Source organism: Crinia signifera, chromosome 19, assembly GCF_055691185.1.
Source record: "Crinia signifera chromosome 19, ASM5569118v1, whole genome shotgun sequence".
In the NCBI taxonomy this organism is placed as follows: Eukaryota; Metazoa; Chordata; class Amphibia; order Anura; family Myobatrachidae; genus Crinia; species Crinia signifera.
Genome location: NC_139226.1, coordinates 105,207,586 through 105,442,272, shown reverse-complemented (window position 1 = coordinate 105,442,272; position 234,687 = coordinate 105,207,586). Strand labels below are relative to the sequence as shown.

The following is a 234,687-nucleotide window of genomic DNA, read 5'->3' as shown; positions in this document are numbered from 1 at the left end:
TCAGGGTCATTGGCGAAACGCAGAAACAATTGTTCATACACGCTATGCGATAAAAAGACTGAACATCCGATTATTGGCAAATTGGTCCAATAGGTATATACTGTACAGAATACTTAGCTGTCGGCAATTACAATAGAGCAATTTTCCTACCTGATCTGGCAACAGTACACACTGTTTGGTGTGAAATGGCCATTTGAAAATACCGGGTCCAGCAACCCAGCATTCCGGCCCAGGTAAAAGAAGGGTTCTGCCCGGGTCGCTGGGCAATGTGAACGAGTAACCCCTGTCGAGCATCCTGGGTCCCTTTCACTTCTATGGAGGAGGCAGCAACATCTCCTTAGTGCTCACTCCTCCCTCACCCCTGTCTGACGCGCCACCGCTACACCACCCCCCGGATGATGTCAGCGACCCGGCAATAAGCCGGGTCACTGAGAGCCCCAGTCAGCGCAAATGCCGGGTCACTCCCATGATGGACCCGAGACCAAATCACGAGTGCGACCCGGCTTTTGCGATGTGAAAGCAGCATAAGTTTCCTTTATGCCTACACAAGACAATGGGCCTCATTCGTGTTTGTACACCAATTTTCCAGGCCACACCAAAAAATGAAAAGAGTCACCCATCAGAGCATCACACAGTCATTCACAATTGCGTACACATTCGCAGCCTACAGTATATGCAAAAAAGACAAACATCCAGCTTAAGTCATGTTTTTGACCAGGTATTTTAAAACGTTTCTAAAAACGGGTCTGCCAGCTAAAACCCCTTTCACACCGCATGTCTTTAAATGGTATTTCAATGCAGTTTTTTTTCCTTCACAACACTGAACCCGTTTTAACCCATAGAAAAGAGTGGATGAAAAAAAATGGGTCTGAAACGGGTAGGATGCTGCTTTATTACCGTTTAGAAATACCAGTACAATAGAACAGGGAAATTCACTCTGCACCTTTCAGACTGCACAACTTACCGTTTTAAATCGGTAAAAAAAATGGCAAAATAACGGGTAAAAAGTGCGGTCTGAAAGGGTATCACTGATCACCTAATAATCGGTTGACCGTAGTCAGCTTAACACTGCAGGCTCCTTTCTTTTTAGACAAACATACATAAAATCAGTGTAAGTTTGACGAAATAGAGCAAATATATCTTTCATTTTGATAGCATCTACAGAAGAGTAGCGCAGCCAAGAAGTGTGAGTGCGTGCGTGATGCCTGATGTGTTCTGTGATGCAGAGCGATGTTTGGCCTTGTGCATTGTATAGAAGTAGCGCAGCTGTGAGACATGCTCCCAAGCACACAGGGGCTTAGCTGGAGATGTGCAATTTGCCTTCATTCTGAGAGAGATAGGAGACAGCAGAGCTGCAGAGAATGAGACTGAAATCCAGCGAGAGATCTGACAGCCTGTGTGAGCCAGAGCGAGTGTTCTGACTACCCAATGAGGATGGTGCACAGTAACGCTACTGATCTGTATGTATGACTGATGCCGAGACTGTGGGTGCTAGCTCATAGGTTCCCCCTTGTCGTTTAAAGGCTGTAAATATCTTTATCCTAATTGCATTTGACATAGAGTAAGAGACAGTCGTAATCGGAGGGTGAATGCCAGCGAGAAGGTTGTTGTGTGTCAGCAAGGGAAGAAATTCATCCAGCCTGGAATAACAGGGTCAAAGGGGTGTTACGCGCAGCATTACTCTAAGGCTGCTCTGTGGAATACAAAGCAGTGTGTGAGAGAGAGGGAGAGGAATGATCCCACGACTAACACCCTTGCGGCATGATTCAGACCTGCTCCCTAGGCTACGTATATTCGCAGGTAAATGCTGCCCTGCCGAAAGCAATCATTCGCTCACCATTGAATGATTTTTCCAGCCTTCGGTCACAAAAGTACATGTACATGTATACTTACTTTTTTAGATGTCCGCTTTCCGCTGAATTGGGAACCTTTAGGTATAATCTTAACCCTATTTGAATGCTAGTTCTTAGTAATGATCCTTGTGTCTATCCGCAAGCAGGTTTAAAATTGCTCGACTGTCTTAAGGCCCCTACATACGCAGAGATGTGTGCCAGAGATACATAACGGGAGATTCAGCACAAGAGATTTCACTCTTGTGACTCATTTCAGACAATGAGCCACATACAGAGAGATTTGTGTCAGAGATTCATAATGGGAGATTCAGCACGGGAGATTTCAAATCTGTCACAGAAAGTGAAGTAAAACACTGCACTTCATCACAAAAATGTTATTATTACTGAACACGTCTTCTTTAATAAGTATTCTTTCACTTCCCCTAATATGCTACCCCCCCCCAAAAAAAAAATTAAATCATGGTGGCTAGTGGTTCCCCCTGAACAGAATGCAAACCCATATGCAAACTATTAAACGTTGGTGGTACAGTGGGAGCTGACAAAAAAATACTTACCAAGTCCGGGGTCCAGCGTCTCATCCTCTGTCATACAGACAATAATTTTGTAAAAAAAAATGGCATGGGGTCCCCCCCCCCAGGCATGACCAGCCCCGGGCTTTTTGAGTGGTCCTGGTTCCCAAAATCCAGAGGACAAAGTGCGTGGGGTCCCCCGGATCTTGGGGACCAGCACCAGGCTCTTGAGCTGGCCCTGGTTTCCAAAATACGGGGGACAAAATGAATAGGGGTCCCCCATATTTTGGAGACCAGCACCAGGCTCAACTAGCAGGGGGTGTAATGCCATAGCCAGGGGACACGCTTGATGGTGTCCCGTGGCCAAAGCATTACCCACCCTAACTAGTCAGCCCAGGCCGGGAGTTTTTGGGGAGGTGGGGACCCCCCAAATAAGGGGGTCCCCCCTCTCCAGGGCACCCCAGGCCTGGGCTGCAGCCCGGGGCTATCCCCTGCACCCCTGGGCGGTGGGTGCAGGGTTGATAGCTTATTTAACAGTAATATTGTCTTTTACAGTAGGACTACAGGTCCCAGCAAGCCTGCCCCACATGCTGGCACTTGGGAGAACCACAGGTACCAGCATGTGGGGCATTAAAGGCCCGCCGGTACCTATAGCCCCCCTGTAAAGGAAATATTAAAATAAAACAACAAACACTGGTTTTAAATGTTTTATTTAATAAAAACACAAACACAGAGTTTTTAGTATTTTATTAAACTGCATCTGGTCTTCACCTGGGGGCAGCGGCCCCCTAAGCTCTTTTGCATGGCCGCCGCCTCCCAGGGCTTCTGCCTCTTCATCTGTGTTCTTCACCTGGGGGGCGGCGGCCTTTTAAGCTCTTTTGCATGGCCGCCGCCTCCCAGGGCTTCTGCCTCTTCATCTGTGTTCTTCACCTGGGGGGCGGCGGCCTTTTAAGCTCTTTTGCATTGGCCGCGCCTCCCAGGACTTCAGGAGCTCTTCACTCCTCCTCCGCCGTCGGACTGACTGCCCCGACCCTGTCTCGAGCTGGCTAATATAGCCAGCTCTAGGGGGCGGGGCAATGACGCGGCGAGCCGTGATTGGCTGGCCGCGGCCATTTTGAAATTTGAATTTTTTTTTTTTTTTTTTAACATCTCCGTGACCCGTCCCGATGCCGCCGCGCTGCCGCCGAGAGGAGAGGTGAGGTGGGGGTGGCGATGGGTGCTCCTGCTGGTGGGGGAGGGAGGTCAGGGGTGGCGGCGGTGCGGGGTGCGGCGGTTCTGCGGTGCGGGGTGCGGCGGTTCTGCGGCGTCCGCAGTCGCTCAGTCCTGCTCATCTGCCCGCAGCCACACATGCGGGAGATGAGCAGGAGCTTTCTGAGCGACTGCTCTGAATTGTACAGCCCGTCCGTTCTGAATCTTGGACAGATTCAGAACGGCGGGTGCGCGCATGTAAATCGCTGTGTGGGCTATATACACAGCGATTTACATGCATCTTCAGGCATTTTCTGAGCGATTAGTTAGAATCGCTCAGAAAATGCCTGAATATCGTGCTGTATGTGGGGGCCATTAAGGCCCCTACATACGCAGAGATGTGTGCCAGAGATACATAACGGGAGATTCAGCACAAGAGATTTCACTCTTGTGACTCATTTCAGACAATGAGCCACATACAGAGAGATTTGTGTCAGAGATTCATAATGGGAGATTCAGCACGGGAGATTTCAAATCTGTCACAGAAAGTGAAGTAAAACACTGCACTTCATCACAAAAATGTTATTATTACTGAACACGTCTTCTTTAATAAGTATTCTTTCACTTCCCCTAATATGCTACCCCCCCCCCAAAAAAAAAATTAAATCATGGTGGCTAGTGGTTCCCCCTGAACAGAATGCAAACCCATATGCAAACTATTAAACGTTGGTGGTACAGTGGGAGCTGACAAAAAAATACTTACCAAGTCCGGGGTCCAGCGTCTCATCCTCTGTCATACAGACAATAATTTTGTAAAAAAAAATGGCATGGGGTCCCCCCCCCCAGGCATGACCAGCCCCGGGCTTTTTGAGTGGTCCTGGTTCCCAAAATCCAGAGGACAAAGTGCGTGGGGTCCCCCGGATCTTGGGGACCAGCACCAGGCTCTTGAGCTGGCCCTGGTTTCCAAAATACGGGGGACAAAATGAATAGGGGTCCCCCATATTTTGGAGACCAGCACCAGGCTCAACTAGCAGGGGGTGTAATGCCATAGCCAGGGGACACGCTTGATGGTGTCCCGTGGCCAAAGCATTACCCACCCTAACTAGTCAGCCCAGGCCGGGAGTTTTTGGGGAGGTGGGGACCCCCCAAATAAGGGGGTCCCCCCTCTCCAGGGCACCCCAGGCCTGGGCTGCAGCCCGGGGCTATCCCCTGCACCCCTGGGCGGTGGGTGCAGGGTTGATAGCTTATTTAACAGTAATATTGTCTTTTACAGTAGGACTACAGGTCCCAGCAAGCCTGCCCCACATGCTGGCACTTGGGAGAACCACAGGTACCAGCATGTGGGGCATTAAAGGCCCGCCGGTACCTTTAGCCCCCCTGTAAAGGAAATATTAAAATAAAACAACAAACACTGGTTTTAAATGTTTTATTTAATAAAAACACAAACACAGAGTTTTTAGTATTTTATTAAACTGCATCTGGTCTTCACCTGGGGGCAGCGGCCCCCTAAGCTCTTTTGCATGGCCGCCGCCTCCCAGGGCTTCTGCCTCTTCATCTGTGTTCTTCACCTGGGGGGCGGCGGCCTTTTAAGCTCTTTTGCATGGCCGCCGCCTCCCAGGGCTTCTGCCTCTTCATCTGTGTTCTTCACCTGGGGGGCGGCGGCCTTTTAAGCTCTTTTGCATTGGCCGCGCCTCCCAGGACTTCAGGAGCTCTTCACTCCTCCTCCGCCGTCGGACTGACTGCCCCGACCCTGTCTCGAGCTGGCTAATATAGCCAGCTCTAGGGGGCGGGGCAATGACGCGGCGAGCCGTGATTGGCTGGCCGCGGCCATTTTGAAATTTGAATTTTTTTTTTTTTTTTTTAACATCTCCGTGACCCGTCCCGATGCCGCCGCGCTGCCGCCGAGAGGAGAGGTGAGGTGGGGGTGGCGATGGGTGCTCCTGCTGGTGGGGGAGGGAGGTCAGGGGTGGCGGCGGTGCGGGGTGCGGCGGTTCTGCGGTGCGGGGTGCGGCGGTTCTGCGGCGTCCGCAGTCGCTCAGTCCTGCTCATCTGCCCGCAGCCACACATGCGGGAGATGAGCAGGAGCTTTCTGAGCGACTGCTCTGAATTGTACAGCCCGTCCGTTCTGAATCTTGGACAGATTCAGAACGGCGGGTGCGCGCATGTAAATCGCTGTGTGGGCTATATACACAGCGATTTACATGCATCTTCAGGCATTTTCTGAGCGATTAGTTAGAATCGCTCAGAAAATGCCTGAATATCGTGCTGTATGTGGGGGCCATTACCCTCCACCACCTCTGCTGGAAGGCTGTTCCATTTATCTGCTACCCTTTCTGTGCCAGTCCTGGCTGATTAAAAAATCAGGGAATAAAACATGTAAGTATACTGGAACTTGTGTCATTAAAGGGCCCGCTGGGACTTGTAGTCCCACAACAGTACAAATAGTTAACTAAACACACATTGACACAATTAAAGTATTTATTTATTGACAGTTTCTTATATGGCGCACACATATTCCGCAGCGTTTTACAGAGTATATTTGAACATTCACATCAGTCCCTGCCCCAGTACGGTACACGTACACACAGGCATTCTAGGGTTAATTTTGTTGGGAGCCAATTAGCCTACAGTACCCGGAGTAAACCCACACAAGGACAGGGAGAATATACAAACTCCGCACAGTTAGAGCCATGGTTGGAATATAACCCATGACCTCAGTGCTGTGAGGCAGTAATGCTAACCATTACACCGTACTTTATTAGTTGCAAAGCCCATACATACATATACTTACCTACCTTGACACATATGTAGGTATCTGTTCATCCACTGGTCCAGTATTAATCCATATGGGTACCTGTGGAATGAAACCATACTCACCAGGGTCCTCCGCCAGTGTTCATCACGTTCTCTTCGTTCCATGTAGGCATCCCGGGTACTTGGCATAACAAAAAAAATGGCAGGATGAGAACCCTTTACGAACAGTGTAGAGCAGAAGAAAGCTTTGGTTACTTTCTGCGGCTTCACCCCAAATAGCGCTATTGGCCGCCTAGCAGCCAATCGGGAGTCGCTAGGCTGCCAATAGCGCTATTCAGGGGAGGAGCCACAGAAAGTAAACAAAGTTTTCTGCGGCTCTACTCAGTTTGTCAAGGGATCGTGACCCTTACCATTGTGCTGGTGTGTCACGCACTTTGTGTTTCCTTCAGCCGCGATCCATGGCGATATATTCCCTGTGTCCCTCTGGTCTCCGTTTGGCATCCCATACCAATTCCACACTGGCCCATCGCTGTATGGGTGCCGCCATGACACCTGCAGTCAGCTGACAGGCTGAACCAATTGCTCTGCTCGCTGACCTGAACTCTGACCTGCACACCTGATCTCTGGACCAAGGTGTACACAGGTAATTCCTGGTTCTGATTGCTGTTACTGCTTGCAGCCAATCACATCCAAGCAAGGGGAATATAAGCAAGGCTCCCAGCATTCCCAATTGCCTTGAACAACTGTTCTGTTCCCTGTGTGCTGGTCTCCAGTGTCAGAGTGCCTAGGCTCCAGGCTATCCTGTGCTCCAGCTTTATAATAACACCTGTGACCTGCTGCTGCTACAGTATTGCTGCTGGTTAACCCACCACCTATCAGTTTGCCTTCTGCTTATTTCATCCCAGCGGTCGAGTGCATCCAGCCATCACCAGCAGAGGTCACCACTGACTCCCAGGCCAGCTACCTCTTATTGGCTCCCAGGCCAGCCTTCCACCATTGGCTCCCAGGCCAACTAATTGCTATTGTGAGAAGTCAGTGACTAACACCATCTGTGTCCTGATAATCGAGAATCATCAAAGGTTCAAACTTCCTAAACTGTCGACATCCCTCTCCGGCTCCCAGGCCGTCAACATTCCTCTCTGGCCTCCAGGCTGTTGACATCCTTCTCCAGCTTCCAGGCTGTTGGCATTCCTATCCGGCCATCGACATCCCTCACTGGCTCGCAGGTCGTCAATAAGCATCTCTGGCTCCCAGGCTTTCAACAGGCATCTCCGGCTCTCAGGCCGTCTATACCTATCTCCGGCTCCCAGGCTGTCGACCATGGTCACCGGCTCCCAGGCCATCAACACTCACCTCCAGCTCCCAGGCCTCTGATACTTACCTCCAGCTCCCAGGCCATCAGCAACCACCCCAGGGTTCCAGGATGATGACTATTAACACTTTCAGTTTCCAGACTGACAATCATTGAACTAAGACTTTCTCAAGACTTCCTGTATACATTCCCCAGAGTCCTCTTTCACCAGTCAGCTTGTTCCAGGACATGGGGCTGTGACCTGCTTGTCGGGCACAGCCAGGGCTGGACTGGCCATCTGGCACTTCTGGCAAATGCCAGAAGGACCGATGGCCTTGTGGGCCGATTTTGTGCAGCCAGATGTGTGCCATTTAATTGTTTGGCTGTGGAGTGCAGAGTTCAGAATGCGCCAGTACATAGAGAGAGGTTGCCTAGGTACAATACCTACTGTACACCGTCCCTTGCTGAGCGATGAATGGTGGAGGCAGTCAGGTGATCGCATACCCGTAAGTGGGGGCTCCATTGTACAGCACCAGGAACTACAGTGGTCTGTGTTCTGGAGGGAGCTGTGCTGCGGTGCACACTTGCCGGTGGTTGGCGGCTACTGATCTGGACCAGCTGCTGGTGGGTACGGTGAGTGGGGGCGTGTTCCAACTGGGAGTGGGGTGTAGGTGGGCTCATTTAATGTGTATTTAAATGTTGATTTGTATGTGTACCTTGTCTGTCCTTGAAAACGGGGGTGCTTGGCCCCGAAACGCCGTAGGATTAAAGGCTTTTATTTTTCACTACTCATGGTTCAGTCTGTTTGAGTGCCGCCCTCTCCGCTCTATATTACTGACCGGGCTGGTCTTGGATGGCACCGCAGCATCATATGGCAGTACATTGAGTGCCGGTCCCTGCTACTTTTATATATATATATATATATATATATATATATATATATATATATGTTATATTTTTACATACTTACCTGTCCCCTGGTGGGTCCACGATGGTCCCTCGGTGTCCATCCAGCTTCATCTTTGGCATCTCCAGCGGTCCCAGGAGTGCATTGCGCGAGTTCCCAGGCGCGTCGGTGACGTCACCGACGCGCCTGGGAACACGTGCAATGCACTCCTGGGACCGCCCCCCCTTCCTCCCATGATCCGCACCCCCTCCCACAATTCGTGGACTCCCGCGACCCCCCCTTCCCGTGATTCACAGCACCCCTCCCACGATTCGCGAACTCCCATGACCCCCCCGCAATTCGCGGACCCCCACGACCCCCCCATCCATCGCAGACCCCCACGACCCCCCATCCATCAATTCGCGCCCCCCCCCCTTGATTCACGAACCCCCACAACCCCCCTCCCGCAATTCGCGGACCCCGCACCCCCCTTCCCGCGATTCATGCCCCTCCCGCGATTCACGGATCCCCGCGCCCCCCCCTTGATTCATGGACCCCCACAACCCCCCCTTCCGCAAATTTGCGGACCCCGCGACCCCCCCTTCCCATAACTCACGCCCCCCGCGCCCCCCTCACTTGATTCACAGCACCCCGTGCCCCCCCTTCCCGCGATTCACGGCACCCCCGCACCCCCTTCCGCGTTTCATGGATCCCCGCGACCCCCCCTCCCGCGATTTACGGACCCCCACAACCCCCCCTCCCGCAATTTGTGGACCCCCCTTCCCTCGATCCGCGCCCCCCTCCCGCGATTTGTGGACCTCCCCCCCCGCGATTCCCGGACCCCCGCTCTCCCTTTCCCGCAATTTGCGGACCCACCCGGCCCCTTTACCGCAATTTCCTATCCCCCAGCGGACCCCGCGACCCCGCTCTCGCATTTCACGGAACCCCGTGAGAATGGTGGATCCTGTCCCGCCACAAGAAGGTGCTGCCCCTAGATGGGAAATCCGGCCCTGGCTGCCGCGCTGCAGGTTCCCCCACTGGCAGAAGCCAGAAGTATCCCCACGGTCCTCTGCACCAGCGCCACAACTTTTATCAATGTCTTGCCCACATACCACTATTATACAGCCTCCTGCTGTCATGCACCCTCACTCCCACCCAGTGGGAGGAGACGCTCACCCACTGCCAGGAGCTGCATACTGTCCCCCACCCTCCTCCAGTTCTAGGGATGCCCATCGACCATCAATGATTTCAAATCATCTATGGTTTATGGCCGATGTTGAATACTTTTGCCATCGATGTGGGAGGACCAGATGGTTTCTGCTTCTGCTCTCCTCACAGATGGCTGGCAGAGCCTGCCCTGCCTCTCTCAGCCGTGGCAGCACGTGTGGGCGGCAGACCAGGCAGCGCTTGCTCCTGTGTCCCCGCCGCTCAGTATTAGCCCCCCTCTTGGCGGCAGCGTCCGCCAGATTAATCTCCTCCTGTCCGGCGGTGCGCTCTGTGAGCAGGTACCCACCCAGCTCGCCGCGGGACCTCAAAAGAGCTTCCGGCGCAGTTACGCCACTGCCGTGCGGGGCGCGGGGAGTGCACATGGTTGCACAAGCTCCGGTCCCCGCTCCCTCGCCCAGCTCCCCCGGACCCTCCTCTTTCAGCGCACAAGCGCCTGTCCCCCTCCCCAGTCCCCTAGCGGCGTGCATTACATGTTACCGCCCGGCGGCCGGGGGGGGACACATTACCCCTCTAATCCCGGTCCCAGGGTTCCCAGCAACATGGGTGCTGGGTCAGTACCCAGGGCCTCCACTCCTGGGGGGGACCCTTATGTCCCAGCTATACAGGGTGGATCCAGGTCGCCTAGACATAAGGGCGTCCTGGATCCGTTTCAGGGCATGTACCCTGCGGGTAGTGGAGCTCTGCCTCCCCCTGCTGGCACCTTTGCAGCAGTGCTCCCTCAGGGCCCAATCCGTTTACACTTTGGGGGTCTCCCTCCTAGTCAGGGCACCCCAGTTTCACATATGCCCCCAGCAGGGACCTCTCATTTACAGCGCCCACATCTGCCCCCTCCCAGGTTAGACGGGGCATGGTCACAGCCTCAGAGGGGCAAGCCTTACCAGGGATCCCCAGCAGGGTTATTACCATGGGTCATTTCCCCGTTTCCCACCATTCCCAGGGCAGCAGGTTTCCCAGCGGGGCCCATCCCGCACAGGCGTCCCAGGGCCCGCATACGCCATATGCGTCTCAGCAGTACTGGGGGTACCCCAACACTGCAGGCCAAGGGCACCCAGGTTTTCAGTCCAGGGGTACGGGCATGCAGTACCCCGGCCATTACGGGTCGGGCTGGTCATCCCCCCCCCCCCCAACATCTCCTTCTGCCACCATGGCAACCGGGAACATCCGGGGGGTTTTCACCAGCCCTTCCACACTACCTCCAGCTCCCAGTACCCACTGGCCCCGCCTACTAGCAGCGCTACTGTTTCTTCGGCCTCTGCTTCCCAGCCCCAAGGGGAGGCCAGGTTACCAGGGGTATCTGGTGCATCGCTAACCTTTGTTACTTCTCCCGAGGTCTCGACGATACAGCAGCAGGCAGCCACAGAGGCGAGCGTCCTCCCAGTGATAACAGCACCGAGGTCGCGGCAACGGTGGGACATCGGTGTCGAATAGGCCGCAGACATCACGGGGACTCGGGAGGCGGTTGACCCGTCCGATACTGGGCTTATCGGTTGCCAGGAGGGCAGCCGCGGAAGTGGATCATCATTCTGGAGAGAACATTACGGCAGGTGCCGCAGGCGCTGAAGTGTGGTCGACAGGCGAACAGGCAACAACGGCGATCGCTTCTCCAGGCAGCTGCAGCAGGGGCGTCGCATGAGGCCAGGTCTCGGGAGGCTGTCGACTTTCCGGGTGATGGTGAGCATGATGATTATGATACCTCTAAGTCTTTTCTGGGCCATTCCTATGCCGGCTGCGAGGAGTCAGGAACCATTAGACGCCCCCGCAGGTTTGCCAAGCTTAGCGCGCGCAGTTGCACAGCAAGCAGGGGAAGGGGTTAGCGGGCTAGCAAGACTAAATCCTTCGCTGAGTCCCAGCTTTCTTCTGACATGGTCCATCGCAGCGACACTGCAGGGTCCAGGGGCCTCATATGGGCACAAAGGGTAAAATAGCCAAGGGGGAGTTCGGGGATGTTTCAAGTTGCTAGCAACATGTAACTGATTTCGACAAGGCCAAGAAATCGGCCGGTGTCGGTGGAAACTCATATCGGAGTTTTCACCCTAGCTTAAGCAGTTCCTTATATTCCATCTGGCTATTTTAACCATAGACTCAAGGAGCGCAACAGCGTTAGGCGGTGCATTTTCCTTGGGCACAGGTTTTTCTCGCTTACAAGGGTGCGGCTCGGAGGGATTAGGACGAGAAATTTCGTCTGACCCACGCCGACACACGGGTTACGCCCGCGGGTCTTAAGCGCGTCAGGATATGATTGCGGGGCATGGGTTAAGGCCACGCTATTTCTGAGTACCATCCCGAGAAGCCATTTTTCCCCCGGCAAGTAGGGTACGAAGCCAGCCAGGGGCTACAGCGGGTAGGGGCTACATGGTTAGGCTGTCCCGGGAGATACGCTACGACCTGGTCGCCTGGTCTCCATTTCTGGTGGACTTTAATGGGGAGCTTCTTTGGACCGCAGAGCCTTCGCCTACGGCCAGGCTTCAGTTATTTACGCAGGCCCCGGGGTCCTCGGGTTTCGGGGCATTTTTTCAGGGCGAATGGCGCGCACCCCTATGGCCTCAATCATGGATTGGGAGGGGTTTCACGGCCAATTTGCTGCTATTAGAGTTCTTTCCCATCGTTGTAGCGGTGGGATGGTGGGCTCATATGTTGGCAAGCCAGACGGGAAGTTATGGTGATATAACCTAGGAGGGGTACACACCACTAACAACCAGGGCACCTTTTTCTCCCCTGACACTGCTCAGACATTTGGTATTACGCTGCTTGCAGGGCAACATACATTTCATGGCGCAGCACGTTACAGGGGTCGACCATGGCATCGCCGATGCCCTGTCGCGGTTCTACTTTGCGAAGTTTCGCGAGTTGGTGCCGATCGCTTGGGTTCACTTATCCATGTCCTGTAGGGCAGATCGTAGAGCAGACATGGGTGGATTACCTTGCCATCCCTGGCCCCCTCCACCAGTAGGGCATATGCAGCCACGCTGCAGGACGGGGCGGCCTTTTTAGGAGTCCCCGGGGAACAGCGGAAGTCGGTCAATGACTGTTGCTGTTTTCGGGCGTGGGCATTATGGCGCGGGCCTGTCCATCTGCCATGGCTGCGGCATTAGCCGAGATATATTCCGTGCTAAGTTACGCGGAGAACGGGACCCCACCAAAGCCTTTGCGCTAGCAAGGGCTTTGATTGGTGGGCGAGAGTGCAGACTATGACAGCGGATTACCGCAAGTCCATCGAGCTGTAGACGCGGTGGAAATTGTAGCCTGTGTTCAGAGTGTAGCGGAGAGCACAGAAGAGACGTCACTCTTTCGGGTGGCGTTCTCTTTTGCGTTCTTTAGGGACTTTAGGGTCAGCGAGCCAGCAAGAATGCCACTGATTTAGGTGCGGTTCGAAGACATGGTCTTCCAGGACGGGTCGTCCTTTGTGTGCTCCGCCGGTCTGAGACCGATCAGTTGGGCAGAGGTTGCTGGGTATCCCTTGTGTCCCAGCTGGAAAGGGGATCTGCACCGTGCGGCTGGCCACGGCATATCTGCCTTTGAGGCCTGCCGCTCCGGCCCAGTTCCTCGCACATGCTGATACATGGCCGGGACGCGCTTACTGTGCACTGCTGTGTTTAAGCGTTGTGTGGCTGCGTTGGGTTTGGAGGTCACCGATTGCGGGACGCATTGGTTCTGTATTGGTGCGGCCACCAACGCAGCAGCGAAGGGTCTTCCAGTGAATGCCATACAAGAACTCGGCCGCTGGAAGTCCTCCGCTTATAAATCTTATATTCGTTTAGATAAGGTTTAGCACGCGCCTTTGGTGCTGGATCCAAAAACGATGTTTACACTCGGTTCTGTAACGGCAGCGTTACGGAATCGAGGGTGTGAAGGGAATTTTTTACTTTTTCCTCCGATAGTGGGCTGATTACAATTGGCTTCCCCCCTCAAGTCCACCGGAGGTTTTTTAAGGTTTTCCCCTTCACTTGGATTCTAGTGTACTAATTTATGTTGTACATTATCTGTCTAACCCTAAGTTGTGCATTGTACAGTTTAAGTTGAATGCTAACCGGTTAGGGTTTTCTTTTTCAGCCCTTCCCCCCCCCTTCAACGACTCATGCCACTGTCTGGTTCGTCGGGCATTCATACATTTTCTGGGCATTCAATCATCAGTTAGCTGTCAGGGCCCGGGCAGAGCTAGGGGCGAAGGTAGTACATTGGTTCGGTGTCAGGGGTCTCCGGTGGAATGGTCTTTTACCATTGTTGTCAGATAAAGAGCGTCGCTGGGGTCGCCCGGATGTTTTGGTGGTACACCTAGGAGGTAACGACTTAGGCCGGGGAGCCAGCATAGGCCTTATTTTGAGGATCGAGGCTGATCTTAAGACTCTGGTAGGCCTTTGGCCTGGATTGCGGATAGTTTGGTCCGACATAGTGCCTCGTTTCAACTGGAGAGGCTGCTGGAACCCCAAGTCCTTAGAGAAGATCAGACGCAAGGTTAACTTTGCGGTCTCCAAAGCGGTCACGTCTATTGGAGGCACAGCTGTTAGACACCCCTTTTTAGCACTGGAGACCCCATCCTTCCACAGAAGCGATGGTGTCCATTTGTCAGAATCAGGCATGGCAGTTCTACTTCAGGACTTGTTCAGTTGTTGCAGATAGGGGATTAGGTTTGTGTTACTCTGGTTGACTTAGTTATTGATAGGTTTGGCGGGCTTGGGTTCTACAGTAATTGTCTTTAAGTGGCAATTTTTGAACCCAGCTGTGGCGGGAGGGCGCTCTCGATCAGCAGTCCAGTTTGAAGTACAGGTGGTCACTGTGAGGTATTGCCACCCTCTGCCAGGAAGGCTGGTGAGTTCTGCCCCCGAGGGGGGACGCAGGACACTTTTAGAACTGTCCTCATTATGCCCTAGGAGGGGCGGCAAGACAGTCACAGCGCAGGCTGGCTTTGAATTCAATGGGGGCGGTTCCTCGCCCTAGTTACAAGTTGGGGCGTTGTAGTCGCCGCCATTGCTAACGTTTATGACTGGCTGGTCTCCAAGCGCTCTCTAGGCCATCCCTTTCAATAGGGTCATACCACAATAAATACCCTTTACCTTTTAAACTTATGCAGTGGTTGTCCGTGTCGTTATTTCAGGTCACGTGTCCGTGTGAGTTATTTCAGGTCATGTGTCCGTGTGATTTACTGCTAGGGGTAATCAAGGTTTAAGTTGAAAGAAAAGGTTCATCTCAATAATGCATTAGACGCCTTAGAACAGGGCTGAAAGCGGGAGCGTGCACGCCGGGGCACACTCCCATCACTTGCAATAAGGTCGCTTGCGACCATATTTCCAGCGATTCCAGCCCCTATCGCCCCCGTGTGTACACAGCTTAAGGTCTAAATTCAAGTGAGCAAGGGGACCTAGTGACATGACAGGGGAGGAGAGGGGGCGGGGAGAAGAGAAGCAAGGTCAGAGCAAGGGACCCAAATATACCCTTGCAGACTCGCTTCACTCGCCACGCTTTGGGCACGTTACTAAAGGCAACCAGCGGTTGCATAGATACTGAAGGAGCAAGCAACCCGGCCTTGCAAGGGTCTTTAGCCCACTACAATTTAGCAACTACCATCAGGGAAGGCCAGATGGGGAGGGTTATTGTGTGGCGGGCAGCGGCTTCAGCACTACTGTCTGTCACTTCACAGGCTTGAGAAGTTCAGACAGCCGTGTGCTGTGCCTCTGGTCCCTGCGCACTCTGACTGCCCTATCCCTGTCAGGACAATCCTGGGATCCTGAGATTTACATTTTTCAATCCCAGGATTGAAGACATGGCCTGGGATTGGCCTCCCTATATGCAATGTTTGTGAATTCTCCATCATAATTCTTAGGCTGCATGGGAGCATCTTTAATTGTACCGGTATACTTCGCTATTATTAACCCTATAATGCTGTAAGGGATGCCACCAAGGTGGTATAGGTGGCACTGTTACACTTGCCCAGCAGTCCTTGAAGCCTCCTGCAGGCTAAGTGAACTATAGCAGCCACGTAAATTAGGTTCACCCCAACCCCGGTGCCGCCAGGACTTTTGAGGGGACAAGGCTGTTACAGGAGGCAAACACAGGACTGGAGTCAGACTGGGACACAAAAGGAAGTAAAAGACACAAGACAAATACAACTTTTAGCACACTGCCATGTGCGGCTAGCATGGGACCACTGCAGCAGATGGTATACACAAGCACCACAGCACTGGAGATGAATTACCAAGCACTGGGTACTGAACCACAATGGCGTTAGAGGCGCAGTCCCAGGCAGTGTCTAAATGCAATACAGGACAGGCAGACAAGTGACAGGACCGGATTGCGGAGCAGAGCCGGCACAGGTGGGTAGATACAGACAGTACATACAGCAGGACCAGATTGTGGGGCAGTTCTGGTTTACAGATAGACAAATGGGTGAAAACACATGTACATAAACAGAAGCTCTATTGGAGCAAGTATCAACTGGGACAAACAGGACCAAACACATGAAGGGTCAAATAAACTTTGGGAAACAGATCCAGGTAGGTAAAAACTCAGGGCTGGGTAGGATAGATTATACATACAAGGACTAAGTACAGGAGAGAAGCATAAGAGTTGGTCAGGGGAGCATGCATGTGCTCTGCTGCAATGGCTAGAAACAAACAGCATAACAAGCACAGAGCTTAGGGCAGGCTGGGTAATATAGGGAGCAATGTCCAATCAGAACAGCTAGAATGGACAAGCCCCTTAATGAGGAAAGTAACTGCAGGTGCGCAGCCTGACACAAGGCAGAGTGCTAATTGCCTAATTATATGACAGGTGAAACTGAACACTGAACAAATGCAAGAGACAAAGCAAATGGCAAGTTAATTTGACAAAATAGGTGTGAAATTTGCCAAGCAAATATTTTTATTCATTATAATGACCCGGAAAATTTACTTTAGACAGGAAATATAACCTTTTTTTTTTTTTTTACCCAACATTTTGTATTTGAATTCATATAACAAATGTGAGCGCCGCTGTAGTTTTAGCAGATATTTTGTACATCTCTCACAGAGATGCTGGCACTCAAAGGGTTAAGATACGATTTGCAGTTGAGAGAACATTGGTAGAGAACACTTGCTGTGGTGCAATTTTGAATGTGCAAATAATTGCTAACAACCTTCCTCATGTATAACCTAAGGCATAATATCTAAGCTGAATTATTGTGCGGCATGATTTAAAGCTTTAAATATGTTTTAAAAATGCAACCATGGTTTATTAATATATGATAATACCGGGATTTCAAATGAATGTATTATTTTGATGTCAATTCTGTATTATTACATTTTTAGCCTGCAGGAGTGTTTTTTATTTGTTGAATAAATATTGTGTTGCTATTTATTTGTCCAGTTACCAATAGAGCTGTTTCTTGGTGTGTGTGTGTGTGTGTGTGTGTATACCATACTTGCCTACCTGACCATCTCCATGAGGGAGAAAATGCTCTGTTCCTGGACTTCCCTGGTAATGTAGGATTGCCATCACCTGTGGGGAGCTGGGTAATTGATAAGAAAGGTGTTTCACCACAGGTGATGGTAATCTTACATTACCCGGGAATTCCAGGAACAGCATTTCCTCCCACATGGAGGGGTCAGGTAGGCAAGTATGGTGTATACTACAATTCCTCGGGATATGGAAAATAGGTTAACATGCATGAAGGTGGACATGACTGAAGGGCGACATGGGGTTAGGTCAACAGGCACATTTGGTTGACATGGGCAAAGTCGGCATTGAAAAGGTCAACATGGGGTTTTTCCATTTTTATTTTAGCCGACATGTGCCGACAGGCGGTATTTCATGCCCTACCATCCACTAGAGCCGTGATGGCTAACCTTGACACTCCAGCTGTTGTTGAACTATACATCCCAGCATGCTCTGCTTCAGTTTTGCTATTTGACCATGGTAAATGTGATGCAGAGCATGCTGGGATGTGTAGTTCAACAACAGCTGGAGTGTCAAGGTTAGCCATCACGGCACTAGAGCGTGGCAGGAGAATAAAATAGTGCTCAAAGCATGGTGAGCACTGCGCACTTTTTAGTGTCCATGTCGACATCCGGGATAAAAAAAGTGTGTTAACCTAATGACCCTGTCGACCGAGATGCATGTGGACCTTCAGTGGTCAATGCAGTTCATGCCGACCTTACTCTTGTCGACCCTATAACCCATACCCCATTTCTCCTGGTAGGGATGGTCACTATGGGCCTGATTCGGACCTGCTTGCTGGTAAACGCCGCACCACCATTCTGCTGAACGGGGTTGGGATCGTTTGGTCTACAGCATGTTGGTCGACAATCATTAGTTCGACACCACTAGGTCGACATGTGGAAAGGTCAACATGGTTCTAGGTCGACATGGGACAAGGTCGACAGTCAAAAGGTAGACACGGGGTTCTTCACAGTTTTTTTACCCGAATGTCAACACAGTCGACATGTACACAGTTTGAGGTGCACTGCATCGCCTCGCTTCGCTTGCAAGGCTTTGGGCACAGTGCCTCACTGCGCTCGGCATCTAGTGGACGGTAGGGCATGAAATACCGCCTGTCGGCACATGTCGGCTCAAAAAACATTGAAAAACCCCATGGCGACCTTTTGACTGGTGACCTAGACACTGTCGACCTAATGATCGTGTTGACCTAATGACCTGACGACCTTGACCCATGTTGACCTAGAACCATGTCGACCTATCCCCATATCAACCTAATGCTTGTCAACCAACATGTTGTAGACCAAATGACCGTATCTTGCTGAACGCCCCCCGCCCCTGTGCACGGCGGCTAATGCATACGCAGCCATGCACACAGGGGGGAAATCATACACCATTGAATTATTTCTTTCCCCCTGCTCACAATGCAGAGTAAAGGTGCATACCCACGGTACGATTTATGTTCCGTAAGATATCATAAACAATTCCCCAGAAAAGTCCTGGTGGTTAAAAAGCATAAGATTTGTGCTTAAAATAAGGTACGATGTGCATAAGATATAGCAAACGATCTGACGTCACAGCTATACTACACTATACTATCTTATGCTTTCTAGACAGAATTGGGTTGCATGTTCACCCAATCAGCTCCCTCCCATACGACCTGCGGGAGCGCGCATCGTACGTCGGATAGTGCATACCCACGGTAAGATATAGTGCACTATCTAGCATGCTATTCGAAACTGGCTAGATAGTGTGCTAGATTGTGCACTATATCTTACCGTGGGTACGCAGCTTAAGTCTAGATTCACTCGACGCCGCAAAGGCCGCAGGGAGGAGGCCGCTGATGATGTCAGCAGCCCTCCCTCCCATTGGCTTGGGAATGCCAGTGTTTTCTAGTGAACTATCATAAGCCCCCATATGCCCCCATACAACCCCATATGCTTGCAATCGAATTTTTAGTCTGGCAAGCGCATCTGAATCAGGCTCTATCTTTATGCAGCAGCGCAAATAGAATCCACAAATCCAGGTATATATCCAGGTACAATATAGAGGAACACAGATTGTGATGGGTGCCAATGTCCCTGTGTGTAAATGACAAGTATTGTGTACCACAATAGGGAAATTATATAATTCTGCCAGATCATTAAGGCTAATTATGCAATCTGCTAGTGCGGGTAAGTAGAAGAAGCTGAAGCAGGCTGCCATTAACCTCTGTGATGTCTGCTACACCCTGGGCCAGAGACGTCCATGAGTCATTGATTGGCTTCTGTACATTTGGGAACCAGAAGGTGATACGATTTTTAAGAACGCAATGGTCAAATGAATGTGGCTGCGATATCATTTGCAGAGATGGGGCTGTGTGAGATAAATGGCTCCAATACGTATCTGGTTCATGAAGATAAATGAAGGGAATAGCCTTGTGTGCTAAGGTTGGCAGCAGAGGAAAGCACATTTATTCCGTGCAGTGACAACTTAACAAAGGATTTGACCTGAAAAATCAAATGATAAAGTCTTAGCATTTCCTATGGGGATGCCATGTTATGGATGGACAATCAAACCATGGGATAAACTTGGAAAAGGAATGTAAGGGGCAGGGGACCCCGTCCTCTATGCTGGGCGCAGTAAGGTCTGAGTGGTCTAGTGATTCATCCTTTCTTCAATAGAGTGCCCACCTTAGTAAATTTAACCCTAAAGGGGGGGGGGGGGGGGTGTATTCAATCAGCCGCCTATTCAATGCCATCTTTCCCGACAGCATTGAAGAAGCAGATCGACAGAACGGGCCTGACTTTAAAAGCTGTCGCGCCCAATTTGTAAATAACGGCCGTGAATTGTCGCGATCACGGCCGTATCTCGACAATCCACAGCCGTTTACGCAGACACGCCCCCTTTTCCCCTGATCGCCAGATGGGACATTGAATCCCACCTGGCGATATGCAGTCGAGCAAAACTAAAACGGTCCAGGGTCACGGCTGTCGGGACGGACCGACAGTCGTGACCTGGGATTGAATACCCCCCGAAGTGTGCTATCTTTACGGGTATGGATCATAGGATCGAAGGTCAACATACATTAGTGTCAACACATGGATTAGGTCAACATGGCTAATGTCAACAGGGTTGAAGGGTCGAAACAAGCATTAGGTGGACAATGGGAAGTTCGACAGTCAAATGGTCGACATGAGTCTACATGTACACTGTATCAGTGTACAATGTCCCCTTTTGCCTGTCGACCTTCCCATTGTTGACCTCATGCTTGTGTCGACCTTCTGCCTCTGTCAAACTTAGCCATGTCAACATATTTAATGTGTCGACTTTTAAAGTGTCTACCTATTTCACATGTTGAACTAAACCATGTCGAACTTCATAGTGTTGACCTAGTGACCATATTCCATCTTTACAGAGGGCCACAAAGCCTTGCCGAGAAGCTCCGCCTACAGATGGTGCGCCTGTCAGCCAGCCTGCAGGATCGCCGGTTGTCCTGAGCTGGCGCAGGCTGGCGGACATGAGCTCCATCTGACGGAGATGCGCGAGCGTCTCACACAATCACGCGTCCCCGTCAGCACGGCAGTGGGGTGCGGCTTCCCTGCCTGTTTCCCCTTAAGGGAGAAGGGCAGGGCGAGTGGGGGCTGCGGGGGGAGATGGGGAGCAGCATGGAGGAGCCGGCGGCGGCGGGCTCCGACAGAATGGGGTGTGTCCATTGAGAGCTGCTCCATCTGTACATGCAGAGAGACAGGGATCTGCTGTGACCATAACTCGTGACACATATAGATCCCCCTGTCCAGCCCACCCTATATGTATTTTTCCCACCCCATTGCACAGATGTCTGTTGCCTGGCATCGCTGTGCTCTCTGCATTGCATGAAATATCAGCCACAGAACCTTCAGAGGTCACATCCAGTAGCAATGAAAATAAACAGCCTCCTGCTTTATGATATAACTACTGAAAAACACCGCAGAGATTATTAATGATAATGCAACGTAATTAATATAAATTCAGTGGGAGCATAAACAAGGCAAAACATTCTAAATAATAAAAAAAGTGAGTCCCAAATTACTATCATTATTTATCCATTCATTCTATCCATGATTCCATTTAAATTAATTATAGTCAATATAATACACTTAAAAGTGATCAATGTATTTAACGAAGCCTAGGTGCACGGAATAATTATAAAGTCATTAAACGTAACTAGTCTAGCAGTATTATCAATAACATCACAATGAATAGTACAACTCAGTGCATATGGTTTTCTTTAAAATACAGAAACGAGCAGTAATCGTTCTGTGTCCCGTAGAGCCGGAATGAGTAAGTTCTACTGGAGATTCACGAAAATATGTCCTGTTCTGCCTGAGTAGTTCTATTTGCGGGACCCTCTACTGGTACAGAACATTGTGACATTACTTAATTTGACATTTCATTCGCCTTGCTAATAAAATGAGTGAAATGTCAGGAAAAATTAGATCAACTTGTTAAATGATCTCACACACAGCACAAAAGACTTTGCGTTACCTATTTATAGTGTGGAGAGATTCTGACATGCTAATCATACAAAGTCATTAAAATTTAGATGAAGTGCCGAAGCAAAGAATTAATGCAGCGTTAAAGTTTTTAATTGCGAATCTCTTGACACCAGGCTTTATCTGACCATCAAATCCATTAACCGCATTGGAAATATTGTTTGTCTTATGCCAGGGAAGAAAAAAGGCCTTCACGAAGAGCACCATGGGCGTATTTCATAATTGTAATTGGATTTTGTCAACCAGCTATGGCTTGGCAGCTTGTATATTATTTTGATAAATCTCTCCCCATCTTCCAAAATATGAAGTAAATTGTTTAAAAAATTTTTGCGGCATAGTTATCTACAGCAGGGCCATTGAACTAGGACAGTGGTTCCCAACCCTGGTCCTTAAGTACCCCGAACAGTGCACGTTTTCCAAGTCACCCGGCAGGTGCACTCATTATTCAGACAAGTTTTAAAAGATCCACAGGTGGAGCTAATTATGTCACTTGTGATTCTGTGTGGAGACCTGGAAAACATGCACTGTGTGGGGTACTTGAGGACCAGGGTTGGGAACCACTGAACTAGGATATTGAGTGGGAAATTCTGACAAGTTCTGGAGATACGGAGGGCCAAAAATGTGAGATTTGATATAAAAACTAAAATGTATTTGTGAAAACTCTTGGATAGATGGTATGGATGTTCATGAACACTTGGACACAGAATAGAGGTGTGGAGACTTATCGGTGGCCTTCACCAGGTACCCTCACAATGGGATTTGGGCTTTGCTGCACAAAGGATGCAGGTCATGGCCCTCTGAATGGGTTCCAATGTACGGTATGGTGGGTATGACGGAACAGAGGGCAGGCAAAGAGAGTGGACATCGGGAACAGGTCAGAACCAGTCATGCAATGTGGTATCAGGGAACAGGCAAAATCAGGGTAAGGAAGAGACAAAATCTAATAAATAGAAGCAGTACTGGGGGGGGGGGGGGGGGGATTAAGAAAGGAGAATCGCCAGATGAGCCGAATCAGAGCACAGAATATATACTAGGAGTACACTGTAGAAAAGGTGGAGCCTAATAGTCTTGACAGGGCTCAGAAAGTTCCATTAAGGAAGGAGCTTGAAATGAGATATCGTGTTTGGCGTGTCTAGTCCTTTAAAACTGAGACAGCGGGACAGAACTATGGTATGGGAGCTGTAGCGAACTGCAGAAAAAGACCCCGAAAACAGAGCTGCAGCGACAGGGGGGAGATGCAAGTGGTCCCCACAACATTCTGTCATCCAGTTCAACATCACAGGTCCTGTCCACAGCATCTGTCCACATCAAAAACACTTCAACCCCAGGTGACCAGCAGTGCTGGACTCAATAAGTAAGGGCATGGGTTCCGTGGGGTTCAGAAGGGGATCTGAGAACTAATTGGTTAATGTGTAGTTGGACCGATGTAAAAGCTTATTTTCTTGAGATCTCTTCCTAAAGATGAAGATGCAGAGGGATATTAAATCATCCAAGGATGACAGCAGCTACCTAGGTGTTAATCTGACTGATTTTTTTGGATAAGTCCTGGCAAAATGGTGACAACAAGGCACCTCATTCTTCTAATGGAGCACATAAGCAAAAGCCTTTAGGTGAAATTTAATAGGGTGGGAGAATCAGAAAGTGAGAGATTTGGTAAGAAATCTCCAGTTTTTTTAGAGCGGCAATCATTTACACTGCAGAATCAAACTGGTTTTGCAGTGTAAATGATTGCCGCTTTAAAAAAAACCTGGAGATTTCTTACCAAATCTCTCACTTTCTGAATCTGATCCTATTAACCCTCTATACAGTATCTACTGCACATTTTCCCATGGATGGAGTCCCCTGTTTCAGCTGTAGGATGGCAGAGGCTACATATGTTTTTGAAGGTATCCAGAAAGCTTTTCCTATTGTACACCAGAATGAAAGGAACAGCCAAAGTCAGAATCGGAATCAGGAAATCACTGCTAGCAGCACCAGGGTAAGAAGAGATAATTAGACAAATTGGAATAGATAATCCACTGGGTCAGATGCTGGAACAAAGGTATGGAGCCTAATACTCTGGAACTGAAATGTGCTTATAGATTTCCGTTTATAGAGACAGAGTTGGAGTATGACATCAACTGTGACATCACTTTAGTGCATTGGACCATTTAAATCTGAAACAAGGCAGGGCTCCATATGAATCAGAGATGCAAGAGGAAGGAGATGCGGTTGTTCCTGCAGCCGGCTGGGGAGCGGGACCACCCGTCAGCTATTATTATTATTATTGTTATATTTTTATTAGACGCCACAAGAAGTTGGCAGCACCATACATATAGCACACATTACAGCAATACAGGGTACACACAACTAAACAACAGTAACTGAAGAACTAAAGCAGGGCACAGGTAACCATTAGCAGCACAATTCTTCTTAGTACACCAGTGTTTTTCAACCACTGTGCCGTGGTACACTAGTGTGCCTTGAGCTGTTCTCAAGTGTTCCCCCAGATCCAGAGCTGCCCAAACCAGTTTATAGCCACCACAAGTTCAGCTGTTACTTACTGGTCTCTTCTTTTCATGTATAAGGCCAATGTATTTTGTTTTTGTTACCTGTGGGGACCAGTGTAATTGTTTTTTTATATGGGGGGTCAATATGTTTTTTTTTTTTTTTTCCTGTGGGGGCCAATGTGTTTTGCCCTGTGGGGATCTCATGGTGTGCCTTGGCAATTTTAAAATCTTATTTAGTGTGCCGCAAGGTAAAAAGGTTGAAAATCACTGTAGTACACAATACAGCTGAGATGTAGGGAGCCAGGTTTGGCAGGCCAAGTAAGTAAGAGTCGGGCTCTGGTGTGCTGTGACAATATTACATGGTATCATCAAAGTGTCATGCTTGTTCATAAAACGCAAATCAAATACAACGCCTGATTCAGGGAATTCGCTGCCTAGCAAGCCTAAAAACGCAAGCCGCCGCCCGGCCAAATTCGAATTATAATAACAAGCAATCCTAAATCAGCCTCACAGTAGAGTTTCTTTGGCTGATTTTGTTAGTGCCATACATTCCTCCTCAGTGGTTGAAAGGGCTACAGTGAGTGTTTCCTACTTGACCAGTTTACTTCTGTGCCTGCCAGTAACTAACTAAATATCCTGTATATGAATAATGATCATCTTCATCTGTTCCCCAACCGGCGTTACAGAACCATTACAGTGTAGAATTTTAAGACTCAGCAAATTCCAACTTGAAGGGTGGGATGTACTATAGCAAAAATGCGGTAAAAACCTTGTTATCTGGGTTTTTACTGCTTCTTGGTATTAACTAAAACACAATCGCCAGGTTACCGTGACAGGGGGTATCACCAGCAAAAGTTGGCGATACCCCATAGAAGCTTATGAGCTCCTTATCACGACCCCCGCCACCCCACACCGACCCACCTGCTACCCTGCACCAACCCCAGCTGCCCCGTACCGATGTGCCCCTCACCTGTGTCCTGGCAGCCTCCTGCTCTGCTGTCCGGAACAGTGAACTCATCCTCCCTAGCCCCATACTTCCACTTCTTGGTTCAGGGAGGAGGAGCTGGTGGATGCCCTGGCCCTGCAGCAGCAACAGCCGGGCAAAGGAGGAGGGCAAGCCCAGGGGACCCGCTGCCACATTGCCGGCTGCATCACAAACGCAAGAGCTGTCCTTTGCAATAATAATCGCAATCGCATATATTTTATATCTATTCGGTAGCCGGCCATGTGCGACCAAAAAGGGCTGCGGATGTTAGTGCATCCCCCCACGTAGTATGATGAGTATTTTATGTATTTCAGGATTCTCTTAACTGCTTTCCAGTTGTATCTCCCTGCTCAGGATTAATATTATTATAATTAATATTATTAATTGGTTTCCTCTGCATGATTTCAGGGCGAGGTCCAACACTTGCATACCATAAATGTCCAATAGCATAAGCTTTAGCTTATTTCATGCCTTTGTCCATGGGATTAAAGTAAAATTAATTGAGCAGGTTAGAGTTTTACAATAGACGTTCTTCATGTTAACATGAACTGCCAGGTCTTTAAAACGGCAACTCTAAGTGCTAAATCCTGTTCTCATGCTGCCATGGTCAAGAACATGCTATGATCAAAGCTGACACCATTGCGGATGTCCCTAAAATCTCTAAATTAGCTGCATGACTGGCCATTTGCATCTGAATGGTTACCGGACTCCTTTCTATTGGACGGAATTCAGTTATAACCATTGTATCCTTATGCTGTAATGATTTCTTTTGTAGCCATCTAGATTTTCCAACATGCGGTTTGAAAACACATTGCAGAATGTATGGCGGTGGCACCTCGGTATGCATGGCATCATATGCAGGGGTGCAGAGGTGCAACTACCACTGGTACAGCAGGTGCTGTGCACCGGAACCTGAGTGGACTAAGGGGCCCACTGCTTCCCCTGTCACCCTCTTCCTGTCACCCACTGTTTTTCCCTGTCACTCTCCGCCTCCCCCTGTAACCCTCTGCCTCTCCTAATCACCCACTGCTGTGTTGCATGTTGTGAACTTGGCTTGGGGTGGATGGGGGCCCAAATGATATTTTTGCCCTTGGGATCACCACCCACAAGTTCCGCCACTGCTGGTGTGCCATAATCTTTGTAGTTGGGGGGCCAAGAAATAATTAATTTATAAAGTCACCCAACCAAGGACAACTGGCCTTACCGGCCATACTACCCACCTGATTTATTAAGGTTTAGACTTGATAAATAAAATAATTTTTTTTATTGCTGCTTTTTATGAAATAGGAAATTCATTTTTGACCAGGTGTATTAAATACCACATCTACGTACAGTCGCTCATAAGAAACTTATCCCAGCAATGAGTACACTAAAGTGATAGCATCAGGGATCACTTTATGCTGCAAATCTATTGTGCATGTGTGCTCATTAAGCAGCGCAAACACCATTGGCTGTTACAGAGGAGGGATCCAGGAAAATCCCTCTCCAAGTAAATTGTGTGATATGTAGCCCATAGCCTACAATGGCTAACATCAGCACTTTAGCAATGAGAAACCAGGAAACTACAGCAGATATTTTTGATCCCTGCTGCAGAACCTCTGTACTTTCAGGATATAATTATATCTTAAAGGAATCTGGATTCAGAAAACTTCCCATAAAATGAGTATGAGAAATTTGCCATAAAAACAGTAACATGTCAGTGACTTTATGCAGAAGATGAAATGACAGGATGAACTGATAGATCACACCCTGGCGGAGGCCGTGCATGGAAGGCAATGAGACTTTACAGACTACATTTTCAGCTGAACCCGATTGGAAATGGGGGAGGGTCATGATACTGTGGTGCCCTGCCAGCCCCTAAAAGACTTTGCCCATTAGAATGGAAGGCTGGGACATGCAGGGTTAATGGACTGCTGCCGCAGCAGCATTCCTGAGTGACAGGGGGAAGGGAAGATGCGGATTGGCTGGAAGGACAGGTAGTGAGTGGAGGAAGCGCGGGTCTTGTGAGGGGAGGAGAAACTCACGTGGAGTGTGAAGGAACGCGGAGAGGGTGAGCGTCTGCCGGCGACAGAGAAGTGAGCGCTGTGAGAGAGAAGGGAGAGACGGGAGCCAGAGTCCAGCAGCGATCCCCGAGGTGGCTGTACATACACACGGGCAGAGAGAAGAGTGCGCCGTGAAATAGCTTCCCCACCCCGCCAGCACGCAAGGGAGAAGTCTTGGTGCCGAGTGCCCGCCAGCCTGCTGTGTAGCTGAGGACCAGGAGAGTCACTGAGTGTGGCTGCAGCGCCCACACTAGTGTGCTCCCTGGCCAGAAGAGATAGACCTGCAGAGGTCCCAGCAACGCGGACGGAGCCCAGGAGCGGGAGCACGTGACGGGCAGGGAGGGGTGGGGGCGCCCCAGGCGAGTCGGGGTGGGGGCGCCCCGGTGCCGGGGGGGGGGGGTGGTACCTGTGTAAAAAACTTGCGTCCCCGGCGTCCCTGCTGAGTGCTGGTGCGTGCAGGGGTGTCCGTGCCGCCAGGGGAACCTGCGGCGCTGTTATGGTGTATAAGCTGGCCGCGGCCGGCGGGGTCCCTACAGTGAATAGAAAATAACTAGCACTTCCCACGCTGCCGCGCGCATAGCGCTAGTTATTTTCTATTCACTTTAGGGACCCCGCCGGCCGCGGCCAGCTTATACACAATAACAGCGCCGCAGGTTCCCCCGGCAGCACGGACACCCCTGCACACACCAGCACTGCAGGGACGCCGGGGACGCAAGTTTTTTACACAGGTACCACAGTTTGCTAACCCTCCATGCTGGGGGTGAGGGGCGAACTGCCGCCCTCCAGGTGCCGGCGCCCTAGGCAAATGCCTAGAGCTGCCTAGTGGTGGCGCCGGCCCTGCGGGCAGGAGCCCGCAGCAGAGAGCAGTCCCAGGTACTGATAGCCGGCCAGCCCCACAGGTGTCCCCCCCCTAGTCAGCCACTCCACTGCCCAACTGCTGTCCTCACAGCCAGCCACCTCAACTGGCTTCTGGTGCCCAGACTGACCCCTCGGGCAGCCATTCTAGCTACCCACCTGCACCCAGACTCTGGCCTTAAGGGACGGCCATTCTGTTTGTCCACATGCGCCGGCTGATAGCCATTTCAGGCGCCCACCTGTGTTACGCCAGGGCGTACCCCAAAGTTATGCAGCCTACCCGTGTACAGAGGAGGGAATTCCAAAAGCCGAGCTGCCGGACCTAGCCAGCTCCCATTTCCCTGCTAGCTACTATTCCCCCACCAGTGAGGAAGCGCCGCCACCTTGTGGCCGATCTGAAGTACTCCACCAACATAAATTGGTCACTGAATCTCCCGGTTAGTGGGCCAGTTGCCCCAAGTGCCACTTCCCAGCAGGAAGGTGCAGGCCTAACGCGGCCTATTGCTAATATTGGACGTCTCAACTGGACAGATATTTCCCAACCCTTGTGCACAGGTTGACCGGGACTGAGCCCCATGCAAGGTGACGTCACCTCAGTTATTAAGTTATACTGGTGCACCGGTCAGTTAAATCGTTACCTACTGTTATAATTGTTGTTGTGGTATACCATGCACGGTTTAATGTGTGAATATGTCAAAGGTAGCCTTCAGTGTTAATGGTGCCGTGTCGACTATTTGACCCAGTAGTAACCTCAAAGCGGGGGTGTTTGACCCCGAACCCCGTCACGGTACCTTGAACACGTGGAGTCTGTAGGCCCTAGTGGGCACCTGTGTAGTGTGATTAGGTTGTCACACCTTATTGTCCTATTCGGTAAATACTAATAGTGCCAGTTCATGTTCATAACTATTGTTACTTGTTAATGTGCCTTAAGTCCCAAGTGCTGCTGTGCTGTGAGGGTCAGTGGGCACAGGACGTCTTTATCTCATAATAAACCAGAGTTGTACCGCAGAACGTTGTCCCCCTTCCCTTGAAGTGTCCCTCTCCCGTCCACGGAAAATCTGAAGAACCTGAAGTGCCCTGAAGACGCAAGGTAAGGGGAGAATCCTCCCTTCGCACCCCGGTCACCACAATACGCCATGCAGGAAGTACAAAGAGGAGGGGAAGGTGGCGGGAACATATGAAGAGAGAGAAGGAAGGAGGGCTGGTCCCAGAGGAGGACCTTCTCACAGTTACCAGTCAAAGACTGGAGGAGCTGGAGCTGGGTGCAAGAGGGGAGTACAGGAGGCGGAGAAGAACTATGGGAAGGAGGAAGTGGAGGAGCCAGAAAAGGGATTATTTCCATTCTGACACTACCCGTGTTATCTGTAGATGACGGCTGTACGGCATCATGTGCATTATACTTCCCTACCCTCCCGGAATGGTTGAAAATTGTGTCCGCCCTCCTGCCCCCCCAGAAGGATGGGCAAGCCTCCCGCATTTAGTGGGGCCCCTGCACCCCCTCCCTCTAATGGTAAAATACTTGTATTTGCGGTTCTTTGGGGAGCGGCTAAAATGACGGAAATCGCATCATTTAGTACCACCCCCTCCCAGAAGACCCATAAATCATGGCATTTACCGGAATCGAGGCATGGCTTAATGGGGCAAGCCCGGCCCCCTGCAATAGCTCCTCCCAAAGAGTAGACCCTTAAGGTAGGCAAGTATGTCATGTAACCCAGTACTGACTGGTGCCTTTCAAATATTTTGGTTGGTGAAGGCGAACCCCTCACCCCCCTCCCACAACCCACCAAACCCTACCACCTTCAACACTTATAATAACACGCAATTTGTGGTGGTTTAGAAATAACAAACTGCACGGGGTCTCCAGCAAACCGCTGATTTCAATGGAAACTACAATACTATAGCGGTTTTATTGTATGGGTTTCAATTGGCATACTGTACAAACAATGCAAATCTGTGATGTCAGTACCATAAGGCCCTGTCTACATAACTTCATATTTCACCGCTACCACTGATAGGAGCCAGAAGACACCGGAGAAGGAGAGTGTAAGTTCAAATAGATATTAATAGCTAGAAATCGATTTCTGAGAGCAGTCTTTCACCTCCAATTCACCTCCAGTACAGAGAGATGTCACCTACAGTATATCCCATACCATGCGCTGCTGCTGCTCTTCATCCTCCTTCATGTTTTACACAACTGAGAATTTCTCCATTACCACTTTATTCACACTAATACTTTATATACTCTAGGCATTATACACTTTAGGCATTATATATGGTAGGCATTATATACTTTAGGCATTATATACTGTAGGCATTATGCCCAAACTACATGCAATTTCAGTAAACATGCCAACTAGAACCATGTCTAAAATATTTATTTATTTCATGCAGATTGTTGTTCAATGTTGCAAACCGCTACTTTCTTATGTTCCCCAGCAGGGGGCGACGAGAGAGAGAAGTAGCAGGTACTAACTTCCAGGCTGTGGCAGCATCCTCTCTAGATAGTTGCTAATTTCTAGTGGGATAAAGGACCTTTCACCCCCAGGTGGAGGAGCAAGGCCGGGGAGCTTGCTTCTTCACTATCCATGCCACCAGTGGTTGCCTTTAGTAACCAGGTGGCGAGCGAAGCGAGTCATGGTGCCTGAAATGTGGCGAGCGAAGCAAGCCCGCTAAGGTCCATTTGGGTCCATTGTTCCGTCCTGGCTCCTCCTCTCTCCGCCCCCTCTCCCCTGCCATATAACAAGGTCCCTTAGCTTACTTGAATTTAGACCTAACCCTCCTCTCTGCCCAGCTCATAACCCTGGGATGTTGCGGATCCAGCCTGGTCTCGGGAGGCTATTGCTGCTGATACTACAGGTTAAATTTAATAAAGCTTCTAAAAGTAAAAAGTGGGGATGTTGCCTATAGCATCCAATCAGATTCTGTCTATCATTTCTCTATTAGCATCCTAGAAAATTATAGACGGGGTTTGATTAATTGCTATGGACATGCCAACTTTTCACTTTTAGAAGCTTGAGTAGTTTCCACTACATGCACTATGGGCCTAATTCAGACCTGATTGCACGACTGCGAATTCACAAGCTGGGCAATTATCAATAGACTGCGCATGGGTACGGCACATAGTACGCATGCGCAAGCCTATCCTGAGATAAAATCCTGCTACTTTTTAATCGATGGCCATTCGCAAAGTGATTGACAGACGTGTTGGTGGGTGGTAACTTGCTGTTTCTGGGAGTGACAGGGAAAACGCAGGTGTGCCCAGGTGTTTGAGGGCAAGACATGTGATGTCAGCTCCGGCCCCCATCAGCCTGTTTCTATCGCAGATGCAGAGTAAGTCATGGGCTACTAGAAGCTAAGCAGTGTTGAGCCTGGCTAGTGTTTGGAAGGGGGAGGGGGACTAAGGGCTGGGCATGACTTTAGGTAGAAGGGATAGGTAGAAGGGATCCCCCATTTTTGTCATATTCGGGGGCAAGCCCAGTGCTCCCCTTTAGCAACTGGGCAGCCCCCGGCTCCCTTCATTCAGTCCCTCCCTCGACATCTCTTCAGCGATCACCGGCAGCTCTGAAGAGCAAAGCAGCAGTGATCCCCCCAACTGCCCCCTTGCCCGGGGAACATTGCCAGCAGGTGGGAGGGACAACTCCAAATGGCTGGACTGTCCTGCTGTAATTGGGACAGTTGGGAGTTATGATCAAACATTTAAATAAAATAATAAGTGGTCAGGAAAAGTTTAAACATAAATATACACACACATAATAGAACCAGTACTGCACTTTCTAAGCTCACATTCTGCCACCTCATGGTAAGGCTCCTGTCTCTTCTCCATGGCAGCTGCTCTCTGGTCCAATGCACTGATTGAGGACTCACACACATAGCAAACTTTGCAGCTCTAGTACTCATATTATATACCAATTCTATTGCTGTAATAATTTGAGCCACTTGCTAAAAGGAGGGGTGTTTCTGGGCAATGGGTGCTCCCCCCTCCCTCCCAAGTTTGCCTATGCCAGAGCTCACCTTACTGTATGTCCCTGTTTAAGAAATATGAAAGGTGCCAAGGCTTTTCTGGCCCAGGGCACCAAAATGTTTACTTATGTCGCTGCAGAGAGATCATGGTCACCAACAATTTAACACTTTTCCATTTAAGGTCCATACACACCAGGGGAGAGATGTATTGAATGAAAACTGTGGTTAAAAAAAAGAGCCAGATTTTACTGGCTATAGAAGCCTATGAGCTTCTTTTCCGCATCTCACCACATACCCCTGCCCCTGCAAACCTGCCCACACCGGCTCCCATCAGATTCTGTCTGGGCAGTCTCCTGGTGTGCTCCCGGACTTAGGGCCTTATTCTGCTTGGTGCGGTACTTTCCGAATTCTTTCGGATGGCGTTTTTTAGCCGTCTGCGCATGCGTGGGCAACGCTATGCGCATGTGCCACGCATGGTCTCCGTACTCGTTCTCACTAATACCGTATAGAAATGTCCACCGAATTGACTCAAGAAATATGGGCGTTTTTGGGCGTCATTTGGACTTACACAAAGGCGTGGTTTCAAAGTGGGAAAAACTGGGCGTAAATATGGGCGTACACGAGGGAGTGCACGAACTCTGGTAGGCGTGCATTCGGACAGCACACCGACTGCAAACTAACCAACACGCATGAAATATGCGGTCTTCATAAGCAAGTTTCACTTTGCGGAGACCACTTGTTCATGTGCTAGGCATTCGGTTCGCCCAATTAGTACGCCCGCACCTGAAGCACTGACACCTGAACACAATACAATACACTCCTCTACTCATTACTCATTAATTACACTCTTTTCATTGCTTCAATTGGAAGCATTGCTGCCTAAAGGGACCATTACTTAAAGACACAAAGATAAGTTAAAACACCACTGCATGTTTGCTCTTTTACCCACATTTACACTGCAAGCAATGGTCAGAAATTGGTACCATTAATATAATTGATTACAATTACAAACAATCCCTTTTTTATGAGGTTGCCTAATTGCATAAGTGTGTCATGTGACAGATTTATGAGTTCAGATAATAGTCGTGAGTTTTGCGGAAATACACCGCATCGGTGCGTACGGCCAGCTTCCCGTCCGTTCTGACGCTGTAAGACCGTGCAGAATCTTTGTGTGGCCACCGCACACGCACGGTTTGGATGTTGTCCGAAAACACACCCTCTTCTTAGAGAGCGAGTCAGTCCGAATGCGGAGGACCTGTGGGCGTTTGTTCTTACAATGTCCGCACAGCGTGGCGTGCGGTCCGCTCCGAAAGAATTCGGAAAGTTACGCAACAAACCAGAATAACCTCCTTAGTGATCTCCTGCTCCCTAGTAAGACTGACTTCACCTTCCAGGTGCAGAGAGGAAAAGGAGGAGCCCGGGAGTCACTGCAGCAATCTCAACATCGTTGAATGTACACACTCACTTGCCCTGCCATTGCTCCCTCCCTGCTGGCATCAGCAAGTGTGTATGCACTTGCCGATGCCAGCATCCTGCTGTCAATATCGGCATTGATGGGGATCGTGAAGTGTGTATGGGGCTTAATTTACTAAAATTGACAGTGTAGCTGACGTTTTAGTATATGTTGTCTTTGCGGCGTTCAGTCTTGTAACCATAATTATGTTTACAGCTCCATCTTGTGGTGGTTTTGAATATGTCGTATGTTGGATTTTTCTGCTTTATTTGAATACTAGAAATATCTTACTAAAATGATCAACCTGATTATGACTTTCAGTTTGTGAAGTGAATTGTATAAAGCAAACCCTTATTTTTTTTTTCTGAAAGTGCAAGTAGCTGTCATTTCTACCAGAACTGCCCACCATAAGCGCAGGTGAGATCTCATAGATGCATGCTGAGCTGGGAAGATGGTCTGCACCATATAAATAAATGATAATTATGGAGAAATTCCATTGATTATTGTATACTTGCCTGCTTTTGAAAACTAGGGGCGTGTCACACTTTGCCCAGAGCATGTGTAGCTCCACATATGGGTGTGTCCAGGGGCTATTTTAATAGAATAGGGGGCTCATGCGCATACTCATGGTGGGCCCCCACCTCTTTATGGAGCGGGTCTTCAAAAACAGGGTTCCTGCCATGTTCCAGAGACAAAATTTATACTGCGCGTGTGCGGTGGCCATTTTGCCGGCAATTTTTTGCTGCAATTGCAGCTCCAATGAGGGACTTCTCAAAGGTAAGTTACAAAACGTGTGTGTGTGTGTGTGTGTGTGTGTGTGTGTGTGTGGTGTGGTACCCCCTTGGCCCCAGGGGCCCATGTGCACAGCACACCTTGCACACTTTATAGAAACTTCTATGGGTATGTGAAAAACAAGAAAAAGGGTAACAGTGCTAACACCAGTAATTAAAATAATATAACATTTAATGATTTGTATAATGTATATAAAACATTGTAACATATGAAAAATAAAAAATTAAATGAGAACGAATCAGGGAAAATGACCACGTGACTTATATTGTATGTAATTATATTGTTATTCATCCATGGATTCCTCAATAAATGCTGGAAATAAATACATGCGAAGGAGTCCGTTCCTATAATGCCCTTATTAGATGTTGTAGAAGAAAGAAAAAGTACTCTTTTTTTTGGGGGCACTGCTTTGAAAATAAGTTTAAAACTTAACTTTTAATTTGATCAAAAATTCCAGAATAAAATTGACACACAATGACTCTAACAATACACAAAGAAACACACGTAAGGAGTAGATAACACTAAAGGAGTGCTCTACCCAGGGGTGACATTCTATGCTTTGCGCTAAAAGCGCATGTTTTAATCGTGCACTACATCGCCGCAAATCGCCTTTTTCAAAATCACACTTTTCAGCCAAAATTAGATTATTTAATGTGATGCGCATTGGAGGCTGAAAAGTGCGAAGAGGGGCGATTTGCAGCGAAGTGGTGCGCTGTATTTAGTCCTGAAAATGTGCGATTTTCATGTCTGAAAATCGCACATTTGCAGGACAGCGCAAAGTAAAAAAAAAAAAAACGAGCGCGGGGTCCCCCGCCCGAGTATAACCAGCCCCGGGCTCACTGAGCCGGTGCTGGTGACATAAAATCAGGGTCCCCGACAAATAGGGGTCCCCTTGATTTTATGAAACCAGCACCAGGCTCAAGGTCCGGCGCTGGTTCCCAAAATACGGGGGACAAAGTGACTAGGGGTCCCCCGTATTTTAAGAACCAGCACCGGACACAACCAGCCAGCAGGGTAATGCCACAGCCGGGGGAAACTTATTATATAAGCTCCCGCGGCCAAAGCATTAACCCCCTGGCTGGTCAGCATGGGCAGGGGTCCTGGGGAAGTGGGGACCCCCCCAATGAAGGGGTCCCCCCCCTCCAGGACTTACCAGCCCATGCTGATAGTCTGGGGCTGTCCCCGATGCCCCTGGCCGGTGGGCATCGGGCTGATGACTTGTGTAAAAAAAAGAATTAAAACTATTGTTTTATACTGGCGAACTATCAGTCCCAGCAAGCCTACCCCGCATGCTGGGACTTGGGGAACCACAAGTCCCAGCATGCGGGGCATTAAAGGGCCCGCTGGCACTTGTAGTTCTGCAGTGCAAAAAATAGTTAACAAAATCACACTGACACACTGTAAAATAAAACTTTAATACACACAAAACACACACACACTGATACTTACCTACCTTGAGCCCGTAGGTCGGTCCCTGGATCCTGGGTCCGTCCTCCGGGGCTCCAGGGCAGAAGAGTCCGGTTCCGGGGCCGTGGTCCTGGTTCCGGGGCTGGTCCTGGAGTTCCGGGGCTCCTGGGCTGCAGAATCCGGGGTCCGGGATCCGAGGTAGTCCCCAGGGGTACCTAAGGAAGCAAATCCAACTCACCTGGTCCCCGGCGGCGACCTCGGACTCCTCTCCGGTGACTGCGCTGCTCCCATCTGGTACCCGGCTTGCAGGACTTTGACCGGCGCTGAGATGTTTCCTCCTCGGCGTCTCTGCACAGAATGATTTCTTGGCCAATCAGGAGCCGAGAAAGTCGGCTCCTGATTGGCCAGAAATCATTCTGAATACAGACGCCGCGGAAGTAACATCTCAGCGCATCTAGAGCAGAGATGTTTCCTCCTCGGCGTCTCTAGTTAGAATGATTTCTGGCCAATCAGGAGCCGACTTTCTCGGCTCCTGATTGGCCAAGAAATCATTCTGTGCAGAGACGCCGAGGAGGAAACATCTCAGCGCCGGTCAAAGTCCTGCTAGCCGGGTACCAGATGGGAGCAGCGCAGTCACCGGAGAGGAGTCCGAGGTCGCCGCCGGGGACCAGGTGAGTTGGATTTGCTTCCTTAGGTACCCCTGGGGACTACCTCGGATCCCGGACCCCGGATTCTGCAGCCCAGGAGCCCCGGAACCCCAGGACCAGCCCCGGAACCAGGACCACGGCCCCGGAACCGGACTCTTCTGCCCTGGAGCCCCGGAGGACGGACCCAGGATCCAGGGACCGACCTACAGGCTCAAGGTAGGTAAGTATCAGTGTGTGTGTGTTTTGTGTGTATTAAAGTTTTATTTTACAGTGTGTCAGTGTGATTTTGTTAACTATTTTTTGCACTGCAGAACTACAAGTGCCAGCGGGCCCTTTAATGCCCCGCATGCTGGGACTTGTGGTTCCCCAAGTCCCAGCATGCGGGGTAGGCTTGCTGGGACTGATAGTTCGCCAGTATAAAACAATAGTTTTAATTCTTTTTGGTACTTGTGGAGTATCACGGCTCCCACGACCTGCATCGTATGCAGATCGTATGCTAAAAATCGCATCGCATCGCATCGCATGTGGCATACGATGGCATACGATGCGATGCGATGTTTTACCGATTTTTGACTATTTTAGCTCAAAAATCGTATGCCATCGCATAACATCGTATGCCATATGTAGTGGCATACGATGTCATACGATGCGATACGATGTTTTACCGATTTTTGAGCAAAAATGGTCAAAAATCGGTAAAACATCGGATAACATCGTATGCCATATGTAGTGGCATACGATGTCATACGATGCGATACGATGTTTTACCGATTTTTGAGCAAAAATGGTGAAAAATCGGTAAAACATCGGATAACATCGTATGCCATATGTAGTGGCATACGATGTCATATGATGCGATACGATGTTTTACCGATTTTTGAGCAAAAATGGTGAAAAATCGGTAAAACATCGCATGGCATCGTATGCCATCGATGCGATACGATGTTTTACCGATTTTTGAGCCATTTTAGCTCAAAAATCGTATGCGATCGCATCGGATGCCATACGATGGCATCCGATGCGATGGCACCCGATTTTGCACTGAAATGCATCAGAATGCATTGAAATGTGTATTAAAGTAGTGAAATGCCCCCAAATGCCATTTTTCATAGTGCACCACCCCCACTATCAACGTCAACCCGAAGCGTGGCGAGCGCAGCGGTACGCGTCCTACGACCTTTTCATACCCCCACTATCCACGTCGGCGTGGAGTTGAGAATAGAATAGTGTGGCGAGCGCAGCGAGCCACCGAGCCCGAAGCGTGGCGAGCGCAGCGAGCCCCGCGAGGGGAGGCGGATACCTTCACAGCTATACGCGTCTCCTCGCGGGCTTTACAGGTATCCGCGTCCCCTCGCGGGGCTCGCTGCGCTCGCCACGCTTCGGGCTCGGTGGCTCGCTGCGCTCGCCACACTATTCTATTCTCAACTCCACGCCGACGTGGATAGTGGGGGTATGAAAAGGTCGTAGGACGCGTACCGCCGCCCCTCGCGGGCTCGCTGCGCTCGCCACGCTTCGGGTTGACGTTGATAGTGGGGGTGGTGCACTATGAAAAATGGCATTTGGGGGCATTTCACTACTTTAATACACATTTCAATGCATTCTGATGAATTTCAGTGCAAAATCGGGTGCCATCGCATCGCATCGGATGCCATCGTATGGCATCTGATGCGATCGCATACGATTTTTGAGCTAAAATGGCTCAAAAATCGGTAAAACATCGTATCGCATCGATGGCATACAATGCCATGCGATGTTTTACCGATTTTTCACCATTTTTGCTCAAAAATCGGTAAAACATCGTATCGCATCGTATGACATCGTATGCCACTAAATATGGCATAAGATGTTATCCGATGTTTTACCGATTTTTGACCATTTTTGCTCAAAAATCGGTAAAACATCGTATCGCATCGTATGACATCGTATGCCACTACATATGGCATACGATGCCATGCGATGGCATACGATTTTTGAGCAAAAATGCTCAAAAATCGGTAAAACATCGCATCGCATCGTATGCCATCGTATGCCACTACATATGGCATACGATGCCATACGATGGGAGCCGTGATACTCCACAAGTACCTTCTTTTTTTTACACAAGCCATCAGCCCGATGCCCACCGGCCAGGGGCATCGGGGACAGCCACGAACTATCAGCATGGGCTGGTAAGTCCTGGAGGGGGGGGACCCCTTCATTGGGGGGGTCCCCACTTCCCCAGGACCCCTGCCCATGCTGACCAGCCAGGGGGTTAATGCTTTGGCCGCGGGAGCTTATATAATAAGTTTCCCCTGGCTGTGGCATTACCCTGCTGGCTGGTTGTGTCCGGTGCTGGTTCTTAAAATACGGGAGACCCCTAGTCACTTTGTCCCCCGTATTTTGGGAACCAGCGCCGGACCTTGAGCCTGGTGCTGGTTTCATAAAATCAAGGGGAACCCTATTTGTCGGGGACCCTGATTTTATGTCACCAGCACCGGCTCAGTGAGCCCGGGGCTGGTTATACTCGGGCGGGGGACCCCGCGCTCGTTTTTTTTTTTTTTTAACCCATTATTTAATTTTTTACAGCAGAACCCTGCACAGAACATTGCGATCTGTGCAGGGTTCTGGCTAATTCGCCAAACAGACCCTGGTCTGAAATAAGTGCGATAATTAGGCACCTAAAAAATGCGATGTGCAAATGCGCATTGCATTAAATAAGCGACTTGTATAGTTTTCTATACGAAAACATCTGGATGCGATAAAAATGCGAATTTATCTCACATTTTTATTCAGCATACCTTAACGCACATAATATGCGATTTCAGTCCCTTTGCGCATCCCATTAAATTAACGATTTAATGGGAAAATGCGATATCGCCATTTTGTGGTCTAATTACCGCAAAAAAAAACGATACTCGCAGAGCATAGAATGTCACCCCAGATGTCTGTTAGTTATTTATGTACTGTGCATAACCAGAGCCAGATTAAGGTCTAAATGGGCCTGGAGCTGAAAATTATCAAGGACCTATTATGCGCAATAATAGGGGTTGTGGCCAGCACCTAATAATGTGGGGGGCATGGCCAGCATTCTGTTTGGGTGGTCTGCTCATGGGTGTGTCTCTATTTGTGTAAATACTTTCAACTAATAATATATGCCTGGATGAGGTAGGGGACTGGCATAAGAAAAACGCAGGGAGATATATCGGCGGGTGCACTCCATAGGTGCACCCGCGGATGCCGATGTCCTAAGATACTTGCGGGGTGAGGCGGCATTCCTGTCATAAAAAAATTACTGAAAGCCGAAACTTGGTAGACAACATTTCAGCACCTTTTATGTGGTCACCTAAGTTTACCACACCATATACTCCTTATACAAATCATGCAACACAATAGTAACCCCCTTATACTGTACTTGCCTCTTACACATTATGCCACATGGAATTAACCAAAATTCACACCGATTGAGCCAAAATTCACACTATGGCACACCGATTAAGGCAACATTTACATTTTGCCACATGGATTGAGCCAAAATGCACACTATACCAGGCATGTCCAAACAGTGGCCCTCCAGCTGTAGTGAACCTACACGTCCCAGCATGCCTTGACATAGTTTTAGCTTTCCCTAATAGCATAATTATGGGACTTGTAGTTTAACAACAGCTGGAGGGCCATAGTTTGGACATGCCTGCACTATACCAAACAGATTGAGCAATAATGCACAATATGCTTCATAAATAGGGGCATTAAGTTGCGCATTAAGGCGCACATTAAGAATTGACACCATAATGCCCATTACATGTTAAGCCACACACCATAATCTCCATTACGTATTATGCCAAACACCATAATGCCTATTAAAAATGATGCTACATAAGTGTTGCTTACCTTCATTGCCAGGGGTTCCATGTTCATTGCCAGGTGTTCCATCCTCATTGCCAGGGGTTCCATGCTCATTGCCATGTGGGATTACATGATCATTGTCAAGGGGGAATACATGCTCACGGTAACTGGGGGACAGCCGCCGCTGGGCTGAAATGACAGCAATTGACAGCCGGGCATAGAGCAGGGTGCTGCCCAGCTGTATTCAGAGAACTGCATATCCCGGCTATTTGAAATAATAACCCTTTCATACCAGAAAATGCAGGGACTTACCCGGACTGGCCCCTTTTACACCAGCCTAGTCTCTGCATTTTCTGGTGTGAGTGGGAGAGAAAACCACCGCCGCCCCCCTTTAAACAACCAGCTATATCTTCGGACCAACTGAGCCATTTACATGTACTGTAGGCTTCGAATGATTTTGGAGCCGTGAAACAGGGCCGTTTGGGTCCATGAAATTATATTTCAGAAATGAAAAAAAAAATGGTTTACCCGCAATATCTCCAGAACCAATGAACCCATATGGACCAGGTATCAGATTGAAGGCCCAACGATTTGGGTTAGACTGAGATCAACCTCGAGCTTCTGTGATGCCGGAGGGGGAACTGGCAGCCGGGGGGAACCGGGTGGAGGTCGGAATTAGCGGGTTCCATGTTATCCTCTGGGGAAAACGTTCCAGGTTTGCCTAGCGGTATCTCCGGTTCCCGGGTGGCTAGCAATGCAAGACTGGACTTGTTGGAAAGCCCTGGCCCTCAGCTACAAAATGGGCCTATTTGGAGAGTGGGCCTGGAGCTGTAGCTCCATCAGGCCCATTGTTAATCCGGCCCTGTGCATAACGATTCGATATGCACACTTCATTTTCTGACAAGGTAAGGGGACACAAATTGATGGATATCCTAAGATATCTTTTGGCAACACATTGCGAAATTATTTTTCAAATGTGCATTAGCAGTCAAACTTGAAGGAAATCAAATATTACACAGTGGGCAAACAGTCAATAGACAGTGGTAAACTGACAGTTAATTGATAAAGTGTAAAATTGAGTCAATCCAATAGTATAGGATTCTTATTAAGTTTCAAAGATTTGATTGGTGATAAGTATGACACTGTTGCTTATTTGATGGAAACAATTGGTTAGTTAATAGAGAAGCAAACAGTGTTATTTCAAAAGAACAATGTATTCAAACAGTGAATACACATTCTAGTACCATTGGTATAACCTTAGTTGATTGATGTAGTATATAATAAGGTCATTTAAACAGTGTATTGATTTAGGTTATACCCCTTTTCCACTTGCAAAAATATCCCGGGTTTTTGCACATGAACGCGCATCAACCCGGGATTTAGTGCAGTGTGAAAGGGTCTTTGAGGGATATCCCGTGTTCAGCATTCCGGGATCTCTACCCAGGTCCTGACCTGGGTAGGACCCGGAATCGACACGGGATGCGGCCAGTGTGAATGGTCCCGTACCCGGGATCGGGTACACGGGACTTTAAAAAAGCTGCTGATTGGAGCTTTGTTTGGTCTCACAATGCTGATGTCATCTTTAATCGCACTGCAAAGCGGAAGAGAAGCCCTGGACGTGCGCAGATCGGAGCAGACAGGCATCATGGCGAACTGGACGGACCAGGAAGTGAGAGAGCTCCTGAGTATAAGGGGTGAGGAGGAGATAAAACGCCAAATTACTGGCACAGTAAAAGATGCCGTGGTGTATAAAAACATATCAAAGCTGCTTGAAGCCAGAGGCTTGATCCGGACACAACAGCAAGTTGTCAATAAACTGAAGACCCTGAGAAAGAAGTTCATGAAGGTGCATGACAACAACCGTAAAAAGAGTGGGGCTGGCCGCATCGAGTGGGAATATTATGACATCTGCGCAACAGTCTTCGGCCACACAGCTCTCTGCAATCCTGTGAGTCTGTCTTCAAGTTCAAAGTCCATTGCTGCAGAAACCAGCCAAGGCCCTGAAGATACACAGACAAGTGAAGTCTGTCACTCATCACCCCTGCTAATTGAGGACACACCTGATTGTAGTGAGCATGAAACATCCAGCCACCTGCCCAGCCCTGATGGCAGCATATCCGTCACCGGTGAAGAGGGCGTGGAAGCTGCGACCAGTGACAGTGGGTTTCCACAAAGTGCCGTCTCCCCAACTTTGCAGAGAAACAGTAAGTTTATTTTTTAAAGACACATAGCACACTATAGGGTTAGGTTGGGGGTGGGGTGGAGGTGGAGCATAGGGTTATGCACAGCATGACCAAATAGTGGTCCTCCAGCAGTTGTGGAACTACATATCCCAGTATGCCTTGGCACAGTTTAAGCATTGCCTAATAGCAAAACTGTGGCAAGGCATGATGGGACTTGTAGGCTGTGGGAAGGGGGTTTACAGGGTAAGGGGGGTGACATAATGTACAGTTATCAAAGTATAACCTGCAGTGATGTCGCAGTGTTAAGCAGTGTGTACAAGGGCGTAACTACCATGGGTGCAGGGGGTGCAGCTGCTATGGGGCCCAGAGCTGAGAGGGGCCCATTTTGCCTGTCAAATTATTATATGCTTTATGCATTTTTCAGCATTAGGTGAGAAATAGGGGCCCTTACAAACTTTTGCTATGGGGCCCACATGTTTCTAGTTACGCCACTGATTAAATAGTTTGCCAAAGCTTCTATTTTTATGTATGGTCATTTTGAATTTATATCTTATCTTTACAGTTTACAACGTTCCACCTAGAACGAAGAAAATGAACAAAGCGGCGCAAGCAGCTAGAGCCATGACAAGTGCCCTTGTTGAAGAACTCCGAGAAATGGACAATGCTATGTCCACACAGGAGAATGCAAGGATCAACACATTTTTAGAGGCCGAGCGTGAAATGCAGGACTCATTTCTTTCTAAAATCCTGTCAATGCAGGAACGCATGAATAGAGAGGCTCTTGAGCGTCATAGAGAATTGCAGCAAATGAACATGGCGTTCATGGAACGTTTGTTCAATAATCCAAAAGCTCCAAGCCAACACCACAGCTCACAATACCCTGAACCGGGTTATTCCACGTATAATCATGCACCATACTTTGGTTCAAGCAATGCTGCAAATGAGCAAACCTCAGAGTTTTCAGTTTTTCGCAATTTGTCTTAAAGCTATAGGCACATTTATTTAATTTTTTTTTGTTTGTTTTGCACTTAAAGTGCCTCGGCACTAGTTTACCTCAGTGTTTATGTACCTGTAGGTCATTGTTTTGCACTTAAAGTGCCTCGGCACTAGTTTACCTCGTTGTTTATGCACTACTAGTACATTTTGTGGTGCACTTAAAGTGCTTAGGCACCAGTTTACCTCAGTGTTTATGTACCTGTAGGTCATTGTTTTGCACTTAAAGTGCCTCGGCACTAGTTTACCTCGTGGTTTATGCACTACTAGTACATTTTGTGGTGCACTTAAAGTGCTTAGGCACCAGTTTACCTCAGTGTTTACATACCCTCCAACATGACCCACTCCATTAGGTACAAATGTTCTGCTCCTGGACTTCCCTGCCAGTGGCATTTACAGAGGTTGGACTCCAGCATAGTCCGCAATTCAAAGAGGGGGGTCACATCATGAGTCCAGGACAGTGATGTTTGGAGTGGCATTAGGTGTGGCTCCCCTTTTTGAACATTGGATTGTGCTGCAGCTCCAACTGTGCAACTGCCACTGGCAGGGAAGTCCAGAAACAGGGCATTTTGTACCTAATGGAATGGGCCATGTTGGAGGGCATGCGTTTATGTACCTGTAGTTCATTGTTTTGCACTTAAAGCAGGCATGTCCAACGTTGGCCCTCCAGACGCTCCGAAACCACACATCCCAGCATGCTCCGCTACAGTGTTGCTATTTGAGAATGCTAAAACTATAGCAAAGCATACTGGGATGTGCAGCCTCAAAACACCTGGAGGGCCAACGTCGGACATGCCTGACTAAAGTGTTAATGCACAACTGGTTGTGCATTCGGTTAGCTTGAAATGCTAAACTTCAAGCAATTCTTGTTTGGGATGGGGGGGTTGGGACGAGGGAGGTTGGGATGGGGGCGGTTTGGACGGATTGGGACGGGGGCGGTTGGGATGGGGGTGGTACGGGTGGAGGAGGGTTTCTTTATTGTTTTATTGTTGTGTCTATACAAAGGCAAAATGAAAGGCAAATAAAAATTGCACCTATAATCCAAAGGTGCTAAACCAAATAAAAAAAATATAATTTTAAACACCCTTGTCATCACTTTTTTTTTTTAAAATGACCATTTCATATGGTATTTGCAGGGATTTCCCGGGATCAGTATGAATGGGGCTGTCCCGGGTCGATCCCGGGTCTGAATGCAGTGTGAAAGGGTACATTCCCGGGTAGTGCCCCGGGAAGCATCCTGGGACACATTCCCGGGTCTGACCCGGGACTGCAAGTGGAAAAGGGGTATTAGTTACAAGAGAAATGGTTACTGTTATCAGGATAATTTACCAGGCATCATTACCATAGATTTGGAACAATTTTACTGTTCTGGTACCAACATACAATTTATACAATCTACATTAGATTTGCACTATATAGTCATTGCTGCCCTGTCTATCTGGGTTTCGATTTGTGCTGTCACGGTAACGTGCTTTGGGTAAGGTAAGGTAAAAAACCTGTGCGGTCTGCATGCGGCCTGCATGCAATTTTGACTATATAGTCAAAATCTAATGTCAAATCTCACCGTGTGTACACAGCATTATTTACTCAAAACAATGAAAGAAATTATACTATAACTTTCAAGATCTCATTCTTTTGAGAAAATCACAACAATATACTAATAATTATATAGGATCAGTGAGGATCACCCACTGCTGATGTGCTTTTTTCCATACCTATATAGCATTAGCCAAATCATTATGGGTAGGGATGAGCGGGTACTGATCTCTGAGATCTTAACCCCCTATGACAGTGGTTCCCAAACTGTGTGCCGTGGCTCCCTGGGGTGCCTTGGGACACTTCCAGGGGTAGCAAATAGAAATAGTACCCTGCACAGGACAAAGAGTTTGGTTAAAATGTAGTTATGGAACCAACTTGAATACTAATGAGTCTTAACAAATATAGACAGTATTTAGTGTTGGAGGTGCCCCCAGGAATCAAGTACTAGTAAACTTAAACACAAGGAAACAGTGGTCCACAAGTAGAGGGCCACTGTTCGCAGAAAGGATTCCTTTTTGGAGGCACACTTTTGAGTAAATGATGATGGTGTTAGATGAATGAAGTAAAACTTAACTTTTATTTCCAATTATTTTTTAAAATAATGCTAGCTCTATGATTACATATAATGCATGATTTGCCATAGAGAATTGAATGCTTGAAAATAATTTTTTACAATTTTTTAGTGAAAAAACAAAAACAGAAAAACAAAACAGAGGTAGGCCACTCAAAATTTATAATGTATTTTTGTCGACATAAAGGCAAATTGCCATGAATTATTATCAACTTCCAGGGGTGCCTTGGGTTGGTCATCTAGGACCAATTCAAATGATTCATGATCAATTATTTATGGACAAAACCAGTGCTGGTGGCTGCCAATCATAAAATATGTACAAACAGAAGCAAATCCTGCCCTTTACCAATAATGGAACCGAAGAATCACATACAAACACAATCTACTGTATTTTTGGGGGGCCTAGGGGTGCCCTGGAAAAATTCTGATACTCAAAGGGTGCCGCGATTCAAAAAAGATTGGGAACCCCTGCCCTATGAACTTCTTGATCTGAGCGGGATTCAAGTCCGTCTCGGGTTTTCCCGCCATTTTTGAGTGAGAGTGAGGCAAACCACTGTGACGGCCATGGTTGAACATGGATGTGACACTGGTTGCTGTCTAGTGTGAATGGGTAACCCGGGTCGAGCAACCCAGCTCCCATTCATACTATAGCGGAGGCAGTGCTTGAAGACATCATCAGCTCCCAGTGCTGCCTCCTCCCCCGACATCCAATGAAACACCACAGCTCTGCCCCACCCTTGTGGGATGCCAGCGACCCAGCACTAAGCCGTTTTGCTGCGGGAGCTTTCAGACCGCATATGGTGGGTTGCTCACGTGATGGACCTGTGTCCTGATCCTGGTGGAACTCAGCATTTTCTGTCTGAAAGGGGTATTTATCACTTATCAAACACTTCAGTTCTCACACTGAGCAACTGCTTTCACTTACCTAAAGCTCCACACACTTGGCAATATTGTGAAACAAAGGGCATCCTGTGCTTTGTTAATGATTCACTCTTTTGTCCTGCATGTTCAGGCTCCCTTCCTCGCCAGCATCGGCAACTGAGTATGCTCTTGCCAGGGCCGGCGCCACCACCAGGCAGCTTCAGGCATTTGCCACTGGAGGGCGGTATCGAGCTGCAGGAGAGAAGCAAGAAAACAGCTCGAGGAGCAGGAGGAACAGACCCGCCAGAGGAACAGGACGTAAGCTGCCGTCAATCATTCATCCCAGCCAGAAAGAGCAGGTGAGCCCGCACGCCCCCACCCCCCTCGAGCTAGTCAGTGTCATCGGCGGGTGGTAGCACCTGCACCCCCCCCCCCCCCCCAACCTGGAGCTGCTCAGTGTGATCAGCGGGAGGTAGCACCCGCGAAAACGCCCCCGCACCCCCTTGCGCTGGTCAGTGTTATCGGCGGGTTGCAGCGCCAGCATTAAAGACCCCCAGCCCGTGCATCTGGTATCTGGTCCCCCCCCCCCCACGGGGACCCTAGGTGTTGTAACAACCCCAGCCTCGCCTTCCCTCACCACAAACAACATGGGCGCTGTGGAGCCCCAGAACCCACAGGGAGAAGAGCCTTCCTGCCAGCCCCACACACCAACAGTAAGCTTCTCTATTTTGTGGAGGTAGGGCACTTGCAGTAGTGTCTGCCTGGGGGAGGCGGTTATATTGTATGTGTGTATGACAGAGCCTGTGTATGGCTGTGTATATGTATATACATCATTTGTAAAGTGCAACGGAAACCTCTTTCCTAAGGGTTAATGGAGGGGGGGGGGGGGGTTGGCAGAGGTTTTGCCTAGGGTGCCAGGAACCCTTGCACCGGCCCTGGCTCTTGCCGATTCTGGCACCACACCGGGTCTCCGCTGCAGCCAACATTGGTTTGCAATGGAAAAACCATGTGCTCTGCAGGTGGGGCAGATGTAACATGTGCAGAGAGAGATCTATTTGGGTGAGTTATTTTGCTTCTGTGCAGCCTAATATTGTCTGTGTTATTTTTACACTGCAATATCAGTTTGAAGTACACACACCACCCAAATCTAACTCTCTCTGCCCCAACTAGGGATGCCATCGGTGCAGTCGCCATCGATGGTTACCATCGAATGTGATTCTGCATCCAGACATCGATAGTTAAAAACTATGTGATGGGCAACCATCGATAGTTTTAGCTATCGATGGTTAGCCATTCTCTTTGACTGACAGGCCCAAAAGCCAATCAGAATGTGGGGGCGGGGCTTCTGGGTTGTTGGCGGGCAGAGCTATGCTCTGTTTCCCAGCACCTTGAAAAAAAAAAAAAAAAAGAAACAGGGGGTTATTTTAGTTCAATCTTTCTGACAAAACCCTTCTTAGATGGACAAAACCATGTGCACTGCAGGGGGGCAGATGTAACATGTGCAGAGAGAGTTAGATTTGGGTGAGTTATTTTGTTTCTGTGCAGGGTAAATACTGGCTGCTTTATTTTTACACTGCAGTATAGATCTCACTTTGAAGTAAAACCCCACCCAAATCTAATTATATCTGCACAAGTAACATCTGCCCCACCTGCAGTGCACATGGTTTTGTCCATCTAAGAAGGATTTTGTCAGAAAGAATGAACTAGAATAAGGCCCATAGTTTCTACTATGCCATCGATGTAGGGAAACCATCTGGTTCTCCCCATCGATGGCAAAAGTATTTGACTTCGGCCATAAACCATCAATGATTTGGAATCATCGATGGTCGATGGCCATCCCTAACCTGCAGTGCACATGGTTTTGTCCATTAGCCAACCAAATGTGCTTTGCGAGCCAACCTGAATCACCTCATTATTCAGTATTCTGCGCTAGCGCTGCTATATAAATAATTGGCCATTGGGCGGGTGTCCAAGGGGTTCTTGTAGGGTTACCACCACCTGCGGACAGCCTGGTAATTAAGAGCGGAGTGCAGAAACCCTTCCGGTATAGGCAGTATCTGCTTATTCATGGACGCCGGTCTTAATTACCGGACTGTCGAAGTAATCCTGTCCGAAGTAATACCGGACTGACCGCAGACAACTGAATATTTCCCTATGCCTATTAATCTGGTAATGTTTTGCACTGTATGCACTGTTTTCTTTGCTCTTTGATGTTCTTGTATTTGTATAATACCTACAGTTATTGCACTAAAAGGGTTAAGTCTTCAAAGTTGTACGCATGAAAAAAAGACGCTGCAATCCCTGGCAACCAATCAGATTCTGCCATTGTTGTTTAGAAAATGAAAGCAAGCTGGGTGGCGATTCTGTTTCACGGACCAGTTTGTGTTAACCCCTTCCAGCCCGTCCTTCATAAACATGCTTCAGATCACATGGAGAAGGGGATTTTGTTCCCCCTGCAGTGGCTCCCGGCCCAGGGACTGGACAGTGACTCCTCCCAGCCAGCGACGTCACAGTGTGTTCTTGCCATCTGTATAAACAGTGTGTTGCTTTTTCACAGAGCAGAGACTAAAAGGAGAATTCCAGCTTCTGTGCGGACTTACAATACAGAACAAGGTATACTATAATATGTGGCCACATGGCAACTATATAACTGCCTCCGATAACAAAACAACAATGATCTTTTAGTTTGGGATGTGTGAAGGACAGGAAGAAACTAAAGGCCTACATACGCTTGTCTGAGGGACAAGTCAGACCTGATTTAAGGGCCAGATATATTGAGCTTCAAAAAGTGATAAAGTGGAGAGTGATAAACAGCCAGCCAATCAGCTCATACCTGTAATTTTTCAAACCCAGCCTGTAGCATGGCAGGTAGGAGCTGATTGGCTGGCTGATTATCACTCTCCACTTTATCACTTTTTGAAGCTGGATACATCTGGCTCTTAAACTGAATAATCATGATAATTACAGGGTTTTCTATTGAATGCTATAATCCTATATAATAAAAGGGATAACCCTGCTCCTCATCTCTATGGGGGGAATTAGAGTGTTTTGTGCACTGGCAGCCATGGAGCATTTGTGACAGGCTGGTAACTAGTACAATAAAATAATAGGATTAAGAGATTTATTTATTTTCATCATTATTATTGGTGTAATGCAGAATGTGGCTGTTGGAAAAGTAAATATTTCATATTAAATAAATATGAATAATATTGGTTGGTTTTCATTTCTGAGGTTAATTTGTGTAATCATTATTTATTCGAATTGTGTATTAAATATAATTGATAGTTTGATATAATGTGTAGTAGTACATCTGTATAAGTGATAAAGGGATCTGTGTCCTGAGCCTGGGAGAGAGATAAAGTGGACAGAGATGATATATCAAATAACCAGCTCCTAACTGACATCCTTCAGTCACAGCATGTGCAATGGCAGTATAATGTATTGTACTATCTCTCTCTCTCTCTCTCTCTCAATGGGGGAGATTCTCTAAGAATCTCCGCCCCCTTCGCCGCCCATCGCATTTATAATTATCGCATATGTTGTAACGGTACTTATGTAGTATCTGGGCTGCCGATTTTGTGATTGTATGCCTTACCTTAAGGCATACAATCAGATGCGATGCGATTCGATGCGATTTTGCATAGGATTCAATGTTAAGAAGGTCCTGTTCATTTCCCCACTATCCAAGTGGGCATAGAGTTGATTTTATATAGTGTGGCGAGCGCAGCGAGCCACCGAGCCCGAAGCGTGGCGAGCGAAGCGAGCCCCGCGAGGGGACGCATATTTCTTAAAAAGTATTCTGTGTCCCCTCGCGGGGCTCGCTACGCTCGCCACAGGTTTATATCCAACTCCATGCCCACTTGGATAGTGGGGAAAGGAAAAGGACCCCTTTTTCCCATTGAATTCTATGTTAAAATGGACTCAGACCATTTTAACATTGAATCCTATGGAAAAATCTTGACCATTGCATCGCATACGATTTGGTCGCATGCGATGCGATGCGATGCGATCCGATCCGATTTCTAAATCGGACGCCCAGATACTACATAAGTACCGTTGTAACATATGCGATAATTATAGCAAAGGACAGCTCTTGCGTTAAGAGCTGTCCTTTGCGGTGAGAGTCGCCGGGTCCCAGCAGGTCCCGGCGGCTCCCCCCTCCCTCACAGGCTCACACACCCGGCGCTGTTGCTGCTGCGCCGGGCTCTCCTCCTCCCTGCACAGCACTGCGCTGTGCTGCCCGGACACAGGTGAGGGGGCTATGCGGGGCGGCGGAGGTCCGTGCGGGGCGGCGGAGGGTTGCGGTAGAAGCCCATTGGCTTCTATGGGGCATCGCCAGATTTTTCTGGCGATGCCCCCCGTCGCGGTAACCCGGTGAGGGATGCTTACAGCATCCCAAAATGCGGTAAAAACCCAGATAACGGGGTTTTTACCACATTTTTAGCTTAGAGAATCTCCCCCTCTCTCTCTCTCTCTCATGTTTAGTACGTAGACCTCGTAGTTGCCATATAACATGTTTTATTACTGGATAGACATACATACAGATGGAACCAGGCTCGTCGAGCCTGCTCCTGGAACGCCAGGCACCATCCCGCGCCGCAGTAATGCTTCGGATATGCTCGTGGGCCCCATTCCTGGCAATGGACGCGCTAGCGTGTGAGACACACGCATCCACAGGCGGCTGGTGTTTCGCCAGCAACAACTCGCCTGGCTCCATTTTGTATCTCCAGTCATCAAAGGCCCACATTCTGCATACTGTACCTCACAACTTTGGTGTATGTTAAGGAGGAACATCTGCGCACACCTGAAACTAGGGGGGCATGGACTCATGGGACCTTATTCTGGTCTGCTTGCGCATGTTCGCACAGGATCCAATGTTTTGTGAATACTCGGATCGCTGGGTGCATGCACCCGGGACAACCTGTGGGCATTCCCATGAGAATGCTGGGTATTCTCATGCTGATGAGGCCATGATGTGGCTGACAGGGGCATACAGCTGATCACCAGATGTCAGCTGCCCTCCCATTTCCGTCAGAACGTGCACGCATATGTAAGATTGCATCTGAGCATCTTTACATCTGCGTGTACGTTCCACATCATTCGATGGTCGCCGACCATCGAATAATGTGGGTTTTCCCCTGCACGCTGCAAATGGATGTTTATGTAAAACATCTATTCACAGCCAGTGCTGCTGGCCATGCCCACTGTCCCTCTGTCACTGCGTGACACTGCCGGCCACGGGTGGGACAGTCACAAAAATCGTAACTGTCCCGTGAAAATCAGGACACGCACACATATAACACCAGTCATGTAGCACTGTACATAGAATATTTATCCCTACCTGGTTGAAATAGAATATCTGTGAGACAGCGATGCCAGGCAAAGTGCTGCCCAATTCTCACTTCCATTAAGAAGGAACAAGACTCCACCTGGCTTACGTGCAGCCTCCAATCAGCAATCCTCTATTCGGTATGGGAGTTGTCATACAGTGCACCCCACAGTATTGCACTGAAATCAATAGGGATGTTTATCCAGAGTGATGCAGCATCCCATGGCAACCAATCAGGCGCTGTCATTTTACTCAATCAAATGTGTGGCTGATTGTTATGGGATGCAGTACTTTGCCTAGGATCAGGCTCATATTACTGTTTAATTGTGCTGTTCAGATGTATAAAAGGATGTGCTGCCTACATACATACAATAAACATGTCCATTTTCTGTTGGGAGCAGCAGGGTTTTCTCCTCTGTGTAATACTGGCTCTCTGCCCAAGGAAAGTGATGAAACAGCAGCTCCTCCCTGCCAGAGACCTCGCACCACGTTATTTCTGTCTTTGTAAACAGTTTGTTGCTTTCCATTGAGAGGAGACAGAAAGGGAGCACCAGCTATTCTGCAGACATTCACTACTTTCACTACAGAACAAGGTACGCTCTGAATGCAAGTTACTGGGCAATGGACTCCTATATAACTGTATGTAAGATGACTACAATGTTATACAGGTCGAGTATCCCGTATCCGAATATCCGTTATCCGAATTATTCCGAAATACGGACATTCCAGAAAGTGAAAATTTTTTTTTTTTTTGCTAAAAACTCACTGGGGACATATGTAACAGCATCACTGGGGACATGATATGTAACTGGCACTATATATGTGCAAGACAATGATTGCTTGGCATTCAAATTCAGTGCTGAGATAGTACACACATTTTGTTTCACGTTTTGAAACCTTGTTTTTTGAACAATTAAAATATGTTTGTGTGTATTTTATGTGGTAATAAAATATATTTGTGTGTATATTATGTGTTTATACAGCATAAATGCAAGATACTTCAAAATACATCATTGAAATATTAAAATATTCCGAAATACGGAATAATCCGTTATCCAAAATTCTCCTGGTCCCGAGCATTTTGGATACGGGATACTCAACCTGTATATCATTGGTTTGTGATGACTAAAGGACAGAACAGGAAGTAACTACAATAAGCATCTTAATAATTCCTACTGAATATTTATCTGATGGCTGCACCAAACGCCACCAGTGCTGCTTAGAGTTCAAAACCTGACCAGGGAACCAGCCTGGTGCTGGATTTATAAATTGCAGGGATCCCTCAACTATTTCGGACCCTGAATCTCTAAAACCAGGACTGGTTCTTTGAGCCCAGGGCTGGTTTTAGCTATTGGACCCCGGCAACCCGTCTGTGTGCAATGTGCTGTTACAAGGTCAGGCCTGGCTGTAGGAGCATAACACGGAAAATTCTCAGGAGTGCCACTGAAGGGGTTAATGTCCCCACAGTGGGGATGTTCCACATTTGGATGGGAAGGGATGTACTAACTCTCCGGCTGCAGCGCTGGTTTGTGGTCACTGCTGGTAAATAGTGATTTCTTGTTTCTGTAGATTGCACAATAGGTCCAATGTCTGCTCTCTCCGAGTGACAGAGACAGGGTGACATAACTCTCTACATGCTGCTCATTGATAGGGTCGAGTTGGTGGCTGCAGCCCATAGATTCAGTCATTGGAGTGAGGCTACTCATGGACCGGACAGTGAAGTGATAATAACGGTGTAACCATGGAAGAGTAATGTACATTTATTTGGTGTTGTTGGAAGAAAGTAATACCCCTTTCACACCGCAACTTAAACCCGGGTTATTGCCAGGCGCAGTGTGAAATCACCAAACTGAATAACCTGGGTCATCCAACCCGGCAATTCAACCCCTGTTATAAGAACGGTTATATCCCATGTATAATGTGCGACCTGGGTTTAATGTGCATGGGTCATCAAAATCCCGGATCAGACCTGACTTTGCGATCTGAAAGCGGTATTAAAGGTGCTCATGGTCGATGGGGGTTATTCAGACCTGATCAACGGGCATTATCTTGGAGTGACAGGGAAACCGCAGGTGTGCACAGGCATTTTAGAGAAGGTGTGTGATGTCAGCTCCGACCCTGATCAGCCTGTTTCTATCACAGCATGTGGTTGTAACGCCGCCTGTAGGGCTGAATGAATCCCCCCTTGCCATTCACAACCTTGGGTTAAATCATTTGATGGTTACCAAACACTGAATGATTTCTCCAGCACTTGCAGATTTTAGACACCTCTATGGTGTCTTATATTGCGAGTGCCTAGTGTGGGAAGCGGGCGGGCAGCTGACATCTGCTAACATCTGCCTGCCCCCCCCGCACCCGCAACCATAGGAATGCCCAGTGTTTCATGGGAAGTACCATGAAATGCGGGGCGTTCCCATGGGCGCGACCCTTTCGACGACACCTTCCACCCTTACTGCTAGGTGCGAATGGGATGGCAAACTAGCAAGTCACCGTGTCCGCTCGCACCCAGCCTCTACACATGTGCAGGAACGCGCCTGCGCAGGGAAGCTTGTAATCAGAATCCGCCCCATAGCAGGGCCGTCTTTTTGTATGGGCTTAATGGGCACTTGCCCAGGGGCCCCAGGTGTATAAGGGCCCCATACTTATAGCTGAGGATCCCCTTTTTACAGGGATACCAGAATTTTGAAAATCGGCCCTGGGGAAATGGAGATATCCAACTTCAAAGCAGCAGTCCACATCCGACCTGTTCATTGCAATTCCCAGTCAGTTTTCTCAGGTTCTGTCTGACTTAGAAACAGAATGTGTGTTCTTCCACCAGTGCGCTACGCAGCCTTACAAGTGATGTATAAAGGGTATTCCCTTTAACCCTTTACAAAACAATGGTGCACAACAAAAAAGTATACATAACTCAAGTTCAGGCGCCTGAACTTGAGTTATGTATACTTTTTTGTTGTGCACCATTGTTCTGTCTGACTAAAGCTGGGTACACATATGTACAATTTCATTTTTCTTGCGACCGTTCGATCGACCGAATACACGTTCGGCCGTCCAAAACATACGACCGTTCTGCGCGTACACATATGTACAATTTTACTTGCGACGTCCGATGTACTCCCGTCCAAACAATCGCAAGAAGAAGTATATGAGAGACCCTGTAACCCTTTGCCTGCTGTTTTAACTAATGTGTGTTTAATGCCTCACTGCCCAACACTTTAGAGGCATCACTTTAAGACATTAATCAATGTTGAAGTTTTAATAGTGTGTTATGGTGCCCTGCAAAGAGCTTCCAGCACACTCTTAAAATATATATATATATATATATATATATATATATATATATATAAATATAAAATAAATTATTAAAACTTCAACATTGATTAATGTCTTAAAGTGATGCCTCTAAAGTGTTGGGCAGTGAGGCATTAAACACACATTAGTTAAAACAGCAGGCAAAGGGTTACAGGGTCTCTCATAATGCAGCATACCACCGTGCTTTGTCAAACTGTCAAGCATATCGATCGAACATGCGTACACACTTCACTTTTGTTCCGATATGGAGCCGTCCTGTCGGATGAAATATTAAGCAGCAAAGAACCTTCGACCGACCGACCGTGGACAGCCAAGAGCGTTTTTGGCCGTTTATCGATCGCACAGCAGCAATTGGGACAGCGTACACACCTATACAATCGAACGGCCGTTTGCCCCCAGATTGGAAGAACGGCCCGACGATTGTATATATGTGTACCTAGCTTTAGAGTTTTTCTGAGAGTATATGCCAAAAGCTGGGACTCTTCCTTTTCTGAGAACACTAGCCGCTTGTCTCTATCTTGCCCAGAACCAGAGATATCAGCCTTCCAGCAGCCGGTCCCTGCTCCAGCTCCAAACGTCTGGTGTACAGTTTTATATTTTTGTCAATGGATTGCTCTGGCTCACTTCTGATCTCTGATCCCCAAGTTCCCAGCACCTTCTGAGAGGTGGGACTCTAGGTTTTTATACTATTGAAGGCTAAGAAATTTATTTCCAGATAATGGAGATATCTGCAGTCAAACAAGCTGCCCTTCCACCAGAAAATGCTGAATATTAAGCCCACTCCATTATCCAACCCTCCCCTGTGTGTAAAACACCCCCTACCTCCCTGGAAGTCATTTACAAGGGACCCTTCATTCAGCTCAGTGCCCCATTCCACACCTTACTGTTCTCTCTCCCACTACCTGTGCAGTAAAGGAGTAATTAGCAGAAGTTACTGCTCCAGGTCCTACATGTTGAGTGGAAGATAGAGCACCCCCTGCCACCCGTGGGACATCAAAGCTGCTGCTGATAGCACCCCCGACCCCTAGGAGGGGAGTATGGGTAAGGGCCCCAGTGCATTGCTTTGCCCAGGGGCCTACACTGCTGTTAAGATGGCCCTGCCCCATAGTGAGTACAGGTTGTACCCAATAAATCTAATGCTATAAGCACGAGCTTCCCTCTCCTACTGTGGCTGTTCTTGTCATCTTGGGGGAGTAGCCCGGAGACCATGGTAGGACCATTGATAATGTATTCATACAGTATCTAGACTCACTAATCAGTGAAAAGCAAAAACCTATATTTTGGTCATCTATTTCAGTTCTTCTTTCCAGGAGGGAAATCTGCATTAACACCAATATGACCAGGTCTTAACCTAGACTGTCCAAACATCTAATGGGATTGCCATGCTCTCAAATGCTGAGCCCAGTTTTTACTTCATAGAAAAAAGGATGGTCCTATAAAAATAGATGGGAATGCATACTCTAATGCATATAAGAAACCGTTCTTTTAAGGATTCTGATGCCTAACAATCACACCAAAAGCATTATTTGGACAGTGAAAATGTTACATTGTACTAATGTGTCTTAAGGGGTGAACGCACGGGCTGGAGGCTGGGAGATTTTGAGTAAGCGATTTTGCTTAGTCAAAATCGCCTAGTTGCTGCCGGAGATAAGCCGGCGGCCATCCCCAGCAGCAGCAGCAGCACACCGTGCATACAGCCGAATAGACACTGCAGCGTCTAGTCAAAATCTTCTTGCCTGTACTGTCTATTTGCCTGTACTGTCAATAGCGATGCTGTGTACACACGGGGCGATTAAGGCAAACCTTTTAAGCAATTTTGACGATGAAGTAACTCTATTTTTCTTAATGATTTTGTAAAATCGGTTCATAAAAAAAACTTGTTGTGTAAAGATAGTAAATGGAAATCTTGTTTCTGCAGAACGAGAGCCATGTCTGCAGCAGATAGCGGAAGCTTTGTGGTTATCTCTCAAGTGGGACAAAAACATCATCAGGCAAATGGAGCTGAGGAAGGACAGAGTTCTAATGCTGCAGTCCCCTTACCCAAGCCATTGGTCACATTTTACAAAGGAGAACCTGAAGCTCTTGGGGTAAGTCCATGTTGGCTAAAATAGAATGGCTTTTTACTAAAACTTAAGCAAATGGAATTTATCATTCAGCTGATGAATTTTATTCATCATAACGACCTGTAATTAGGGATGCCAATCCCGGGGCATTTTTTCAATCCCGGAAATCGGGATTGAAAAATGCCCAATCCCAGGATTGGCTTCCCTAATAAGAAAAACCCATGTGCAGTGAGGTGTGGTACGGCCGGGAGGGTGGGCGGTGAAGCTAGGAGCCGGTGGGCGGGCGAAGCCAGGATCCGGAGGGTGGGCGTGGTGTCGGGAAGCTGGAAGCACACTGTGCGGCTGTGTGGCCTGCGTAGCTTGACCTGTCAGCTTGTCACGCTGCACAGAGGCGCACTGCCGGGACGGGAGTAGCCGGGCAGCGTCTGAGCACTCGCTCAGACGCTGCCCGGCTTTAGACTGCGCATGCGCAGTCTAATACCGGGATTGGAAATTCCAATCCTGGGATTGAAATCCCCGCATTTTAGAGGCCAAATCCCGGGATCCCAGGATTTACCACCCTACCTGTAATGTTTACCTTATATAGTGAATATAGGGGGAAATGTAATAGAATGAGAGATTCAGAAAGTTAGAGATTTGGTAAGAAATCGCAAGTTTTTATTATTTTCAAGACAGATTAATCATTTAGTTGACAAAACTTATAGCATACACATATTTGAGTGCATATAAACGTGTCAACAATACAAATGTATGGGTAATAGCTATGACCTTTTTTGACAGTCACTGAGGAGAAATAAAAGTAAAATAATTGTATAACAAATGATAAAGATACACTGCTCCTATCGTCCTAATTTTCAAATTTTTCCTTTCCAAAAAAACGGAAGGCGGGAACTGTATTCACAGCCCGCGTCCAGATAATAAACTGATTTATCGAATTCAAGCTAAATATATAGCAAATGTCAGGGGCTTTGATACGAAATCCGGCGGGCGGAATCCCGGCTTTCAAAATCCCGACGCCGGAATCCCGACTGCCGAAATCCCGACAAGGGGGGATGTGGATCCCCCCCCCTTGGGGGCTCGCTGCGCTCGCCACGCGGCGGGCCTGGTGCCTCGCTACGCTCGGCACACTAATTTATTCTCCCTCTATGGGTGTCGTGGACACCCATAGAGGAAGAAAGTTTCTGGATTTCGGCGGTCGGGATTTTGAATGCTGGGATTCCGACCGCCGGGATTATAACTGCATCCTGTTTCAGGGATGGGTACGAATGTCTTATTAATGGATTGTAATGATTTAGTCATACAGTACACCCATTTTACCACTATATCCAGATATAAGCTTCACATACTGTAGTGACTTATAATTATCAAAGGATAAGGACCATTTTGTGAATATAGTCTAGCAGAAATAGAGACCTGGGATATAGCATAAAAAAAATAAAACAAGGGTATTAACTTCCCATATAGCAAATAATCTGTGTATCGTGTCCCGTGAAATCTTATAAATCTAGAAGAATGAGAGAGAGAGAGACACACACACACAAAAAGGGTAATATAAGTAATCCCATTCATGTAAGGGCCCCTACGAGGCATGGGAATAAATATGAAGCATACACAGTAGGGGCTGGAATTATTTGGCACAGGTGTGTTAACGGCATTCTATTGGTTGATGCAGTTGAATGATAGCCATGAGCCACAAAGCCAGGGCTACATATATTACGCAATGACTTCCAGGGTGACCCGAATGGGGTAATTACCAATTGTGCTTCCAAATCATCATTCTTAGTATGTTTCATGGGAGAACCTGAAATCCCAATGCCTGGAGTTATATAGGGAAAATTAGCATTGTGAAGATGAGTAGTGATAGGGATGTTCACATCTGAGATATATTTAGGCTCAGTGCCAAGTGAACCATCACTCTCAGGAGCATTCTGTGGCATAGTAAGGAAGTTGTCCACCAAGGGAGCCTGATCCCTGTCAAACATCAATGCCATCTGTTTAAACTTTCTCTCAAAATGTAAAGAATAACTACTGAGGGGTAACTTCAGGGTAATACTAGGGTCCATTCCCCATGGATATCGGTTTATAGGAACAGCACAGCAACTCATTCTCCCTTCAGAGGACAGCAGGACTGCTGATCAGGGCGCATCAGCAAATGTTGTTTCCTTGTAGGTTGCTTAGCTTTCATCCTTCTGTCCTGTTCTTCCCAAACTTGGTCTATGGGGATTACGTCTAAAGACTTTGCTGTTGCTCATATAACCTGTCCGGTTACTAACCTCCAATGACGACTTGTTGTCCGTCAAATTGCTATGAGGTTGTGATAATATATTTTTGCTACTTATGTCACTATTTGGCCTCGTACATGCGCTCTATGATCCATACACATGTGCAGCCATTCGATAATCGATAGGATCTCACCATATGCTAGTCCCTCTAAAGCCAACATTTCAGTACGGCTCAGCATTGTTATCTGAAGGCTGTGGGTGTTGGAAGCGCCAGTGTGTCTGAAACTATGTGGTTTCTAACCTTACATGCCTCTATAGGGGATGCAGTTTAAATCCCGGTGGTCGGGATCCCGGTGTTCGGAATCCCGACGCTGGAATCCCGACCGCTGAAATCCCGACACTTTCTCCCTCCGTGGGTGTCCACGACACCCCTGGAGGGAGAATAAATTAGCGTGCCGAGCGTAGCGAGGCACCGGGCCCGCTGCTTGGCGAGCGCAGCGTGCCCGCAAGGGCGACCCACGTCCCCCCCTTGTCGGGATTTCGGCGGTCGGGATTCCGGTGTCGGGATTTTTGAACGCCGGGATCCCGACCGCCGGGATTTAATACTGAATCCCTCTATAGAGGGCATCTGGTTGGGTAACTGCAGTATAGGGAAATACTACCGGACTCTAATATTAGTAACAGAAAAACATGACCATACTCAAACCAAAATAATCTTAAATTTCAAGAGTTTTAGGTCCTGTTAGCAAGGCAATATAATCACAAATGTGACACAATCTTTGCGTATACAGGTTAATAGATCATTTTTAAAAGACGCAGCTTTTGGCTCACCACATATGGCCCCCGTGCTGATGTAGTACACACTGATGGGAGCTCACAGGATGGGAGAGACTGAGCCCCATATTTAGTCATCTCTTTTGAATTTTGAGCTTTTAATAATTGTATTGTATATTATACATTATATTTTATATTCTGTGATTTGAATCAGTAAAAAGTAATAATTGTTGTAACGTCTCAAGTGTGTTTCTCAGCCAGCGCCGGTACAACAAAATCTTTTTTCATACTTCTATATTATTAGGGACTGACTATCCCTAGTACCGGCTGCTGCTAATTGCACATCACACACATCTCCTCTTTTCCTAATTATTTTTCTTTCCGGCTCCCAGGATTGAGAAAATACCCCGGGATCATAATGTTTTAAGGCTGCCTTGCATTTTAAATGATATTCAAGATATAACCATTCCAGCCCATGTCCTTTACGATTATAAAGAATAATGTTGTGATAAATGTAATTATTTGGTAATAAGAGAGGTCCGGATTGCATTTGTTTTGTAAGTAGGATCAATTATTTGCCCACTGGGGCAGTTGCTACATTTATGATCTGATTGCACAACCTGACTTTTCGATCTTTTACTTTGCAGGTAACTCAAATATTTGTTGGAATAATTATGATTACATTTGGTCTCGTTTTCACGACAAATAGACATGGCCCTTACTATTTCCTGGAGGTGGTGATCTTTAGTGGTGTTTTCTTTTGGTCTGGTATAATGGTAAGATCCTATACATTTAAACTCAGACAAGTTGCAAATCCTACCTGGGAGCCATATGCATGCACGGTCGATAATCGCATGGTCTGTGAATTCGCAGCCGTGTGATCTGGTCTGAATAACCTCCATCATTGGCCAAATGTAAAAGCCTGCGAGTTCAGCCACACGGCCGCTGAACTAGGAGGATAATACATCAGAGTTCTGCACATGCGCTGCCTACTAAAGAGGTGCTGGCCAGGAGAGAGGAGGGGGCCTGGACAGTGGAAGCTGCACAAGGGCCTCCTCCTCTCTATAAGCTCCTGTGGCCAGAGTAAGACCATGATCTGTGATACTGACCCAACTGAATTTTAGAGGATTTCAACAGACTATGGTAGGAAATACAGTTGAAAATGACTAGTTGTGCGTTAATTTTCTGACAAGGCCACGCAGTAAAATTCCATCAGTATCTGCACATGGATGCATGGCCAACTTAATTACTCCCCTCTTCTAGTCTGGAAGCTCTAATGCCAATGCTGTGTGGAGTCAGTAGCGGGGTGTGGGCTGCACCCGGGTGTGACCCTCAGAGGAGTGACACCAAAGTGCTGGCTCCTCTTCAATGACAGGAGCCCAGCACCGCACAATGTAACATTGCAACACTTGGTTCCTGTCATAGTGTAGGCCATGCCCCCGCCCCATGGGGCCATGCTCCCAATCCTGTGAGGCCACACCCCTTTATTGGCAAACATTATTGCGATATGTGTTGCCGCAGCATGTGTCCTTAGAGGTAGGGAAGCCTTTCAGTCAAGGTCTCTTAGGCTAAAAAGCTCACATTCTCTGGAAGGGGCATCTGTTACACCACTTTCTGTTTGAGGGCCTGATTCAGAGTCGTACACAGGCTTTTTCTAGGCTACGGAATTGGCAATGTTCGCATTAGTTCTAGTGAAGATGGGCAACCAATCAGATTCTATGTATCATCTTCTAGAACAGTGGTTCTCAACCTCAGTTCACATTTTCTAGGTCACCCGGCAGGTGCACAGGTGCACTCATTACTCACCAACACATTTAACCCCTTCCTGACAGAGCCAGTTTTTGCGTTCCTGACAGAGCCCTTTTTTTCAAATCTGACATGTCTCACTTAAGTGGGGATAACTTTTTTTTGCTTTTACTTATCCCAGTGATTTTGAGATTGTTTTTTCGTGACACATTGTACTTCAAATTAGTGGTAAATTTGGGTCGATACAGTCTGTGTTTTTTTGTGAAAAATACCAAAATGTCGTAAAAAAATGGAAAATTTAGCAATTTGCAAAATGTTAAATTTTCTGCTTGTGAGACAAATAATCATACCACTCAAAATAGTTAATAACTAACATAGACCATATGTCTGCTTTATGTTTCCATCATTATTTCAACTTCCTTTTAATTTTTTTGGACACTAGGAGGCTTACAATATGAATAGCAAATTCTCAAATTTTCAAGAAAATTTCAAACACTGATTTTTTTAGGGACCAGTTCAGTTCTGATGTGACTTTGAGGGACTTGTATGTGAGACACCCCCATAAATGATACCATTTCAAAAACTGCACCCCTCACAGTATTCAAAACAGCATTTTGGAAGTTTGTTAACCCTTTAGGTGTTTCACAGGAATTAAAACAAAGTGTAGGTGAAATTTCAAAATTTCATTTTTTTTGCAGATTTGCAATTTTAATACATTTTTCTAAGGAACACAGTACATTTTACTAGAGAAATGTGACTAAAAATTGATTCCCCCAATTATTTTGTTTTCATAAATATCCTATATGTGGCCCTAGTGTGCACGTTGACCAAACCACAGGCTTCATAATAGAAGGAGCACCTACTTGATTTTGGAGCCTCCTTTTTATGAGATTATTTTTTAGGCACCATGTAGGTTTCTAGGCACCATAAGATGCTAAAATTTAGGAACCCCCCCACAAGTGACCCCATTTTGCAAACTACACCCCTCAGGGAATTCATCTAGGGGTATAGTGTACATTTCAAACCCCCAGGGGTTTCACCAATTTTGATACAACTGGGCAGTGAAAATGAAAAATTACATTTTTTTACACAAAAATGCAGTTCTGGCTCAAAATTTTTCATTTTCAGAAGGTATGAAGGAGACAAAGCACCCCAAAATCTGTGCCCCAATTTCTCCCGAGTACGGCAATGCCTCACATGTGACCAAAAAATACCATTTGGGTGCATGGCAGGACTCAGAAGGGAAGGAGTGATTTTTGGATTTTGCAGCTCAGATTCTGGTGGAATTTTGGTGGGTGCTATGTCGCATTAGCAAGACCCCCCAAGCACCAATACAGTGGAACCCCCCCCACAAGTGACCCCATTTTGCAAACTACACCCCTCAGGGAATTGATCTAGGGGTATAGTGTACATTTCAAACCCCCAGGGGTTTCACCAATTTTGATACAACTGGGAAGTGAAAATGAAAAATTACATTTTTTTACAGAAAAATGCAGTTCTGGCTCAAAATTTTTCATTTTCAGAAGGTATGAAGGAGAAAAAGCACCCCAAAATCTGTGCCCCAATTTCTCCCGAGTACGGCAATGCCTCACATGTGACCAAAAAATACCAGTTGGGTGCATGGCAGGACTCAGAAGGGAAGGAGTGATTTTTGGATTTTGCAGCACAGATTTTGGTGGAATGAATGGTGGGTGCAATGTTGCACCAATACAGTGGAACCCCCCCACAAGTCACCCCATTTTGCAAAGTACACCCCTCAGGGAATTCATCTAGGGGTATAGTGTACATTTCAAACCCCCAGGGGTTTCACCAATTTTGATACAAGTGGGCAGTGAAAATGAAAAATTACATTTTTTTACACAAAAATGCAGTTCTGGCTCAAAATTTTTCATTTTCAGAAGGTATGAAGGAGAAAAAGCACCCCAAAATATGTGCCCCAATTTCTCCCGAGTACGGCAATGCCTCACATGTGACCAAAAAATACCAGTTGGGTGCATGGCAGGACTCAGAAGGGAAGGAGTGATTTTTGGATTTTGCAGCTCAGATTCTGGTGGAATTTTGGTGGGTGCTATGTCGCATTAGCAAGACCCCCCAAGCACCAATACAGTGGAACCCCCCCACAAGTGACCCCATTTTGCAAACTACACCCCTCAGGGAATTCATCTAGGGGTATAGTGTACATTTCAAACCCCCAGGGGTTTCACCAATTTTGATACAAGTGGGCAGTGAAAATGAAAAATTACATTTTTTTACACAAAAATGCAGTTCTGGCTCAAAATTTTTCATTTTCAGAAGGTATGAAGGAGAAAAAGCACCCCAAAATCTGTGCCCCAATTTCTCCCGAGTACGGCAATGCCTCACATGTGACCAAAAAATACCAGTTGGGTGCATGGCAGGACTCAGAAGGGAAGGAGTGATTTTTGGATTTTGCAGCTCAGATTCTGGTGGAATTTTGGTGGGTGCTATGTCGCATTAGCAAGACCCCCCAAGCACCAATACAGTGGAACCCCCCCACAAGTGACCCCATTTTGCAAACTACACCCCTCAGGGAATTCATCTAGGGGTATAGTGTACATTTCAAACCCCCAGGGGTTTCACCAATTTTGATACAAGTGGGCAGTGAAAATGAAAAATTACATTTTTTTACACAAAAATGCAGTTCTGGCTCAAAATTTTTCATTTTCAGAAGGTATGAAGGAGAAAAAGCACCCCAAAATCTGTGCCCCAATTTCTCCCGAGTACGGCAATGCCTCACATGTGACCAAAAAATACCAGTTGGGTGCATGGCAGGACTCAGAAGGGAAGGAGTGATTTTTGGATTTTGCAGCTCAGATTCTGGTGGAATTTTGGTGGGTGCTATGTCGCATTAGCAAGACCCCCCAAGCACCAATACAGTGGAACCCCCCACAAGTGACCCCATTTTGCAAACTACACCCCTCAGGGAATTCATCTAGGGGTATAGTGTACATTTCAAACCCCCAGGGGTTTCACCAATTTTGATACAAGTGGGCAGTGAAAATGAAAAATTACATTTTTTTACACAAAAATGCAGTTCTGGCTCAAAATTTTTCATTTTCAGAAGGTATGAAGGAGAAAAAGCACCCCAAAATCTGTGCCCCAATTTCTCCCGAGTACGGCAATGCCTCACATGTGACCAAAAATACCAGTTGGGTGCATGGCAGGACTCAGAAGGGAAGGAGTGATTTTTGGATTTTGCAGCACAGATTTTGGTGGAATGAATGGTGGGTGCTATGTTGCACCAATACAGTGGAACCCCCCCACAAGTCACCCCATTTTGCAAAGTACACCCCTCAGGGAATTCATCTAGGGGTATAGTGTACATTTCAAACCCCCAGGGGTTTCACCAATTTTGATACAAGTGGGCAGTGAAAATGAAAAATTACATTTTTTTACACAAAAATGCAGTTCTGGCTCAAAATTTTTCATTTTCAGAAGGTATGAAGGAGAAAAAGCACCCCAAAATCTGTGCCCCAATTTCTCCCGAGTACGGCAATGCCTCACATGTGACCAAAAAATACCAGTTGGGTGCATGGCAGGACTCAGAAGGGAAGGAGTGATTTTTGGATTTTGCAGCTCAGATTCTGGTGGAATTTTGGTGGGTGCTATGTCGCATTAGCAAGACCCCCCAAGCACCAATACAGTGGAACCCCCCCCACAAGTGACCCCATTTTGCAAACTACACCCCTCAGGGAATTGATCTAGGGGTATAGTGTACATTTCAAACCCCCAGGGGTTTCACCAATTTTGATACAAGTGGGCAGTAGGGTGGCCAATCCCGGGATCGGGATCGGCGGGATCCCGGGATTTGGCCCCCAAAACGCCGGGATTTCAATCCCGGGATTGGAATTTCCAATCCCGGGATTTCGGGATTAAACTGCGCATGCGCAGTTTAATGCCGGGCAGCGTCTGAGCACTCAGACGCTGCCCGGCTTCTCCCATACCCCGCAGTGCGCAGCGTGACGAGGTCACGCTGCGCAGGGCACAGCCGCACATCCACGGCTGCCCGCCCGCCCAGCGCTCCCGGCCATACGCCCGATCGCCCACCCACCCAGCGTTGACGCCCGCCCGCTCACCGGCACCCAGCGCTGACGCCCGCTCGCCCACCCACCGCTGACGCCCGCTCGCCCACCCAGCGCTGACGCCCGCTCGCCCGCTCACCGGCACCCAGCGCTGACGCCCGCCCGCTCACCGGCACCCAGCGCTGACGCCCGCCCGCTCACCGGCACCCAGCGCTCGCCCGCTCACCGGCACCCAGCGCTCCCTGACAACCGCCCACCCACCCAGCGCTCGGGCGCCCATGGTGTTTTTTTATTATTAGGGAAGCCAATCCCGGGATCCCGGGAATCCCGGGATTGAGCATTTTTCAATCCCGAATCCCGGGATTGAAAAAATGCCCCGGGATTGGCATCCCTAGTGGGCAGTGAAAATGAAAAATTACATTTTTTTACACAAAAATGCAGTTCTGGCTCAAAATTTTTCATTTTCAGAAGGTATGAAGGAGAAAAAGCACCCCAAAATCTGTGCCCCAATTTCTCCCGAGTACGGCAATGCCTCACATGTGACCAAAAATACCAGTTGGGTGCATGGCAGGACTCAGAAGGGAAGGAGTGATTTTTGGATTTTGCAGCACAGATTTTGGTGGAATGAATGGTGGGTGCTATGTTGCACCAATACAGTGGAACCCCCCCACAAGTCACCCCATTTTGCAAAGTACACCCCTCAGGGAATTCATCTAGGGGTATAGTGTACATTTCAAACCCCCAGGGGTTTCACCAATTTTGATACAAGTGGGCAGTGAAAATGAAAAATTACATTTTTTTACACAAAAATGCAGTTCTGGCTCAAAATTTTTCATTTTCAGAAGGTATGAAGGAGAAAAAGCACCCCAAAATCTGTGCCCCAATTTCTCCCGAGTACGGCAATGCCTCACATGTGACCAAAAAATACCAGTTGGGTGCATGGCAGGACTCAGAAGGGAAGGAGTGATTTTTGGATTTTGCAGCTCAGATTCTGGTGGAATTTTGGTGGGTGCTATGTCGCATTAGCAAGACCCCCCAAGCACCAATACAGTGGAACCCCCCCACAAGTGACCCCATTTTGCAAACTACACCCCTCAGGGAATTCATCTAGGGGTATAGTGTACATTTCAAACCCCCAGGGGTTTCACCAATTTTGATACAAGTGGGCAGTGAAAATGAAAAATTACATTTTTTTACACAAAAATGCAGTTCTGGCTCAAAATTTTTCATTTTCAGAAGGTATGAAGGAGAAAAAGCACCCCAAAATCTGTGCCCCAATTTCTCCCGAGTACGGCAATGCCTCACATGTGACCAAAAAATACCAGTTGGGTGCATGGCAGGACTCAGAAGGGAAGGAGTGATTTTTGGATTTTGCGGCTCAGATTCTGGTGGAATGAATGGTGGGTGCTATGTGGCATTAGCAAGACCCCCGAAGCACGGTGAAATTATGAACCTAATAATCCATAGATGTGTGGTATATTTTAAAACACTCCTTTATACATAGGCCGGGTTTGTCGGGGCAAGTGTCACACTGGAAAATAGTTTGCTTTCTTATTCCCTTTTTATAGCAAACTTTGCACCTTTTTTGTGTCCTGCCCTTTTTTCCAGTGGAGGGGATTTCATCAGGAAAATGCTGCCCTGGTACAATACAGGGGCCAGTACTAGAAGTACTGGGGCCCTCTGCCTGCTGGTTCCCAAATATTAGGCCCTTTATGACTTCCTCTTGAAAGTGCATAAATGTCCCCCTCTGGGCGGTAGAACGGAATAGCACGTAAGCGTTATACAGTGCCATCTGGATGATATACACGGCCAGCTTCTTGTACCAGATTTTTGTTTTCCGCAGGGCACTGTACGGCTTCAGTACCTGATCTGAAAGATCCACTCCGCCCATGTACCTATTGTAATCCAGGATACAATTAGGTTTTGAGGTGTGGGTACTGGTACCTCGTACAGGGACGGAGGTGGTACTGTCTCCGTGAATTGTTGTCAGTATAAGGACATCCCTCTTGTCCTTATATTTGACCAACAACATATTTTCGGTGCATATTCCCCTGCTTTCACCCCTTCTCATTACTTGGGCAATGTGCGTTTTTGGGAGGCCTCTTTGGTTCTTGCGCACAGTACCGCAAGCTGCTGTACCTCTTGAACCAAGGGCCTTAAACAGGGGGATGCTAGTGTAAAAGTTATCCACATAGAGGTGATAACCTTTATCCAGGAAGGGGTGCACTAAATCCCAGACAATTTTTCCACTAACACCTACGAGGGAGGGGGGGCATTCTGGCGGTTCAATTCTTGAATCCTTCCCTTCATATACCCTAAACCTGTGAGTGTACCCTGAGGTGCTTTCACACAGCTTATACATTTTTATGCCATACCTTGCCCTCTTACTGGGAAGGTACTGGCGGAATTTAACCCTTCCTTTAAAATGTATAAGGGACTCGTCTATGCAAATGAATTTATCTGGGATGTACATGTCTTCAAATTTGGCACTGAAATGATCAATGACCGGCCTGACTTTGAATAGCCGGTCAAAGGTGGGATCATCTCTGGGTGGGCACTGTGCATTATCGTTGTAATGCAAAAATTTAAGGATCGTCTCAAATCGAGCCCGGGGCATGGCCATACGGTAAAATGGGGTGCTGTACAGAACATCTGTACTCCAATATTGCCTAATTTCTGGCTTTTTTACTATGCCCATATGAAACACCAGACCCCAAAACGTCATCATCTCTACTGCATCTACAGGGGTCCACCTAGCAAAAGATGACGTGGGGTTTTGAGCAATAAACTGCTGGGCATATAAATTAGTTTGGTCCACCATTAAATTTATAAAATCATCAGAGAAAAATAATTTGAAAAAGTCAATTTCTCTGAGACCTGTGGAATCAAATTGGATTCCTGGCATGGCCAAAAACTCAGGAACCTGGGGCTCAAAATTGTCTGGTGGTGGGGTCCATACGAGATCAATTATTGGGGGGGGGGTCTCAGCTGCTCTACGGGGGCGTCTTTGAGGGGGTCCCTCATCACCAGAGGAGGAAGAGGAGCTTAAGGCGAATCCTTCAAATTCCCCGCTTGCATCACTGGCTGTGTCAGAGTCAGAAGCAAGCATGGCATATGCCTCCTCCGCTGAATACATTCTTCTGGATGACTGGGATGACATTTGGGATGCCATTTTTATTTTTGTGTTACTGGTAGTGAAATGTTTCAACACGTGTATAGTGTAGGGGGGGGTACAAACTTTATTTCAACCCGGGGGGTCTGTAGTGTGTAGTGTGTATGTAGTGCAGAAAAAAAAAAATACTTTATACCCAAAAAAAAAATTGAAGGGGTTAAAAAAAAAAAAAAATTGAAGGGGTTAAAAAAAAAAAATTGAAGGGGTTAAAAAAAAAAATTGAAGGGGTTAAAAAAAAAAATTGAAGGGGTTAAAAAATAAAATAAAAAAGGTCCTGCGCCAAAAATTGAGCACAGATGTTGGTCAGTAACGTCCGTCACTGAACAGCGCTCAAAGGCAACAGGAATTTGATCAAAAAAAAAAAAATAGATCAACCCTGTGCCGAAAAAGATGATCAGTGATGTACGTCACTGATCAGCGCACAGCGGCCACAGGACACCCACAAAATCACAGTGTGTGTAAAAAAAAAATTAAAAAAAGACCCCACAGCACACACAAAAAAAAAAAAGGTGATCAGTGATGCGACACTGATTACCAGTGAGGGGCAGCAGGTGCACAACCTTTGGTGCAACTGACAGTGCAACTGGCAGGTATATATATAAAAAAAAAAAAACCTCTGCACCCCCAAAAAGTTGCTGATCACCTCAGATATAGTGATCAGCACAAAAGGCGGGGGCAGCAGACACAAAATTTAGCACTCTCTATCACTCTCTGTCACTATCTCTCTCTATCTCTCACTATCTAACACTCTATGACACTGCAGCAGCAGCAGTGACAGGTATATATACAGATGGAGCTGGCCTTATTATTGCTGGCGGAGCGCCAGGACCGTGTCCCTGGCGATCCGCCAGCAATCTGGCGCTCTGGCTGAATGAGACGCTCGTGCGTCTCCCACGCACGAGCGTCTCAATAGCCGGGCGGCGAGGCGGCGCGGCGGGTGCAGTCCTGCCCGTCTCCAGCTTCAGGGAGACGGGCAGGGCTGCGGGGGGCTGCGGGGTGGCGGTGTGGACCGGCGGGGACCCGGGGAAGCCGGCGGGGACCCGGGGAAAGGCACCGTCGGAACGGGACGCGCGTGCACCTCGTGCACGCGCGTCCCCTTCCGACATACAGATGGCGAGGGGCGGGGGATGGCGGGTGGCGAGTCCTCCGCCATCCCCAGCAACGACAAGCCCGGCGCTATCTGTATATATATATATAAAAAAAACCTGCGCCCCCAAAAAGTTGCTGATCAGTTAATTTATACTGATCAGCACAAAAGGGGGGGCAGCAGTCAGTTATATAAAAAATATATAGCACAATCTGTCACTATCTCTATCTCTCTCTCTCTATCTCTCTCTATCTCTCTCTATCTCTCTATCTATAACTATCACACTGCAGCAGCACAAAATATAGCACTCTCTGTCACTAGGCCTCTCTATCTCTCTCTCTCTATCTCTCTCTATATCTCTCTATCTCTTTCTATCTCTCTCTATCTCTCTCTCTCTATGTCTCTATCTATAACTATATCACACTGCAGCAGCACAAAATATAGCACTCTCTGACACTATCTCTCTCTATCTCTCTCTATCTAACGCTATTACACTGCAGCAGCACAAGTTCACAACACAGGAAGTCACAAGTAACAGGATCCAGGAAGCATCCAGCACACTACAAGCAGTGATGAAGCAGTGATCAGGCAAGGTATTTGCAAGGACCAGGTAAGTATTTGGCAAGGTTCAGGTCAGTATACTGCGGCAGCTAGGCACGGTGACCGCACTGCACGCAATTCCAGACCGGAATGGCGTCTGCAGTGCAGTCACCGTTAGTTTAAATCCCCCTCCTTGGCTGTGATTGGTCCGTCGGTCCGACGAACCAATCACGGCCTTTGGGGGCGGGCGGGGTGAGGTGGGGTGACACCAGTGTCACCCTTACACCCCGCGGTGATTGGTGCTGTACTTTACAGCACCAATCACCTCCGATCGCGTGTCACCGGCGAACGTTATTCGCCGGTGACACAGAAAACGCTGTAATTGGCTGTTCACACTGAACAGCCAATCACAGCGATCGCTGATGGGGGGGCGGCATCGCAGCCCCCCCTGGGCATGCACGGACATGTCTGCTGTCAGGGACAGCAGACATGTTGAAACTGTCACCGCGTCTATAGACGCGGTGACAGTTACAAGCCATGACGTACATTTACGCCATGTGTCGGGAAGTACTTCCCAACCATGACGTAAATGTACGTCAATTGTCGGGAAGGGGTTAAAAAGATCCATAGGTGGAGCTGATTATTTCACTTGTGATTCTGTGCGGAGACCTGCAAAACGTGTACTGCGTGGGGGTCCTGAGGACCTAGGTTGAGAACCGCTGTTCTAGAAGGCTCTAAATAAATAAGTAAGTAGATTCTGATTGGTTGCCCATGGCAACATCCCATCTTCGATCGAACTCCATCTTAGTAAGTAAACCCCGCATTGTTTAGTATTTATAGTGTACACCTGCATTTTCTTTTTTTTTTCAGGGGAACTTGCATGAGCTATGACTGTTATCAATGGGAAATGAATGTCTGGTACTTGTTTCCTAGCACGGTCACAATCGCGGGCATCGGGTGTCATTTTTAGTGGTCTGCGACGCGACCGACGCGATGCCCCCGATTTTCCCATTGAAATGCATTGAAAAAAGTCAATATCGCGTCTGTCGCGTCGTATGCGGCTAAAAAAGGCTTAAATGGTCCAGACGCGATGCCCCCGATTTCCCCATAGGAATCAATGTTAAATGGCTCAATTTACCAAAATCATCATAGGGAACAATGGTAAATGGGCCAGAAAACCCCAAAAACACCCCTGAACAGTGAAATGTCCCCACAAAAGTAGTTGATGCCACCCCACGATCAACGCGAACCCGAAGTGTGGCGAGCGCAGTGAGCCCGCGAGGGGCGGCGGTACGCGTCCTCCGACCTTTTCATACCCCCACTATCCACGTCGGCGTGGAGTTGAGAATAGAATAGTGTGGCGAGCGCAGCGAGCCACCGAGCCCGAAGCGTGGCGAGCGCAGCGAGCCCCGTGAGGGGACGCGGATACCTTCACAGGTAAACGCGTCCCTTCGCGGGCTTCACAGGTATCCGCTGCGCTCGCCACGCTTCGGGTTCGCGTTGATCGTGGGGTGGCGTAAACTACTTTTGGGGGGACATTTCACTGTTCAGCAGTGTTTTTGGGGTTTTCTGACCCATTTACCATTGTTCCCTATGATGATTTTGGTAAATTGAGCCATTTAACATTGATTCCTATGGGAAATCGGAGGGCATCGCGGGTAAATTGAGGCATTTAACATTGTTCCCTATGGGGAAATCGCGGGCATCGCGTCGGTACCATCGCACCCGATTTTTTAGTGCATGCGATGGCCGCGATGCCCCCAATTTTTCCTCACGATGCCCACGATCATGATCGTTGTGGCCGTGCTAGGAAACAAGTACCGAATGTCTTCCTTTTACAGTGTACAGTATCTGTATCTGATGCAAAATAAAATCTAAGTGGATATTTTTTTCTTTTATCTCTTAGTATATTTGTTGTGGGTCCCTTTCAGTTGCTGCGTCCGCCAATCCCACGCTGGGGAAGGTAAGAACAAGAAAGAAATCTCCATACTCCATTTACTAAAGGGGAATACACACAGGCCCTCATTCTTATAGGTTCGCTACGTTTTGATGTAAAAGAACTGCGCATAAGCAAATATGCGCATGCGCAGGTCTTCACTGCGGGCTTAGTCTCGGCGGTTTTCACAGCATGCAAGCATTTCCTGGGCGTACCCCTGAGTGTCCCCATGCGAATGGGGGTGGCCACCTGCCTTACGTGGGTGGACGGCTGACCTCACCAGATGTCAGCTGCCCGCCCCGTTCTCGGAGCAGGGCGCCGCTAATCTAAATCCCCAGAGAGTAGTTTAGATTAGCAAGCGCTTAAGAAATCATTCGATGGTGGCCGACCATCGACGAATAGCAGGGGGCCGGTGTTCGGCCACCTGCTGGGCGGCGTTACAAGGCTCACAAAGCAGCGAACTAACCACTTAACCAATGAACGGAATCCTAGGGTGTACATGTGGTAGGGAACATAGCTTGTAACCTCCACTGGGGCAGGGACTGATGTGAACGGTCAATAATTATCTGTAAAGCGCTGCGGAATATGGGCCTGATTCTGGTTCACTTGCAAAAGCAAATTTTCTCTCTAATGGACAAAACCATGTGCACTGCAGGTGGGGCAGATGTAACATGTGCAGAGAGAGTTAGATTTGGGTGGGGTTTGTACTTCAAACTGATATCTATATTGCAGTGTAAACATAACACAGACAATATTTACTCAGAAACAAAACAACTCACCCAAATCTAACTCTCAGTGCACGTTACATCTGCCCCACCTGCAGGGCACATGGTTTTGTGCATTAGGGAGAGAATTTGCTTTTGCAAGTGAACCAGAATCAGGCCCTTTGTGTGTGCTTTATAAATAACTGTATTGGTAATAACCTGTAAGAAGCAGCCATACTGCACCAACTTACTCTCTGTTTATCTTCTCTCCTAGACCAGACATCTACACACAGCGCTGCCCTGACCGCAATTGATACATTTGGGGGGAAATTTACTAAGATGTGTATTCTACTTCACATGTGATGTTGCTATAGGCAGCCAATCAGAGTCTACTTCTTATTTAGCACCCTCTAGAAGATAGTAGACAGGATCTGATTGGTTGCGCAGAGCAACATCACATGTGAAGTAGAATACACATCGTAGTAAATTTCCCCCTTGAAGTGTTTATTGAGTTTGAACCTTAACAAACACTTTAAGCTATCTTATCTAAAGTAAATCACACTGATGCAAACAAGACTCGGGCACCAAAGCATTAGATTGAAAGGTCATAGATATTTTTTAATGCAAAATATGTTTATTGAATTTTGAAGGGGGGGGTACAATAAACGGGAATACAGAGTGCAGGGTAGTCTTAACAATAAACCAACAGTATATAAAATTGCATGGATGTATGAGCGTAGGAAAGCTTAAGAAGGTAGGGGGTGAGGGGGATTCAGGTCATAAAAAGGAGGGGCGAGGAGGGGAAGGGGATTGGGGGTGGCCGGGGTGGATCCGATATAAAGCATAAAAGTCTGTTAGGAGGTGATAAGCATATATTCCTCTAGAGTATTTAAGGGGTGTGGGTGGAGTGTATGTGAGGTATATGGGGTCTGGGACGTCGTCAGCGAGTTGGGGTATCACTAGGGCAGTTGTGGTGGGAGGGGGTGTAGTGCTGCTCTATATGAGGGAGATTCTTTAAAGTTTATCCATGCAGACCAAGTATCCCTAAAGGCGGCGGAGTCGTCTTCGGCCAAGCATACTATATCCTCCATATCCATATAAGAGTCTAACCGGCTAAACCAGTCTAAAGTTGTTGGGGGAAGTGGCGAGCGCCACCGGACTGGAATAACTGCCTTTGCCGCATTGTTTAGGCGGCAAAGGATAGATTTTTTATATCTTGAGATTGAGCCTGTTGAGTAGTGGAATAACCAGAACAAAGGGTCTGATAGGGCTGGTTCACCCAGTATTTTCTCAGAAATGGCAATAACATTACGCCAGTATGGTTTTATGGATGGGCAGCTCCACCAGATGTGTAGGAGGTCTCCTGGGCTTGCGGAACACCGCCAACATTTGTTGGGAAGACCGAGGCCAATTTTAGAAAGTGTGTCAGGGCATCTGTACCATTGTGACAACTACTTATATTGCGTCTCGACCACCAGTGTGCTAGGGGAACAATGATGTGCTAATTTGAAAATTTTTCCCCAATCATCGTCTTTGAGATCTACCTTCAGGTCTGTATTCCATCTCGTAGTGAAAGGAGGAGGGCTATGGTACCTGTCTTCCAATAGGAGATTGTAGATCTGGGATACTGGGCGTGATGGATGATCTTTCGCATCACATAGCTGTTCAAAGGGGGTAAGGGTGGAGGTAATTGGGGTCGAGGGTTCAGGGAGGTAAGGTAGTGGCGTGTTTGAAGGTATCTCCAAAGGTCATTTGCAGGTAAGTTCCATTTATTTTGTAGATCCGTAAAAGGGACTACCGATCCCTCGGACAATAGCTGGCCCACTCGGTATAGCCCCCGATCATACCATGGGCGGAAGGCAGTGGCCTCGTGTCCGGGGGGGAAGCGTTTGTCAAAAAGAAAGGACATGTAGGGGGAAGTGGGTGAGGAGATGGATGGTGATTTGCGAACAGTCTTCCAACAGACTAGGGTTGGGCTTATTGTAGGGTGGGTAGAGCTGGGTAGGTGTGAGAGCCAAGGTGTAATATTGATAGGGGAAGAGAGTGAGTGGTTCTCTATCTGGACCCATTGTTTGTTGGTGTTTGATCTGGACCACTCTATTATTCTGCTCAATAAACAGGCTTGGTAGCACCCTTGAATGTCCGGCAAACCAATACCCCCTGCATTTTTTTGTCTCTGAAGTAGAGTAAGGCCCACTCGTGGTCTTTTATTTCCCCAGACAAGGATTGGATCTCTTTAAACCATCGAGGCGGAATTTTAATAGGGAGGGTCTGTAGGAGGTATAATATTTTCAGAAGTGAGTTCATTTTATGAATCCCTACTCTGCCAAACCAGGAAAAGGGTCTAGATTTCCAGGATTGGTGGTCCGCGCGAAGTTTGTGCAGGAGAGGGGTGAAATTGAGTTCGAACAGTCTAGTGAAATCACTGGAGGTGTTTACTCCCAGGTATTTGAGGTGGGATGTATGCCATGTAAAGGGAAATGAGTTTTTGAGGTTTGTCACAGTAGTCGGAGAAGCGGAGACGTTCATAGCCGCCGACTTGGTAAAATTTATTTTAAAATTAGAGAGGGTGCTGAAACACTGAAACTCAGACATTAAGTTGGGAAGGGAGGTTGTGGGATTAGTAATTGTAGCAAGTAGATCGTCCGCAAAGAGCGCTAGCTTATATTCTTGTCCAGCTATTGTAATCCTGCTAATGTTTTGGTTTCCCCGATCGCTCTGGCCAGAGCTTCGATGCACAGAACGAAAATTAGGGGGGAGAGCGGGCACCCCTGTTGGGTCCCATTGCTGATAGCGAACGAGTTAGACAGTGTGCCGTTGACCCGTATTCTAGCGGAGGGGGAGGCTAAAATACGTTGTAGGCATATCGGTCCCAATCCCAGGTGGTCCAGCACCCCCCTCATGAAGCCCCAGTCAATTCTATCGAATGCCTTCTCGGCATCTGTTGATAGAAGGATTCCAGGGGTTTTGGTGGTTGTAAGGTAGTGTATAAGGGCGATTATTTTGGAGGTATTATCCTTGGCTTCACGGCCTGGCACGAAGCCTACCTGGTCGCTGTGAATAATGGCTGGCAGAAGATGTTTTAGTCTGTTCGCTAGTAATTTGGCATAGAGTTTCACATCGATATTAAGGAGTGAGATGGGACGGTAGCTGGGGCAAAGGGATGGATCTTTGCCCTCTTTAGGGATTACAGTAATGTGGGCTTCTAATGATTGGAGGGGGAAGGGATGAGTCGCATTTACTGTGTTGCAAGCCCGCAGTAATAAAGGGAGAAGTTTGTCCTTAAAGGCTTTGTAGTAAGAGATGGTAAACCCATCCGGGCCAGGACTTTTACCTGAGGGGGTTGTCTTGATCGCCTCGGTCAGCTCTAATTCTGTGAAAGGTCTCTCGAGATCGTTTTTAAGCTCATCGGTTAAGGTAGGGAAGCCAATTTTCATAAGGTAGGATCTAATATGTCGTTGTTGTTCTTCGAGTTGGTCGGGGGTCTTTGGAGGGTTTAAGTTGTATAGGGATGAGTAATATGAGCAGAAGGTAGCTGCAATGGAGTCTGTGTCATGTAGTGTTTGGGCTAGAGTGTTTTTAATAGAGGGAATGAAAGAGAGGGACCTTTGGGTGCGGAGTGCCTTAGCGAGCATTTTGCCCGGTTTATTCCCCCATCGGTAATATCGATTACGACATTTCCGAAATACCATATCAATAGTTTATTGAGAGCTGACCTAGCGGAGGTGAGTTCTACAAATGTGGTGGAGGAAAGGGATGTTTTATGGGTAGTTTCTAGTACTTGGATTTTCTGAAGGAGGTCATCGATTTTCTTCTGTTTCTGTTTTTTAATAAATGACCCCAACTGTATCCATTTTCCCCTCATAACACATTTGTGTGCCTCCCAGATCACCATATCAGAGACATCGGGGGTGACATTATGTTCCACATAGGTGTCCAGGGCTTCTTCTAATTGAGATTTGTAGTTCGGGTCTGAGAGTAGAGATTCATTAAAGCGACAGGAACGTTGTCTAGGGGCCATATCTAAGTAGATGTCTAAATAAACAGGGGCGTGGTTGGACCAGGTTATGGAGCCAATAGAAGAGTCTCGAACCAAGTGCAGGCAGTTATGATTCAGGAGGAAATAATCTAGTCTAGAGTAAGATTTGTGGGGGGGTGAGTAGTAGGTAAAGTCCCGTTCGGTAGGGTGGTGAATTCGCCAAACGTCTGATAGTTGGTGAGTGTAAAAAAGGCGCTTAACCTCCCTGGTTTGTGAACTCGGAGGGGAGTTAGGAGATGGCGTTACATCTTGGAGAGGGTCTAGAGCCCAGTTGAAATCGCCCCCTATCACCAGAATCCCTTGCTTAAGTGATTCTACCTTATCTAGAACCTTCCTAAGGAAGGTCAGTTGTCCCTGATTGGGCGCGTAAATGTTAACAATTGTGAGCTTTGTATTATATATGGTGCATGTAAGAAGCAGACAGCGACCCTCTTCTAGTATGTGTGTATGTATGTCAGAGATTGGTACATGTCGGGCAAATAGGATGGCGACCCCTTTAGATTTTGAATGCGGGTAATTGCAGTAGTGTGTGGTGGGGAAGTAGTGGTTACTTAGTCGAGGAGTTGGGTCATTCTGGGGAAAGTGTGTTTCCTGGACTAAGACGATATCTGCCCTTTCTTTATGAAAGAAATGGAGTGCCTGTGTCCTTTTTCTGGGATGTTTAAACCCCTAGCATTGATGGATATAATACGTAGGGATGAGGTCATTTGGTAGTTGTAAGATGAGAAGTCAATGGGTAAGAATTGGATCGGGTGGGAGGAGCGGGAAGGGAGAGTGGTGAGGTTGAACAGGAAGTTGGTGGTGAGGGAGGGAGAAGGGTCATAGTGATAGGACAAAAAACATACAATAAGATATACAATAGATTGTGTGGTGCGCTATCATACAGCAGCTGGCACAAGGGTTTGTCAGGCCCAAAGGTATATAAGGAATGAAAAAGAGTATGTGCCAGCGCTGGCTGTAATAATACAATGGTACACGGTTCTCAAGAAAAGTATAACAATTTATTAAGACATAAAAACAATAATAATAAAAATTTATATGCTAAAAAGGTGAATCAATTTGAAGCAATAGTCCAAGACAGTAGGTAATTTACCTCAGTATATTGTATAATAATGGTTATCTTGATAACTGAAGCTGCTTGGATAGGTATATAATGAAATTAGAGCTGTATATTACCATCCCATTTTTGTCTGGTCTTTGGTGGAAACCAGGATCTGTGACGAAATGTCCATAGAGAATGTCCTATAATTTCAAGGACTCAGGATATCCCAGTGTGGTGTCCTCTTGGGTAGTAGCTGGATGATTAGGAATAAAGCTGTATCCCATAAGATTTTTGAATCCAGGAGATTTTGAAGGGAACCAACTGTGGGAGAGCGGACTTGTCACTTGATATCGATGGATGGAGGATTTTACAGCAGCATGGATTGCTTTTGCTCAACGCGTTTCCCCGGATAACCCGGCTTCATCAGGAGCAGATATGAGTGTTTGTGAGCTCTCAGGCATGCTTTTTATACCTGAGAGTTAATTGCTTAGGTGATTCACCTGTCTGTTAATTGATAGCTAAAAACTATTTTAATAGGAGAACCGTGTATATAATAAAACCATATATATAAAATAAACTCTATAGGAGGCAATCGCTTACGACAAAAACACATTTTAGTAAACATATACAGAGATATACCAAGGATTAGATATAAACTTAAAGGGCATGACCCCGCTTGTATGGGTCACGTGACCCGGAAATGGTCTGTGATGATAACACAGGGCATTTTGGATGTCAATCACCTGTATATAGGTACATAAAAATTCATTGGGGTCCAGAACACAGCAAGCGCATCTGCAGCACTGCGCACGTCCCACCGCCAAGTGCCGATTGCCGGTAACGGCAGAATCGGCGGCGTACGTGTCACAGGCTGCAGGTACGCTTCTATCGCGTTGCTAGGTGACAGACGCGGCCACGTGATATCACGTGACTCGCGTCACATCCCAGCAACCGAGCGGGCGTCCTCCACGTCACTAAGACGCCAGGGAAAGACGTCAATACGTCTCTGTCACGTGACACGTGACAGACCCAGGCGAATCAGATAGCGCGGACGAGCGTCTGCCGCGCTGTCATGACAACATCCACAAGTGTTATCATATCAGCGCCCGATAGTCCAATCCCCATAAAGGAGATCAGTACAGTGTCTGGTTTGAGGATAGAATATTTCACATATAAAAACAGCATTCCGAATAATTAGTACATATAACTAGGAGATATATTTAGTTTATCGGAGAAAATTTATACAAGTTTTTGTATATGAAAACAGAGAATCATTTTGACATTATATCGAGAGAGAGCACAAATTTTGGTAGTAGAAAAAATAATAATAGATATAAATATATACTGTAACAACACTAGCAATAGTATTAACAACATATATGAAGACATGAAGAAATTTATACAACTGTATTAAGCTCGATGGTCTCATTTAATCCATCTGGATGCAAGGAGTTAAATTTTAGTGTCCAATAAATTTCCCTTTTACAGAGTAGATTATAACGATCTCCACCTCGTGGAGTACAGGCTATGTGTTCTAAAGCAGTTATGGATAGACATGTTGGATTGGAGTTATGCTTGATTCTATAGTGTCTCGATACACTATGTTTATCGAAACCTTTTAGTATATTTCGTCTATGTTCCATAAACCTTGTTCGCAGGCATCTCGTTGTTCTTCCAACATAAGGAAGGTTACACCCACATTTTAACAAATATATTATATATGTGGATTCACAGTTCATAAAAGATTTTGGTATGGGGGGTGGTAATTCTGATATTGTAAGGGGTAGTTGTTTAGTAACGTGTTTGCACATTGTACATTTAGATTTCCCACATTTAAAAAATCCTTTAGGTTTTTCTGGAAGCCATGATAGACGCTGATCGTCTGTGTTAGGTGTTTTATGTGATGTATCTTTTTTGAGGTGACTAGGTGCAAGAATAGTTTTCAAGGTCTTATTCTTTTTATATATAATTCTTGGTTTTTCCGGAATGATATTGGATAGAATTTTATCTTGATGAAGCACTCTATAGTTTCTTGTAACTATGTTTCTTATATCGTTGGAACAGTTATTATATTTGCTGATAAAAGCGAGATCCCTTCCATTTGACTCTAAATCATTCTTAGTCCTGTTTTTATTTTTATTTTTATTTTGGTTAGGATTCTCTCCCGTCAGCAAATCGTTTCTATTCATTTCGAGTGTTTCTTGTAATGCTTTTTTCAATATCTGATCAGGATACTCTCTTTCTAAAAAAGATTCGGACATTATGTTAGCCTGTATTAGAAATTGTTCGGTCTCAGTACAATTTCGCCTCAGGCGCATAAACTGGCCCTTCGGAATATTAGTTTTCCACGGCATATAATGTGCACTTTTAAAGTGCACATAAGAATTGGTGTTTACAGGTTTTACATAATTAGATGTTATAATTTTATTGTCTTTAATTTCGAGAGTCACGTCCAAGAAGTTAACAAAAGACTCATTAAAGGTGTGGGTAAATGTTAAATTATACTTATTTTGATTAAGTGACTGAACAAAATGGGTGGCTGAAGGTGAATCCCCATCCCAAATTATAAAGAGGTCGTCTATATAACGGCCATAGTAGACCAGGTTCTGCGTCCAGCCGCTCCCCCACACATGGGTCTCCTCCACCTCCCCCATGTATAGGTTTGCATAGCTGGGCGCGAACCTGGTCCCCATGGCCGTCCCCATCACCTGTAAGAAGAATTCCCCATGAAAAGTGAAATAATTGTGTGAAAGAATAAAAGAAATGCTGTCTAGAATGAAATCCCTATGTTCCGACTCCAGGTCCTCATACATCATAAGTCTTCTTTGTATCACCTCACAACCCAATTTGTGTGGGATGTGGGTGTATAATGCATTTACATCTAAAGTGAGAAATGCATTTCTCATTATATACCCACACCTTTAATGAGTCTTTTGTTAACTTCTTGGACGTGACTCTCGAAATTAAAGACAATAAAATTATAACATCTAATTATGTAAAACCTGTAAACACCAATTCTTATGTGCACTTTAAAAGTGCACATTATATGCCGTGGAAAACTAATATTCCGAAGGGCCAGTTTATGCGCCTGAGGCGAAATTGTACTGAGACCGAACAATTTCTAATACAGGCTAACATAATGTCCGAATCTTTTTTAGAAAGAGAGTATCCTGATCAGATATTGAAAAAAGCATTACAAGAAACACTCGAAATGAATAGAAACGATTTGCTGACGGGAGAGAATCCTAACCAAAATAAAAATAAAAATAAAAACAGGACTAAGAATGATTTAGAGTCAAATGGAAGGGATCTCGCTTTTATCAGCAAATATAATAACTGTTCCAACGATATAAGAAACATAGTTACAAGAAACTATAGAGTGCTTCATCAAGATAAAATTCTATCCAATATCATTCCGGAAAAACCAAGAATTATATATAAAAAGAATAAGACCTTGAAAACTATTCTTGCACCTAGTCACCTCAAAAAAGATACATCACATAAAACACCTAACACAGACGATCAGCGTCTATCATGGCTTCCAGAAAAACCTAAAGGATTTTTTAAATGTGGGAAATCTAAATGTACAATGTGCAAACACGTTACTAAACAACTACCCCTTACAATATCAGAATTACCACCCCCCATACCAAAATCTTTTATAAACTGTGAATCCACATATATAATATATTTGTTAAAATGTGGGTGTAACCTTCCTTATGTTGGAAGAACAACGAGATGCCTGCGAACAAGGTTTATGGAACATAGACGAAATATACTAAAAGGTTTCGATAAACATAGTGTATCGAGACACTATAGAATCAAGCATAACTCCAATCCAACATGTCTATCCATAACTGCTTTAGAACACATAGCCTGTACTCCACGAGGTGGAGATCGTTATAATCTACTCTGTAAAAGGGAAATTTATTGGACACTAAAATTTAACTCCTTGCATCCAGATGGATTAAATGAGACCATCGAGCTTAATACAGTTGTATAAATTTCTTCATGTCTTCATATATGTTGTTAATACTATTGCTAGTGTTGTTACAGTATATATTTATATCTATTATTATTTTTTCTACTACCAAAATTTGTGCTCTCTCTCGATATAATGTCAAAATGATTCTCTGTTTTCATATACAAAAACTTGTATAAATTTTCTCCGATAAACTAAATATATCTCCTAGTTATATGTACTAATTATTCGGAATGCTGTTTTTATATGTGAAATATTCTATCCTCAAACCAGACACTGTACTGATCTCCTTTATGGGGATTGGACTATCGGGCGCTGATATGATAACACTTGTGGATGTTGTCATGACAGCGCGGCAGACGCTCGTCCGCGCTATCTGATTCGCCTGGGTCTGTCACGTGTCACGTGACAGAGACGTATTGACGTCTTTCCCTGGCGTCTTAGTGACGTGGAGGACGCCCGCTCGGTTGCTGGGATGTGACGCGAGTCACGTGATATCACGTGGCCGCGTCTGTCACCTAGCAACGCGATAGAAGCGTACCTGCAGCCTGTGACACGTACGCCGCCGATTCTGCCGTTACCGGCAATCGGCACTTGGCGGTGGGACGTGCGCAGTGCTGCAGATGCGCTTGCTGTGTTCTGGACCCCAATGAATTTTTATGTACCTATATACAGGTGATTGACATCCAAAATGCCCTGTGTTATCATCACAGACCATTTCCGGGTCACGTGACCCATACAAGCGGGGTCATGCCCTTTAAGTTTATATCTAATCCTTGGTATATCTCTGTATATGTTTACTAAAATGTGTTTTTGTCGTAAGCGATTGCCTCCTATAGAGTTTATTTTATATATATGGTTTTATTATATACACGGTTCTCCTATTAAAATAGTTTTTAGCTATCAATTAACAGACAGGTGAATCACCTAAGCAATTAACTCTCAGGTATAAAAAGCATGCCTGAGAGCTCACAAACACTCATATCTGCTCCTGATGAAGCCGGGTTATCCGGGGAAACGCGTTGAGCAAAAGCAATCCATGCTGCTGTAAAATCCTCCATCCATCGATATCAAGTGACAAGTCCGCTCTCCCACAGTTGGTTCCCTTCAAAATCTCCTGGATTCAAAAATCTTATGGGATACAGCTTTATTCCTAATCATCCAGCTACTACCCAAGAGGACACCACACTGGGATATCCTGAGTCCTTGAAATTATAGGACATTCTCTATGGACATTTCGTCACAGATCCTGGTTTCCACCAAAGACCAGACAAAAATGGGATGGTAATATACAGCTCTAATTTCATTATATACCTATCCAAGCAGCTTCAGTTATCAAGATAACCATTATTATACAATATACTGAGGTAAATTACCTACTGTCTTGGACTATTGCTTCAAATTGATTCACCTTTTTAGCATATAAATTTTTATTATTATTGTTTTTATGTCTTAATAAATTGTTATACTTTTCTTGAGAACCGTGTACCATTGTATTATTACAGCCAGCGCTGGCACATACTCTTTTTCATTCCTTATATACAATAAGATATAAAACAATGCATAGTAAAATTGTGAACATCTGGTATGAGCATCAAAAACATAGCCGCATCCGGACAGTGAAGAGGCCATATTGGGGACCATGTCACGGAGGATTGTACGAATAGCGGTGAGGGGAACTAGGGGGCCGTGCCCCAACAATACTAACTGAAGTGTTCTAAAATACAAAAAGTAAAAGTGTAGATAAATACTTGGTTCTCTAAGTAACTAGCAGAAAACAAACCTAACATATAACCATAGGGTCTTGAGAAATACTAATCAAAAGACACTAAGAGGGTATTAAGTAGCGGTATAATAATTCTGAAGTGACGAAAGTGTATACGTAAACAGGATTAGGGTTCATTGTCTAATGTTACCACTCGTCGTCTCATCAGGTAGGATCTTGAGAGCGAGGGGCAGGAGGTCCTCTGGATCTCTTCGAGGTGTTGGCTTGTTGGAGTTGTGGGGAGAGGGGGCATTTGGTAAGTTGAAGACCTGCCAATCGGGTAGAGAGAGTACGTCTAGACCCAAGTTGGTGCAGAAGTTGTGAAGGTCGGCTGGGGAGCGTAGAGTGAATTGACGTCCAGCTGAAGATACCTGTAGGGAGAAGGGAAAGCCCCACTTGTACTTACAGTTCGACTTGCGGAGGGCATCTGTGAGTGGTTTTATCAGTCTTCTTTGCTGGAGTGTGCGCCATGAAAGATCTTGGAAGATCTGAACATGAGTCCCCTCGAATTCGATGGCCTCTAGGTCACGTACTTTTCGTAGCAATTCCTCTTTCTGGGAGTAATAGTGGAGGCGGCAAATTACGTCCCTAGGCTGCTCAGATGCTTGCCCTTTAGGTTTGAGGGCTCTATGGGCACGATCAAATTCAATGGAGATCTCGGGATCGAGACCTAGGATTTCGCCAAACATTTTGTTGAGGGCATCAATTATACCGGAAGGGGGCACAAACTCTGGGAGGCCCCTCACCCGCACATTATTTCTGCGGCCCCGGTTGTCCAGATCTTCCAGCTTCTCCTGTAGGATTCTCATGTCGGTTGCCTGTTGGGAGAGGGTCTCTTTAATAGAGGTTAGTTGGTCGGAGTCATTTTCACGTTCCTCCTCTAGAGCTTCAACTCTCATCCCCAGAAGGGTGATATCGGCCTGGACAGCCGTGATCTGGGTTTGGAATGAATCTTGAAGGCTTGTTTCAAGTGCCTGTAAGTCTTGCTTGGAGTGTTCGGACATGTGAGTGGACTTCTCCGATTTCACCCCGCAATTGTGCTATTTGAGATTGAAGATCCATCGTGTGTGGGGATGAGGGTACCTCGTGGGTATTGGTATCAGTGTCCTCAGGCGGAGGAGGAGAGGAGCGGTCTGTGGTTTGAGAGGCGGAGAGATAAGACCGAAGTGATGTTTGTGAAGTGGTATTCTTGGAGCTGGTGACTTTCTTCTTCGTGCTCCTCCTGGTTTTGCCCATTAGACGTCGGCGCAGTTTCCAGATTAGGTCATCTAATCAGTTTGAACCAAAGATCAGTCAGCAAGTGGGAGTCACATTCCCCTAAATCGTGGGCCTGGATTAGTATCCCATCTCTGGGGGAGGTGATTCACATGTTAATGTAGTCGTATGGAGTAGCGGGCAAGTGTCTTAGGGTGGAGGATTGTGGCATTTGTCCCGTTGTGACTCTCTGGATTTGTCAATTGGTTGCCTGGCACTGTATAGGAATTGTAACAGTGTAGTTATTTATTTAAGCCACCAGATGGAGCTTTAGGCTCATTTATCTCCAAGCTGAGCAGTATAGTGAGAATATTCCCACATCTGGGTGGAATAAGGCAGTAAGTCTGTAGCCCAGTAGTAAACAGTATTGAGCAAATAATGTAAGGTGCGAATAAGGGTGTACTGCTGGCCCTTGGTCTTTGACACAGAGCAACTGTTTGGCCGGAGGAGGGGGTCCGATCAGAGAGCTGACAAGCTCTAATAGATATTCACATAATATGGAATAGGTAGGGTCAATAGAGCTTCTGCACCTATAGGGAAGAGGGTGTTGTAGCAGGGCTAATGCTGCCCAAGTCCCCTAGGCAGAGGTCTTAAGCGTGTGCAGGTTTTGGAGTTAGTGCCCCAACCAAGATGGCCGCCGACTCCCCACTGAGGAATTTATGCCCGGTACAGGGTGGTGTGTGGGTTATATTCGTTCACCCCGGTCCTGGCACAATAAGGGTGCTCAGGGGGGGGCAGGAGGGGTGAGCGTCTGCCTCACCGGGTGCTTCTTAGGAGCCGCCGTCCTGTCACCCAGCTCCCGGGTCTTCCAAGATGGCTGCTACATGCGGGGATCAGTGTGGGAGAGAGGGATGTCCCCGCGCCTTCCTGAGCCTCTGAGCCGTAGCCACCAGGGGTGGACAGCCGCGGGTGAGGCGGGGGATGTCCGGGTAGTGCCTCCGGAGGTCCGGCGATATCGGGATGCCGCTCGAGGTCGCGTCAGGGAGTGTGGGGCTTAGCCGCCGGGTCACTCTGAAATTTAGGCCGCGGTGGGATGTAGAGAGAGGGCCGCAACCCGCAGGGAGGGATTTGTCCCCCCCCCCCCCCGGCTCCGCAGCTCGACTCACCAAGGGACGGGTGGATCAGCTCGGGTGGGGATCGTCAGTGGATCTCAGCAGGTGGGCTTGTGGGTAGATATTTTTTAATCTTTATGACCCCCCTTCGTAGAGGGCTGGCAATAAGGTGCCACGTGATGTCCAGCTCTAGTCACATCAAAATGGCGGTGACTTAAAGGCCCCAACTATTAAATGTGGTGACGACTGAGGCGCCCCATCTGACTACGGCACAACCTGACACTGGGAAGTCTCACCAGTGCCACCCCTTATCTGCCCGGTGTGGACAGTCCCATGAAGGAGTGCCCAAATTGTCCCCCAGCCAAGGCAGGACACACCCGCTGTCTTTCCAGGGGCAGTGCCTCCCAACGCCCACTTATGCCACGAGTGACCGCTGGACCTTGACCTCCAAATTTGTATGCCTGACAGGGAAGGGAGAGTGGGTGGGGCTGAAAACTTCTGCAAGAGGAAGTACTTCCTGAAAGGACCTGCCTATATAACCCTTTCCCAAATTCCCATAGGCTACCAACAAACTGCAACCAAACTTTACTCAACTAGCAGTCATTAACGCCTTCCTGCAAACACAAAAATGTAAGCCTCTTAACTACGCTGTGGCTTAGGCAGCCCTCGCATAATCTAATATTCTTTTTCATTCCAGGTAAGAACAAGTTTAGTTCTAAACATCATCAGTTCATTTATGGCTGGTGCTGCATCTATTGTGGTGGGAGTTCAATTTCCCACACTCACCATGCGATACTACTTCAGCTCATATATGCTCTGTGCCTATTATAGACCAAGCCAGGACTGTGTGGGGGAGTATGATTATAAGGTAAATTTCCATTCCAAACTTCGCCGCACATCGCTGCTTACCTCATTCATAATAATCACTTATGCACAAACAAACTGTGTACAATTATTATTGCAAAGGACAGCTCTTGAGACCCTCTGTGTATGCACAGAATAACAGTGCCAGCCGCGAAGCATTCTGGGAGGGATCTGTGATGGATTCCTCACACAGCGCCACAGAGAGAAGCCCATTGGCTCCTATAGGGTATCACCAGCCCATTGGCTCCTATAGGGTATCACCAGCATTTGCTGCCGATTCCCTATGCAGCGGTAGAGGGGCTTTAGGGCCTGTTTCAATAACGCCGGGAACCGATGTTTTGGCTCTGCACATGCGTATATGCTAATATACGCATGTGCAGGGCCGCCATGCGGACGCCATTCTGATTGCGGCAGGGGTGTTGGCGTGGCGGTGGGGGCCGGGCTTTAGAGGGCTCGCTAAGCAGTGAATCTTCACTGCTTAGCAAGCCTTACTGAATCAGGCCATTAGTGCATATGAAAATGCCATAAAAACCCAGAAAACAGTGTTTTTACTGCATTTTCACTTCAGTGCATCCCACCCATTGTCAGCAATAGTTACTACTAGTAGGTGCATTGTGATCCAAAATGCACCGCTCTACACCAGCTTAGAAAAGGTGCAATAATCAAAAAGCATCAAATAGTGCCGTAATCAATAGACTCTCAGCACAATTATCTAAGGATGCTCCGTCTCCAGCCCAAGCACTACCAGGGCAGCATACTGCAGAGGAAGGAAAGAGTATGTTGGCTATATTTATCCACATATAAACCCTACACTTGTTTCAGGAATATTTATTATTGAGCTCACTAAGGGCGGGATGTACTAAAGGGAAAATGCTGTAAACCGGGGGTTTTACCGCATTTTCCTATGTACCATTACCCATCCGCCCCGTCTCCGCCAGGCAGGGTATCGCCACCTCTGGGCTTCTATCGCTGCCCGCGCGACCCCCCCCTCCCGTCCTCCATCGATCTCCTTCTCCCCCAGCAGGTGTCACAGCTGGGAGGACATCCGGCTGCAGGGGGAGGAGGAGACGCCGGGGACACTGACAGCCGCCGGGATGTGACGGAGACCCCCGCACACCACATTACAGGTATCGCGGGGGTCTCCGTCACCGCACCCAGATGCTAGCCGCATATGTTAGTACATATGCGGTAGCATCGCGGCGGCTGGGCGGCGATGTATATTAATACATCCCGCCCTAAAACACAACCTTTTATATATACCGTGTTAATGAAAATGTGTGAATAGTCTGCAGACATCGCTCCTTTTGCTGTTCCAGCTTTTCATAACGGGAATCCTGGCAATCCTATTAATACTTCACATGCTGATGTTCATCATAAACATATCTACATCCGTGTTTGGGTGCAGAACTGTGTGCCGATCATCCTTCACTGAAATGGTAAGCTAATGGTTGTCCAAACATAAGCTGTATAAAACATTATTTATATGCATCAAGCAAGCACTTGATGGCTGGACTCCATGGAGCTCGCACACACACACACAGACACACACACAGAGTTGGACAGGTAACGATCTCATATGTTTTACTATAATTCAAATGGATTTTAACTCTAGAAGACTGTCGGTACTTGTGTATTATAGCGGCGCCCCCGATGTGCATCGCGCGATGTTTTCATCGCATGGCATGGCATGGGATGCGATGCAACGCGATTTTTGACCCCTATGCGATGAAAGATCGTATAAGCACCATAAAGGGTGCTTTTAAGCACCCTAATGGGTGCTTACAATGTTAAATGCACCCCCACGCCACCCCCCCACTATAAACGTGAACCCGAAGCGTGGCGAGCGCAGTGAGCCCGCGAGGGGTGGCAGTACGCATCCTCCGACCTTTTCATACCCCCACTATCCACGTCGGCGTGGAGTTGAGAATAGAAAGTGTGGCGAACGCAGCGAGCCACCGAGCCCGAAGCGTGGCGAGCGGACGTGGATACCTTCACAGGTATCGGAGTCCCCTTGCGGGCTTCACAGGTATCCGCTGCGCTCGCCGCGCTTCGGGCTCGGTGGCTTGTTGCGCTCGCCACACTTTCTATTCTCAACTCCACGCCGACGTGGATAGTGGGGGTATGAAAAGGTCGGAGGACGCGTACCGCCGCCCCTCGTGGACGCGCTGCGCTCGCCACGCTTCGGGTTCACGTTTATAGTGGGGGGGGGAGTGGTGTGGGGGTGCATTTAACATTGTAAGCACCCATTAGGGTGCTTAAAAGCACCCTTTATGGTGCTTATACGATCTTTCATCGCATAGGGGTCAAAAATCGCATTGCATCGCATCCCATGCCAAGCGATGAAAACATCGCGCGATGCACATCGGGGGCGCCGCTATAATACACAAGTACCGACAGTCTTCTAGAGTTAAAATCCATTTGAATTATAGTAAAACATATGAGATTGTTCCCTGTCCAACTCTGTGTGTGTGTCTGTGTGTGTGTGTACAATGTTTAATCGCATCGCATTGTATGGCATTGTATGCCATAAAATTGTACATACATACAATTATAAAATTGTATGACATTGTACAGTATCGCGCGATATCGCGTCGCATCGCATGCCTTATGGTATGCGATGGGCGCCGCCAAAATACACAAGTACCGACTGTCCTGATATATGCTTGGAGGTTTCCTGCCCTTTAAAGTATATAGGAGGTTAATCCAGATTTTGTTCAATTGGACCCTATTCCACATAACGATGTCCAATTTTTTCAACCACCAAATTATGTTAAGATAAATATTCAACTATACGACTTAAGCCTATTAGCAGGAGAATTCTCCTTTCATTGCTACCAACATTGGAGTTTCAATACACCAGAGTGTGATCTTTTGGCCCAGATAGGCATTATTACCTTGAAGATCATAAACCCCCGATGAAGTCTCTAACCCAGCCGAAACGCGTTGGGTACTGATCACAGCTTTGAAAATAAAATAAAAACTTTCTTCAAAACAAGCTACAAGTGTATATTTTTATATATATTTTATTCATTTGAATTGTTTTATGGACATACATGCTTAGGGCGCTGATGACACTATTGTAGGTGTGTAAAGGTGTTGTAAGTTTCAACTAGTAGGGAACTAAGGCCCTTATTCTGGTTCACTCGCAAAGGCAAATTCCTTCTCAAATGGACAAAACCATGTGAACTGCAGGTGGGGCAGATGAAACCTGTGCAGATAGAGTTAGATTTGGGTGTTATATTGTTTCTGTGCAGGGTAAATACTGGCTGCTTTATTTTTACACAGAAAAATAGATCTCAGTTCGAAGTAAAACCCCACCCAAATCTAATTCTCTCTGCACAAGTTACATCTGCCCCACCTGCAGTGCACATGGTTTTGTCCATTTGAGAAGGAATTTGCCTTTGTGAGTGAACCAGAATAAGGGTATAAGAGTCAACAGCGATTGTTAATCTTTTAATAGTGCAATTCTGGAGATTGTGTTATATAGATATTACACAGTAGGACAGGGCTGCATGTGACAAGGACATGTGATGTGAGGAAGGTAATGGGGGCAGCAGAAAGTCACAGACTGAGTTTTCTATAGTGAAAGGGGCAGGGTCTCCCAGCAGCATAGAGAATATCAGGTGTAGAATGATATGTGGCAGGGGCAGTGTTATGATGTGAGCAGGGGAGTGGAGCATTAGGTAGTGGAAGGACTGATGTTCCTCAGCAGTAAGTTCATACATTCATTTTTGATTAATCTGTCTTTTTAAGAACCTAGAAGAGGTGACTTTCTTTATTTTGAGTATTATTTTAATGACACAATTTTATAGCTAATTGTTTGTTTTACCTCATGTCTGAACAATACACCTGTGTTTTATTTCAGAATGTGGTCATTTATCAAACCACATCTTTAAATGTTCCAGACACAACGGCGGCTTTCACTGACGGGGACACAAAGATACAGGGATAAAGGACAGTCCGTGTCACTGTGGGACAAGCACAGCAGGAGGACTACTCTAATTGCATGGGAGACATCACTATTTTAATCATTTATATTTTAATGGATTCACATTTCTTTTGGAATTCAGTTATCTAGCCTTCAAGTCATCGCATCCAATAGCATGGACAGATACCCAATGGGCGGATCCAACTCCGGGCCTCGACATAAAAATTGGCTTATGACCATGGAAGGTTCATGATGATGATCCGTCACCCAAATGGCCTCATAGTCAGTGATAAAATACAAGATTTAAAATGTCTAAATTTTTTCGAAAATGAGGCAATTTTTCTATTTTCATGTATTTTAGAAAGACAATGGGGCTGATTGTGTAGGTGTCCTGCCCACATGGCTCTGGCCTCATTTCCACGGTACTAGCCACACCCACACAGCATTGGCCACAGCTCCTCCCCTTTTTCGAATAGGTACTTGACTGTTTTCAGGCCCAGGTTAATCTGACCCTGTACAAGAAATAATTTTTTAATTATGGGTCCTTGTGAAACATCTTTTTTATACAGTTTATTTTGTGTCACGTAGTTTAGTGAGACAATACGTTTCTGTAACATATATGTCAGCACTGACAAGGGATGCAGGCCATAGTGTAACTACAAAGAGGGTGCCGCACGCCGGCAAAAGTTTGTCACTCACCCTCACCTGCTCTTTGTAGGGGATTCTCCCCACCCTGCTCACCAGCCACCACCAAGGTTTGTTGCGACAACCTCTATTAACTGTGTCCCTGCCAAAATGGCGGCTGGCTGCTCTAACATTCATATTAACTGTCTTCTATGAGGCGGTGGTCATTTTGGAAGGGAAATTTTCATTGCTGGCAGACATGACTGGACCCCAGCGGCAGATGGAGGCGGGATGGAGGGGTGGGAATCCCCTGACAACAAGCAGGTACCTGGCAGCATAAGCAATATCCTCCGCAGACTCCCAGTGCCCACAATCCACCCATTGCCTTCAATCCCCCTTGGGGTCTGTGGGGCTATTGCCACGCTATTGGCTATAGGTACTATAAAATGCATGGAAAGGTCATGGCATGACCTTATCTTAGCGGGCATGGCTATATCCAAAGTGGGAGATGAGCCAGTGGATGCTTGACCATGTACCTGTCCTTGCTTTACAATGCCACGAATACCAGCACTGTAATGCAGGGGCGGGGCTACAACAACGTACTCAGTGCAAGATGCATCATGGGCCCCAGGATATCCCACGTTCACAGCAAGGGGTGCCAGTATTTGGGAGGGGGGGGGGGCTCATGCAGCCGGTAGAGATAGGATCTTGGAAATTTTTCTATTTCCTCTTCTACAACCCTCTCCATTCTACAGGGTAGGCGCATGTGATCCACAGTGGATATGTGAATAATCTGGACCCACAATGGGGATTATATTGGCCAGAAAAATTTATTAACAAACAGGTGCAAATGCAAAAAGGTGCAATAATGCAATGCAAATATACAATACAATTAAAAAGTGACAATGCAGTTTTCCCAAAGTGACAATGCAGTATTTTTCAAAGTGCATGTGCAAAGGGATATGACGGGGCAATCTGTCCTTTTATCTCACCATTCCAGGGTGGTGCGGTGGGCTTGGTGCTAAAGTTGGTAAGTCCCGGGTAGCAGGATGAATGCACCACCGCACAGGCTTCGAATGGGGATAAGGATGGTGTATGTCAGAGTCCTCCCGTCAGCGTCTTGGCATCCTCATAACATGTTTCGGAAACTGGTTCCTTCTTCAGATGTGGATCCACATGTGGATCCACATGTGTGGATCCACATGTTTCGGAAACTGGTTCCTTTTTCAGATGTGGATCCACAATACTGCATTGTCACTTTGGGAAAACTGCATTGTCACTTTTTAATTGTATTGTATATTTGCATTGCATTATTGCACCTTTTTGCATTTGCACCTGTTTGTTAATAAATTTTTCTGGTCAATATAATCCCCATTGTGGGTCCAGATTATTCACATATCCACTGTGGATCACATGCGCCTACCCTGTTGACCTACCTCCCCAAAAACCAGTATATCTAAGAGTGGGTGTTGTACTCTTTCTTTGGCAACAGAGGGCTGCAGGTTTTTCCACAGTCAAAATAGTGCACACGGATACCACCCAAATCCCCATTTTTTAACCCTCTCCATTCAGCACCACCCTGACTTATATATGGCATGCTACCACTCATCTGTCCTGCCCCCACTCACTGCATGGCTAACCCCTGTAATATGGAGATAAGAACAAGAAATCGCCACATATAGGATGGTGACTGGATATTTATGTAGCTGTAACAAACAGGTTACTGCTTTTAAAATCAGCTTGGTTCATTTAAATATGTTCAATTATTTCAATAACACATACATTCACATGACATTTTATTTGCGATTATATCATCAGCAATTCTGAATACAATCACCTGCATTAATGGGTGCCGGATGACGAACAGAATCTGTGGCGAGCGCAGCAGTACCAGCGGTCGGGATTCCGATGTCTGTATAATGACCGTCAGAATCCCGTCTGTCGGAGCTGCATACTACACCTGCATTAACTGTGGAACAAAATGGCTGAAATGACAAAAAATGTCAGAAATGGAGCATCGCAAATATAGGCAATGTCCTGTTTCCGGTAGGCCACGCCCCCAAATTTTTGAGCGCGGCTTCGTCCCTCATCAAAGTTGGGAGGTATGCTTTTATATTTTATATTTTGCTTACATTAAAAAATAAATATATATTTTTCCCATGACGGCAGTGTGTCAATGATACCATTCCGTTCTTATAATAAAACTTCCTGGACAGGATTTGTATAAAGGCAACATAGGCAGTAGCGCAGGCAGATAACATTGTAACAGTGGCAGACTGAACCTAGAGCCCCATTCTGAGCGATATCTTTTATTATCTCGCCTAGTGTGTACACTCAGCATGGTGCGCTCCCATCCATCATTAACGACCCCCTCTCTCGTCTAAGCAGTTCAGCAGAGGGAGATCCTCGTTCACCCCGTCGCTCCCATCCCCTCTGGCGCTACCCCGGGTCCCACTGCCACCAATATCATTGGGTACAAGCATCGGCTAGTGTGTACCTGGCTTTAATCATTGGTCATTGGTTGGACCCACGAACGGTCGACATGCATTAGGTCAACCACAGAAGCTCGCCATGGCTTAAGTCAACACCTCAAATAGGTCAACATGCTCGAGGTCAACACAAGCATTAGGTATACAGTGTCTAGGTCGACATTCAAAAGCTTGTCACTGTTTTTCACTTTTTAGTTGTCCCGAATGTTGACATGGACGTCATGGACACTGTACCGTTGCACTGCGTCCCCTAGCATGGCTCGCTGCGCTTGGCACACTATCCTATTCTCCTTCATACCCTAGTGGATGGTAGGACGTGAAATACTGCCTGTTGGAACATATCGGCAAAAAGTGGAAAACCTATGTCAACTTTTTGTTTGTCGAAATAGACACTGTCGACCTAACGATTGTGTCAACCTTCCAACCGTGTCGACATTAATCATGTCAACCTTTGTCAGGTGTCTAAGCCATGTCGACCTCCATTGGTCAATGCAATGAATGTTGACCTTTTGTGTGTCAACCCAAATGACCATACACCATTACATACACGTGCGATCCCCTGCTGACACAGCATTGCATCACTTGTGAAAACATCAGTATCTGAGTAACCCTCAAATCATACTTGCCTACTTTTGAAAACTAATTTCAGGGAGATTATAGTTGGTAGTAGAATTTTGCACAGTGCCCCATTGAGGGGGCGTGTCATGCTCCACCCAAAGGGTGGAGATATTGTGAAAAGAGATTGTGAACGTGGCACCTAGAAGCGTGGGTGTGTACTGCTACATCTGAGAGGAATCTAGTAAAATGACTTATATCCAAATGTAGATGAGCCCCAAAGCAGTTAGTAAGAGCTACTATACTTGGTAAAGTGCTGGGAAATGGTGCTGATGATTCAATGTAAATGTATCTGTCTATCATTCCTTTTTTTCACAAAAATGTAACAGTGTAATGTGGGCTAGGTGAAAGGAGGGATATTGCTAGACTAATGAGGGAGAGAGGGAGATTGCTGTTATTTCAGGGAGTCTCCTGCAGAATGCAGGAGGGAGGGTAACTATAATGTAACAGTGTAATGTGGGCTAGGTGACATGAGGGAGATTGCCAGACTAATGAGGGAGAGAGGGAGTTTGCTGTTATTTCAGGGAGTCTCCTGCAGAATGCAGGAGGGAGGTTAACTATAATGTAACAGTGTAATGTGGGCTCGGTGAAATGAGGGAGATTACTAGACTAATGAGGGAGATTGCTTCTATGTCAGGGAGTCTTCTGCAGAATGCAGGAGGGAAGGTAACTATAAAGTAACAGTGCAATGTGGGCTAAGTGAAATGAGGGAGATTGCTAGACTAATGAGGGAGAGAGGGAGTCTCTGGGAGTCTCCTGCAGAATGCAGGAGGGTAGGCAACTATGCCTCAAATGCAGCCTGTAACATGTAGGAAGCTGAGTGTATGCCCCCCAATGATTGTCCTGGTGAAATAATTAGGCCACCGGCTCCAAAAGGGGTTGTGATATCACCAAAAGGGGGAATGGCTTCACAGGGGGGATAATGCTATTGTGAGCCACATCTCCTACTGTCAATCACTATAGGACAGGTTTGCCGACTTTCACAGTCTCCTCTCCGGGAGAATAGTATAAGAAGAAGGGAACCACCAGTGTAACTATAGCTGCTGTATCGGGAGGGTGTAAGGCTCCCAAAAGTGCAAGAGTAAGATATATAGAAATATGATAAAGCGCTCGGGTAATAACTGAATTTATTACAATATTAAAAGAGATGAAATACAAATAATAAAGGTACATGTGAGTTATCCGGGCTGCCGATTTTGTCCTTAAGTTTGGTTAACTTAAGGACACCCGACCGACGCGATGCCCACGATTTAGCTCCAAATCGGGGGCATCGCGTCGGTCGTGGCCGTTATAAGGGGCCGCGACGCGATGCCCCCGATTTCCCATAGACAGTAATGTTAAAAGACATGATTTCGGGGGCATCGCGTCGGTCGTGGCCGTTATAAGGGGCCGCGACGCGATGCCCACGATTTCCCATAGACAGTAATGTTAAAAGACGCGATGGACCCGATTTCCCATAGACAGCAATGTTAAAATAAAATTACAAGGTGAAATTGGCCAATATGTTTTTAAAAAATATGTTTCATGGCCCCCCACCACCGTTAACGCCACCCCGCTATTGACGCCAACCCGAAGCGTGGCGAGCGCAGCGAGCCCACGAGGGGCGGCGGTACTTGTCCTCCGACCTTTTCATGCCCTACTATTCACTAGGGCGTGGAGTGAGAATAGAATAGTGTGGCGAGCGCAGCGAGCCACCGAGCCCGAAGCGTGGCGAGCGCAGCGAGCCCCGCGAGGGAACGCGGATACCTGTGAAGGTGTCCGCGTCCCCTCGCGGGGCTCGCTGCGCTCGCCACGCTTCGGGCTCGGTGGCTCGCTGCGCTCGCCACACTATTCTATTCTCACTCCACGCCCTAGTGGATAGTAGGGCATGAAAAGGTCGGAGGACAAGTACCGCTGCCCCTCGCGGGCTCGCTGCGCTCGCCACGCTTCGGGTTGGCGTCAATAGCGGGGTGGCGTTAACGGTGGTGGGGGGCCATGAAACATATTTTTTAAAAACATATTGGCCAATTTCACCTTGTAATTTTATTTTAACATTGCTGTCTATGGGAAATCGGGTCCATCGCGTCTTTTAACATTACTGTCTATGAGAAATCGTGTCGGAAATCGGGTCCATCGCGTCTTTTAACATTAATGTCTATGGGAAATCGTGGGCATCGCGTCGCGGCTCCTTATAACGGCCACGACCGACGCGATGCCCCCGATTTCGGGCGCGATGAAAATATCGGCAGCCCGGATAACTCACAAGTACCATAATAAACAATACATTACATATGAGAATTCTCAAAAATGAAAAAAATGAAAAAATGTTGATAAAAATGTATTTAAAAAAGGATAATTTCCAGCTAGCAATCAATGATTGGGCCAAAAATGGATAATTTTAGTCCAAATCAACACCAGGATGTATAGTTAACATGTATTATGAATGACCTTAATAGGAGTGGGTTTTCAGAGTCCCGGAGATTTCCCAGTGGTGGATTCCCGAATCTCTCACGATTGGTGAAATAATGAGGCAGTCCTTAAGGTACGGCTGGTACCAAATGTATTGGCTGCAGATTCCAGGGGATCCAAAGTGGCGGATACAGCAAAACTGGTCCTGATGAAGGCGTGTGATCACGCTGAAACGCGTTGAGCCATCACATCCTGCTCTAGCACTCTAATGGAGAGCCATCCATCTCACACCCAGCTCCATTTCAAATCCTTGGAATCTCAGAGGACACCATACCCGGACCAGTTTTGCTGTATCCACCTCTTTGGATCCCCTGGAATCTGCAGCCAATACATTTGGTACCAGCCGTACCTTAAGGACTGCCTCATTATTTCACCATTCGTGAGAGATTCAGGAATCCAACACTGGGAAATCTCCGGGACTCTGAAAACCCACTCCTATTAAGGTCATTCATAATACATGGTAACTATACATCCTGGTGTTGATTTGGACTCAAATTATCCATTTTTGGCCCCATCATTGATTGCTAGCTGGAAATTATCCTTTTTTTAAATACATTTTTATCATCATTTTTTCATTTTTTTTTTCATTTTTGAGAATTCTCATATGTAATGTATTGTTTATTATGTGTATTTCATCTCTTTTAATATTGTAATAAATTCAGTAAATACCCGAGCGCTGTATCATATTTCTATATATCTTCCTCTCCGGGAGAAGCCCGGACAGGAGACTGTCAGCATCACTTCTGGGGGCGGGGACTGATGGAGACATCATCAGTCCCTGAGATACAAATGCAACAAAAGTCCTGTTTTTTTCTCTGCACAAGAAAATTTGGAAGACTTTGGCTGCTGTACTCAACACGAGGAGGTTTCACCAAAACACTCCAAAGAAAGTTAATAGTGCATGCATAGAAAAGTGTTTTTCCAAGAGCGCCACCAGTAGTTGTCTTTCACCAATATTTAGATAACAAGTAAAGAACTTTCCTTGAATTCTATACTATGAATCCTCTCCAAGTATATGGCTTTAAATCTTCAAAAAAAGAGATAATAGTGCAACATTGTTATAGGCACCAAAATTTTATAATAGTTTTATTGGTCCACTCACATTTTCTATAATAAAATAGAGCATGTAAATCCACTCCAAAATGGATAACTGGAAAATTTCTTCTCTTAAATAGGATCCTCAAATGCAGGATACTAAAAGAATCTCAAAACAATCTTTTATTTGTTTTTAATTTGTTTTTATTTGCATACAGTATTGCACTATGTTCATTTGTTTTGAGATTCTTTTAGTATCCTGCATTTGAGGATCCTATTTAAGAGTAGAAATTTTCCAGTTATCCATTTTGGAGTGGATTTACATGCTCTATTTTATTATAGAAAATGTGAGTGGACCAATAAAACTATTATAAATTTTTGGTGCCTATAACAATGTTGCACTATTATCTCTTTTTTTTAAGTTATTTCAGATTTAAAGCCATATACTTGGAGAGGATTCATAGTATAGAATTCAAGGAAAGTTCTTTACTTGTTATCTAAATATTGGTGAAAGACAACTACTGGTGGCGCTCTTGGAAAAACACTTTTCTATGCATGCATCATCAGTCCCTGCCCCCAGTAATGCAAATACCGCAATATGCGGGTCTCCGACGAGGGGCGGGGCTAAATATGACTGATTAGCATATTTAGCCCCGCCCCCTTCCACCGAAAAGCCGTGAATCGCGGCAATTTAAAGCTTCTACAACCAGGGACGTTAGGGGCTGAAGGGGGACCGCCGGAATCCGGGAGGGTGGCCCACCTTTCCGGGGGGCCGGGAGGGGGACCCGATTTTTGGAATCCTCCCGGCCATTCCGGGAGGGTTGGCAACCCTTTTATAGGGGGTATGACCAGCACTCTGAGAGCCTCATATACATGCACCAAAGGTGTTTGCATGGAAATAGGGGTAGTGTCCTACAATCGCCCCACTCCCCCATTTCACCCTCTGTTTCAGTGAATAGACGCTGTAGAGTAGCAGGGGAGACTCTTAACAAACCCCCCCCCCCCCCCACTGTGGATACTGCCAGCCCCTGGGTGGGACGCGGGACAGTCCCCCAAAAAAGGGACTGTCTTGTGAAAAACTGGATAGTTGGGAGGTATGACTCTGCAAATACATCCTCTCTGTAACTACTGTGGCAATACCATCGCGGTCACATGCGCAGTGCGCCTCAGTTGTATCAATAGAATAATCATGTTTGCATTCAGTTCTGAATGAGGCCACAAATCAGGGGTCCACACATACCTCCTTACAGATAGATTACACTGCATTTCCCATGGGATAGATTCGAACAATGTGGTTAGTGCTGGCTGCAGGCCCAGAGAAATCCATGAAAACGGGACTGGACTCCTCCCTGTACAAAGCGTCATGACATTCTTCTATCTCTGTAAACAACCACACATATTCAGGGAACGTCCTGACAGGGGATGTGACAGTATAATCGTCTCTGTAACACTCAGAGGGAACCACACACCCAGGTACCATCTGTATATTGCAATACGGTAAGATATCATATAGGGAGACAGATAATGTAGCAGCTGCGATGCGAAAGTAACTTACAGGGAAACTCAGCATCTGAACTTGTGCATCTCAGTCCGGTGCTATGCTCTGTTTGAGGGGGGGGGGGGGTTAATAAGATGGGAATTCTATTTCACATAGGATGTTGCTATGTGCGCTCGATGTGTTTTGTACTTGATCGCATCTCATCTAGTTCAAATCGCAGGAAATACGCTAAGACAGCGTGTGATTTCACTACAGGCAATGCGATCAGTACAATAAGTGCTGCATGCACATAGTTTTTTGACTTGCAATATGCGATGCCTGGGATCGCAAAACTCATCCGACCATCGCACCGTGTTTGGGCACCTTAAGTAAATTTCCTCCAGATGGTTTGATTCAGTGATGTACAGAGAAAAAATTGCAGCTGGCAGTTTGTATGCAACAGCTGTACCAATATATCCTGATGTCACAGCCACAGATTATGTACAATCAGGCAGCCCTATGAGTAGCTCTATGACTGCACAGGATGCTGTCACTGCAACTACTCTGTTACTTCCCCATAATCAGTCGCAGACTTAATGACATTGTGAATTAACCTATTACTCAGTGTTGCCGACTTTTAGATTCTCCTCTCCGGGAGAAGCCCGGAGAGGAGACTTTCAGCAGCAGTTCTGGGGGCGGGGCTTAAGCGTGGTGTCATGAAGCCCCGCCCCCAGGAGGCAAAATAGCCAAATTCACAGAGCTCTGTGGAGGGGGCGGGGCTAAAATGACGCAATTGTGCAATTTTAGCTCCGCCCCCTCCTCTTAGAACCGCGGATTGCGGCATTTAAATGCCGATGTCGGGGGAAGACAGGCGCAGGTCGACATGGACACTGGACACTGGACTGGACATGGACCCCTCGCTTGGCTCGCTGCACTTGCCATGCTTCGAAGTTGGTGCCTCACTGCGCTCGGCACACTATTTTATTCTCCCTCCATGCCCTAGTGGATGGTAGGGCATGAAATACTGCCTGTCGGCACATGTCGGCTGAAAATTTAGTAAAAAATTACATGTCGACCTTTTTTGACCATGTCGACCTATTGCCTGTCAACCTTTAAACCCTGTGGACCTTTTGACTGTTGACCCATCTGTAGTAATAATATGGGCATGAGTCATGGCCGGCCTTTTCGTAACCTGAAGAGAATCCTTACTAAACTTTATTTTTTGACCCCATTCTGACAGCCAAGATAAGATAAACAGCATGCGGTATATGGGCACCATGCCTATTTTGAGGTGCGGATTTCAAAACTAAATCACCCGGTTTGCATTCTTTTTAAAAAAAACGTAGGATGGTGATTTCATCAATATATATTTTTTTTAATAACATTTTTTTGTTTCCAAATCAACCTACAAAATGACCCATTCTTGTTATATGTCTGTTTCTTATCACTCATAGCTAGAAGAACCATGTCTGCACCTCAATCGGAACGTGGAGGCTTTGTCACTATAGCTCAAGGTGGCCCACAAAATAATGAACCTCTGGAGATACAAAAAAAGAATGTTCAGAACACAACACCTAAACCACTGATTAAATTTTTCCAAGGCGAACCTGAACCTCTTGGGGTGAGTACATTTACTATTGTTTGAAAAACAGACAGGAGTAGACACAGATCTACAGTATCACAGAGACAATGGTCTGGCTCATGCAGGCAGCGATTCTGGGCCTTGTATGCTTATTTTTTAAAAACTACTAAGAGTTGTATATTCTCCAAATGCACCTTAATGGTGGACTCTTTTTGACCAGTTTCACCTTGTTATATGTTAATCTAACTTGGTGAATTTGACTTGTTCATTCTCATCAACTTTACTCGGTATGTGCATAGAAGTAGCACTCTAAAGTGGGGCCCATAGCATAATATGGGGGTGTAATTAAGCTGGCCCCTCATCTTCTCGTACCGCCCACTCAGGTTTTCTTGGCATGCACATAATGTGAAGTGAATCCCTTGGGAAATTGAACCTAATATCCCAAGCCTGACCGTACAGGCCCCATCTACGGTCAGGTCATAACAGTGGTGAGCAATAGCAACCACAGACCCTGTGGTAACTTGGAGGTGCTGGGTGGGCACCAAGGGTTTGCAGCAGCTATTGTCTGGACACAACCTCAGCCAGGTGCTCCTCCTGCTGCCATTATAAATGTTGATCACAAAATGGCCACCTACGTACAGAAGACAGTTATTGGGGATGCTAGAGGAGGTTGTGGGTATATTTAATGAAGCTTCTAAAACAGACAGTGATGATGTTTCCCATAGCAACCAATCAGACTGTCTCTTATTTTCTAGAATGCAATATAGAAATGATAGACACAATCTTATTGGTTGCTATAGTCAACGCCACCAGTTGTTTTAGAAGTTTCCAGAACCTTATTTGTTATCTAATTGGAGAGATGACTAGATCTTGTTTCCTTTTTTTTAGGTGACCCAGATAGTTGTAGGAATAACTCACATTGTACTAGGCATTGTTCTGACTTTAATATGCCACGAGAGACAGTGTTCTTTCTTCAGTATATTGATTTATAGTGGTGCGCCTTATTGGACTGGCACGATGGTAAGAAAATTTATTTTTTTGCATTTCATGCTACATGTATACCTGGTAAAGAGCCATGGAAATGTATTAATTAATGGTCGAATGAGATTTAAAATATATAAACTGGTGTCGATCAATGTTGCATTTCAGGGGCTGAACCATACATTTGGTTAAAGGTTATTTTTTATTTGAATTTTTAAATATTTTAAAAATTCAATAAATGTGTGTTTTGGCCCTGGAAGTATAACTTTAATTTTGGTCAATTTCCATCCATTTGATCGGTCAGGATGTATCAAAATCGACCTTTAGCAAATTCCCCCCTAAGAACCAGATGGGAGTTCTATTTCACATGGGATGTTGCTTTGGGCAACCAATCAGATGCTTTCTCTTATCTTCTAAAAGGTGCCAAATAAATAATAAGCAGATCCTGACTAGTTGCCTATAGCAACATCCCATCTTAGTAAATTTTGTGCCATTTAATTGTACAAATCATGGGTGACATTTAATGGGATGCGAGTTTGTGTTTTTGCAATTTTTATTAAAGAAACGTCCAAATTTGCACATTTTTCTGAAATCACCAACTTAATGGGATGCATTAAGGAGGGGGGTGTTGGACCAGGGCCCCCATTGGGCCCCTCCAGCAAGCCCGGGCCCGGGTAATTAGTACCCGGGAACTGCTCTATAACATTATACATGGCAAAGTAAGAGCTGGCACTGCACTCACAGCTCTTATTATGGGCTGCCTATCACCTCCTGGAACCCCAGAGTGATGAAACAGGGGTCAGGCCACACCTCCTCCATACCCCTGCTCCATGAAGCCATGCCCCCCTTTTGCACCATGCATCTACGACGCATGAGTGTCATTAGGGTAAGTGACGCCTCTGGATGTTTCTATAGAACCAGTGCTGATTTTATTGCAAAAAGATGATAATTGTAGATATTGCTCTATTAAGTAACAAATATTTCAAGAGCAAAATAAATAATCCATGTTATCAAAAAAAAAAAAAAGTAACAAATATTAAGATAAGCTTTTTTCATTTTAGTGCGTTATTTCGGGATCTCTCTCAGTTGCTGCTTCTTACAAACCAATGGTGGGAAAGGTGAGAACGTGTACTTATTATATTTAAATGATAAGATATATAGGGCCAGATGTATCAACCTTCAAAAAGTGATAAAGTGGAGAGTGATTAACAACCAGCCAATCAGCTCCTACCTGAAATGTTTGACAGATAGGAGCTGATTGGCTGGTTTTTAATCACTCTCAACTGTATCACTTTTTGAAGCTTGATACATCTGGCCCATAGCGGCAAAGGTATCACACGGTGAGGAGCCCTATTGTTGTGATAAAACCTCTTTACAACATCAAGGTTTGTTATATGTGAAAGGGGTCAAAGCATACAACAATGTTTTTATGGTGAGGAATTGAGGAAGAGTACACAAATATTCTCCTTATCCTCTTGTACTTAAAAACATTAGCATCCTTTATTTCTAATATGTTATCATCAACATTTTAACTAGTACTGCTCATTCCCACATTTGCAGAGGGTGTAGAAATAGTGGAAGGAGGCTTTTTATATATAAGTACAAAGTGCAGTATAAGCAATGTCAGACTCACACATAGCTTACATGGACATCCTTACATTCTCCGCAGGGACTTGTGAATACACAGTTTGTTCTTTAGTCTTAGTGTTCTTTTATTTAGCGCTATTGATTTGTCAGTTTTTAATGTGATACCTCTTTTTTAACATTGTGAAAGATTTGTATTTTAGGTGCCCTTTACTAAACTTTCTGGACCAATTTTAGTATATATTTTAATACTATCATGACTGGTAGCAGCCTAAGCTCTAGTACTTGGTTGCTGCTCCTACTCTTCTTTTTACAGGTTGCGATACATATCAAATGACAGCACATAATATTATTGCAATGCAATTGCAACTACTGAGCATTATTATTGCTTGGTACTAAAAATAATTTCCCCTCAAATTATTAGTATTTTATATTTATTAACTTCACACTGTGATTCACAATTATATTATTAATTCAGTGGCAAAGTCTGGCCCTGAAGACACAATTTTACAATAAAGACAAACTTCACACTGCGACTCTCAAAGTGCTTAGATGTTAATGGCACAGATGGGCCCTGAACACACACAACTTTTGAGAGCAGCAGTGTGTACTGTGTAACTGTGTACAAATAAAGGGATAAATGCTGCACATTAATTAGGAGCTCTGGCCTGCAATGTAGGTGCTAGACAGTGTAAAAAAAAACACTAGTGTGCACAAAGGGTTAATTCTGCTCCTATATTAGGAGTTCTGGGCTGCATTGTGGGCAGTTACATGATCAGTCCTACCCATGGTTGCCTACCTGACCCTCTCCATCAGGGAGAAAATGCTCTGTTCCTGGACTTCCCTGGTAATGTATGATTGCCATCACCTTTGGTGAAACACCTTTCTTATCAATTACCTGGCTCCCCACAGGTGATGGCAATCATACATTACCAGGAAAGTCCAGGAACAGAGCATTTTCTCCCTGAAGGAGAGGGTCAGGTAGGCAAGCATGGGTATGACTGAGCATGTAACTGCCCGCAATGCAGCCCAGAACTCCTAACATAGGATCAGAATTAACCCTGTGTGCACAGAGGAACAGAGCATTTTCTCCCTGAAGGAGAGGGTCAGGTAGGCAACCATGGTCATACCTCCCAACATGAAGTTGAACCCTTTGCAGGAGGGACACTACTCTGCTCCTGGACTTAATTTATGATTGCCGTCACCAGGGCATAAAGTGGTCATGCAGAGGTGGTGGAACTCATTTGTCTATGCCAACTAATTACACCCCCTTTCCACCCCCCATTAGGCAGAGACAGGGCCAGTGGTAGGGTTTTTGGCATCCCCCTACAAACTAGAATGCTTTTCTGTGAGAATAACTGTGCAGGGCCAATGTGGAGGTTAAAATGTTCCACCTCACCATTCGAGGTGGTGGAACTCAGTTCCACCCCGTCCCCCCTCAATTTAATCCCTGGCCGTCACCTGTGTGAACTGTTAAACTAATAAGAAAGGTGTTAAAACACAGGTGCTAGCAATCATAATTTAAGAGGGAAGTCCAGGAACAGAGCATTCTGTCCCTCCTGAAGAGGGTCACATTGGGAGGTATGGCTTAGCACCAGTGTGACTGTGCACCAACAATGAGTAAATGTCAAATGATTGCTAAATGAATTATTGTGGGCCATGGATGAGAGATATAGGGCTACATGGGGGGAAGACGCCGGGGGATTATTATTTTAGGATATACAAATAGGGTAATCTCTAACCGACCATGTGGTAGAACACTAGCACCAGATCTTTGAAAGGAATCATGGATTACACAGGTTCTGTGGCTGATTACAACCATGGAAAGTGCAGGATTGATCTGTGTGACTCATTACTTGTGTCCATATATTGAGGTGATCTTTAATGTTATAAACGCTTGTCCATCCTGGCTACAGGTTGGTTCCCATTCCTCTTATTTTATAGTTGTTTACATAAAACATTACAAAAGAAATGCAATGGTCTTAAAAATATATATTTTATCATATTAAATAATCTTTTTATGTTTCTTTTATGTTCCAGGTGAACGCCAGCTTGGTTCTAAACATAATCAGCTCAATAACAGCAGCTATAGCCGTGATAATATATTGTCTATTTTTCCCACACATAACACAATCATATTATTACCACACATTTAACACTGTGTACTGTGCATATCACTGGTCAAGCCAAGCCTGTGATGGGGAGTTCCAGACTCTGGTAATTTCTATATGCTTCATGTTGGTAGAAAGTATAACTTGTCACATCTTTGTATTTTTTTTGCTATGTCATATATTTCAGGTAACCGGAGGATTTTTTTTTTAGATGTTTTTGTAAACTGGAGTAAGGAGGACAAACAACATAATCTTCACCGAAACTCATCCCTATGTTCAGGGACAGACTGAGCCACGGAACCGGACCTGGCATTTGTGCACGAGCGCAACGTGACGTTGTGTACGTGCACATGCCGGGGTGCGTGCGCTGCTGATCCCAGCTTGCACATGTGAAGGGAATAGCTGAACGTGATGCCCCCTCTCTTCTGGACACGATCAGTGCACAGAGAGAGCCGCAGAACCAGCCGCGAGTCCAGCGGCTCTCTCTGTGCACCCATCAGGAGGTGGTACTACCTCCCTGGATTAATAAATCGGCCCACCTGGCCATCGGCCCCTCTGGCATTTGCTAGAAGTGCCAGATGGCCAGTCCAGCCCTGCCTAATGTTAAGTAGTTTCAATTCAATATAGCATACCTCCCAACTTTAGGGTTGGTCTGATACTTCCCCCCTAAAAAGGGGGTGCCTACAGGAAAAGCGGGCATGTCCTCAGATCTAGGGGGAGTGTATTAGCGACATGGCCCTCCATTTTTGTCATTTTGGCTTGCAGCCCCCAGCTCCCCTCCCTGCACGGGTAGATACTGTGAAAATGATGTCTTGGCTACCAATGACATAATCCACACATGGGCCCTTATTCTGATTGACGCGGACTTTACCGCATACTTTCGGATCGCGTCTTTTCGGCGTCTGCGCATGCGTGGAGAACGCAACGCGCATGTGCCACGCCTTGACTCCGTACCAGTTCGGCCAAATCCCGTACAAAACTGTTCCCCGCAATCAGTCGGGAAATATGGGCGTATTATGGGCGTCATGCGGAATGTCACATGGGCGTAGTTTCAAAGTGGGCAAAACGGGGCGGAAACATGGGCGGACACGGGGGAGTACACTTATGTTGGGGGGCGTACATTCGGATAGCACTCCGAATGCACGCGATCAAAAAGGGCAGAAATGTGCGGTGTCCACAAGTGTACTATTGCTTTGCGGACACCACTCGTTCATGCGGTAGGCGAACGTACCGCCTAATGACTACAAGCATTAACACCTGAACCCAATAGAATCGACTCCTTTACGCATTACTCACTAATAGGACGCTTGTCAGTGCTTTAATTGAAACCATTGCACTTCAATTGCTGTAAGGGTTAATGTGTGCAATGCATGTGTTAGGCATGCTTGTAAGGATATATTGGAATCTAATTGATTCCAATTCCAAATAAGCAGTTTTTTATGAGGATAGGTAATTGAATAAGTGGGTCATGTGATGTATTGCAGAAGATACTTAATAGTGGGTTGTTTGGCGTAAATACTCCGCTTACGGGCGGTAGCACCGCTTGGCTCCCGTTCGGATGCGGTATTTCCGAGCAAACTCTGTAATACTCTGTAATACCGTGCAGAATCGGAGTGTTTCTCCCGCACACGCATGGTTTGTATGTCGTCCGTAAACACGCCCTGTTCTTAAAGAGTCAGTCCGTCCGAATGCGGAGGACACGTGGGCGTTTCTACGGACGATGGCCGCATGCGGCAAAACACCGTGGCGTGCGGACCGCTCCGTAAGAATGCGGGAATATCCGCACCGATCAGAATAAGGGCCCTTGACTGGCCCACCTGCAAATCTTGGCTTGGAGTCCTTTTTGCTTCAAGCACTGCCTCCAGCCAGTAGCATCCATCTGTTCCACGCGAATTAAGGAAAGAGGACTCATTACCATCCGCTTATAGTAAGCTCCAAGATGTCTTTAGTAAGCATGCCGCCAACACCTCAATTGGACAGCCATTGCCCAATTGACCTCATTCCGGGTAAAACTCCGTACTTACCCAAGCAATGTCGGAGCTGGGGCCGGGTTCTTCTGCAATGTTACATCATTTGTGGGGAGTATATGAAATATATTTTAGAAAACTATAATAGATTATTTAGAATAATAGCAATCAGTTCAGAATCAGATAGATTCTGTATTATATCCCAAAATTTTGTCAAAGGCACCCAAGTTCCAAACTCATTGAGGCATCGAGTTTCTAGTCAATAAAATTGTAGCCTCTCAGATAAGATCTGGACACTTAAGGCATATAGATGTATCAGGCCGAAAAATCTGGTGAAATCAGCCCAGATCGCAAGTGTCTGACTTCCAATCTGATCCGATGTGCGGAGATTTGGAGGTCAGGCATGCAGCATGTAAGATGAGTTGGATTTGGACCCATCGGCAGCACATTGCAGATGCTTTTTAGCACCCGTGATGTAACCAGTCCGATTACAACATTGAGGACACAAGACCTCCCTCCTGCCAAGGCTTTAGTACATGAGCATCACACATTTGTCCTGCTTTCCACCAAACCCTATTAGCATCACTGGGACAGTGGCCACCATATGATAAGCAATAAGCACTTGGACCACCGCCTCTCTTATAGCGCCTCTGGATTAATGATAATACAACTGAAACTGGTATATACTGTATTTTGCTGGTCTATATTATACAGGGGAACATTAGTTAATGTTGGGGTACACTATATTTATATAATAATATAATAATCTGTTTTTCATTTCTTTCTGTTGTAGCCTCTGCTCGTAGGCATCGTATCGATTCTATTCATTCTTACTATACTGGAGTTCTGCATCGCCTTGTCTACATCGATTTTTGGGTGCAAAACTGTATGCAGGACATCCTACAATGAAGTGGTAAGGGTTACTCAGCGTTTTATACAGTAGCTAATGGTTCAGCACTCCACCCAATTAGTTATAGGAGTTACTATTAGGGTAGCTATCAGGTCAGGTAGGCACCAGCATTACGTATAAAATGTGGGCAGATGAGAGCCTAGCCGGGTCCAGGTACTTTTCAGGGGGGCGTGGATTAATTGTGGGAGGCGTGGCCATCTATCCATAGAATAAAATAACATTTTTTAATGGATATTAGATAAATACCCCATTCACCCTGGCTAGCCGGGTCGCACCCGAGATTTTGGACCCGGCTTGCGAACCAGCTTGCCAGCGCTTTCACATTTCACCTGACCCGGCATAAAGCCAGGTGGGTGACATCATCGGGAGGCGGGGCCGAGGCGGCGCTGGGAGATGACAGCATTGAATAGACGGCAGCCCCTATTCCCCCTGTCGGAAATAGCCACCGACTTTGAATACCGCCCTTAATGTCTAAAGTTCATTTCTGGATACATGTACTGTATGTAAAGTCTTAGGAATGTTTGTTATTACAATTTGCGTCCAGGGTAAATAACAATGTAGACAAGGGGTGTTCTGGGTTGCTTATTATTGTGCCCAGAATTGAAAGGTTCCCACCATGTCTTATCTCTGTCCCACTCATCCTTCCTCCTGCCTTTCTGTTTCTCTTTTTGCCCCCCCACCTACACTACCAGTCGCTCAACTCTTTCCCCCACTTCACAACCCCCCCCCCCCCCCCACATCTCTCATCTCTGTCCAGCTTTTCACTCCCCCCACCTCCATCAACCCTTACACTACCACCGGTTTTCATATCCACACCCCTCACTTCACCCATATTCCTGTCTTTATTCTCCACCCATCCTCACATCACCCATCTTCCTTTTTTCCCATCTCTGTCCCTCTCACCCCACCCGCTGCGTTTTGGGGCGGGGGGTGATGCCCGGCATCATTTCCCGGGGCTGGGGGGTGGCGGGGGGTATAGGAGGTGACACTCACCTCGCTGGTGCCACTCACCACTGCACAGGTCAGGACCCGTGCAGCGGTTCCTTCTTCTGCGACTGGCGGGGAGATCCGTCCCTAGTCCCTGCTGCAGCCGCTGACTGTGTAGCGCTGCTGCCACAGAGGCACTGTTCCCCACTGACGCCAATGGTGAGGGGCAGGCGGCATCTTCTGGGACCAGTGTCTCACCACCAGCGCTAGGCAGCCATCGCCAGCAGCAGGGACCAGGGACAGTTTTTAGAATGCTGCTGCTCTTTTAATTGTTGGGCTGAAGAGGCGCCCTCCAGTGGCCGGCTCCCTAGGCAGCTGCCTAAAGCTGCCTAGTGGTAGCGCCGGCCCTGAGGGGGCTTCTTATGTATCTTAGATAAATGGGGCCCCTAGTATGAAATATTTACTCAATATGGGATGATATGCAGCAACATTCCTTATGCATGATGTAGTTTGTCCAATTCAATTGGGCCAGCTTAATTAGCCTTGGGAGGCACCAAACAGCTCATGTCAGCTCAGTAGGATGTTTGTAGATGCTTTCTCCTTGCAGCATATAGATAGAGGATTGCCCATGCCTAACATTTCACCTTTTTGTTTATTCCAGTCTGTTGTTGTGTATCACACATCATCTACAAATGCTCCCAGCCAATCCGCTGTCCCTACAACTGCATGTATTTCTGATGGAGAGTTTAGGTCACAGTGATGGATAATTAGGAAAAAGGGAAGGGGAAAGAGACTTGCATAGGATGAAAATTATATTTTACATATGTTGAACCAACATGTAATTATATTCAGACTTCAGTGTTACAGTATAATTGTTGCTGCTCCCTAGAGTTATGAATAGTCACTGTACCAAAGAAAAAAGATACCGTAACTCTTTTTGTGGGGCACTGCTTTTGTTCTAATTAGTTAGTTTAAAATGTATTTTTATTGGTATGCATTAAAATGCAGCTTCGCACCAACTTATATTATTCCACTGAGTTGATGCGCTGCATTTGAATGCATACCAATAAAAATACATTTTAAACGAACTAATTTAAACAAAAGCAGTGCCCCAACAAAAAGAGTTATCCTTTTTCTTTTTTTTGGTACAGTCACAGTGATGGATCCCAGTGTTATCTATGTTCCAGCATTCTGAGAATAAATACACAGCACTGTGCACATGATACACATTACGGCACTGTCTCATGCTCTGATAGTTATGAATTGTATGCCATGGGTCTTCAACCTGTGGCCCTCCAGATGTTGTGAAACTACATGTTCCAACATGCATTGCCCCATTTTTTCCTATGAGAGCATGCCAAAACTGTCAGGGCATGCTGGGACATGTAGTTCTACAACATCTGGAGGGCCACAGGTTGAAGACATGTGGTATATACGGTCTGTGTGCCCCCTGGTGGCCAGTAAGCCTATATTCATGGACTGTACCATTGCATACATTTGGGCTACAGATGCAATATAATAAAATAAGTTTACCTTGAAGAGCTGCCTATTTCCGGACATTGTATAGTTCGGGAACACCACCCCTCCAGACCTTCTTTTTTATCGGACTGTCTGGAGTAATCCTGGTAGGTGGTAACCCTAGGCTAAATAGGTGTGTTGTATGGTAACGGAATGTTGGACAACAGGCTACTGTAACTGTTCCGTCGTTGCGTCAATAGTGTGGGGGCAAAGTTACTGACTATTCTGAGATGTGTGTACATAACACCCTGCACTCGTGTACATCCATACCCCCCCCCCCAATACACTTACCTAACCAAAAAGACATTTGATCAAAAATTGAATTTTTTGCAGTGGGCAATGTCCAGGCATTAGTTCTACAGTGTCTGGGTAGACAATTAAATGGCCAACAATGATTGGTGGACAGTCAATAGGTCAACATGGTCATAAGGTCGAGTCAAAAGGTCAACATGGTCAAAAAGGTTTAGTCAAAAGGTCGAAATAGTGAAATGCTTGACAGTCAAAAGGTATACATGGTCAAAAGGTCAATATGGAAAAGGTTGACATGAGTTTTTCATGATTTTTTGTAAAAAAAACTACTTGTTCATACTTTGCCATCTATGTGGGCACAGAGTTAGATGATAGTGTGCCGAAGTATGTCGAGCACAGCTGCCATGTGAGGGGGTGCTGCACACATATACAGTGTCCATGGCAACCTATGTCAATATAGGCAACAAAAAAACATGAAAAACTACTGTCAACCTTTGTCGACCTTTCGACCCTGTCAACCTTTCGAATCTGTCAAACATTAGTTGTCGACCTTTTGATTGTAGACCTAGACACTGTAGATCTAAAAGGCCATAATCCCTGAGGTCACAGGGGGATGGGAACTGCACTGCTTAGCATACATGAGACTGTGGGGGCTATTGTAGTTTCTTCGGTCTCCCATGCGTTCGCACGGGGGGCCTGATGTTTTACATTTGCGCATGCACAGACGCATTTCTGCGCATGTGCAAATGCAGGGTGCACAACCCACTCGCACCTAATAGTGCGGGCGGGAATGTGGGAGGCGGGAGGGGGCACCGCCCATGGGAACGCTCAGTGTTTCATGGGCTGCTGGAGGGAGGGTTAGGGGTGGGGTTAGCTGACTTATCTTAATGTGTTGGTATTATGGCAATCAGGGTGCCACTGATGTTTTTTTGACTGCTCAGAGGACATCCCCAAACTACAGTATGGCTATAAGGATGGCCACCGGCCAACATGTACTGGGATGATGGTATGAGAGACGCTGTATTCACACTTCCTAGCTGCCTAAATGGCTTTTTTAGGGGTATGTGCAGGACCCTTATTGGAGAAGTTAACAGGTAAATCTGCGACCACGTTCTCTTAGTTCTTAGAGATTGTTATAGCTTATATAGCATATACTGGGAGTCTACTGTGCAACCCATTGCTCTTCTATTGGAATCCACTAAATCCTAATACACTGTTAAGTCCATTTTTACTCTTTACATTTTTTACGTAATAAACATACATAAAGTATAAAATCTTTCCATGGATTGTTATCAAATGTAGAGCCCAACAATCATATACACCCAAATATATTCACACATACCCTATATATTTACACAGATACCCTATATAAAGAATCATTGATAAATGTTTAAAAGGGCAGATGTATCAAACTTTCTAAAGAAGAGGACAGCTGGAGCCGTTGCCGATGGCAACAAATGACCTCCTAGCTATCCTTAATCTAGTACATTACATAAAATAATAGCTATAAGCTTATTTGTTGCTATGGGCAACATCTTGATCCTCTAGAATATCTGATACATGTAACCCCCACGGTCATGTGTGGTTTGGCAGGGACACCGCATACATGTACATGCTGTATAAATAATTAATGTAAATCCAAATGATATATTATGTTTTGATTTTTCTATTAAAAGTAATAAAGATAAATGTAATCCACGTAAAATATGTTGTATGTCATTTTTGGGAGCGTGGGGTGCTATAACTGCAACCATTTGAATAGTAAGAAGATCTGCAATAATATCATATACTAGAGATGAGCGCGTTCGGATTCAGGGAATCCGGAGACCCCCGAACACCCCCCATCCGAACCTGTTCAAAAGCCTGTTTGGGTATTCCCGCCCAGCCTCAGAGCGCGCCTTTCTGGAGCTCGCAAGATCCTGCTGTCGGAGCTCGCAAGATCCGGACACTATCACTATATAAGGACGGCCGGGCGGGCACCATGTTTACTCCAGTCTATGTGATTGAACAGTGTGCATGTCTGCCTGTTTTCTCTGGCGCCCGCTCGCATGTTCACTTTCCCGCCCCACCGCAACCTTGCCTGGTGTAGTAACTGGTGTAGTAACTACTACACTGCTGATAGTTACAACCTGCGTGGCGTAGTAGTTTCAATAATCCGTTTCAATTTTTCTTTGTCTCTGCTGCTGTGTGACTGTAAGCTGGGACAGGGTACTACACCACACAAGTCTCACCTCACCCGTGTGCATGCCGATGCTGCAAAATAAATAATCAGTGCTGCAAAAAATCATCTAATTTTTTCAGACAATAAGGGTTACTGACTTAAATTCCTGAATCCTTAATAATAATCCTTTTCAATTTTATTTTTCTGTGTCTGCTGCTGTGTGACTGTAAGCTGGTACAGGCCAGTGTACTACAAGTCTCACTTCACCTGTGTGCATGCCGGTGCTGCAAAATAAATAACCGGTGCTGCAAAATAGTAAAAAAAAATTACAATAAGGGTTACTGACTTAATAATAATCCTTTTCAATTTGTCTGTGTCTGCTGCTGTGTGACTGTAAGCTGGGACAAAGTACTACACTACACAAGTCTCACCTCACCTGTGTGCACGCCGGTGCTGCAAAATAAATAATCGGTGCTGCAAAAAATAATCAATCTAATTTTTTTGGACAATAAGGGTTACTGACTTAAATTCCTGAATCCTTAATAATAATCCTTTTCAATTTTTCTCTGTGGTGCTGTGTGACTGTTAGCTGGGACAGGGTACTACACAAGTCTCACCTCACCTGTGTGCACGCCGGTGCTGCAAAATAATCAATCTAATTTTTTTGGACAATAAGGGTTACGGACTTAAATTCCTGCATCCTTAATAATAATCCTTTACAATGTTTCTGTGTCTGCTGCTGTGTGACTGTACTCCAGAAACATAATGGAGAACCAAAATATGGAGGCTCCAATAGTACAAGAACCACTTCCTCCAAGTGCTGAAGCTGGTGCCACTAGTCAAGACATAGAACATGAAATGCCATCAACGTCGTCTGCCAATGCCGATGCCTAAAGTTGAGTACGTTTAAGAATTTTTTTTTATTAAATCCTTGGAGGAGAAACGTATGCTTGATATGCCATTCATCACACTGAGTGTCAAGGAATGGCTAAGGCCCTGGCCTATGTTCTTGACTAGTGGTCCAGCTTCACACGACGATCACAGCCCTCCTCCTCATCCTCCTCTCCCCCCCCATGAAATGTAAAGAGAGTTAAGCTGTCAGCAAAAAGACAGCAAACAACTCAGCCTTCTAAAGACACGGTATCACAAATCCCCAAGGAGAGTGCAAGGATTGGTGGTTGCGATGCCTGACCTTCCCATCACTGTACGGGAAGAGGTGGCTCCTTCCACAATTTGCAGCACGCCCTCTGCATATGCTGGAAGGATTACCCACAGTCCAGTTCCTGATTTAGAAGTTGTCAAGTTAAAGCTCAGAACACCTCAGATCCCGGAAGTTTGAGTGGGTTCAGATTCTTTGGAAACCAAACCGCTACTCTAATTAGTCATGGTCGTTTTTAAGCTTATTTTCAGGAAGTGTCACTTCCTCTTTACTACTGAGCCCAACAACATTTACAAAGCATTGCACAATACAATATATCTAATCATCCTTGGAAAACAGCTGCATAGTCTGCAAACGTCCTGTTCTGTAATAACATTATGGGACCTATTTAGGAAAGCAGCATATGTTGCTCATTAATTAGTGCTAGTTATAATCTGATACCAGCAGAGGAGCAGCGGCAGATGGTGGCACAATGGTTAGTATTGCGGTCTCACCAGGACCGGCGGCACCACTAGGCAGCTTTAGGCATTTGCCTAGGGTGCTGGCCACTGGAGGGCGGTAGTGAGCAACAGAAGCAGCAGCAACAGAGCTCCCGCCGGCGCCTGAGGAGAGCAAGAAGGAGAGCAAGAAGAAAGAAGAAAGCAGCTGGAACTGGAGCAGGTGAGTGATCCCCCTGGAGCCTGGCCAGAGCTGCGGCTGTTATTGCCGCATCTGTAACCGGCAACATCCCCCCTGCGGCATCTCTTTAAAAATCGCCCCCCACCCCAAGTGAAGTGGCAGCCGTATCTGTAACCACCCCCCAGTGGATCACTCTTCCCCCCCCCCCCCCCCCCCGGGAATTGACCTCCCTGGAGCCCGGCTGGAGCTGCGGCTCTCGCCGCATCTGTAACCAGTTGCAGCATCTCCGGCAACATCCCCCCCCCCCCCCCCCCCGGAGCGAAGTGACGGCTGCGGTGGAGAGGGTGAGCACTGGCGGGCCCCCCATCTAGGGAGCTCCGGTGCCTCGCACCGGCCCTGGGTCTCACAGCAATGATGCTATGGACCAGGAGCCTATCTGTTTTGGGTTTGCATGTTCTCATTGCATAATTGTGGGATTTCTCTGGCTCCACTGAGATAGAGACTAATGTGAATGAGTGACTAATATTTGCAAAACTATTTTCTATATGGCATTTGTAACAGGTTCGCCATACAGATAGGACACAGCAGGCAGTTTTCAGTATTTGTGGATGTGTTTAATCTCATACAAGCCACAAATCCACTTTACACCAAATAAAGCTTCATACAATTAAAGCAGTCTATTTTTTCATGCAGCGCTCCATGCACATGGTGGCTCAGTGCTTCCGGGCACAGGCAGTGCAAGTCCCTGGCGCTACAATACTTAGGCCTACTAACTGGCTCCTACTAGGCATCAGCGCAACTAGCAGCAAACAGAACAAGGCTTAAATCCTTTCTATTGCAATCAGCCCTCTTTCCACCTGGGGCTCTGAAAACCTGGAACAGAGCTGTGTGTTTGGGAGACCATCTGTCTGTCCCCCAAACACACTTGAGAGACCCATTCTTGGCTTTGCAGTGGACCATGTTCTCTTACCTGGCTGCAAAGTACTCTCTCTGAGGCTGGACGGCTTGTGACCAGAGAATCACTTAACCGGTATATTACTGATTTTTTTTTTGCCTTTTAAAATGGTTAGAGCTGCAGTGTGAAAGCGCCAGTCTGCAATTACCAGTTACAAATAACAGGTATTTGCAAACGGGTAAAAAGCAGAGTCCTACACGATTCAGAGCCGTTTTTTTATGCAGTGTGAATGGCTATGAACCGGTATATAGGACTCAGGCAGTAGCTATGAGAGCGCAGTGCGTATGTAATGAGACGCTCATTACATATGTGGATATGCAATGAGCGCAGTGCATATGTAATGAGCCGATCATTACATATGCACATATGTAATGAGTGACTCATTCATATGCACTGCGCTCATTACATATGCGCATATGTTATGTGCGGCTCATTACATATGCACTACGCTGTCTTATAGCTAATGTCTGTCCTGCTTTCACACTGCAAACCTGCTTGAGACCCGGTATTTATGTGCAGTGTGAAATGGGTCTAAAACGATAATGTACCGTTTTAAATACCGTTTCAAAATACCGGATCTGAAATGATTAGGCAATGTGAAAGCAGCATCATATAGTGTGGACAGTGCTGACTGCAGGAAAATGGGACTCCTCCCTGTACACAGCGTCATACCATTCTCTGCAAATCTCTATAAACAGCCACCAACAGCGAACAGCCTGACAGAGGATGTGACAGTATAATCGGCTCTGTTACACTCAGAGGGAACCACAAACCCAGGTAACATCTGTATATTGCAATACGGTAAGATATTATGTTGGGAGACAGATACCATAGCTGCCAGAATCCTATATAATATAAGGCTAAGGGGGAAATTTACTAAGATGTGTATTCTACTTCACATGTGATGTTGCTATGGGCAACCAATCAGAATCTACTTCTTATTTATTTAGCACCCTCTAGAAGATATTAGACAGGATCTGATTGGTTGCCCATAGCAACATCACATGTGAAGAAGAATACACATCTTGGTAAATTTTACCCAATAGCTGCTCCTCACCTCTTTGGGGGGGGGGGGGGGGGGATTAAAGCTTTGTGCACGCCATGGGGCCAATGGAGTAATTCAAGAGTTGCTCTGCTCAGGCATGCACAGGATGTGAGCGGTACTCATGCGCAGTAGTTCGATAATCAGATGATTTTTGAATTCTCGAATTAGCAATCAGGTATGAATCAGCCCCAGGGGGGGAGAAAGTGAAGGAATTAGTAGATACAATGCCAATGTGCTTTTTGTCTCGAAAGTCAATAATGAGAAATAGGGACAATTACACAGTCAGACCTGACAAAAGGACGACATAAACTTATGGTCGACTTAGACATGGTTGACTTGGATAAGGTCGACATGAGTTTTTCATGTCTTTTTTTTCCAAAGGTGGTTTTTCACACTTTACTATCCAAGTGGGCATAGAGTGAGTATATAATAGTGTGCCCGAAGTATGGCGAACGGACATGGTACATTACGATGGTGTCCATGTCGACATATGTGTCCAGACAGAAACAACCATGAAAGACTCATGTAGATCTTATTTTTGTCGACCATAAGCTTGCATTGACCTTTTTTCAATGTCAACCCAGTGGCGTAACAATAGAGGGTGCAGGGGATGCAATTGCCCTGCACCCTTTTAATGTTTAAATAATACTGCGGGCAGTGGTAGGCTGACAGCGCAGCTGTCCCGTGTCCCAGGGACAGCGCAGCACTGTAGCGGTAGTCCAGACTCCTGGGGCTCAACGTCACTCTCCAGCCCCAGCGCGACAACATACAAAAGCACCTTTGCAGTTTCCGGCGCTGCGGTGAGGACTTGGGAGACCCAGCTTCCGGCTCATGACGCGGAGGCGCGGCGCAGTGGAGTCTGAGATCAGTGGTGTGCTGTGGAGCCCTGACGGTGCAGAGACCTGTCAGGGTGAAGCCTCGGTGTAGAGGACACACACCGCCAGAGGTAGCGTCATCTGTCCTGGCGGTGCATACACAGCGGTTCCTTTACTGGGTATGGGGGGGGGGGGGGGCACTGCGGCACTTAGGCCCCTCTAAGTGTTGGGGGTAAAGTAGCAGTTATAGTACCATCTATAGAAGGGGGGGGGGGTTGCCTGTTCTGCTCTCTCTGCTCTGCCCTCTCCCCCTCTTTCTTCCCTGCTCTCAGCCCAAACTCTCAGACCTGTCTCTCTGCCCCTAGTCTTAGTCCATTCCTTAGTCTCTTTATCTCTCGACACCCTCTCTCACTCTTTCTTCTGGCGCAAACACCCCCCCCCATGGGCATTGTAGTGATAATGGGGGGGCCCGTCCAAGATTTTGCTATGGGGCCCACGTCATTGTAGTTACGCCTCTGTGTCAACCATTTCAAGGTGTCGACCTAGTCACTGTCGACCATTAGTGGTTACTAGTGACTGTCGACTTAGGCTTTGCCTACCATTTATACCATAACCTGTTAAATGGTGCTCTGCCAATCAGCTCCTACCTGATAGGTGTTTGAACAATGACAGTAGCCTATTGGTTGGAGTAACCTTCAACATGTGTAATGAGTGATAACTAGAATATCACTCCTTGTTAAATCTGACCCTAAATGTACAGTGATTTATCTTCCAGCATCAGTACAAGGGAATGCCAGTTACACATGTCACATATATGTCGACATGGGGAATATCGACAGTCGACATGGAGTTTATAACTTTTTTTTCGAGCCGACATGTGCCGACAGACGGTATTTCATGCCCTGCCATCTACTAAGGCATGGTGGTAGAATAAAATGGTGTGCCGAGTGTAGCAAAGCACCATGCCCCAGGGGCAGATTAAGGTCTGTTGGGGCCCTGGACAACAAAATTGTGGGGGCCCCCCACAGACAGCGTATGAGAAGTCAGCGGCGGGGTCTATGAAGCAGATGGGAACTAGCAGTGGTATTGGCTACTAGTTCCAATCCGCCACAGGGATCCTGCCGCTGACTTCCCATCCGCGGCAGGGACCCCGGCGTTGACTGCCCAGCCCGCCGCTGGGACACTTTGCCGACTTGCCAGTCGAGATCATGGAGGTATGAGGCATAACATTTTTCTATGCCCCTTTTTAAGAATTTGTTTTCCATAGATGTTATTAAATAGTATATACTATTATACTATAATAACCTGCATGTTTTATCTTTTCGGTACTTATATGTTAGTTGGGCACCCACTATAGTTAGTACGCCCATACCCCCACTATCCATGTCGGGGGAAAACTAAGCAAATAGCTTAGTGGGCGCCCAACTAACATATAAGTACCATCTTTTCCTTACGATACCAAAAGTATATTTAACCCTTTGATTGCCAAGGGAATTTGTCAAGCTAAGGGTAAAAAAATATCCAAGCAAGCGTTTTTATTAAACCCTTTGAGTGGCACCATTGCTGTGAGAGAGCCTCAACAAAAAAAAAAAAAATCCGTCAAAAATACCAGGGCCGCTCACACCGTTTTTTTCATGTGACTCGGCTGTATTTGTGATTATTTATAGTAAAAGAACAGTCGCTGCGAGGGCCGCTGGCATTTTTAGCAGATATTTTGAGTATCTCTCGCAGCGGGATGCAGCGGGATGCAGTGGGATGCAGTGGGATTCTGAACGCCGGGATCCCGACCGCCGGGATTCAGTACTAAGGCCCTTATTCTGATCGGTGCGGATATATCCGTGTGCGTTCGGCCCGCCGATGTTTTGTGTCTGCGCATGTGCAGAGGCGTCTCTGCGCATGTGCGAGCGGGGCGTACGGCCAAATCCCGCATGAAATGTGAACACTCCGAACAGGGGGTGGAGAGGGGCGTGAAGGGCTATTTGGGCTCATTACCATATGCATACGCCCCGCGTTTCATTGGAGTTCCCATGAAAACGCTGGGCGTACGTATGGTAATGCGGCCGTGACGCACGTGTAGGGGGCGGACATATGACATCGCCGGATGTCAGATGCCCGCCCAGATCCCTGCTTTTGCACGGAAAAATGTCCGTGTGGTCTGAGGTTGCGGGTGCTGGTGGAGCACACGGTCCTGCATTCGATGGTCTGCGACCATCGAATGATGGGGGAGGTTCCCTTAGATGGAGGAGGCGTATTCCGTGAAAAATACACGTGCGGTCCGTTCGGACAGCTTCTTACCGCATACGGACGGAGTTGGCGATCCGTATGGAAGGCGGGGTTTCGCACGCACGGTCCTGGCCGCATAATCGGCTCCGGCCGCACCGATCAGAATAAGGGCCTGAATCCCTCGCAGCAACGATGGCACTCAAAGGGTTAAATAGCAATAGCTCAAAATTAGCTGTGTTATCAGGAAATAGATATTTCGTAAGCCAGATAAGCTTGTTCCTGGCAGAGATCTCTATGAGGCGCACTGGATATTTTTCCCAGCAACAATATTGGAAAACATATTTTGGAATTGCAGGAGAGCAGGTCACCGCTGTGCACTGTGGGACACTGGATGAGGACATTGGCATTTATAGTAAACTAGCAGAAGTACCGGCGTTGCCCAAGTTTAAATATTCAAGTTATTGGGTTATCACTGAGTTGGATGTAACGGTCAACATTTTAAACGTAATTGGCAGCTCTTTCAACACCCCTAAGAGGTGGCTGTTTTTTAGGGTGACACCATTAGCCCTAATCCCTGACTTAGCTTTCTGTTCAGTTTTATAATAAATTTTACATTGCGAGGTGGATTTAGGGGGTATTCAATCTGTGCTGATATTTCCCGACAGGGGAAATATCGTCACTCGCCTATTCAATGCTGCCGTAATGACAGCATTGGAGGGTGTCAGATCAGACTTTTTAAAAGTCGGGTCTGTTTTGTCGGAAATGGCCGCAGATTCTCTAATTCACGGGAATTTTCTGACAATCTACGGCTGTTTACACTGATCCACGGACTTTCCGACACTTGACAGCCGGAACATTGAATTCCGGCTGTGGAGTTACTGTCGGAAGTAGCAAAAACGGCCCGGGATTGCGACTGTTTGGACGTTCTAGATTGAATACCCCCCTTATGCTGGCCATACATCAGACCAACTTTCCTAAAACCATCCAACTATTTGGTTGGTTGGACTGAAAATCTGGTATTGTATGGGGGCAAATGGCAATAAGCAATTTGCTCACAAACTCAGGAGAATGGACAAAAACATTCAGTGAAATTGTTTAAATCAAATAGGTCCAACTACAGTACATTGTCTGTGAGAGTTGTTGTCTATTTTCAGATTTTGGAAATAACATTTGCTCTCATCCAGTACCAGGTTTTTATTCCATCCATCCAACTAGTTGGATGGTCGGAGAAAAGTTGGTCTAATGTGCGGCCAGCATTAGTGTTTTTCTTCTGTTATCAATGTGGCTTTTCCAAGGTATACAACTAGGCCAATTTACCAATGCTTCTAAAATGAAATAGGTGATGTTGCCCACAGCAACCAATCAGATTCTCTCTATCATTTTGTTGGATGCGATAGACAGGTTGCATTTTTAGAAGCATTGGTAAATTTACCACAACATGTTTTGTCTTCCTACCTCTGGTTCTGTCAGTTTTATTAGCTCATTAATATATTTGTCCCTTATAACAGCTCTGTCCAATTTTCATTCAAAACCATTCTGTGGAAGGCCCAGAACAGGCACCATATTTGAAAGTTCTGCATAGACCAATGGGAGGTCTGCCCACAATTCCAATTTGCTAGTATGTCTCCTGGGATACAATGTTACCACTCAGTGAAGTTTCCTTCCAAATCCATTCAGTGGAAGGCCCTGAATAGGCTCCCCGGCTCAAAGTTCTGCCCATACTACACCAACGGGAGGTCCAACCAGGACTCTAATGTAGGGTACACACCAGGACGACCCGCTCACGATGCACATCGTGAGCGGGTCGTCAGTGTCTCGTCCGACCCGCTCACGGTGACGCGGGGGGGCACGACCCGCTCACGATATGCACCGTGAGCGGGTCCGATCTGATGGCGACCCGCACCCGGCTGTATGGTCGTCATTGAGATCCTACCTGCAGCAGGTAGGATCTCAATAACGACCGACCCGCGGGACCGCGCATCGGATCGGTATCGGTCCACACCAGGTCAGAAAAGGGCCCAATCAGCACACAATCTACATCCAATTGATCGGAATTGGATCTAGATTGTGGGGATCGGGCCCTAGTCGTCCTGGTGTGTACCCAGCATAAATCTGGGCAGGAGCCAATGGAATACTTTGCAGGAGTGACCAAATGACTAACTGGATAAGCAAATGTCAGAAGACAATCTCTAACACAAAAGTAGGGTGGCGCCAATCTCTCCTGTTGGAGAATAACCATGAAAAAGTCAAAATTCAAAGTCCAAATGTTTTATTGTGGAGCTTGTTCAGATGTACTTCAAGCAATTAGATGACAACACAGTGGCGTAAGTTTGTCCCAGTTGCCCAGAGGCAAGATTAATATTTGTGCCCCCCCCTCAGACACACACACATACACACACAGCACTTTATATAAATATATGTATTTGTGTATGTGTGTGTGTATGCGCGCAGCAGCAGCTCTTATCTCTGCAGAGTAGGGGCACTGCCACGATGCGGGCCCCCCTCCACCTCTGCCATGATCAGGATCCCCTCCAGCATAGGCGTGCGCAGCACATTTTATTAGGGGGTGCACCACCTATTGTGCCCTGTCTAACAACACCCATTGGGTGCGTCTAACACCACCAACTAGGCGTGTCTATCATCATCTATTGGCACTCACTACAATATAAGAGTCCCTCAGCCACAACATAATCTCCTGTTTATTTCAGTCGGTTTTTAATCTCCTTATTACTCTCTGTAACAGTTCATGCAAATAAGGTCCAAAACATACAGTATATGGATGACGCAGGTATGTAGTGATATGACAATGGTCTAGTACAATTAACAATTCAAAACACACATAATTGATTGATGGGCACTTCTTTTAATAGAATACAGTTCTAAAAAGCAAAAGTATTTGGTAAAAGGTATTGCTGGTTGCTAGTGGCATGGAGGTGTTTATAAGGGTGGGCACAGCATTAGGGGGGTGCCTGTGCACCCCTAACACTCTATGTGCGCACGCCTATGCCCTCCAGCTGCTGCCGCATATCCTAGGTCCCGGCCCCCGGTCCTGGTCCTCGTCACCTGTGCAGTAGCTTCTTCGGTACTGCGCATGGGCTGACCCCAGCCTCTATGGGCTGCTTTTGCACCACCCCCCGGAGGCATATGCAGGGTCCCGGGTCCGGTGCATGCGCAGTATCATCCTCGTACTGTGCATGCGCGGAACCTGGTTTTTATGGGCTGCCGATCAACAGCCCATGTAGAGGCATCCTGGAGGGAGGGAACACCTCCCAATGGGACTGCCTTGGGTGTCTGGCAGGTCGGTCTTCCAATAGGAAGTCACTGCCAGTCACAGCAAGGCTGGAGCCGTCTCAGTACTAGAAACCACAGATCTAAAAATCGCACATTTTCGATACTAAAAATCACACTTTTTCCTTTCTAAAAATTGCAGTAATTCGCATGCAAATTCCGACTTTGTCTAAAAAAAATTTAACTTAAAATGTGCTATTTATAGACATGCGATTTAGTGCTTTAGACATGCGATTTAGTGCAATTTTAAAACATGTCAAAAAACCTATTACATTTTGCCCCATGTGTTCTTTCTTATGGAACTGAACACAAACACAATGCTAATTTATAAATTATACTTTATTTTTCTAACCACCATTATATCATTTTATTGATAGGGCACCACAAATTGCTATCTATTGCGGTGTGCAATTGCATATATATGCTAATATGGGCAGAAGCTACCCTGAGCATAGGAATGCCCACTGCTTTGCAACAGCGTATAATTACTGAAACATCGGTGCCATCATCAGAAATCAGTGAGAGCTCTCCAGTAGCAAGTAAAATTGCAGCTGGTAATTTCTGCATGCCCAGAAAACACTGTCTGACTGGCTATGACACGCCTGCGTTTGTCGACCAATCACAGATGCTATTCTATTGTCACTCACATTGCATCTGATTCCTCGGTGCAACTGCAATGATCTTACCACAAGTGCGCACTGTGCAGTAAGAAAACATCAACCAATGTGCAGACAATATCTCCTGAATGAACCTCAAAATCTGTGATATTTTATTTTTCCAAACCAACTAACGAAATTGGCACAAACCTGTCCTTCCATTCTTGTTAATTGTCATTTTCTTATCCCTTATAGCTAGAAGAACCATGTCCTCATATCGATCAGAACATGGAGGCTTTGTCACTATAGCTCAAGGTGGCCCACAAAATACTAAACCTCCGGAGATACAAATAAATAATGTTCCAAACACAATACCTAAACCACTGATTAAATTTTTTAAAGGAGAACCTGAACCTCTTGGGGTGAGTACATTGACTGCTTATAAATGAATTTACATAATGCAGAGAACTGGAGGAAGAAGAAAAAAATACACTATGTGGTTTACCAGAGACTGACCCCCCCCCCCTACTGACTTGCAGCATGTACACCTTGTTGTTGAAGACCTGGTATTGGTGTTCCTAGACCCCTCTTCAAGAGGGGTACTGTTACGATCCACCTCCAGTGGGTCGTTGTAACTATGCAGTCACTATGGTCTGTGTGGGTTTTGTATTTGTTCACTGGATCAGTGCTCCAGATTTTGCTGATCCAACTTGCCTGGTGTTCATGCATACCCTGTTCTTTGTGTGTGGCTGCAGGCTAGGCTCCTTCTGTTTGTTTTGGGTTCCTGCTCCAGAGTGTTCCTAGTCCCAACACCTTGTATCCAGTGTCCACAGTGTCTGTGACTCATGTTCCTGGTCCCTGATTGCTTCAGTCCTCAGTACCTGCTTTGTCCAGCCTGCAGTATCCTTTCCAGAGCCTGCTGTCAGTCGTCATTTCAGATAAGTCAGGGGTTACCTGCATCCTTATCTTTGCTTTATATATTGTTACAATCTCTGCATTGTTGCAGTTACCTGCACAGGAGGGTCAGGCCTTGCCTGCCCAGGGGGTTCCCCTCTCCTAGTGCAGGTATACAGGATTATTATGATTCTCTTTCCATCTGTGCATTGTTGCACCCATTGTGTACTTTAGGGACATTCACCTAGTTACCATCTGTGCATTGTTGCACCTGTGGGTTCATACCCTCACGTTCTGGGAGGCTGAGTGTATACGTCATCTCACCCATTCTTGCAGTGTATTCGATTTCCTGCGGGCCTCCTTGACCTAATTCGACCTCACAACGTGGTGAAGTCTTAGCTTGCAGGAGGCCAGCTGGACCATTGATCCACTGCAATCAAGTCACCACACTCAGTCCTGCCTAACAGTGGTGGCTCCAGAGGAGGGGCTGCAGCATGGTTCCAAATTCATGTAGGGGTACCACACACAAAGCCACAACACCCATTCCTAACTGACCATTTGGTGTGACTTCCCTATTTGAATTTTGAACTGTGCTGCATCCCCACCTCTGGAGCCACCACTGGCCACTCCAGAGTTTCAGGATGAATACCAGACACAGAGGATTTCCTGAGAGACATTATGGGGCCCATTTATTATATCTCAGGCTTAGACCCGCTATCTGTGGCCATAGAAAATTAATTTCCACTGAGATGTATTAAAATGATCACATCCAATGACAGCAACATGTAAAGTGACCGACATCATATGCACAAGTGTGACCAAAGTCTTCCATAGAATAATGCCATCTGGAGATGGCATTACTGATAAGGGGCCAAATGTAATAGGGTGTGAGAATCAGAAAGTTAGAGATTTTGGGAGACATTGGGTGACATTCTATGGGATGAGATTTTTTTCGCACTTTCAAAATCGCCCATTATCGCACTTTTTTAATATCACATTTTTGCCGCGAATTCACATATTTAATGAGGTGCGAATTCTGGAATGAAAAGTGCGATTTAGTGAGATAATGTGCGAATTTTAGGCATGAAAATGTGCGAATTTTAGGCATGAAAATGTGCGATTTTGAGGAAATGAGTGATTTTGTGTTCATAAAAAAAAAAAAATTGGTGTGGGGTCCCCCCTCCTGAGCATAACCAGTCCCGGGCTCATTAAGCCGGTCCTGGTTCCAAAAATACGGGGGACAAAAAATCTGGGGGTCCCCTGTATTTTGAAACCAGCACCGGGCTCCAACAGCCCTCGGTGTCATGCCACAGCCGGGGGACACTTTTTATATAAGGTCCCCCGGCCGAAACATGAGCACCGTGACTGGTCAGCCTTGGACGGGGTACCTGGAGGAGTGGGGACCCCCCCATAAAGGGTCCCCCCCCCCAGGCTTCACCCGTCCAGGACTGAAGCCCGGGGCTGTCACCGGCGTCCGTGGCCAGTGGACGCCGGCCTGATAGGGTTAAATCTTCCATACATAACATTGCTTGATACAGGAGAACTACAAGTGCCAGCAGACCTCCCCCACATGCTGGGACTTGGAGAACCACAAGTCCCAGCATGCGGGGCATTAATGGGCCCGCTATGGGGGCATGACCCAGAGGCTCTGTGAGCCTCTAGCCATGCCTCCAGCCCCCTTAGCAGCTGACAGGGGGGACTACCAACAGCCCCCCCACACCGCGGGACACTGCCGCCCGCGGGTGGGACAGCGGGACAGGCCCTGACAATCGGGACTGTCCCGCTAAAATCTGGACTGTTGGGAGGTATGCAGTCAGAGAGAATGCAGTGTGGTTCCTTCCAGCTGCAGCATCCACAGTATACTATACCGGTGTACTGGTCAGTGTGGAAGATATAAGGGGAGAGGGGAACTGTCATATTGTGTGTGGGTTCGGGTCCCTTGAAAACCCAAGGTATCTGCGAGGGCACAGTGTTTGCACTAAGCCTACACTTTATTTCTCAGGCAGTCACCTGGAAAATTCCCCTTACACCCAGCACGATTACATGGCAAATATATAAAACATCAGGGCAGTGCAATGTTCGGATGCCCCAGACAGGAGGGCAGAGTGTATCCATCGCTACAATAGGGAGGGTCTCTCCGTGAGCTTGCTGTATGTATTACAAGTTGTGTTATGTGAACAGTGGGCATTATTGTTTGCAATAAATATATACTGTGGGCTTTACTGTCTGGTATAATATAAAAGGGGCAGTGCGCTTTGGCATAATATTAATTGTGGGTGGGGATACATACTGTACGTATGGCCAGTGGTCCGGATGCCGGCAGTCAGAATACTGACTGGCTTCCCATAGGAGGGAATCCCTACAGGGTTTAGGTAAATATACGTACCTTGCATCTTCCCATTACCCCCCACCCTCTAGTCTAACCCTAAAGGCCCCCATACACTTTTGTGACTTTAATGAGGGGATAAATTGCATTCCATCCCAGCAAGTTCGGCCAGAGGCTGTCCGATCGGACAGATCCTACATGCAGCACTTGCGATCTAGGGGCTCCGATTCAATGCGCATGGGACCACGCATTGGTGTGTTTCAAGGAGCTATGGGGGGGGGGGGGGGCAGTTGTATCAGTGTACCCCAAGATTTCTGTTGCCACCCTGGATGTAATAGCCTCTGAGTTCCGGGTTTGTGCGGGATGCCGGTTGAACTTTTTTTATTAAAGAGGCAATCACTCACAAGGCATGGTTTCGCATGTAAATGATTTTATAACAAGGTTTGAGTTGGGCCGGCATCCCCCACAGGCGCGGAACTCAGAGGCTGTTACATCTGGACTGTAATCTTAAATGTTCATCTACATTAATTGGAGAGATGATTGTATCGTGTTTCCTTATTTTATAGGTGACCCAGATAGTGATTGGAATAACGCAAATTCTAATTGGCATTGTTCTGACTACCAAATGCCACATGACATGGTGCCCTTTTCTTTTATCTCTTATCATTTCTTTTGGTTCGCCTTTTTGGTCTGGCATAATGGTAAGAAAATGTCTCTTTCTTTTATACATGTATATTTTAGTGCATTGTACATGTACATATAGCTATGGTGTATGTACATATATAGTTTAGTGCATTGTACATATACATATAGCTATGGTGTATGTACATGTATAGTTTAGTGCATTGTACATATACATATAGCTATGGTGTATGTACATATATAGTTTAGTGCATTGTACATATACATATAGCTATGGTGTATGTACATATATAGTTTAGTGCATTGTACATATACATATAGCTATGGTGTATGTACATGTATAGTTTAGTGCATTGTACATATACATATAGCTATGGTGTATGTACATATATAGTTTAGTGCATTGTACATATACATATAGCTATGGTGTATGTACATGTATAGTTTAGTGCATTGTACATATACATATAGCTATGGTGTATGTACATATATAGTTTAGTGCATTGTACATATACATATAGCTATGGTGTATGTACATGTATAGTTTAGTGCATTGTACATATACATATAGCTATGGTGTATGTACATGTATAGTTTAGTGCATTGTACATGTACATATAGCTATGGTGCTTGTACATATATAGTTTAGTGTATTGTACATGTACATTATAGCTATGGTGCATGTACATGTATAGTTTAGTGCATTGTACATATACATTATAGCTATGGTGTATGTACATATATAGTTTAGTGCATTGTACATGTACATATAGCTATGGTGTATGTACATATATAGTTTAGTGCATTGTACATGTACATTATAGCTATGGTGTTTGTACACGTATATTTTAGTGCATTGTACATGTACATATAGCTATGGTGTATGTACATATATAGTTTAGTGCATTGTACATGTACATTATAGCTATGGTGCATGTACATATATAGTTTAGTGCATTGTACATGTACATATAGCTATGGTGCATGTACATGTATAGTTTAGTGCATTGTTCATATACATATAGCTATGGTGTATGTACATATATAGTTTAGTGCATTGTACATATACATATAGCTATGGTGTATGTACATGTATAGTTTAGTGCATTGTACATATACATATAGCTATGGTGTATGTACATATATAGTTTAGTGCATTGTACATATACATATAGCTATGGTGTATGTACATGTATAGTTTAGTGCATTGTACATATACATATAGCTATGGTGTATGTACATATATAGTTTAGTGCATTGTACATATACATATAGCTATGGTGTATGTACATGTATAGTTTAGTGCATTGTACATATACATATAGCTATGGTGTATGTACATGTATAGTTTAGTGCATTGTACATGTACATATAGCTATGGTGCTTGTACATATATAGTTTAGTGTATTGTACATGTACATTATAGCTATGGTGCATGTACATGTATAGTTTAGTGCATTGTACATATACATTATAGCTATGGTGTATGTACATATATAGTTTAGTGCATTGTACATGTACATATAGCTATGGTGTATGTACATATATAGTTTAGTGCATTGTACATGTACATATAGCTATGGTGTATGTACATATATAGTTTAGTGCATTGTGCATGTACATTATAGCTATGGTTCATGTACATGTATAGTTTAGTGCATTGTACATGTACATATAGCTATGGTGTTTGTACATATATAGTTTAGTGCATTGTACATGTACATTATAGCTATGGTTCATGTACATGTATAGTTTAGTGCATTGTGCATGTACATTATAGCTATGGTGTTTATGTACATATATAGTTTAGTGCATTGTACATGTACATATAGCTATGGTGTTTGTACATATATAGTTTAGTGCATTGTACATGTACATTATAGCTATGGTTCATGTACATATATAGTTTAGTGTATTGTACATGTACATTATAGCTATGGTTCATGTACATGTATAGTTTAGTGCATTGTACATGTACATTATAGCTATGGTGTTTATGTACTTATATAGTTTAGTGCATTGTACATGTACATATAGCTATGGTGTTTATGTACTTATATAGTTTAGTGCATTGTACATGTACATATAGCTATGGTGTTTATGTACTTATATAGTTTAGTGCATTGTACATATACATATAGCTATGGTGCATGTACATATATAGTTTAGTGCATTGTACATGTACATATAGCTATGGTGTTTGTACATATATAGTTTAGTGCATTGTACATATACATATAGCTATGGTGTATGTACATGTATATTTTAGTGCATTGTACATGTACATATAGCTATGGTGTTTGTACATATATAGTTTAGTGCATTGTACATGTACATTATAGCTATGGTGTTTGTACATATATAGTTTAGTGCATTGTACATGTACATTATAGCTATGGTGTTTGTACATATATAGTTTAGTGCATTGTACATGTACATTATAGCTATGGTGTTTGTACATATATAGTTTAGTGCATTGTACATGTACATATAGCTATGGTGTATGTACATATATAGTTTAGTGCATTGTGCATGTACATTATAGCTATGGTGCATGTACATGTATATTTTAGTGCATTGTACATGTACATTATAGCTATGGTTCATGTACATGTATAGTTTAGTGCATTGTACATGTACATATAGCTATGGTGTTTGTACATATATAGTTTAGTGCATTGTACATGTACATTATAGCTATGGTTCATGTACATGTATAGTTTAGTGCATTGTGCATGTACATTATAGCTATGGTGTTTATGTACATATATAGTTTAGTGCATTGTACATGTACATATAGCTATGGTGTTTGTACATATATAGTTTAGTGCATTGTACATGTACATTATAGCTATGGTTCATGTACATATATAGTTTAGTGCATTGTACATGTACATTATAGCTATGGTTCATGTACATGAATAGTTTAGTGCATTGTACATGTACATTATAGCTATGGTGTTTATGTACTTATATAGTTTAGTGCATTGTACATGTACATATAGCTATGGTGTTTATGTACTTATATAGTTTAGTGCATTGTACATATACATATAGCTATGGTGCATGTACATATATAGTTTAGTGCATTGTACATGTACATATAGCTATGGTGTTTGTACATATATAGTTTAGTGCATTGTACATATACATATAGCTATGGTGTATGTACATGTATATTTTAGTGCATTGTACATGTACATATAGCTATGGTGTTTGTACATATATAGTTTAGTGCATTGTACATGTACATATAGCTATGGTGTTTGTACATATATAGTTTAGTGCATTGTACATGTACATATAGCTATGGTGTTTATGTACTTATATAGTTTAGTGCATTGTACATGTACATATAGCTATGGTGCATGTACATATATAGTTTAGTGCATTGTACATGTACATATAGCTATGGTGTTTGTACATATATAGTTTAGTGCATTGTACATATACATATAGCTATGGTGTATGTACATGTATATTTTAGTGCATTGTACATGTACATATAGCTATGGTGTTTGTACATATATAGTTTAGTGCATTGTACATGTACATATAGCTATGGTGTTTGTACATATATAGTTTAGTGCATTGTACATGTACATATAGCTATGGTTTTTGTACACATATAGTTTAGTGCATTGTACATGTACATATAGCTATGGTGCATGTACATGTATAGTTTAGTGCATTGTACATGTACATATAGCTATGGTGTTTGTACATATATAGTTTAGTGCATTGTACATATACATATAGCTATGGTGCATGTACATGTATATTTTAGTGCATTGTACATGTACATATAGCTATGGTGTTTGTACATATATAGTTTAGTGCATTGTACATGTACATATAGCTATGGTGTTTGTACATATATAGTTTAGTGCATTGTACATGTACATATAGCTATGGTGTTTGTACATATATAGTTTAGTGCATTGTACATGTACATATAGCTATGGTGTTTGTACATATATAGTTTAGTGCATTGTACATATACATATAGCTATGGTGTATGTACATGTATAGTTTAGTGCATTGTACATATACATATAGCTATGGTGTATGTACATATATAGTTTAGTGCATTGTACATGTACATATAGCTATGGTGTTTGTACATATATAGTTTAGTGCATTGTACATGTACATTATAGCTATGGTGCATGTACATGTATATTTTAGTGCATTGTACATGTACATATAGCTATGGTGTTTGTACATATATAGTTTAGTGCATTGTACATGTACATATAGCTATGGTGTTTGTACATATATAGTTTAGTGCATTGTACATGTACATATAGCTATGGTGTTTGTACATATATAGTTTAGTGCATTGTACATGTACATTATAGCTATGGTGCATGTACATGTATAGGGGAGTTAAATGCTCATTGCCCAGGGGGAGTTAATACTCATTGCCCAGGGGGAGTTAATGCTCATTGCCCAGGGGGAGGTAAATGCTCATTGCCCAGGAGGAGGTAAATGCTCATTGCCCAATGGGAGGTAAATGCTCATTGCCCAGGGGGAGTTAAATGCTTATTGCCCAGGGGGAGGTAAATGCTTAATGCCCATGGGGAGTTAAATGTTTTTATTGTGGGGAGGAGCAGTGCCATGGAGGCGCTCTGACAGTATTAGAGACCAAAGTGCGTATACTGTACTTCATGTCATTGCTGGCCAGCAGCTACAGTGTCCCAGTGAGCACCCTATAGGAGCTCTACCTGTGTAGTAGGAGGCAGCATATGCCGTACTAATCTTTGTGTGCATCCCAAATAAGAATAACAAAGACTAACATATTCTGTTAATTTATAATATTTCCATTGTATTCCACTGCATGTTTAAAAAACAGGACTGTGCAGCTAATAAATTATCTTTTTTTGGGTCCGGTATGATATGCCGGCGGTCAAAATAACGACGCCGGCTGATAGTAAGCAGCTGATAGTATTAAGACAGTACAGTGAGATGTGGCACATACTGCATATATTTATATGTGCAAATAAAACAAAGACAATATAGGTATATCTGAGCCACTAATTTAATGTGAATACCCATAAGGATTGGGTCTATATGCAAGGACACTATTTAACCAATTACGGTATATGACTATACATAATTTTGTCAATTAACCCCATATACCTAAAAATTAGAAATATCTAAATATTGCGTATATATATATATATATATATATATATATATATATATATATATATATATAATAGTCGGTTATTACATTTTGAATATACCGATTATAGGCACATTCAGCAAATCATTAAATAGCCCTCATACTGCACTCGCCCAGTTTGAGATTTGATACATGTACTGTACCTACTGTACATACGCCACTGTCAATACAGGAGTAAAACTCACAGAAACATTACCATTTGAATCCAGAGGACTGGACACAAGTAGATAAATTTTTTGCCACAAATTAGTTAAACTCTTAGAATAGAAAGATACATTTGTCTCTATTACACTGTTACCAACTTATCATTGAAACCCACACAAAGGCACTTATTCAGATCTGATTGCAGTACAAATTGTTTGGAAAATGGGCAAAACCATGTGCACTGCAGGTGAGGCAGATGTAACATGTGCAAAGAAAAGTTAAATTTGGGTGGGGTGTGTTGAAACTCAAATCTAAATTGCAGTGTAAAAATAATGTAGCCAGTATTTATCCTGCACAGAAACAAAATAACTCACACAAATCTAACTCTCTCTATACATGTTACATCTGCCCCACCTGCAGTGCACATGGTTTGCCTATTTTCCAAACAAATTTGTACTGCGATCACATCTGAATAAAGGCAAATGACCATTTACTATTACAGCACTTCACACATAATCTAAAATCTATAAAAAAATACCATCAGAAAGGACACTTGTAAATGTGACAAAGGAGCAGGGCTGGATTAAGCCTTTCGTGGGGACCGGGTCATTTTGGACAGGGGGCCCCCTCCCATTTGTCATTACTGGCTGCAAACTGCACAGGAGAATATTACACATAAACTTGGTTAATGGGTAACTGCAGTGGTGGGATTAATATAAACATAAATTTATATATATATAAAATTCCACATAAAAAGCCTGTGTTTGTCCCTATGTAGCTTACTCTGTAGGAGCTCTGAAAGGCTCAGCGCTGCCTCTAATTAAAAACCCTCCCATGACAAGGCCACTACTGCTGTCCTCCATGGGCCTGAGAAGCATATGATGAGCTCCACCAAGCAGAAATCAGCACAAGCCTCTCAGCCTCTTGTGCAAAGTCTCATGAGACTTAGTCAACTCCCAGTAATGCACAGTGTCAGTAATGTCAGTATGCCTTGGCTCCGCATGCTCAGCACCATTAATCATTGTCACATTGGCAAATAGGTGAAGCTGCAGCACTACCCCACTTCCATGCACAAAACCTTCAGCTTAAAAAAAATTATATATATTTTTAAAATACATGCCAACCAGAGGGGGGCCCTAGATAGAGGGGGGCGGGGGGGGGGGGGGGGCTGTGTTCCCCCTTTAATCCAGCCCTGCATAAGAGTGTCTAAATTAATATGAATACCACATAATAAGACACATACAAGCGACCAGCAGAGACCGATATTTTAATTAAATCTTTATTTTTCACACTAATTTTCTTTCTTATTCACATGTTTCTTTATACTATATTTTAACATACTTCGCTCTGTTTCAATGTAGGATTCCCCATCACATAAACATGACGTATTAAGTCATACCCTGGTAAAGACATGATTGAGAACAGATTGGAGGGTTATACCTATATTTTTACAAATATTGACCAATAAAGAATATCAAAACTTTTTAACCCATAAACCTACAGGGAGGAAGGAGTGCATCTTTATAAATTGGTTTTCTTTTATTTCCTTTTTTTTTTACTTACTACTTTAAACCTGTCAATGGCACTCATCATAGGCTGTGTGATAATATAATCACACAGAACCTTTCACTATATCCTCCCATATAATTACAACACAAATACAATTTCCTGGTGCGGGAAGATTCACTTGTTCTATGATCCTCCTAGACATAGATTGTGTCTTCTTGGGTCCATGTATGCACCCATGGGTCTTGGCAAAACAAAAAAACTAAAATCCAACACCAGGCGAACTGAGGAGTAGCCGCAGGATGTCTGTGTTTACATCCTGCGACTCGTCCTCCAGAATACGGCTTTTGCCCAATTTAGCGGCACCTATAGGACAATCAGAAGTCGCTAGGCCTTTAGGCGGCCAATAGCAGTATTCAGGGGAGGAGCCGCAGGATGTAAACAAACTGCGGCTTCTCCCCAGTTCATCCCAGTTTTCTTTTTTTGTTTTGCCAAGACCGTGGATGCCTATATGGACCCAAGAGGATGCGATCAGTGCCTAGGAGGATGTAAGTATGGTTTCCCTCCACAGGTACCCACAGTGGATTAATACTGGAAAAGGGGACTGATCTACTATCAAGATAGGTAAGTATCTGTATGAAAGGGCTCTGAGTGTAATAAAGTTTTATTTTTCTGTTGTGTTTGTGTATTTATTTAACTATTGGTTCTGCTGTGGAACTAAGAGTCCTAGCAAGCCCATTAATGAGCTGCATGCTGGGACTTGTGGTTCTTCAAGTCCCAGTATGTGGACCAGGCTTGCTGGGACTCATAGTTCCACAGCAGAACCCAATAGTTTATTTCTTTTTTTACACAATCATCAGCCTGGTACCAACAGCCCAGGGGTACTGGGGACAGCCCCAGGCTTCAGCCTGGGCAGGTAAATTCTGGAGGGGGGGGACCCCTTTATTGGGGGGTCCCCACTTCCCCAGGACCCCTGCCCAGGCTGACCGGTCAGGGGGTAATGCTTTGGCCGCTGGCTGGTTGGGCCTGGTGATGGTTTTTACCCACACTGTCTTTCTCTTTTAATAATTTATTTTGTCATTTTTTTTTTACTCTGCAGCCTGCACGGATCTGACTAATCCATGCAGGCTAAAGCCAAATACACCTGGAAAATGAAGTGTATTTTCCGAGCGTATTTTACCAGCAATTAGCAGCCATATCCCGCTAATTGCCAGTAATTACATTATATATATATATATATTTTACATATGGCCGCTTAGTAAATTAGGAATCACCATTTTTGGACACGAGTACGCCGGTTTTATATGAATTTTGTTAGTAAATTCCCCTATTGTGAAGTGTGAGGTATTCAGGATAGACTGGAAATGAGTGCAAATTAATGTTATTGAGGTAAATAATAGCGTAGGAGCAAAAAAAAAAAAAAATTCTTTGATATTAGCAATTTTTCTGTTTTTTTTTTTTTTTTAAATACAGATCCAAAATACAAAACACAACGAAACACGATACGCTGAAGGGTGGTGTTTCAGAACAATTACAGATCCAAAACACTGCTGGAGATAACGATCCAAAACACATTTCACTAAACACTAAAGTGGCCGGTGCACATTCCTAGTTTCTATAGACCCAGTGCTGATTTTATAGTTATAAAATAAACAGAATAAAAATTGTAGCCATTGCTCTATGAAGTAACAAGATTTCATGTTTTTTTTTTTTTTTAGTACGTTATTTCGGGATCTCTCTCAGTTGCTGCTACTTACAAACCAACTGTAGGAAAGGTGAGCAAGTTGAATTGTTATGCATATTATTATTAAGATATATATATATATGGTGGGATGCTCTGAAGCAAAAATGCTGTAAAATCCCTGTTATATGGGTATATACCACATTTTTTTATGCACTAAAGTTGCATGCCGGGTTACCCCCCGCTAGGGGTATCACCCATAGAAGCATATTGGCATCTCTTTATGAACCCTGCCACCTCGCATCAACCCCCATCACCCAGCATCGCCCCCCCCCCCCCCACTCACCTAATGTTTGCGCAGTGACCTCCTCCTCCCTAGCATCTTCCAGGTGCAGGGAGGAGGAGGCGGAGTCCGTCAGTCCCTGCAGCCATCTGAGCAGCAGGCTGCCAGGCACACGAGTAGCGGGAGAGCAGCGAGGACCCGCTCACCCCTCGCTGGCTGCTTCACAAAGGGCAGCTCTCATCGCAAGAGCTGCACTTTGCGATACTTACAGCATGTTAGATCATATGCGATTAGTATTTATGCGGTAGCTGGCGGAGGGAGGCGGTAAGGGGTGGTAGCATCCTGTCCATATAGAGATAGAGATATCAAGGTAATAAGGCTCATTATTACATTAAGGTTTGTTATAGTAGAAGGGGTTAAAACAGTCGACAATTACTTTTGGACATTTATAGTTTTTGATACAAAAAGCTTATTATACAAGAACTATATGGTGGGTTTGGATATGTTCTGTATTTATTTTATATTATGTCATTTAAATTTATGGGTAGACTACGTCTAATCACTAATGTGTACTTAGATGGGTAACACCCCTAATTATACATATGAAGGGTACACACCAGAACAATCATGTGTGTAGACGATCATACAATGGTCGCAAGATCTGATCACGATCTGCACCCAGTTGAAGGGATCGTTTTCAAATCCTGACTGCAGCAGGTAGGATCTGCAAAAGGACCAAACGACCAGCGGGGACGTGCATCGGATCGGATCTAAAACATGCCAAAACATGCCCAATTTACATACAATCGGTCGAGATTGTATCAAAATTGGGGAAATTGAGACCAAATCGTTCTGGTGTGTACCCAGCATAACTTTGGCCTCACAAATGGAGAAGATCCCTTCACAAATGCTGTCAGGATTTGGTTAAAATTAATCCCACACCCAAGAGGTGGCTTTTTGGCCTTATGTCCAGGCATCACACTGAGTTTCTTTTAACCCTTTGAGTGCCAACATCTCTGTAAGAGATGTTCAAAGTATCCACTAAAAATGGCAGACAGTCCGGAGCAGTGGCGGATTTTACCTATAGGCTGCAGGGCTGCAGCCTCCCAGGTAAAATCCGCCACGGTAGTGAAGCCAGATGCAGTCTGTGAGACTGCACTGGCTTCACTGGGACTGGCAGTGACTTCCTATTGGAAGTCCGACCTGCCAGTCACCAAGGCAGTCCCATTGGAAGGTGTTCCCTCCCTCTGGGACGCCTTGCTGTGGGCTGCGTGCAAATTCGCCAATTGCTCATGCGCTGTACCTATATCGGTACGGCGCACCTGCTGATCCCAGTGCCTGTCATTTGTATTGTGCAGGCCCCAAGACCATGATTCCTTCTATGAACTGTTGCTGAAGCAGGCCATAGAAGCTGGCCGCATGCGCAGTACAGAGGTTTATACTGCGCATGTGTCAGTCCCGGCACCTGTCATCAGAGCACAGGTGTCAGGAACCCTGCAGGGACTGGATGCGGTGGCGACAGGGGGGGAAGTGCCTGCATCGTGGTACCCCGGCATCCCCCCTCCCCAGAAAAGGTACAGGCTGCCACTGGTCCGGAGCAATCCCAGACAGGTGGTAACCCTAATTATACTGCTCTGATAACCAGTTGGTTTAAGCCCAGTGAATGCTATAGTGATCTGATTGGTTGCGATTGGTCATGTTTTTAAATTAGGCTTTCCATACTTTCCCTTTAAACAGGGCCATTGATTAATACAGCTCCGTACACATGGAACAATTTGGTCGCTGTGCGATTTTGACTTAATAGCATTCAGCGACCAAATTGCTGAGTGTCCTGTTTTCAGTGATAGCCGCTGATGAATTTGAGACACGCTGCCGGAGGAAGCCACTGCAGGGCTGGTCACTTGAGCGCGCTCCGGTGCTTACGAAGGTGAGCTAGAACTTCTTGAACATGCTGCTGATGTGCATGAAGGTTCCCTGAAAAAATTAAGATGTCGTCCAGGTAGACAATTACAAATTTGTTCAACAAATCTTGGAAGATATGATTCATGTATCTCTGGAAAACTGCCGGGGCGTTGCTCAAGCCGAACGGCATCACTAAGTACTCAAAGTGTCCATCTCGCGTGTTAAAGGCCGTCTTCCACTCATCTCCTGACCTAATTCAGATCAAATTATATGCCCTGCGGAGATCCAGTTTCGTGAAAAAACGTGCCCCTTTGATTTTGTCAAAGAGTTCAGAGATAAGAGGAAGGGGAAAACGATCCTTTACAGTGATGGCATTGAGACCCCTATAATCAATACAAGGCCTGAGGCCCCCGTCTTTCTTTTTGACAAAAAACGGACCCGCTCCCGCTGGTGACTTGGATTCCCTGATAAAACCTCGCTCCAAATTATCCTTGATATAATCTGAAACTGCCTGAGACTCCGCCATGGACAACGGGAACACTCGGCCACGAGCAGGACATTTCCCAGGAACTAAATCGATGGCACAGTCCCAAATCCTATGGGCTGGCAGCTTCTCTGCTTCTTTCTTGCTGAAAACGTCCGCAAAGGCTTGATAAGAGATTGGAAGCTTGGCCCCGGACCCCAGCTTGGAGGAAGATACAGTACAGGAATGTTGTTTGATCTGTTCAAGGCATCGCCCCTGACACTCTTGCCCCCATGCCAATACTTGAGGACGCTTCCAGTCCAGCACAGGTGAATGTAACTGTAGCGATGGCAATCCCAAAATGACGGGATTTTCTGCTGAAGGAAGCACGAAGAAGGAGATGGACTCCTGATGAAGAATCCCCACTTTCATCTGTACTACTGAAGTATTGGAACGAATGCTTGAAAGGGGCAACCTATTGCCATCTACCCCTATAATGTGTAGGGGGTTCGTCAGTCCGTGACAAGGAACTCCCAAGCGTTTAGCTGTTTCTGCGGTGATAAAATTACCATCCTCGCCGGAGTCTAGGAAGGCTTTGAGGATCAAGGAGGAGTTCCCATAAATTAGGGTTACATCGATAGTGAATCCTATTGCGGACACTCGAGAAGAGGTATATGATAGTGTGCCTAACCTGACCCCCTTACAATCAGTTAGGCCTTGTCATTTCCCGGACGCTTGGGACAAGCAGAGAGAAGATGACCTGACTCCCCGCAATACAGACACAACCGATTTATAATCTTCGCTCTCTTTCTGCGAAAGGAAGGCGAGCTTTCCCAATCTGCATGGGTTCCTCCAATTGCTGACTTGCCACGGAAGCCGATGCCGAAGGTGGGCTAGTTGCTGGAGGAATAAATCGGGGTGCCAACTTGAAACTGTACTTCCGGGATTGTTCCCTCTCCTTATCCCTCTCTTGGTAACGGAGGTCCACCCGTGTACATAAGGAAATGAGGTCGTCCAAAGAAGTCGACGGCTCCCGACCTGCCAATTCATCTTTAATTTTCTCAGATAGCCCCTGTGTGAACGTGGCCATCAGAGCCTCCTCGTTCCACCCTAATTCGGATGCGAGGGTCCTGAACTGAACCGTGTATTGTCCCACAGTCTGGGTTCCTTGTCTTAGCCGGAGAATGGCTGAAGCGGCGGATGTCACCCTACCCGGTTCATCAAAAACCTTACGGAATTCGGTGATGAATTCAGTGATGCTATTAATCACCACGTGATCCTTCTCCCAGAGTGGAGAGGCCCAAGACAGAGCTTGACCCGTGAGTAGGGAAATCATGTAGGCTACCTTTGCCCTATCTGACGGGAAGGATGCTGCCTGTATTTCAAATTGGATGAGGCACTGATTTAGGAATCCCCGACATTCCTTTGGGTTCCCATCGAATTTAGCGGGGTTCGGAATGCGAAGAGGAGCAGCACTTGCTGCGACCACCGGAGGAAGTGGTGCCGGAGGCGGTGGAGCCGGGGGGGCTTCTATAGGTTGCATCAAGGTTTGCAGGCATTGCATGATCTGAGCCTGATCTTGTTCCTGCTTGTTCACCCTGGTTAGCAAATGCTCCAGAAGTTCCTTGGGAGACGGACCGGCCGCTGGATCCATATTTACGGGCCAGAGTATTCTGTCACAAATATACTTGGACTACCTGCCTATCAGCTCGGGAATTGGCTAGACCTAACGCAGAGGTGCGGAGTCTAACCGTGCCGAGGGTTTTCTGCCAGTGACCCCTCCAATTGGGATTTGGGCTTCTGCGGCACTCGACACGTCGGTCGCGGTCCTCTGGTTAGGTTTCCCTTTATGAGCTGGAGACCGGGAGTAGGAAATATGGAGAGGCGGTCGTCTAGCCGGGTCGGTATCAATGCGGTCAGTTAGGTACCCAGGGGAGAGGCAAAGAAGGTCCAAATCAAGCCGGGTCATACACGGGAGACACAGTTGCGGTACACTGGGATGAGACGGAGGGATGGTCGGGAGCAAGCTGAGGTCATACACGGAGGGGTCAAATGGAGTACCAGGGGTCAAGCGGGAGAGTCGTCAGGAACTAGCCGGGTCAAAACAATAGCAAGGGTGATAAGGTACAAGGTACAAGAACGCTGGAGTAGGTGTGAGCCTATACTCTGGCAGGGATTGCCTGCCAGAGACTTCCTTTATACTGTGAGCTGACTACGTCAGCTTCCTGCCTGTCTCTTTAAATCCTAGAGCGTGCGGTGAGCGCGCGCCCGTGTACCCGGAAGCCGGACACACGCTGCCGGAGCTCCGACAGAGGGAGACGCCGCCAGCCTGCTATCTTGCCGGCTACCGCCCGCATCAGACCGGCATCGCCTGGTCTGCTGAGCCTGCTGCCCGAGCTGCCGCCTGACATGCCCAGCCTGCCGCCCGCCATGCCCAGCCTGCCGCCTGCAGTAGTCACGTCCCCGGACCCGGTAAGAGACTCCCGCGGTCCGGGAGACTGTGACACCTGGATTCTGAGTCATGGGGAGAGCAAAATAAGTGTCAATGGATCTCCGGGAAAAGGTAATTGAACTGTATAAAAAGATATCCAAGCAATTGAGGACGCCAATCAGCAGTGTTCAAACTCTAATTAAGAAGTGCAAAATGAGGGATCCTGTGGAAACCAAATTACGGTTAGGTAGACCAACAAAATTTTCAGCCACAACTGCCATGAAAATTGTTGGGGATGCAAAGAAAAATCCACAAATCACTTCAGCTGACATACAGCACTCTCTGTTTCAAGATGCACAATAAGGAGGCATTTGAAGAAAAATGGGCTGCATGGTCGAGTCCCCAGAAGAAAGCCATTACTACGCAAAAGCCACAAAGCATCCCGCTTACAATACTCCATACAGCACAGAAACAAGCCGCAAAACTTCTGGAACAAAGTCATTTGGAGTGATGAGACCAAAATTGAACTTTTTGGCCACAACCACCATAAACGTTACATTTGGAGAGGAGTGAACAAGGCCTATGATGAAAGGTATACCATTCCTACTGTGAAACATGGAGGTGGATGGCTGATGTTTTGGGGATATGTGAGCTACAAAGGAAACTTTGCACTCATCAGCCCAGAAGCTGCACATGGGACATACTTGGACGTTCCAACATGACAATGATCTACACATGGAGCGCCTCTCATTTTTGCTGGCGCTGCGCCAACGCCAGAATCTGGCCGAGAGGCGCCACATCTGACTGAGACGTGCGTCTCAGTTTCTCGTCGGTGGGGGGACGGGAACCCTGTCTGTCTCCACTTCAGGGAGGGGGGTGCGGCGAGGCGGCGGGGACCCGGGGTGACCGTCAGCGAGGAGTCGGGGGCCCGGGAGGAGCCCCGTTGTAAGGTGATGCGCGCGCATCCCTTTATGGCAGCTGGCGGGGGATGGCAGATGACGAATCTTCCGCCATCCCCTGCAAGAGCGAGACCCGCTCCATCTGTAAAACATAAGGCCAAGTCGACCTGTCATTGACTACAGCAGAATAAAGTGAATTTTCTGGAGTGGCGATCTCAGTCTCCTGACCTCAATATCATTGAGCTACTCTGGGGAGATCTCAAACGTGCAGTTCATTCATATCCTCTGACAAGTAAACTTATGAGCACAACTGTATTTCCAACGTTGCCTACTTTTGAAAAGCAGTTTAAGGGAGATTTAAAAGTGGAGGGGGCGTGTCATATTGCACCCAAAGGGCGTGTCTACTGACACCTATGGGCGTGTCTATTTCCACCTTCACTGTACCCTGTTCCCCTCTGATTGTACCCTGTGCCCCCTGATTTTTTTTACCCTAGGTAATAGGGTAAATTATTTTTCTCCCCCTGCCCTCTTCCCAACTATTCATAAAAAGTATTCCGTCTCACCCCTCCATGCTGCTGCAGCTTCATAAAAATTGATCCTCTCCCCCTGCCACATTATTGTTCATCTACCGACTCCCCACTACTTTCCCCCAAAAATTATGAAGTAGTGGGGAGAGAAAAATTTTAAAAAAGCAGGCAGGGGGAGAGGTCTTATGAAGCTGTGCTGCTGCAGGAGCGTGGAGCGAAAGTCTCACCTACCGCTCATGCTCCCCGTGGCGGGTCTTTTTCTGACTTACACTGAGTTACTTCTTTATCCATGCAAGCCATCACCTCCTCTCTCTCCCGCTTCACTGCTCCCGTGGCTGCTTCCGCTCTCCATGCTGCCGCGCTGCAACAACGCTACCCAGAGAGCCCCGAGGTGACCAGCATTTAATAGGACAGCGCGTTTACCGAGCCTTCACCCAGCACTTCATAATTGGCACATGCGCAGCCACCAGAGCTGGATTAAGCCTTCAGGGGGCCCAGGGCACTTTAGAAAGTAGGGCCCCCTCCTACTTGTCATTACTGCATGGGAGAATATTGCACTGTCAAAACACAGAGTAAAAGCAGTATAAACCTGGTTAATGGTCAACTGCAGGGGGGGGGGATGGATTAATTTATATATATAATATAAAAATACAGCATGAAAAATCTGTGTTTGTCCCTCTGTATCTTACTCTGTAGGAGCTCTGACTAGCTCAGCATTGTCTCTGGTTAAAAACCCTCCCATGACAGGGCCGCTGCTGCTGTTACCCTTCATGGGCCTGAGAAGCATATGATGAGCTCCACCAAGCAGAGCTTAGCAGAAGCCTCTCAGCCTCTGACCTCTTGTTCAAAGTCTTATGGGACTTAGTCAACTCCCAGTAATGCATTGCACACTCCCATGTACAAAACCATGAGCTAAAGAAAAAATAATAATAATTTAGTTAAAAAAAAATACATGCCAACCACAGGGGCCCCTAGATAGAGGGGTGTTGGGGGTACTGACCCCCTGTGCCCCCATTATAATCCGGCCCTGGCAGTCACAGGTTTCTCAGCGTAAGCTTAAAATTTCGGTGAGACCGGGAGTTAGAGTCAATACTCAGGGTAGGCAACCCTACATATTTCACAGTGCTTTATATTTTGGTAGTATAGTGGTTCACATAAAATATTACTGAGCAAAAAAAACTTGCAATGACCTTTTAAAAAGGTTTTATCGTATTAAATCATCTCTTTCCTTTATGTTCCAGGTGAAATCCAGCTTGGCTCTAAACATAATCAGCTCCATAGCAGCATTTATAGTGATGATAAAATATTGTTTATTTTTACTTGACTCAACATGGCTATATTATTACCACCACTTTAGCACTGTGTACTGTGCATATTACCAGCCAAGCCAAGCCTGTGATGGGGAGTTCCAGCCTCTGGTAATTTCTATATGCTTCATGTTGGTAGAAAGTATAACTTTAGACAAATTTTTGTATGGTTGTGGTATAGCGGGTCAACAGGGTTTAGACCGACCATGGTATGGTTGATCCCCCTTAGTTGAACCGGTTTAGTAGACGCGTTAAGATAGTCAGTGTCCGCTGGAACAGCAGTAACGCTAATTAGACACCTGCGGCTGACCTTCGGGCCCATGGTCGAAGGACACATGGCTGTGTACTGTGCATATTACTGGCCAAGCCAAGCCTGTGATGGGGAGTTCCAGACTCTGGTAATTTGATTTCTATATGCTTCCTGTTGGTAGACTGTATAACTTTAGATAACTCTTAGTTGCCGACTTTTTTGCTGCCCTCTCCCCGGGAGAGGGCAGCCAGCTCAGTGAAGCAGGGGGCGGGGCCATTGCCGGGAGGGGAAGAGGTCGGTACAGGGGTGGAGCCACAGACGGGCTGCACTATTGGGGGGCGTGTCTAGCACAATCGCTGCATTTTAGCCCACCCCCCCCACCCCCCTTCCCCACAGTGCAATGCCTTTCCGGGGGGGCCAGGAGGGAGATTTGATTTCCGGGACCCTCCCGCCATACCGGGAGATGACTTTGGACAATTTTTTGAGTCAAGATGTTACAACATAAACCCCACTGAAAATCATTCCGGCAACTATTGTCAAAATGAGCAACTGTCAAATAGCAGTATATGATTTTGTTGTTCTTCTTGCCAGTGAGGATACAAGTGGCAGGGTGGCTTCTGGGTACTTATAAACCCGGACCCAATTATCCTGTTTGTCACTAATCTCTTATATAATCTCTTATATAATAGCCCAGAACTGTCAATCTGTGAGCCTGTGTATAACGCTATGCAGAGTCACTCTATGACTCGGCCCAGGAACAGTCACAGAGTGACAGATCTGGCCAGTGCACTCACTTCCCCCAGGACCAGTGGACCAAAATGAAGACAGAAGGAATTGGGAGCACAGGGGGTTAGTTACCTCAGCCCATTCCCTGTAAGGCTTCTAAGTGTTTTACCAACCCAGCAGTGCAGCCAGAGGTCTGAAAAGGGGGCTGTACAGTGTACAGCCAGTGCCAGCTCAGCAAACAGCATGAGCAGGGTAGGAGACCTCCAGCACCAGCCTGAGCCACCTTAAATGGTGAGTGTCACTCATGGCAGAGGTGGTATGTGTGTGTGTGTGTGTGTGTGTGTGTGTGTGTATAACTGCTAAATATTTTTGACTGTATGAATGTTCATGTGTATGTTTAGATGTGTGAAAGTATGTGTGCATGTGTGTGTGAAAGATATTGTGCATGTCTATAGGTGTGAGATTTTAACCCACCTCTCCTGCAGCCTAACCCTAACCTCCCCTCCAGCAGCCTTACCCTAATCTCCCCTCCAGCAGCCTTACCCTAACCTGCACTCCAGCAGCCTAACCCTAACCTACACTCCAGCAGCCTAACCCTAAGCTGCACTCCAGCAGCTTAACCCTAACCTGCACTCCAGCAGCCTAACCCTAACCTGAACTCCAGCAGCCTAACCCTAACCTGCACTCCAGCAGCCTAACCCTAACCTCCCCTCCCACAGCCTGACCCTAACCTCCCCTAATGCAGCCTGACCCTAACCTCCCCTAACCCTAACCTGCCCTCCAGCAGCCTAACCCTAATCTGCACGCCAGCAAGCCAACCTTATCCTGCACTCCGGCAGCCTAACCCTAACCTTCCCTCCAGCAGCCTAACACTAACCTGCACTCCAGCAAGCCAACCATATCCTGCACTCCGGCAGCCTAACCCTAACTTGCACTCCAGAAGCCTAACCCTAACCTGCACTCCAGCAGCCTAACCCTAACCTGCCCTCCAGCAGCCTAACCCTAACCTTCCCTCCAGCAGCCTAACACTAACCTGCACTCCAGCAAGCCAACCATATCCTGCACTCCGGCAGCCTAACCCTAACTTGCACTCCAGAAGCCTAACCCTAACCTGCACTCCAGCAGCCTAACCCTAACCTGCCCTCCAGCAGCCTAACCCTAATCTGCACGCCAGCAAGCCAACCTTATCCTGCACTCCGGCAGCCTAACCCTAACCTTCCCTCCAGCAGCCTAACACTAACCTGCACTCCAGCAAGCCAACCATATCCTGCACTCCGGCAGCCTAACCCTAACTTGCACTCCAGAAGCCTAACCCTAACCTCCCCTCCCACAGCCTGACCCTAACCTCCCCTAATGCAGCCTGACCCTAACCTCCCCTAACCCTAACCTGCCCTCCAGCAGCCTAACCCTAATCTGCACGCCAGCAAGCCAACCTTATCCTGCACTCCGGCAGCCTAACCCTAACCTTCCCTCCAGCAGCCTAACACTAACCTGCACTCCAGCAAGCCAACCATATCCTGCACTCCGGCAGCCTAACCCTAACTTGCACTCCAGAAGCCTAACCCTAACCTGCACTCCAGCAGCCTAACCCTAACCTGCCCTCCAGCAGCCTAACCCTAACCTTAACTCCAGCAGCCTAACACTAACCTGCACTCCAGCAAGCCAACCATATCCTGCACTCCGGCAGCCTAACCCTAACTTGCACTCCAGAAGCCTAACCCTAACCTGCACTCCAGCAGCCTAACCCTAACCTGCCCTCCAGCAGCCTAACCCTAATCTGCACGCCAGCAAGCCAACCTTATCCTGCACTCCGGCAGCCTAACCCTAACCTTCCCTCCAGCAGCCTAACACTAACCTGCACTCCAGCAAGCCAACCATATCCTGCACTCCGGCAGCCTAACCCTAACTTGCACTCCAGAAGCCTAACCCTAACCTGCACTCCAGCAGCCTAACCCTAACCTGCCCTCCAGCAGCCTAACCCTAACCTGCACTCCAGCAAGCCAACCTAATCCTGCACTCCGGCAGCCTAACCCTAACCTGCACTCCAGCAGCCTAACCCTAACCTGCACTCCAGCAGCCTAACCCTAACCTCCCCTCCCACAGCCTAACCCTAACCCCCTCTCACGCAGCCTATTAAAAGTAAGTTGTATTAAAAAACAAAACAACTACAAAAAAAACATTAAGACACCCCTTTCGCATGACCAATCCCCTTTTATGTGGTCACGCCCCGTTTCAGGAGCGAGGGCACCTACCCTCTAGCCCCACTGACTACAAATAATCTACCCTCCTATCCCACTGACTATAAATCATTTACCCTCCTTCCCCACATCATCTACCCTCCTGCCCCACTGAATGCACATCATCTACCCTCCTGCCCCACTGACTGCACATCATCTACCCTCCTGCCCCACTGACTGCACATCATCTACCCTCCTGCCCCACTGACTGCACATCATCTAACCTCCTGCCCCACTGACTACAAATCATCTACCCTGCCCCTCCCGCACCCGCACTACTTTAAATATATATTTATATATTTAAATACATATTTATAAAACCCATTATATATTGTGTCTTCCCAATTTATTGTTAACCACTAAGTATTTCCTTATACTGTATACATTGTAGAAGATGTAATGATAGTACACCATACACTGGTATATATTTCAGCTGTTCTATATGATTCATGGCAGCATTAGTAAATGTTGTGGTGCATTATATTTATATAATTGCCATCTCTCTGTTTTTTTATTTCTTTCTGCTGTAGCCTCTGCTTCTAGGCATCATATCGATTCTATTCCTTCTTACTGTACTGGAGTTCTGCATCGCATTGTCTACATCAATTTTTGGATGCAAAACCATGTGCAGGACGTCTTACGATGCAGTGGTAAGGGTTACTAGGTGTCATACTTGCTTTCCATCATTGTCTCCTCTCTGGGAGAAGCCTGGAGAGGAGACTCTATACAGCTTATCCGGGGGTGGGTCTTGTCGTCATTAAGCCCCGCTCCACTCCGGTAAATGCCGCGATTCGCGGCTCTTTGGGGAGGGAGTGGTACTAATTTATGGAATTTGCTTCATTTGAGCCCCGCTTCCTCCCCATAAGAGCCGCGAATGCCGTTATTTGACCTGCAGAGGGAGGGGGTGTGGGGGCTAATGTGGGGGTCATGCTAAATGCAGGATGCTTGCCCACCCTTCATTGGGGGGGGGGGGGGGGGGCGTGGGAAGGGGACATGATTTTCAGGACCCTTCCGGCCATTCTGAGAGGGTTTGTACTGTAAGTAAGCTAGGTGTAGGTGTTCTATACAGTATCTAATGACCCAGCACTCCACCCAATAAGTGATAGGTGCAGGGCCGGCGCTACCGCTCAGCAGAGGATGCAAAGTAGGTAGGTGCAGGGCAGGAGAGGCACTGTCCCTGCTCTGCATCCTCTGCTGTCTGTCTCTGTGGCTGCTGCTGCTGCGCCTGTCATACTTGATGACAGGAAGCAGTGCCGAGGCACAGATCTCCCTCCAGGCTCCTACCTAAACATCAGATCAGGCCAGGTCAGCACGCAGCAGTAGTACGTGCGAAAAGGGGCAGAGCTACACGGCCGGATGGGGCGGGCTACACGGAACAGAAGGGGAGGAGCTATGAGGGAGCAAGACTGAAGTCACAGGAGAGGATGAGCAGCTGCCAGGCGAGTAAAGTGTGAGTGTAGTACTACTAATGTCGGCAACTGGTGTGGACACGTGTATAGGCAGCACAGCACTACTAATGTCGGCAACTATTGTGGGCACGTGTATAGGCAGCGATACTACTGTCGGCAACTGGTGTGAGCATGTGTATAAGCAGTGCTACTACTGTCGGCAACTGGTGTGGGCATGTGTATAGGCAGTGCTGCTACTGTTGTCAACTGGTGTGGGCATGTGTATAGGCAGTGCTGCTACTGTTGTCAACTGGTGTGGGCATATTTGTATAGGCAGTGCTACTAATGTCAGCAACTAGTGTTGGCACTTGTATACTACTGTCGGCAACTGGTGTGGGCACGTGTATAGGCAGCGCTACTGCTGTTGGCAACTGGTGTGGGCATATTTGAATAGGCAGTGCTACTAATGTCAGCAACTGGTGTTGGCTTCTGGTTACGCAGCACTACTAATGTCGGCAACTGGTGTGGGCATATTTGAATAAGCAGTGCTACTAATGTCGGCAACTGGTGTTGGCATATAATTACGCAGCACTACTAATGTCGGCAACTGGTGTGAGCATGTGTATAGGCGGTGCTACTGCTGTCGGCAACTGGTGTGGGCACGTGTATAGGCAACGCTACTAATGTCGGCAACTGGTGTGGGCATATTTGTATAGGCAGTGCTACTAATGTTGGAAACTGGTGTTTGCATATGGTTACACAGCACTACTAGTGTCGGCAACTGGTGTGGGCACATGTATAGGCAGTGCTACTGCTGTTGGCAACTGGTGTGGGCACGTGTATAGGCAGCGCTACTGCTGTCGGCAACTGGTGTGGTCATATGGTTACACAGTGCTAATAATGTCGGCAACTGGTGTGAGCACTATGTATAAGCAGAGCAGCTACTTTTGGCAACTGGTGTGGGCATTATGAATAAGCAGCCCTTCAAATATGGGCATATGCAGGAGTTCTCGGGGCATTATGTGTAGCATAATGTGTGTCAATGTCATATGGGCATTATGGTGCATGGCATATTTTGTAAGGGGAATTAGGGTGTGTGGCATAATGTGTAAAGGGCATTATGGTGTGCTGCATATTATGTAAGGGGCATCATGATGTGTGGCATAATGTATAATTTGCATTACTGTGTGTGGTATAATGTGTAATGGGCATTGAGGTGTGAAGCATAATTTGTTATGGGGATTACGGTGTAATTGGTACTTTTATGGTACCAAGCCCCTTCCTCATGAAGCCACACTCCCTCTTTTTTAACTCATGGCACCAAAATTGTGGTACTATGTGGTGTAATTTGGAGTGAGAGTACTATTGTGTGCCCATTCCACTTCCGTGCGAGATCACACGTTTTTCTTTCGGTGTGTGCTGTCCCTTTGTAAAGCTTTGTAAAGCTTGGGAAGGCGCAAATTTATAGTTTGCAGGAGGGCACCGAACCGCCTAGCACCGGCCCTGGATAGGTGTTGTCAGGTGGTTCTGGTTGCTAGGTCACCTGTGTCTCGGTCTACAGTCAGTAGGTTAACCAACACGTTGACATGGTCAAAATGTCAACATTGATGAACAGATCAACACAAGAAACACGTCGGCATGGCAATGAAAAGGTCAACATGAATTTTTCATGATTTTTTTTAATCCTGACAACTTCATTCTTTAAGATCCATAATTTGGAACAGTAAATTATGCTGAGTGAAGCGAGCCATAGCGAGGGCACACGTTAAACTTATTGGGGGCCATGTTGACATAGACACCAAAAAAAGGTGGAAAAACTCATGTCGACTGTTCCCCATCGAACATTTACTTATTATTATTATTATTATTATTATTATTATTTATTAACATTTATTTATACAGCACAAACATATTCCACAGCGCTTTACAGAGAATATTTGAACATTCACATCAGACCCTAATTGAATCTGTCTCTATAGATCATGTTATTCATTCTAACAGCAAACATCTTTATTACCATATAATGATACAGTAAGTACATAGAGGGTTAATGCCTAACATTTCACCTTTGTATTTATTCCAGGCAGCTGTTGTTTATCACATGACGTCTACAAATGCTCCCAGCCAATCCGCTGTCCCCACAACTGATGGAGAGTTTTGGTCACAGTGATGGATCACAGTGTTATTTATGTTCCGGCATTCTGAGAATACACAGTGGCGGATTCAGGGGGGGGCACCCGGGCACGTGCCCCCCCTGTCATTTTATTTTGTAGCTGAGAACCAGGGCTTTCCGATGAGCCCAGCCCCGTGTCTCTAGCCTCCCGGAAACCAGAGATATCTCCTGGCAAAGCTGTAACGTTTTTTTCCCCATAGGATAATATGGGACCCGTCAATTCTGACCACCACCTGGTTCTGACGGCTGCCAGTTCCCCCCCCCCCCCTGGCATCACAGAAGCTTGTGGTTAATCTTATTCAATTCCAAATCGCTGGGCCTTCAATATGATACCAGGCTGGTCCATATCGGTTAATCGGTTCCAGAGATATTGCATGTAAACCAATTTTATTATTTTTGAAATGTAATTTCATGGCTGTTCATCTTCTTTGAGGGCAAATTACTCTGGAACCAAACATTCCAGTTTCACTGGACCAAAATCATTCAAAGCCCACTCAAAAGTTCTTCAATATGATACTTGATTCATGTAAATGGGTCAGTTGGTTCCGAAGATAAATCCGGTTAAATTAGATAACTGATGGGGGGAGGGGTGGATTTCTCTCCCTCTCACACCAGAAAATGCAGGGACTAGGCTGGTGTAAAAGGGGCCAGAGGCTGTCAGTGGCTATCACTTCTGCCTGCCGGCGGCTGTCCCCCATTTTCCACGAGCATGTAATCCCACATGGCAACGAGCATAGAACCTCTGGCAATGAGCATGGAACCCTTGGCAATGAGCATGTAGATAAGCAGCACTTATGTAGCATAATATTTAATAGGCATTATGGTGTTTGGCATAATACATAATGGACATAATTGCGTGTAAAATAACGTGTAATGGACATTATGGTGTAAATGTTTAATGGGCGCCTTTGGTGGACAATATCCCTGTTTAAGAAGCGTATTGTGAATTTCGCTTAATCTGTGTGGCATTATGTGAATTTTGTCTCAATCCGTGTGGCATTATGTGAATTTTGGCTCAATCCGTGTGGCATTATGTGAATTTTGGGTACTTGTTTCCTAGCACGGCCACAATCGCGGGCATCGCGGGTCATTTTTAATGATCTGCAATGCGACCGACGCGATGCCCGCGATTTCCCATTGAAATGCACTGAAAAAGTCAAAATCGCGTCGGTCGCATCGCATGCGGCCAAAAAAAGCATGCGATGGTCCCGACGCGATGCCCGCGATTTCCCATAGGAAACAATGTAAAATGCCTCAATTTACCCAAATCAACATAGGGAACAATGTTAAATGGGCCAGAGACCCCCAAACCCCCCCCCTGAACAGTGAAATGGCCCCCCCAAAAATAGTTAATGCCACCCCACGATCAACGTGAACCCGAAGCGTGGCGAGCGCAGCAAGCCCGCGAGGGGCGGCGGTACGCGTCCTCTGACCTTTTCATACCCCCACTATCCACGTCGGCGTGGAGTTGAGAATAGATAGTGTGGCGAGTGCAGCGAGCCACCGAGCCCGAAGCGTGGCGAGCGGGCGCGGATACCTGTGAAGCCCGCAAAGGGACGCGTTCACCTGTGAAGGTATCCGCGTCCGCTCGCCACGCTTCGGGCTCAGTGGCTCGCTGTGCTCGCCACACTATCTATTCTCAACTATCTCAACGACGTGGATAGTGGGGGTATGAAAAGGTCGGAGGACGCGTACCGCCGCCCCTCGCGGGCTTACTGCGTTCGCCACGCTTCGGGTTCACGTTGATCATGGGGTGGCGTTAACTATTTTTGGGGGGCCATTTCACTGTTCAGGGTTTTTTTTGGGGGTCTCTGGCCCATTTAACATTGTTCCCTATGTTGATTTGGGTAAATTGAGGCATTTTACATTGTTCCCTATGGGAAATCGCGGCCATCGCGTCGGTCGCATTGCATGCGATTTTTTAGCCCGCATGCGATGCGACCGATGCGATTTTTTTACCTGCGATGCCCGAGATCCTAATCGTTGTGGCCGTGCTAGGAAACAAGTACCGAATTTTGTCTCAATCCGTGTGGCATTATGTGAATTTTGGGTACTTATTTCCTAAGACGGCGCCCGTCTCATTGATTGTATGCCTTAAGTTTAAGGTACCATAATAAGGGGCCGCTATGCGACCGACGCGATCAACGCGATTTTCCCATAGAGAATAATGTTAAATTATTTTTTAAGTCAAAATTGGGTTGATCGCGCGATTTTACATAGGTGACAATGTGAAATGGGCCAATAGGGCCCATTTCACATTGAATATGGGTCAAAAGTATGTTTAATGCCCCCACATTGTTAACGCCACCCCGCTATTGACGCCAACCCGAAGCGTGGTGACCGCAGCAAGCCCGCGAGGGGCGGCGGTACGTGTCCTCCGACCTTATCATACCCCCACTATCCATGTCAGCGTGGAGTTGACTTTATAAAGTGTGGCAAACGTAGCGAGCCCGAAGCCTGGCGAGGGGACGCTGATACCTGTAAAACCCGCGAGGGAACGCGGATACCTGTGAAGGTATCCGTGTCCCCTCGCGGGGCTTGCTGCGCTCACCATGCTTCGGGTTTAGTGGCTCGCTGCGCTAGCCACACTATATAAAATCAACTCCACACCGACGTGGATAGTGGGGGTACGAAAAGGTTGGAGGACGCATACCGCCGCCCATCGCGGGCTTGCTGCGCTCGCCACGCTTCAGGTTGGTGTCAATAGTGGGGTGGCATTAACATTGGGGGGGCATTTAAAACATGAGGGGGGTTTTGTACAAAATTGGGGGGTTTTGGGGCTTGTTACATTGAAGTCAATGTAAAATTGGGTCTCATGGACCATTTTAAATTGATTCCAATGTAAAAATCGGGTTGATCGCGTCGATCGCATCGCATGCGATTTGGTTGGCCATGCGATGCGATCGACGCGATTTTTCCGACCCGATCAATACAATCAAAATCGGAGGCGCCGTGCTAGGAAATAAGTACCAAATTTTGACACAATCCATGTGGCATTATGTGAATTTTGGCTCAATCCATTTGGCATTATGTGAATTTTGGCTCAATCTGTGTGTTATTATGTAAATTTTGGCTCAATCCGTGTGGTACACTCAAGGACATGCCCCCCTGTTGAGTGGCCACACCCCCTTTCCCGGAGCACACCTAACTACATCCTCCACTGTTGTCACCATGGTGGGCCTGCATACTTTAAATGCCAGGACCTATTTTTAATCCCATTCCCACCCTCTCTCTGCCGCTCTCTTAGCATGTACACTGGCACCACTAACACCGCCCCTCCCCCACCTAAACCCTCTTTTATCATGGTGCCCCCCCTGTCATTTTATCCTGGATCCGCCCCTGAGAATACATACACAGTATTGTGCACGTTACATATGTTCTGGTCATCTAACTTTAAAGGTGCCCATAGACGTTACATTTATTGTATACAATATCGCATCTCATCGCATATCGGTTTTGCAATGAGATGAGATCTAGTACAAGAAGTATGTGCAGCACTTACTTTTTGTACTAGATCTCATCTCATCGCCAAACCGAGATGCAATATTGTATACAATATTGTATACAATAATTGTAATGTTTATGGGCACCGTTAGTTATGAAATCTCTTGTATTGTATATATACAGTCTATGTGCCCCCTGGTGGCCAGTAAGCCCCTATTCCTGGATCAGACTATTGCATACATTTGGGCTACAGTTGCAATAAGATAAAATAAGTTTACCTTGAAAAGTTTTGATTTTTACAGGAGCCCATAGACCAATATGTGCCCAACATGAGTTTTTTATGATTATTTTGTAAAAAAAAAAAACTCTATATGGGCATAGAGTCAGATTATAATAGTGCATGCCATGTGAGTGGACACTGTACACTAATACGGTATCCATGCCAACCTTTGTCGACATAGACAACCAAAAAACACATGAAAAACTCCTGTGGAACTTTTGACCCTGATGACCATTAGTTGTTGACATTTGATTGTAGACCTAGACACTATAGATCTAAAAGACCATAATCCTTAAGGGCACAGGGGAATGGGAACTGCACTGCTTAGCATATATGGCACTGTGGCCCTATAGGGGGGAAAGCCCACAAATGAATTGCCCTGGGCCCCATACAAACATTAATCTGTCTTTGATTGGGAGGTGTGTGCCAGGGGTACTGCATTAGGTCTACGTACTGGGTGCCAGATGATGGCCTGACAGTCGGGATTCCAATGGTTAGGGGCTATTCTCCTTCATGGGGTTTCTCAACCCCTATAGAGGGAGAATAAAACGTGTGTCAAGCGAAGCGAGCAACCAAGCCCACATGGGGCCTCATTGCACTCATAGTACAGGCGGTGGGGATTCCAATATTGGTATAATGACCGACGGAATCCTGACAGTTGGCAAAGCATACCACACCCCTATATGCTGTAATTTTTACATTAAAATAAGGGTTTAAAAAAATTCACCTTATCTTGGAGCTGCACACAAAAAGCTGCATTAAAGCCAATGCCCTATCATATCAGATTTTGAACTGAATAGCAAAATGTTGCAGTCCTTAGGGGGTACTTGTGTATTATCTGGGGGCCCGATTTTTTCATTGCAAGCCACTACTTAAGGCATGCGATGCAATGCAACGCGATGCAATGCAATGCAATGCAATGTGATTTTTCATTGTAAAGACCCGATTTTTAATTGTATAGTCAGCCATGTGTGATTTCATACCCCCACTATCCAACTACGGTACTTGTGTATTATCACGGCGACCCCCATTATATTAAGTCGCACGATTTTTTATTGCAACGCATCGCATGCCATCGCATGCCATACACTCGATGCACTGCGATGCGATGTAAGCCCCCTATACGATGTTAAATTGTATAAGAACCCTAATGGTTGCTTACAATGTTAAATGCACCCCCACGCCACCCCCCAGTATGAACGTCAACCCGAAGTGTGGCGAGCGCAGCGAGCCCGCGAGGGGCGGCGGTATGCATCCTCCGACCTTTTCATACCCCCACTATCCATGTCGGCGTGGAGTGGATTCTATATAGTGCGGCGAGAGCAGCGAGCCACCGAGCCCGAAGCGTGGCGAGCGCAGCGCGCCCCGCAAGGGGACGCGTATACCTGTGAAGTCATTCGCGTCCCCTCGCGGGGTTCACTTCGCTCGCCACGCTTCGGGCTCGCTGCGCTCGCCACACTATATAAAATCAACTCCACGCCGACGTGGATAGTGGGGGTATGAAAAGGTCGGAGGACGCGTACCGCCGCCCTTCGCGGGCTCGCTGCACTCGCCACGCTTCGGGTTCATGTTCATAGTGGGGGTGCATTTAACATTGTAAGCACCCATTAGGGTGCTTATACAATTTATAATTGCATTGTATGCCATATACAATTTTAACATTGTATGACATTGGGGAACATCGCGGGACATCGCATTGCATACCATCGCATGCCTTATGGTCTGCGATGTGATGGGCGCCATGATAATACACAAGTACCCCAACTATGCATGGAGTTGATCTTATATAGTGTGGCGAGTGCAGCGAGCCACCGAGCCCGAAGCGTGGCGAGCGGCAGCGGATTACTTTACATGTATTCTGCGTCCCCTCGCGGGGCTCGCTGCACTCGCCACGCTTCGGGCTCGGTGGCTCTCTGCGCTCGCCACACTATATAAAAACAACTCCATGCGTAGTTGGATAGTGGGGGTATGAAATCACCCATGGGTGACTATACAATTAAAAATCTGGTCTTTACAATGAAAAATCACATTGCATTGTATTGCATCGCATTGCATGCCTTAAGTAGTGCGATGCGATGCAATGCGATGCAATACAATGAAAAAAATCGGGCGCCCAGATATTACACAAGTACCCATTAGGGTTAGGCACTAGGGGTGAGTTAGGGTTAGGCACTAGGGGTGAGTTAGGGTTAGGCACTAGGAGTGTTAGTGTTAGACACTAGGGGGGAAATTTACTAAAGGAAATTTGTAAAAAATAGGTGTATTTGTATCCAGAAATACACTTATTTTTTACATTTACTATCCCGAAAATACGGCAATTCAATAGCACATCAATACGAATACGAATTGCCGTATTTTCGGGATAGTAAATGTAAAAAATAAGTGTATTTCTGGATACAAATACACCTATTTTTTTTTACAAATGTCCGTTAGTAAATTTCCCCCTAGAGGTGAGTTAGGGTTAGGCACTAGGCGTGGTTCAGGCACTAGGGATGGGTTAGGGTTAGGCACTAAGGATGGGTTAGGGTAATGCACTAGTGGTGTTAGGGATAGGCACCAGGGGTGAGTTAGGGTTAGGCACTAGGGGTGAGTTAGGGTTAGGCACTAGGGGTGAGTTAGGGTTAGGCACCAGGGGTGAGTTAGGGTTAGGCACCAGGGGTGAGTTAGGGCTAGGCACCAGGGGTGAGTTAGGGCTAGGCACTAGGGGTGAGTTGGGCTAGGCACTAGGGGTGAGTTAGGGTTAGGCACTAGGGGTGAGTTAGCCACTAGGGTGTTAGGGTTAGGCACTAGGGGTGAGTTAGGCACAAGGGATGTTAGGGTTAGGCACCAGGGTGAGTTAGGAACTAGGGGTGAGTAAGGCACTAGGAGTTGGTTAGGGTTAGGTTCTAGGGGTGGTTAGGGTTAGCCACTAGGGGTGATTAGGGTTAGGCACTAGGGGTGAGTTAGGCATTAGGGGTGGGTCAGACACTAGGGGTGAGTTAGGGTTCGGCACTAGGGATGGGTTAGGGATAGGCACTAGGGGTGAGTTGGGCACTAGGGTTGGGTTAGGATTAGGCACTAGGGGTGAGTAAGGGGTCGGCACTAGGGGTGAGTTAGGGGTCAGCACTAGGGGTGAGCTAGGGGTCAGCACTAGGGGTGAGTTAGGCACTAGGGGTTAGAATTAGGCTGCCGGAGAGGGGTTCGGGTCAGGCTGCTAGAGGGAGGGTTAGGGGTGGGGTTATCTGACCTAACTAAATGTGTTGGTATTATGACAATCAGGATGGTTTTTTGACTGCTCGGAGGACATCCCCAAAATACAGTATGGCTAAGAGATGCTGTATTCACACTCTTCGAAGCTGCCTAAATGACTATAGGGGTATGTGCAGGACCCTTTGGAGTAGTTATCAAAAAGTAAAGGTTCTTGACCATGTTCTCAGTGATTGTTTAACTTTTGTATTAATTAGTTTTAAGATAGCATATACTGGGAGCCTACTGTGTAACCCATTGGTCTTCTTGGAGTCCACACTTTGTCTTTTTACATAATAAACGTACATAAAAATATAAAATCTTTCCATGGATTGTTGTCAAACGTAGACCCCAACATTCATATAGACCCCAATATATTCACCCATACCCTATATATTTACACATATACCCTATACTATTAAGAATCATTGATACAGTATGTGTTTAAAAGGGCAGATGTATCAAACCTTCTAAAGAAGAGGACAGCTAGAGCCGTTGCCGATGGCAACAAATTACCTCCTAGCTAAGAACATTTACCATCCTGATATCTCCATCACTGTTGACAACTCGACAATCTACCCTACCCCACAAGCTCGTTGCTTAGGGGTCACCCTCGACTCTGACCTGTTCTTTGTTCCCTACATTCAATCTGTCTCCAAATCATGTTACATGCATCTAAAAAACATATCCAAAATACGACCGTATCTCACACAAGACACTACTAAATCTCTTATCCATGCACTCATTATATCCCGAATTGATTATTGCAATAGTCTCCTAACTGGTCTTCCCAAGAACAGACTCTCACCACTACAATCCATTTTAAATGCTGCTGCTAGGCTGATCTTCCTTGCAAGACGCTCATCGTCTGCTGATCCGCTCTGCCAGTCCCTCCATTGGTTACCTGTATCTTACCGTATTCAATATAAAACACTTCTACTAGCTATTAACCATACTGCACCAGCATATATCTCTCTACTTATCATAAAATATCTCCCGTCTCGACCACTCCGCTCTGCACAAGATGTGCGTCTCTCTTCTGAACGGATCACTAGCTCCCATTCACTATTACAGGACTTTCATCAGGCTGCTCCCATCCTATGGAATGCCCTTCCATGCACAATAAGACTCTCCGCTAGCCTCCAAACTTTCAAGCGTTCCCTGAAAACTCACCTCTTCAGGCAAGCCTATCATATTTAAGTTCTACACGCATAACCCTCTGAGGCACTTATGTATTGTATAGCTTCCCTTCTGGACTTGTAACTTGGTGGGACTGCTATGCTATTACTGATGCCTGTCCTTGTGTTTCCCTCCTATATCCCTATAGATTGTAAGCTTGCAGCAGGGCCCTCTAACCCCCAAGTCTGTTACCCAGTTTGTTTTATCACTGTCTACTATTGTAAAGTGCAACGGAATCTGCTGCGCTATATAAGAAACTGCAAATAAATAAATAAAATAGCTATCCTTAATCTAGTACACTATATAAAATAATAGCTACCAGCTGATTTGTTATTGTTGCTATGGGCAACATCTTGATCCTCTTTGGAATATCTGACATGTAACCCCACGGTCATGTGTGGTTTCACAGCATTCGTGTATATGCTGTATAAATAATTCATGTAAATGTAAATAATTAATGTAAATCCAAATTATATATTATGTTTTGATTTTTCTATCAAAAGTAATAAAGATACATGTAGTCCAAGTAAATATGTTGTATGTCATTTTTGAGAGAGTGGGGTGCTATAACTACCATATGAATAGTAAGAAGATCTACAATAAAATCATATATCAGGCTTTGGCCATTCCCTACCATTAAAAATGATAATTTAATAAACCAGTGAATAGGAAAATAATAATACTGTATGCGTTACCATTTAAACCATGCAATCCGTTACCCCTAGCAATGGCTGGTTGCCACTGTGATTTCAGCAATGGTTAGTTCTGTGTGTATGAGCTCTTTCATTCACAGACAATGGATACTGGTTGTAAATCACATTAGCATATGAACAAACACTGCTGACTCCAGGTACAGATTTCCTTACAAGATTAACCAGTTCTCTGCAGTACAAGAAATAAGGAACAGCAATTACCGTCAAGGGGAGCAGATACCACGGCCGGATACTAATCCCAGGATCCTGGGTATGTGTTCTGGATAGATCACATATGGCCCTTGGATCCCGCGCTTGGGCCTTTTAAAGCAAAGGGGAGTGAGGTCAGGTTGAATGATCATTGGGTACAAGAAAGGGGCCTGGGCAGCTCTTCATTGGCTCTCAGCTTCACGGGGACGTCTTCCTGTAAATGGGAATCTCGTCAGACCATGCTGGATTCTTTTTCTTTGTTCTTGGAGTGAGGTGAAACAGGGAACTGGTATGAGCTGGAATTATAGCCATTGTTTCTCAAGTACACAGATTCATCATACAACACAATCTAGGTATCAGTAAGGTCATATATAGTGATTGTTTCACTATACTGATATTTGCGACTGTTGACGGCAACTGAAACAAGTTAAATCAAAACAACATTTGGGGAATATTCAGGGAGTTTCACGCAAACAGGAAGAGACAAAAGGGAACATATCTTTAAGAATTTAACCATTAATGTTTCACGTCCGTCCCTGGTACTTACGTTTACGCTAATAAGATGCAAGTGGCGCCATGGAATTGCGCAGTGGGTGGTCGTAATACTTTAATGGCGTAGAGCTGCAATTTCGACTTCAACAGTCCACCTTTTGACAGTAAAATAAAACTGTCACATTTCACAATATCTGGAGACACATACAAATAATTCATAACTCTAATATATTGAGTTACATAATTAAACATAAAAGAGGAATAAACGATTGTGTGCTATGTCCAATCCGCGATTATGGATAAATGGGGAACACATTTACCTAACAATTTATTTGGGGTGACAAGGGGAATAATGTACAAAGTTTGGGACCAAAATAAAAACAGGAGTGTTTACATTTATTTACATTTTCCAGATAGGGTGTATCTAAGGAGAAAGAAAGACACTATTAAGATAAAAATGAAAAGAAATAGAAAAAAAAATTTAAAGGGAGGAGATATATAATAATGAGAGTAAGAAAACAAATCTGACATGCATTTCTAAGTATGGTATCCCCTATTGAATAATGGTCTCTATTGTAACCTGAGTCTTCTGTGTGACCACTTGTCCTTTTACTCATTATTTCAATGTGTTTCTTTCTATCCCGGGTTACCCACCACATACATTTAAATAACACGCCGAATAGTATGATGACACCACTGATACAGAGCAACAGTTTCTCTATGTTGTCTATGATCTCCTGGGACCATTCTTAAACCAATGCTTTGGGCTCCACCTGGAGGTCCCTTTTCTAGTCTGTTCATAACCTCCTGTGCAGAACCAATTATTTTATAGGCTTGCAGCTCTTTTCCGGTGTATCGGAATGTGTCATCATATCTCTCCATTATGTTATCCATTAAGTCTGTCAATACTTGTTAGTATTGAAGTTAATTATTCTCCTGGCAGTATGGGTGATATCTAATGTGAGGGGAATTCATGGACTAGATCTGAGGTCATAGAAGGTCTCATGGACTAGATCTGAGAGCAGAGGTTTCTTTGTAATACTCAGATCTCTTCTATGCAATTTTATGAAGTGTGTATGAGTATAAGGAGAAGTTATACATTTGTGGATCTTTACCATTAAGTCATGTGTAAGGCTCATCTCTCCACCTAAATAACACCATCCGATATGATCGATAAAGCACATTTAGATGCTCGCCTGTTACAAATAAAATAAACATCATCTGGAAGGAAGTGAGGTACAGAGAATTTCATAATCTTGTTATACAATATCCATATGAACATTCCCATCCCTCCTTCCCAACCTGACTAGTACATGTGTCTGGCAGCAGAACTTTGCCACAGTATTGCGTAGGTACTCTATCAGCCATAACCTTCTTTTGTTTTACAGTAAAGATAACTTTATACTGCCTTTCACTTGTGCGGGTTTTTAACAATATTTTCTTGATCTATTGGCTTTCCATCTGGATTCTGCGAGTAGGTCATCGCCTGATTATACCATGTCGCTTCCCATATCCCTTGTACCTTTGAACTAATGAAGTTCCCACATATAAAGGACTTGTCTACCTGATATGGTTGTAATCTAAGTGCTGAAGATCTAGTGCATACGTAATTCTTATGCAAGGGTCTTCCTTTGCTTAGATTATGTATCTCAGCCAAAGTTAGAGGGTACAGGATTAGACCCATACTACTTCGTCTCTGTGGTACCTGCAAACGTAACCATCATTCTGTCTGATCCAAAACTATTCCTACAAGCGAGTGGTACCCGCCCAAAGGAAGTTGCCTACATCAGCTATGTCATGTTGACATTTGTGGATACAAATTTCCTCCATATCAGGGTTAACCCTCCTGCAAACACAATATTCATCAGACGACAACCCATCACATTACCTTCACACTACATGTTCTTCAGACTCCTTACCAACTCAGGACTACTTAGAGATCCTAACATGGCTTGATTATGATCTGCCAACCTACTGTCAGAACTCCGCCTTTCCTTATCCACCCTTTGGCAGCGACGCAACACCTTGGGGAAAAAGGAGATGGGAAAAACAAGAACGACGTAAGGTTTTCATCTTCTGCCTGTTGCTTCTTTCTTCGTCCTGCCAGGGGATAATCAGGGTAGTCTTTCTTTTGTCTTTTCCTTCATTAGATATCTCGGTTTTAGTCATCTCCCAATCTTCCCGGAACAAGAGCTTCTAGCGATAATTCTTTCTCATCGCTTCTAGCATCAACCACTTCCAGGACATTGACATTTTTACAACGGGACAGATGGGTCCAAGTTTCCTTCTCTGCAACCTTTACTGCTGTGGTGCTGAACAATAGTACTTGGTTTGGTCCTTCTTACCGATCTATCAAACAACTTGGGCATAACAAATTTCAGAGCATAACAAAAGTCCCCTGGCTCAAGACAATGTTAGTCCTTTACAGGCAATTCAGATGTCAACACTGTCAACTTCCTCTGCTGCATTCTCAATTGTTGATTCCTTTTTATAAAATATTGAACAGTAACTTTATTTTTATAATTTCGCCATCATAATGTGGATGTCTTCTGAGAAATATTTCGAAGGGAGGGGGGGAAGACAAGTTAAGTGGAGTTCTGAGAGTGGTTCTGATACTATACAGCCCTATAGGCAATGCCTCAGGCCATAGCAGACCCTTGTTTCAGCCATAACTTTGCTCAATTTGTTCTTGATAGTAACTTCCATTCTCTCTGCCTTTGCGCTTCCCTGTGATCCGTAAGGAGCATGGAGTTTACTATCAATCCCTAGGAGTTTACACATGACTTGGAAGACTTCTTATATACAGCTGTACTTCTGGGATACCATATCTATAAACAAATACATCAACACATACCAGTAATATTAAGAAAATAATTCTAAACATTTCTAGTGGAAGTCAATTTGTATTACCTGCAGAGGATCCTGCTGGAGGAGGGATGTGGAGATGGCTCTGTGGGAACAGCCTTTCCAGTGTCTTTCCTCAGACAAGCAAGACATGACATTGCCGTCTTACCTGCCTGTGAAGTGAACTCTGGGGCACACCAGTAAGTTTTGACAAGTTTACACATACCTTCCCTGCCAAGGTGAGTCAGGACATAGGCTGTCTCTGCCATGACAGAGTGGCATGCTCTGGGAGTCACTGGTTTTCCTTGTCCATCTTTCCATTCCTGTCCACATCCCTTCGGCTTCCAGACTGCTTTCTCCTGCAGGGGACACTGCACTTCTATGTGAACACACATACATTTACAGGGGAACAAAAAACATTATTCGCAAAGCGCGTGGCTCACCCATCTGCCTCGCCAACACGGCTATTACCAAGTCACACTGAATCCTTACTAAAGGTGTGGGCTTTACACTTGATAACAGCCACTCTGTCCGGCAGCTGTGCGGCTGTCAGCAGTCGTTGAACATACGACGCTTGCGCCACTGCCAGCTACTGTCACAAAATCTCTGAGGCGCCATAGGGCCCCAAATCTTTTGCATTACCCCAACAAATGTACTTAGAGTCCGTATAAGTATTGCCTGCTTTTCCCTCAGCCAGCTCACACACCTTGGTCAGTGCCACTAATCAGGCTACTGTTGCTGAGTGAGATGGTCCAAGGGGTACAGTCTCTACTATACCTTCTCCATCTATCACGGTATGGCCATTGCACAATTTTCCTTTATCGGTGTCTCTGTGGCAGCTGCCTTCAGTGAAAAGATAGAAGAAGAAAAAATTAATTACCTCTTCCAATGGGTTCTGATTCAAACATGTCATGCAATCATGTTCGTCTAGGATCTCACTAATTTCCACCATTCCAGAAACCTCAGCATCAACTCCCACCCTTTGTGCCTTGGAGGGCACATCTGGTAAGAGTGTTGCTGGGTTTACAATATTACACATTTTACTGGTAATATTTCAAAAATTCTTCAATTCAAGTTCTCATTTAGGCCCTTATTCTGATCGGTGCGGCCGGAGCCGATTATGCGGCCAGGACCGTGCGTGCAAAACCCCGCCTTCCATACGGATCGCCAACTCCGTCCGTATGCGGTAAGAAGCTGTCCGAACGGACCGCACGTGTATTTTTCACGGAATACGCCTCCTCCATCTAAGGGAACCTCCCCCATCATTCGATGGTCGCAGACCATCGAATGCAGGACCGTGTGCTCCACCAGCACCCGGAACCTCAGACCACACGGACATTTTTCCGTGCAAAAGCAGGGATCTGGGCGGGCAGCTGACATCCGGCGATGTCATATGTCCGCCCCCTACACGTGCGTCACGGCCGCATTACCATACGTACGCCCAGCGTTTTCATGGGAACTCCCATGAAACGCGGGGCGTATGCATATGGTAATGAGCCCAAATAGCCCTTCACGCCCCTCTCCACCCCCTGTTCGGAGTGTTCACATATCATGCGGGATTTGGCCGTACGCCCCGCTCGCACATGCGCAGAGACGCCTCTGCACATGCGCAGACACAAAACATCGGCGGGCCGAACGCACGCGGATATATCCGCACCGATCAGAATAAGGGCCTTAGTGAACTTGGCTGATGAGACTTTGTCCTGTTTGGGCAGAATTTTAGAAGTGTCCAGACTGCATGAGGAGCATAAATAGTTTAAAACACACCCCAACACCACATCCTCAGACTTTTTTACAAGTAGTGCTATGGCAACTACACTGTGTAGACAAGTAGGAAGTGCTCGAGCAACTGGGTTTAATTGTTCACTGCAGTATGAAAATTGGCTGACTGGCATCACCAGGTTACTAAGTCACTACTCTGGTCGCACCCCCAACAAGTTATTTGCAGTGCAAATCACATGGTCCCGGTGGTCAGGCATACCCACCGGGACCATGTGGAATTCTAGTCAGACTGGCTACCAATTTCTTAAAAACAAATACAACACCAGGTTCTTTTCAGTATGAGGAACCTGCCTTGGCTTGTCTTCCTGCACTGACAATGCCGAACCAGAGACACATTGGAATCCTTCTTGGTAATATCACCACCTGTCTAATGAGACATGGGTTGGTTGCTAGGTCTGCGACCGTTTTGTGGTTGTTTGGTGTAAGACCATCCTTCTATCTTACAATCCCTTCGGTAATGTCCTTGCTGTCCGCATTTAAAGCATACTGAGGTCGTCTTATTTTGTTGTTCAGTATGCCGGGGTCTAGTTGATCCGCTACTGGGGCAGATGTATCATAGCAGCGCTTATCGCGCCGCTATGATACTTCCTGCTTCGCCTCAATAGCGAGGCAAAGCAGGAAGGGACATCGACAAGATGTATTAACATCTTGTCTGCCGAAGCGGGGGAGCGTTATCTCCCCCCTTCGTCGATGTCCCTTTCTGGAGATAGCGCATCAGTTAATACTGATGCGCTATCTCCTGTCCCCCGGCCGGCCGCACTGGGCATGCGCGGGATCTCGCTGTTCACGCGAGATCCCCAGCGCAGCCCACAGCTGACAGCAGGGACAGCGCTGTCCCTGCTGTTTAGATAGGGCTTCGCCAGCCTGATGCTGGTGAAGCCAAAGCAGGCTTCGTGCGGAACGGTCAGCGATGCTGACCGTTCATACATTCGGCCTGCTATCATTTTGATAGCAGCGCCGATATGGACAGGGGAGCATAGCGCCCCTGTCCAATACCGCACGCTAGCTCCATCATACATGGGGGAGAAGCGGTATCAGTGCACATAACGTGCGCTGATACCCTTCTCCCCCATAACGACAGATCATACATCTGCCCCACTATGAGCACAGATGGCAAGGGCTATTAATTTATCGGTCTGTTTATCTTTACGACTTTGTATTATTCTGTCATGGTCAACGGCAGAGTCTCTAAGGGCATCTACTGTCATGTACCTCCAGTTTGGGAAAGAGGACTGCACTTTAGTCCTAAGTGGCTCCTTTAATTCTGTTATAACCACAGAAACAACCATTTCTCTGTTGGGTTCACTAGTCTTAATGTCAAGGATGCCTGTAAATCTCGAAATGTCTGTCAATGCCCTGTCGAAATATTCATCAGGAAATTCAGTGCTCTTTTGCCGAATGCTAAAGATTTTGTTGTACTCAGTAGTACAAGGGAAATACTTGCTCAATTGAAGATTAATTAAGCATATTTTTTTCTGATTGTCATCATCATTTAAAATCCTGTCTTCCCCCACCTGGCAATCTTCTACAAATCTCTGTGTATCAATGTATGAGGGAAGACAGGCTCTTAATATGATACTCCAATCCTTATTTGTAAGTCTATGTGAATTTCCAAAATTTCCGATGAACTCTTGACAGGCCATTAAGTTTTGTCGTGGGTCAGGGAACTCTTGGATTACAGATATTAAGTCTGTCCTTGTCAGGGGGCAATGCATACTCACCTGCCTTACTGGGATCACCCTATCCATGTCTGGCTTTCCATAAGGGGAATGAAGGGTGGAGCGTGGACATGAACCAGTGATTTCTCGATCGTCTAAAATGGTTGTCTCTGTGGTGTCTGGTGTGTCATACTTACTTGCCCCTCCTTGTAAGTTACTGGCGTCAGCTGTCTCCTCTAACTGGGAGTTCTCATGTTTCCTTCTTAACGGGCTTGCCTCCGGCCCATTTTTGTTGGGCAGGAGGCGACTGACGTCAGCAATACCCCATCCTTAGATTCATGGTCTGTAAAAGAAGTTATTAATGGGAACAAATTTGCATAGTTGTCAATTATTGCATTTGGTGGTGGTTCCCTTTGGACGGTAATTGCTCCTTCTGTAACATAAAGTGGGGGAGGTGCAGTTGCATTTATGATGTTAGCGGTACTTGCATTTCTTAAGTACTTTACGATTCTTTGAGTCTGTCCTTCCGCCAGCCACAAGGTGAAACAGTTATGGTGTTTCAATCTTTTCTTAGTTGATGAAATTTTACAAATCTGATTTCTTACTGCATCTAGAATTTCAGGATTAAAACTACCAATACCAGGGAATTTCACCTCACATTCCTTGGTCAGCTCGACCCATTCATTCATGTATGCCACAGCATATGTGCCATACTTCTGTTTCATAATGTATCCAGGGGATTCGGATTCTCTTGGCATGACACTCTCGCCCAACTTTTCCCTATTGTTAACAGCCTCCCTCCTCTGAGAACTTTTGTTCCCCATTTTGCTGTCACTTTTTCCTGGATACCTTATGTTCTATCGCCGGTACCTCTGTTCAAAAGAAAGCTGCTTCTCCTGTCAAGCGACCATTGGGTTTCTGAGTTCCCCCACAAAACTATTACCACTTGCAGTGGGCAATTTGCTATCCGCACTCTATGAGGGACCCACCAGAGCACCCCAGCTTAGTTAATGCCTGCTTCGGCGAAACTTTAACTAACTAATAGCTGAGGTGTTAGTGAATACGCAACAGTAATACGGTGAGTTACACAAATCAGTACTGATTCTATAACCCCCGGTGACCTTCTGTTTAAACAGAACCGACAAATTAGCAGTTTTAGTTTAAATCGTCACCAACTCCCCAGATCTGGACTTTCATAACCGATGCCACTCAGTCCGGCGAATCTTCGGTTATCTTCAGTCAATGCTACTAAGTCCGGCGTATCTTTGACTGGCACTCACTCTTTGCACTCTCTCAAACTCTGTGCCTACAATTATACCTTGCAATTCAGGTTTAAAATACTAACAATGCTTGAATTGTTGTAAAATAATAAACTAGTATATATGTTGGACAAAAGAGTGGTAGTATGGCTGGTTCGCTTTAACAATATATTCGCCACAGGGAATGGATCGCTTATGCGTTCACGCTGAGGTCTCAGGCCCTGACGCACGTGCTGAGACAGAAGGAAGTGCGTCCGTAACGCACACAGACGCAAATGCGACTGAGACGAGCGCGACGATGCAGACGCCAGTGCGCCCGAGACGGGCGTTTGCATGACGTACGCGTGCACGCACACGTGGTGACAAATATTTACTCAATGCCTATGTGTAATGGCGTCTAGCACGTGTTCTGCCTGGTCACTCTCACACTGTATACTCGGTCAAAATAACCTTGCTAGTATACTGTTTTAGCTTGACTTTACCAGACCACGTGCTTTTGTCAGGAACGCAATTTGCGTCTGAGACGATTCTGCGCTCTGTGTTCTTTGGCCCAATGCCACGTGGCAAGAGCCTCAGAACACAGCCTATAATGCTATAACAATACAACCATACTTTATACCTTCATATGCTACCGTATGCTTTAACAATGCTTTGTACAATATTGATCCAATTTGTTTTAACCAACTATCTGTTTAACACGGCTCTGTTAACTGGGCTTCACAATCTCAATCTATACAATTCAAGCATTAAGCAATAGAAAATAAACTCCTTACTTCTTTGTGGCAAGCGGAAGTCCAGCACCTTAACTACACTCTATACACAACTATTTGCAATACCGGAAAGAATCATACAAGAACATTTTCTACAGTATAACCAATAACCAATCCACTGTCCGTGGGTTTCATTCCAGCATCTTTTAAATCAGAGGCACAGCACAGATGAGTCTTTATTAACACTACGGGCTACCTCACGCATTAAAAAGTCCGCCCATTGATAATAAGGACGCAATCTGTATCGCTGTGCTGATTTTAAAGAATGAAGAATTCACGTTGGGCGCCAATTATTAAAAATGATAATTTAATAAACCAGTGGATAGGAAAATAATAATACTGTATGTGTTACCATTTAAACCATGCAATCCGTTATCCCTAGCAACGGCTGGTTGCCACTGTGATTTCAGCAATGGTTAGTTCAGTGTGTATGAGCTCTTTCATTCACAGACAATGGATACTGGTTGTAAACCACATTAGCATATGAACAAACACTGCTGACTCCAGGTACAGATTTCCTTACAAGATTAACCAGTTCTCTGCAGTACAAGAAATAAGCTTGTATACTGTGGGATCACTGCAGCCGCACAGCTAAGTAAACCGTGCTATGCAGAAGATTATGCGATTGAGACTCTCTTTGAGAGTTTGTGCAACGAATATCACTTTATCACCTTAAGTAAACGATCAGCTCACCAATTCCATCTATTGTATCACACACTGATTACGCTTAGTAGTAGTAGTAGTACGTTTATTTATAAGGCGCCGCGAAGTGTCTGCAGCGCCGTACATAGCAAACAAATTACAAGGTAACGTACAGGGTGTGTTGAAAAATACAGTATAAATAGGGGTATAGCTGGTAGAACTAAAATCAGCATCAGTTCAGAAGTAGGTGTCAAAATTGTCGAGGAGACTGAAGATGAAGTAGAGGAAGGGAAGAACAGGGCAGGAGCACAGGTGAGGTAAAGAGGTAGGGTGAGTACGTGAGGAAGGAGGACCCTACTCATAAGAGTTAACATACTAAAAATAGGTGGGTGGACGAACGAAAAACAATAGGATAAGTAGGAACGGAGGGGAACGGAGGCAGGATAGGAGGATCAAAAGAGGTTAGGAGGAGGGATAGGCTGCTTACAGCTGTTAATGCATCCAAAATGCTAGTGTTGATTATAATGAAATAATACTCGCAGACATTTGGTCAAATGAAGATCACGGATCTGACCCCGTGTATTATATTATTGATGTCCATAGTGAATGCAAAGGGGGGTGCAGAGTAACACACAATACAGATATATATATATATATATATATATAAACTACAGAATAGCACAGTACAGCTTATACATGAAACAGAAACATTACTACAATAGATATAACTGCAACTACCGCTAACACACACAAGGACTGGCACAGATAAGGAACAGCAATTACCGTCAAGGGGAGCAGATACCACGACTGGATACTAATCCCAGGATCCTGGGTATGTGTTCTGGATAGATCACATATGGCCCTTGAATCCCACGCTTGGGCCTTTTAAAGCAAAGGGGAGTGAGGTTAGGTTGAATGATCATTGGGTACAAGAGAGGGGCCTGGGCAGCTGTTCATTGGCTCTCAGCTTCACGGGGACGTCTTCCTGTAAATGGGAATCTCGTCAGACCATGCTGGATTCTTTGTCTTTGTTCTTGGAGTGAGGAGGAACAGGGAACTGGTATGAGCTGGAATTATAGCCATTGTTTCTCAAGTACACTGATTCATCCATACAACACAATCTAGGTATTAGTAAGGTCATATATAGTGATCGTTTCACTATACTGACATTTGCAACTGTTGACGGCAACTGAAACAATATCAATACGCAATCAAAATATGGTGGGTTAGCGCTATACTGAGGGTTTCAAATTAATTATGGATAGATCTCACATAAGCTGATCTCCTGGTTCAAAAGTTCACAATCCCAGTTTTTCTTCCTTCCAGATGTTTCCCGCAGACATGTAAACATAAAAATGGAAAGTGCATATAGTGAAGTATGTCCAGATGATTGGGATCAGCAGGGATGGGATACTCTAAAGTTCTTTCTTATGACCCGTGTGAGGATATTTTCTTTATAGGATCACCACGTGTGTTGATTTCGAATAGTGCTTACAATAAAGCTTACATTAAGGAGTTATAACCCCCACATATAAAGGTTTCTTTACACTTGTAAAAAACTGTCAGAAAGTCGACTGTTGTAGGTAAATGATGCTCACTTGTATGCTTACATGTATAGATGTAGATCCACTCACAACACGGTTTCTTTTATAAAGAACTGCTTCTCGATAATATTGAATTAAAATCCAAAAAGTCGATCCACTCCCCGGTGGGAACAACATCCTGTATTACCTGCATGCACTCTACTTCTCAGCCGGACAGGGGGGAACATTAATTCTATGTTACTAATACCTGGAGGGACATTTTTAGAAGGTACACGAACGGACATAGTTCCTATAGCATGCCCATATTAGGACTTCCGGTCCCAAATGTTTTTTCCATAAAAATCATGTTTTACAGCATCGTTTTTATACAAATATAATTGTGAAGTATTTATATGCATTGTATTTTGTATCATGTTATGTATAAGATGATTTTGTGTCATATTATCGATAATTAGAGATAATTGAGGATACGCCCACAGGATATGCCCCTTTGATGAGTGGGTATTTAAACCCCAGCGTGACTAGGAGTGACACCACCTTGATAAAGGCCTTGTGAAGGTCGAAACGCATTGGTGCGGTGTCCGTTTTGTTTTATCCATCCATTGGAGGTACTGGCAGCCTTAAACAACCCTCCTGAGATAAACTTCCCGGGTATTCCATCTTATCCTCGGTTGGTGTTGTTTGGTACATCTGGCACCGGTTATCCCATGGTGTGTGTTTTTTCTTATTAAATGTAAATAAATATACTTTTTGGATTTTAACTCAATATTATCGAGAAGCAGTTCTTTATAAAAGAAACCGTGATGCGAGTGGATCTACATCTATACATGTAAGCATACAAGTGAGCATCATTTACCTACAACAGTCGACTTTCTGACAGTTTTTTACAAGTGTAAAGAAACCTTTATATGTGGGGGTTGTAACTCCTTAATGTAAGCTTTATTGTAAGCACTATTCGAAATCAACACACGTGCTGATCCTATAAAGAAAATATCCTCACACGGGTCATAAGAAAGAACTTTAGAGTATCCCATCCCTGCTGATCCCAATCATCTGGACATACTTCACTATGCACTTTCCATTTTTATGTTCACATGTCTGCGGGAAACATCTGGAAGGAAGAAAAACTGGGATTGTGAACTTTTGAACCAGGAGATCAGCTTATGTGAGATCTATCCATAATTAATATGAAACCCTCAGTATAGCGCTAACCCACCATATTTTGATTGTGTATTGATATTGTATTGACAGGGCGATAACCCCTGTAGGTGGGTAGGCTGCTATTCTATTTGCGCAATAGAAAACATTTCTTCATTATTATGCAACTGAAACAAGTTAAATCAAAACCACATTTGGGGATTATTCAGGGAGTTTCACGCAAACAGGAAGAGACAAAAGGGAACATATCTTTAACCCCTTCCCGACAATTGACGTACATTTACGTCATGGTCGGGAAGTACTTCCCGACACATGGCATAAATGTACGTCATGCCTTCTAACTGTCACTGCGTCTATAGACGCAGTGACAGTTAGGTGATGTCTGCTGTCCCTGACAGCAGACATCCCCCCTCGCCGCCCAGGGGGGGCAGGGGTGCCCCCCCCGGTCGGCGATCGCTGTGATTGGCTGTTCAAATCTGAACAGCCATTCACAGCGTTTCCTGTGTTACCGGCGGCTAAGCCGCTCGGTAACACAGGGATCGGTGGTGATCGGTGCTGTCAAGTACAGCACCGATCACCACCAATGTGCAGCCCCCACCTCCCACCCGCCGGGCACTCACCGCAGCAGCAGCAGCAGCTTCCCCGGCTCCCCCGGCAGCAGACAGCGCAGCAGCGCTGCCCTCCTCCCTCCTCCCCCCTCCCCCCCGCAGCAGCAGCAGCATCAAGCTGCCCAGTAAAAATAAATATATGTAGTGAATAAATATATATATATATATATATATATATACACACATATATATATATATATATATGTGTGTGTGTGTGTGTGTATATATATGTGTATATATATATATATACACACATGTATATATATATATATATATATATATATATATGTGTGTGTGTGTGTGTATATATATATATATATATATATATATATGTGTGTGTGTATATATATATATATATATATATATATATATATACATACATACACACACACACACATATATATATATATATATATATATATATATATATATATATATATATATATATATATATAGAAAGATATTCCCGACATATGACGTATATATACGTCATGGTCGGGAGGTACTTCCCGACCGAAGACGTATATATACGTCATGGTTTTAAAATGTCACCGCGTCTATAGACGCGGTGACAGTTTGGATATGTCTGCTGTCCCTGACAGCAGACATCCCCCCTCGCGGCGATCGCTGCGATTGGCTGTTCAAATGTGAACAGCCAATTGCAGCGTTTTCTGTGTTACCGGCGGCTAAGCCGCTCGGTAACACAGTGATCGGTGGTGATCGGTGCTGTTAAGTACAGCACCGATCGCCAGCCCCCCCATCCCACCCGGCAGCCCCCCCTCCCTCCCACCCTCCCGGCTGCCGCAGCGCCAGCACCCCTCCCAACCCCCCACCAGCCGCAGCGCCAGCCCCCCTCCAAAAGCTGGTGACCAAAATGGGGTCACATGTGGGGGGGTTCCACTGTATTGGTGCTTCGGGGGTCTTGCTAATGCGACATAGCACCCACCTTTCATTCCACCTCCAAAAATCACTCCTTCCCTTCTGAGTCCTGCCATGCACCCAAATGGTATTTTTGGGTCACATATGAGGCATTGCCGTACTCGGGAGAAATTGGGGCACAGATTTTGGGGTGCTTTGTCTCCTTCATTCCTTGCGAAAATGAAAAATTTTAAGCTAGAACTGCATTTTTGTGTAAAAAATTACATTTTTTTACACAAAAATGCAGATCTGGCTCAAAATTTTTCATTTTCACAAGGAATGATGGAGACAAAGCACCCCAAAATCTGTGCCCCAATTTCTCCCGAGTACGGCAATGCCTCACATGTGACCAAAAAATACCATTTGGGTGCATGGCAGGACTCAGAAGGGAAGGAGTGATTTTTGGATTTTGCAGCACAGATTCTGGTTTAATGACCCCTGAAGCACCTATACAGTGGAACCCCCCCACAAGGGACCCCATTTTGCAAACTACACCCCTCAGGGAATTCATCTAGGGGTATAGCGTACATTTAAAACCCCCAGGGGTTTCACCAATTGTGGTACAACTGGGCTGTGAAAATGAAAAATTACATTTTTTTACACAAAAATGCAGTTCTGGCTCAAAATTTTTCATTTTCACAAGGAATGAAGGAGACAAAGCACCCCAAAATCTGTGCCCCAATTTCTCCCGAGTACGGCAATGCCTCACATGTGACCAAAAAATACCATTTGGGTGCATGGCAGGACTCAGCAGGGAAGGAGCGATATTTGGATTTTGCAGCACAGATTCTGGTGGAATGCATGGTGGGTGCTATGTCGCATTAGCAAGACCCCCGAAGCACCAATACAGTGGAACCCCCCCACAAGTAACCCCATTTTGCAAACTACACCCCTCAGGGAATTTATCTAGGGGTATAGTGTACATTTCAAACCCCCAGGGGTTTCACCAATTTTGATACAACTGGGCTGTGCAAATGAAAAATTACATTTTTTACACAAAAATGCAGATCTGGCTCAAAATTTTTCATTTTCACAAGGAATGAAGGAGACAAAGCACCCCAAAATCTGTGCCCCAATTTCTCCCGAGTACGGCAATGCCTCACATGTGACCAAAAAATACCATTTGGGTGCATGGCAGGACTCAGAAGGGAAGGAGTGATTTTTGGATTTTGCAGCACAGATTCTGGTTCAATGACCCCTGAAGCACCTATACAGTGGAACCCCCCCACAAGTGACCCCATTTTGCAAACTACACCCTTCAGGGAATTCATCAGGGGGTATAGTGTACATTTCAAACCCCCAGGGGTTTAACCAATTTTGATACAACTGAGCTGTGAAAATGAAAAATTAAATTTTTTCATTTTCACAGCCCAGTTGTATCAAAATTGGTGAAACCCCTGGGGGTTTGAAATGTACACTATACCCCTAGATGAATTCCCTGAGGGGTGTAGTTTGCAAAATGGGGTGACTTGTGGGGGAGGTTCCTAACTTTTAGCATCTTATGGTGCCTAGAAACCTACATGGTGCCTAAAAAAATAATCTCATAAAAAGGAGGCTCCAAAATCAAGTAGGTGCTCCTTCTATTATGAAGCCTGTGGTTTGGTCAACGTGCACACTAGGGCCACATATAGGATATTTATGAAAACAAAAGAATTGGGGGAATCAATTTTTAGTCACATTTCTCTAGTAAAATGTACTGTGTTCGTTAGAAAAATGTATTAAAATTGAAACTGCAAAAAAAAAGAAATTTTGAAATTTCACCTACACTTTGTTTTAATTCCTGTGAAACACATAAAGGGTTAACAAACTTCCAAAATGCTGTTTTGAATACTGTGAGGGGTGCAGTTTTTGAAATGGCATCATTTATGGGGGTGTCTCACATACAAGTCCCTCAAAGTCACATCAGAACTGAACTGGTCCCTAAAAAAATCAGTGTTTGAAATTTTCTTGAAAATTTGAGAATTTGCTATTCATATTTGAAGCCTCCTAGTGTCCAAAAAAATGAAAAGGAGGTTGAAATAATGATGGCAACATAAAGTAGACATATGGTCTTTGTTAGTTATTAACTATTTTGAGTGGTATGTTTATTTGTCTCTCAAGCAGAAAATGTGACATTTTGCAAATTGCAAAATTTTCCATTTTTTCACGACATTTTGGTATTTTTCACAAAAAAACACAGACTGTATCGACCCAAATTTACCACTAACTTGAAGTACAATGTGTCACGAGAAAACAATCTCAAAATCACTGGGATAAGTAAAAGCAAAAAAAAGTTATCCCCACTTAAGTGAAACATGTCAGATTTGAAAAAAATGGCTCTGTCAGGAACGCAAAAACTGGCTCTGTCAGGAAGGGGTTAAGAATTTAACCATTAATGTTTTACGTCCGGCCCTGGTAGTTACGTTTACTCTAATCAGACGCAAGTTGCGCCATGGAATTGCTCAGTGGGCGGTCATAATACTTTAATGGCGTAGAGCTGCAATTTCGACTTCCACACTACAGACTGTTGCTTCACAAATTACACAAATCCTGTGAGATCCAACATTGGGATTTCACGTCACCCACCCATACGGAGCAGACGGCTTTTGAGCAGCTCAAATGGTAAAAGTGAGCTGTTTTTGGCGCAATATCACCTAGTGTGTATGGGCCTTTACATTCCTGTACCAATGTCCAGATTTTGTGACCTTTTCTGATCTGATCTAACTCATAATCAATGATGCTACATTCAATGTAAGTTGTTCATCTGCACCACACTTGTAACCTCAAGTTAATCATCATTATGGCCCTTATTCTGATCGGTGCGGCCAGAGCCGGTTATGCGGCCAGGACCGTGCGTGCGAAACCCCGCCTTCCATACGGATCGCCAACTCCGTCCGTATGAGGTAAGAAGCTGTCCGAACGGACCGCACGTGTATTTTACACGGAATACGCCTCCTCCATCTCACGGAACCTCCCCCATCATTCGATGGTCGCAGACCATCGAATGCAGGACCGAGTGCTCCACCAGCACCCGCAACCTCAGACCACACGGACATTTCTCCGTGCAAAAGCAGGGATCTGGGCGGGCAGCTGACATCCGGCGATGTCATATGTCCGCCCCCTACACGTGCGTCACGACTGCATTACCATACGTACGCCCAGCGTTTTCATGGGAACTCCCATGAAACGCGGGGCGTATGCATATGGTAATGAGCCCAAATAGCCCTTCACGCCCCTCTCCACCCCCTATTCGGAGTGTTCACATATCATGCGGGATTTGGCCGTACGCCCCGCTCACACATGCGCAGAGACGCCTCTGCACATGCGCAGACACAAAACATCGGCGGCCCGAACGCACGCGGATATTTCCGCACCGATCAGAATAAGGGCCTATCTTATTTGGGCGTAACTCTGGGAGGCAATGGAGTCATCTGCCACCGGGCTCCTGCTCTCAATGGGGCACATCTCCTGCCCTGTGAGTGAATTAGTTAACTGAAACCTGTCAATTTTGCTTCTGTGGCTGAATCCACCTCCTAACATGATTTTTGCAAGTGTCTTACTGGAGACGGATATCTTACTGATGGAGCTATTTGGAGGGCACCAATATTTAGACAAACTTATGCCACTGTTTGGGATTCAAAATTGTCTAACCGACAATCTGAACTTTCAAAGTTCGTTAAAAGTAAAGGTACATTAAAATGTTGGGAGGAATGCTGCTATGTAGTGAAGGCGAGTTATAATGGTTCAGTATGGCTTCTTCACTTTTTCCAGGTCATGCCATTTGTCCAGTAGTATCATACAACGTATCACAGTGTTTGAAGTCTATTTAGAAACCAGTCAATATATTTTCCTTAGAAGTGACCCCATCTTCTAAGGTAGTAGTTTTTAACCCTTTCAGTGGTATGCCGCAGCGGGCGGTCCCGGAAAATTTCCAGGCATACCACTAATATAGAATAGGTGTGCACCAGTGGTGTCCAGGTGTGCACCACTGGCGCAGCACCTCTGGAGCACACACACCCTCCCCCAGATCCCCCGAGTCCCCCCGTCACCTTTGCTTCGGCGATCGTGCGCCGGAGCTCCCCTGCCCGGCCAGCCAGCCCGTCACTCATTGTACAGTGACGTCGGCTGCTGGCAAGGGTATGGTCGGCGCGGCTTGGGGGGACTCGGGAGCGTTCAGGCACCCGAGTCCTCCCGAGCCGCGAACATCCCCCAGCCTGCCGCCGACGTCACTGCTGAATGTGACAGGCGGCTTAGGCAGGGGTGAGAGGGGCAGCAAGGAAGCTCCGGCGTTAGTACGCCGGAGCTTCCTTGCTGCCGCTCTCACCCCTGCCTAAGCCGGAGGCGAGGGGGGTGGGGCTTCCAGCTTATTGTGGTGGGTTTTGCTGGGGCAGGACAAACCTGCCCTGGTAGGTTTGTCCTGCCCTAGCAAAACCCACCACTCAAGGGGTTAAAGAGAGTCAGATAACTAGATTCTGTTAGTCGGAACGGATGGTGGCACAATGGTTAGTATTGCTGTATTACAACACTATAGCTACGGACCCTATCTGTGTTCTCTTTGCGTTATCCTGGGTTTCCTCTGGCTCCATGACTAATAATTGTAAGACAGTTTGCTATATTTATTGATTATTATTTATTAACAGTTTCTTATATAGCGCACACATATTCCGTAGCGCTTTACAGAGAATATTTGAACATTCACATCAGTCCCTGCCCCAGTGGAGCTTACAATCTATATTCCCTACCACATGTACACGCACACACAGACATTCTAGGGTTAATTTTGTTGGGAGCCAATTAGCCTACCAATATATTTTTGAATTGTGGGAGGAAACTCATGCAAGTACGGGGAGAATATACAAACTCTGCAAAGTTAGAGTTATATTGAATTATATAGTTTATTTACATGGGATAGCTTCTAACAGTGTGATCAGTGCTGACTGCAGGAACATGGGACTCCTCCCTGTACACAGCGTCATGCCATTCTCTGGAAATCTCTATAAACAGCCACAAACACTCAGAGAACAGCCTGAAAGAGGATGTGACAGTATAATCTGCTGTGTAACACTCAGAGGGAACCCACATCTGTATATTGCAATACGGTAAGATATAATGTAGGGAGACAGATACTATAGGTGCCAGAATCCTATATAATATAAGCATAATCGAATCTAGGGGGTGGTCCGGGGGTGCACTGGACCACCCATTAGCCCATTTTGTAGCTGAAGGATGGGGCTTTTCAACGAGCCCAGCCCCGTGTCTCTAGCCCCCTGTGAACCAGAGATACTGCCAGGCAAAGCTAGAAAGTTTTCCCTATAAGATAAAATGGGACCCGCTAATTCCGACCCCCACCCAGTTCAACGGCTGCCAGTTCCCCCTTCAGCATCACTGAAGCTCGATCTCAGTCAAACCCAAATCTGGGCCTTTAATCTGATACCAGGCTGGATCCATATGGCTTAATTGGTTCCAAGGATATTGAGGTTAAACCTTTTTTTTTTTTCATTTCTTAAATGTAATTTCATGACTGTTTATGTGCTTTGAGGGCAGATTTCTCTGGAACCAAACAGCCCAGTTTCACGGGACCAAAGTAATTCGAAGCCAACTCAAAAGTTCTTTAATATGATACTGGCCTCATGTAAATGGGTCAGTTGGTTCCAAAGATATAGCTGGTTGGTTAAAGGGGGGTAGGGAGAGGGGAGTGGTTGTCTCTCCCCCTCACACCAGAAAATGCAGGTTGGTGTATAAGGGGTCAGCCTGGGAATGTCCCTGCATGATCCTGGGACCATATTCCCAGGTAAATCGCTGCATTTTCTGTTGTGAAAGTAGTATTATTTCAAACAGCCATGACCTGCAGTGCTCTGAATACAGCCGGGCAGCCCACTGCTCTCTGCCCAGCTGTCAATGACTGTCACCCCTGCAGCTTCCGCTCCAATTCTTCTCCCCGCTTTCACCTCAGCCCGCCCCCCCTTTAATCATGTGGTGCCGGCGCCCGGCGTGCTCCCCCGACGTCACACAAAACAACAGCACGCACAATATTTCAAATGTCCACTCGGCTAGAGGGGACACCAGGAGGGGAGTGGGAGCGTGCTCTGCGCTGCGCTCTGCTCCTCTCCCCATAGAAGCAGCTGCACCGCTCTCCATCTCTCCCCGCAGCAGCAGCGAAGGCTCATATAAAAATTTACAGTAAGTGGCACATTTGGGGGCATTGCTTAAGGGATGCTACAAGTGGCGGTATGTGGGGGCATTACGCATAATGTGTGGCTTAATGTGTAAGGGACATTATGTGTGCAGCATCATGTGTAATGGTTACTATGGTGTGCGGCATCATGTGTAATGGGTACCATGGTGTGCGGCATCATGTGTAATGGGTACTATGGTGCCATCAAGCAAGAACCCCCTAGCAATGAGCACGTAGGAAAGCAGCACTTATGTGGCAAATATGTAATGGGCATTATCGTTTGTTATATAGTATATAATGGGCATCATGATGTGTGGCACAATGTGTAATGGGCATTATGGTGTGTGGCCTTATGTGTAATTGGCATTACAGCGTGTGGCTTTATGTGTAATGGGTATTACGGAGTTTGCTAAAATGTGTAATGGGCATTACTGTGTATGGTCTAAAGTGTAATACCACACCACTTTTTGTGATGTCACGCCTCCTTCCCATGAGGCCACGCCCCCTTTTTGCCACACGGCTACGACACGCAAAGGTCCCCCTGCTATTATGTCTAGATCTGGGACCACCCATTACCATAATTCTAAATTTGCCTATGAATATAAGGCTAATACTGCTCCTCACCTCTATGGGGGGATTCATTTAAGTGTTGCTCATGCCAGGGGCCAATATATGGCACCCAACAGATTAATTCAAGTGTTGCTCTGCTCAGGCATTCACTGACATTACTGATATGTTCAGGGCTGTAACTACGAATGGGCCAGTGGTGCACCGAACAGAGCGCAAAGGTTCCATGGGTGCACTGTTGCCTGCCTCACTGCCCGTGCTTCTGGCTTGCAAGGTGCATGGAACGGCACTCTGCAAGCCAGTAGCGTGGCAGTAGCACCCCCCCCCCCCATATCCACCCACAGCTCCAGAGACCACTGTGGTATTCGTGTGCCAGCACTCCTCGCACGTGACATATTCTGTCGCTATTCACCCACACACATGTGCAATGCTAGCGGTACCCATGTGCAGTAGTTCGATAATCGGTCAGTTTTTGAATCCTCAAATAACGGAAGTTGAAGAAATTAGTAAAAATAATAGGAATTTTTTATTGTGCTGAAAGTCAATACTGAAAAATAGGGACAATTACACAGTCAGACCTTTCCAGGGATAATACTGTACAGTAAAATCAAGCTCAGTCCCTGGAGATTAGGGACAGTGAGAACTGTGGAAATAGAATTGACATCAACCTCTGATAATGAAAATGCTTAATGATTAGGTAGATAGGTTTAACAAGGAGTGATACTGTATTCTTTAGTCACTCATTACGAATGTTAAAAGATGCTCCAACCAATCAGCTCCTACCTGACACGTGTTTGAACAATGACAGGAGCTGATTGGTTGGAGCACGCCTTAACATTTGTAATGATGCTGGAAAAGAAATCACTGTATATTACGGGGCAGATTTATCAAGGAGTGATATTCTAGTTATCACTCGTTACTTATCACTCCTTGATCTGCCCCTTAATGTACAGTGATCTCTCTCCCAGCATCAGTGCAAAGGAATACCAGTTACATATATCAGACTTGTGTGTTGATGAAAACAAGTTATTATCTTAAATGAAAGAATACATCACGTACAGACAGGAGTGAGCAATTGTATAGTTGTAAGCAATGTTCATGAGAATGCAGTACAACAATGCACTAGGATGAGGAACAACGGTCTTCTATGCACCTTTTTACGAATAGGTTTTGAATAGATGCTATTAAATACAAAATTAAGGTACTTTTGTAGTTTCATGACGGCACGCTACGTTGTCAGTGTAGTCCAAAGGCAGCCTAGCGTAGTTAGCATAGTGTCCCAGCGGCAGCCCTTCGTAGTAAGCGTAGTGTCCCCGTCAGGCAGCGTAGTCACCATACTGTCTCCATGAGCTGCAGCTCTGTCCCCGGCTTCCCTTGCATGCCTAGTGAGCACCTCTCACACAGCACCGGTAACTGCCAGATCCCCCGCGCTGGTAAGGGATTCGGTCACACGTGCGTCTCATGCACAAAGGGGGGGAGCGGTGCGCAAGTGCATCTCATGCACAATAAAGGTCGCATTTGCCAATGCTCCATGTTACATACTGGCAAATGCCTCAATTTCAAACACCCACTATCCACGCCAGCCCGAAGTGTGGCCCCGCAAGGGGAAATGGTCCATGTCTTGGTCCTGACCTGTTCATACCCCCACTTTACACGTCAGCGTGGAGTTGATTTTATAGTGTGGCGAGCGCAGGGAGTCACAGAACCCGAAGTGTGGCGAGCCCAACGAGCCCCATGAGGGGATGCGTCAAACGACTTGAGGCGTGGTGAGCGCAGTGAGCCCCTCCAGGGGACGTGGAATACACGTCAAGTAATCCACGTCCCCTCACGGGGCTAGCTGTGCTCGCTACGGGCTAATTTTACGCATCCCCTCGCCGTGCTTCGGGCTCGGTGGCTTGCTGCGCTCGGCACTCTTTATAATATCAACTCCACACCGACGTGGATAGTGGGGGTATGAACAGGTCATGAGGACGAGTACCGCGTCCCCTCTCAGGGCTTGCTGCGCTCGCCAAGCTCCGGGCTGACATGGATAGTGGGGGTTTTTATCAGGGGTTGTTATGGGGAACTGCACTAATTATTGGGGATAGATATCACAATAATTAGATAGAATAGGGGATATAACTGATTTTTAATTTGAAGGAATATTCCTTGTATTGTACATCACACAACACCTCTAACCCAATGGTCCTTGGCTATGAAAGTGATGTTCAGTGGTGCACCCCCGAGTAGGGCCACGTAGTCTTTAGCAACAAAAAAAAAAAGAAACTCGGGTGGGGTGCACTCTAGATCCCCTAACTGAAGTCATTCTGTTAGATTAAATGTATAATTTTTATATTTTTTCTCTGCTGTGCACTTATTTTTTTATATTTTATTTTTTTAGTATTTTATGTGTTTTAAGAAGAATTTTTTATATAAAATTGTTACTATATAGTGATTTTTTCACACTACTATTGCTGTGTAAAAAGATCATCAATTCCCAGCGACAGTTTATAAATTATTTAATTTCAGATGCCGGTATTATAATTAATGTACATCCACCTTTCACAGCAAAATGAAGAAATCAATGGCAACAATTGAAAAATTGCAAAAATTTAAAATGACCATCATATCACCCTATCCACAATGCACCATAGGTTTTATGGGTGTTTCACTCAATTGAGTGATGGTAAGGCTCTAATCATGGGTCAATGGTTATTTAGCATACAGATTGGGCTGCAACATCCCATTCTCTGATTAAGCAAATGGTATTCCTGTGAAGTATGAGTGACCATTTATTTTCTTATTGCAAAAGTGTGTTTTTTTCTGCTTAAATTGAGACATTCGTGGCAATGTTAGTTCCCTTTGTACCAGTAGTAACAATGTATCCTCACAGATCAATTTATATATCAGATCTCACTGTCTCAATATCCACTAGGGGTTAACACTCCACTGCTACCAGATCTTACTCATTAATTCAGCACACGCACCTCTTTCCAAACCAGCGTATATCCTCTGGATTCATTCTCACTCCAGAGTTATATTATGTGCACACAGGTGAATTGCTGGGTGTCTTTCCAGCATGCGACGCATTGGTTAGTACGCCTGCATACACACCACACAATTTGCTGGAGCCAAGCTGCACTCAAACCAAATCAATAGATGTATAGCCCCAACCTGCATGCAGAGTCTGAATGGGATAGTGAATGAACACTTTTTTTATATAAATGCACACCACTATGTAGCCGTATTTGACAATGGTACAGGGTGACGCTCAATCAATCCCCCATATACGGAGGGCAACCACAAATAAAAGCAATGATAGGAAGACTATACAAAAACGGACCACCTCCCTACTAGATGACAGCGAGACCCTAAATGAAGTCTGACCGCCTGCATCATCGGGGGGTCCGGTTACCAGATCTGGACGCCGAATGCGAAGTCTCCTTGTTGCCGCAGCAGCAATCTTCAGCGGGACGGAGATCAAACAGCTGGTCACGTAATCGCTTACGTGATCGGAGAAGCTTGTGACGTGCGTTTCGCCTGGGCTTGTTCACACAGCAGTGGATAGTGTGGGTGTTTCAGGAACACATTAACACCTGTCATGTCAGGCAGGTTAAAAATGGTCAATGGTTCCCACACAATGTAAAAAGCGCTGACACAACGCTGACTGACTACGCTAACTGCGTAACGATGACTGACTACGCTAAATGTGTGTGCTCCGGTTAGGCACAAAAGACAGAAGCTGACTACTCTGGCTATGGGAATACAACACTGATATTGACAGGTATGCTGACTACGCTTGCTGCGATGCTGACAGGGACACTACGCTGACTACGTAACTGCCGCCGTGAAACTACACAAGTACCAAAATTAACATTACCCTTTGAGTGCCAACGTTGCTGTGAGAGATGTGCAAAATATCCGCTTAAAATGCCAATTCACAACGACTGTTAGTTTTTTTTGGGAGGGGCAGAATATTTAACTAAACTTCAATTAATACCCCTTTTACACCAAAAAATTTCGGCTACGATCCGGCATTTGGAAAACAGATCCAAGCCAGGTCGGACCCGGTATTTTCACAGTTTACACTGCGGTGCCTACCCGCAGTGTAGACGGAGGCGGCACTTGGAGATGACATCATCTCCAAGCGCTGGGACTGCGATCACCCCCCGCTGGGACCGCCACTCGCCGCACTGCCGGCAGACCAGCACCAAGGTAAGCTGCTGGGCTGCCCCCAGCCCCCGTGCATCCCTCCAGCCCGTGTCCGTGAGGTGAATGGATGCAGCACACAGGCATCCATTCACCTCCTCCCTGACTCCGCTGCTGTCTTCAGAGTACAGCAGACAGCAGCGGAGGCTGTGTGTGCCCCAAAGTCAAACCTGTGGACGCTGCGGTCCAGAGGTTGGACTTCCCCCATTGTTGTAATTGGGAGCCTGGTCGGATGACCCGGTGTACCCGTTTACACTGCCCTCTACCCAGATCCTAGCCATGTTCAACCCAGGTCAGGACCTGGGTAGAAGACCCATTTACACTGCCGCTGACCTGGGTCTGACCCGCCACTGACCCGGGTTTTTAGGCGGTGTAAAAGGGGTATAATTGACTTCAGATTATTTGCCGGCAATAACTAAAGTGATATAACTCGACTACGGCGCTGGCATTTATAGCTGATATTTTGCACATCTCTCACATCAACATTGGCACTTAATGTGTTAATCTGCTTTTTATACAAGTTCTATCTGTTGCTTATGATACGAAAAGTATATTTAATTTGCCATAGCTCAAAATTAGCTGTGTTATCAGGAAATAGATATTTCGTAAGCCACATAAGCTTGTTCCTGGCAGAGATCTCTATGAGGCGCACTGGAGAATTTTCCCAGCAACAATATTGGAAAACATATTTCGGAATTCTAGGAGAGCAGGTCACCGCTGTGCACTGTGGGACACTGGATGAGGACACTATTGGCATTTATAGTGAAGTAGCAGAAGTACTCGGCGTTGCCCAGGTTTAAATATTCAAATTATTGGGTTATCACTGAGTTGGATGTAGCGGTGAACATTTTAAAAATAATTAGTAGCTCTTCCAGCACTCCTAAGAAGTGGCTTTTTTTTCCGGGTATCGCCATTAGCCAAAATCCCTGAAAACAGGTGATGTTGCCCATAACAACCAATCTGATTATTTCTATCATTATCTAGGATGCCATAGATAAATGACATACAGAAACGGTTGCTAGGAGCCAGTGGAATACCTTGCATTGGTTTCATCCCTTTTGGGGGGGTTGTAGTTATCCGCACAGACCAACAATAATATTTTAGATTCAGTTGTTTCCAGACTTGCTAAGTGTTCTAAACTCCTATAGTTTCTGGAGGTGCTCCCTGGGAATATTATAATACGTATTGAAGAAAAAAAGAGAAAAAGATTCCCAATTCGAGGCACTCATTCAACTGATGTCAAGTATATTGATTCCCATTGAGAGTGTCCACCGACAAGTTTAGTGTTAAAATATACCTTTTATTTATATTGATTAAAAATAGCTGCAAGCCAGCGAAATATAGACAAACATATATAAGTGCAAATTAGTGGAAATTAAAGTGATTAAAACGTTGCACTGTGTTGTTATTGTGTTTTGTTCTGCCTATCTTGGTATGCCTTATAAAGGTTTTATGGTATTGTGGTTATAGAGGAAGTTACTGTATGATTGCAACAAAGTTGCTAAATGTTTAGTATCAGACCATTGCATCACATAATAACCACAGTATTTTAGCTGTATGCAGTGATCTCTCTTGTCCACTGTCTATGTAATCTTGAGTATAAATCGCTGCAGACCCTCCAAACTATTATGTTGGTAGGTAGCTCTATTATGCTAGATTGTACTGAAATTTGCAGCGCTATACTTATTGATGTATATTCTCAGCAATAAGGATGATTGAATAATAGGTATAATACCACTTAGCTGAGTGAGTGTATTAATTGTAAGTGTGTATTATAAGGGGAATTTTCAGTGATAGCTACAGCGTAGTCAAATATATTGTCCCCTTATTTTTATTTATTTGCAAAAAAGCGCACCACACTAGACTCCTGTAAGGCAGGCTAATGTTCACCTAGGTGCCTCTATTGGCACATGTTACCATTGCTTGCAAATATTAGAAGATGGACTGTGAAACCTTTTATTTTGTATACACACTGTGCAATTTGATATTGCTTGCTGTAACCTAAGAGTCAGTAGTGATTAGGGAGGCCAATCCCGGGATCGGCGGGATCCCGGGATTTTGGCCTAAAAACGGCGGGATTTTAATCCCGGGATCGAGCCTTTCAATCCCGGGATTGCGGAATTAGTACCCGCTTGTAATATACAGGCAGGCATACCGGCAGCGGCTGTTCGCAAGTGTGCTGTAGCGGCATGGCGGCGGTCGGGCTGCGCAGCGTGACCCTTGACATAACGTCACGCTGCACAACCCGGCCGCCGCCATGGTGCTACAGCACAGCACACTTGATTACCTGTTCACGGCGTGTGTTGCTCCCAGTCACCCACTCTCCCTCCTCCGTTTCATGCGCTTAGCCGCCCGCCTGCTGAGCAGCTCCGAGCCACCCTCCCGATGTTCTCTCCCGCTCGCCCGCCCGCTGTGATGCTCCAAGCCGCCCGCCCGCCAACTGTGATGCTCCAAGGCCACCGACTGCTGGAGATGATGGTCCTGCTACTGCCTGTCAACCCCGTGTAAGTGACAGTGCAGTGCAGGGCAGGGGGGGTTACAGAGAAATGGTGGGGATGATCTGAAGTGCGGCCCGGGCAGTTTGGTTTTTTTTTTTTTTTTTTTTTTTCAGGGAGGCGAATCCCGGGATTGAGCATTTTTCAATCCCCAATCCCGGGATTGAAAAAATGCCCCGGGATTGGCATCCCTAGTAGTGATACCGGCGATCCGGACAGTAAAAGGGGGGGAGTTGGTATAATACCACGTGACTCAATATGTGCACCAGTTATGCCTGTGTGTTCATAACTGAAATTGCACTATAATGGCTGCATCATGTATCAAAGGTTTTTGTCCTTTCAATTATTGCGTGTTTTAGCAAGACCACAGCGCATTGAGCTCCTGCACACAGGTGGATATTCACCTTCGTGCCTCTAAGGACACTTATAGACAATAATTGTAGTAAATGGAAGGTGAAATCTTGGTAAAACCTATGATGCTGGTGTTAGATACACACTGTGCGATTTAATGTTGTTTATTGAAGCCGTGGAGCCAGTCTTGTATATTGCTAGCATCAAACGGCGAAATTGATACACACTAATTGTATTAATACCAGTGTGAGTTGTTGGTGCTCTTATATCTTGGCACAAATATATCTGTAATGTCTCAATTAAATCAAGCAACAGTTTATTCATTATTGGAGTTCATATACGTGTGTGCGCTATTTAGCGCAAATTGCCGTTTGGTTGATGCTGCAGATCTACATATATATCTCATAGCCCCATACACATATTTTGTACTGTGATAATCTGTATATGTGCTATTACTGGCTCCCAAAGGTTTTACCCTATGTACACACCATACAATTAATTGATTACACGTGCAGTGGGAGAGATTTCAGTATAAACTTATTCTGTCACTTAATGTTCATTTAGCGACTTAGGTTACCACGGCAGGAAGACACAACATAATGTACATATACTTGGGATAATCCCATTATAACACAGTGCAATAGAAAGAATTGTTTAAAATGAAAGAAAGAAAGAAAGAGAGCAGCATCACTCCTTGAATCGTGGAGTGAGCTGCCTGCCTAATGCGCATTTCGCGTCAGCTTTTTCAAAAAGCTGACGCAAAATGCGCATTAGGCAGGCAGCTCACTCCACTCAGCTAAGTGGTATTATACCTATTATTCAATCATCCTTATTGCTGAGAATATACATCAATAAGTATAGCGCTGTAAATTACAGTACAATCTAGCATAATAGAGCTACCCACCAACACATTAGTTTGGAGGGTCTGCAGCGATTTATACTCAAGATTACACAGACAGTGGACAAGAGAGGTCACTACATACAGCTAAAATACTGTGGTTATTATGTGACGCAATGGTCTGATACTAAACATTTAGCAACTTTGTTGCAATCATACAGTAACTTCCTCTATAACCACAATACCATAAAACCTTTATAAGGTAGACCAAGATAGGCAGAACACAATAACAACACAGTGCAACGTTTTAATCACTTTAATTTCCACTAATTTGCACTTATATATGTTTGTCTATATTTCGCTGGCTTGCAGCTATTTTTAATCAATATAAATAAAAGGTATATTTTAACACTAAACTTGTCGGTGGACACTCTCAATGGGAATCAATATACTTGACATCAGTTGAATGAGTGCCTCGAATTGGGAATCTTTTTCTCTCTTTTTCTTCAATACATTGGTTTCATCCCATCAGACACAATGAATAACTGGATAAACAAACCGGACAAATAATTATATATATATATATATATATATATATATATATATATATATATATATATATATATATATATATATATAACACAGGAGGAAATCCAGGCACTCTCGAACAGAACACAACAACTCCGGTGCCTTTCTGTCCCCACGGCAGGGGAAAGATATAACCAGGATAGGTAGACGGCACTCTGGAGGTTTTGAATAGAAACTGCGCGGCGGCAGATCAAACAATCAAAGAGACAAAAGTCAATCTGTGTGTCAACGTTTCGGGAATGAAACCCTTTATCAAGACGTAACAAGTAAAAGGATACATACTCACATTTATAGGGAAGTGTGGGGGCAGGAGCACCTCGTGCAGCCATCACCTGCACGACACCCGGCGAGTAGTGGATGACGTCATCCCAACCCCGCAGTCGGGGAATCGGGGTCACCGGGGGGCGTGGTTGTGGAAGTCAAGGCTGGTGTCCATGGAAACCAAGGACGCTGTGTACGGTGTCTCCGTCAAAGCAGAGAACACCGTCGCGTGTAGTGAGGAGGGAAGGAACGGAACGAGCCGGGGGACCGCTGGGGTGCTCACAGATGACAGCTGCAGTAGGAGCTGTGGGGACAGCAGAATAAACAGCATGAGTAAATACGTTAGCACAGTGTGACAGCGGCATGGACTGAAACTGCATGGCAACAGTAACATACAATATACAGCGCGTGCGGGTGACAAAATCAATAAGTAAGCACAGTGTACAAGCGGCATGGACTGAAACAGCATGGCAATGTTAACATACAAAGTACAGCGCGTGCGGGTGACAAGCGGTGTGAGGCAAAGGGAGCGGGTGTCTATCACGGAGTGTGTGTATGTGAAAAATATAAACGTGCGGCATGCTCAAAAACCACAAAACAAAGGTGTTCAAAACTATGTGCTCATGAAGTGTGTAAGAAGGGAGGACACTGACCACGGTGCTGAAGGATCAGCAACACGCTGCAGCCGACCTCCACCCTGCGTGTGCTGGAGTGTGAGCAAGATGAGGTAGTGGGAGAAGCGCAACCACACAGACAGACTGTGTGATAGGGCTAAGAAACGGACCACAGTGCGGTCACTGGTGTGGACGTGATGATGAGTGTGGGCAGGGGTGGTGGAGTACCCAACACCTAGTGAGAAAAGCCTCAGAGTGCACCCGAAAGCTGGGAAAAATAAAAATAAATATAAACAATATGATGCAAACAATGTACTGTGAAGCGCTGGGGCAATATCAATGGAATGTGGGGAATGAGCCCACGCAATAAGTGGGACAACAGTCTTAGCAGGGAAAAAAGTCCATCTGGGGCTGGGGCCAAGAACTATGTAAGCAGTCCAGGTTTACAGAAAGCAGGACAGGGGAAGAATTTCGTTGAGTCCACAGGGTTGTACAGTGTTCAGTCTGTGAATCCATTTAGCTTCACATCTTAGGAGGGCTCTGCCCCTGTCACCACCACGGATGTTCTCAGGGATGTGGTCGATCATCTTGTATTTCAGGCTGGGAAGGCTGTGTTGGAAGGTTCGCCAATGTCTGGCCACCGGTTGGTCAGAGCCCTTAGGTCCGAGAGCGGCTCTAATGCTGGATTTGTGGAGGGCCATCCTCTCTTTAAATTGTCTAATGGTTTTACCCACATACATGGAGCCACAGGGGCATTTGATGTAATACACCACGTAGCGGCTTGAGCAGGTTAAAGGGTGTTTGATGGGAATCTTCTTCCCCGTGTGGGGGTGGAAGAAGTGGTCCCCAATCTCCAGACCACCGCAGGTCACACACTTAAGGCAGCGGAAATTGCCATCTTTCCTTTTGAGAAAGGTCGGCTGGCAATCTACTTTCAGTTTAGAAATGTCGTTATGCACAACCAGGTCTTTTATGTTCCTGCTGCGCTTGTAGGCAGGCATGAGTGTGCTATTTTTCAAGGCCGGTGCCTCAGGGTTACAAGCGATGAGGGGCCAGATTCTTCTGGCTGCCTTAACCAGTTCGGTGCTGGATGTCGAAAAGCATTGTGTCCACACGATGCGATTATCAAGTGTGGGGGTGGTCTTGGGAATGAGCAGCGAGTCTCTGTTCATCTTTAGGACTTTGTCCATGGTGCGTCTAAGTAGCTTGATAGGATATCCTCTGGCCGCATACTTCATGGCCATATCTCTAATCTCTGTAGCTGCGTCGCTGGTTTTGGAACAGATATATATGCTGCAACGAATAGGCACTCTGGACACTTTCAACATTAGTCAAATAGAAAATAAGACACAGCTTACACTAGCTGCAGTTGTCAACGTTTCGGGTTACTACCCTTTATCAAGACATAAAAGAAATACAGAGTGGTACTTATGCTGCTTTCAGACCGCATAACTGGCTTTGACCCTGTATTTGGAAACGTTTCCAAAAACGGGTCTGCCAGATAAAACCCCTTTCACACCGCAGCACTTAAACGGTATATTACCGTTTAAGTGCCGATTTTTTGACACTGGCAGACCCGTTTTTGGAAACTTTCCAAATACAGGGTCAAAGCCAGTGCAGCCTTCAGCCCTCCCCTCCGTGCAGCTCCCCCCCCCCCTCGCGTGTCGACCGAGAGCATGTCGACGCCCCCCCGCGCATGTCGACGCCCCCGCGCGTGTCGACGCCCCCCCACCCCACCCCGCGTGTCGGCGCCCCCCCCCCCCCCCCCCCGTGTCGACTTACCCCGTGCCGGTACCTCCGTTGTGGACTGCAGCTCAGTATGCTCGGAAAGCACTTATGAAAAAAGTGTCTTCCAGAAAATGGCTGCCCCATAGGAAACCCTGTTTAAAAAAACTGTCTTCCGTATGGGGGGCAGCCATTTTCTGAAAGACACTTTTTTCATAAGTGCTTTCCGAGCATACTGAGCTGCAGTGCCGGGAACCACAACGGAGATACCGGCACGGGGTAAGTCGACACGGGGGGGGGGCGCCGACACGCGCGGGGGGGAGTCGACACGCGGGGGGGCCGTCGACACGCGCGGGGGGGCGTCGACACGCGCGCGGGGGGTGTCGACACGCGCGGGGGGGGCTCCAGTGCTGTGAATACTTAATGAGCGCTCATTAAGTATTCACTGTGCTGAATTTAGGACCCAGCTCATTGGCTGGGTCCTAAATACCGTTTCTGAGCCGATTTTTGCGCTAAAATACCGGTTCAGAAACGGGTAGGACCCTGCATTTTAACCGGTTAGAAAAAACGGCATTTTCTAACCGGTTAAGTGGGACTGGACCTTTCAGACCGCACACATTACCGTTTTAAAACGGTAAAAAAACGGCAATTTACCGTTTTAAAAGTGCGGTCTGAAAGGGGCATTACATATATAGCCTGTGGCTGTGACAAAAACCTGTGCTGTACAATTAACTCTAACACGCTGCAGCAGGGAGCCGGGTGACGTCATAGATGCGACTGGGCGTCGACGGGTCCGGACTCCCCCTTGTGGGCGTGTCAGAGGGTGTGAGTTACCATCACCTAGGTGATACAAAAATAACAAATACATTTAAAATTTTCAGACAGTAGCAGGATAACAGTATCATGTGTATAACAATGCTCTAATGACTCACTTTAAACGGACTCATCAATGATTATACTTATGTAGCTAGAACATATTATGAAGACAAAGTAAGTGGTCCGTGGTATAGAGATAAACTATAAATTAAATAGAGACACTAACGGAGGGAAAAGCAGTATGACACAAACTGACTGGGAGCAATTACAATGTTGCTCAGGCTGAGGTGAATGATGGGCTTAATTGGAATCGGAACAAACCAGTGCAATGACCTTTAAGCAAATGGGCTGCACAGCTGTAGTCAATAATCACCTTATTACAAACGGAAAACATGAATCAAATGTTGAAGCTAGGATGAGGCAGATTCACAGAAAGCAGGTGTATGAAAAATATTCATTTAAACCAAGTGGTTTTACTGTTTGTAGCCTATACTGTATATCCATTTTGCTTCTAGTTGTAATAATAGACGGCCTCTGTCGCCTCCTCTACTATTAGGTGGAATGCAGTCTATAATTTTGTATCTGAGTGTGGGCAGAGAATGTTTAAATTCTTTAAAATGTCTGGTCACCGGTTGGTCAGACCCTTTGCCATCCAGGGCTGCACGGATACTTGATCTGTGCATGGCTATTCGCTCTTTGAATTGCCTAATCGTCTTTCCTATATATAGGAGACCACACGGACACTTTATATAGTAGACGACGAAACGGCTGCTACATGTTAAAGGATGTTTGATCGAAATTCTTTTACCAGATCTTGGATGGAAAAAGTGGTCACCAACCTCAAGGTTGGAGCAAGTAATACAGCCTAGGCATTTAAAGTTGCCATTTTTGCGGCTAAGGAAATAGACATTGGCAGTTGGTTTTAACAGGCTAATATCATTGTGTACTACTTTATCTTTGATATTCTTGCCTCTCCTGTAAGAAGGCAAGATCTTAGTATTTTTTTAAGGCTGGTAAATTCCTATCGGTGGAAACAATTGGCCAGATTTGTTTCGCTGTTTGCATCAGCGCTTCACTCTGTGTGGTGTACCGCTGGGTCCACAAAATCCTACTGTCACTATTAGTGTTGGTAGTGGAGTTCAGGGTCGTTGTCCTGTCTAACTTGAGTACTTTTAATTTAGTATTCCTCAAGAGTTTGTATGGATAACCTCTGACTAGGAAGTCTTTGGTCATTCTGTCTATTTCAATTTCAGCATCAGCAGTATTACTGCAAATCCTGCATGCTCTCAGAAATTGGGAATAGGGGAGACCCCATTTGAGGGAAGGTGGATGATGACTAGAACCATGCAGAATTGTGTTTCTGTCTGTGGGTTTTTTGTGTAAAGTGGTGATTATTTCACGGGCTTCGTTTATTGTTATTTTAACATCTAAGAAGTTGAGTGTCTCAAAGCTACAAGAGTAGGTGAATTTAATGGATTGGTCCTGCGTGTTGATCAATTTCATGGTGTCATGGAAGCTGCTCTCATCTCCTGACCACAGTATGAAAATATCATCAATAAATCTCAGATATAGCTTGATGGATCTGGCAACAGAGGGATTGGCAAAAAATAAATCTCTTTCTATATCATACATGAATATATTTGCTAGGCTCGGGGCGACACAAGAACCCATTGCCACCCCAGAGCACTGCAAATAATATTCACCGTCAAACATAAAGTAATTCCTTGACAAGGCCAAGTCAAGCAATTGTAGAAAAAAGGAAACATCAGGGCCACCAAAACACTCACTGGAAACAACTGCCCTCCTTACTGATTGTAATCCCCTATCATGGGGGATACTGGTATAGAGGGAAACAACGTCAACAGTACATAGTAAATATTTTTGATCAAGGGGTGACAACTTAATTAACTCTTTAAGAAATATATATATATATATATATATATATATATATACACACAATCCAAACCCTTGGATCGCACTTAATTAAAAAAAATATATATTTTACTGAGCACAATATAAGTCAGCCTTATCCACAAACTCCCCTGTTGGAAAATGAAGAAACACAAGGTTTATATAGACAATTTGTGGAGTGGCGCCCTAGATACAAAATGTCTACTGATACACCTCTACTGGTGTCACAAATATTGTATAACACAAAAGTCTGTATCAATAGTTTTTGTTCTTTATTATAGTCTTTTCGGTACTTGTGTATTTTAGCGGCGCCCCCAATGTTGGTCGCGCGATGTTTGAATCGAATTGCATCGCATGCCATGTACCAGATGGCATGCGATGCGATGCGACGCAATTTTGGCCCCCTATACGATTAAAAATTGTATAAGCACCCTAAAGGGTGCTTTTAAGCACCCAAATGGGTGCTTACGATGTTAAATGCAGCCCCACGCCAACCCCCCACTATAAACTTAAACCCGAAGCGTGGCGAGCCCGCGAGGGGCGGCGGTACGCGTCCTACGACCTTTTCATACCCCCACTATCCACGTCAGCGTGGAGTTGAGAATAGAAAGTGTGGCGAGCGCAGCGAGCCACCGAGCCCGAAGCGTGGCGAGCGGACGCGGATACCTTCACAGGTATCCGCGTCTCCTCGAGGGCTTCACAGGTATCCGCGTCCCCACGCGGGGCTCGCTGCGCTCACCACGCTTCGGGCTCGGTGGCTCGCTGCGCTCGCCACACTTTCTATTCTCGACTCCACGCCGACGTGGATAGTGGGGGTATGAAAAGGTCGTAGGACGAGTACCGCCGCCCCTCGCGGGCTCGCTGTGCTCGCCACGCTTCGGGTTCACGTTTATAGTGGGGGGGTGACGTGGGGGTGCATTTAACATCCATTAGGGTGCTTATACAATGTTTAATCGCATCGCATCGCATTGTATGGCATTGTATGCCATATACAATGTCATACAATTTTAAAATTGTATGACATTGTACAACATCGCGCGATATCGCTTCGCATACCATCGCATGCCTTTTGGTATGCGATTCGATGGGCGCCGCTAAAATACACAAGTACCGTCTTTTCCAATAAAAGTGTTAATTGAAGAGGTTTGTTGTACATTTATAATAAAATGAGCTACATCATCTGCTGCGTTTCGTCCCCTAGGGGGCTTATTCAGGGGTTTAGCTACAAAGCGTACAAGAAGCCTGATTAAAATTGCCTATATAACTGTTGCATAGAGAGAGAGAGAGAGAGAGAGAGAGAGAGAGAGAGAGAGAGAGAGAGAGAGAGAGAGAGAGAGTGATTGAGATTGCAGGGGCTCTGCAATCACTAAATTAACTGACAATAATAAACAGTGGATATTTAGTTCACGTATTGATCAATGCATTTAAGCAGGGCCGGTGCTAGGGGGTTCGGCGCCCTCCTGCAAACTATAAATTTGCGCCCACCCAAGCTTTACAAAGGGAGAGCGCACACCAAAAGAAAAATGTGTGATCTCTCAAGGAAGGGGAATGGCCACACAATAGTACTCCCACTCCAAATTACACCACATAGTAGCACAATATTATTCACCTTACACAGCTGTAACTAGCCATTTTGGTGCCATGAGTTCAAAAAACAGAGAGAGTTTGCGCCGTAGGAGCGCGCAAAAATGTAGGAGCGTAGCTTTATGGGGAATGGGCATAGTCACATAAAAGTACCAATTACACTGTAATCCCCATAACACATTATGTTTCACACCTCAATGCCCATTACACATTATACCACACACAGTAAGGCACATTATAAATAAAGTAATGCCCATTACACATTATACATTATGTCACACATCATGATGCCCCTTACACAATATGCAGCACACCATAATGCCCATTACACATTATGCCACACACCGTAATTCTCCTTACAAAATATGCCAAGCACCATAATGCCTATATGATATTGACACACATTATGCTACACATAATGCTCCGAATACTCCTGGATATAACCACATTTGAAGGGCTGCTTACTCAGAACGCCCACACCAGTTGCCAAAAGTAGTTGCTCTGCTTATAAGTAGTGCTCACACCAGTTGCCAACATTAATAGCACTGTGTAACCATATGCCTACACCAGTTGCCGACATTAGTAGCACTGTAAGTAAGTAGAATTTATATAGCGCACTTTCTCCAACAGGACTCAAGGCGCTACTGTGTAAACATATGCTCTGCTTAAACGTAGTGCTCACACCAGTTGCCGACATTAGTAGCACTGTGTAACCATATACCCACACCAGTTGCCAACAGCAGTAGCACTGCCTATACACGTGCCCACACCAGTTGCCGACATCACTAGCTCTGTCTACACACATGCTCACACCAGTTGCCGACATTAGTAGCGCTGACTATACACGTGCCCACACCAGTTGCTGACATTAGTAGCGCTAACTATACACGTGCCCACACCAGTTGCCGACATTAGTAGCGCTGACTTTACACGTGCCCACAGCAGTTGCCGACATTAGTAGCGCTAACTATACACGTGCCCACAGCAGTTGCCGACATTAGTAGCGCTGACTATACACGTGCCCACACCAGTTGCCGACTTTAATAGCGCTGACTATACATGTGCCCACAGCAGTTGCCGACATTAGTAGCGCTAACTATACAAATGCCCACAGCAGTTGCCGACATTAGTAGCACTGACTACACACGTGCCCACACCAGTTGCCGTCATTAATAGCGCTGACTATACATGTGCCCACACCAGTTGCTGACATTAGTAGCGCTGTCTACACACATGCTCACACCAGTTGCCGACATTAGTAGCACTACCTATATATACACATCCCCACATCAGTTGCCGACATTAGTAATGCTGCCTACACACATGCTCACACCAGTTGCTGACATTGGTAATGCTGCCTGCCTATACACGTGCCCACACCATTTGACAACATTATTACACTCACACTTTATTCTGCTGTCCTGGCAGCTCAGCCTCTCCTGTGTCTCTCTTCAGTCCTGCTCCATCATAGCCCCGCCCCCTCCGTACGTGTAGCCCCGCCCCCTCCGTACGTGTAGCCCCGCCCCTTTTAGTACGTACTGGAACTGCTGCCCTGATGTTTATGAGCCAGCCTGGAGGGAACTCTGTGCCTCCGGCGCTGCTGCGTGCCCTGCAGTGTGACAGACGCAGCAGCAGCCGGCAGCCTCAGAGACAGCAGGGGATGCAGAGCAGAGACAGTGGCGCCTCTCCTGCCCAGCGCCTACCTGCTTTGCATCCTCTGCTGAGCGGGCAGCGCCGGCCCTGCATTTAAGCCTGCAGCCCCCTCCCCGGGACCCCACTTTTCTGCAGGTCCTAACACTATAGCTCAAAAATATTACCATAAACATACCTATCACATTATGTTTGATTCCAGGCATGCTCACTGCAGGCTATGCTTTTAATATATAGTAGTTGCTGCAAAAGTTCTCAAAAAGTTCTGTTTCGAAGTGTAGTGGTGATAGGTGGTCAGACTCCTGCACCTTCAGTGTTGTAGAATTTGTGCAAAAAGTGGAAGAATATACTTCTTAAAGTACAAATATACGGTATGTGCGTACCAGACTTAGGTGTGAAATTCAGCGTGTAAAAATTACACTATATGCTGAATTTCTTACCTGTCTGGTACGCATATATATTTGTACGTTAGAAAGTATGTTCTTGAAATGCACTGAGATCACTTTTTCTGACCGGTTGCTCCAATAATTGGCCTCACAGGCACCTGGATTTGCAGGTAAATGTGATCTGGAACAACAAACGGGAGCGCTCCATAGTGCATATATCAAATGTAAAAAGTTTTTATTCTTTTTAAAAATCCACTTGAGGAAATGGTAATGTATAACGTACCAGAGTGAGCGGTTAACACAACCGCAGTAATAACAGCATGTATATCAAAAGTCTGCACACGGCAGCTTGTTAAAGCCGTTACACTCACATCCACAAACCGATGCTAGGCCACACCACTACACGTTTCTTCAAAGGGCTGGCCTAGCGTCGGTCAGTATCCTCTATGTAGCCCGGCTGAGCCTCTACATCAGACGCAGCTGACATTTTAACTCTGACATTGCTGATCTCTGGGCAGCAGCACGGGACACATATCAATAATAAACAGGCTATTTTCCATATGAATAAATTAAGTAAAATGACCTAGCAATAATAGTGGCAACAATATACGGTAACCTAATTTATATATCATATAATAGATATGTTACTTATACTAGAGAATAAAAAGAGTTTTATAAATAGGATCAGTATTATTACAATAGTACTGGAATGATTGACCCAGAAATGGAGTAATTTCAACCCCCTCATTCAATCCTCCTGGTAACAAGGTGTTCACAGTTATAATCCAGAAGGATGTTCGTTTGGACAAAAGGTTATTTCTGTTACCTTTTCTTATATCTAATGTGACATGTTCAAGGCCATAGAATGTCATGCCTTTCGGGTCACTTTTTTGGCAAGTTTTAATTTATATAATGTTCTAAAATTCTTATTTTCAGGCACCTTTTGGTTTTCCTTATATACTGTATATATAGGATTTACAGCACTTAAGGCCCCCATACACTAGCCGATTTTGGTCCGATTTCAGCCAGATCAGTCGGATCTGGCCGCAATCGGACCAAAATCGGCTAGTTTTGATGTCCCCTCAGATCCGATGCGCGGTCCCGTGCGCATCGGATCTGCGTCGGGTGGTCGGACCTGCTGCACGTCCGACCACCCGACTTGGGACCTAGTGGGGCGGCGCGGCGGTAGAGGGAGCAGGGGGGGCTGGGGACGCTGCGGGGGACACAGGCGGCATAGAGCCGGCGGGAGCTGTCAGTACGGAAGGAAAAAAAAAAAAGCCCATACAATGAATGGGCAGCCTGTGATTGGCTGAGCGCTCTCTCAGCCAGTCAGCAATTGGCTGAGAGAGCGCTCAGCAGCCAATCACAGGCTGCCCATTCATTGTATGGGCTTTTTTTTCCCTTCGGTACAGACAGCTCCCGGCTCCCCCTGCCCGGCTCAGCTGTAAGTAATTGCCGCAGCTGTGTCCCCCGCAGCGTCCATCCCCCCAGCCGCCTCAATGTCCCCCTGCCCCCTGCTCCCTTCACATTGCAGCTCCCCTGGAGTTGCAAATGATACATCGCATGCGATGTATCATTTGCAAAACTTGGCACATCAAGTGCCAAATCGTGTGTCCCCCTCCCGGGGAGCTGCAGGGGGGAATCAGGTCCGACTTGTCCTTAGGACAAGTCGGACTAATGTATGGGGGCCTTAAGATTTATTAAGTGTCTGTTTTTTATCACTGGCCAATCAGCTCCTCCCTGTCATTTTTCAAACCAAGCCTGTAACTTCACAGATAGGAGCTGATTGGCCGGTGATAAAAAAACAGACACTTTATCACTTCACCGAGCTTAATAAATCTGCCCCTCTCACTTTATAACGTACACAACATAGGTTGTATTACAGTTATTAAACCCTTTTACAGATGTAGCGCAGCTCATCCAGCGTCAGGGCACGCCAGACCACCCGCACTGGCGAGCGGCGCTAAATCTGACTTGAACATGCATGCTTTCACACATGCGCGCGCGGCCCAGTTTCCTGTTGGTGGGGGGGATGGGAACCCTGCCCATCTCCACTTCAGGGAGACGGGCAGGGTTAGGGGGGAGTGGGGAGGTGGGGGAATCTGGCAGGGACCCTGGGGGAGTCCCATTGTAAGGGGACGCACGTGTGTGCACACGTCCCCTTCCGGCGGCTGGCGGGGGCTGGCGCGTGGTGAATCCAGGGGGTGTGTGGGCATGAGGAGTAGTAAAGGTTTTTGGCTGTTGCTGAGTAGGGATAGGCATTGGTGCAGGCGCCATCGATGGTTGGCATTGATGTAGTAACATATTACTTGGATAACCATCGATTGTTGTAGCTATGGATGGTCATCCATTATATCTGACTGAATAGGCCGTGGGTCAATCAGAACTTAGTGGTGGGACTTCCGGGTGTGGGGGGCGGAGCTATGCTCCGTGTCCCAGCACCTTAAATTTTTTTTAAATTTGATCGGTTCTCCTTTGCCATCGATGTAGGTAAACCATCTGGTCCTTCCACATCGATGGCAAAAGTATTCAACATCGGCCATAAACCATTGATTATTTGAAATCGATGGTTGATGGGCATCCCTAGAACTGGAGGAGGGTGGGGGACAGTATGCAGCTCCCGGCAGTGGGTGAGCGTCTCCTCCCACTGGGTGGGAGTGAGCGTGCATGAAGCAGGAGGCTGTATAATAGTGGTATGTGGGCAAGACATTGATAAAAGTTGTGGCGCTGGTGCAGAGGACAGTGGGGACACTTCTGGCAATGGGGGAACCTGCAGCGTGGCAGCCAGGGCCGGATTTCCCACATAGGGACAGCACCTGCTTGTGGTGGTACAGGATCCCCCATTGTCACGGGGGTATGTGAAATGCGAAAGCGGGGTCGCGGGGGTAAAAATGGCCGGAAGGGGGTCAGGGGGGTCTGCAAATTGCGGTAGGGGGGGGGGTGTGTGTGGGGATCCGCGATTAGCGGGAGGGGGCGAGGGTCCGCAAATCGTGGGAGGGGGCGCGGGGGGGCTTGAATCGCGGAAAGGGGGGTCCACAAAGGAGCTACTGAAAGGGCGAGGCATCAATTGCTGCATAAACTTTTTTTTTAACACAATGCCTCCCAGCAGTGCCAGATAAACATAGCTCTGCTGCTATCCGCCGAATTGGGGGCAAGCGCTTACATCATGTGACGTCAGCCGCTCACCCCGAGCAGGCATCACCACACCTGAGTTCTCAGGGGATTGATCAGTGTTTTGGCATACGGTCAATAGGTCGACAAGCATTAGGTAGGTCGATACCACTAACCACTAGGTTGACATGCATTAAGGTCGACATGACTGAAGGTAGGCATGAAGGAAGGTCTTCATGGGTTAGGTTGACAGGTCATTAAGTCAACACATGCATTAGGTCTACATGGGGAAGGTCAACAGTCAAAAGGTCAACACTTTTTTTTGAGCCGACATGTGCTGTCAGGCAGTATTTCATGCCATACCATCCACTAGGGCACGGAGGGAGAATGAAATAGTGTGCCAAGCGTAGCGAGGCACCGCGCCCTCGCATGGCGAAAGTAGCGACCATGCGAGGAAACGTGGTTCTACGTTTCAGTGTCCATGTCGACTGTGCCGAAATTCGGGACAAAAAAAGTGAAAAACCCCACATTTTGACTGTCAACTTTCCCCATGTTGACATAATGCTTGTGTCAACCGAATGACCTGTCGACCTAACTCATGTCGACCTTCCTGCATGTCGACCTTCAGTCAAGTCGACCTTAATGCATGTCGACCTAGTGGTGTCACCCTAATGCTTGTTGACCTAGTTGCTGTCTGTCCAATGATACATACCCAGTGTTTTTATGGAGCACTGGGCATTCCTTTTCAGCTGACCCCTGCCCGACCCCAGCCCTACCTTTCCGGAATGAACGGCCTGGCGGGTTTGAGACTAGCCCAAGCTATTTGCACATGCACATATTCTAGCATGCGCATGTACAAACCCCAGACATCGGGGACGGATCAGCCCCTATGTGTAAATAGCTGCAATGCAACTGACCTGAATGAGCCGCTATATCTACAGTATATGATATTTTATATTTCCCAAACCGACTAACAACATTGCCACAAAATCTGTCCTTCCATTCTTGTTTATTGTCTGTTTCTGATCACTCATAGCTAGAAGAACCATGTCCGCACCTCGATCGGAACGTGGAGGCTTTGTCACTATAGCTCAAGGTGGCCCACAAAATAATGAACCTCTGGAGATACAAAAAAATATTGATCCAACCACAATACCCAAACCACTAATTAAATTTTTCAAAGGAGAACCTGAACCTCTTGGGGTGAGTACATTGACTGCTTACAAATTAGTTTACAATGATGCAGAAAACTGAGGGAAGAAGAAATAGTAGAATGTAAGGCAGGGCATAAAGTGGTCATGCAGAGGTGGGTGAACTCATTTTTCGATGCCACCTAATTACACCCCCTCCCCTCCCCCCAGGGCCGTTGGCATCCCCCTGCAAACTACAATTCTTTTCTGTGAGAATTACTGTGCAGGGCCAATGTGGAGGTTAAAATGTTCCACCTCACCATTAGAGGTGGTGGAACTCAGTTCCACCCTGTTCCACCTCACTTTAACCCATGATGTAAGGTTTACCAGAGTTTGCCCCGCCTCCCAGTGGTGGCTCCAGAGGCGGGGGCAGCAGTCCAGTTCAGAATTCACATCGGAGAGCCACACGAACTGCCATTGCCAACTGGCTCATTGGCAGTTGGTGTTTCTCCTTTATATGAATTTTGAACTGTGCTGCGTCCCCACCTCTGGAGCCGCCATTGGCCACTCCGGAGTTCCTGGATAAATATCAGACACAGAGGATTTCTTAAGAGACATTATAGGGAATTCTATAATGCGATTTCTTGCAATGGCCATTTGTCGCCACTTCATTCCCCAAGTAGGTCTTAATGACCCATAGTTTTGTCTTTCGAGAACCCAGCAAAGAAACAGATGCAACATCATGATGGCATTCATGACCATTGTTCAATATTAAATCAGTAGCTGCATAATTAGTAACTGCACCGCCAGCTCTAGTACTAAATAGCTTTCAGCTACAAGGCATTAGAACAATGGTTCGCAACCTGGGTCCTCAAGGACCCCCAACAGTGCGCATTTTCCAGGACTCCACACAGAATCACAAGGAGACATAATAAGCTCCACCTGTGGATCTTTTAAAATGTGTCAGTGAATAATGAGTGCACCTGTGCATCTGCCGGGAGACCCGGAAAATGTGCACTGTTGGGAGTCCTTGAGGACCCAGGTTGAGAACCACTGCATTAGAAGAACAATGGGCCTGATTCATGTTTGTAAAAGCAAGTAACTTTGGGCCCATTTCAGACCTGCTTGCTAGGCAGCGTATATTGCAGGTAAACGCCGCCCCACCGAACCCACGCCCACCCCGCCAGATGGATATCGTCGGTGCGATACGAGTTGATGTGTACGCTTACACATTCGCTCACATGCAACTGCACAGAGGAAAAATGATTTGATAGTTACTCACCATCGAATGATTTCTCATCTGTTTGCAGAAAAAAGGAGGCCTAGACTTTGAGGCTTGTAGTCCGAGGGGCCTGCCCGGCGTTTCTCTGTCAATCGGGCAGCGACACCCCCCCCCCCGGCAAATGAAAAATTAGCAGAAGGCCCTCTCTGCCGGGGTTTGCACATGCGTATTATGGTTGCATGCGCATACCCCCACCATCAAGGGAGGGGGACGAATTCAGACCTGTACGAACGGGTCTGATTGGCCCCCTTGTGTCTGGAAGAACCCACGTTGCTATGCATGGGGAGTAAATACATTTATATTGTTTCTGTGCAGGGTAAATACTTGCTGCTTTTGCATGTAGTCCATAAATGTTACACCGCTTTATTTTTATGGCTTTTTTATTTTTGCTTTTCTGACAAACATGCACCAGGCCCAATGTCCGTTAGGTGTCTCCTGGATGTATTGGTTTATTACATGTAGAGCTGGATGTAATAGCCTCTGAGTTCCGGGTCCATGCGGGATGCCGGCTGAGCTCTGACTTTTTTTTAAAAGGGGCAATCACTCACAAGGCATGGTTTCGCATGTAAATGGTTGCCCCTTTATAAAAAGGTTTGAGTTGGGCCGGCATCCCCCACGAGCATGGATCTCAGAGGCTATTACATCTGGACTGTAATCTAAATGTTGATCCAATTGGAGAGATGATTATATTGTGTTTCCTTATTTTATAGGTGACCCAGATAGTGATTGGAATAACGCAAATTGTACTTGGCATTGTTCTGACATACGTATGCCACACAACATGGTGTACTTCTTTTTTCAGTTATCTGAATTTTAGTGCTGCACCTTTTTGGTCTGGCATAATGGTAAGAAAATGTCTCTTTCTTTTATACATATATAGTTTAGTGCATTGTACACGTACATTATAGTTGTGGTGTATGTACATGCCCAACGTACAGATGATATTGCTGCTTCTTATAAAAGCAACACAAACCCAATTACAGATTCATAGAAAAACAAAGATCTGGTAGCAGATACTGTATTTCAGTTCATGTCTATTTGGAAATTAAGTATGTGCCAGAGAAAGCATTAATACTAGCAGGCCTTCAGTAGCGGTGGATGCAAACTAGAAATTTGCGCCCTCCCATACTTTACAAAAAAGCAGCGTGTGACTAAGACGGAAGCTGAGAATAAAAGGTGTATAATGCCCATAGTAGTAGGGCCTCTTAAACACATAATGTGCCCAGTAGCAACAGAGCTGTAACTAGAAATGTTTTTACCCTGAGCCAGTTCCTCCACCCCTCCCCAGCACACAAATATGCCATTATTCCGCTACACCCAAGCACATAAATACGCCATTCCTCTGCCCCACCCCAGTGCACAGATACGCCATTCCTCTGCCCAACCACAGCGCTCAAAATATGCCATTCCTCTGCCCCGCCCCAGCGCTCATTAATATGCCATTCCACTGCCCCACCCCAGCACACATTAATAAGCTATGCCTCTGTCCTATCCCAATGCACATTAATACGCTGTTCCTCTGCCCCAACCCGGCACACATTTATACGCCATTCCTCCGCCCCACCTATGAGCACATTATTACGTCAGCCCCACCCCAGCACATATAAATATGCCATTCCGCTGTTCCAGCGCACATGAATACGCCATTCCTCCGCCCCACCTCAGAGTTAATTAATATGCCATTCCGCTGCCCCACCCCATCCCACATTGATACGCCATTCCTCCACCCAAGCACACAATATAATAATTAATTCCTTCCCCCTCCACACATTACTGCCTCCAAACCCTTTAACCTTGAGCAGCCTTTACAAGAAACTCCTCTGTGTGGCTGGCAGTGCAGCAGGCTGCCCATCTTCATCTCCTGAGTCCTGGGCATCTTGGGCTCCTCCAGTGCACAGTCATATGTGCAACAGTGTGTCACTGGGTTCCTGTTTCTATCAGGACAGGAAGCAAAGTACACAGACTGCAAAGAGCAGAGCTCTAGTGCCCCCACTGATCGGAGGTGAGGGGGCGGTGCGGTTATCTGTGTGCAGCGCGGAGGCGCGGCATGGAGGGCAGTAGCAGCCAACAGCATCACACAGCGGAGTATGCAGAGCAGTGACAGTGCCTCTTTTGGTAAGCGCTTCCCTGATTTGTATCCTCTGCTGAGCGGGTTGCGCCGGCCCTGGGTGGATGGATCATACCCCATGCACAGGTACGAGGAGAAGGAGCCCTGAGTTACTGACAGCTCTGCCCAGCCCTGGAAGTGGGAGGAGCATGGCCAATGAGGGGAGGTGTGACCAGAGTCCCTCCTAGTAATATGTAACAAATGACAAATGCAAATTGGTCCCACTTGTTTTAAAATCATATTACAGTTTGGACGGTGGAGTCAACAGTGGGAGGAAATTCTTCCCTGCTACAGCACTGAACAGTAACAACGTTTCACTATGCAACTTTAGGACACTCTTTATTGTGCAATTACATACTGTATACGCTGTTGTTCAAAAGTTTGGGGCCACACAGACAATTTTGTGTTTTACATGACAATTTGCTTTAATTTATCAAATGAGTTGCAAAATGAATAGAGCATGCAGTCAGTGGCAGATTATACACGGGGCGACAGGGGCGGTCACCCTGGGGCCCCCACACCGGTCCCTTCTCCCCTGGTACCTGGCCAGTGAGGGGATCCGGGAAGCGGGGTACATGCAGGGCTGGGGAGGCAGTGGGTTCCCTGTGGTGGATGGGAAGTCAGCGGCATGGTCCCTGCGGCAGATGGGAACTAGTAGCACTGCTATTTCCCATTCGCCGCAGGGACCCCGCCTTGTGGTGTGTGAAGAAAACTTTGGCTGTAGGCTGCCATGCTGGCGCTGTAGCACAATGTACAGTACATAAAGTAATGGTTCCACCAGTAAGTTACATTGGCACAGCCATTTGGCAGTCACCTAAAGAATGATACCCCCCACTGTACATCGGTACGGGTTATAGATAACAAGCATGGAATAAATTAGGCCATCATTTTATAATAATAATAATAATAATAATAATAATAATAATGATATTTATATAGCGCTTTTCTCCCAATAAGACTCAAAGTGCTTTTATCCCTCGATTGTCACCTGCAAGGTTCCCCACCCCCAGGGCATGCTGGGATGCATTGTTCCCCCCACAGGGAATGCTGGGATTCAGGGTTTAGGGGAAGGGCACAGAAAACTTGCATCTTAAGGCCCCCCATACACTATCCAATTTTGGGACGATTTCATCCGATTTCGGCACTTTGTGCCGATAATCGGGTGAAATCGGCCCAAAATCACAGGTGTGTGATTTCTGATCCGATGCGCGGTCCCGATTTATCACATGTCAAATTTGGCTCATCAAGTGCCAAATTGTGTGTGAGCCTCCCGGGGAGCTCCCGGGGAGCTCCCGGGCGGCTCACAGGAGAATTGGGTCCGACTTGTCTTAAGGACAAGTCGGCCTAATGTATGGGGGCCTTAAGGGTTGCTGGTCTTCCAACATCAAATCAAGTGATGCAATGGCCACTAGCCATTGTGTCAAGTCCAAGGTAGAAGGCACTGCAGAAGTCTAATCGAGATGATACAATTGTATGTATTTTTGTAGGGGAAAAGGGGAAGTGGTAGGTGGATCAGTGCACAGGTAACAGTAGTAGATGGACACGGTACAAAACAGTGTAATTCAGATAATCCACAATTCAAGTATAATCAAGAGGTCTGTGAAGCAGATTCTCACAAAATGAGTAGCGTGGAGGTGCACCCTAGAGAGTAAATATATGCAAACAAGGAAGAGAAAAGACTCTCTCTTTTTTGGGGCACTCTTAAATAGTGATTACAAAGCTGTAATCAATTACTTTGATAAGAATATGTTATGAAAAATAGTATATGATGTAAAACAACACAAACTAGCTAATGGTATGGATTCTTACGCCACCTTACAGAGAAAATTCTAATGGGGGAACAGTGTCAATTGTATTGGGTAGGTATAGATACTAGTGACACGTAGGAGAGTGGGGTGGATGAATCCCTCCCAGAATATGGTAAACTTAAAAATTAACTTTTAATAGGTTTTATATAAAAATGTATACTAGACAGAAAACGTGACTATTACGTTGACACACAAACATAAAACATGTATATATTAACACCAATATATCAATGCCCATCGGGCATTGGTTCTCCTTGTTCAGTAACACACCACACTATAGGTAGACGAGAGCTAGGTAGACAAATGGAGTTCAAAAACTCTCTCTATGTATGTCGACTCCAGAGTCTGCTATCCTTGGTATTGTGCTTCGGTCTGTCCTGAGTATCTAGGTCAACACATTGTATCCAAAGGACCAGAGTCCTGTTGCCAAATGTAACTACCTGTGGGTGTTGCTAATATCTATTCTGAGCTAAAGGAGGTGTAGGCTCAAAGATGCCTTACTCAAAATTTATGCCAAAAAAGTGAAATAAATGAGAAGAATATATATTTCACATGAATATTTTTTCACGATATGAAATACCAATTATGTCAGAAAAGTGAAATAAATAAGAAAAATGTATATACTTTACATGAATACTATCATGATACAAAATATCGGATAATCATCACACTTGTAAGGGTGTATATGTCGCAACCACTCACATTCAGTGTGATTCAGAGCCACCAACTATGCTTCAGGCATTTTTGTCTGTACTGTACACCAAAATGCAAAATTTTTTTTTAAAACATAGGTTGCTCATGTGATTCCAGCTAGCAGTTACAGTATGGTAATGCTGCGTACCCTTCCAGATATTAATGTATAATAGGTGTCAGTAATTAGGCCTCTTGTGGATAGACAGCAAAATGCGTAATTTTTGTGTACTCCCGGGAGTACACAAAAATTACGCATTTTGCTGTCTATCCACAAGAGGCCTAATTACTGACACCTATTATACATTAATATCTGGAAGGGTACGCAGCATTACCATACTGTAACTGCTAGCTGGAATCACATGAGCAACCTATGTTTTAAAAAAAATTTTTGCATTTTGGTGTACAGTACAGACAAAAATGCCTGAAGCATAGTTGGTGGCTCTGAATCACACTGAATGTGAGTGGTTGCGACATATACACCCTTACAAGTGTGATGATTATCCGATATTTTGTATCATGATAGTATTCATGTAAAGTATATACATTTTTCTTATTTATTTCACTTTTCTGACATAATTGGTATTTCATATCGTGAAAAAATATTCATGTGAAATATATATTCTTCTCATTTATTTCACTTTTTTGGCATAAATTTTGAGTAAGGCATCTTTGAGCCTACACCTCCTTTAGCTCAGAATAGATATTAGCAACACCCACAGGTAGTTACATTTGGCAACAGGACTCTGGTCCTTTGGATACAATGTGTTGACTTAGATACTTAGGACAGACCGAAGCACAATACCAAGGATAGCAGATTCTGGAGTCTACATACATAGAGAGAGTTTTTGAACTCCATTTGTCTACCTAGCTCTCTTCTACCTATAGTGTGGTGTGTTACTGAACAAGGAGAACCAATGCCCGATGGGCATTGATATATTGGTGTTAATATATACATGTTTTATGTTTGTGTGTCAACGTAATAGTCACGTTTTCTGTCTAGTATAAATTTTAATATAAAACCTATTAAAAGTTAATTTTTAAGTTTACCATATTCTGGGAGGGATTCATCCATCCCACTCTCCTACGTGTCACTAGTATCTATACCTACCCAATACAATTGACACTGTTCCCCCATTAGAATTTTCTCTGTAAGGTGGCGTAAGAATCCATACCATTAGCTAGTTTGTGTTGTTTTACATCATATACTATTTTTCATAACATATTCTTATCAAAGTAATTGATCACAATTGTATGTATGCCTGAAGGCTGATCTTCAGTGGGAATTAAGTGCTTGATTCTGGTTATGTTATACAGGTGAGAGAATGAGGCATTCAATTGTGGCTGATCAGAGCCGGCCCTAGGTATGGACAAACTAGGAAAATGCCTAGGGTATTTTGAATGCAATGAGGCATGCAGATCATACAACTAAGCCAGCAGTAGTCAGCCAGTGTGATTAAGGAGCAATACAGTGTGGTGCAGTGTGAGTAAAGAGCAATACATTGTGGTGTAATGTGAATAAGGAGCAATGGGTCAGGGGCAGAAATAACACCAGTAATAGGGGGCTCCAGCCCAAGGCCCTTATTCTGGTTGGTGCGGATATTCCCGCATTCTTACGGAGCGGTCCGCACGCCACGGTGTTTTGCCGCATGCGGCCATCGTCCGTAGAAACGCCCACGGGTCCTCCGCATTCGGACGGACTCACTCTTTAAGAACAGGGCGTGTTTACGGACGACATACAAACCATGCGTGTGCGGGAGAAACACTCCGATTCTGCACGGTATTACAGAGTATTACAGAGTATGCTCGGAAATACCGCATCCGAACGGGAGCCAAGCGGTGCTACCGCCCGTAAGCGGAGTATTTACGCCAAACAACCCACTATGAAGTATCTTCTGCAATACATCACATGACCCACTTATTATACATGTCTAATACACATGTGTATTGATAGTATTAATATTCAGTCATGTCCATTGTTAGCAGTTTTTAAGTGTGGGACAAGTACAGCATATGTGGGGGATTACTAAGGTTTCCTTGAAGCAGCAATGGTTTCAATTAAAGCACTGACAAGCGGCCTATTAGTGAGTAATGAGTAAAGGAGTAGATTCTATTGGGTTCAGGTGTTAATGGTTGTAGTCATTAGGCGTACGTTCGCCTACCGCATGAACGAGTGGTGTCCGCAAAGCAATAGTACACTTGTGGACACCGCACATTTCTGCCCTTTTTGATCGCGTGCATTCGGAGTGGTTTCCGAATGTACGCCCCCCAACATAAGTGTACTCCCCCGTGTCCGCCCATGTTTCCGCCCCGTTTTGCCCACTTTGAAACTACGCCCATGTGTCATTCCGCATGACGCCCATAATACGCCCCTATTTCCCGACTGATAGCGGTGAACAGTTTTGGACGGGATTTGCCCGAACTGGTACCGAGTCAAGGCGTGGCACATGCGCGTAGCGTTCTCCACGCATGCGCAGACGCCGTAAAGACGCGATCCGTAAGTACGCGGTAAAGTCCGCGTCAATCAGAATAAGGGCCCAAATCTTGCCTAGTGCATCAAATTATCTAGGGCCGGCTCGGTAGCTGATATATGATGTTTAAGTGTTACCATACAGAACAATGGCAAGATTCTGCACATGATCAGTGTACTGTAATTCTGAACCCCCAACTGTAATTGAGGATGTTTCTATAGAACCAGTTCTGATTTTATAGTTATAAAAAACAATAAGAATTGTAGCCATTGCTCTATGAAGTAACAAATATTAAGATTTCATGTCTATTTTTTCTAGTACATTATTTCGGGATCTCTCTCAGTTGCTGCTACTTACAAACCAACTGTAGGAAAGGTAAGCAAGTTAAATTTTTATGCATGAATATGTATTTATATTTTAATTATTATATATATATATATATATATATATATATATATATATATATATATACAGTATATAGGGGGTGGAGATATTAAACTAAGAGGAACCCTATAGTGGTCATAAGGCTCATCATTACATTTAAGGTTTGCGATATGTAGAAGGGGTTCAATTAGCCAACAATTTCTTTGGCCATTTATATTGTGTGTATTTGCAGCCTGTTATACAAGAACTATAAGGTGGGTTTGGAAATGTATTCATTTTATGTTATGGTTAAAATTAATCCCACACCCAAGAGGTAGATTTTTTGGGGCCTAATGCCCAGGCATCACATTGATTTTATTTTAATCAAGGGTAAGAACTACTACCACTGGTGGAAAACTTACAGCACTAGTACTTGGTTGCTGTCCCTGCTCTTCCATTGACTGATTATGATCCATAGCAACTCACAGCGCTTATATTAACGCAGTGGATGACATGGACCCTACTGAGCATTATTGTAACTTTTTGCCAGGTGGTGTAAATGCCACCACCTGGCAAAACAACAAATAAATAACTTCACCTTCCTGAACACAAAAATTGACAGACTCATGGTGCTTATATTTACTAACACAGCATCATGGCACTTAGGGGGTGATTCAGGACCACTCGCTAATCGGCGGACAGTCACTGCTCAGTGAGCGGCTTAACGCTGCCGCCTGGCCAAACGCCCATCCCCCGCCGCCGAATCTCCTAGGTAACGTACTAGGAGATGTACGCAGACACATCCCCTCGCATGCGGCCAAAGGGGACAGAAATCATTTGATGGTTGCGACCGTCAAATGATTTCTCTCCCCTTCGGAAATGAAAGTCAGTCTACACTGACTTTTATTTCTGTGAGTGTCTGCCGAAGAGGGGGAGGTGCTGACATCATGTGTTCCCAGGGGAACACCCAGCGTTTTTATGGGGACACCCATAAAACACTGGATATTCCCCTGCTCATTGCCAAGGGGGAGTTAAAAATTTTCAGAGTGGTGACAGCTTAGCAGAGAGTGGTGGTCAACCTGGCTGTATCAGATCAGGTCCATGGCTATTATAAATCTCGCACCATCTCGCAAGACAATCCAAGCTTGCAGTCCAGCAGCCAATCAGGAGCCACCACTGTCTATTGGCTTGTGAGCCAACGCGAGATTTGAAATAGCTGTGGACTTGCTCTGAATATAGCCAGGCTAACCACCACTCTCTGCTCGTCTGTCCCCAACTCCAGACTGATTTCTGGACATTGCATAATCCAGGAATGCCACCCCTACGGACGCCGGTCTTAATTACCAAACTGTCCTGAGTAATCCCGGACGGGTGGTAACTGGTTGGTTTAAACCCAGTGAATGCTAAAGCGATCTGATTGGTTACGAGTTTGTCATGTTTTTAAATTAAAAAGAAAAAGGTTGGTTGGCGCTAACCCGATTGGGGGAGTGATAACTTACAAGCTGCAGATCCTCAAAGAGGGGGGGCTGCCCTCTAATAGATAATATGAACAAATGGTTTTTATGAGGTCTTGCGCTCAGTAGGTTTAAATGTAACAATATGCAAATGAAGCTGGACGTGATTGCAGGTGAATACAAGCACACTTTTATTGCTGCAGTGGGGAACAGAGTAAATCATGTGTCTTTAAACGCATGTAATAGACAATGTCCAGTGTATGCAGATCAATAAGCAAGTGCTGTGGTGCACAAAATAATGAGCCTGTGGCTCAAGTCTCTGGTGGGTGGGTAGCGGGATGAAAGCACAAGTGGTGGAGAAAGGCAGTCTGGAATGGGGGGGGGAGGGAAAGTCTGAGTGGCACAGGACTGGTGGTGCGGGGGGCTGGCGTCCCGTCCCGACCGCAGTACACCTCTGACCTGTGTTTGCCGGACTGTGTCCTCCTCTGGTCCCACGTCGCGATCACCTTTCGATGCGCACCTCAGTCGTGCAGCCCGCCGGGCTCCACAGATTGTGTCTGGGGTGAGACTTCCGGGTACCGTTATCGCGAGATCCCGGCACCGGTGCCTCAGTCCCTTCACGCTCCGTGCGCTCTACTCCCAGCCGGGAGGAGACTTGGACTAGGTAGGATGTGGTGTCTCTCCAAAGACACCACATCCTACCTAGTCCAAGTCTCCTCCCGGCTGGGAGTAGAGCGCACGGAGCGTGAAGGGACTGAGGCACCGGTGCCGGGATCTCGCGATAACGGTACCCGGAAGTCTCACCCCAGACACAATCTGTGGAGCCCGGCGGGCTGCACGACTGAGGTGCGCATCGAAAGGTGATCGCGACGTGGGACCAGAGGAGGACACAGTCCGGCAAACACAGGTCAGAGGTGTACTGCGGTCGGGACGGGACGCCAGCCCCCCGCACCACCAGTCCTGTGCCACTCAGACTTTCCCTCCCCCCCCCATTCCAGACTGCCTTTCTCCACCACTTGTGCTTTCATCCCGCTACCCACCCACCAGAGACTTGAGCCACAGGCTCATTATTTTGTGCACCACAGCACTTGCTTATTGATCTGCATACACTGGACATTGTCTATTACATGCGTTTAAAGACACATGATTTACTCTGTTCCCCACTGCAGCAATAAAAGTGTGCTTGTATTCACCTGCAATCACGTCCAGCTTCATTTGCATATTGTTACATTTAAACCTACTGAGCGCAAGACCTCATAAAAACCATTTGTTTATGTTTTTAAATTAGGCTTACCCTTTAAACAGGAACATTAATGAATAACCCAGGTTCTGTGGCTGATTAGAAAATGCAGGCTTGAAATCAGCCAATCTGAGTGATTCATTAGTCTCTCGGTTTAAAGGGATAGTATGGTAAGCCCTATCTTTAATGCTATAAACACTTGCCAAGTGTTCGTATTTTATTTTGATTCACAAAAAAACATTACTGAGCAAAAAAGTTGCATTGGCCTTTAAAAATTTCTTATCGTATTAAATAATATATTTATGTTTCCTTTATGTTCCAGGTGAAACCCAGCTTGGTTCTAAACATAATCACCTCGATATTAGCAGCTATAGCCGTGATAATATATTGTATATTTTTACCAAAATCATCATGGCTGTATTATTACCACCACTTTAACACTGGGTACTGTGCATATTATGGGAGAAGCCAAGTCTGTGATGGGGAGTTCCACCCTCTGGTAATTTCTATATGCTTCATGTTGGTAGAAAGTATAACTTTAGACAAATTTTTGTATGGTTGTGGTATAGCGGGTCAACAGGGTTTAGACCAACCATGGTATGGTTGATCCCCCTTAGTTGAACCGGTTTAGTAGATGCGTTAAGATAGTCAGTGTCCGCTGGAACAGCAGTAACGCTAAATAGACACCTGCGGCTGACCTTCGGGCCCACGGTCGAAGGACACATGGTTGACGGGACTTTCTCAGAATTTTTTGGTGCTGAATGTCACAGGGGTCTCCAGGAACACTGTATATGTGCACAGTCTCTGCTCGCAAGCTTTACGCATGGTGCTTTACTATGCTCGCCACACTATTTTGTTCTAACGCTATGTCCACTTGGATAGTAGAGTGACCAAGCTGACCTGCGCCAAAAAATCTTGAAAAGTCCCATCGACCATGATCCTGACGATCAGCTGCCAGTGTATAACTAGCGTTAATGGTGCTATAGCTTACGCCAGGGGTTCCCAAACTTTTTTGAATCACAGCACCCTAGAGCAGGCATGTCCAACGTTGGCCCTCCAGATGTTGTGAAACTACACATTCCAGCATGCTTTGCCACAGTTTTGCTATTAGAGAATGCTAAAACTATTGCAAAGCATGCTGGAATGTGTAGTTTCAAAACATCTGGATGGCCAACGTTGGACATGACTGCCCTAGAGCATCAAAATGTTTTCAAGGCGCCCCTAGGTCAAATGTTTCTTATTGAGAAATTCAGGAAAAAATATAAAAGTAAGTGCATTGTGTTTATATGTCACAGTTATGTGGTGAAGGACAGGATTTGCTTCTGTTTGTCCACATATATTATTATTGGCAGCCACTAGCACTGTTTTTGCCTGTTACATTGCACATAACTAATATGATTTGATCCTGGTCCACCAACCCAAGGCACCCCTGCAAATGCCCTAGGCAGCCCAGGGTGCCTAGGCACACAGTTGGGGAACCACTGGCTTACGCTGACTATCTTTACGCCTCTAACTAAGTATTTCCTTATACTGTATACATTACAAGAACATTCCCATGCAAGCAGGGCCCTCTTACCTCTATGTCGGTTTGTTTCAAAGCAGTTTGTTTTATCACTGTTCCAATTGTAAAGCGCAATGGAATATGCTGCGCTATATAAGAAACTGTATATAAATAAATAATGATATTGCACCATACACTAGTATATATTTTGCTGTTCTATCTTAGGCACGGCAGCATTAGTTAATGTTGTGGTGCATTATATTTATATAATTGCCATCTTTCTGTTTTTTATTTCTTTCTGCTGTAGCCTCTGCTCCTAGGCATCGTATCGATTATATTCCTTCTGACTGTACTGGAGTTCTGCATCGCATTGTCTACATCAATTTTTGGATGCAAAACCATATGCAGGACGTCTTACAATGAAGTGGTAAGGGTTACTAGGTGTCATACTTATCTATCTTCATTGTCTCGGAGAGGAGACCCTCTACAGCTTGTTCATGGGTTGTGCTTGTCATCACTAAGCCCCGCCCCATTCCTCTAAGTGCCATGATTCGCGGCTATTCGGGGAGGGGGTGGTACTAAATGATGCGTTTTTCATCATTTGCACACTGGCCCCCTCCACAAAGAGCCTCGAATGCTGGTATTTGAGCAGCAGAGGGAGGAGGTGCGGGGGCCCCGCTAAATACGGAAGGCTTGCAGTATCTAATGATCCAGCACTCCACCCAATTAGTGATAGGTGTTACTATTTGGGAAGCTGTCAGGTCGTTCTGGTTATTAGGTTAACTGTGTCTAGGTCTCCAGTCAATAGGTCGACATGGTCAAAATGTCAACAGTGACGAAAAAGTCGACACAAGCAACATGTCAGTATGGCAATAGATGACACATGAAAAGGTCGACATGAGTTTTTCATGATTTTTTTTCATCCTGATGACTTGTTCATTATTTACGATCCACGCAGACTAAGATTTGGAACAGTACCGTGTGCTGAGCAAAGGGAGCCGAGCAAGGGTACACGTTAAACTAATTAGTGATCATGTTGACATAGACACCCCAAAAAAGTTAACAACTCATGTCGGTCCTTTCCCTGTCGAACATTTAAATGTTGACCTATAGCTTATGTCAACCTATAGCTCGTGTCTGCCTTTTGTCTTTATCGACCTAGTTCTCGTCAACCTTTTCCCTGTCACCCAATAGTGGTCGATCTAATGAGTGTCGACATTCATACACTGTCGACCTAATATTCCATACCCACAGCGATCAGGTCTGAATACGCCCAATGTTCATGGAGGTGTGAGCAGAAATCACCTACCGGAATGGGAAACTCAGGGCTAATTGAATCTGTCTCTGTAGATCAGGCATGTCCAACGTTGGCCCCCCAGATGTTTTGAAACTACACATCCCAGCATGCTTTGCCACAGTTTTGCTATTAGAGAATGCTAAAACTATTGCAAAGCATGCTGGGATGTGTAGTTTCACAACATCTGGAGGGCCATCGTTGGACATGCCTGCTGTAGATGATGTTATTCATTCTAACAGCAACAATCTCTATTATCACATAATGAAACAGTACTGTAAGTACATAGAGGGTTAATGCCTAACATTTCACCTTTGTGTTTATTTCAGGCTGTTGTGGTTTATCACACGTCGTCTACAGATGCTCCCAGACAATCCGCTGTCCCCACATCTGCATGTATATCTGATGGAAAGTTTAGGTCACAGTGATGGATCACATTGTTATCTATGTTCCAGCATTCTGAGAATAAATACACAGTATTGTGCACGTTACACATGTTCTGATCATCTAACTCTGGGGTAGATGTATGAAACAGTGATAAGGGAGGAGAAGTGATAAAGTGCCTGGTACTTTATCACTGGCCAATCAGCTCCTGATTGTTCCTTTTTAAACCCAGATGGTAACTTAAGGGCTATTTCACACGCTCCGGCTCCTGCCGGGCGGCAAATCCCGTACGGCAGGAAGCCGTGCCACACACAGTAGTTTATCTTGGAGGGGATGGCCACAGCCCGGCAGCCGTCCCTTCCAGTGGCGGAATCCGGCTGCAGCCGTGCGTGGCCGTCCCGTGTGAATGGACACAGTAATGTCCATTCACAACTAATGTGTGCGGCACGGGTCCCCGGCCGTGCAGGATTTCGCCGTCCGGCAGGAGCCGGAGTGTGTGAAACCGGCCTCACAGTCAGGAGCTGATTGGTCGATGATAAAGTAGGAAAAAAAACATTTTGTATCCCAATTGCACACTGAGTGAAAAATAACTACATAATAATCAGATAATAACGAGATCTTGGTTGCATATATCTGCAGATATAGGGCTAAGCCCCCAGGCCGTACGTACCAGGCACTTTATCACTTCTCCCTTATCACTGCTTCATGCATCTACAGTACCTGTCTGATAGTCGATATTGACCTGTCATTACATGTAAATATCGATCCCTTGCTATACTGGCCTGTCTGCTCCTGCAGTTTATCAGTGTATCAAATACAGATGTGCACTGTTCTCATTTCTGTCAATAAAAAATTACTCAATTTAAAAAAAATATATATATATATATTGATTGGGTAAATATCGATCCCATACTATACTGGCCTGTCTGCTCCTGCAGTTTATCAGTGTATCAAATATATTGATTGGGTAAATATCAATCCCTTACTATACTGGCCTGTCTGCTCCTGCAGTTTATCAGTGTTCAAATATATTGATTGGGTAAATATCGATCCCTTGCTTTACTGGCCTGTCTGCTCCTGCAGTTTATCAGTGTATCAAATACAGTATATTGATTGGGTAATCCAAGACAGTGCTAATATTATTTATAGATTTCAGTGCTCTTGTATAAGTTTAAACTAATTTTTTATTCAAGTGCTGGCAATCTGCTATTTGAATGTTTGTTTATATTGGAGTTGTATTGCCTGCCTTGTAATTGGGGAGGGGGGGATTGCTCAGGCTTTGATTAGTGGTATTGACTTCACATGGACAGGATCCATCATTTATAAGGGAGCCTCACTAGGCTGTTGGGTTATATTAGAAGGGTTTATTTGAAAGGGTTCTATAATGAAACCACAAATTCAGAACTTAAACAGGATGAAAACAGATGAAACCATCACCAAGACATCTTCAAGCCTAAGAAAGTTTTAAATACCTTTTGCGTTAACCTCTAAAATTGAACGTATGTACCTAACCTGCATTCCTATATACTCACACTGTCACTATGCTGCCTGTTTGTACAGTATGTGATACAGCAATTTTAATAACATAATCTGCTTCTATATTGCAATACCTGTGTTTGAAAATTTAGACATTGCGACCTTGCTAATTGGAGCCATATTAGGCTGGTGTCTGCTTCGCCAAATACAGGGTAACTCCACAACTGAAAACATTTACTTCACTGCAAGCCATAGCATTGTATGTAATCTATGGTCAGCTGTGCTAGTCAGAGTGCACTCACATATATGTAGGGTTTATAAATGACTATCTGAGCAACACCAGTAAGCTGGTATTAACTATTGCAGGTCTAATATAACTCTCTATTCCTATATAACTCTGTTCAAATACACCATGTACTACTAATTATTGCTCTCCATGGTTTTCTCTCAAAATCAGTTCTCCCTCTCCCCCTCCCTGAAGCTCAGCCCTCTATACAAATTTCTGCCCCAATTATCCATGACCCTCTTATTAACATCCATGAGATATTTACATATCTACATTAACAATAACATCCACAGACTGTCGCCATAAACAACTTTCACAAACCACCTGCAGCTACACCTATCTCTCTCTACTGCTTCTATTAGCTGGTGACATTTCACTTAATCCAGGCCCCAGCTGCTTGCCCCACTCGCAGGCACCTAACTCTCAGGAACATAGTAATCCAGCTAACCTCATAAACATCAAATGCCTCCCTTCACCCCCCAAATCACTAAAATGTGCGTTATGGAATGCACGCTCTGTTGGCAACAAATAAACATCCATCAACGACCTCTTCATTTCAAACAACTTCAACCTGCTGGCTATAACAAAAACATGGCTCTCACAATCAGACACAGCCTCCTCTGCAGCCCTGTCACACGGTGCTCTCCACTTCACACACACACCCAGGCCTGGTGACAGCAGAGGAGGTGGGGTTGTAATATTACTATCCCAATCCTTCACATACAGTTATACCACAGGTTCCATCACTCACATTCACATCATTTGAAGTACATTCCATCAGAACTTACACTCCTTTCTTGCTGCGTGTTGCAGCTATCTATCGCCCACCTGGGCAGCCAACACGATTTCTGGAAGATTTTTCTGCCTGGCTCCCTCACTTCCTTTCCGCTGACATCTCAACCATCATCATGGGTGACTTCAACATTGCCATTGATAGCCCAAAATCTGCAGCTCATGCATCCAAACTACTCTCTCTAACCTCCTCTCTCGGCCTCTCCTAATGGACTGACTACTCTACTCATCGGGAGGGCCACTGCCTTGATCTGGTATTCACTAAGCTGTGCTCAGTGTCGGAATTCACCAATTCTCCTTTCCCTCTCTCAGATCACAACCTTATCTCCTACATGCTGTCCTCTAGTACTTCAAACTCAAAAACACAGAAATCATTTAATCCACCTCAAGCCCGCAGAAATATTAATGATATTAATTTTCAAGTACTTTCCTCCTCACTGCAACAGCAGCTTGCTCCTATTTCTGCATTCACTACTCCTGAGATGGCAGTATCACACCTAAACCTAACCCTCAAAACAGCCCTGGATGAAGTGGCTCCAGTTACCCACCACACTCCACATAGGCCTAGACGCCAACTGTGGCATTCTAAACTAACGAGACACCTACAAAATATCTAACGCAAAGCTAAGTGTAAATGGCGTAAATCTCAGTCCAATGGATTTCTTTACATATAAGACTATCTACCAGTCCTATAGTTATGCCCTGGAAACTGCCAAACAAACATATTTCCAAACTCTCATTTCTGCTCTAACCCAAAACGTCTTTTTAATACACTTAAATCCCTTCTCAACCCTCCCTCACCTAAGCCACCAACCACTATCCATGCACAAGATCTTGCTTCCTACTTCAGGGATAAGATTGACAAGATCAGAGATGAATTGGTATGCTCCGACTCAGTTGGTGATATGCTCAATTCCATACCTGAGCCCTCTGAAGCATTTGCTTCATGTGATCCCAAAAATGAAGATGAAGTATCTGCACTTTTCTCTTCCTCCCACTCTACTACCTCTCCTCTCAACCCTATACCCTCGCAAATAAGTAAATCTGTCTCCTGTGCTCATCCCAATCTTAACTAAAATCTGTAACCTCTCTTTCTCTACTGGTGTCTTTCCTTCATTGTTCAAACACGCAGTTATTACTCAGATTGTGAAAAAAAAACAGAATTCTGATCCAAGCTCTCTCTCAAACTACCGTCCCATTTCTCAACTGCCACGCACCTCCAAACTACTTGGACTTGCCTACACTCGCCTCACACACTTTCTCTATTACGCACAACTTAATGGACCCGCATCAGTCAGGCTTTCGTTCCCAACACTCCACAGAGACAGCACTGACTAAAGTTGTGAGTGATCTGGTCACTGCTAAGTCTAAAGGCCACTATTCACTACTAATTCTTCTAGATCTCTCTGCTGCTTTTGACACTGTTGACCACACACTTCTCATACAAACACTACAATCCATAGGTATTAAAGACACAGCCCTCTCTTGGTTCTCATCCTAGCTATCTAACTGCTCCTTCAGTGTTCGTTTCTCCGATTCTACCTCCTCTTTGCTACCTCTTTCAGTTGGAATACCTCAGGGTTCAGTTTTAGGTCCTTTGCTTTTCTCAATCTATATCTCATCTCTTGGCAAACTAATCAGCTCCTTTGGATTTCAGTATCATCTGTATACAGATGATATTCAGCTCTATCTATCCTCCCCAGACCTGCCCCCATCTTTATTGAGACATGTTTCTGAATGCCTTTCTGCTGTTTCATCCTGGATCTCATCTCGCCACCTCAAACTTAATCTCTCAAAAACAGAATTAATTATATTTCCGCCAATAAATAGTAGTTCCCAACCTGATATCTCTATTGCTGTTGAGAAGATGAAAAACACTCTTACCTCTCAAGCTCACTGCCTAGATGTTATCCTTGACTCAGAACTTTCGTTTGTATCCCACATTTAATCTGTCTCAATCATGCCACATACACCTAAATAATATATTTAAAATTCGCCCTTACCTTACACAAGACACTGCAAAAACTGTAATCCATGCTCTCATTATCTCACGCATTGATTATTGCAATAAGGTAAAAAAAAAAAAAAAAAATGGCGCTCTGCCCTGTTTGCCCCAAAATTACTTATATCAATCTGCTTGGTAGTCAGATTTTGGTTTTATACCAAGATACACACAGAGGGAAAGGGGTTATAAGACACTTTGTCTAGAGTTTATCCCCCATGTGCACAGGGTTCAGGCAGCGTGAAAAGGAATAGCCAATTCCTAGTGTGAGAACAAGAGAAAAAAAGGGGGTACACGCGCTAGAAACAATGTATATAGAATAAGATAGAAAATTTATTATATGTATATATTGCACTGGCCAGTGGCAATCAATTTTTTAAAATAACATATGGATATGATAAAAAATAATAATGATAAATACAAAACACCTCAAAGGCTGCAACAGTTAAAAAAAAGTGTGTGTAGCCAGTCATTTCATTAGTATACGTCCTCCATAGGGCAATTATATCCGGACAAACTTATTTTGATTACTCCAGAGCAGTTCTTATTAACTGATGTCTGGCCAGACAAAAATAAGAAAAATAAAAAATAAAAAAATGCAAACAAAAAAAGAGCAAAAAGATAAAAATAGTTAATTATAACGTTATAGCCTGTGGGTCCCAGGCTGCTGCTGTCCTACTGCTATATTTGAGGCTCGATCGATTTTAAAAGTAAACCAGTACTTGCTTTTTGGATAATTGACAGGCAGGTCAGGGATCCAGTTCTGGAGCTCCAGAAAGTGTAGAGGGGGTATTTAAAAGCTGTATGACGCGTTTCTCCGCCTCCTGTGTAGGTGTCAGCGGCTTCATCAGATATTCAGATGATGTGTATAAGCTGGTTTAAACCATTGGTTACCTGTATTCTACCGTATTCAATACAAAAATATTTTACTTACACACAAAGCCATAAACCAAACTACACCAACATACATATCTTCTCTTATCTCAAAATATCTTCCAACTCAACCTCTACGCTCCTCCCAAGATCTGCGTCTCTCATCCACACTCATTACTCGCTCCCATTCCCGACTGCAGGACTTTCTTTGGGCTGCACCTACTCTGTGGAATGCTCTCCCAAGCACAATAAGACTCTACCCCAGTCTCCAAACCTATAAACGTTCCCTGAAAACTCATCTCTTCAGGCAAGCTTATCAAATTCCAGAACCAGTCATAGAACCTTGCATTCTGGTGGAATCGATGCAATAAAGAATACAGTATCTACCCTTATGTATCAATGCCTATTTCCCTATAGATTGTAAGCTTGCGAGCAGGGCCCTCCTACATTTTGACTGTCTGTAAATACCCTGTTTTGTTGTATCACTGTCTCCTTTGTAAAGCGCTGCGGAATATGCTGCGCTATGTAAGAAACTGTAAATAAATAAATGAATTCTCTTGTATATACAGTCTGTGTGCCCCCTGGTGGCCACTAAGCTTCTATTCCTGGACTGGATCATTGCATACATTTGGGCAACAGATACTATAAAGGTGGCCATACACTACTACGATGTTTCACAGCAAAATTGGTTATCCGTTCCCCCTTGAGCCGCCCGGGAATGCGATACATCACATGCGGTCCTTTCACGTGGGATGTATCGCATGCAACCCTGTTCCCTGTTACCAGGAGGGGGTCCGAATTTGAAGTCAAATGGGCAGCAGGTCCAACCTCTGACTCGGATGGGATGTCATTCACATGTGATTTGGGCCATTTTCACCCAATGTCTCGGCCCGATCCATCAGAATCGGGTGAAATCGGGCCAAAATCGCATAGTGTATGGGGCCTTATGAGAAAATGAGTTTACAATGATTTATTTATTTTTTCTTACAACAGTCCATAGGTTTACATGCACGTATCTATAAAATCATCCCAGAAACATTCCCTGCATACGTATCACAATGCGCATTCTCCATAGTTGAACATGTTCTTATGCGAGTACCATTCATGGTTCCAAGTAATACGCATCTCCATATACCTTCGTGGCTGCATGGGTGTAACTGTGTGGCACAGGCACACACACACACACACACACACACACAAACACAGACATGCACACACACATACAAAGTAATGTGTGGAGCGCTAACAACAGCAGATGGTAGGAGGATTGTCAGTCATCTAAAGAATATAAACAAATTGGAAAATACCAGCGCTCGCTGCAAAACTATTATTCAAGATGGTTTCTTTTTTTAAACAGTTTATTATTTATCACACATACTATTAAAATGGATATCCAATATCCTCACATATAACAATATACATTAAAATTGGTAGTGGCCACTAATGCTTGCATAAGTGATTACCGTAGGTCTAAAGGCTCTCTCCAAGAGTGGAAAATAAGCAGCCGATTTATTACCATTTCCTGATGACAGTCCACAGCGGATCTGGTAATAAAACGGCTGATTATATTCCACTCTTGGATGAGACCTTCTTTTTTTTTTAATAAAAGACGAAGATAAACATAACAATATTATTTGTACTGTTTGGTGCACTCTTTTCAATGGCATGTTTATCGTGATAAGCACTATTTTTCTGTAACCGCTAGATACGCACAATGATGAATTTAATCTTTGTACTGCCCATGATACACGCTGTACAATCTCTATCAGTGGCGTGTGGTGAAGTGAGGCAGGTGAGGCACAGCCTTTCCTGTCATACTAGGGTAGATGCCGGCATTTTGAATTTATAAAGTATGTCAAAAATACAAAGAACATATTAAAATATTCTTATTTTTATTATTCTAATCATTTTTATAGTCCAAAACTATGGAGTGAAAAGTCTATGGCAGGTACTTGCCAGGGACTCTTTCCCTCACCGCACGTCCCTGATTATCTATCTATCTATCTATCTATATATATATATATAGTTCTGTGTGTAGACCGCACTCACACTGAATTTAACACAACACGGGGTGCCAGACAAATTATAGTCCAGGGGGTTTCCACATCTGTTCAGGATTGTGGAATGTCGAGCACTCGCCTCATAAAGAATCCAAAGCAATATGTGTAAAAATCCAAAGAAATGGTAATTTATTCTTTTCCAATCAGTCAAGTAGATTTTAATGACATGCAGATAGGTAATGCCCCGACGTTTCGGTCCTATGTGGACCTTTTTCAAGGAGCTTTCTCAGCAAAAGTTCATCGCAATCAGCGTTGTTGGGAAGGAAAAACCCAATGGTGCCTGGAGCAGCTGCTCCATACATACTCCATACTCCATACATACTCAATCAGTTCAGGTTCGTTGAGGGGGGCCATTATGAGACATTGGCACATACTGAGGACTGATCCTGTCATTGGCACGCATTGCCAATCTGCTCCAATGTTTTGCTACAAGAGAAGTTCAAATATCCAGCAAAAGGTGGTCACCACAGATGTGGGGCTGAAACCAGTGGTATAGAGCACTTGGCTGAATACTGGCACAGGAGCAAATAAATGTACAGGATGTGTCAATTGTAAATTCATACTCAGTGGCAGTAGCTGGCAGCATCCCTTAACAGGCCAAAGGTACCATTTGAAGCACAGGATGGATTGCACTACCAAATACACTGTGTACATCATACAGTGCCCATGTCAAAAAATGTATGTGGGGAAAACTATCAGGATGCTGAAGGAATGCATTAATATGCATATTTCATCGATCAATAAAGCCCTGATTAAAATGGATGGCAGTACACCGCCTGTTGCAAGACACTTTGCCCAGATGGGGCACTGTATAAAGGACTTTCGTTTTTTTGCCATTTGATTACATTCTCCCATTGAGACGTGGTGGGGACAGGCATGCTCTACTATTACAAAGAGAAAGTTATTGGACCTATACGTTACAGTCTATGGCACCATTAGGATTGAATGAGGAGCTCAATCTAGCTATATTTTTATAGTTTGGACCCAACTGTCGTTTATGGCCCACCTATGACCTTGTATATAGTTGTTGTGATGACTTGTATTTCAGTTGCTTTATTCTTTCTTTATTTTCTGGTATGTCTTTTTTTTTTTTTTTTTTCAAAATAGTTTTATTAAATCAGTACAAATGTAAACAGTTGATACCTTACATGAGGTCTCGACAGGTAATGACACAGTCAAACAGGCAATGTTAGGTACAAGTAAGTCAAAGTAACACAAACAAATAAAGTACTGATGTATTTACTAAGTTAAAGAGTAAGGGATCTATACAGACATAGAGGGAAAAAAAAGAGAAAAACACAGAAAACACATAAGACAGACACACAGGAAGACAGGCAGGGGGGGGGGGGGACCAGGGCAATATGTCATATCGTATCTTAATTAATGGATAATATCTGAGCAAGATCTACTTGGAATGAGATTCCTAGTGGAAGATTTTTTCTCTCTCTATAAGTGCACCACTTAAGCCATTTAACATGTATAGAGTTGGCAGATGGAGAATATTTGCAATCAATTGTTTCAAATAGATAGTGCTTATGTATTTTGCCTAAGATAAGATGTATATCGGGAGTCTCCGGGGATTTCCAGTATTGGCCAATCGCTGCTTTAGTGGCTATTAAAATCTGACCTATCAAATAGCTGTCGTGTTCTGTGATGGAAGGAGAGAAATGGAACAAGGCCAGTACAGGATCCATGGGCAAATGGGTACCTAGAATTTCTTTGAGAAGGGCAAACACCTCCTCCCATAGTGGCTGTAATCTTGGACATTCCCAGAAGATATGCAGGAGAGATCCAACGTATCCACACCCCCTCCAGCAAAGGTTGGAGACTGACGGACAGATTGTATGTAGCCGACGGGGGGTGAGATAGGCTCTGTGGTACAGCTTAAAAAACATTTCCGAATGGCTAAAACACTTAGAAATCTTAAAGCAGGAGAGGGTGATGCAATCCCAGTCCTCCCTGGTGAGAGATCTACCCAAATCTGTCTCCCATCTGGCCTGTGCTGTTAATTTATCCGGCTGTAGTCTATTAACCAGTTCAGTGTACCATCTCGAGATACCCCCTTTATTGTTCTGTGAAGTCAAAACCACAGCCAATCTTTTAGGAAAGGAAAGTGACACTACCGATTTACCTACACATGAGGTCAACCAGTGCCTAAGCTGCAGGTACTTATAAAAATCATGTCTTGGAATGTTAAATTTCTCTGAAATTTCTGTAAAGGACATGAGATTCCCAGCCGGACAGATGTCCCTGAGTGTGAATATACCGTTTGTTGCCCAGTTATCTAGTTTCAGGTTTGGAATGAGAGCTGCTATCGTTAGGACATTCAGGTCCGGACTGGGCAGGGAAGCCCCGGAATCTCCGGCCAATAAGTCATGCCAGAGCTTCAGGGTATCCCTGATTGCTACACCCGGTCCCACCCACGAGGGAATCTTCCTCCTAGGTAACCAAAATAGCTCTGACAGGCGAACATTAGGCAGGAAGGACTGTTCTATAGTCACCCAGGGCTTCACCCGTCCAGCCGCAAACCAGTCCCTTGCTTGATTCAACAGGCAGGCTGAGAAATACCCCCACAGGTCCGGGTAGGCCACTCCACCCAGTCGTTTGGAAAGAATAAGTACCCGCTTAGCTATGCGAGGCCTAGATCCTTTCCAAATGTACTTTGCAAATATTTTATTAAATTCTGAAAAAAACGACTTAGGGGGGATTCTAGGTATAGCCCTAAACAAATATAATATCTTCGGGAGCAGCACCATCTTTGCTGCAGCGATACGGCCCAGCCATGAAATTTCATGGAGACCCCACTCCCCTATCAGTTTTTCCATTGCTCCCAACAGAGGCTTGTAGTTGCACTTAAAGATATCGGGGGTTCTAGCGATATGAATACCTAAATATTTAATTGAGGACAATTGCCAAGCATAACGGTATTGATCTTTCAGCCGCCTTACTAGCTCTGGAGGGATGTTAATGGGGAGAGCTTCCATCTTGGTGGTGTTTAATTTGTAATAAGATACCTTGGAATACGAAGTCAGAACTTTATGAAGTTCACGTAGGGAGGCCTCTGGATTAAATAAACACAACAGAACATCATCCGCGAATAAACTAATTTTATGGTTCATCCCTCCCAGTTTAGGGCCCTCTATGTGGGCGGAGCTTCTGATTTTCTCTGCTAAAGGCTCCATTGCTAAGGCGAATATGAGTGGAGAGAGGGGACAACCCTGTCTGGTGCCATTTGTTATGTTAAATGGGTTGGATAAACAGCCATTATTGAACACCCTCGCAGATGGAAAAGAGTAAAGTGCAAAAATGGAGTCCATAATTCTACCGGAGAACCCAAATTTGAGCAATACAGAATTAAGGTAGCCCCAGTGCAGTCTGTCGAACGCTTTTTCAGCATCCAGGGACAGAATTAACAGGGGGGACTTATCAAATTCGCAGCTCTCTACTATATTAAATACTCTCCGAGTATTGTCCGGGGCCTGCCTGCCCGGTACAAAGCCAACCTGATCAGCTGCTATAAGTGAAGGTAAAAGGGGGCCTAATCTATTAGCTATGAGCTTGGCGTATAATTTGAGGTCGGTGTTCAATAAGGCTATTGGTCTAAAATTTTGAACTGTTGTAGAGGGCTTGCCTGGTTTGGGGATAGTGACAATCCGAGCCTCTAACATCTCTTTAGGAAAGTTTCCTGTCTCGGAGGCCTTATTAAATACGTTAAGGAGAATGGGCGCTATAATAGATTTAAAATGTTTATAAAAATTTGAGGGGTACCCGTCCGGGCCCGGAGCCTTATCTATAGGCAGAGAGTCAATGGCTACCTCTACCTCTGCTAAATTCCACGGGGAGCATAAAGCATCAACTACTGTATACCAGGCTCCAAGCTCGGAAGGGAGACATCTGCCAAAAAGTTTTCAATCTCAGATACCGTGGGCTGGGGGGTCTCATCGTCGAGCTTCAGGTTATAGAGCCCAGAGTAATACTCAGCAAAGGTATTGGCTATTTCAAATGGGTCAGATATTTTTAACCCCGCCGCGTTGTAAACCGCATGGATTCTCGCTTTGGCTTGACGGCCCCTAAGTTTTCTAGCCAAGAGGCGTCCTGCTTTGTTTCCCAACACATAAAATCTCTGATTTAATTTAAAAAGATTCTTAGAGACTGTTCTAAGAGCTAAAGCATTCAGTTTTTCTCTGGCACTAAGGAGGGAATTGAGGGTCTGCTTATTACCCGGATTGGATTTATGCTCCGTCTCTAACTTTATCACGTCTGACTCGCACTGCTTAGCTTCTGCCATTTGTGCTCTCTTGATTCTAGAAGCAGCTTGGATGGCTGAGCCTCTGATTACTGCTTTTAATGTGCACCAATGGTTAAAGATACTAGTATCCCTTGGTTCATTGGTGGCCAGAAAGTTCAGCAAAGAGGTCTTGATAGCCTCACAGGCTCCTGGATTTGACAAGGTGTGGGCACCCAGCCTCCAAGAGCCCGGGGGTACTCTGCGGGAGTTCGCCTCATATTTAACCAGTAGGGGGAGTGATCGGACCACGTCATTGGCAAGATATGGGCCTTACTAATAGAATGTAAAGTCCATTTGTCAGTTAGGACTAAATCTATCCTAGAGTATGTGCGATGGGGGTTAGAGTAAAAGGTATAGTCTCGTACTGATGGGTTTTTGGCTCTCCAAGCGTCAAACAGACCGTATTCACCTAATAGATTACGAAACCCTAATGGTTGGGAGGGAGGGGGTGAGGTCTGGGGGCGACCACTAATAGGTTTAGATTTATCCATTGTAGCATCCAGCACCATATTAAAGTCACCCAATATGATGACCGCTCCTCTAGAGTGTTTCTTAACTAGGGCACACAATTTCCTGCAGAATTTAAGTTGTCCTGTGTTAGGGGCATAGCATCAGACCAACGTTACTTCGGAATCTTCTATCTTGCCAATCAACACTAGGTATCTGCCTTCCGGATCTGCAACCTGGGATTCAACATTGAAGGTGATTTTGGAGGATATCAATATAGCCACCCCCGCTTTTTTAAGAGGTCCATTCGCCATATAGCACTGGGGGAACCTATTATCAAAGAATTTGGGCAGAGCCGCTTTAGTATAGTGCGTCTCCTGTAAAGCTACAATATCGGCTTTCATTTTAAAGAAGGAAGTTAAGGCTAACCTCCGTTTCTGGGGGGAGTTCAGCTTCTTAGCATTTAGGGAGACAAGATTTACCATGGGGCAGTCTGGAAGGCGGTTAGAGACCCAGCGTGTACAGATTGACCTGGAGAGGGGAGGGGGGAGAGACAGGAGGGAAGACACCAAACACAAGGGTAGGGGACACAAAGACACACAAAAACGGCTCTAAGCAGAGTCGAAGTGAGGCGCCGAAAGTAAGGCGCCACACCAGGCATTCTAAAGGGGGGTAGTGGCAGCCTACCCCACAGTGTCAATATAACAACGTAACAAAGGGCATATATTACTATCGGTAACAACATAACGAAAAGAGACAATCAAGAGAATTATTCAGGCAAGCATAAAATGGCCTAACTGTCACAGTTAAGGGGTTCAATAAAGGCACTGCAGACATTATAACACTTATCGAAAGCTGTACTTAAAAAGTTCTACAGAAGTGTCACATATTGTCTGTGCTAGGGAAGATCCCCCAATCCAAACCCAAGCTGGTTCCATAGTTCAGAGCTGTGAACTGTCACCCTTCCCCATTGGAAAAACCAACCAAGGCAGGCAAAAAGAGGTGAGTAAAGGGCAACATAGTGAACGCCTAAACATCATGTTAGAACTTGGATAGTAGGCCAGATCCGCTAAAGGAAAGCTGGTAATACGTAAAGCGCAACAAACTATAAAGCGCAATAAACTATAAACTCCTCACTTCTCCACCACCGACCAGTCCTGCTGAAGACGGTGTTCAGGAGAGGAGGAAGACGAAGGCTCCAGCAGTTTCCACTTCTGAAGTAGACTCATCCCTTCTTCAACCTCAGATATAGCAATAGTGGAGCCGTCTCTTGAGATGAGCAGCTTTGTGGGGAATCCCCATCTGTACAAAATATTAGCTTTACGGAGCACGCTGGTTATTGGGTGAAAAGACCGTCTCTTATTCAACGTGTCTCTAGATAGGTCCCCAAAGAGTTGTAAGGATCCCAGGGTTTCTGCAGTGTCTGAAGAAGGTCTAGCTGCTTTTAACAAGGCTTCTTTAATATGGAAGAAGTGTACTCGCATCAAGATGTCTCTAGGGGCACCCTCAGGAGCACTTCTGGGTTTGGGTATCCTATGGATCCGGTCAAGAAGGAGGTCAGAGCTAGCCGCCGAAGGAAGGAGTTTCCTGAAAATGTCCATGGTGAAGTCATGAAGGCTGCTGTTGGACACGTTCTCAGGGACCCCTCTTAGCTTCAAGTTGTTCCTGCGGGACCTGTCCTCCAGGTCGCTGATTTTATCGCGAAGGGCCGCTACTTCGTCCTCCAGGGCCGCATGAGCATCTATAAGCGTGTTGTGAGAACCAACTACTTCCCCCATTTTGGTCTCTAGGTTGTTTGTGCGGTCGCCCAGATCATCGATTGATCTTTGGCATGCTTGGAATGAAGTACGGAATTCCGTCGTCATGTCTTCCTTAAACTGGTAGAGTAGCTGCTTTAGGGTACCAACGGTCAGGGCAGCCGTGTCTTCAATTCCCGGAGTTGTCAGGGGGTCTGCATGGGAGGGGCGGGAGGATTCACCGGTGCTCAGAGACTGAGGGCTGGGTGTAGACACTTCGGTGGGTGAGGGCCTCTGGCCCCCCATTCGATGCGGTGAAGGTTTAAAAAAAGGCACCTGAGAGACCGCCTTTGACACTTTACTCCTCTTTGACGGCATAGCTGGATACCAGTGGGGCTCAGAGATACTACGTATTGAACAGCCCAGGGGGGCTCGCTGCAAAAGTAGAGGATGGAGCTTTAATATCCAAGTAAGTCCTTTGATGAGGGCGAGTATATGTCTGAGGATCTCGCCTTATTTAAGTGGACACTGTGGGGAGGGGCAGATTAGGGGACTAGCATGGTGGGACTTTCCCCAAAGCCATGTTCACAAATTTTTGGTGCCTGCAGCAGGAGAACGGGCAGGGGCCTGGGGTGTACGCAGGCTGATTGTAGTCAGGCCGGGTAACAGCAATGCAGGGCAAACACTGGGCTCAGAGAGGGTAAAGGTGGACACTTCTCCCAGAGCACCCACGTGTATATATAAGGAGCTGATGCCCCAACCAATATGGCCGCCGCACTTAGTTCCTTATTATTTATATCTTCTTTTTAGGGGCCAGTACACCAGATATAGGGCCTTATATGGGGCCAGGTGTGGGACAGGGGGGGAGCGACCACCCCGCTGATATTGCAGGGGAGCACCCGGAGTAGCGGCAGAGCTCAGCTCCGTCGCCTCCGGAATCCAATATGGCCGCCGCCGGAGGTGTAGGAGGCTCAGGCAGCTCCTACCTTAATCCCCGTGCAGGCGCAGGCTTCAGTGGGGGTTCGGCGATATCGGGGGGCTCTCCGGAGGGTCCCAGTGATCGCGGCGCCGCCGCAGACACCGCTCAGCCGCGGGTTTCTGCGCAGGGACTCGGCGACGGGCTGGGCGCTTATTTTCTGGTATGTCGTGTATTATTGTTTGTAATAATGTGTGTCATGTTAGCCGTGACAAGGTGATATAAGTAATGCCATTGATCCAACCATAGGAGTATATTAGTGGCGTTAGCTACTACTCCTTATTGGTAAAATATGAATGATGTACGATCTTTGTGGCTTTTACAAATTGCGCTGCTTGTTTGTACAATACAAGCCGCGCTGTCATGGCAACGCATGACGCACTTCCGGCACCGGGGATCCTCTCTGTAGTCCCTGAGCGCGCGGCAGCTGAATATTGGTTCCGCTTGTGAAGGCAACTTCCGGGACGCCAGTAACAGGCTGCTGTGTGAAGCGGGATGGCTGGGGGAGGACCCCGGTGTCAGCACTGATTAATGATGTTATTCAGGTGAGATTGCATTACTTATAGGTTACCTAGATTCAATATCAGGTTGATGCCCTTTGAGAAAGGTTGATAATACCGAAACGGCCCGTCAGGGCAATGCTGTGGAATTGAAGTGTTTGCTGTCTTCAGCTACTGCCACTACGATGAGTATTTGAATCTTATCATATGTCTCATTAAAAGGAATTGTTTGTTGCTTACTATTTGCAAGGATGTGCTAGCCCAGTCTGTCTATGGAATGGTGATCTGCCTATCCTGTGATTGATACAAGCTATTGGATTCATGCCTTGCACCCCGGCTATTACATTACTATGAGAGTGCGTCTCCCCTCTACATATATATATGAAAAGAAAAAAGTAGGTTTCAGAGGGCGCTATATAATGATATATTTATTTTGACAATACTCAATGTCAAATTTAGAAAACATAAAAATACTTTAAAACATGACATAAAAGACACATATATGTGTATTACAAGAGTAAACAGTTTTGGTTATACGAAGGCACTTACATTTTTTCACATGAACACTCCTTTGACAGATTGTTAGTCGCTGTTAGTACTATTCTTTGACTGTTTGTTAGTATGAGTTTAGTCGGTTAGGATGTAGAGCCCAACGCGTTTTGTCAGCACGACTTCCTCAGGGGTGAAAGCAAACCGATACTCGAATATTGAATAGGATGTATACCAAACCAGTATTCCAGAATCTCACAAATCGGGAGTAAACAGCCGTGAAATAGAGTACTTCTATGAAGATAGTTAGCTCTGAATGAGCTCAAAATATATGGCCTTTAGTCCAGCCAACAACCATATATAAATAATGTGTCTCAGTTGGATCCCAAAGCTGAACACTGACTTTGTGTGTGGATTGCAAACGCCTTTGAATCACCCCGACTGTGCAGACATCTGGCAGTGTGAGTAATGCATCTGCAGCACAAGCATACCTGCCAAGAAAACCACATTTAACGGGAAAGAGACAAGGTTCGGTGCTACGTCTGATAAGCCAGGAAACAACCTTCATCAACGTCAGCTCATAACCCTCTGTTTCCTGAACTGCACTGAACTCTGGCAGTTGGACTTCATTCTCTGCAGGATGAAAACGAATATGATATCAGCGAATGATGTCTCAGGGTGAGAAAAGCTCTTGTAAGTACAGCCTCAACAGATATTAGTGGCCCATATAACATGTCCTTACCGTACACACAGCTGTCAGAGAAGGGATCCCATCCTATACCAGTTACCAGTGAGGATGACTTCCAACAATCTCCTGAATCCAAGTTAAAGTACAACATTTCTATCACTGCACATACCGGCAACAAGAAATTAAGTTTGTGGCCACTTTTATACCCCATTTACACCAAAACACTGGTGAGCCGCGGCTTTTTGACCCTACACCGGCATACCCACCCAACATAATGCTGAGCGGGTGACGTCAGCAGAGGCGGGTCCTGAGCCGGTGCTTGGGATTACATCATCTCCAAGCAAAGCAAATCCACCATCCGGGACCCCCGCAACGCCATTGACATACTGGAGGCAAGCCTAGCACCCAGGGAAAGCTGCTGTGATGCCCCCAACCTCTGTGTGCCCCCAGACTCCATCCACAGGCATCCATTATCCTTAGGGTTACCACCCGTCCGAGATTACTCCGGACAGTCCGGTAATTGACACCAGCGTCCGGAAAGGTGGCTGTCCCGGACTATACATAGTCCGGGAATTGATCTCACCCCCGCCCGCACCGCTAATTACATTACTGCGGCAGCCATCGATCACAGACAGTGTGAGTGACACACAGTCACTCCGCCGCGGCGCTTGCTGGGAGGAGGAGGGAGGCGGGACACAGTTGTAAGTGTCACTGTGTGACATGATGTCCGGCTCCTCCTGCGGGCAACGGCTGCGGCGCTGCCACGTGACACATGCCCGCCTGACAGACAGTGACTGACAAGTGAGAGTGTGGCTGCCTGACTCGGACACGCCGGCGGTGAGCAATGTGGGGTGCCGCGCGGCGCAGCAGTAGTATTCAGCAGTACTGTAAGTTTGGCAGTGGGGTGGGCAGGCAGCGTGCTGTGGGCACAGCAACATAAGTAGTATTATTCAGTTCAGTATACACTGTAAGTTCGGCAGTGGGGT

At 45.8% G+C, this 234,687-nt stretch overlaps 4 protein-coding genes across 9 annotated transcripts; all 4 read left to right on the top strand.

The window, feature by feature from the left end:
• The first annotated feature begins 48,686 nt into the window (after positions 1-48,686).
• On the top strand, positions 48,687-91,616 carry LOC146042827 (membrane-spanning 4-domains subfamily A member 4A-like). 2 transcript variants are annotated; one of them, XM_083163082.1, is made up of 8 exons: positions 48,687-48,841; positions 51,959-52,150; positions 56,785-56,953; positions 60,573-60,701; positions 72,417-72,473; positions 86,982-87,152; positions 88,465-88,584; positions 91,014-91,616. In XM_083163082.1, the coding sequence occupies exons 3-8, from the start codon at positions 56,795-56,797 to the stop codon at positions 91,098-91,100; spliced, it is 723 nt and encodes a 240-aa protein (XP_083019208.1). In that variant the 5' UTR covers positions 48,687-48,841; positions 51,959-52,150; positions 56,785-56,794; the 3' UTR covers positions 91,101-91,616. The 2 variants fall into 2 exon arrangements, with proteins under 2 accessions (XP_083019208.1, XP_083019209.1); XM_083163083.1 differs by lacking the exon at positions 86,982-87,152.
• A 7,187-nt stretch (positions 91,617-98,803) lies between these two features.
• Positions 98,804-111,613, top strand: LOC146042824 (membrane-spanning 4-domains subfamily A member 4A-like). Of its 3 annotated transcripts, none has more exons than XM_083163081.1 (7): positions 98,804-99,760; positions 101,219-101,385; positions 102,235-102,366; positions 103,389-103,445; positions 105,952-106,128; positions 108,783-108,902; positions 110,488-111,613. In XM_083163081.1, exons 2-7 carry the CDS (start codon positions 101,230-101,232, stop codon positions 110,584-110,586), a joined length of 741 nt encoding a protein of 246 aa, XP_083019207.1. In that variant the 5' UTR covers positions 98,804-99,760; positions 101,219-101,229; the 3' UTR covers positions 110,587-111,613. The 3 variants fall into 3 exon arrangements, with proteins under 3 accessions (XP_083019207.1, XP_083019206.1, XP_083019205.1); XM_083163079.1 differs by having other exon boundaries at positions 98,805-99,784; XM_083163080.1 differs by having other exon boundaries at positions 98,804-101,385.
• A 5,532-nt stretch (positions 111,614-117,145) lies between these two features.
• Positions 117,146-152,667, top strand: LOC146041998 (membrane-spanning 4-domains subfamily A member 4A-like). 2 transcript variants are annotated; one of them, XM_083161888.1, is made up of 7 exons: positions 117,146-117,287; positions 124,709-124,875; positions 128,240-128,374; positions 136,872-136,928; positions 144,581-144,757; positions 148,390-148,509; positions 151,331-152,667. In XM_083161888.1, exons 2-7 carry the CDS (start codon positions 124,720-124,722, stop codon positions 151,415-151,417), a joined length of 732 nt encoding a protein of 243 aa, XP_083018014.1. In that variant the 5' UTR covers positions 117,146-117,287; positions 124,709-124,719; the 3' UTR covers positions 151,418-152,667. The 2 variants fall into 2 exon arrangements, with proteins under 2 accessions (XP_083018014.1, XP_083018013.1); XM_083161887.1 differs by having other exon boundaries at positions 117,182-117,263.
• Positions 152,668-179,082: 26,415 nt separating this feature from the next.
• On the top strand, positions 179,083-223,085 carry LOC146042823 (membrane-spanning 4-domains subfamily A member 4A-like). Of its 2 annotated transcripts, XM_083163077.1 has the most exons (7): positions 179,083-179,203; positions 202,401-202,567; positions 204,487-204,621; positions 211,171-211,227; positions 214,232-214,408; positions 215,718-215,837; positions 217,034-223,085. In XM_083163077.1, the coding sequence occupies exons 2-7, from the start codon at positions 202,412-202,414 to the stop codon at positions 217,130-217,132; spliced, it is 744 nt and encodes a 247-aa protein (XP_083019203.1). In that variant the 5' UTR covers positions 179,083-179,203; positions 202,401-202,411; the 3' UTR covers positions 217,133-223,085. The 2 variants fall into 2 exon arrangements, with proteins under 2 accessions (XP_083019203.1, XP_083019204.1); XM_083163078.1 differs by lacking the exon at positions 214,232-214,408.
• The last annotated feature ends 11,602 nt before the right edge of the window (positions 223,086-234,687 follow it).

Coding starts and splice junctions, on each gene's coding strand:
- LOC146042824 (XM_083163081.1), top strand. CDS start 101,230: ATGTCTGCACCTCAATCGGAACGTGGAGGCTTTGTCACTATAGCTCAA. Junction 102,367..103,388: donor CTTATTGGACTGGCACGATG/GTAAGAAAATTT, acceptor TTTTCATTTTAG/TGCGTTATTTCGGGATCTCT. Junction 108,903..110,487: donor GGACATCCTACAATGAAGTG/GTAAGGGTTACT, acceptor TGTTTATTCCAG/TCTGTTGTTGTGTATCACAC.
- LOC146042823 (XM_083163077.1), top strand. CDS start 202,412: ATGTCCGCACCTCGATCGGAACGTGGAGGCTTTGTCACTATAGCTCAA. Junction 211,228..214,231: donor ACAAACCAACTGTAGGAAAG/GTAAGCAAGTTA, acceptor TTTATGTTCCAG/GTGAAACCCAGCTTGGTTCT. Junction 214,409..215,717: donor ATGGGGAGTTCCACCCTCTG/GTAATTTCTATA, acceptor TTTCTGCTGTAG/CCTCTGCTCCTAGGCATCGT.
- LOC146042827 (XM_083163082.1), top strand. CDS start 56,795: ATGTCTGCAGCAGATAGCGGAAGCTTTGTGGTTATCTCTCAAGTGGGA. Junction 56,954..60,572: donor GAGAACCTGAAGCTCTTGGG/GTAAGTCCATGT, acceptor TTTACTTTGCAG/GTAACTCAAATATTTGTTGG. Junction 72,474..86,981: donor CCAATCCCACGCTGGGGAAG/GTAAGAACAAGA, acceptor TTTTCATTCCAG/GTAAGAACAAGTTTAGTTCT.
- LOC146041998 (XM_083161888.1), top strand. CDS start 124,720: ATGTCCTCATATCGATCAGAACATGGAGGCTTTGTCACTATAGCTCAA. Junction 124,876..128,239: donor GAGAACCTGAACCTCTTGGG/GTGAGTACATTG, acceptor CTTATTTTATAG/GTGACCCAGATAGTGATTGG. Junction 144,758..148,389: donor ATGGGGAGTTCCAGCCTCTG/GTAATTTCTATA, acceptor TTTCTGCTGTAG/CCTCTGCTTCTAGGCATCAT.